The 287,477-nt window shown below is 45.6% G+C and overlaps 5 protein-coding genes across 10 annotated transcripts in view; 3 read left to right on the top strand and 2 right to left on the bottom strand.

Annotated features, from left to right (window-relative positions):
• The first annotated feature begins 86,334 nt into the window (after positions 1-86,334).
• BTRC (beta-transducin repeat containing E3 ubiquitin protein ligase) lies at positions 86,335-201,647 on the top strand. Of its 5 annotated transcripts, none has more exons than XM_084210313.1 (16): positions 86,335-86,461; positions 102,938-103,006; positions 113,719-113,826; positions 134,921-134,998; positions 147,330-147,419; positions 177,975-178,206; positions 182,810-182,996; positions 186,648-186,744; positions 187,637-187,774; positions 188,255-188,373; positions 190,681-190,930; positions 191,608-191,726; positions 195,946-196,056; positions 196,658-196,736; positions 200,061-200,254; positions 201,265-201,647. In XM_084210313.1, the coding sequence occupies exons 1-15, from the start codon at positions 86,414-86,416 to the stop codon at positions 200,220-200,222; spliced, it is 1,887 nt and encodes a 628-aa protein (XP_084066439.1). In that variant the 5' UTR covers positions 86,335-86,413; the 3' UTR covers positions 200,223-200,254; positions 201,265-201,647. The 5 variants fall into 5 exon arrangements, with proteins under 5 accessions (XP_084066439.1, XP_084066440.1, XP_084066438.1 ...); XM_084210314.1 differs by lacking the exon at positions 201,265-201,647 and adding an exon at positions 200,440-201,217; XM_084210312.1 differs by lacking the exon at positions 201,265-201,647 and having other exon boundaries at positions 200,061-201,217.
• A 10,843-nt stretch (positions 201,648-212,490) lies between these two features.
• Positions 212,491-219,846, top strand: LOC311156317 (solute carrier family 2, facilitated glucose transporter member 5-like; the record flags this gene model as incomplete). The annotated part of the gene is made up of 13 exons (XM_084210166.1): positions 212,491-212,628; positions 212,764-212,952; positions 213,556-213,654; positions 214,111-214,271; positions 214,354-214,478; positions 214,725-214,870; positions 214,951-215,083; positions 215,428-215,615; positions 215,740-215,850; positions 217,027-217,128; positions 217,675-217,750; positions 219,263-219,390; positions 219,607-219,846. The coding sequence occupies 13 exons, from the start codon at positions 212,491-212,493 to the stop codon at positions 219,844-219,846; spliced, it is 1,836 nt and encodes a 611-aa protein (XP_084066292.1).
• Positions 219,847-236,227: 16,381 nt separating this feature from the next.
• On the bottom strand, positions 236,228-246,209 carry POLL (DNA polymerase lambda; the record flags this gene model as incomplete). Of its 2 annotated transcripts, none has more annotated exons than XM_084210060.1 (8): positions 236,228-237,832; positions 238,142-238,310; positions 240,230-240,358; positions 241,268-241,441; positions 241,945-242,268; positions 244,757-244,922; positions 245,536-245,833; positions 246,095-246,209. In XM_084210060.1, 8 exons carry the CDS (start codon positions 246,207-246,209, stop codon positions 237,468-237,470), a joined length of 1,740 nt encoding a protein of 579 aa, XP_084066186.1. In that variant the 3' UTR covers positions 236,228-237,467. The 2 variants fall into 2 exon arrangements, with proteins under 2 accessions (XP_084066186.1, XP_084066187.1); XM_084210061.1 differs by having other exon boundaries at positions 245,536-245,830.
• A 1,461-nt stretch (positions 246,210-247,670) lies between these two features.
• On the top strand, positions 247,671-254,808 carry DPCD (deleted in primary ciliary dyskinesia homolog (mouse)). Its single transcript, XM_084210011.1, has 6 exons — positions 247,671-247,749; positions 248,016-248,096; positions 248,722-248,846; positions 249,655-249,788; positions 253,375-253,477; positions 254,612-254,808. The coding sequence occupies exons 1-6, from the start codon at positions 247,686-247,688 to the stop codon at positions 254,714-254,716; spliced, it is 612 nt and encodes a 203-aa protein (XP_084066137.1). The 5' UTR covers positions 247,671-247,685; the 3' UTR covers positions 254,717-254,808.
• A 1,623-nt stretch (positions 254,809-256,431) lies between these two features.
• FBXW4 (F-box and WD repeat domain containing 4) overlaps positions 256,432-287,477 on the bottom strand; it is a 58,563-nt gene continuing 27,517 nt past the window's right edge. Inside the window, exons 9-12 of the mRNA XM_084210165.1 lie at positions 270,255-270,320; positions 257,709-257,849; positions 257,410-257,551; positions 256,432-257,158 (exon numbers count right to left, since the gene is read on the bottom strand). Of these exons, the coding sequence (XP_084066291.1) occupies positions 257,042-257,158; positions 257,410-257,551; positions 257,709-257,849; positions 270,255-270,320 (466 nt within the window). The 3' untranslated portion in view covers positions 256,432-257,041. The remainder of the gene's footprint in view (positions 257,159-257,409; positions 257,552-257,708; positions 257,850-270,254; positions 270,321-287,477) is intronic.

Genomic DNA, 287,477 nt, shown 5'->3' with positions numbered 1-287,477 from the left:
TGGGGAATCAATTGAAACTTAATAAAGGGAGTGGGGGGGGACAACGGTGGAAATAAGGCAGGCAACTTCTTCTAATAACAACTTGGTGTTAATAATTCAGGAGCAGTCATTGGATTATAGCGCAATATCCGAAGTACACGTTGCCGGCACTGTGCGGGTGGATAATGTAATCGGAGCTCATTTTGCCTTCCAATAAATTACAGCAGCAAAAGTTTCCTGTTAAAGCAGTTATATGTATTTCTTTTTTGAAGGTGATTCCCCTTCCAACTACTGCAGTAAGACAATTAATTAAAAACTAATATATCCATCCATTGCAAGAGCAGCACCAAGATGCAAAGCCACAGTTTGACTGTGATCTCTTCCAACTTTCAGTGCTGCTAGGCTGCTCCTCCTTCTCACTTCTTTCTTTCAGTCTCCTTGTTTTTTTGTCCCTCTTTTTTTTTCATCCTACTCCATCTGGACTCACAGGAGCCCTCCAAGCTCAGAGAAGTGCTGCTGAAAAGAAAATTCTCCCTAAAATACATCTCTTAATGTTAGACTTGCCATGTTTGTTCCTCTTGTCCCTCTCAGGTCCTGTCATGAAGGGGTAGCAGATAGAGGTAGGGTCAAACAACAGTTTGACCTTTCTCACATGAGGTGAGTTTGCAAGGCCTCAGATGACTCTCCTTCTTTTTATTCCAAACTGCAGCAGCATTTAGCAGCAGACACATCCCCCAGACACAGCCAGGGTGTTCGGGGGATGTGTCCGCTTGCAACTTTCCTTTTCTTTATTCCCCTGCTCTTCTCACCAAAGGCTGGGCTATACCCTTGCCTTCTTGCAGTGTTCATTTCCAGCTGGGTTTCAAAAGATGATTCTCAAACCTCTCCTAGCCTCTGCTGCTGGACACAGGGATCCACTGCACTGCTCTCCAGTGCCAAGCTGCTCTCTGCATCCTCAGACCTGCTTCATAAAGGAACCTTTCCCCTAGAGTTTGTCCATGACCAGCAGACATCTCTGATGAGAGGCTTTACACATATTTGTTTTATTCTGCTTTCTGTTTCAGGAACCTTGAACACATTCCTCAGCTGGTCATGTTCCAGGCAGGGCTGTTTCTATGGGTACTTTTAGCATCCTGTAATGGTGACTGGCATTCCCATCCTGCATAATAGCTGCTGTCAGCTTACAGTGTTTCTGTACCTATCTCTGTCAGATCAGGCTGTCTCCCTGCCTCCAGTGCTGCATGGCGGTACAATGGGGAAAGAGAGAAAAGGGCTTCCTGGAGGATGCTGGAGTGAAAAAAATCTCTCTTGTTGTGCACTTTCCTGATTCCCACTCTTCAGATTCAGACTCTGAACTCTGAGGTTTAATATCACTACAAAAATCTCTGTTATGAGTCTACCTCTGAGCATCCTGGAGTCCTGTCCACTTCCCTTCTCTGTTTTGTTTAGTTTGTGACATCTCTTGGCGCCAAATTCCCACATCCTCTGGCCTGGCACCCAGGACTCTTTTTCAGCTGATGTACAATTGCTTGTGACTTGTGGAACTTTACAGCCCGGACTTTTTTCTTCTGGGCACTGAATAAAGCCTGTGTACAGCCACAAGATTTATTCAATTTTTCTGCTTGAAATCTCCTTGGGGTCCTCTTAGCTCAGTTGTTTCTTACAGGTGTGCAAATCAGGTCTTCACTAATGCCAAATATGCAGCAACAGTGGGTCTGGATTCTGCTTGCACATGGAAAAACCAGTCAGATTCTCTGCATTTGCCTGTGTTGCTGTTACAACTTAGCAAGGACTGGCCAGCACTCTTCAGTAATAGCTAAGAGAGTGAGAAAGGGAGGTATTAAGGCTGCACACAGCAGAAATAACCTGGTCTGGGGTGTGCAAAGGAGCTGGCTGGCTGTTGTGGGCATCCCTCCCCCTCAGGAGAGACTGGAAGTGGTGGGGCCTGAGGGGTCCCTGGCTTCAGAGCTGCCACTAGAGGTAGGGCATCAAGGGCAGCTGTGGAGGGGCTAGCGCAGTCTGTCTGAGAGCACAGGTTAACTTCCCAGAAGCAGCCCCTCTCCCTCATTGTAAATCTTGTGATTTTCTGCTTGGAAAGCTGTGTACCTGCTCCTGCCACCTTTCACAGTCTCAGAGAAGCAATGGGTGTTGAAAGTCTCCTGTGCCCTGTGAACCTATTGCCAAACTCCAGATGAACCTTTATTTACAGAGAAAGGAGTGTTTGTGCATCTCGGAGTACATGGACTGCAAGGATAGGAGAGAAAAACTATTTTAATTTCCCAATGCTAAATAAACACTTGTTGACTGGTAATGCAATGTAAAATTTATAGAATATATGATTTTTTACTGAGATGTGTACAGATCCCTAAATGGTGACCTCATTACATACAAGGAGGGTAGGCAGTGGGTAAGGAGTTGTGGAGTCCAGCAGTGGATTACCTGGGCCCCCACGACTATGGGGCAGTTGAAATGTGGGCGTACCAGGGCCTCTCTACTCCTTGGTCTTTGTCCTTTTGCCCTGTACTTGTGTGCAGTCTGCAATCTCACCAGCTAAGCCTAGTGGAGCTGGGCATGCTGTGCTGCAAGAACATGACCTTTTGCTCTGAAGATGGCAACAGCCTTGTGCTGGCAGCAAAACAACATACCCAGTACAAATAGAATCATTCTGATAATAAATCACCATCCATAATAAGAAGACATCGTTAATAATAAGTCATCCAGGGGCCTCTTGAGACCAGAGTACAACTTACTGTAAAAATAGATAGGAAACATGGTGTGATCATTACAAGCAAGATAACAAATAAAACAGAAAATGACTTTTATAGGCATTTAGCTCTTCTTTCCTTCCCCCAGCTTCCAACTAGTTCTGTTTTCAGTCAGGATGGCTAAGATTTAAGTTTGGTCACAAAAACAGACTAGATTTTTGCAGATGCAGAGCCCTGGGTTTACTACACCTGTGAGCTGGCCAGATCACTATCTGCAAAGGAGTTGTTAGGCAAAAATCCCTCCTTTTTTTCCCTTCTGCTCACAGTATGATCCTTTAGTTATCCCGATTTCTCCAAAGGTGATGGAGAGGGGTTCCCCAGCTATGATATACAGAAGACAACTTGCCCATAGATATCAGCTCTTTCTGTATCCCCTCAGTTGGCAGGATCTGTTGCCCAGCTCCCATGGCTTTGTTTTGGCTCAGCTGATGGAGTAACTTCAGAAACCAGAGGATAGTGAGGGGCAAACACATGGTAAAATGTGAGCTTTGAAATGAATGAATGTTTGCATTGAGAACTCACCAGACCCAGGAATATTTTCACACATAAACTGTCTGGCAGCGAAAGACTCGTGAAAATTGCTTCATGCACAGAAGCAAAGGGAATCTCACACATTTGTTTAAGGACAAATTTGCAAGTCGCCCTTGTACTGTTCTGTCAGCTCTAATCTGCTTGGGATATCAGTGCTGCTTCCTTGCAGCAGAGGGGAAAGAGGCTAGAGCTGTTCAAATCTTTCTTGGTTTTTCCCCTTGTTTGCATTTGCCAGGCAAACAATAGCAGATGTTATATAGTCAGTTCGGTTTGCTACTAGTCCCATTATGCTCTATTTATGTTTCACTTTATTGGCTTTTTTTTTTTATTTTCCTATTATTGTTTCACTCTGGGGGAGGCAGAGGATATAATATATTCATCTTTATTATACAAAATCTGTGTGAAGCATTTAATAAAATGCTGTTTCCACACAGCTAGGAATATTACTGTTAGCTGTTTTTAAGTTAATGCTCCTATTAAAAAATGTTTGATGGCTGCATGACTGGAACTTGTGTGGACAAAAAGCACACACACCACTAAATAAGGCACTCATAGCAATTCAGAGATTTCCTGATGCCTTGTGGAAAACTTCTGTTTAACCAGATTTCTGCTTATTTTGCATATTTCCAGTGTTGTTCTTCCCTAGTTTTATTATTAGTTGTATTTGAATGGAAAATAAGTTTTATCTTTTCTCCTCAAAACTTTCCCCTGAGATTGGAGGGGTCAAATTTGGCCCCCATCCCCATGTCTCTTTCCCAAGCAGGAGTTTTGGCAGAGTTTGAGCAAAGGCAAGTGGGGAAGGACACCAATAGGAAGACAGTCATGGTTGCTCTCTGAAGCTGGACCTGCTTGTGTCCTGCTCAAGATGCTTTCCTGTCCCAAAGCTGCTGATTCACACCCAAAAATGTCTGCATGAGGTAGGCCAGGCCTATTCTGCTTTACAAGTTGGTAGTCAGGGGCAGAGGGTCTATGCTTGCTCATGGAGATGGAGCAGGGCAGTTTTTGAGACCTCCATGTCAAGGCACCTGGTTGTGCCAGGAATGGGGGTGGCCTCTCTGCAGACCAGGAGCATAGGAGATGGTGCTGCTTCTGGGGGTACTCAGGGAATCATGCAAAATGTTACAGTGAAAAGTCAATGTTACTGCATCAGGTGAGAAGAGATGAACAATGGAATAGAATCTGTTCCTGAGAAACAGGAGAAAGATCTTTCATAAAAGTGTTTCCTTAATTGATAACTTTCCAGGAAAAACTGGAAACCATACCGAAGACAAGATTGACTCAGAGAGTCTTGTTTTAGACCCAGAGTTCAGTCAAGCACACAGCTTAACACCACACTTATCCCCAGCACAGGCAGGGGTCTGACATGGAGATGTGGGTCTGTGAATCCTTTCAGAATCAGATGCTTTATCCCTTGGAAGAGCAAGGAAGCAGTTCAGTGATGTGAGCGTTACATGCTTGCAGGAGTGTTAAAGGCAGTTGGCCCAGCACTGATCCATACTGGATGTGAGAGGCTGAGGAAGGCTATACAGGTTTTAATAAAATTCTGCCTAGCCTCATATCCTGACTCCATTGCTGCTGCTGCTGGTCATCCTGAGAGAGCAAAAGACACAACTGTTTTATATAAAATTCTGTATATTATTATCATACAAACTTTAATAAGTATATGTCATGCTTCCCAGGGATACTTTCCCAGCTCTCAGCTGATTGTGGTTCAGACACTCCTGAGCCAGAAGTGATACCTTCATGTCTTATGGCCCCAGATAGATTGTTCTCGCATGAATGTATCTAACTACTTGTTCTACCCATATAATCATCTGGCATCCATGACATCCCAGGGCACTGTGCTTCAGGGCTGATCTACCAGCTATGCAGATGAGATCTTCCTTTTGTTTGTTATGAATCTGCCACCTGATAACTCCACATTCACTTGCACTTGTTCAGGAAGAGGTGGCACACACTTAATCCCTGCTCACCCACTCCTCAGCCTGTCTGACAGCACGGAAGTTCTTTGGTAGAGCCTGTCAGCCTGCATGGAGCTGGCGTGGGAGAGGTGAATGTCCTGTCATTTATGACTGAGTACTCAATGGAGAAGACCAAGGCAAGTCAAGATGCACTTCAGAGGGAAGATGACGTTAATGGTGTGGTGGGCAATGGGCAGCCTCTGGTGTCCCAGATTGAGCAAACACCTGAGGAAGGTGTTGGACCACCACAATGAATCGAAGAAAGTTTCTTGGCTGATACATGGTGTTGATAGCTCTCAAATTGAAGGGTTGGCTACTGGGGCCACCATGGTGGAACAGAAATAGTGGGGAGGGAGGTCATCCCAATCCACCAAAATCTCCAGAGCCTCCTGAGTAGTCAGAAAAAAGCAGTCCAGGAGTTTGGGGCTCACACATCCTCTCTTGGAATGAACCTAAACTGGGCATCACTGCATTGAACAGAGAGCATCCACTGGCAGCACCCAAGATAGCACTGTTTGGACAAAAGACTGTCCCTCAGCCTGACCCCATCATGGCCTGCAATGCTCTGGGTTTGTGCCTTTGCCCACCCAGGTTTTGGTGCCTTTGTGTACCCCACATTCTCAGGCTGGGAGGGCTTTGCAGCTGCAAAATTAAATCCAAGGGACTTTTTGGCCCTGCTGTGAAATTGTCATGCTTTGGGATGGTACAGCAGAAGTGTAAGGACCAGTGTGCTCAGTCTTCACCAGGTTTTTCTCTAGATGTAGCACTTCTGGGGAGGGAGAGGAGCTGGGCGAGGACATGCCTGCTGTCAGAGCAGTCATTTCATGACATTGCACTCTCTAGACAAGAGCACCTGCCAGACAGAAAGAGTTTGGTAAGCTTGAGAAAGTGGAGGTGTTTTGCAAAAGCACCATAAACATCTGCTGAGAGCTACCTGGGAACGTGACTGTGAGACAGAATGAGGAGGTGAAGTGGGTAAGGAAAACAGGTCTTTAAAACAGGTGAAGCCACCAGCCTTGTGGGGGGTGGTGTGAAATTCTCAATGGCACTGTGGGGGGCACAAACTCTGCCAGGCTGAGGAGAAAGCCCCTGGGGAGACTTCCTGGGGTTTTTGCAATGTGGTAGGAGTAAGGAAAGAGCCAGATTTGCTTGGAATACTTCATTTTAATTGCAGAAGGCTGCCTGCTGTCTCCCCGCTGCCGTGCTAGTATGTGTTTGTCTCAATTGTACACATGCAACTTTTGGACAGGTGAATGGGCTGCTGGGCAAGGACCGATGCTGTAGGTATCTCCTCCTGTTTAGACAGACCTCTAGGACTTAAACCCTGACCATTGCCCTGCTGGGCAGACTTTTTGGGTCACCCAGTCTCACTGCTTCACTGGATTTTTGCCAGTTTTTAACATTTCACTCAAAATGTCACTTGGGGACAGTTCAACTCGCACATGTGGGTTTTCTCATCTGAGATTGGTGGTGACAGAAATACTCTTGAAGGTAAGTAGTTGAATGTTAAGAACAAACCAGTCAGGGCAAGGGACATGGATAAGCCACTCTTTATTTCATTGGTTTAAGCATTCTCTCATGATTCTGAACGTGCTTCCCAGTTTTTTTGGCTGCTTGGTGTTGACAGCACAGAAACAGAGCATGGGTTTCCTGCCAGGATCCAGAGTTCTAGTGATTTTCCCAAATCCCTCAGTCTCCAGAAGCCATTAAACAAAATAACTTTATTTCCTGCGACCTCCCATTACAATTCCTGATCTGCAGAGTTGTAATACACAGTTCCCAAGGCTGCATCCCAAGGGGCACCTTCCAAACCCCATCTGTCTGCTGAGCACCTTGCAAATGAACTGTGGGTTCAGCTGTATTTGATGTGCTCCTTGTTGATGAAGAGTGAAGTATGAAGGGACCAAATCTGCATGCTCCAGAGGCAAAAATATGGTGCGGATGTTTTACCCCGCAATGTAGATCTGGAAGACCTAAAAGAACCCATGTGCTTATCCAGCTCTTCATCCTATAATGGTAATTAGTAATATTGGGATTTGTGCAAAATACAGCACTTTTCCCAGCAAGTGATCTCCATTGCTTTAGGTGAGGACCCTGAGACACAGAGAGGTGATGATACTGGTTTTCCTTTTGTGCTCTTTCCCACCTCTTGAAGGCTTTATGCCAAAAACTTCTCCTCACTGTAATCTCCCAGTTCAGTTTCCCATAACCAGCACTGGATAATCTTTCTCTACCACCTAACTGCTTATATCCCAGACCTGAAACTGCACTGCTGAAACAGTCCAACTGAAACAGCTCTATACGCTACTGTATTCCTATAGCTCTACACTACTATATTCCTTTCCATCAGTTCAAAACCTGCCCAGAAATGAGTGACAAATACTCCTTGTGGGGCCTGAGGTAGGAGCTGTCTCAGTCCAATCCATGCTGGTCTCCTGGTGTGGGTTAGCCACCTTCCCACTGCAGGGCTCGTCCTTCCCCTGGACCCCAAGCTGTGCTGCCCTGGGAGCAGTGCCATGTGGGATTTGCAGACTTACCTGTCCAATCCTCACTGGTAGCCGAGTTCAGAGGAGGGATGTTGCCATGGTTGTGGGGCCATGGAAGAGCAGGAGTCGTGGCAGTGGAGGACACTTTGGAGACCGATGAGGGCATTGGGCAGAGTGTCAGGGGCAGGTAGAGCATTGCAGTCAGCCCCTTACCATGGCATCACTACATGGGAGCAGATTCCTCCCCATCCCATAAAACTTCTGTCCCCTCCCCAGGAAGGGTCTTTCCTTTTCCCTCCCTGTTGGAGGGTTGGGCCGATGTGCAATTTGCTGAGCCCTGGCTGCGTGCTGGCTCTGCTGCCATTTGCTCTGGGAACAGCCCACGGCACCGGCACCGTGCTCTGCTGTCTGTCTCGATGGCTCTTTAATCCTGTTTCCCTGGTTTCGCATGGCAGCGACCCATGTTTGCTTGTGCAAAGCCTTCCTCTGGATTGCTGGCAGCCGTGCTTCCAAACCCAGCTTGCCGTTTTCCCCAGAGTGGTGGGATTGATTGGCTCCAGCCGGAATGGGCATGGCTCTCTGCTGCTTGGACCGAAATGCAACCATCTGTTACACCTCTAGTTAAAAGTACATAAAGTTGAGCATTTGCGTGTAGACAATTCCACCCCTGATACGCTTTCCACCACACATCCCTCTCACACTTTGGCAGGATCTTGCACCGCAATGGGCCCAGTACAGGCAAAACCAGCACTTTAGCTCTGCTGGAGCCAAGCAGCGTAGAGATGGTGGGGGCGTAAATCAGCCTTTCCTTCTTCAGCCGTATCAGGCCTCCGTCAATTTTGCAGTGGGTTGTGCCCCAGGTTTGCCCCGGCTGTGGCTGGTCCTGCTACCTGCTCTGCACTGGGAAGGCCTGCCCAGGCGGGCAGCCAGGCTTTTTTGTGCCTGCTGCACCACCAATGCAGGCAGAAAGGGCAGTGCATCGCTGAGCCTCAGCCGATTGTTCCCATCGAGGAAAGGCACTGAGGATAAACAGGCAGCAGACACGTGGGAAGATGGGACCGGCATACAAGATAGCCCAGAGAGTGGGAGGCGAGCATGGCAGATGCAACGTCTGTATAGCCCTGCACCTGCAAAGGCCTGGACAGCCCACCTGCCTGCTCCCTGCCCCGTGCTGCCAGCCTGGCCTTGTGCCGCCCATTCCCTGTCTACATGGGCCTGTGCAGCTTTGCCAGAAAGGGAAGGCAGGGAGTGGGCTGGGAACAGTGCTAAGCCACTGCCTCCTCCCTGAAAATGTTGGGCACAATAGGACACTGCTATAGCTATAAGGAGATTTTCATGGACAGAGGAATTCTGGCTTCTCCAGTGCTGCTTCCCAGTTCCCACCCTTCCACACCTTTTGAGACTTCTCTTCCCTGAAAGCTAAAGAGAAATACTGCTGGAACATGAAGTTGCTTGCCATACAGCACTCCAGCAGCGGCTGCTTTACATCTGCTCACTGTCTCCAAGTCTTTGCTGCGGCTTTCCATGCCCACCAACAAGCCCATGCTCAGAGATCCACAAAAGTGTCTAACAGGCTCCTGCTGAGGCCTGGGCTCAGTATCCAACCTATGTTGGATGTGGGTGGGCAGGGAGAGCTTTAGCACCTGTAGGGTGGAGGAAAGCCTAAATGTGTGCAGCAACAGCCACAGTTGTTGCTATTGCTGAAGTACCAGATATCCCAGCCCAAATCATCCCCTGTTCCTGCTTCTCTCCTAGGAAGCTGTGGCTGCATTAATAAAGCAGAGAGGCAGAGAGGCAGAGGACAAAGAGAGGCACTGGGGTGGGAAATGGTCCTGCCAAGACCAGAGAGCAGATCAGAGTCAAGGAAAGGAATTCCTTTGCTCCAGCCAATTTATAACGCTGTATCACTGCACAACTTTCTTGGCCCTTTATTTTCACAAAAACACATGGCTGAATTGCTGGGATGGGGCTGCTCCTTTTGGAAAGAATCAGGACAGAGAGAAAGCAAGTCTCCCAGCCTGCTGAGGCTCACAAGCAGGGAGTAGTCAGTGACAAGGACCCTCAAAATGCAGCAGGATCCCCCATCAGTGTCAGTAACTGTCTCTGGAAATGCTAGTCTCTTGATGCTTTCACCAGAGTCACAGCTCAGATGAAGTGAGAAGAATGTCACCTTTGCAACATTCACATGGGTGATGTCCCAAGGAGCTACTGGATATTGGGTAGCCAAGTCTTCTTCCAGGTCTCTCCTGAATTACAGGCATTACAGGTCCCTCCTGGATTATACCAGGGGGACTGGTGGTGATGTATCAGCCATCCCTGACTTTGCTCATCTTTGTGGGGCAGTGAGGGTGGTGGGAGAAGGGAAAGGCTAAATGCACATCCCAGAAGCCAGGGTGGTTCTGAAAGCTGAGAGGAGAGCTGGGGGCTGGGGGAGAAGAAAAGACATCTGAGCTCAACACAGGGACAGCAGATGGATTGGAAGGAGCATAACCTTGTGGCAATGCATGCTCTGGTCCCTGCAGCTGGCATTAAGGGTCAATTATTTTCAGTGTAACAACTCATTTCTAACTGAAAAGAGAGTGACCTGATGACACTGATAGAGCCTGCTGACGTCCATCTCCCTGCTGTGGGAGAAGACAGCGGCACAAGTCTTGAGCTTTGCTTGATGTGTGATCACAGACCACTGTGCCTGATTCCCTTCCGACCTCGTGGTGGGCTGAATCCGGCACTCCCAGACCTGCAAGGAAGTGCTCCTGCACACCGAGTTTTGAGGGGGCAGCAGTGTGGTGTTGTTGATGAGCCTGCATTTGACATTCACCCCTTTTAAGAGCTCTAGGAAATGTCATCTCTTTCAACCCATCCATATTGGTTGGGCTTGGATCCTCTGTGCTGATCTAGGTCAGAGCCACTTCAGCAGGAGAGGGCTGGGGCAGGACCCTGCATGGAGGGGGATAGATGCCAGCCTGGCCTCCAGCCCCTGTCTCTCACCTGTGAATGTATGCATGCCTGGACCCTGCTTCTTGTGGGAGAAGAACTCCTTAAGGCTAGAGGGCTTTCCCGCTGCAAGGTGCAGCCCAACAAGGCAGAAGGGTTTGCATCAGCCCTGCTTAGAGGATGCAAGGCAAGGTTGGGGTGCTGTCCTTGTTGTGAAGCATAAGTCACCCATCTGCAGAAGGTGACTGCTGTGCAGGATGCTCCAGCATGAGCTGCCTTTTCATGCCAGCATTGCTTAATTTAACCCCTGGAGTGATAGAGTCTTGATTTTACAGATGTCAAGAACATCAAAATAACTTTCAGGAAAAGCATCTCCCTCCTGCAAGCTTAACAACCTTTCTGGTGGGAAGATCATCCCCCAAGGGCTATGGCAGAGGACAGCCCTGGCACCCTTATTTTGCCTGTACCACAGTCTGGGGCATTTGACAATCAAGGCACAGTCAGTGCCAGGGCCAGTGATTGCCTTGCTGTGTTTCCCTATTGCTGTTCCCATCAGTGGCTGAACTCAGGACCTCTGCGCTCCTTGGGAAGGGGTCCAGCCCACTGACATGAGTAAAACCGCCACCAGCTTGTGCCATGCACGTCTGGGAGTTAAGTGATACCCTGCACTGTGCCAGGTCCTTGACCCGGGAGGAATTGTTTGTGCTGTCAGTGTGCTCTGGGCTGCACTGGCCATTCGACTCTGGTGGCAGCCTGTTGTGAAGAGAATCCACAGCACAGACTGGGGCAGTTTGGTGTGTCTCTTCTGATCATCCCTCTGATCATCTCTCTCTGGTGCAGCCACATGACACTGGTGAGGTTCATATGATTGACCTCCTCCATGGTGTGAGGATGTGAGCACTAATGAGGGAGGATGCTGAAGTAGAGCATCCCCTGAGCTGTCTCCTGCCATGGTATGACATGGTCCCAGCATGGTCCCACGGACTGACACCCATGGTCACCAGCACATCCCACCATGCCAGAGCAGGTAAACACAGCAGTGGTTGGATGGCATCCTAAATCACAGCAGGGCTGTTCTGGAGTCCACTCCACCCAGGATGGTAGGTAGAATATAGACAGAGGGAGAAAGGGAACAATAAGGAGCAGAGAAAAAGACCCAAAAAAGGCACAGGGTGAAAATAACCAACCCAGATAGCAAAGGAAAGGGGGTCAGTCAGACCTTCAGAGGCTGGGCGTAAAAGGATCTCAGAGGGAGCGGAGACAGGTCGTGTCAGTCCAAGGCCCAGACAAAGGAGATGATGACAAGCAGCTATTTTAGCTGATGGCCTGAAGCCATCCTGCCTGGGGTGGTGCACTCAAGTCTCCTAAACTGAGCAAAATTCAGCCTGGGTTTGGGAGTTGGGTCAGAAAGCTAAGGTGGTGGGACGAGGGGCTCGTACCAGACCAGATCATGAGGTGCTATGAAACACAGGGCTATAGGGCACTGCCACCTCCAAGGTCGTCACATTTCCGACACGGTATTTGATGCAGCTTTGTTGCTGGGGACTTCTCTGTCTGTTTTTGCAATGATGGGAATGTGAGCTTCAGTGCCGTGTCCCAGTGAGGGGATCCCAGCTGGCACCTGCAGGGGATGCTCCAGGAGCTGGGGTCCCTCAGCTCACTCACCTATGAATGGGACTTATGTGCTGCTTTCTGAAGGGGCACCTCTCTCCTATAAAACAGAAAATTAGTCAAGTCCATAGTTTTGCTGAGATGCAGAACTTATGTCTGCTCACAAGGTGCCTTGGGAACAAGAATGGAGAAAAGATGCTTTTCATCATATTTCAATTTCCTTTTATTTTTATATTTTTGGTGGTGCAGCAAGTTGTCTGGGAGCGAGGCACACTGGGGGAGCTGCTGGAGTGCCCTGCTCTGTGGCACAGCAGTGAGCTGTTGGGAAAAACAACCAGCAACTACCCAAGTATCTGTCCTAAAGCCTCTCACTGCTGTCTTCAAGGAACCATAGGAAGATGGTGCGTCTGTGGAAAGGATTCAGGACTCAATCCACAAAACACCTGCTTTACTTAAAGCACAAGCATAAATTCCTTGAAAGCCAGAGAGATTAAAACACATTTGGAGAGAAGCCTGGCTGCCAGCATGCTTGTTGAATCAGAATGGAGTCTGTTATATAAGCATAAAAACTGTTTTGCAAATGCGGCTGCTTTGAATTCATCACCCAAATTCATATGGAGGCACCTTTCTGTATGCTCTGGTAGCCAGAGCAGAGCTGCTGGGTCATGGGGAGCTGCCATTTATAGAAGCCAGACCCTAAGCTGTGCCAGGCAGGCATGGAGCAAACCCAAGAATGTCACACATTATTTGAATTGAGACATCATTGACAGGGAGCAAAAAAACCCCAACAACCCAAAGCTCCTAAATCCACCAAGCCTTAAAATGGCAGGAGGAAACAGCCAAGTGAATTACACCCAGGATGAACTTGGCCCGGCTGCTTCTTCAGCAGTGATTTCTGAGGAGATGTGGAGTCTGGCATTTTTATCTCCTCTGGCATTTTTATCCTATTTCATTCATTCTATTTATTTCTGATCCTGTTAACTTTATCCTATTGATTCAAATGCATTTTCATACTCCCTTATGGTCCCCTTTTGCATCACTTTCAGCTTTTAGGCAAACAGGATGGGCTTTTTCTGTCTTGGAAAAGCAATGTTTCTTTGGGAGCATACTTCTCCCAAACTCCCCTCCTGGTTCTGGGAGACTAGGGTTTATTTATTTATCTTAGTTAGACAAATAGCTTCATTTTCACACAAAATAGGATGTGCTTCTGAATGCATACAGAAAAGGTCAAAGGGCTGTAACCATGCAAAGGGCAAAATCTGAGCCTGTTGAAGTGATGCTGGTGCAGTCCAGAATGTCTCTGTGAATGGAGCCAGCCCTAAAGGCTGCAAATGAATATACTGGGAGGTAGAGATTTACATACCTGCCAGCCAGCAGATATGTTCAAGCCTTCCACTGCAGAGAGGTCCCAGCTTTACTGCTGCCTTCTGCTTTGTGTTAGCTGCTTGTACAGAATTGGAAATCGCATCTCTTGGAGATGCTCGGTTTTACCGTTGTCTGTCTGTAAGGACACCTTTGGTATTTAGATGCATTTGTAGCTGAATGCTGAACATCTTCAAGGCCCAAAGAGAAGCTCTGTTGTTGATTTGGGGAAATGAACCCACTTGTTTTGCTGAAGGTCAAAGACAAAGGGTGGCAGAGGAGCATGGGCATCTGAAACAGAGGGTTTATGCGTTAGGTTCCTCAAAAGTAGTTTTTTGCCCTAGCCCAGTCAAAGGCCTATCTCCAGTGGAATCGTAGATACTTGGTACAGTGGGAGAGGAAGAATGGAGAAAGCAGGGAATTTGGTGTTTGCAAGAGTCATTATTTTCAACAATACTTTCTTTAGATTCGCCACCTTTACTCTACAAACTGGGGACCATTAATAAGCATGTCCCAGTGGATCTAGACGTGGAAGCAGTGGGTGTCTCCCATGTCTTGGACTCATCAGCTTTTATCACCCTACAACTTTTCCTTTTGAGTAAAATTTGTAGGAGCCCAGACTCCCACTGCTTCCAGATTGTGCCTCTGGTCGCACTCTTCTGAGATAAAGACCTGTTTTCTGGCACGTACATTTTGTCTGGAAAGAGGAATAAAAGACCTCACCGTAAATAAATATAAACCTCCAAATGGCATGCATGGTTCCTTGTTCAAAGAGCTCGGCCTGTTTGAAATCAGCAGCCCCATAAAATCCAAATGGGTTCAGAAACACTTGGAGTCATGGGATCTCTCCACATGAAGGGCCCGGCTCAGCGGCTGCCCCTCACCAGGGTATCAGGGCTCGTTCCTTGAGCCAGTGAGGCTCCACCATTCCCCACCTCACAGCCCGGGGCTGCAGCTCGGGACACGTAAATCAGAGCCTTTGCCCTTCGCCGTGGCTCTCGGCAGTGAGGTCGGGGGTCGCGAGCTCTCCTCTCAAAATAATCCTGGACGATCAGGAAGTGTTTCTCGTTTGATGAATTAGGTGTATAAAATCCGTGAAGGGCTCACAAACGGACAGACCTTTTCCTTTCTTCATGGGGATAATATTTCATGATTTGGGGAGGAAAGAGTGCAGAGGGAGGGGGGGAAATAATTAGTAATTTGTGATTAACTCTTTTCATGGGTATTTTGTTTCTTTGTTCTCTGATGCTGCCTGGAGCCATTTAAAAAATGACTTAACAACAACAACCAAACTAATCATTCTTTGTAACTAATGGCTATGTCAGAACTTGGAAATCAAACCAAAGAGTCTTGGAGAAGTTGCGAGGGAGATAATGAGCGCAGGAGAAGAGGTGGAGGGGAATTCCCTCTCCGGTATCAGATGGATGCTTAGAAAGGGCCCTGAGATAACAGTGATAAAGGGAAAGACAGGAACCCTCCCTAGAAAGCTGGTTTCTCACAGATCCAAGTTGATCAGGCTGCCTGGTATGCACCCTTTCCTCTCCACATGGGCAAAAGGTTTTTTTCATTTGCACTTGGAGACAAATTCCTCCAAAATCTTCACTTCAGCTCTGTCTGATGATCATAGAATCATAGAATTATATAGGTTGGAAAAGACCTTTTAGATCATTGAGCCCAACCACTGACCCAGCACTGCCAAGTCCAACACTAAACCATGTCCTTAAGTGTCACACCTACATCTTTTAAATACCTCTGGTGATGATGATTCAACTCTGCCCTGGGCAGCCTGTTCCAACATTTGACAACCTTTTCTGTGAAGAAATTTTTTGCAGTCTAAACCTCCCCTCGCAGAGCCTGAGTCTGTTACCTCTTGTCTTGTCCTTTGCTACGTGGGACAAGAGACACCCATGAATAACCCGATCCTGTGAGTTTTGGCTTTGGGTTGGCACAGAGATTCCCAACAAGAATGTGCAGTCACTGACTCACCAAGGTGAGTCCCTTTTCATAAATGATTTGGAGACCTTTTGCTATGTAGATCCAGTGCATGAATTAAAGACAGAGCAGCACTGCCTGCTTCTGGCTTTCTTGAGTTTGGTTTTTGCTGCAAAGTGAGGTGCCTTTCTGGCTGTCAGAAAGTGAGCATCAAGGAGTGCAGGTGGTGGGAAACAGCAAGGGATGGGATCTAGGGGAAGGTCTCCTTCCAGTCTTGAAGGCCAACAACAAGCAACATGTGTAAATCAGGTTATCAGAAGTGACGGGGGCCCAAAGCCTTGCGGTCTCTAATTGGGCCACACATAAAAAAGAGTTTCAGATTGAAGGCCTTTTGGAGCTTTGATTTAGAAAGGCAAATCCATTATGATATCTGATTATGACACTGACATTAAAAGCACTGCGAACCTCTAATCGATGAAGGTTAATTTATTTAGACCATAAACCAGGAATTAATTTGAAAGGGGCTGAGGTGGAGCAACAGCTGAGACTCCAGCCATCCCTTGTGTGATGTTGGTGGGGTGACAGGGACGTGTTGGCCAAACTGAAGGCAGAGATGACAGTTCTACTGGCTCTGTAGAGCTCTGCCTGTCCTGTGTGTTAGCCTTGTGCAGACCAAGGAGATCTTATTACAGAAAGATGAGAAGCTGAGTCTCAGATGAGTGTTATCTTTGATTTGCCCTACAGTGGAGATTATCCCTCCTTGGGCATATGAGGATCCCAAATCATGGTGGGAGTAGAGTCCTGTTTTCTAAAATGTTGCCCTCTGAGCACACAGTGGTGTGGCTCAGTCCTCCAGCAGGTACTGATGTACATTGTGCCCACACCAGAGACCCCTTGGGTAGATGTGGCCAAAGGGCATCAGGTCTGGAGGGGTCTGGACTCAAAGGGTCACAGCAAGTAGCTCTGGTCCAGAGGAGTGATTTACAGCTCCTAGTTCCTACCTATGGGAGTGCTGAAGTGGAAGAGATTTCCTTAGCCCGTCACTTTAATTTTCCTTGGTTATTGTTTAAAATGCAGAGATTATGGGGTCAAACTTTCCCAGCCAATATTTTTCCTAATGAAAAATGTAGTAGGGTACGAGTCAGTGATCGAATCTATATGGTGAGTGTTCCACACTACAGTGATTTCCACAGACAGAACTTCAATAAATCTTGTTTTCAGAGAAATTATATGAGGCTGATGCTCTTTTTTTGCCAGTTTAAGATCACTTTACTCCTCTGCTGTGCACTGTCCAAGTGGAACTTTCCTCTTACAGCAACTCAAAGATCCTTATGGCTGCAATGCAAGCAGGGCAGGGCAATGAAGGTGGCCACCAAAGTCCCTTTGGGGCCACCCCACATGGCAATGTGGTTGTGGGGTTCCTTTTCCAAAGGGGACCAAAGATGCTCCTTAGGCTGAACAGTAGCACTGTCAATATTCCAGCCTGAGTTCTGGCAACACGGAGGTTGTCACCTTTCCCTTGTGGAGAGAATCACAGGCATTGGGTAGTGCTGCTCCTGCCACAGACTGTGTGGGACATCCATCACTGAGCTGTATTTGGTGAGAGATGTGTCTTTGTCCTTCCACCACACACAGTCTTGCCTCTTGTCAGTATTATTTAATGTTGGAGCTGCCATGGCCTCAGTCAGTGCCCCGCTGTGCTGCGTGTGATGCAATGGCAGCCCTGTCACCCTGCATGCTTGCAAACATCCCCGAAGTACTGATAGTATTAGTATTGGTTGGATGGATGGGAGAATCCTTCAATATCCTCTCTCCACTCAAGCCTAGGAGCTTTTTCCTGATTTCCATCCCAGTTTAGTGTTGCTTATCGGGGAGGCAGATCCACGGGGGCAGCTTGATCCCCATATTGACTGCCCTGCTGTCAAATGCCTCCACTTGCTCAGTGGATTCGGCGACAGCCCGTGTACAACCATATTTCACAGCCTGCCCATAGGATCAATATGACATTTCCATTCATCATTAAATATGTCTTCTTTACTTTGTGCTGCATAAATCAACCTTTCAAACATGGCTCCTAGAGTAAAGAGTTGATCTCAGAGATCACTGACCAAAACAAGAGATTTTCTAGGTGGCTTCAGAGTTATCATGTGCTTCTTGTGTAAATGGCACAAACTTTGTGAAGATGCACAGAAATTAGGTGCCCCTTGCAGGAGTTCGTGGAGTTTTAAGCTTCATGCCGCCCCTGAATGCTGTGCCAGTTGCTCAGTGCAGGAGGAACACACTGCAATAGCATCTGCTTGCCTCAGGGATTGGGAAGATACCAAGACCATTTGGTCTCAGGTTGTGCTGGGTTTTTTACCACTTAGACTGAACCCAAACCAGTTTGGTGTGAGCAAGGTCAGGTGCACAGGCACTGAGCTCAAGCTTGCTCTCAAATGCTGTTGATGCATACACTGGAGGGCAAGTAGTTGTCTCTGATGGGGTGAGTTTCCCTATCATCTGGGGATGGACCAGAAACTATGGTAGCCATTACCTCCCCAGAAAAACACAATTGCTGCTTCAACCCACCTCCAGAGAGGTCTGGAAACAGCTGCTTTCTCACCTTCTGCATTAGATGTGACCCTGGAGAATCTGGACTTTGCTCATATGCTAATCCTCCAGACGTGGATGTCCAGCACCCACACCTGTTTGTGCAGCTCTGGCTCCCATAGTGGGGGAGAGGGTTGGACTAGGATTGCTCTGCTGAAATGGTGGGGAAAGACAAAAAGCACTGCATCCTTGGTGACACACAGGCACGAGGACGGTGGATGCATAGGATACATAGGATGTCTGGGCAGAAAGGTACGTTCAGACCTCTCCACAGCCATCATAGCCCTTGGTGGCAGCGGAGACAAAGGAAAGGACTTGAAAGGCGCACACGGAGCTGCCTCTGCGGCACGTTCTGATCTCCCCCGTGAAGAGTGGAGCCCTCCCCATGCGCTGGCTTTTTGTCAGCCGGCTCCCTTGTCCCTGCTGCACACACACACACATTTTAGCACTGTCTGCAAAGGAGTTTGGGAATCGATATTGCAATTGTGTTGTAAGTGAATTAGTTATAGATCAGCTTGGGGTAGGATTAGCTTATAGATCAGCAGGCTGGCAGGTGCAGGGAAGGAGCGGAGGCAGACATGCACACACGCACATCCCCCAGCGTGCTCCGCTACTGCCCAGCCAGGAGAGGAGCGTGAGTCAGGGCTCTGCAGGCCTGGCACTGCTGCTCTACCAAGTGCTGCCATACTCTGGAATTGTAGGCAGGTGAATGCTTGCTCCTGGGTTTTGCAGTTGTTGGGACAGTGGGGCAGGGCTTCAGAAGCAGCAGAGGTGATGTTATAACCCAGTCTTGAATCTGCAGATGTGGGATGAGAACTCATCAGCTGGCTCCATACAGTCCTGGCCCCTTGGCTTGCATCCTTCCTGCAAATGCCCATACCTCTGGCAGGAAGCTGCTGGGGGCCTTTATCCCAGCACTTTTGCAAGAAGTGCATAAAAATACCACAAAGACAAACCAGTCCTCAGAGATTTCCTTTTATGTTTTCTCAGAGATTGAAAAAGTTGCTCTTTTCTAGTTGTCATCTGCCCACCCAAAGTCTTGACTCTTTCTTTTAGTGACCTCACATGAAAGCTGTATCCTCCCACAGGGATGGGCAAACTGAGGCACCAATCGTAAGCTGCTTGCTACAGCCTAAATAGCTGATTCAGTGTATCTGCACAGACACTCAGCACCAGTCCATACATGACCAGTCCTGGACCCCACTTTCTTCTGGTGTGCTGCCCACTTCTCAAAGTCCCACTGAGACCCTTGTCATGACTCCAGGATAGTCTGACTTCTAAAATTAGCCCAGTGCCTGGGTCCATGCTCAGGGGTTTTCCCTTTAAAAAATCTCCCGGCCTCCCCTCCTGCTTTTGCTTTGACTAAGCATGCTACAAAAACAACTTGCTTCTAAAATAAGCATCTCCTCTAACTCCCAGTTTAAACCTGAGTAGCCGAGCATGACATAGCAGGGTTGGGCTGGCAGCTGTGCCGTCTCTCAGGCTACCTTTTGGTGCAATGGCACCTGGAACAGCTGGGGCAAGCACATGTGTGGGTTAGGGCAGTGTGGGCTTCAAAGGGGATCTGCTGGGAGTGTAGTGGGATTATGGGGTAAGAGAGAGAGTGTCCCCACAGTAGTACCTGCTGCTGAACAGTCCATCTTCTCTGAAGAGCACGTTTGACATCAGGACGTGTTCATTTGTTGAGATGAAATACAGGCAGACCTCTGAGGAATGCCAGCCCTCTGGGCAAGGCATAGTGAAATGACTTTTCCCTGGCACCTTGTGCTGACTTTCCTAAGTAACCCTGTCTCCATCCTTCTTCTCCTTATGTCAATCCATTTTTCAGCTGTGGGGCCAAGTTGCTACAGCTCAGTTTACACCCACAGGATTTGAGCTGGGGCCAGATCCCAAGCTCAATTTCAGTCATAAATCTGGAGTAGTTCCACTGAAGTCAGGAGAGTTAATTCCAGATTTACACCCGGTGGCACTGAGGTGGTACCCAGAGTGTCTCTGGCTTTGGGAGCAAAAGGGGTAAAGTCTATAGAGGATTTGCCCTGGCAGGTTGCAGTGCTCGACCCTTGGCAGTGCCTGAGTATCCCATGGTTGGAGTTATTAGAGCAAGCCTTCTCTTTATTATTTGATATAATCTACTGCTATCCCACCGGGTTTCCCTCACTCGGCACTCTGGGAAACCGAGTGGAACTAAGCTGAATAGGAGGATTACAGGCTCCAAATGGAAACGGTTGCACCAAGCCGCCAAGCGGAGCTCCTTGCACTGAGCAAAGAGGGCGGCTGACAGCCTCAATGACATGCCAGCACTTAAAATGCTGGATGATGGATGAATGTCATCCTGCTGGGAAGGGAAAGGGGGGTAGGCAATAGGGGGGTTGGGGGGGCGAGGAGGGGAGGGAATCCAGCCCGGAGGAGCCAGGGAAGAAGAGCTGGCACCAGAGTTGACGTCCGCACTGATCCTCATCCGTGGGCTGTGATTCATGGGGAGAAGAGAGGGCTGAACTACTGTCCGCGGGCCCCACCGCTTTCTGCACGCTGGATTGAAATTTTACTGCCGCTGGCAGCTCTCTTGCCCACAGCACAGGCACATGCACAGATGCATACATTTCTATGTGCACACATAGGACATATAGGAAGATGGTTTAACAGATGTGTGTGCAAATGTATGTATATTTATATAAACATCTTCCCTTGACACGCATACGCAGATGTGAGATTTCCTCCAAGACACTTCATTAAAGGCCATTGTTGTCCCCACCTTTCACTGTATATTATAGTTCATCCACAAATCACATCTATTAAATGACTAAAGGTTTTCTGCTAGTTGTTTTTTTTTTTTTTTTATTCCCCAGATGTCAGGGGATGTCAGTGATATGGCTGCATTACTCAGAATATTGCAGTCCTGTCTCCAGAGTGCCTGAGCAGGGGATTTCTCTCTCTGTCTCCTGTTGTATTCCTGACAGCAAAGTAATTTGCTTATATAGATTCTGGCAACAAGAACAACGCAAAGCCTGGCTGCTTGACAGTGTTGCATTTTTAACTCGAGGTTGAGCAGCTTCAGTCTGAAGGCCTCTGGGATTCCTCTTCCAGGGTTGCTGTCTCCTGGGATTTGCTCCAGTGTTGGGTAGATGGGACCATGCTGGTGCCTTCCCCAGCACAAGGGCTGGTGAAAGGGGTCCTACTGTTGGCTGTGCCCTGGGCTGAGGACAGAACAGGACCTTTCCTCTGGGCAGGGTCCATGATGCTTTTCTGCTCAGCACCTCATTCTGCAGGCATACCACCCCACATGCTGCCCCAGAGCTCTTCCCAGAGGCACAAGTCCTGGAATGGTCAAAAGTCCATAGCTATTCTGCAAAGACATGAGGACTAGCCAGGGGGAGAGGGATCCTGTGCCTCAACATGCTTGTGAGAAGAGCACGTGCTCTCCAGGTGCATGAGCACATTGATGCTCCAGCAGCTGGTGCTCGGCCAGGCAGCTGACACGCTGGAAAATTAAGCAAAATCCACCTCAGTGTGTGCAAGTCGTGGTTCTGCAAGGCCAAGGGGGTAGAAGAGGGGCCTAAGCCTGGGAACAGAGCCTGTAGGGGCAAGTGTGATCCCCAGGAGCGGCGGTGTTTCAGCAGGCGGCGCTCCTGCCCCCGCCAGCGCTGACCCAGCACCCCCGGATCAATCCTGTCACCCACCTCCGACAGCAGCTGCTTAACCGCGCACAGCAACCCGGCACAGCAGTTTCGGCAAGAGAGCGAAGAAGCCCGTATCCAATTGAAACCGCAGGGGGGATTTAGGGAGGCAGAAGGTAATTTCCCGAGCTGGAATATGGCCAGCATACAAGGACTAATATCCAGGCTCTTGGGGAAACAGTCATGGGATCTTTGCTTGCTGAGAGTCATCCTGATCTCTGTTTTAAGTCAGATCTGGAAAAAAGGAAAACGAGACAAAGGGAAAACCCTTCCAAGATGTCAGGGCTTTGGGGCACTGCTTAAAGCTGCCCTCACCACAGGGAAGATTTTACTGGAGGCAAAGCTGCCAGGCACCCCCAACACAGAAGCCTGGCAGCTGATACATGCCCGCTTGCCCTGGGGCTCCCCCATGCTCCCAGATGTGGCCAGAGTGCTGTGGCTCCCAGAAAGGAAGTAGGGTGCATTACACAAACTATTGCTGTAAGCTGATCATGTCCTTGTGTCAGTGTTTCCCTTTGCTGGGAGATACCAGGGAGGCTCAGAAAGGTCTCATGTCAAAGCAAATTTGGGGATAGAGGGCTGTATGCTAGTACCAAACAGCCCACACTGCAGCTGTGGAAAGACTTCTTGGTTGTGTCCAAAATTTATGCCGGCAAAAAGATAACCTTCTGCAGGGTAGAAATTGTTGCAGAGAGGATGGAGTGGGAATAGAGGCAGCTGGTGGCCAGAGCAGCGCCAGTGTGTACACTGGTAAATGCTGCTCCCAACACAGACAGCTCCCTTGCTCTTGGAATCTGCCATTGGGAAGGGATCCCACCCACTGCCACAGAGCAGGCAGGAGGGAAAAGCATCCCTGACACACTGGGGCAGGTGAGGGCAGGCTGCCTTGTGAGCTGGCTGAGCTCACATCCCCAGCTTTTACACTGCTGGTTTGGTTAAGTGCTTTGCTCAGGCAGAGCAAGACAACCCCAGCCTGTGCTTGTGTGAAAGCATCTCAGCAAAGTGGTGCTGAAGTGATGGTCTAATGAAAGTGAGGGCTGGGTTAGCACTGCTGGGCCAGCCCAAAAGCTTCCTGCCTGCAGGAAGGAGAGAAAAGACCTGTTTTAAAATGTAAAACACTTGGAAACAGCGCTGGAAGCACTTCTTGGTTAAGAATTATTGCTATTCCTAGTGTGGCTAGAAAACCTTGAATGTAAGCTATAGGATAGTGTGTCTTTAATCAGTGTCTGCAGCAGGTTAATAGCTACTGCTCTCCTCACCTTTACAAGTGATCCTTTCAGGTCATCTTTTTCTTATGGCTGGGCTCCCTGTGATCTGCCTGCTGGCTGGCAACGACTTTTTACATCATCCCCTTGTCTGTTGCTGCAACAGGGCAGGGGATAACAAGCAGCAGCCCATCTCAATGACCCATACATCATGGCCAAGATCTGTATTCTGACAGTTGCATTTTGTCTCCTACTTTCTGAGCAATGTTTCCTCAGAAAGTCAGGAAACAAAAGTATCCTCAGGTTTGATTGAAGACCAGGGCAGGCAGACACATCCTCCAGACCACCACGGGAGATCTGGTTGCTGGGAGTTGCTGTCTCTCTAAATTCTATCAAGGGAGAGCAAGAAAGCTGCCAGTGCTTCGTTTTGCTGTGTGGTCTCACTGCTTCACCTGTTCCTCCACTTGTGCTCCTGTCCTGCTGGCAGCCAGGAATGAAACCAACCAAGACCTAACATTAGCAAGCCCTGACCATTGCATTGTACCTAATGAGTTTAGTCTCTTGTATCTGGGGTGACTGGGCAACACCCCTCATAGGTGGAACATGGTTAGAAAAACAGAGTCACTATTTGCATGAAGCCAGTAGTGAGACACAGCATGGGTTTGGAGGAAACAGGGAGATTCTCATGAGAAGTAAACCAAAGTTCCTGCCAGGACCTGTGTATCACTGATGCAGTGGCACATCTCTGTGCAGTGATTTCCCACAGAGGCACAGCCTGCCCTTGGAGATCAGAAAAAGATTGTTTTGGCTATTATTAACAAAGATCTTGGTGGCAGCCTCTTGCTCAGCTGTTCCTTCCTTGATGGACCAGCTTTGTGTTTCCCAGCCTGGCAGAGAAACCATCTCCCAGTCTTCCCACTGTCCCTCCAAGGAAGCTGTGCTTCAGGAGCAGGGGAAGGTGCAGCTCCGTCATGCTCAGTGGGAGAAGTCGCACACACGTGTTTCAGAGCAGGACTGTATCGGCTGCTTGCAATTCTCTGAGGGTCCCGGGTGTTTGCAAAGGCAGCTCTGCCAATCAATAAAAAGCAATCACAGTAACGAAGTATCAAGTAGGAAGAAAAGATTTCAAGCTCTACATTGTTGAGGGATTGGGGGTTTTCTTTAAATGAGGCAAGAGAGGCTGGGAAAGCAGAGCCCATCAGGGATGACAAATCTGTTTCTTTTGCATGGGGGAAGTGGCAGGACTGCAGCCCCGCCGACCAGATCCAATAACAAGGGAAAAGCTGAGAGAGGACCCCCTTTCTGCAGACACAAAGGACAAGCCAGTGGCGGCGACTTTCTCTCTGAAAAGTCACGTTTGCCAGGGGAGGCTGTGAAATCCAAGACGTTCCCAAGAGCTTGTTCCCTTCCCGTCCCCCCAGTCTGGGGAAGGGAATCATTCTGATTTCATTTTTATTATCGTTATTCCCTCCTGGGTGAGTGCTGGGAAAGTGGTGAATTTTGCAGCTGCCCAAGAGTCAGTGGGAAGGGGGTTGTGAAGGATGCATGCCAGAGCAAGGGTCTCTTCTCACCTTTTCCCTGCCTTCCCATGGGACAAGGCATAACTGAAACCAAAGCATCTCTTGTTGTCTTTGCCCTCCAACTCAGTCAGCCCACACAACCTATTTCCCCCTCAGTAGGACCTGCGGGGTAGTTTGTGGCATGCAAAGGCAGCAGTACCCCAGTCATGCAGGAGTGTGCATTGGCAAAGGGATGAGGAAAGGGATTTATCCCACCAACTGTTTAAGAAGCAAGTCATGAGCTGCCTTATACTGGAGGAGAAGTTGCTGGGGACTCTGGTTAGGAAGGTTGGTTAGAGAGGGGAGCTCCCTCCTGCCAGTGCTTGCCAAACTGGCCCATCTTGCCAAGGAAAGGCTGGTCCTAACAGGGCTTTTTTAGTGCCTTTTTTAGAGATAGGTCATCCATGTCATCTTCTGTAATTAAACCTTACACAAACTGTGGCAGTCTTTACCTGCAGCCGTGCAGTCTCCAATAGGGCAAAACTCTTTCCTGCCATAGCAACATCAATTAAAAAAAACAATCAATGAGACCTCTACCTGGCAACCAAAATCTCCACTGATCCATGGAGATAAGGGCTGGATGTAATTGGATGTGGTCTGGGAAGGCCTGAGACAGGGTCTGGGATTGCTGTGAAGGGATGTAGGTCAGTCACACTCTGTTCCATGTCTCTGATGCTAGCTTGTGAGGAATTGTAAGTAGCATTTTATAGGTATGAATTCATTACAGCCACAACCCAGACAGGTGAGTAAGGTAGAGACAGGGGCACATCCACTGCCACTTTTGCAGAGGAGAGATGCTCAATGTCCTTACACCTGAACTTTCCTACAGGGCAACTGTAGTCCCTGCACCAGCTTCGCCTCTTACCTCTCCTCCCTCCTCCACCTTGTGCTCACTCTCTTTGATTGCACTGATTGCCAGAGAAGCACCCATCACAAAATGTCCAGATTCTGATGGTCTTTGAAGCTACTGATAGCATGAACCATTGGAGTGGCAGGAGGGAATGGAGGCACCATTGGCTGTGGGGGCCTCATCACTGTCTCCCACATGGATAACATTCTTGCAGTATAACATGTGCTGTCTCTCTGAGAGTGATGCAGAACAAAATCTCCTAATTTATTTGGTGTTCTATCAGAGCTGCTTCTTTAACCAGGTGGCAGCACCTTGGGCTTCAGTGCTGCAGGCCCTCAGTATAAGGCAAGCTGCTCCAGCTGGGGACTGGCTGCAACTCTTTCCCTGGCCATGACATCCAAGCTCAGCCTGGGGAGCTGTTGCACCTGTCTGCCTCAAACCGTACCTCTATCAGCAGAGATCTTGTCTCAGAGACAGGGTGAGCCGTTCCTCCCATCCTCTGTGGGCTTTGTCCTCACTGGGAAGATGCAGATGTGGAGGGAAAGGTGCCCTCCTGGCAGGATGGGCATAGCTGTACAGATTCTGTCTGGAAGGCATCTGCTTGCCTTTCCAGAGGAGGGAAGAAGAGAGAAAATACCACTCAATTCCAACTTTCTTCATGAGAGCAATACTTGCCATTGTTGTCCACCTTTGTCAAATCAAAGAGACAATGCTGGTCCCAGAGCCCACTGAGCTTTTAGTAAGGGTTGAACCAAGAAAAAACGTTGGTTTTGTTGGGTACTGCTTCCAGTCCAGCAAACAGTCTCCAGCTCGGGCTGTAGGAGATGGGAGGAAGAAAAGAGGACAGATTTATTCAGTGAAATTAATGGAGTGACACTGGATGTTAATGAACTATTTACCAACATGTCCTCCTCTGCCTTTCACTTAGCCTGAGAAGCTGCCCTGCTCTCAGCTACGCCCATTGCACTTTTCCCCCAGTTTGTTTCAGACTCACAAGGAAAGGTCCCTCTCTAACAGGAACCCCAGAGCCAGACCCCCACAGAAGACCTGACTCAGCTTACCTGAGTGTCTCAAGCCCACGTGTTCTCACTCCCACCTTGTCTATACATGCTGGCAGGAAAGATGAAGTTGAACAAACCATTTACACGCCAAGTGGATTAGCCAAATTGTGTTAAGCTCCCGCAGGGATGTCCTTGTTCACAGCCTTCATTTGATTTCTCTTTCAAAAGCCCACCAAGCTGAATGTGATTATGGCCTCTTAATCCTGCCTGCATGTGTCCACGTGGGGTTAATGCAGCGTAATAGATGCCCTTTACAAGTGCACGCTGGTGACCATTGCTGCATGGCTAAATCCTCAAGCCCAGATGTTCAGCAGATGTAAACCCAAAGCTCAGACTCTGACTGCTACTCTTTGGCCAAAAAGCTGCTCTCACAGCTAAAATATGGAAGGGAAACTCCATCTTCCCAAGGCTGAGCAGTAAATCTGTGTCAGAAGCAAGAACCACTGTTGGCACTCAGATCCAGACTGGTTCATCTCCTGCAGAGTCCAACATCCTTGGTAGAACCAGCCTGTGATCAGAACTAGCTTTTTCCTGGAGGTTAGGAAGTGGTACCAGAGTCCCAGCCCCATCAGGAGTGCTGCCCTTCCAGTCTGATCCACACATGTCAGCATCTGCAAGCCCCTGCCCAGGGGTGGCTCTGCTGACAGGCAGATTTCTTTGTGAAGGAGTATCACTTTCCTAAGGCAGAAGCTACAACTAAAATGTCATTGCAGCCAAACAGCAACAGTGGAAATCCATAGAGCTGCTCAGCTAAGTATTGCAAACCTGTCTGGCTCTGCCCAGCCAGGCATGGGAGACTGTAAAAGACACGGGAAAATATTAGAATTGTTGCCTTTTACAAATAAGGAACCAAACTGGTGTTGCCTTCAAGGAAGGAGGTCTACAAAGGGCAGAGGGAGTTATTCCCCAAATCTATTTTGTGAATCACACTTAAAAACAAATCCAGGACTTGGTGCAGCAGGATTTGCCCTGTCCAGAGCACCTCTTCCTGTTTTCCCAGAAGAAACTTCCCCAAGCCACTCACACATTTACTATGAAGTTTGCCACAGCAAGATGTGCAAGGTGCTCCGTTTAGGGAGAGAAACCTGCCATGGTTCAGTCCTATTATCAGCAAGAAAAACCAACCAAACAAACCTCAAAGTCCTTCTTGTCCAGAGACAAGGGGGATGGAACCACAGGGGGTAATTTCCATAACTCTTTCAGCCACCACTCAGCACACAAATTCTCTTTTCTCAAAGTCAGACCGCCTGCCAGGGGAGCAAATCCATTCCTATGGTATCTCAGGACTGTATCACATAATCCCCTTAATAAAGCAATCAAGTCCCAGATTAAAAACAGTTAGATTTCTACCCCGCTAAAAGGTTTTTTCCCAGAACATCACTAGGAGGAAACCTCCTTAAAATGTGATGGTTTTGCTGGACTGACCAAAAGTAAAAAATAAAAAATAACATTCCTCCCAACAAGTAAACGGTAAAACTGTTATTTCCCCATGGAAACTGTTGGGTTAGCCAGAATGATATTTTCCATTAAAATGTTTTGCTGGAGAATTCCCAACAAGTCAGGCTGCTGCATCACTGATTTTAATCGAATTTAGAAATTCTCGTTTCCCTTTGTTCTTAAACTTATATTTAGGAGCAGGGATGGTTACAGATCTGTCTGCCTCCTTCACCAGCGATGTAATGTCACCCACCAAGTGACACATACAAAGAAAGATAGCAATGAAAACCCAACGTAGCTCTTGCTACACTCGGTGCTCCCCAGGCAGAGGCATAATCTCTCACAAGGCTGCCTCAGCTCTCAGAGCCCCCTTGATCTCCAGCTGTTTTTTTGGAGATGCTCATTTTCCTAAGCACAGCTCTAACAGTGAGGCTGTGCTGAATTCACAGATAATCAGTACCTAATTGGATTAGGAGCTGATAATATCTTTGACCTTTTTTTAATGGCTTGCCTGGCCTGGCTTTCTGCAAGGCTGAGGCTTAATTTTAGGCAGGAGGTTTTTCCACAAGTGAAGCGTGACCCTGTTAACCTCTGAATCAGAGAGGTGACCTTCCCTCTCCCCAAGCACTGTGGAGCTGTTTGAGATTGTGAGGTACACATGGGCTTCACAAATCTATGGACAAACAGACTGAACCTACCTACAGAAGTCAGAGTCAGGATCTGATTTTCAGCCAGAGCTGTCCTGATATTTGACTAAATCCTCAAACAGAAATGATGAGTCAAAGGAATGTGAAGCTCCTGTGTAGTCAGTGTCCCTGCCAGTGTCTGCTGCACAAGTCACCTCCTTTCCTCACCAGTTCTTCCATAGGCAATTTGGGGGAAATGAATCGCCAGTGCAACAAAGGATCCGGAGATTGGGTTATTGGGTGCTTGTGAGACAAAGGCACAGGGATGCTTGTGCATTTGTGTGGTTACGTCTTGCTCTGGCTCACCTAGTCCCATCATTGCAGCTAAGTGTGTGCTCCCACACAAGTGAGTGGGTTCCTGTACAAGCCCAGCGCAGCTGAGAGCAGAGACAGCATGTTTCTGTTACACCTAGCTCATGCCCAGCACAGACACACTGTGTTTTGGGGCACTGGGATTTAAGGAGACGCAGGGAGCACGAGGGGAGGGAAGGCTGCCTGATGAACAGCAGATGTTGGTGATCATTGGATGGAGCTGTTAATTTAACTGGAGTTTATTGACTAGCAATTAGATTGGGGTCTCATTACTGTAGCCAAGTGGCACAAAGATGTGCTGTAAAAACCTAGGGAAGAGGGATGTGCACCGGCAGAGTGACAACACTGATGGCGTATTTGGGACCTGTAGCAGTAAATCTTCTCACTTGCCCAGAGTTCCTTCACCTGGGTGGTGCTGGCTGGAGCTTGGCGCCTGAACCGAGCTGCTGGGCTTGTGTCAAGATGGGACACTGCAAACACAGTGAAGGGTAGTGAGTGTGTGTACTCGGGGAGCAAAGGAGAGCAGAGAAATGAAGTTGTGAAAACAGTGTCAGTGAAGAGGTGTGAGTGACAGCCTGGGTAAGACAGCAGCTCTCTAGCTCAGCCAGAGACAGGGATGGAAGCACGACACAGGGTGAAAGAAGGGTTTGGAAGTCTCTAAGATACATTCAGGTGTCCTAACCTGCCAGGGGATGGGACAGGGTGTCTTGGTGCTTTAGAAAAAGCATTACCACAAAACAAGCAGAGCAGCACTACAGCAGGGTGGGTTTCCATTTCATGCGACAGTCAGAGACCACATATATAACTGCTGCTTCTCCAGTAAGCTAGGATTTGTGTTTCACATCTCTGCTGTGTAGGGTGGCCCTGACACTGACAGAGAGGGAAGTCAGTGCTCTGCTCCTGCTGAATGTGGGCATGAGATCCACCAAGCCTATCTCCCAAGAGAGCCCCAAAGGTGCTCACATCAGCACAGACTGAGTATTTGGTGTGGCTTTAACAGTGCAGAGAGGGCAAAGGTACATTCCTACCCCTGCACAGCTTGACCTGAGCCTTTCAATGTCCAGTGCAGAGTAAAACCCAAAGAGAGGATAGAGCCAGGACAGAAAAGTCCCAAGCAGAGCTCGCTTCTAACACAGGAGACATAGACAGACATATACAAAACCACATTCACTCTCCTAATGACAAGATTATATCTTGCTTCTGTCTTGGGGGAGAAATCAAATGATCCAGGTTCAAAAAAACCAAAAAACTTCCACTAATGAACAAATTGCCAAACTAGAGTGCAGCAGGGATTTGGAGGGTTAAAATGTTTGGGATTAATTAACTGATTAATTAAGCCCTCACATCAGCCTTCATTCCTGCAGCCCTGCTATTGCATGAAGGATGTACTGGGAATGTGTGATCCTGTCAGTATGATGCAGGAGTGCTTGGGGGAAGGTGCTCAGCAAGGGAATTTTACACACGCATTTGTGATTGTGGGGTTAAAGTCAGCTATGCCCTGCAGACCTCGTGTGAGACACCTTCACACCTCTGCCCTGATTGGAGTGGCTGCACATCAGGGCTGCTGGTTGCTTTGAGACCTTAAAAGAAAAACATAGTTCTCTAAAGCCAAAGGGATTTCTCTCCCCTGAGGGCATGGGGCTTCCTTTCACTGTGCCCTGCTGTGAACGTGACAGCAGCCCTGCTCTGCTCAGCAGTCCGTGATTCCCAGTGCCTGCTTATCCTGGAGAAGGGGAGCAGTGGGCGTTGTAGTGTGGTCTCAGAGGACAGTAGCTGTGGGGCTTTTTGCACGGGTCTCTACCCCATCTGAGTATTTAATGTTCAAAATTGGGTGGGACCCTTCATTTCACGACTGGCCAATCTTATTGCTTGAGGGGAAAAAAAAAAAGGTACAATGCTTTTAACTTTTTGTCCCTTCTCTCCTGACCCACAAAACAACCAAAGGAAACCTGCCCATGCCATGAGGCCACCTGTCTGCTTCCCATGTCCTGACTGGTGAGATGTCTATTCACCAAACTTACTGTTGGTGGATCTGGAAGACCATCTGCTTCCTGGTACAGTCTTCAAGACTTGAAATACTGCTGTACTCAGTACTTCTAACACTTAAGCTGTTTACAACCCATGCTCTTCTCACAGTCAGTGGGCTTAGTGTCTGGAAGGGTGCAAATGACTTTGGTTCATTAACAAGACCTGGCCTGGGCACTTCTCTTGCAGTTTTACAAAGCAGTGCTAGCAGATCTCTTGTTTATCAGGAACAACTTTGCAACCCCTCCCATCAGGGCAAGTGAGAAAATAAAGAAACTCAAACGGGTTTGTACACACAAGAGTTGATCATGAGTCTGAAGCAGGTATTTTTATGTAAAGCATGAGCAAAAAAAGGAGAATGGTTATGGCAGGGCATAAAGTATGCCCAGGCAGATTAAAATAGCCTGCCTTGGAGATATCCTTCTGAGAATGGATGACACCAGCTCAGCCTGTCTCACATGTGTTTGTTTTGCTGGGTGCAAGCACAGCAAAGGAAATGGCAACCGGAGCTCGGCCCACCACTGCTTCACAGCTTCACACTATAAATAAGGCATCAAGCTATTGCACCCACCAAATTCTTCCCTGTCTTCCGGTCTACGGCAGTGTAGTGTCTGGGCTATGTATAGCATCAGCCCCTTTGTGGTACCAGGTGTTTTCTCTAAAGCCCTGGCTCCAGGATTCTGGGATTACATGGTCAGATAGGGGGTTTTTTTGGAAAAAAACAAAGCAGACACTGGAAAGAAAAATTTAAGATTAGAGGCCAAATGCATCTGAATAGACAGAGCTGATTTGTTTTGCTTAAGAACTTCTTATGGAGAAAAATGTGGTTATTCCAGCATCAAGGTCCTTCTGAGGAAAATATTTTGATACAGTTTTTTTTATTTTCAGATCAGGTGAATCAAAGAAACAATACAAATCATTCCAGCTTCAAATTCCCAGGCTAAGCAGCAGGCTTCATTTTAAAATATGACAAGAAATTTCCTCTTCCCAAGTTACATGTCCAATGGCAAAAGAGATTTTTCTTGATGGTGTTTTCATTTTCTAGATTCATGATTTACCTGCAATCTGCAGTTTGGAGATTTTTTTTCTTTTGCTTTCTGGAATTTCAACTTTTCCTTCTGATTCCCCACTTATGATTCGGAAACACCAAGATTCCAGCAAGCGGAAGTTTCTGTTTATTTTCCTGCACTTCCAGGCTTACAAGAGAGAGGGTAAAGAGAAGTTTCTCCAAGTTGCAGGCAGAATGTCTTGGTTCTGTGTATGAACATTGATTCTTGGTGCTGGCTGCCTTAAAGCCCCTGACTCTGTCCCAGGTGAGCACTGTGAATGTGTGGAAGTACCACAACAGCTCTCCCTGGGAGCTCTGCCTGCAGAATATCTTGTTGCAAAGGCACAGGGCTGTTCTGCAGAAGATGAACAATTTCCAGATTGCAAACCCCACAAGTGTCACTGTTCATTTGCCACCTGCAAAGGGGATTAAACCACAGTTGGTAGAAATGCAATTTTCATCAGGTATCAAATAGGTGGCACAGGCTGTAAAGTCTGCAACATCCACACTTGAGGTCAGGTGGGCTTGCCCAGCAAGATGAGTAATTTCTGCTGTTCTCAGGGTGGGATTCGTCAGCAGCTTGGGGGCATGAAGGGGCATGAGGCACCTGGGGGCATGAGGCAGCTCTCCCACAGGGCATAGGCCTGAGCTTACCTGGGAACAGAGGAGACTTCTTGTCATCAGGTGCTGAGCATCAGCACTGCTGACATGCTTGCTCTGTCCATCCATTCCAGCCATGCCTCTGAGGGTCCTCATAGTCCACATAGAATCACATAAAATTCTTATTCTTCATTAATTTATTGTGATTCCAGCAGTGCCTGGACAACCCCAGGGAGATGCTGGTCCAACTGCTGGAGCCATTGCATATCTCCAGGGCACCAGACAGGTCAGGATCTAAGAAGAGAAGATGGATGCACAGAGCAGTGGAAAGAAACGCAGTGACTCCTATTTCAGAGGCAGGAGAAATGGAGCAGAAAAAAAAGATTAAGTCCTGGACTCCCCCAGAAAGTTTTGCTGATGAAGGTCTGAATGTATCCATGAACTGGCAAATTCCCCAGGTCTGAGTGAACCAGACAGCAGGGTCAGGCCTCCCCCTTTGCAATCCCTGGCACCACTGTCATTGAAAAACACCTGGGTTTAGTACATCCTGGATAGGCACTGGGATGTGCAAACTGCTTTTCATCCCCAGGGCTCCGAAGCTGCAACTCCAGCTTCCCTGTTGCTCTGGGAGGGCAGAGCTGAGGGTTTGCTGGTGCTGGCTGGGGGGGGTCCAGCCCCATGCAGGGGGTGTGGGTACCACTCACACTGAAGATGGGGTGCTGGGGACAGAGAAGTTCTCCTCATCCAGAGAAACTTGGTGATGCCAGCCAGGATGGCCTGAAGAGCTTGATGATCCATCAGCCCCATGGTGCACCAGAAAAAGGGTGAAAGAAGGCAGCAGGCTGCATCAGCCATGAGCTGGACATATGAATCCATCAAGAGACCTCACTGATCTGCTTTTGGGTATAGCAAGAGTTTACGTGGACTCTGAGATGTACCAGTCGGGCAGAGGGTCAGAGCAGCCTCCAGAGTATGTTCCAGTACCCTCTGGATGACCACCGTCCACCCAAAGTCACCATCTGAGCGCTCGGGCAGCAGGGATGGGTGACAGCAGAGAGCCCCCAGTGAGGGAGGGCTGTGCGGTGCGGGGAGGGCAGCTCCGGAGCCGACTCGAGAGGATGCTGCTGCGAGTCAGAGGCAGGATGCTCTGAGCGCGGGGCTGCAGGCAGGGGGGAGCTGCCAGCACAGCCTCCCGGCGCAGAGTGCTGACACTTCTTTTTGTTCAGCCTGACAGCGAGCACCTGGTGCCCCACGCGCGGAGCCGGCGGCCGCAGCGAGCGCAGGCACACACACGCGCTCAGCCCCGCAGCTTGGAATCGATGCAAACATATGCTGCCATTAATGTGAAAATCACTTCTGCAAACATGAGGGTCCCTCTATTCACGGCCTTCCCCTCTCCCTGCAGGGAGGAGGGGGGTCAAGTGCAGACCTTTTATGTGAAATCCCTGAAAGGGACAAGGGGGAGAGAGGGGGAGATGGATGGGGCCGATTGTGATAGGGAAAACGGGACAACGGCCCAGACTAACATACAGGAGCTGCTCTCCTGCCATGAGCTGTACTAAATCTGCAGTGCTGCCTTCCTTTCTCTCTAGCCAAACACCTCATTTGGACTGCCAGTTTTGCCCTTGCCTATTTCTGATAAATGCAGGAGGGGGCTCTGTAGAATGGTGTGACCAGATGCTGCAATGATGAGTGCTCATATAGGAACTGAGGTGCTAAATTTCTGCGGGGGTGGCAAGCCCCCCTTGCATGGTTAAAAAATGCTGATGAGGAGTGCTAACTAGAGTAGTTGTGGTGACCAGCACTGGAGTACCCAGTCTTCCCCTAAAGCACAGCATATATTTTGGCCAGCCCTGGTGGGCATGGTCATATCAACAGAAGCTGGTTATCCAGATGCTGCTCCTGTGTCTCACTGCAGTGCTTTACTGTGCTTGCTGCAGACATTTTCAGCAGACTCCTCTGCTCTTTGGGCAAAGTGGCTTCTCTGATATCCTCTATACCACTGCCTGCCTGCTGTGAAACACCCTGAGTTCTTTGCCCCGAGAGTGGCAGTGTGGACGTGGGTGGGCAGGTTTGGTTCACAAAGCATCAGGGGTCTGTAAAACAGCTGGAAGGGCTCTCTGTGAATCTGAATGAGAAAAGGGACACAGCTGACATTAGAGGAACCAAATGGAGTTTCTGAACCTCTCAGTTGTTTGTCAAAGGCTTTAGAGCAACACTGTGAGATGTCACTAAAGTGCCTTGCCCCACCTCCCCCATGAGACAGGCTAGGTCCCTTGTCAGTTCTGTATAGAAACAACTTTATGTCAGCAAGATTCTTCTACATATCTGCTAAATCCCTGCAAACTCTCTTCTGGGCCGTCCTTGGTTGTTGGTCTGATACAAAAAAAAAAAATTATTCAAAGCTTGGAAAAACACCACCTTTCTTTGCACTTTGTTTCTCAGCACTGAGCTTTTCTTTGAGGGGGAAAATTTTCCTGGCTCAGCTTTATGCCCATCTCAGACTCATCTCAAAGCACCTGGTACTTTACAGCATCTCCATTTTGTTTCCTTGTGATGTCCTAGATCAAGCACGTGTGCTGAATTCCCCAGCATCTGGCCTTCGCCCATATCTATCTGTTGGAAGCTGAATGCATCTCTGATTTGGGAAATCAATCACACTTAATTGAAGGGTGATTGTTTTCACATACGAGCCTGCCACATCACTTTCATCTTTATCACATTCCCTTTCTCTCTGGGTTTTGTGTGACAAGATACTGCAGAGCAGGAGGGAAGAGGTTGCTGACCTTGGACCTGGATATAATTGAAAAAAGGAGGGCAGCATCTTCCTTTCTTTCCTCGGTGGATCAGTTTGCATTTCCTTCAGCTGTGGGACTGAGCACGTGCATAAGCACCCAGAGCCATTTTTAATGCAGCCCCACACACAGCTGTGCTGCCATGCTGCACAGCAGAGAAGCTGGTACCCAGCACGGCCCAGCATTGCTGAGACATGGAGGTCTGGCCCTTCAGTGAACCACAGCAGGGAAGGGGGAGCAACTCAGCATTGGTCTGATGTGGCAGAGTGTTTTGGGTGCCTGGTGTTTCAGGGTGACTCTGGGCATCCTGAAGAGTAGTCCCAGGGAGATCAGCATGGCTTTTCAATAAAATTTTGGGGCAAGCCTATCTTCTGTTTCATCTCGCGTTTTGCCTTGCCACGCTAGAGACTGTCTTGAACCAGGTTTCAGTCTTCTTTTACTGGAACATTATGCTGCACAGCAGGGCTGTGATTTCCTTCAAGAGCTTCCATAACACAGATGGTGCATGAGCAATTCCTCCCTGTGGGCTTTTGCAAGGACTTGTGCAGTCCAGTCCCACGTGGCCACCTGTATTGTCACCCCACTGGGATGTACCAGTCCGAACTGCTGCTAAGCTCTCAGCTCACAGGGATGTCTTCCTGTCTGTACCAGCAAGCTGAATTGTAAGCTGCTCCCCAGACTCCAGTTTGAAGGTCTCTATAGTATTGACTTTCTCGCTCTTGGAAGTGCCTCATTTATCTTATGCTCTGCATTTGTCTTTCCTGCCAGTGTAGTAGTAAGCAGCTGAAGCTTGCTGCCAGCTTTTCTCCCTTAATGATATTCCACATATGCAGACAAGGATCTGAATCAGAGCCTGGAGTCAGTCCCCACTTCCTCACTTTGGAGAAATGTGTCCTAACACAGTAGCCTTCCTTTGCAGTTTGTCTTGGGGCTTGGCAGTGAAGCAGCCCCAATACCTACCTCTGAAGGCTGTGGTCCAGGGCATGTGTCCAGATTTTAGACTCATTTGAAGGCTGATTGTGTCAACAGGAAGGCTGCTGTTGGCTCTGATGGCTCTTGGACTGGGCAGTCCCAACTATCTCCAACTTTGGCTCTTTTCCACTGGGGACAGATTTATCCGTTACAGATGTGGGGAGAGCCTTTCCCAGCAAAGACCCAATACAAGCCTTTACCAGATAAAGGGTCTTTTCTAGATAGCATGGAAGGAATTTTAGGTTCCTCTGGGTGGATGGTGCCTGTTTCTTCTTATGTACCTTCACCACAGGCCTCTCTTTCTGACAGGTGCTGATGACTTGTAGCCCAGGCAGACAGGATTGAGAAGGGTAGAAGGACTGGATTGTGTGATGGAGCTGTGGGTTTCATTGATTTCTAAATAAAACTTTCATCAAGATACAGAGCCCCACTTCCCTCCCAATTTTATAAAGCTCTTGTCAATCTCTGACACAGCTGCCAGGGCAAAAAACCAAAGCTGCTGGCATCACTGCGAAGGTGTGTACACGAGCAGAACAATGGGTGGGGAGTTGGATATCTTCCCTTGTGGAGAGGAACCAGAGCCCAAGCCCAGTACCCAGCAACGTAGCCACTCCCTGGCTTTCCCTCAGGGCCAAGTCACCCCACCATGCTGAGTATGCTCTGCTTCCTCTGGGCCTCCTCTTGCCCAGAGGGGATTTCTGCTTGCAATTAACTTTGTGGTGACTGTGTGGGCTACAAATGACACTTTAAAAAGTCACAGTGGAGGTGGGCAAGGAAGAGTGTGATGTTCACCAAGGCTGGGGGTACATGGGCAGAGCTCTGTACTGGCCCAGCAATTGAATGAAGTCCCTGAGGTCTTATGATGGTAGGAGGTCACCATCCTCTTCCTGACCTACTTTCTGAAAACTGACAGGAGTGCCTCTAGGGAGCCAGCAGGACAACCTTTTACTGGGAACCGCGTCTTTGGTGGAGCCTTCCCCATCCCTGGGACGTGGTGGACTCACTCCTCCCAGGGCTAGTGGAGGACACACAATCTCCTTGCCCAGAAAATGCCATGTTCTGGAGCAGGAGGATGGAGAAATCAAGCCAAAAGCAATGATCCAAGCATTATTTGCCTCTTGTACAAAATTTGATGAAAACAGATGGAACATTTGCAGGTTTTTATTAAAAAAAAAAAATCAAAGCCCAAAAATTTGAAAGCAATCTTGTATTTGCTATTAGTCTTTTCAGGCTTTGTTTTTCCCTCTTGGCAAAAAAATAATTGACAACATTTTCCATCACCAAAAAATTCCCCTACTGAGAACTGAGCAAAGATGAGAGAAAGGAGAAATGGTTCACATTCTCTTGGCTTAGTCCAAGGGGGACTGCTGAGAGTCTGTCTGTCTGTCCACATCCAGAGGGAGCAGAGAGTCTCCAGAGCAATCTGAGCTGTTGCTCTGCCTCACTTAAGTGGCAAAATTCTCTTTTGTGAGCATGAGGAGTATCTGCCATTTTCACCAGTGCCTGGGAGTCCAGAATGAGCAGCTTTTGCTGGCTGGACAGGGAGCCACTGGAGTTTTCAGGGAGGACCATCTGTGCTGGAGAAAGGGAGACATCATAGCGGGGGTGTATGGGGCAGTGAACCACAGGGTGTCCTGGGGATGACCACAGGGTGTCCTGGGGACATCCCCAAGATAACAACCAACGCTGCAGTTGCCAGAGCATCTTGTCCTTGGAAGCCTCTTTACCTGCAAGAGTCAAGAGACTGGAGCCAAATGCCTTCACTCTCACCCGTCAGCAGGGATGGAGGAGCCCATGGCCTCCCTCCTCCTTCTTCCACTGGCATTTGATTCAGACATACACTAAAAAAGGAGCTGTCGGTTAAAGCAAGAGCTGCTTTTCCAGCTCCCAGAGGATCCCCCTGGTGTGACCTGCAAGGTGTTGCAATCCCTCTCTGCCACTGGCCTGCCTGGTTTTTGTCACACATGCACACACCTTCCTCCTCCTTCCACAGCGCTTATCACAAGCGTTTTGGTAGAACTGCCCTTGTCATATAAATCTAAACATAATTCTCTCTTTCCTGTTAAGCTAAAGAAAATAAACGTGTAGGGCTGTTACTGGAAGCCAAGCTGTAGGACTGCCCTAAATTCTCTTCTTATTGAGTCTGGGCTGAAAATCACTCAATTCTGCTGAGGACACACATCTATGCTTGCACACACAGGGAGGGAAGGTGGGAGGGGGAGGGAGAGAAAGAGAGAGAGAGAGAAAGAGAGAGAGAGAGAGAGGACACGGTGTGTATAAATATCTCCAGCTCTCTAGATAGTCGGCAGATTTATTCCGCTGCCAAGCCTGCAGAAAATTGACTTGTTTCATGGAGGCAGGCTATTGACACATTACCGCAAGGAGGGTTAGGAGAGAAAGCGGTGCGGCTGGCGCCCCTCTATTATACGATAATGTAATCAGCATTGTGGGAAATGACTGTGGGTAAAATGGCATCGCTGACATTTATATTAGAGGATATTGATGGCAGGAACTGTGACCACATCTATCGTACCTCCCGTTTGCCAGGATTGACACAGACGGCTCTTGTTGGCTGGATTTCCTCTCTCTCTTTCTCTCTCTCTCCTTCCTCTTAGCTCCGTTGCTCGCTGCTGTCACTGCAGATAGATAATTGAAAAATGGATCTCACCTTTCCAGCAAACAGGAGTGGTTCAGGCAATTACTGCAGAGGTTATCTACTCAATCTCGAGGCCTCTTCTCAGAGAGAGATTCAGAGGAAATTGGATTTTACATGGATGTTTTATTCTACAAGGGCTTTAGTATAAACAGAGGCAAGGAGACACTAGCAGACTGTATGGGTGAGGATCACATGCAGAGGGGTAGGGTGAGGTTTTGACGGGGGGCCTTGGGTGTAGATGTGGTGGTAATACCATTTGGTGGCCCTCTGCAGAATTTCTGATCTCAATTTTTTTGGAGGTTGTTATTGGTTTTTATTTTCGTGTTTTGCAGGGTTTTTTTAAAGTGGAGGCTAAGAGAGTCTATGTCCACCTGCAGCCATTTAGCTACATTTTGCCCCTGGAATTTTAAAATTAAAGGGAGTTGTTCCCAAAGGAAAGAAAGGCAAAGAGAGATCAAAATGCTCTGAAGATGAGAGGGCAGAGGAGAGCAAGATGTCTTAAAAGAGCTCTGGAAACTGTCTGTCTCTGAAAAGAGAGGAAATTCTCTCAGGCAGGGAATATTGCCCATTGGCCTATTCTCCATTAGCATCCCTGAACAGCATTACACCTTGAGGTGTGTGGTTATATGAGAGGCAGAAATATACCCATGGTCCTTTCGTACATGCTGCAGTGCCAGGCTTTGGGCTGAGCTTGGTGGCAATCCAGCCCTTCAAAGCAATTTGCAGCTGGTACCCTTGCCCTCAGAAACTGCTGAGCCAGGGAGGCCAGAGAAGGGCATGGAGGGTCTTGGTGACCTTGACAGTTTCAGTGAGCACACAGGAAGGCTGTGGGGTGACCCTCAGAAAGGCTTGGCGGATGTGTCTGATCAGGGACTACTTTTCCAAGAACAGCAGGCATAAGTAGGGTCTTCCAGAGAGTGCTTGGAAGAAGCTCATTCCCCATTTAGGGAAATTCACCTATCTTTTCATGCTTTATGTTACCCTTTCATAGGTACCACTTTTTCATGTCAGGTGCTTACACATGTGGGTAAATACTCATGCATGTGGGTAAGAACAAAGGTCCTTGCATCATCCAATTGGTTTTACTCCCAGCCAGTGCAGGATGTGTGGGAGCACAGCTTTGCACCAACAGCTCTTAAACTGTTATCCCAGATGGAAGCAGCAGGGATGGTTTTGCAGGAGAAGAAATTCAGCACAGCATAAGACAGTCTCATCAGCCCCTTGCTGTCCCCAGCAGAGATTCGTGCCATCCATGGGTGCTGCTCTGCAGCCCTGGGTCTCTGCACCCTGCCACGTGCTGCAGTCTCGCTGTCCATCACCAGCTTTTTCGCACTCTCCTCTGTCTGTCCCCTGATGTCAGTGCTAGAGGTGCTCATCTCTCTGGCTGATCAAATCATTCCTGACATGCACAGTGGCAGACTCTTCCTCGCTGAAAGTCTGTCTCCAGGGTCCTAGGTGCGGTCCTGCTCTCTCTTCCCCAGACAGTGAGAAGGCAGAGGTGGGGGAGGGCAGTGAGGAAGGGGTAGGATGGGCTCCCCTAGCCCTCACACCTCTTCTCTCCATGATGCTGGAAGCCAGAGGGCCCCCACAGCCTATTGCCCATTCTGGCAGTGAATGCAGAGCTGGAGATGAAGCCAAATGGCTTTGAATGAGCAACAAAATCTCCATTTTCAAGTGAAAGAAGAGATGAGCTGCTGGAGCTCAAGCCTAAGGCAGTGATGGCTGTTAAGTTTTTCAAGATCCCTGCGTCTGGGAGGGATGTTTTTTGGGAAGCTGAGCACAAGTAATGTGGCTGATCCTAACCCAAAATCTCCCAGCATTAGCTGGCAGGCTGGGATGGGGAGAGGAGGTCCAGGAAAAGTAAGGCTTTGTGATTGCCCTCGTCCTGCATCAGTCCTGGGCTTCCAGTTGTGGCCATAAGAAAAGGTCCGGTCTCCTGAAACAGGACCCCAAAGCAGTCATCTAGGTTCTGTAGAAAGAGGTGGTCAAGCTCTCTGAAACTGGCTCATTAAAAAAAAGATGCACAGGGTCAAGCCTGTGGAGTTCAAATTTTTGCACATCTTTTTTGAGTAAAGGAAATACTGAGTGATGTGACCCTAACCTGCATCTTTTGAAGAACGACAAAAATCTGCTTTTTGAGCTGCAAATGATTGACCAAAAGAGTGTGAGGAGAGGAAGAAATTTTAAAAATCAGCAGCAAAAAATTTCAAATCACAGTGAAATAACACATCGGTTTCATTTCTCTCTGAATTTTTTCATTTAAAGAAAAAGGCAATGAAACGCTGCTGAAATGACATTTTTGACAAAGTGCCATTTTTCAGCTTGACCTCTTGGACCCACTCACACCAGTGCTGCTAACTAGTTCTGCATTCATCAAAGCCTGCAGGAGCAGGGGACAGAGCAGCATGTGCTGATGAGCACAAACGCCTTGGATTTTCAGCACATGCCTCTGATTTTTTTCCACCAGCACCCCCCAGATCTAAGTCCCAGAGCAGTTTTCTCAGGAGAGGTTCAGGCTGAGCTACTGGTGTCTGTGGTCATCAAGAACCTTCTCTTTGGATGTGATTTACTCCTGGGGATTGCTAGTTCCTGACAGGCTTGTGCCGATACAGGTCTGGAAGGGAACATGGTTTGCAGAGGAGAGTAAGCTTTCCATCTCCAAGGTGTTGGTCCCAGTGGACAACCTCAAGTTAGTACATAAAGAAATGCCTCCTGCAGAGTGGCAGAGTGAGGCTGTGCTGAGTCACACAGAGGAGACAGCAAGGCTCCTGCTTTCCCTGCTTTCAAAATCAGGAGCATATGGAACTCAGACAGGATGAGAGACCACACTACTGCCAAAGGTCTTAGTGATTGACCACTGTAGGTTCTGAAGACCACCAAAAAAAAGTCCCCTAATATATCCAAAAGCCTAGAGGTTGAGCTGGGTGTCCTGGTACACTGTCTCTTCTATAACCCCTGTACTTGCCCTGAATATGGCATTTGCTTTCATTGCTTTGCCTAGATTGCTGTGGACTGTTATTACCTACCCAGAAATAGCTGCTATGTTCCACCTTTGGGGAGACTGCATGCCACAGAAGTGGTGAGAAGGCTTTGCTGCTATATAAACTTTCTTGAAGTGGGATAGATGCCATGAGACTTAACTTCCCTTAAAAGCTTAGAGCTCCTTGGATGGAGGAGCCCAACATTATTTTATTAGCATTGCCACAATTGTTAGTAGTATTACTAATATCAATCTTATTATAGACATAATATGTGCTCAGGATAAGAAATTATGAAGCTTGACTAGCTGAGTGAAATGCTGGGTCTCAAGCCACATTTCCCTGGTGGGCACATAGTGGCTGTCTACCAATGATCCCAGCCCCACCATAGGAGAGGATATAAGCCCTGAAGATCTTGTAAAATGCAAGACATGAGCATGTTGTTACTTGAGTTAATTTTCCTTGGTCTTACCCTACTGTGGTGAGATATGCACCTTGTATCAGGGTCCTGCCTATCTCTCCAGCCCCAGAACAAAAAGAACTGTCTTCAAATTGCTCCCAGCCCTGATTTAGAGATGTTTAAAAGGTCCTGTGCTTTGCTCAGCTGGTGTTTAACCTTTTCCTATGTCCTTGTCTTGGCCATGCTGGCCCTTACTCCCAAAGAGAGCATCTTTTGAGCTTTGCTCTCCTCACTTCTCTTGGTATGCACCCGTGGGCAGGAGGAAGGTGGGAAGGATCCATGGCATTGATCAATAACTCTTTCCTGTCCAGCCAGGAACCCAACCCGCTCAACTTTATTGCTGCAACCAGATCCCGGCTCGAGGGATGTTACGGCAACCGGCCTGGGCCGTGGGGGCCAGGAGAACAAATACCTTCCTAACAGGCATGACTTCAGCCAGCACATGCCTCGCTGCCCGGATAGCTCCTCTGACAGAGGAAGCCCCTGTGAGGATTTACAAGTCCCAACCACTTCCTGAAATCACCACTCCTGCTTGTTATCTCACCCTCCCATCACCTGCAGGGTCCGGATACTGTTTGAAGGGAAAGGAGAGCCCTGAGAAGGAAGAGGAGGAGGTGTGTGAGTCCTGGTGATCTGGCCATTAGGCTGGGGGGTGGCAATGGACCCCAACGATGAAATATCTGAGCACTCTGGCTTAGTCTTTTTATTACCTGCAATGGAAAATGAGTGCCAGCTGCAAATCAGGGATTTCAACAGCCTCTCTGAAGGCATGTCAAACATTTTATGGCTGGAAATACATTTAGGGTTTATTATGGACTGCCCACTGATCTTTCCTGCATGCACGGAGTGGCTGGACTCTGTTCCCACCCTGTCTTTGGATGGGAAGGGGTCCCCACAAATTGATCGGTTTTCAGATGGCAAATTGATTGGTTCCATTTGCTGCTTCTCTACTTTCTTTATCCTGAGCAAGGATTTAACCTCACATTGAGACAGGCTGGAAGCTGATTTGGAGGACAGCCTCAGCCTGCAGTGGGATGCAGCATATGTTGCAGACCTGTCAAATGTCACACAGAGCAGCACTTGCCCCATGGGTCCCTCTGCAGAAGAAACAGGCTCTCCCCTTCCCAGCACTGTGCCATCACCTCCTCAAACTTCAGCACTCAACATTTGTAAACTCTGCACCTTCATGGAGGAGCACCCCAATCATCCAGTCCCATGTTGGGGTCTTGGGAAAGGGAGCCAGCTAATGGGAACTTGGAGGTGGGCAGCTGGCAAGATAGGATGTAGCAACACAGCTTTGCAAACCAGCCTGCAAGCTCTATAAGAGTCAGGTCACAGCCTGAGCTGTTGGAGAAACTATCTCTTGGCTTCACTTCTAGACATGCTACAGCCATGTCTTCATTGCACCATGCACACCTCAACCATCCAAGTGTTTCTGTAAAACCGAGTGCTTTATAGCTCCTTTCAATTTCTAATTGACTGGCTTCTGCTCTTCTCGTTACACTAACATCACATTTTAACCTTCCTCTTCCAAAGAAATGAATGGGAATTTCCCTGCAGTGTCCTGATGTTAAGAATTTCGATTTTGAAGGCCTGCAGAAAGTCATCACTACTGGTGATAAAACAGGAGAGGAGGGATAAAAACAGGGATGTATGTGGGGCAAGGACAAAGAACAAAGAAAGGAAACAGGGAGGGCCACTGGAGTAAACCTGAGGAGCTGTGGGAAAGGTCATGGTCTGCTATCCTGTCGCCCCTGAGAGAACAGGGTTGCAAGGTCTCAAGTGGAAGAACTACAGTCCCAAAGCAAGCTGGGAAAAATGGGGCTGTAAATCAGTTCCTGCCCAGTGCTGTGACAGCTGTCAGCCTGAGCCACGGCTGACATCTTGCCTGAAGCCGTGGCAACCATTCTGGCCTGTGCCATGGCTGTCACCTTGGGTAACCCACCCCAACTGGCCACTGAGTCTACAAACACACCCCGCTGCCATTCCGTGTCTGAATTCACTGTAGGAATGGTGAGTCCTTCATTAAACTCACGGTGTCTATGGCCTGGTCAATAAAGAAGGGCCGTAGCACCCCTTGGTGCCTTGGCTCTGGGTGCTGCTTTCTTGACAGCCATTCTCTCTGGAGATGAGGAGCAACACTGCAGTGTCCAGCCAGGAATCCCAGAGTGGATGCCCATCCCCTTGTTTACTCCTGCTACCATCTGCTGGAAGGAATCAGCCTGTGCACTTGCCTGCCGCATGGAAAGTGTTGGGGGCCATAACAGGAGAGCACAAGGATGGAAGCAGCACTGGGCTGAATCTGCCCGTGGACAGAACAAGGATGAGGACCTTGCTGGGGTGAATCTGCCTGCTCTCTGCCTTCCCACCCTGTGTTCAGAGGGACCAGGACACCCAAGTATCTCTCCTAGGGCTGTTTAAAGACTGGAATTTTGGAGACTTCCTTGACTCTGACACCATCCTGCTCCAGAGTCTGGCACAAAGAATTGGTTTGGTCTGAACCTCAGTTTCCCTGTTGCTACTTAACACACTAACCTTTGGTTTGGCTTAGTCCCCACCATTTGACTTACTGTGAGTGTAAACATTGTCCCTTCCTAGATAGGTGCTATCACCTTCACCATGTTCCCATCCCTGGTCCTCCCCACCATTCCCAAAACAATTCCCATTGAGCAGCGCTCCCCTGTAACAGAAACACAGCCATGCCTTGAATGAGGCATGAGGGCTGCTTATCTGTGACCATCTGGGAAAAAAACCCAGTGCTGAAAGCCAAAATATCTGCTCAACACACTCTCCTGTGCAAGCTGGGCTTGGGACCGAAGACAGTCAGCACCAGGCTGGAAGCTTCTGTATTTTTGTTATGGGTTGTTGAACAAACCACACAGTTTTACCCCACAGGGTATCATAAATAAGCAATGAAAAAGCAGAGAAGTGAAAAGGAAAAGTATTTGCCTGCAAAAATATACTACTAAGCAAATGAGTCAGAAGGATGTGGACTGAACTGTGCAGGGCCTGCTATGTCTAAAAGCAAAGCTTTTATAAGGTAGGGAAAGTGATTTAAGAGTCTGAAGGTAAACATGGGCTGCCACGTACTGTTCTGGGGAAAAGTGGCAGAATAAATATGCAAATCCTTCTTATGTGACAGCCAGAATGGTGGAAATGATTATGAAATAGACCTGAAGAAGCCTGATTAATAATTTATCCTCAAATGGAAGTTGATTCTTGGCTGAACAGCAAGGATAATAAGGCTGAGGAATCAATAAGAGCATTTACAACTCTGTAAAATGCATTTACAAGTACAAAAAGATGGGTTGCTTTGTGGCCATGCCTTGCATGAGCTAGGAGAGAGGGAAGGGAGAGCACACAACAGTGACTGTGCAGCATTGGCCACACAGACAAATCTGGAGAGGGAGCTGAGCATTGTCTATGGATCATTACTGCTACCTGAATGATTCTCCACCATTAACACATGTCCTGACAGCCCATGGAGGACACATTGACACATTAATTAAGCTCAGTCACTTAAGAAGGTTTGCATAATGAATGCAGTGTTGACAGAGCAGTTCAGTGGCATCTTCAGCCAGAGTGTGACTATCCTCAGGGATACAGTGTGGAAATGACTGCCTGGACACCATGCCCTTGGGTGGCCTGTGCACATGTGGCCTAGCTAATCCCCCTCTTCAGCACACCTGTATCACAGCACACATTGGTAGGCAACTCCCCCTGCTCTCACAGAGAAGCAAGTGACCATCAGCAGCCTCCTTTGATGTAAACTCTTAAAACTTCATGCCTCAGATTTCTAACAATATCTTTGTCGAGATCCATTGTGCAACTGGAGGTTCATTGCTTGTCCACCCCACCTTCCCTGGGCAGCTGAGGAATGGCACCTTAACAGCAGCCCTGTGATGTGACAAAACTGGAGGCATTTTTATATGGCCTGATTCAGAGCTGTGAGCAGGCACCTCTGCCTTGAGGCAGATGAGAAGGATGGGGACTCTCAGCTTGGCTCCAGACTCTGTGAGCCTGGAAGGGACATGAACCCATGACATGTAATTGTCACAAACATCCTCCAATCTGTGGTCCATGGGTTTCCAGAACATCCCTGAAAAATGAGAAAGAAAAGCCAGTGGGGTTGCAAATGACCGAAATCCACACTGTTCCAGCAAGTTTTTCTTTGTGATGTCTTCTGTAATGAGACCAGTGACATTTTGGGGTAGCAGAGGGAGGTGAGAAGGCAGCTCCCAATGGGGATGTGCCTGTTACTGAGACCCTCCCTGCCTTGGGCAGAGAGTACAGATAATAGATTTGCACAGATTTCCTCTTAGTGCTGCTCGTCCCCCGAGGGCCTTTGGCAGAGCATCTCCAGTGCCCGGCTGGCACGGTCTGTCCTGCCGAATGTTCGACAGTGCGAACACGAAGGGAGAAATGTGAGGCTGAAGGGACCCTGATAGACAGTCTTGCAAGACAGCTCTCCCCAAACCCTCCCAACAGATGGGTGTCCAACCTGCTGGTAAATACTGCCAGTGAAAGAGGCTCCATCCCTTCCTGACAGCGTGTTCCAGGGTTCGTGTGTGCTCAGAGCTGGAGGAGTTTCCTAACATCAGACCTAAATCATGCCTGATGAAAACGGAGCCTTGCTCTCCTTATCTTGTCCTCATGCTGAATATGGAGAGAAATTTATCCTTGTCCTGCATAAAAACCACATATACAGAAAAATATTTTACTTGCTGCTTTCTGGTCCTTTTGTTTTCCAGATAAAACAAACCCAGTTCCTTCAATTTTCCCTCCAAGGTCAGATTTTTATTTTCATTTATTTTTGTTAATGGTGCCAAGGAGTGGCACTCTGTCCCACCTGCTGTGAGCAAAGAGGAATAATCAGCTCTAGGGTGGACTCCTGGTCTTCCCCTCACAGGGCATCAGCAGGACCTCATGGAAATAGAGAAGAGCTACAAGGGTGGTCAGAGGATTGACACTGCCAAGTGTGAGCTGAAACCCTTCAGCTGGTGAAAGACTAGAGGACGGATAGGTGGTAGAGGTGAATGTTATTGGATAGGTAAATAAGGAATGACTGTCCACTGTTTCTTTCAATGTAAGAACCAAGGCTGTCAAGTGAAAGCAGAAGGAGAACAAACAGAAAGATAAACTGTGCTGTGTACAGCTAACCTGAGAGACTCCTTGCCTTGGGATACATGGAGATTACCTGTTTGAAGAAATTAAAAAAGGAAGGAACTCAAAAAAATGATTGGGAAAAAATCCACAACAGCTGCTATTAAAGCCGCAATGTTTGACTGAGGAAGTTCCCCACTGAAGACTGGGAAACTGTTCTGAAGAAACCTCATTGCACATCCACCCCCTTCTCACATATTGGTATCCTCTCAGACATGCTGCAGGATTGCGTGGACCTTAGATTTGGCCTGATCGGTCTTTTCCTATTCTGATTCACACCATGCCTTTGTTGAGTATCCCAGAACTCTGGATACTTTAGTGAACAACAGGTCTGGCTAAAAAATGGGTTCAGCATCAGCTGTCAGAAGGACAGTTTGGCTGTCTCAGTCATCTAGAGTCTCTCAAAAACTAAAGAGAGGAGACCTGAGGAGCATGAAGAAAGAGAGAAAAAAAGGCATCAGTGAGTCTTGCAGAAACCCACACGAGAACAGACCAAACTTAGTGGTCCTATTTAGGAGTTTTTCCTGTAGCATAGTACACTGTGATCCTGAGAACATTGCCCAACTGGAACTGCCTGCTGGGCTCGTGTGGGACACTGAGGTGGGGGGATGCTGACCTGCCTTGCAGCCTTATGTAGCCACAGCTTCCTTTAAGTCTCTGCCCCTGGACTTCAGGCAGTTTACAGTAAGATCTCACACATCCCATCCCAACCAGGAGGGAGATCAATTTACTGTCTGGAGCAAAGGTTAAGCATCCTGAAGGGTGAGGGCCAATGCAAAGCAGTGTCTTGGCCCATCTAGGCTGAAGCTGCCGGCAGCCATGGCTTTTGTGTCTGTAATTTAAGCCTTAACAGACAGAAAGACCAAACTTTGTGAGGGAACTCTGATCTTATTTCACTTCAACCAAGTTTGGGACTGGCGTACTCAAGAGCAGGAGATCTCTCTTGATATTAAAGTCCTTCTGGCATGGGTTGAAAGATGCCTTTTGCAGATAGAGGACACTCAAGGCTTTAGAAGCCCCTGGTTTGTAAATGGTTTACTTCTACAGCAGCTCCTTCCAGGGAACAATACAGACTAATCTATCACACAGCTCAGATGGTGTGAGCAGCAACTGGTGAGACCCAGAGAAGGGCAGCTGAGGAGAACATGAGTTTTTGCTCTGTTCTCACACCCAGCATGTGCCTGATGGTGTCTCTATTTCCTTCCGTAATAAAGATCATGGATGACTTTGTCCAGTGCTGAGCCATGGCACAGGCTGTCTCCTGGTCCTCCATCTACACACATTTCCACCTCCAGGGTGCTCAAAAATATTGAAGATGGTATTTCCTGTTGGAGACACTGTGTAGCTGCTCTTATGGAGGCTGATGGTATTAGTAGGAAGGAGAGGGTAATCACTTAGATTAACAAGGCCCCAACACGTGGATTGAGAGGAAGGGTGGGCACATTCGTAGGTTTTCAACACTTTATTTATTTTTATAATCCTCCTGTTTCCCACCTCCCCCTCCATGGTGTCCTGGCAGTCAAGACTGACACCTACCAGGATACGAGAAGTCCAGACAAAATCAGAATGATCCTCTCCAAAGCTGGAGTGGAAGGGAACTTTTTTCAGCCCCCACAGAGATCAAAGAGCCAGCTGGGTCTGAGGTTGCAGGGCTGGGCAATTCCCAGGTGCAGGAGACTGGCAAGGTGTCAGTCATGTCCCCCTGCACATGCTCCTGCAGCCGCTCAGCATATGACTGAGGGGCAGCTGGTGGCAGCTAAACCTTGGCCCGCACTCCCCCTTCCTTGAGAAGCGTGACGGAAGGGATTAAGTGGCTTGTAAGGTGACACGGGGTTGATCAGCTCTCAGTGGCGTGGTGGGAGGGAAGATGCTGAAGTGGCTTTCCATCTCTGCTCCCAGTCTCCTCTCCAGTCTCTATCTGATGCCAGAAGTCTGTTGTCCTGCTGGAGGAACAGCAGCTCCTGTACCTGTCACCCACTTTCAGACCTTTCCTCTCTGCCCTTTTTCTCTCTAGGGGCGAAGGATTTGTCTCTCCAATCTCTTTATGTCCTAAACAATGACATTCCCAGAGAAGTGTCTCCAGGAGCTGGAGGTGCAGAGGATGAAAGAGGGCAAGTGGATGCTGTTCAAGCACAGATGTGACAATTAGATGGGATGTACTCTGCAAATCTCTCTCTCCTTCTTGTCCTTGCAGACCTGTGGCAAGGCTTCAGCACTGCTCAGAAGATGAGGATTGTTTGCAGCACAAAACTCCTCCTGCATTCAAACCTGTGTGTGCTCCATCACAGAGACACAGGAGCCAGACATATTCAACCAGCTCAGCTCCCACAGGCAGATAAACCATCACACACCCCAGCACAGGGAGGATCCAAACACCAAAGAAAGAGCTGTGCTGCATGAAGAGCTTTCTCTAAGCAGAGGTGGCTCCAGCATCTCCCTGTAATCCCCTTGCTCTGCCCTCTCCTTCTTCCTGCCCTCAGCCAGCCCCCTGGGCAGGCATTTCTGGCTCCACACTGGACCATCTCTTGTAACCCGCACTGCCATTGCCAGACAATAGGATGCCAGCACACGGGTCTTGCTGGCAGGGTCCTAGCAGCCATAGGGAGCAGGATTAGCAGCTCTGTAGTATTCCTGTATTACCACATGTGCTGTCAGCTTTGTTATTCCTCTGCAGCCTTCCCAGCCTCCAGTGACACCCAGACTTTCTGTAACACAGATTCCTCTCATAGGGAGGCACCAGAGAGCAGGGAATAAATTTGTAAGATTAGTTCATGTGGTCAGGGCTGAAGCTGAACAGATTTTTTCCATCTGATTAGTTCACATCCCTGCAGCACCTCTGGACCCCACCAAGGTCAGGCATGCTGCACTTAATCGGAAGAAGAAACACTTTTGATTGTCCAGTCTTCTCTGCTGTCTCAGGGGCAGTTGCTGAGCTTTCTTTCCTATGGCAGGTGATGTCAGATCAGGTGTGGGAGCACAGAGCAAGGCATGAGGATACTGCTGGCATGAAGACTATCTCTCATGGTCCTAATGAGCTTTGTTTCTCTGCTGTATCCCTCCAGCCTCCTTCCTGGTCCAGGAGACTGTATGTCAGGCATGGCTGTGTCAGTAGTAGGGGTCAAAAAACATGGGAGATACTCAGTGCTGTGCCCAAGAGATATCCAGACTGGCTGCAGGGCAGGAGACAAGGCTGTACACTTAATCCTTGAGGCATGACAGCGTGGCACTGCCCTGTAACAGGGATTCCCCTTCGTTGTGAGAACCCACTGGTGATGGCTCAATCCAAGAGAGGTGAAAAGGCTCAGAACTGGCATCGGTAGTGGAAAAAACCCCATCCTTAAGTGGCATCTCTAGTGGAAAATATTGCATCTCTAGAGTGGAAAAAATCCAGGCCAGTTCCTCTGGAGAACAAATCTCAGAGAGTACGGCTCTGTCTAAATATAAATCTCTCTCCGTGAAGGTCCCACAGCAGCCTCAACGTTGTCCTGAGGTGATGGAAGAGCCGGAGGCAGAGGGTGCAATACAGACCTGGCAACATTAGAGGGAGCTTTGGGAAGGGGTCTGGGAAGAGAGGAAACAATAACTAGATGTAAATTACATTTTGTGAGTTCGTTTAAATAAGGGATCCAGTTTAATCCCATCGAGTGTTTGCTTAGTGTACAGCTGAAAATTAGCATCAACAATTTTATGCACACTAATAAATTCAAGCCATTACTCTCTCCATCTGCATCTTCATTCATATAGTTTAAGAATCAAAGTGATTTCCCTGTAAATTTCTAAGCCTCAGTAATTTACTCCAAAGAATGTAAATAGAAAGAGCCTGAAGGCCCAGAGATACAGTCTTACAAGCCCTCCCTCCCTCCCCTTCCTCCTCTTCTCACTCATCTCAGGTGAAGATGATGGGAGATGCCCAGTTTGGTGAGCCAACATGGATATCACACTCTGGTCTCTGACTGCCCACTGGTGTTATGCTGCAGCTGGACACAGAAGACATCAGCTAGGGAAAGGGAGCCCTGCGCATTGGGATGCTTGGTGTGGGTATAGCACCGTGCTCCGAGGCGGCTGCGAGGAAATCAATCATCTTTTATTGTTCTTTGCTCCTCCGGTCGGGGTGGAACATTCCTCCTAAAGAGAAACTTGTTATCCTCCCCGGCAGCGTCCCTGCCGAATTCCTGGCATCAGCGGCTATAAATAACCCCCTGTAGATGAGAACAGCATGTGGGCAAGGCTCCCAGGGACTGCAGGCAGCGCAGGATCCGTCCTGCACACACACTGGGCCCTGCCATCAAACCCCCGGGAGAGCTTTCCAGCCGGCTGGGGAGGTTGTTCCCCCATTCTTAGCTTAAAAGCCAAGGCAAAAGAGGCAAAAGACTGCAAGGAAACCAGCTGGCTGGGAATTCTCACTCTGGGGTTTTAGGCTAGGCCTGTCCAGCTGGGACAAAGTCAGGATAAAGTTCTATATCTTTATGAGTTTTGCAGTCTGAGGTCTTGAAATGTGGCTGGAATTAAGATTAGAAAGTTTTGCTTTTTTTTTTTTTTCCTGAGAATTGCAGAAATATCCTATCCCCAAGTCAGAGCAACACCCACCAACAGTCATAGTAGCCACTTTCCCATCCCCTGAACTGTGTGGTCAGAAATCTGGATGAATATTTTTGTATGTGCCACTTTGAACCAGAGGCTTTCAATTTCCAACATTTCATCATACTATTTTACGGTGTAAATGTAAAAGTTCCTTTTAGGCAGAAAACATCTACTTTTTCATTGTAGAGACTGCAAAATGTTTAAAAAAATGTTTCCTTTTGCTTTTCTTTTATAAAATTGGAAACATATCTAAAGCAGTCCATTGAACAGTTTAGCTTCAGCAAATTAAAAGATAAAAATTAATAAATCCCTGTTCTACTTAGGCAAGATGTTTATATTTTACAGCCTCGGCAAGATGTTTATATTTTACAGCCGAGGAACTGGTGGATTATACAAGAGGTCTAGGACAAAGCAAGGGCGTGTTTGGAGGAAACTAGGGGTGTTAGACTAAAGTGCAATGGATGCTACACAAAGATATGGCAAGAAACAGCTTTGGAGGAGAAAATCCATGCTTGTATGTCGGAACCCAGGACATCCCTCTGGCTGTCCAGAATGGCCAAGACCCCTGCCAGGGGGCTCAGAAACTCTGGCACAGAGCACAGAACACCTGTGGTTTTGGTTATTACCTGTGGAGCAAATTACCAACCTTATATGAAGACCAGCAAGCCACAACAGTTTAAGTAGCATAATAGTGAAGTTATCACAGGGTGAAAAAATAGATTTTTGGGGTTTCTAGAACGGGGGTTTCAGGGGCAAGATGGAGGGATCTGGGCGTGTCCAGCCTTTCTTCTTCTTCTCCTTGGCCTCCATTTTCTGCTGTGATGTTGGCACTTTCAGACTGGTTTAGAGTAGAAGCTCACTGTCTAACATAGGTGATAGGTATTGGAAAGTAATTGTAAACATTGTATACGTAGTTTTTAGTATAAAGACACAACACCGCCCCCAGGACAGGCAGTGTGCCTGGAACTGTCCTGCTGGATGGACCTCGGCAGGGCAGGAGAAAAATTTTTATAGATAAGACACAATAAACAACCTTGAGAGCAAGAGCTGAAGAGCTCCGACTCATTCTTCAAGCGCCGGGCTGGAAAAAGAGACTTTTAACGTATCTCAGGGTTACAGCGACCAGCTAAAGACCCCGAGACTTGTAAATGAAAAACATTTGGCCACGTAAGAACTGAAGCTCTGGGATTTGAACTGACATTGAGGCTACCATTTTTAAATGCTTCTACAGCATCGAGCACAATAAAGAGCTGGACGGAGCTCTGCAAAGTGCAGAAGTTTGCAAAATCCAGAGGGGAGAAAGAATGCTGAGAGTTCCAGATGTTCAACACTTAATTAGAAATGTCCATCTTGTTCCCTCTCTCCTTTCACTGATCTCAAAATTATCTGCAAAGGAAGGTCCTCAAGGAGCACTCCTTTCAGATCAGATTAATTAATTTCATTTTAATGTCAAGGTTTAAAAGCATCATACTGCTAAAATGTTAAAACAAAAAAGCTGAGTCTAAACATAGTTTTTGAAAATACAGAAATTAGGTCTTTAAACATTGTCCAAACATTTTCTTTCAAATTAATATCCTGGTAAAATTAGGCACCACTCTGTCCTTTTCCTTAAAGTTCAGGGGACCAAAGTGTCAGGAGGAAGAATCCTTCTTTCAATAAGCATAGAAATCATATGTTTAAAAACATTATTTTATTACTCTTGTAAAGCTTTACTGACAAGTCTAAAAAATGATCTTATGAAGGTGGAAAACAATCTTATTTCCAAGGAGAAATAAACCATAACAGACAGATAGTTGTCCCAAATTATTTACCAAAACCTCTTTCAGTAATGGAAAAAACCAAAAAACTTAACATTTGAGATGAAACACATTGATTGACTCATTTGACCTCAATCAGGGTGTTGCCAGGGTCTTTTCAAAAAACCAAGGGGAGAAGCAGGGAAAATACGAAAGTCAAGCATAGCAAGAAGCCCTTGCACAAAGCTGGAGACAGGATCCTCCTCACACCTGTTGGGTGGACAGACTCTAGCTTATCCAGTTTTCCCCTGTTTTCCTACTAATATTCCCCAGGAGTAAACAAGGCTTCAGACTGTCTCTACAGAAGACCTTGGAAGTGCCAGTCTTGTTTAGGGTGGCTGCTGGACATCCGTCTCTGTTCTGAGGGGACAGGCGAGGCACGGCATCTATCCCCACTCCTGGCAAGGTGATGGCAGCCAGCCAGGCACAGGGGCTGGGGCGGGTAAGAATCCAACCCAGATGTGCTCCCACCTGGCTGCAGAAGCAAAGCAGCTGCTCTGCTTCAGTGCAGGATGTCCTTATCACTTCTGGAAAGGGGAGGCTGAGAGAGCTCGGCTTGTTTAGCCCAGCATGACACCCGCTGAGAGGGGATCTGATTGCTGTCCATAAATACGTCAACAGGCCTAACAGCAGGGAAGAGCCACTGAAGCTAAAAGAGGACACTGGCACTGGAGCAAACAGGGCTAAAGCACAAGGAAGAAAATGTAGGCTGGAAATTAGCAGCAGATTTGTAGCCAGCAAAGAGAGGCTGGAATAGGCATCCCACGGGGCCAGAGTGGGCCAAAGTCAATGTTTGTGTAAGACAGAGCCTGCTCAGTCCATGAAGGAGCCGCAGTACTGGATGTTCTCAAAGTGTTATTCCCCAGCTCTAGCAATGTTTTATATGCAAGTCAGGTATGGCTGGTGAGAGGGACCTTTCTTTGGCTTGTCTGTCTCTCTCAGTGGAGATGATGGCACTGGGAATCCCCCTATCTCAACTAGGTGAACCAGCCTCTCTACTGCAATGCACTCCATCTCCAAGCCCCAAAGGGCAGATGAAGGTTTGGTTTTCCACACGGGGCTCAACCCATCCAAGACATAACTTAAGCTGTTCCTGCTCTCTGTGCTAGCATGACCACACTGAGGTAATTTAGCACAGTTAAACTTGGGTTGAGTGAGCCACAGCAACATTATCCCTGCCTCCCTCCCTGCCTCTGCTGGAGAGCCCAGCCCTGGGGTGGTGAGCAGAACCCACTGCTGAAGCTGAATTCGCAGATTCATGATTGGGGTGGTAGCAGCGAAGGCCATGTTCTCTTCTGCCCTTTCTGCTCCAAGAATAGCAGCATCTAGCAGAAGGGCAGGGCAGCCAGCAAGGGAGAGCAAGGGATAACCCAAGTGCTGCAGGCCAAGGTCAGACGTCATAGCACTCAGCCCCTGACTGGCCCTGGACCCAAAGCTGCCCCTTTGCAGCACAGCAGCTGAGTGGCTGTATATTTGCTCCCAAAGTGCCACAGCCTAAACCCTGTCTGCAGATGTCCCTCTGTGCTGATGCAGTGGTGTCTAAATGCTTTTGGTAGCTCAGGATGGCTCTGGGCAGGATGCATGATGTGTTCAGCTGTCTCGGGTTTCGGAGGGCAGCAACATCTGTGAGAGCATGAGGGAATGGCTGCAAATTGATGTATCACACATGCCTCCCATTCGTGTTGGGAGCTCGAATGCACCATGCTGACGGAGCCTGATGTGTTCGGGCTGCAGCCAGCCAGCTGGAGCCCAGGGACAACAAACTGACAGGTTTCAGCCGTCAGCTGGGCACAAGGAACCTGGATTGGGTCCAGTTTCTGTCCAGCCCAGAGCAGGGATAACCGACAGCTCTGCTGGAGGCCCTGTGATGTCAGCTGCTCAGGCAGTGGTTGGGTCTCATGGGGATTTGAAGTGGGCAGTGCAAGCTCAGCAGGTTTGCACTGGGTGACCCACTTTGCCCCAGGCTAGATGTGAACTGTGTGACTGGCCATGGAGCTCCTCCAGTCCTTGCTATCCGCTTGGGCCAGACTTCCCTTTTCTCCTCTACACCCAGTGCAGCTCATGTTTTATGACAAATTGAATTTAGTTATGTGGTTCATTGATTCTGTGCCCTGGAATTCTCTCACCCCAAGTACCTCCTCCCTTCAGCATGTGCTGGGAATTTGTTCTGAAGCAAATCCCCTCTGATACTGGCTAATCCTTTTTGTCTCACTCCACACCACCATGACCTGAGCTGATACCGCTCTCTCCTCAGGGAAGCAGACCCTTCCCCAGTGACCTGCTTAACAGAAACTGCTGCAGCCTTTTGCAGTCAAATACATGCTCAGCCATTTGCTGTCGTCTCTTATCTGGGCAGTGACAGTGATTTTGGCTGATGGCAACTGGAACTGTAATTGGCATCCATAACGCTCCTTTCCAAACAGCAAGTTCCCTGGCAGCAGCAAACCTCAGAAGCTGAGAGCAGTGCTTCCCCTGAGCTCAATGACTGCCATGAAGTTTAGATCCTTGTGCAAACATCTCTTGAAGCAAAGCCACCCCTACACCTGCAGCAGCAGCATCACCTTCCCAGCCACCCTGCCTGATGACAAATACCAATTTCATGCAGGCACATGACTAAGAGAAGATGCCCAGTAGTTGTCTTTTCCCCAGCAAATGTTGTGACAGTGGCTCTGAGGCAGGTAGGGGAGGGATACAGCCCCAGTCCCTCTCCTGGTCGCTCTCCTGGCGACAGTGTTGTGTAAATGTTGAAATATGGCTCTTTTGTACTTCCAGTTATGAGAGGTGGGTATCCTGCTTCGATCTGTCTCTCTCATACACATTCATAACATTCAAATTTATAATGTAATCTTACTTGCCGTTCCATATTTATGAGAAGTTTTGATGGGTGTTTCTTTATGTGATAATATCAAGCAGAATGCTAACCCATTGCCTCAAACCACTGTAAAGTCGTTTTCTTACATAATTGACACCAGCATATTCTTTCATTATACAAGATTTAGCATGCATCTGCTCCACCATTGCACGGCAATAGATGACTTTTTCCAGAGTCTCCTATTATCAATTCAAATTAGCCCCATTTCCCGAAGCTACTGTATGGATTTTACAGTTGACAGTAAGGGAAAAACACAGGAGCATAATGACTCTATTAAATTATTCAGGCCTAGTTAAACCCAGTTCGGTCTGTACTGGAGAGCAAGGAAACAGGGAAGAGGGGGGAGACAGGCAAAAAGAGCCCTTAACTCTACGCAACTCATTGGTTATAAAATGCAGCCATCTTTACAATGAGTTATAGAGTGCATCACCTGCAAGGAGCCTGGAAGTCCTTAATCAAAGAGAAAAGTCTGTCACATGACAGAACATTCATTTTAGTTAGTGTAATTGGGTTCAGCAAGAGGCTAAGAAGAAAAGTTTGGTGAAGAGGAGGACATTTACCACCTTCTACCTTCCCCAAATTTTGGTCTTGTTTGCTTTTCTTTCCAAATTGTCTCATGGGGCTTCCTGCCCCATTCCAATCTTTCCCTTCTGTAAGAACAGGCAGCTGGGCAAGGTGCCACTGGGTTTTGCCATCTGATTCCACTCTAACCAAACTCACTGTCCTTTGTTCCCTTGTCGGACAGACAGGTAGACAAGGATGGACCTGTGACTTTGGAGGGGGAGATACTGTGTGGGAATGGACAGGAAAAGGGGTGACAGCTGGCTGCTCATGAAGGGATTACCGGAAAGAAAGAAATGGGACTAGGTGCTTTGACCAGACCACATTTAAAAATGGAGGACAGATATATCAGGCTACCTGAAACATGGAAAAATAAGGCTCAGAGACTTCTCAGGTAGATGGTAAGTAGATGGTAGATGCCAAATTCCCAAATAGTTTTCTAGGGTCTCACACTAAAATGAATATATTGGACATGATCAGCTGTAAATGTTAGACAAACAAGCCCTTTAATATTCAGTCAGCCACCTTCCCTTCTCTTGGCAGCCCATTACCTGGTCTTCTTGGCCAGCTGCACCTCCAGGTTTGGCTTTGTGCTGTAGAAACTTTGAGCTCAGTGCAGACAATTGGAAAACAATGGCTTCAGGTGTAGTGATGTTCCTGCCACTTTGCCTGGACTAGCAACAAGCCCCAGTGTTTATCTCTATCTTGTAGAGTCTGCACAGTGAGATGATAACAATTTGTATGTTGCCCAGCAATGCCTTTTAGCAAACAGTACCAAGCCTACAGCGCTCTATTCCCAACCAGACCCTGCCACAGCAGCAAGACTTTCATCTCTGTCAGCAAAGAAAACTTTGTTCTAACCCATGGTTGTGAAAGAATGCATGAGCAGTGGAGCAAAATCTCCTCTGTACACTATTTGCAGGAGGAGCAGGAATAAGTCAGGTACTGTTGGGGTTTTTTTTTTGGGAGGGATGAAGACAGAGGCAGAAAAGCAGGCAGGAAAAAGACAAAGGCCAGAAGGAGCTTTCTGGGAGGCATTCTGCATCCCTGGGCTGAGGTTGCAAAAGGCACAAATAGCCTTCTCTCAGCTGCCCTCTCCTGCTGGGACATATTTGCCCAGGTTGAAAGCAGTGGGTCCAGTACAGTATAAACTTGTTGCCTGATAGATCGATGCAAAGACAATCCCTTCCCCATTTTATTGCAAACAAGGGTTTTTGGCAGTTCTGAAGTGTTTGCCAGGCTCTGGAAAACCGAGCAGAGATTTTCTGTGGAATATGGTGTGCTAGCACCAACCGCTGAGCTTGGTCCAGCAGCTGAGCTCTGTCAGCTCCCTCAGTGCCTTGGTGACAGTTGAGGCACAATGTATGGATTCCAGACTTGCAGTGCCCTGAAATATCTGTTCTGGGTAGAAACAAGATGGGACCTGGCATCACCTTGAGAATCCTGGCCAACCCAAACTGTTCTCCATTAGCAGGAAGGAGCTAATTTGGGATCAGGATGGAGAGCAGCAGTAGCCCTCATGCCCAAGGTGGGCTCTGAGGACCTTGCAGACTTGTCTCATTTGGGGTTTCCCCTCAAAATAAGTCTTTGTCCTTTTTTCTTTCTTTCTGTTCAGGCTGTACACAGGCTTTTCTCATTCTGCATTTTTCATCCATTGCAACTTGCTTCAGAAGCTGTTTCTTGCTGTCTCTACAACAGTGTGTCCCTGGGGTCTCACTGACTGCTGGGGGTTTCTTTCACTTTTGCTTCATAGCCGCAGGTGATAAAGCCCAAAGAGAACACACTCTGGGGAAATGTGCCCAGTAAATTGCTGGTTGAATTGGAGAGGATCATTTAACAAAGCAGGGAATTGAGTGAACGGCTTAAATCACAGGATCTGAGGAGCAGCCAAGAGAGCCAGACTGAGGATCCATGCCCCCCAAATTCCTGCAGTCCTCATGCTCGGCAGATCCCAAAATGTTTTAGTGCCAGTTCTGATGACGCTGAAGAGTGGCACAGTGTTTAGTCCAGCTGGCTGGGTGCAAGGGTCCACAGGTCCTGTTCTCCAGCTGCTCTTTACTCCTTGGGGTTGCAGGGTCGGGCTACAGGGTGTGCAGGAGTCCAGCTTCAAATTCCCCTGCCCAGATCACGGCTGAGCTTTCCAGAGAATTTGCGTCGAAGGGCAAAGTCTCTGCATAGTTTAGTAGCAGCTGTTTTGCCTGATTTATTGGCTGTTGCAAAGGCCTGTGTAAATGTAGCAAAGTGGTCTATTATCACAAGATATATCCAGTGCCCCCTGCCTTGCTGATGACTGATGCCCTGATCTAGCAGCTTATTTAACACCTGTTCAGTTTTAAGCACATGGGCCCAGCCCTTTGAAGTCCTCTGGGAGCAGTGGCAGAGCTCATGTGGTCATGGTTTGAGTGTGTGCTTCAATATCTTCATGAGTTGGGATCCCAGTGGGGCTTAGCATTGAAAACAGCAAGGGGCAGGACATAAACCAATCTCTGTGAAGACTTTTACCCACTTACAGAGGGTTGGATAGGATTAGGGTAGATGTGAACAGAGGCTCATCTCTTAGTGTCAGTGGGGACAGGGACATGGCTGCTCTCACAGACTGCAAACTCCCAGGAAAATGGGGTATGAAAATCCACAAAGGGGGCCTAGCATGGAGCAGGGAAGGTGAAGCAGTCAGGTAAAAGCCAAAAATATCTTGCACAGGTCCCTGTCAACAGTTTTTGTTCCTAGTGAATGAAAGTGAAGCAAAACCAAGAATACCCACTGATTATTCTCACCTCCCTTTTCTAGAGGGAATTTTCTGGATGTAGAGTTACTGCGAGAACGTGCTTTTGGAACCCAAATAGCCTCAGACAAGAACAAAGCCTGCTTTGAGCCCTTTTTTTATGAAACATATGGAACTTTCTGGCCTGGCTGTGCCTGACATTTCTGTCTACGTGACATCTAAATCCAAGGAAGTTTTTTTGTGGATATTAGGAAACCACTTCATCCTTTCCCCAAACTACTAATGAGAATATTGCTTTAAAACCCAAAAATACCTCACCAGGTAAATACTCCAGAGGAGATAGTGATGGGACAGAAACAACCTGCAATATTTTGTTTCATCAGTCCTGCACTCTTCATTTCAAAGGGGCATTTTCAATTTTTAAAACTGGTCAAAACTTTAACAAGGGCAGAAAAGGTTACAGGAGGTACAAGTTGTTAAAATTAGTTGGAGCCACAATGAGTCCTGGAGTCAGTGATAAAAAAAGCATGTTCTTGATGGGAAAATGAGAACAGCGTGACCCTGTCACCCATCTGCAAAGTGGACTACCCTTTTCCAGCAATGATGCCTGGTGTTATGACAGCTTTTAATTAAGCTCCCTGTTAATGATCTGGGAAGAGGCTGCTTCATTCCTGAAGCCTGTAGGTGGTAGTAAAGACAGAAACAGACAGTGAAATGACACCAAAATATTTAGCACCCGGTTTTATTCCCGGTGGGAGCTGGATGAAGCCCATGGGAACTGTGACCTGGGGTTTGAAATAGCAGATGAAGGTCAGCTTGGGAAAACACAGCTGATCTGCAAAGGTAAAAGTAACAGATGGGTCCCATCAGGTTTGTTTCAGCCCCAAACCTCAAATACCCATTGGTGGCTTGGTTTCTCACTGGGGGAGAGAATCCTGATCCATTTTCACCTGCTCCACTTTTCATGTGAGTTGCCACCTCCTCCTTTATGAGATTAAAAGAAATCAGTTCGGCTTTCTTCCAAATGGAATAAGGAGAATGGAATGTTACAATCTTTTTTTTTCCCAGTCTACATTGATTCAGCTGGTATTAGAACACAGGCACAGCCCTGAGTAGCCAGTAAAGATGAGATTGCCATGGGAAAGGTGCTGATATGACTGGGGACTGAGCACAGATGCACAGAGGGAAGAGTCAGCCTAGAAAACCCCTTAGCAGCTTTGCCTTGGCCCAAGTAGAGTTCCAAGGGTCATTTCCAGGCCTATGACCGGAAAGCCATTGGCATGATTGGAAGACATTCAGAAAAAGCTATGAAAACAAGCAGAGGTGTAAAGGCAAAGATTTACAAGGAACTTTCGAAGGAGCTAACTGGAAGAGCTTAGCCTAATGATGGCACAGTGAGGACACGATGATAGCTTGCAAATATCTGAGGGGTATTAGCACTAGGAGCCAGTCATGGGGGACTGAAAGGGCATAATTTAGAGGGACAGGCGTCAGGGAAAGGAGGCAAAGAAGGAGCTTCAAGACAGCTTCAGGAGAACCAGGAGCATTAAGAAATGGGATATGCCTTTCAGACAATGGTTGAAAGCACCCTGGGACCAATGAACAGCCTGAACAAGGAGCTGAAATGTGTGCTGGGGAGCACACCTGGCATGAGGGGCAAGCTCATGGGTTTTTCACGTTGCTGGCCCACGTGATTATTGGTGTGACAGGTTGGTGCATTGCTGAGGAGTAACAAAGCACTGGGCACTAGAGGCAAGCATTTATGGAAGTTCTGGGAGCCAGTGCCAGCTGGCCATGGCTGGAAGCCAGCTGAATCCATGCCTTAGTCACACTCACACATCAGCTGGGGTACATAGTCCAGGCCTTTGATGTCCAGCCCTGTCCCCTTTCCTGGTGCCCTCGATGCCTTCTGCATCTCTTCCAAAGTTCCCCAGTGCCAGCTCTGCCACTGCTGCTCAGGCACCCTTTTCTCTCGCTGTATCCTTGGGCTCTCCCTGCGCCCTTGGGCTTGACCTGCATCCCTCCTTTCCTCCTTGCCCCTTCTCAGGGACCTTTGCACATCCTCCATGTTATGGCATGCCTGACCTTTCCCACCTCTGTTATTTCAGCCTTCTGTCTTTCCAAGGCAAGGATTCCCAACCATCCTAAGTAGCACATTGAGGGATCCTTCAATTTATTTTTTTTATTAATTTTTTTTTTTTTTTGATACTGAATATGCACTGGTAGCAGGCTCTAGAGAGCATGAGCACACTGAGCCACCTCCCTGCATGTTCCCATGTGTCCCAGCAGTGTCAGATACAAGGTCACCTCTGGAGATGGGGTGCCATGTGGCACAGAGATGTGCCAGCCCTGTCAGCTGATGCAAACACTGCTCCTGCTCCGAGGGAGCAGTGCCAGCCACAGAGAAGAAAGGGGATGGAGGAACAGGGGAAGACTGATTGCAGGGCCTGACCTTACATTTGGACCTCCCAGAAACTCTGCCAAGGCTGCCCCCATATGCTTTCCCAATGAGCCCTGTCTCTCCCCTCTGCATCCCTTCCAGGCAGGATGGGGCCTCGGAGACAGGAGCCCGTCAATCACATCCACATAAAGCTGGCCTGACAGGTCCTGCTTCTTGCAAAAACCCCTCAGCATGTCTTTGAACAGAGAGACTCTTCCTCTGGAGCAGGAGCCCCTTGGAGATGGCGATAGGGTGGGTCACACCCCGGGGAGCAGTGCTGCAAACGGGCGTGCCATAGGGGTGGCACGGGGACCGTGACGGATCACCCGGTGCCTCCGCTGCCGGACAATCAAAGAATTCCTCCAACTGGCTGGATTTATCCAAAAGTGACATGCATCTGGGCTGGGGGTGGGGAGAGGGGGCTGGCAAGGGACTCTCCTTATGGTAACAGCTGGGACCAGGCCTAAATATGATTAATTAACATCGTAAAAAAAAAGAAAGATCAAGACTGAAAGAGAGCAAGAGAAAGGGAAAATGAAAACCCAAGTCACAGACACAATTAAGATTTATGGACCCAGAAGGATGAGGAGACTGGGGAGGGAGAAGAATAAGGAAGGAAGGAGAAAGAGTGCCAAGAAGGTAGATTACAATTTAATGCTTTTTCATGCTCAAAAATTACAAGAAGGGGCTGAGTGTTGTTCCCTGGGATGGGGACTGCTGGAGCTTGGTTGGGCAGGAGTGGGGAGGTGCAAGCTTGCTATACTTTTTGAGGGGGGAACGTGTCCTGAGCAAAATGCCACTGAAGGAATGTGCAGGCATGATTTACAGCCCACAGCACAGCCTGTCTGGCAGCATCATGCCAGTGCTTTTTTGGCCCACAGGGACTCCATGCCATGGGATTCTGAATGATGTGGCACAAGGGGGGTGGCTGACTCCATTCCCCCAGCTCTACCCACCCCACAAATGTCTCCTCAGAAGGAAGGGCTCAGAAAGGCAAGGGGGTGAGATCAAAGGGCCACAGAAAGGTGCCCACCACCACCCAAAGATTTTGCTAGACGATGCCAGGTCTGAAATCGAGAGGGAACAGGAGGAGGGGCAGGTGACCCACTTTGGATGAAATAGGAACCATCTGGGACCTCTTCCCAAAACCGCTGACCAGTCCAGCATTGCTCTACCCCCGTCAACTCAGCTGTAATTTATGGAATGGAGGGTACATGATCCCAAACAGCCCTTTCACATCTCTGTTAAGAGCTGTCTTGTACCAGCTAGAGTCGTGACATAGCATTGACATTTTCCTTCTGCCTTTCCAAGTTTGTGTGCAACTGCCAATGACTTCACTTTTTCTCCTTTTTTTTCCCCTATTGATAAGTAAATACTCCAGAGGAGTATTGGCTGGAAGCAACCTGTCCTCCCTCTCTTCCAAAATCAGCTTTCAAAGCCAGATTATGTAAAATGTGCTTGGCTTTCCAAAAATTAGAAGAAATCCCTGGTTGTCATTTTTTTTATTTTGCCTTGCTAAGACCCCAATTGGACTCAAGGGCTTTGCAGACTTATAAACAAAACAATAACTAGGGGAGTTCTACTGAACTGAAAAGTTTCTGTGAAGGGTTTGGTGTGCTTTAAAAAACATTTAGTCCAAAAATATTTTGTCACCCAGCTCCATCAGCATTTCCTGCAGATGAGCACAGCTCATGAGCAGGGTTATCCTTTGCCCTTCCCTGCTAAGACATCAGCATCACCAGTTCTGTTGTCTCTCATCTCACAAAGAAAATAAGGCTATGACTCCACTGACTCCATCCAAGTAACACCTTGTTTCTTTTCCCAAAACCACTTGTAGACTGCAAAGCACCACCCTCCCAGGATCTCTGCCTGCCTTCTGACCAGCTGGTTCCTGCAGCAGGCAGCAGATGTGAGGTGGGGCAAGCCAAGGGGTTGAACTCTAGTAAAGAAGGAGATTGCTGCTCTCTTGTGCCCATGAACGGTGTCCCTGGGTAACTGCAGCCATGCTGCTGACCAGTGAAGGAAAATTTCCTCCACAGCACAGAGGTCTACAGACTTTTCTGATGCTGTGCAAATCACACGGTGTTTAGGGAAGACAGGGACTAGCAACTTTCTTTGTTTCTCAAAGTTCTGCAATGTTCATACCTGTTTCATAGAGCCATGGAATTGTTTGGGTTGGAAGGGACCTTAAACTTCAACCCAACCCCTGTGCCAAGGGCAGGGATGCCATCAACTAGACCAGGTTGCTCAAAGCCTCATCCAACCTGTCCTTGAACACTTCTAGGGTGCAGAAGATCAGTGCAGAGGTCTTGGTGGCTGATCAGACTACACAATAACACAGGTAGGACAGGGGTAAATACAGACTCGGGAGTATCCAGTATCTGGCCCTGGGGGAATGATGCTGTAGTGGGAAGGATGTTAATCCTGGCTACTTCAATGCAGTGCTTCGTGCTGTGCAGAAGGGGACTGGCAAGCAAAGCACCAACATAATGGCATCAAATTGATGTCAGAAAGAGGGAATAAGGAAAAGTTGGGGGTGTTTGGTTTCACTGCAGCAGATGGAGAAAGTAAATTAATATAAGGAATTTAAGAATTTAGACCGGAACCTTGACTGGACTTAGCACCCATCTGGGCTGTCCTTCATCCGTCTGTCCATCCAGGGATCTTCCATGAACCACCCATTCATCCGTTTATCTTCCTCTTCCTGCCTGCAGTAATTGTTGGCACAAGGCATTGCACAGAGGAAACCAGCTGCAGAGCACAATGTCAATTTTCGCAGTACTAATTCCCTAGGAATGATGCTCCATGGTCCTACAGGCTTCTGAGTTGCTCTCTACACATTAACCCTTTGTGTGTAGCAGAACAGCCACCTCAGCATTTCCATGGTGGAGGGCCTGCTCTGAGAAGAGCATGGCACCCAATCTGCTCCCCACTGTATCAGGACACAGGGATGCAAGGAGGCTGGTGGTGAGGCCAGCAGGACCTGGAGCAAGCAGAGAAGGGATGGAAGCAGAGAGGCAGAGGCAGAGAGGGTTTGAATGCTGGCTGATAGGAGATTCCCAGTGAGGAGAAGTGAGGACAGGAAAAATAAGGGCTGTGTGCAGGAAAATAAGCAAGAGACAGAGGAGCAAAGAGTCAGCAGCTGCAGTGCTGGGAGCAGATGGAGTTGTGCTGTGCACGGGTGTCTTGAAGGGTTCCTCCAGGGAAAGATAGAGCTGAGTGAGGTAATAAGAGAGGCAGCAAGACCTGGTGCCCATGTCCCTTGGCATGGGTGGTGCTAGCTCCCCAGCCTGGCAGGCTGCTCTGTCCCATGCTGCTCCTCAGCCCCACTAGCGTTTTTCCAGCTGTGCCCCCTCACCAAGGAAAGCTCTTATTGCAGCAGGAAAATGGCAAGAGAGCACACTCCAAAATGGGATGTTCATAATAATTCACCCTTCACACCCCTGGAACTGCTGTGGGCAATAGTGGCTGGCATGCTGAATGTGAGCCACGTGTAACTCCCATCAGGAATGAGGCAGACAGGTTATCCCACTCCTGTGGCACTGGGAGGTTTCCCTGATGCTGTGTCGAGTTAGGGAGGGAAGTAGAGGAGCTGGGTAGGGTCTGTTGGCCAGGATCATGGCAGGGAGCAGCGAGAACACAGCGGGTCAGTCCTGTGCTGTGAGAGGCTTTTTACTGCATTATTCAAGTGTTTTCCTGCATTTCTGCAGGTTGAACTAGACTTGCAAGAAAGCTGAGTTGTTATTTATTGAAGGCAAATGTGAAACATCTCTGTCCCTTTTCTCTGGGATCTATCCTCAGATGGCTCTTGATGCATCTTAAATCTGACCCAAAATGCTTCCCACTGATGAGCCTGGAAAAGGGACCAGGTGCTCTGAGCTCATGGTATGCTCTGTTTGGGCAAGTCACCAACAAAGATTTTCCTAGTGTGTTGGATCAAGGCAACTTTCTCTTCACTCCTCTCCCCTGCAGCACAGATCACATTGGCGTCAGTCTCACTGCTTCTGGTTGACAGGCTACATAAACCAGGGGAGTCCCCTGGAAACCAAATGCCCCAGGATCTAGGGAACACATACTGAGAGAAGCTGGAGGGTCGTCTACGTGCTGGAGCCTGTGAAGCAAAGTTTCCCCTTTGGAAACATTTATGGTGGTATATTCTTCTCTGGTCTCAGCATCATCATGTGGCAGTAAGGTACAAACTCCTTGTGTCACCCCCATGTTCTCTCCTGTTTGGTTTCCCTGGAAGCCCCTTGAATTTTGTGTGGCAAGACTGGGAGAAGACACAGCAGCTGCTTTTGCTATTCTGCACAGTTTTCTCCACACCCTTACATTCTTCTTCAGATTCACTACTTCCCTCTTCTCTCCAGCTTTTCTACAAAGGAAAGTCTTTCCGGTCTCCCTGTCAGAGGTTCAGCCAGACATAGCTAGGCAGGAAAAGCTGCAGTTCTCAGAATCCTTGTAGGGAAAAGAAATGGCTTAGTGCTTAAATACCCTCCCTGCCATGTCGACACCTTCCTCCCCCCGACCTGGTGCATGTTGAGCGAGCAGCAGGGTACCCCAGGGAGCTCTGCTCCAGCTGCACGCTCATCAGCCAGACGGGGAGCGCGCAGCAGTGCTTCGCCACTAACGCTCGCCGTGTTTAATCACACATCTGTGGGTTCAAACAGACTTAGCCAGCATGGGAAGGGATGCACCAGGTAGCAGCAGGTGACAGAAGTTGCTGATTCTGGTTAAACTGTGAAAAACTGATAAGCTAGGGACAGGAAAGAGGCAGTGCCATGGGAAGCAGGGAGCTAGGGGCATTCTGGCCTGGGCAGCTGGGGTAAAAAAGCATCTGTGTGTGTGTGCGTGCACCCACGTTCATATGGGAATAGCCAAATGCTTGTACCACTTTGGTTACTGTAGGCTGTGCAGCCACGTTCCCACTACCTGGCTCACACATGGGTTGGCAGTGCCTGAGCGTGTGGGTGATGTCTCCATACACAGAACAAACCCCACCTAGGTTTGGGCTGAGAAGTTTTTGAAGCAGCCAGTGCTGGGTGCAGTGGTCCCATGTGGGTGTGTTGGGACAACAGTGTATTAGACAGAGCTCTGTGTGGGCGTTTGGCAGGAGGAGATCTTCAGTTTTCTGTGTTTGCTGAGGGCTGAGGTCTGTGTCTGTGTGATGTCATTTTCTTTATTTGTTTGCATGCACCAGCAAAAAAAAAAAAAAAAAAAAAAAAAGAGCAGGGCTACCATGTCTCAAGCAGTGGGAAATGATGAAATGAAGTTTTTGGGCTTGGGCTCCTGCTTCTTGCTTCTTGCATGCATGAGTGTGTGCTTGTTCTCCCTAATGGCACGTGCGTGTGTGCAGGGACTGTGTGTGCATCCCACACATGTTCAACCTAATGCCCGCACGCAGGCACCTGAGGAAGGAGCTAAGTGGGCTGTGGTCTCCAGCTGTTGGCCATGGTACAGCCTGTATGGCACAAAGGCAGCTCAGAGCAGCCCCTCTCTCCTTGTGTCCCTGGTACAGCCTCTCCTGCAGCTGAGGAGAGAGGGGGATGTCAGTCTGGTGCCAGAGCCACTCACAGCTGGTACTGCCATGCCCAGGGATGAGGAGCTGGGCACGGGGAACTGATCTGCTGCTCATGAGCAACTATTTAGGCAGTTCCCACTAGCCATCAGCACAGAGAACCATGAGGTACCCCAGGCTGTATTTTACCCCAGAGATGTTACCCAGCTGCCTGTATGCATGGCCTGACCTTCACTCTGCCTCTCCTGTCCCTGTCCTCAGTTCCACAGTGCCCTGCAGCCTCCTTTCCTCCTGCTTTCGAGCCCAGCTGGCAGCCTTCATGCTCTCCTGTTTCTCCAGCCAGCTCCTTGCTGCCATCCCGGCTCACTGTCCTTTGGTCCCAGCCTAGCCTGTGTCTGATGCACGGGGTGTCCTGGCTGGCAGCCACGCTGTGACGGCTGGTGGAGGGGACAGGTGGGGTCACAGGCAGTCTCTGCTCTGCAGCATGGCACAGTTTGGAGCTGCATTTGACTCCCTCAGTGGGAGGGAGGCGGGCGAGGTAATGGCTGCTCTTTTGGGAACATGAGCATCCATCTGGTGCGCTGAGGCCACAGGGGGTTTGGCACCCAGGACCTGGCTCTGCCACCATGCGTCATGGAAGGGCCAGGTCTGAGCTCTGCCTGGAATGGAAAACTTGTCCTTCCCTCTGACCTTGGTGCTGAGCAGTCCCTGTGGAGTAACTGCATCCCTCAGTCCCTCTGCTCTGTAGCAGCTCTCCACATAGGCCAGGCACAATCCAGACTTTTCCTGTCTCCTCCCAGGCTGTGTCACGCCCTGAACTGTGATAGAAAATCTGGCGGGCACTCTGGGTGCTGCACCTTGTGCCATTTGCATCAGTGCAAAATGTGGGTGGAAGAGCATTTCATACACGAGGGGTGTTTGCAAATGACTGCATAGCAAGCCAAAGGGTGAAGAGTCTGGAGAGGCACAGGAAATTCCCACCACAGTGCTGCAGGTTCTCATGGGGGGTTGAAAGGGAAAAGCAACAGCAAGATGGGAGGCACACAGATGAGCTGACTAAGAAGGTTCTCCAGTGGGAGTAGAGCACATTTAAGCTTGCTATAAACCCCATTGAAAGAAAGGATTGAGCATATTTCTCTGTTCTTCCCACTTCTCCAATATCTGCCTCACTTCACCTCTGCAACAGTAGTTACATTTATTTTCCTTTTTTGTTTTTTAATAATTTACCCTCTGTTTCTCTCAAACTTTGATTTTTGTTATTCTCTCAAACTGTGCCCAGAAACACAAGGTAAATGCACCCCTTGGATGCCAACACATCCCTGCAGATGCAGGAGCCTGCTGGAAAGTGTGTTCTTGGGAGGAGAACTCAGGGACACCAGGTGCCAGTACAACCTCAGTGTTACTGCTGACTGACAGATGCACAGTTCATAGTCTGTCTTTTTACTGTGTGTCCCTTTGGGATCTAAAAAACTGATGAGTGGAAGTCGCCTTGTTCTGCAGTGTCAGGACACTTGCTTGAGTTCCAGGCAGAGCAGTAACTTTCCACCCCTGGATCTCCTCTCTGTGACTGCCTGGGGGAAGCTGGTGATCACGACTTGTCCTCATCCCACAGGAGGTTTCCCAAGTGCTGCTGTATGACAGATAGCAGCTCCTGGTCTGGAACATGTTCTCGGACTTACAGGCTCTCCAGGATGCCAGGGGCAGGATGGGACCAGGACCTTGACATGAGTGACAGGGTTGGCAGAAGAGGAGTGAGGTTGGAGGGTTTTGAGTGTCATCCTTTTCTTTGCATGGATTTTTTCCAAAAGGATTCACGTACATCCCAACTACCTGCTGCTGCTGCACAGAGACCCAGCACCGTCCCAGCTGTAGAGCTGAAGCTGGAGTTTGAAGGAGCAAAGTCCAAGGTTGCTCCTTCACCCAAGAAGTCTTTTGGGGGACGAAGGCGAAGTTGGCTAATGGATGGGACACGCAGAGTCCGCAGGATGTCACGCTGACTCTCCATCGCACAGAAATACCAGAGGCATCAATAATTCACACCCCCAAAGCCCTTGCAGTCCTCTGCAGCCTGCAAACAGCATCACGACATTTACACTGATCCCCTCCTCTGGCTGCTCTGCACCCTCCATCACCCTGGATTCTCAAAAATGAAACCGCGGCTCAGTTTCCCTGGCATCACGAACAAACCAGGGCTGTGAGAATTACTCACAGGCAAACGCACCCCGGTGCTCACACCTACCGCCCCCACCCCTCACAGGCAGTGCCCCCAGCCCGCCCCCGGCTCGGCAGCAGCCCGCACCGCCGGGAGCGGGCTGGGCAGCACGAACCATCCCTGCCCGCGGCCCCGCACGGCGGGAGCCCCCACGCCTGCTCAGCAGTCCCGGCTGCTCTTAGTTTCTCCCTACTGAAGAATTATGTAGCATGAAGAAGCAGGCTCCACCATCTTGAACTGGCAGTGAACTTTGCTTTCTACATATATAAATACAGATAGCAATCACACCCCAATCAGCACACAAGCTTCAGGGCATCATCACGGCAACTCTAACTTTCCCATTACGATAATGTGATTTTCACTCAGTCTATAATATCACCAGCCATGAATAAAACAACTGGCTTTTTCTCTCTTTCTCTCTCCCTTCCCTCTCTCCCCCCACCCTCCCTCTCCCTTTTTCTCTCCCCCTCTCTCGGATCACAGTCTTTGCATACTAATGATGGCTGAATAAGGCTTCCAGGGTGCGATCTCTGATGGATAGGGAGGTCAGGCTCTGTGTGGATCCTCGCTGCTCTCCAGTCCTCACACACGCGGTTTCATCTCTCTTTGACCTCCTGGGTATGTGGAACCGGACTGGACTGACAGACCTGGCTGGACAGACAGGCAGTCACTGCCTTCTTGTCCCATCTGCATCATGCCCCTAGAGTGGGGCAGGGACATGCTGCAGTTTGTGGGGCTGAGGAGAGGGAACGTCCTGGTCCCCGAAGCCTACCAGCCCCTGCCCGGCTCCCTGGAGCATCTCCATCTCAGCTCGAATGCTCTGGTGTGTGGGAAATGTGTCAAGCCGGGATTAATCCTGCCCCAGGGCACCCTCACCCCTGCTGCTCCGCCAAGCTGTTTGTCTAACCCCGTTCAGGTCTGCTGTCCCTGAGGATGTATGGAGGCTAGATCAGGGAAGCAATCCCACTGAAAACAACCCTACTACCACCAAAAAAAAAAAAAAAATCCCATAGGGATCAGGTACCTGATCCAACCCACTACACAGAGCAGTTGCAGGGCATTAGGGCATTGACTGGATTTTCCCACAGAGAGGCAGCTTGCTGGATCAGACCCATCCTCTTCTGGCTCCCAACATGATTAACAGCTGCTGCAGAAGAGAAACCCCTTTTGCAGGCTTCTCAGGAATTACCCTGACAAGGAGTTCCTGCTCATTTCAGCAGCTCCAAAAACTGCAGCCTGATGAGTTTAAACCAGCCAGAAAGGGTTCATGACTGATTTTGGGGGGTTTCTGGCAGACTGAGCATCACCATGCATGTTCAGCTGCAACTGGGGCACCGCTGTCCCTGTACCACATGCTCTGCTCTGCATTCAGCCCCAGCAAACATCCCGTGCCTGCTCTGCATGCCTCTAGCTGAAACTGGCACCCAGCTGTCACAGGAATGGCATGGTAGGGAGCACTCCCATATGGAAACACTCAAGATATGTCAGTTTGATTTTGTTTCCTATTCTCACTCCAGAAACTATCATGCCAAGGCACAGAAACCCAGGAACTTTCCAGACCATACTGATCCAACATGCAAAGCCAAAGTTTAATTCACTCGCATCCTTCCCACACTTGTTGTCTGCTTTCAAAGTTTTCAAAAGACTCTTGTTTGGGAGCACTGGTGGAGCACTCTGGGGTTTTCTAACCCCAGAGTCTATCTCAGAGACAAAAGCACTGCTCCTTTAACTCCTCTCCACCCAGTGCTTTGCTTAGGATTATTATCTCATGTGGATAATTAATTCTCTTGAACATCAGCATCTGGCCCGGGGTGAGAGCTGTGCTGGAGAGAGCAGCAGAGCACAGGATTGGGTTATAAGGTGCTAGAACACCTGTTTGTACCTTTTGTGATCTTCCTCAAATCTATAAAGCAGGAGAGGAAAGGAGATAAGGTCCCTACTCTGCCCCAGAAAGGTGCCTTTGGGCAAGCTGCATTGTGGAAAGGACCAGTTCTCCTTTTTGCAAGATAAAGGGATGTATTGAGTACAAATTGCTCAAGTGGCTGTTGAAATGTCAGTGTTCCTCACGAGCACTCCTTGCTGTGTCAGGAGAGTTGCAGGGTGAGTGTTGATTTACTGGGGCCCTCCAAAGGCTGAAGCAGCAATAAAAGGCATTCAGAGCAGAAATGGGATAGGATGGTGCCTAGGCTTTGCAGTGGCTGAAATTGTGGATGTTAAGTGTGTGCTTGCAAGTTTTGAGCACTCAAAGGGGGAAAACAAGCAGGAAAACATAAAGGAGCAGCAACAGCCTGCATGGGACAGACTCTGATGCTCTTAACCTGCCAATTTCTCAGTGGGCTGTGACTGACCTGGCAGGACAGTGCATGCAAAACCAGCCCTGCATGCCCTGAGCCTGGCAGCACATGGCCAGGGGCTGCCATGTTCATGGCACTGCTGTGCAGCACTGCCATTGCTCCTGACTGCTTTGCTGGAGAGCTACACAGGGAGATGGAAGATTTGGTCCCTGCAGCTTGTCTCTGAGACAGGATAAGCAGGGAAGGTGCATATTACAGACACTTGAATCCTAGTTAATATGTGCCATGGGGTAGCAGACAGGGCATCTCTCAAAATGAAAGACTGAGACAGGCTACCTGCTCACTTCTGCCTGTGAGCACTCACGACTTGTAAGTGTCTTTATATAAATCAAGCTTCCTTCCCTGCTGATGGCTGTCCTTGCAGTATAAGTGGCTTTGGGGATGGCTCTGTCTCTGCCATCTCTCAGATGTGATATAGGCTGATTCAGAAACTGTAATGGGTCCTGCTGCAAGCAGCCTGGAAGGTGCCCTCTGCAGATGAGAAAAGTGTGCTGGAGGGGTGTAGCACAAAAGCCTATACTGGCACCTATTGCATGTCCTCTCCCCACCCCCAGCATCAGTCTGGGGTATGAGTTGCTTTGGAGTTACAGAGACAGGGAGGGATAAGTCCTCAGCTTTGCAGCTGCTTTTGCTTCTTCTCTAGCTGGAAAAGGCTTCCTTGCCTTCCCTGACACAAAGAGAAGAGCAGAGGTGCTCCAAAAACTAGAAGGCACCTGCGCCAACTGATCCCGGCACCGGGCTCACCCCACAGCAGGCTACGAGCCCCCTGGTGGGTGACAGAGCTGGCTGAAATGGATGGGGCTGTAATGGAGGTACCTGCCGGCAGGGCTACCTGGGAGACGCTCTTATCTGTCATCTGATTTATCCAGGTTAAAAGGCTGCAATCAGTCACCAAGGTAGATTCATTCCCCAGTAAATAGTGCCCGAGGGCTTCCAGGACCTATTTTACTGCTAAGCACTCTCTTTCCAATGCTTGAATACCTTTGCTCCCGATGGAGCTGTTGCTGGCTGATATATATATGATATGGGGAGTCCCGGTGACTTTTTTATTTTTGCTCTGTACAGCTCCTGGCCTTGTCTCGGCTGCGTCGGGCTGCACGATGAATTATCTGCCCAAGGCTTCTTGCGTCTGGGGGCAAATCCAGCCGAGACTGCTCTCGGCTGCCGGGAGAGCTCTCTCTGTGAATCAGCTCTGCCTGAAGCCCGGACCATTGGCACAGCAAGAGGAGAGGCTTGGAGGGGAGAGAAGTGACGCTCGGAGTGCTGGTGGGCTGGCCCAGGTTTTGGGCTGGGGGCTGGGAAGGACCAGCCTCTCCCGCCCTTGCCTCTGTCTCTGGGGTGCTTTGTGACAGGGTGACAGAGTGGGCTGAGGGACAGTCAGATGCTGTGGTGCCCAAACAGTTGCTTTCTCCAGTGACTTTTTTCTGCTGGATCTGCCTAGAGCCTGTCCCCTGTCACAGGTGAGTCCTTTCCAGGTTTGGATACCTCCAGGGTCAGGGAGGCTTCTCGAGCTGTGGAGAGCAGTGACTGACATCACTTAGACAATGGTACCTGGACCCCAGTGATCCCCAGAAAAAAGACACTCTCTGCCCTCTGGGGTTCAGCTGTCACCTCTCATGACATGTCACAAAGCCAATCCGATTTCTTCTGAGTGCTGAGGTTCTCTACCCTGGCCCTGCTCTCTGGGGGCATATTTACATTAAACTTGATGGTGGAGAAGAGGAAATCTCTATCAAGAAGGCTGTGGTCACAATAGCAGATTATACCCTCATTTTAATTTTTTACTTCTTTTTTTCATCCTGGTTGAACTCAACAACAGATCCACCAAACTGCTGGCAAGGGGCTGCCATCCCCATGAAGCTCCAGGTGCTACCTGCTCCCCCATCCAAAGGACAGAGGAAAGGCTGCATCCTGCCCCCCTCCTTTGGAGAGAGCTCAGCAGCCCTTGTCTACTACACCTTTTTCTTAAGGACCTTTAAGCATTTGTCCTGCAAACATTTGAGATTTGACTGCTTTTATTCCTTTTCCTGTCTTTGACAAACCTCTTATGTAGTTTATCAACCCAAATCGGTTGTTAACTTCCTCCTGCTCTTCCCATCCCCTCCCACGCCTCCTCCCACTAATTGGAGAGAAGGACTAATGGAGTATTACTGTGAGGGACTAGGCAAGCTTCCCAAAGTGCTTACCTAAGAGGAGAGCACTTTGACTAATAGATGAGCATTAAGGCTGTGCATCCTCTTGTCCTGAGAGTGGGAGGAAGGGTCCAAGAGTACAGAGCAGAGCTCCAGACATCGGTATTACTGGCTCTCTCCAGATATTCAGACTGTACAGTCAGACCCTCTCTGCTCTCAGATTCACCCTTAGGGATGGGTTTCAGATCTAATTTGCCCTTTGGCAACCCCCAGACAGGTGGATTTGACTCCCAGTAGGTGCAACACAGCCCTTTGCAAGTTATGGATATCAGCTTTCCTGCTTGGGCAAAACAGGACTTTTCCCCCATGCAGTGTTTGTACAACACCCAGCACAGGAGGGCTCCTTCAGTTCCCCAGGGGATGTTCTGAAGTGCCTGCACCAGTACTTTGAGTTTTGGGTCACCCAAAGCTGCCCTGGGACAAGACACTGGGACAGCCAGAAGGAGAGCAGGATGGGTCTGTCTGGAGGCACAGAGCATTTCAGGAGCTGCTGTATACCTAGACCTTCCAGCCATGAATGTCAAAAGAGTTTTTTTTCCTGCTAGTCATCTAGCTTTGAAGCCTCCTATGCATTTTCCAGGGGCCATATCCAGCGCTGGAGGAGGGTTTAAAGTTGTAACTATGCAGAACACAAAACCTCAACTTTGGAGATGCTCTGGGATGATAGGCTGTGGTGATCAATATGTGCCCCTATCATTGCTCCTGCAATTTGGTTTCTGAACCTATGCTAGGGTGCAGTACCAATTAGATCAGCCTGATGACCATCACCAACGTCATCTGCAACCTTCAAGTGTTTTGTAGCTCAATCCTCTGGACCCCTGGAGGCCATTGCACTGACATTTATACATTGTAAATGGCAGCAGAGCTCAAAAGCACCAGGAGAAAGGTCAAGTGCTTCAGTAAGAGGTAGGCAGGTGTGGGCCTGCCATGGGCCTTCAGGGAGGGAGAAAGTATTCCCAGAGGCTAGGTTTGGAGAACTAAAGCCATGATGTCTGTGAAATGTGGGTGCTCAGGTTCAGCAGATTCCTGATGGCTGGGTCTGGAGACAGCATCAGGGAGCAGTTTACAGCATGTTTCTGAGACCCCTTGATTCACCAGGGAACCTGCAGCTTGCTAAATGGATACAGGATGTGCATGTGGCCACCCCTGCCTTTGTTTCACTTGGGCTCTCCAGATGTCCCAGATTTGTCTCTGCCACTTCTTACTGGGAGCCACCCTTAGGGTGTCTGACCTGTGAGCAATCTCACCGGCCCTTTGGAAAGCTCTTGAGTGCTCCTGGCTTCACACCCTGGTTAGCAGTAGCACTATAACAGAAGAGATGAAGTGATAAACAAGATGGAGTGATCAACACAGGACAGATTCAACTTGTCCAGCTTCACTCCCTATAGTCAGCACCTGCTGAGTCACCCAAACTTATGATATTCTTCATCAGGATGCTTCAGGAGGAAACTCTGCCAGACCGAGCCCGAGTGATGGGAAATGGCTCTGCGCATCTCATTCATGGCCTCTTACGCTGGGCAAGGGCATGAAACTCACGAGTGCAGACACTGATATGAGAACTGAGTTTGGCCCAACTGCAGCACAGATTGCAGTGTGTGTCCCTGGCTCTCAGGCTCTGGGCTTTCAAGCACTGGCACCTGACACGGTGTGTGCTGAGAGAATGAGGAATCCATCCTAGCAAGAGGAGTGTTTTCAGGACAGCTGCCTATGTGAACATAAAGATGAGGGGGTGGGATAAAACACTCTCCTGATACAGGGAAGGGGGTTGTCATCATCGTGGCTGCACCCATGCAAGGGGATCCTTCAATCTCGTTATGTGAGCACTGGGGAGGAGGAATATCAGAGCTCCCCATGAGCTGGACACCATTCCTTCCCTGCCCCAGGGAAGGCACAATGAGCGGCCACAGAGCGGGGTCACTCGGCAGTGCTCCCATCAGGGAGGAAGCCTTCCTGTGCCCCGGCAAACCCCTAGTGAAAGACAATCAGGCTCGCTGTCACCGAGCTAATTCCGATGGCATAAAAGCAGTAATGAAATTCACGGCAGGATTAGCCTCTCCATCCAATGGGCCGGCGCCACAGTGACATATCGTGCTTCTTGCCCGAATGTAACACACCATCTAATTTACGTCGTGTAGCGAGCGGGAATGAAATGTTCATAAAGAATTGCTGAATCTTGTCACCTTAACTGCGGCCCCGGGCTCTGAGGCATCTGTCAGGGAGAGGAGAGAGGAGAAGGAGGCTCCTGCCTTGCAAAGCTGCGACCAGGGCTTTGGGAAAGGGGAGATGGCTGCATTAATCTTCTGGGTCTGTGCAATGGAGATGTAGCACGTGGGGATGAGGACTGCAGGCTGGAGGAGGGGGGCTGTAGAGCTTCCTTACATGTGCATGCTGTAGGGTGGTGATAGCAACAAGAAAGGGGCTTTTAGAGCCTCCCCACCCGGAGAACTGCATACCTAGATGCATGAAAATGGACCTGTGGTGGCATGGAAATAAGGGGCAGCATCCTTGGAGATACACATGCTCACAGCAGAACACAAGTTCCCAAATTCCATGTTGGGTCCCATGTGCAGGTACACACTATTTAGCAACTGCAGTTGTTCACCTGTCTGGGGAAGCACGTGCACAACCTTTTTGCTGTGGCTTGGCAGCCCTGTTCCCCCTCCTCTCCTCTCCCCAATGTTTATTTGCAGTTAATTTTCATGGATTCTAATGGCTCAGATCCTGCTAGGGGGCATTGTGCTTGCCTCTTCAGTCAGAAAGTTTGCAGAAAAAAATAGCCCTTTCCTGTTGTGTTTGGAGTAATAGTGTCTTGGTGTCCAGAGGGGAGTTGGCAAGGAAACAGGGAAGTTTATTAAGAGTAAGAGATTGAATTCCACTGGGTTTAATTGGAAGTGCTTGAGCAAACAGCAGAGGGAATTGTCCAGTCCAGCTCTCTGGAAACAGCAGTACTAGCCCCAGGCTCACGCCCATGGAGCTGACTATCCCAGGGCCATCTTATCCTCTTGACTGTTGGGGAAGCTGCAGGGTCTGGCTTGTTTACTTCCTTAGGGTCATCTGTGCATCTCAGCCTTGGCTTTCTATTCCACCAGTTCCACCAGATCCCTTCATGGGATCTGGAAATGCCTAAGATTAATTATTTGGATCTGTATTTTACTTTGGAAGTTGGTTCAGGGCACAAAGTGTGCAAGTGAGGTATAAGTCCTGTCCTTCCTGTCCTCTCCCAGCCCTCTGCCATGAAAACCTGGCTTTTCTCCCTTGATAGGGACAGTACAGCTCCAGGCCAGGGCTCAGCAGCAGCTGGCTTGGCTGCAGGTATTGGGTATGCAATTTGCAACTGTGATATGTTTTGGAAGAGTAACCTAAACTTAAGATGCCTGCTCTGCTTTCCCATTTTAAAGCTGAAATGCAGAAAATCCATTTTTGGAGCCTAACCCCCACATCATCTTTCAAGGCACAGAAAAGTCTCCAAGTCAGATTCCCATGGATGAAACCATCTGCCTGCCTTGGGCTGGTCTGGATGTTGCCTGCAGAATGAGCTGCAGCACCACTGTACCTCCCCTGCACTGATAATCACAGGTATGCAAATTAGTATGGAAATGTGCCTTTGTGGTAGCAAAAGGAGCTGAGTGCCATAAGTCTGATTTGCTCCTAGAAAAGCCTCTCCTTCAAGACCTTCTCCCACAGCACGCTGAGTTGAAAGAGGCATCAAGTATTCCCCTTGCAGATGAAGGTAAATGGGGGCTCAGACATTTGCTTTGCCTTGAATTCAGCTGATTGCTCTGCTGAAAAATTCAAAATTAAAGAACAATAAATAATTTATTACTTTATTTACTTTAATTCAATAAATTGCTTCCCCACAAATTAAGATATATTGCTTCAAATTAAATGTTTCATTAAATCTGAGATTAAACTTTTGGGGGCTGGGGAAAGTAAGACTTTTTAATTTGGCTGGAAACATGAAAACTGCTGTTTCCCATTGCTTTAATTGCAAACTCTAGAACCAAAGTGACACACATTTTACGAAGCAGGGTTGTGCTGGTTTGGTCTCTGCTCCCACTCCTCTGGGAGATCAGTGGGTTTCTCTTTCTGACTCTCTCACATGGCTGCAGATTTTCAGCTGCAAATCCAAATGGAGCATGTCTCTAATCCCAACCAAACCTCACACAAATGTCCTCTAATTGAAGCAATTTGTGTCTTCTAGACTTTGCAGGGTCTTGTTTCTCCATAATCTTGTTTTATGGGTGAAATTGCCATAGTGGCTGGCTGTGTTCCAGCCACGCTATGCTTTTGTTTCAAATATATATAAGTTAAATATATATTTATAAATTCAATATTCTTATTATATAAATATATATATTTAATTTTCTTTTGGTTGATGTCCTGTGCTGGGACTCTTAAAAGTGGGATTTCAACCCTATGCTCTTTCCCAGTCTCCAAATATGTTCACCTCTAATGAACATGAGATAAAAGCTCATGTCTCTGTTTCCTAGTGGTTTTATTCATGCAGAGCTCTTCTGCAGATTTTCACCAGTATGATGGCCTAGGCAGAGAGATGAATGGGACAGGTAGACTTACAAATGTGGAAATCTACATAGACTGAAATGAAGGAATTTGTTAGTTTCCTGAGTTTGTCAGTGATCCTCTGGTAGTGCACCTAGCATGATTCAATCTGCTGCAGAGTGGGATCTCTGGGGCCTGCCTGGCTGCTGGGTGTTAGTACCAGCTTTTGTAACTTATTAGGCACTGCTGGAGGCAGTTCCAGCCAGTTCAGCACATGCCTCCGTAGGAACTCATGCACCTCTGCACCAATACAGCCACTGCAGAGCGCCTCAGAGCTCTGTGACAAAGTCTGTGCTGCTCCGTATAGGAACAACCCGCACAAACACAGTTTCAGGAGCAAACAATTGCTAAAGGGCTTATTTTTTTTCCTCTCAGACTCTGCAAGCAGATGAACTGTAGGTGCTGTGAAACAGTGTTGGAGGAATTCTGCCTTGCTTGCATAACCACTGGTTGGAAGGCTTCAAATGACAGAAGTGCTCAAAGTAGTTGCTTGTGACTCTTTGGTCATGGCTACAGGCTTGTATCTCTGGGCTCTTCATTGTCTTGGTATCTTGGTATCAGGTTTGCAAAACTGGTACCATGGTTGTCTTTTACAGGAAGGTTAGAGAAGCAAAAGGAGTGTCTGAGATATTGGGTGATGGAGGGAGAAGGCTTTGTGATGCCTGCTCTGGTCTGAAGAGGATTGGTAGGAACCAGGGCAGAGACAAGGCTGTGTGAGTCATTTCCTAGAGGGAAATCTTTCCTGTGAAGGCCTTTTTTCTTTCAAGAGAGGTGTCCCTCTTAGAAGTATTTTCAAGGGCTGGGAAAATCTTATTTTCTGAGTTCTCCTTCAGACACCAAATGATGAAGGAAAATGCCCCATGAGGAATCGGGTGCACATGAATGAGTGGGTTAACTCTGCAGGAAGGATTCCAAACTCCTCTTCTGAGCAGAGGATGATGCTGTAGAAGCAACCTCTAAGAACTGCATGTCTGTCAGCTCCTGGAACCCAGGCCACTCTTGGACTCGTTTGGTCCATGGCAGAGGGCAGTTGCTTTTGGATCTATGCATTGTAATGTGGCTCTGTGATATGGAGAAAGGCACAGTCACTGCAGCAAGTGGGCTTTTGCCTGGAAAACTCTCTTATGTACTTACTCTGTAAGTCAAAAGTATTTACAGGAGATCTTGCTGCCTGTAACTTAAAGCTTTAGCGAAACAAATTGGAATTGCCTTCTGGAGGCCATTGTTATAAATTACAGCCCCAACATCTGTCCACAACTGCAATGTCTAGACAACCCGTCTCGGCTAGAAGAGCGAGCGAGGGGGGTGCTGTGATCACAGTGGGGAGGGGAAGCAAAGGGTTTGTGCTGGGGCTCGTGCCAAGCACCCTGGCTCATGCTGCCCCTCTGCTTTTGAGCATGATGCTTAAAGCAGGGTCCATCCCAGCCTGGCCAGGAGGGACTTCAGGGGCATTCAAGGTAGGAGGAGACACGTCTGCCTTCCCCCATTGCAGATTGATGCCAGCAACAAATTTGGCCCTTGGAAGTCTTGACTGCTGTTGCCTCATTTATTGCATGTTGAAGGATGTGAGAGAAGGCAGTGCCTTCAGCCAGGCTTGTTCCTTGTTTCCTTGGCCCCTGTGCAGCACTTTCGATAAAGAGGCCAGGCCCGTCAGCTGAACGATTGTATTTTTTTACAGTTCCTAGCGAAAACCTTCTCATTTATATGTAAAGTAGCCATTAGTCATAGCTCTGTTCCCTCACACTGCCTGATGTACAATCACATTTTGCAGTGGATGAATCTTTCCACACAGCTGCTCTGCTATGAATAATCCGTTGCTGGGCCCATAAATCAGAAAAAAATCATGCACCTCCTTTGCCTGATCCTTACACAAAGTCATATATTTTACATGAGGACAAACTAAATATTCATGAGGCTTTAAAAGGCTGTTCTGACTACAAGGTACTTGTTGGGGTTGTTTTTGTTCTGTCGGGTCAGGTTTGGTGGTTTGGGTTTGTTTTTTGTCCTTGTAAGAAGAAATCTTTCTTTCCCCTTTGCCACCCTTCAGGCAGCAGCACTGAGCTCCCAGCAATGCTCCTCTGGACTCGCGTTTCCAAAGGACTGATGAATTTGTCATTGCAGCTGTGTCAAGGACAGGCTGACGGAAGGTGCTGCAAACACCAAAGGACACATCCCAGGGGAGGTAGCAAGGCCTCAGAGAGTGAAGGAGCTCCTTTAAGGGTAAAGAGGCACTACCAGACCTGTGCTGGGGGCACTGGGCTGGCTGGGAGTTGGGGTGCACGTTTCTGTATGTGCCTCAGCCTGGTGCTCCTCACTGTGGCCTCTGGCAAGGCCACGGAGACTGGGAACGCTGCTGAACAGTCGGTCTAGTACCTGTGCAAGAATGCTGTCACCCTGATTTATTTTCATTCATATTTTAAACAAAGCCCCTGCAGAGTCTATGGAAAGGACTGGGACCAGGGCTTCAGCATCTTCTGCTTCCCAGTGGCCATGTGAATCTGGTGGGGGAGCAGCACCATGCAGCCACCATGGTAGGATGGGAAATTGGGAAGGGAGCTCAGGTTTAATCTGCTCAGGATCCGTGTAAGGATTCCAAACTTTCAGGATCTGCCCTCTCCAAGACACTCTGCCTTGGCCATCCAGAGCCAGTGATGATGATATTAGTGCAGGGAGGGCTCTCAACTCCCAGGAGGGTCTGGAGATCCTGACAAGTGGAAAGACAAGATGTTTTCCACCTTCTATTTGCTGAATTAGCAGCTCCCAATAACTGAGAGGGAGCAGTCTCATCCTTCTCTGCCCTGATCCACTTGCCCTTACTGTAGTTTTGCCATTTGTGTGGTCACAAAAAAAAAAGCCAGTTTGACTTGCCAGCAAAGTGTTCAGTTAATATTTCCTGAGTATAATTTTCCTGCCACTACAGTCAACTAAACCAGCTCACTGTGCTAGCAAACAGGTTTTGGAGCCAGCAGAAGGTGAGAAGAGATGGCTGTCAGAGACAGGAGAGTGGATGCAACTCCCCTTTTCAGCAGCACAAGGGATACAATCAGCTCAACCTAAATGTTAATCTACCGCCTACACTGCTGTGGTTTCTCTGCAGACAAGCCTTTCTCTCTGGTCATCCCCTCCATACGTGCAGCCTTGCATGTCTTCTTATACCAGGTAATGAGTACTGTCCTGCTCAGTGAACATAATTCATACTGTGTGGTCTTGGACTCCCTCCCTTCACTCTTGCATGACCGAGTGTCCCTTTGTCCTAAAAAAGACCCTTTGCCCGCAGGCTACAGGGAGCCATTCTGCCCTCAGTTTCCCCAGGCCCCTGCACACCAAGTGCCTTTAGCTGAGATGCCAGAGCCATGGGGGGACGTGCCACTGTTGGCATCAGCTAGGCTGGAGAGGGTGAGCTGAACCACTGGGATGTTTCTGGTTGCAGGGGACCCTGTCACCTTCTCACAAGCTCCTATGCTATCAGAGATTGCCTGTGTGTTCAGCACTGTGAAACACAGCCCCAGTAGCAGCTGCTGCCACTGCTGCTGCCAAGTTCTTGCAGGACAAAGGGAACAACAAAAGATTCTTCTACCAGTAAACTCCCTTCTTTTCACTTCCCTTCCTTTTTGCTCCAACTTGGAAAAAATGAAGCCAAGGCACTGCCAAAGTAGAGGAAAACAAGGCCAAGCCCACACAGATGGCGACTCCACAAATTTAATTTTAAATCATCCTTTATTATTCAAAATTTAAAAATTCAGGCAATAATGCCCAAAGGAATTGCACTGATTAAAGTTCCCTAATGTTTCATGGCCAAATCTTGCTGCTTCCACCACGGGTCACTGGGACAAGAAGGGAAACCCCTCTGGAGTGCAGAGGAAGGTAGGGCTGTACCTGCTGTAGATCTCTTAACCACTTACTTGCTGACCCAATCAGCTTCACTTGAAGCAAAGCAGCAGCTGTTCCTTACCCAATTAATGACTGCCACAGCAAATTAACATGGCGTTACACCAGGCGTGGATGTGGTCCGCAGAGTCCGGAATGCACAGAGCAATATGCTATTGCAAAAATAATCACAGTAATATCTTTACTGTTAGGTAGCATCCTTCATCTGGAAGGCTGGTGAGGCCCCTGAGCACTATATGGGCTCGTTTCAGTGCTCTGCAGTGAGGGGGTGGAGGGCAGGAAGGGAGGGTATGGTTGCTGTTTCAAGGAAAAGTAAAGAGGAGCTGGTCAGGGCGGCTCTACTGTGGCAGAGACAGCACTGACTACGCATGTCCAGGTCCTGCAATTCAAACAAATAATTGTTTGTTTGGTTGTAAATCTGCTGAAGTGTGCCTTCTCCCTGCCTTATGCACCACAGACCTCTCCAGTTGGTCTCTTTGCCTGCTGTGTGATGTGACACCTTGATGTCACAGCTTCATGGTGTGCTGACCATTCTCTCCTCTGGCCACAGAGGACATAGCAAGCTGGTGGATGCAGAGCTGGCCATTCAGCTGCAGGGAGCCTCCCACAGTGGGAAGGGGCCACAGGATCAGGCTGCAGATGCAGAGGTCTGGGGGAGGTTCCCTCAACAAGGTGTTACTCCATGCTCAGCGCTGCTGGGCCAACTGCTGCTTCTCTGAGTCCTTCCTCAGTCACTCTGTGCTGTGGCTGGGGCTCCTGCCCTGTCCCTCTGCAGTGGTTCTGCATTGTGGGGTCCTGACGGCAGTGTGGCAGAATAACCAAGCCATGACCTTCTACCACCAAGTTTAAGTCCAGCACCTGAATACTCATTAGTTTTGGCTCCACAGAGTTCAGGGACATTAATCCCCTGTAAGTTACAGTCCAGACAGATCAATCAGCCTGGAGTGCTTTGGGACACTGGTGTCTAATGCTGAAGCATTACACTTTCCAATTTTCCAACAATTAGGCTGGCATCAGATATTATTGACAAATAAACCACGCAATCAAAGCCCTGAGCCTACCACGCTGCTACCAGGAGGATCCATTTACAACCCAAGCCAGCTGCAGGATGCCTGGAGGAAGGAGACATGGGAGAGCCCTGCCTCAAGCACCAGCAGCCCCTGCTTGCCTTCAGTGCTGTTACAGGAGCCCTCCCTTTGTAATTATAGCATTCCCTCATTATAATTACTGTTATTTATATAATCGTGGTGAGTGTTTTCAGTGCTGTCAGCAGTCTGGAAAGTGCCCAGCCCCACTAGAGCCAAGCATTTCAGGCATTTCACTGCTAAGAGTCTGGGCTTAAAGCATGACGGCCAGGAGCATGGCCGGGTCAGTCCAAGAATGGCTGCCTCTGGTCCGGGTGACATGGGAGCTCGATTTGGGAGATTTCTATGCCCTGGGATTGTAGAGGGGGAACATCAGGTTATCTCTTCCTCCTTCTCTTAGCCCACTGCTCTGAAGTGTATACCATGCCAGCATCACACCCTGCAAAGGCTGACATTCCCTGCCACCTCTGCTGGGTCACTCCTGGCACTGGATCATGAGGCACCACCTAGTCACATGGCCCTGGGAGGAATCCAGTAATGGGCACGTTCTCTGCATCCTCTGCTTTCTCTCTAATCATCCTGCCTGAAAATCTGGGGGAGATGGAGTGTTTAGAGAAAATGAGGGAAGCCGCTGGGACTCAGGAGATACAGGTTTTGTACCTGCCTGAAACTTCACTTTTGTTCCTGTGTCAAACACGGGAATGAAAACAATGGGTGTGAACTGTGTATGGGCAACCAAGTGCTGATGGTTGTGGCTGGATTCTTTACATTTAAACAGGAAGAAATTCTGAGTATCTCACTTAAAATGCAGAGTCAAATACATAAATGCAGCAAGGAAAAGAACCCGAGTGTTTTAGTAGATGACAAACTGGCTAGAAATCAGTGTTGAGTTTGCTCAAGTAAAAACTTATCAGGGTCTTATAGTTGGTATTAAAACTACAGGAAGTAATTCCTCTCTGCTGCTCCATACGAGGCAGCTTCAGTTTTTGGGCATTGTGAAAAATGTAGAAAAACTGGAAAGAGATGAGACAAATTTAATACAGAAGAGGATTAGAAACAATGGCTGCCATGTGAGTTGGTCTTGTAGGGTGTGCAACAGAGAACAGAGGGGATATAGTAAATATTCTCCAGTCTATATGCAGCTGCTAGTCAAGGAATGATGATCAATTCTTTTTCTCTCTCTTTGCTGCTTAGTACAACAAAGAAAACTTGGTTCAATTTTCAGGGAAAATTGATCTAGAAACATTATTAGAAAAAGGGCACCAAAGCAGCACAGGAGGCTTTTTATGTAAAAAAAGGATGGCTTCAAACAAACATCTCTCAAGAATGATGTCAGCATACTTGATCCATTCCAGTGATGCAAATTGTCCTGTTTCACATCCCCTGCGGACCTTCGGTCTGGTAACTTTTCCCCAGACATTTCGGGCACCCGCAGCACGGGGCTCACTTTAGGTTTACCAGCAGCAATCGACTCCAACCCGGAGCGCGGCCGGAGCAACGCGTGGGAGCAGCCGAGCCCTCCTGGGGGGCATTTGAGAGCGCGGGGCCGTGATTCAGGAGCCAGCCGTACCTTCCACCCGGGAAGGTCTGGAGCTGGAAACTGCCCACACGGCACCTGCAGGACGCGCCTCCTCACCGCCCTCGCCCGCCCGCCCAGAGCGGCCGCGGCCGTCCCACCCCGGCCCGGCCCGCGCCTCACACCCTTAGGCGTTACTACAACCCCCGTCGGCCCTCTGCACTGCACACAACGCATGCCCCAGCCGTCTCGCAGTGTGCCCCCGGGCCCGGGATTTGCCGGGATTTGTAGTTTTATCCGGCAGGTCGGACCTTTGCCAGGAACGTGGCCGGGGACTCCATTTCCCGTGGGCCTGCGGAGCGGCGCACGCGCCGTGCGGGCAGCGGGGTGAGGTGGTGGGGGGGGCGCGGGGTAGCGCAGGTTCCCGTCTGCGCTGGCTGCGGCCTTCACTGAGCGGGGGGGCGGCCCCGGCCCGGCCCCGCAGGACGATGGACCCGGCCGAGGCCGTCCTGCAGGAAAAGGCGCTCAAGTTCATGGTGAGGGGCCGCGGGGTTGGCGAACGCGGCGCGGGAGGGTGGGCACCTCTATCCATGGAGGGCTGCGGGGCGGGGGGGGGCGAGATGGAGCGGGGGCAGTGGGGAAGGGGATCCGGGCCTCGGGGCTGGGCCGGGCCGGGCCGGGCCGGAGGGCGCTGGGCTGGCGGGCGGGGAAAGGTGGCGAGCGGGGCCCGGGGAGGGGGCGTCCTGCCTGCGGGGCGGGCGGTGAGCAGGGTGCCCCGATCCGGGCAAAGGGAGCTTCGGGAGGAGGGGGAGGCGGCTGCAGGTACCCCCTGGGAGCGGGAGAAGTTAAACTGGAGTGAGGCAAGACCTGGCAGAGGGGCCCACAGGCACCGGCAGGCTTTGCACATGTAATTCTTGGATTTTTTTTATTGGTGCACCTTAGACTATCCTGCTGTACTGCTCACCATCCCTCTGTAATTTTGTTTTTCCTCCCATTCTATGCGCGATCTCTAAATACTGGCATTTGAATGTTTTACTTGATGCTGCAGCAGCATATCACTGATAGGGACTGCGGGGAGCACGTACATTGTTTAGGTTTTGAGTTGGCCTTTGGTATGGAAAACAGTACATGCATCAAGATGCTCTTCAAATCTGGCTCTCTCCATAGATTTGAGGCATTGTGCACTTAAACTGTAGCTTTTTTTCTTCATGTGTTGATATTTCTAAGCATTTTGGCCAGAAATGTAAAATTTAGACATGGAAACTAAGTGTTGGCAACTAAATTGAATGTAAATTTCAGGTGCCCCAAACTGTTCTTTCCCTAAGGATATAATTAAAATGACTGGCAGCGCTTGCTAAAAGTTGGTTTTGGATTAGTGCTTCTAGTGGCACAGAATTAAACTTGAGCTCATCAGGAACAAGGAATTCTATGAAATCTTAAGAACATATGCCCAAAATGAAATTGAGGAAACATTAACTGCAAATTTTAATTTCTAATTGAGCTTCGATACACTTGTTTGGCTTTTGGTTTTTAATCTGGAAGAACTTGTTTCTCTCTTGAGACTTTTTGATCTGTTTGCTAGTAGTCTCCAAGTTTGCCAGATTTATAGAGTCTCAGCTAAGTGAAGTGGAAAAATGCAATGGACACCTAAATCAGCAAGATAGCAATTAGTAATAATGAATGGCCATCTTTGGTGTGGGATTGGCCAAAGGAGTGTCCCAGATCCTGCTGCACTTGTGTTTGGCCAAGCTTGGTAATTACAGCCTGCCTCTAGATAGTGAGTTTCACATCCCAAAAAGTTTCTGCTGAAACATTCCTGTCTGCTGCCAGACAGCATTGTGAACATGCTATGCTGACTTCTCATACATCACTTTTTTCACCACTTGTGCTAAGATTCTCATTCAAGGGCTTAGTCCAGGTGGTTTGAGATTGTCTGTAAGATTGGGCCTGGAGGCTGAGGGAATCCCTGTCCATCCTGCAGCTGGCAGGATGATGATGGACTCCAACAATAGATGATATAAATGGACAACAATAGATATTGATGGACTCCAACAATAGAGCTCCCTGACACTGGGGAGAGGCATGCCCATGAGAGGAAGCTGCTCTTCTGGGATATGCATCTGTTAAGAGCACCAGATAAAGGGAAGAATTATCAAGACCATTCTGCACTGAGAGATAAAAGCTAACCCACATTCTTTCATGTTTTATTAAAGTGCCTCTTGTATGCAAAATGCTTGTAAAACCTGCAGGGAAAGATGTGGCTTCCCTCTGTCCACTCTGAACTTTTTAGGGTTCTTTTGCTTACAGGTTGAGAGTAGAGTAAGCAAAGGTTTTGTTAAGCACATCCCAGGCTTTTGCTTTAGTGTCCATCAGTCCAGAATGTGGTTCTTCCTTTTATTCTGCTGGTGAAGTGTTTGTCAGACCTGGGAGGGGTCTTCTGGTGTTCCTGGAAGGGTGGCACAGATAGATACATCAGGATACATTAGGAATCAGTTGCAAGTATCAGCTTGGCCCTCCCCGAAAATGTCTTTTCTGGGCCTTGCAGCACTCAGGCAGTGCTCAGGCACTGCAGTAGTGGCACTGGTACAGTTATCCACACAGAGGTAGCAGATCAGCTAATGCTGAATCATTCACAGTGGATTACCTTGTCCATCAGAATGTGTCATGTGCTCCATTTGCATCTTCTTATTAGGTGGCTCACAGTTTGACTTGAGGTGGGCTTTGCTATTAATTATTGATTATTTTCCTGAGAGCATCCCAAGGAGCATTGTAGGTGAATATTCAAATACATTTTAGAGCTATGAGGCCTATTATCAAAGGCAGGAGAGACAGTTTTGGTTCTGATACATGTTTTGGGTAGGTTTCATTTCATATTGAAAAGCGACCCTCTAGGTGGTAGTTTGTTTATGCTCCTCTAGAAAATAATACCTTGTTTCCACTTAAAAACGTTAGGACTTAATTTTTGACATTGACTTTGAGCAGCCCTTTTGAATCACAATGTACCAGGCAATGGTCCTGGTGATTTGATTTTCATTTTAATGTCCAACTCTAACAGAAAGATGTCATGGGAAAGCTTTATCCAGTGCTAATATTATGAATGAAATTATTTTTCTTTAAAGCATATATATGTGGTGCTCTGAAAGACAAACAGTACTCTGTTGTTTTTCTGTCTGCTCATGTCTGTGCAACTTTTTTATGGGAGTAGAGGGCAGCTGCCTTCTCACTGGCGGGTGTTGGCTGGGTTGCTTGCCAGTGAAACAGTATTGCATTTAACTGATATCTGCTACAGTTTCCTGGTTATCTGTGCTCAGGTACAATATGTATAATCTAATATTTTAAGGTTTAAGTAATTTCTTTAATTTCATTTGCTTACTCAGTTTATCTCTATGTCTTAATAAGACCTAATTTATTCCAGATATTAAATTGCTGTGTATTAACACTACACAATACTATGCAACTGCTTGCAAGGGAAGACTGTTTTTGCTGGTGAATGAGTGTCTTGTATCATGTGTTCTGCACATCATCTTTCAAAAGTTTTGTTGGTAGTTTTTTTTTTCTTTTTTGAATGAAAGATGGTTGATAGATTTAAAGTCAATCTTTAAAATCAAGTAGTCCAGTGTTCTGCAGCTGCAGCAAGGATTTTACCAGAGTGGAACCTGTCTTAGTTCACTTCAGCCTCTTTTATTTTTTTGTACAGTCCTGCTGATGAAAGTACACTCTTTATAAAGTACAGCCTGTAAGAAACTGATGCACAAGCTAAAGAGAGAGGGGAATGTGCCCATTAACCTAAAAAAATGCACACAAAAGTCCCACCCAAAACCCCTGCCATAGAGAGCTTTGCTTTTATGCATTCAGGAATATGGGATTTCCATAGTCAGTCATTTACAAAAGAACAAGTAATCGAGGTGCTCAGTAAGTAACTTTCAAGTTTGAGTAAGTATTTGAAACAGTAGATACAGTATTGAAAGTATGAATGTGATAGGCCCAACTGAGACTTTGATTAAATGTCATATATAGTAAACTACATAAGCCTGCATAGAATAGTAGATATTTTTTCAAAGTAGCTTCAAATGGTTCTGTTAAGTATACGAATGTTCTGATGATTATCTTTTTAATTAAAATGAGAAATCTTTGTTTAAAGTGGCATTCTTTTTTACGGCCTGTTACAGTCTCTGTAACAATCATTTCTTAAGTCTGAACGTTTTTAATTCCAGGAATCCATTTATATAAAACTATGTTTAGACTTAATTAAGGAACGATTCTTACAAAGCTTGTAAATAGCCAAGAAAAAAGGGACAGAAAATAAAACTGACATTCACACTTAACAGAATGATTGTTACAAGGTATGTAATATGCTATAAAAATACAATAAAGCCCTTTTTATAAGAGTTCATATTTTTTGTTCCTCATTTTGAAAGGTATTTAAGAAAAATATCAAAGCTCTATGAAGCGACATCTGTTTTCTTGAATGGACTAGTGACAATTTCAGTTGTGTTTAATTAGCAGTGCTTGGAACAGTACCTGACCAGTTTGGGGTCTCATGTAGGACTATTTGAGAGGCAAAAGCTTGATACTTAAAAGAGTTTCACTTTCTCAGTTTTTATGAATTAATTAATTTGCAGTAATTTTCCTAGTTTCCTGGCTCATGAATAGGAAGAAGTTAGCCTGAGTGCTCTTTGTGGTTTTTTTCTGTTTCACTCCCAAAATACCATTTTCCTTTTGGTTTTGAATGGTCAGATTAGATTCTAGGAGCTGCTGATGGGCTTTCCAGTTTCACAGGAGAAATAGAGCCTTCTGGTTATGTTTTAAGATTCATCTGTGGGTTGCTTTTTGGTTGTGTTTTTTTTTGAGGGGGGGAGGTTTGGTGGTTGGTTTTCTTTTGGTTGTGAGTTGTTTTATTTTTTAGTGAGGGAAAACTCTGAAGTTCATTAATTTTTATATTTGCATGTTTGTAGGACCTCCCACATAACTGGCAGGTAATATACCAAAGAATAGTCAGTGTAATAGAAGGCTGCAAGGTAATAAAGTTGGAAATTTTTTTCCTGTTGTGTGCATGTATATATATGGAACAGATGAACAAAGGCTTATACTTTAAAAGAGACTCTGCTTGCACTGAACCTATGTTATTCGTGGTGTCAATAGGACCAGAATTTTTAAGATCTGTTATTTGTTAGCTATTTTTAAAAAAATCTTTTGAGAATTTTACAGTCTTCCCAGTAACATATTCGTGTCAGGGACATTGTGGCAGAGAACCCTGGGGATCCAAAGCAAGGAAGTCATGAAAGCAGTGAGAATAGTTTTGTAAGCTGGGATAGCAGAGCATTGCTTCTTAAATGTGGGGTTGCAAATCCTGCTTGAATATTACACATGCACTTACCAGTTTTTCCAATGGTACTGAAATAGCATCCTGGTTTTTTGGGTGTTTGTTGGCACTAATATATTATATGGAAAACATTGATTAATTTTCTTCTACCCCAAACTTCATGCTGTAGATTTTTCTGCATTTGATGCAGGCCTTTGGTACTTCAGTAACTTCACCCTCACTTCTCTGGTAATGTTTCATTTCAGCCACTTTGCTCCATTAAATGTATGCAATTAGAAAAGCAAATGGCAAATTTGCTATCGCATCACTGAAGTATTTCGTTTCATAGACTTAAAAAGCCAAATTTGTTGCACCATGCTCTCCTCACTGTAATATGTACTATAAACATCAGAGAGAATAGGCTGACCTTAATATTTGCTTCTCAGACTAAATCGCCGCCTTGCAGCAGTTATTTCCCACTGAATAAAAAGTTTAATTTCACGCCCTGATTAGTGCTAGTATGTGCAGGTGGATATTTATTTTATGCAGCTAAACTAATCTGCCTTGGCAAATTATTTGCCAGTCAGCAGAGCTATAATTCCTCTTGAGTATTTGGTACTAAATTATCATTCTCATTAGTAAGATAAAGCAGACTGTTCTAACCACGAAGTTTGGTTAGGCGAAGGGCTTCCTAAATATCTTTGGAAGATACGAGATGTGTGGTGGCCTCAACATTCTCAGAATCCTAAAATGGTTTGTGATATACAAAAAGGTGATGAGGATTTTAAAAGAAAAAAATTAATTTTATTCCATAGTTGTGTATCATGTCTGGAGGTAAGGTAGGAATGTACAGTGTTCAGAGATCAGCTCTTTAAGAGGTGCCTAATGAAGAAAAAAATCAAATGATCATCTTTGGTTGGCCATGAAAATACTCCAAGCTCTGATGTCTGGGCCATAAATGAGATGAAATATAAAGTTATGTTGTTTTCTTCTTTATTTTCAGTATTAGCGGCTTCCGAGGTAGCAGAAATAATGACTTGAGAAAAAAGTTAAATGGTTGAGGAAACTTCCTGGTCTGGTCTCATTTAAAATTCACTTTGCACTCTAAAAACATTTAAAGTGGGGATCAGAAAGTATTTCCTGACATACAGATGTTGAGTGGATATGTTTGTCAAGTGAATGTGTTCATCCATTATTTTGTTTTCTATGGATTTTACTGTGCTGGTAGTTTGGATTATAAAACATGCTAATGAAAGATACTTATTTTCTGCTACAACAAGAGTAATTTATACTGGAATTTAGGAATTCTCACTAAGTATTGTGTGAAGGGCTCCACTAACTTTTTCATCTGTATGGGTTGTCATATATTCTTGTCATACTCATTTTCTCAATCGTCAACAGTATTTAGGGTTACATTTAAGATCAGCAAAACCAGCAATCTGAGCAACTTGATTTTTTGTATAAAAATTTTCCTGCTAAATTCATCAATGCAGATGGAATAGGCTGTTTTCTCACTTCCTTGTCTGCTTGTATTGCATCATCTTAAACTCCATGCATGTGTGTAATATTTAACTGTCCTCAATAGCAAGCTTAACTGGTATTTCCAGTACTGAGAGTTTTCTTCAGTCTTCCTCATTTCTTCCTTACAATTCAGGAGATGCTCAACAAGGTTTATTCTTTATACATTATAAGTGATTATGCACAGAAGGGCTGAATCCACTGTGTGTTCAGCTGTGGAAGCTGGAAATTAATTGTAGCATAGCAGCGTCCAGTGGCTGCAGCTAAAGAGTAAGTGCTCAAAATACAATTAATAAGCAATCAAACATGAAGCTGTTTCCCTGACAGGGTACTGATTAGTGCTGTGAAAAACTTCTTGATACCACAGAAATGGTTGAAAATAAACATCCTGGGAATTGCATTAAATATTTCCTGCTTATTAAACAACAGAGCTTTCTAATGCCAGTTTATCTGAGGTGCTGAGGAACTCTGGTGTTGGACAAATTCTACCCCTGCTTGCAGAAAGAGAAAGCTGAAGCTCAGAAATTTGCCAGGGGTCATGGGCTGGAGGAATTTGTGTAGGGTGATATGGTACACTGATAATAGGAGGCAGAATACAAAGAAACCAGTTCTTCTAATAGCTACCCTTGTGCTTCTGACCATGTTTTGGTTAATTTTACAATTGGCTAGCCACCTATTAAGATAACCCATTTTATCATTAAACAAAATTAATTTTAAAAATGGCTTGAAACTGTCTGATTTTAATGGGATCTGAATATTCTTAGTTTTAATCTGCCTCATGAGGCTTGTCTTTCTTCTGGGAAGTACATTGTTACATCATTAAAATATCATCCCCTACTGAGAGAGAAATCGGTCCCATTCACTAAATGGCAATGCTGAAACAATGACAAGTATTTCTAAAAACTGCATTAAAATTCATTTTTTTCTCTTTGATGTGCAAGTTCCATGGTCCCATTAACCAATGGGTGCTCAGCCTATTTGCCACTGTGCATGCACAGCCAGATCTGTTAGCTGGGGTGGCAGAAGGGTTCAGAGGCAGACATGATGACTTATAGTTTTAAATTATTTCACTTTTCCACAATGATTTTGCTTGGAAACAAATGAATGATCATAATTTTGTTCTCTCTAGCTACTTTTAGTCTTCCTCTGTACTAAAAATTGAGAAACATCTGATTTAATTTTCCTTCCCCCACTGCTAAAACAGGGTCTTGTGCAGTCATTTTGATGAGAGCAATGGAAAGGAGAGAATGAGGAAGAATGGGAAAGCTCAGCAAGGGGCCTTTCTACTCTTTTTGAGGGAAAGACAGAAGTGTTTCCAGTCTGTGGGCAGGAGACATGCAGCCTCTTGGCAGAATCCATTGGAGTAACCAGTTTGGACTAGAAGCAGCAAAAAGGCCTAATGCTGGTTTAATTTGCTTCATCCCATGTTGAGAAGGGAAAGGTTGCAGGGGCATACTACAAAGGAATGAAGAAGTTCTTAACTACAGTTTTATGTTAGCAGAGCAATAATAAGTGTGTTCTTTTAAGAGTAGTCTAGATGAACCTATCTTCTTCAGAAGCACCTGAAGAAGATGGTAGAGAGGGAATTTGGGCAACACCAGCCAATGCAGAGCTCTGGTGTGAATTTTGTCAGCTGGCTTTGTGCCCTGGATGGGGTTTTTCCAATTGTAGGAATACTCGCTCATGGTATTTCCATCTTTGAACATAGTTATTCTTACAGAATTTAAAGAATTTCCCCCAAATATAGTGGGATGGATGAAACACTGTAGAGAAAGGTGTTGGCAGTCTTTGCTTGGATACTAATCAGGGCTGGACTGTATGCTGACTAGAAAAGAGTCTGAATGTTTTCATGCTTGCCCATAGAGGAACCAGAACAGTCTCTAGTTGTTTCAGAGAAAAATGGTCTATCATGAAAGTCATACAATGTAGTCAGTCTCTCTCTCTACACACATCATCTGTAATTTATTGTGAGAGCAATACAGAATGGAGCAGTGTTTAGGTGGGAGTTGCTTTTAGTTTATGGATAGTTGGCCTCGAATTCTGTCTATTAGGAAGATGTTGGCAATTCTCCAGGGGGGTTGTTCATTGGGACTGCTCAATGCCCTTCATTCTTTTTTGCCAAAACTGTCAGCGTGATTGAGAAATGCAGCCAGCTATCATTCATCTCCTGCAAATTAGAACAATGAGAAGGGGGTGTAGTCTCAAGAAATGATGGATTGATCTTGTTTTAGAAGATGAGTCTTAGAGGCATCTCAACAGAAAGAAATCCAAATAATGTTAATAGCCTCTTCAAACATGATAGAAGGTGTTTTCTGTTGCTAATATATTCAAAAGGAGAAAAATCTGGTTCCCTATTCTTTTTGTAACTTTTTCCTTTTTATTTTTCCTTTTCTTGACTACGATGACTCTAGTGAAGTGTGTTGTTCTAGTACTTTGTTACAGCTGTTGTTATAAGCAAGCATAAATACCCTGCAAGTTTTTTACTGACAAGAAAGTATTCCTGTAATGTCCTGACCTTAACATAAGAACTGAAGTGGGGACGATAAAGGGCCCATCAGTGAGAAGACACGTGCCAGTGTTGGACTGGAATAGGTCTTGTGGAGCATGGGTTCAAGTCTGGTATTGGCAACCAAAGTAATCTCTAAAGCTTTCACAAACTAGTGAAAGCAGTGGAATACTAAGTGGAATTCTCTTTGCTATGCCGTTGCAGAGCTATTCCAAATTTGACTACTTTGAAAGTCAGAATCCTAGTTCTTATTTTCCTGCTTAATTCCATTCATGGCTAATTCATTCTCATTAGTTCATATGCCAGTGTCCTTGAGCTTAAACAGCTCTCCTTGTTTCCCTGTGTTCATCTGCAGATACTTGTGGAGAGCAATCATATTCTGCTCTGAGCTGGATCTGGTCAGGCTAAACCAGCATTCTTTAATTTATTTTTCCTTCTGTTGTAAGACATTTCCTGGAACTTTTGATCATCTTAGTAGACCCTTTTAAACAGCTGCAAAATTTGATGTGTCCCTGAAACACAAATGATCAGAGCTGTATAGAACATTCCAGGAAATATTTTATGGATTCCTTGTGCTAAAGCAGTGATCCTAATTCCTCTCTTCTGGGAATTTTTTACTTTATACACTATCCTATAGTAGTATTTGCCATTTCCGTGGCACATCTTACGGGTGAACCATAATTATCTAATGAATAACATATCCTAGGGCTTCTTTCCCTCTTCTCAGTTCCTGAGTTCCTAATTTATAATGGAATAATGTAACTTTTTGATTTATATGCCTAATGTGTCGGCTCTGCTACCAAATCTTCAGGATGCTTTGTCCTATATATTTATGATGTCTCTTTAATTTCATTAGCACATTGGTAATTCTTGAGTATTTTAGCCATTAGTGAGAATACTTAACATTAATTTCAAAAATAATAATAGATATCAACAAGGGTCATTCTATGTACAGCTTAATGGTTCCTTTTTCCAAATTTCCTGTGATGCTCTGCAGTTTTTAGTTTCTTAGCCTCCTTATAACTCTGGTATTAATCCTAATCCTCTTCATTTTAACTAGTAACTTCCTACATGTCATCTATCAAATGCTTAACTACTTCTAATTTGTCTGGACTTCAGTGATCTTCTTAAAGAAGAAGATTGGGTTAGTCTAGCACTAATTCTCATTTGTTCTAAATTGGGAGTAGATTTACTTAGCCTCCCATGGTGACTGTTTCGTTTTGGCAATAGTTATCAGTACTCAGTCTCAGTAGATGCCCTTTCTTGGGAGACATACTGTTTGTGTTTTGGCATTGTTTTTTTCTCTTTTGGCCAGCCATTTCTGCAACATTTTAGGTTCACTCTGGTTAGAATTACAGATGGTTGTTCTGTGTGAGGATGCTACCAGGGGCCGCCCATTAGGTGTTTTCAGCTGCTGCCGTTGCCCCTGGTTCATTCTGGCATTGTAGTCCTCCAAGGCAGGAGGTGATGCTTTGGTGTTTCTTGGTTGAAGGAGGAGTTTGCTCTAGCTGAGCCAAGCGAAGGAACATTTGCATCCTATGCCAAGAATTGAGAACTGTCATGAAGCTGAACTTGGCACAGGGTATTTACATAAGGAAAAGAATTTAATATATTTTGGTAAGTTTTTGAGTCAATTAGTTACAGATTCCAAGTTAGTTCTGATGGTTAAAAAGGTCCTGCATTGTAATTGTAGCAGAGTGCTTTTTAAGGGAAATGTATTTGGACAGAATGGCCATTCCTGCAAAAAGGAAGTGTTTTGGTTACTTTATTGAACAGGAAAATGTTTGGTTAGTGCTCGAGCCTGCTCAGAACACAAGAGCTCAGTGGCTAAGCAGAGAATGTGGTGGAGTGTTGAAGTGTGCTCTTCAAAGTGTCTCGTTCTCTTTAGAAAAGAAATGGTATTTCCTTTACAAATTCGTCTGCTCAATGTGTGAACTGTGGATTTCCTTCCAGGATAGTTGGTACAGACGTGTAACCCATCTCTCCTGCATGCTTTTTTGTCTGTTACCTAAAATTCAGCAGGACATTGGGAAGGTGAAAGTTAATACTGTAGCTTCTTAGGCTGATTATGGAGATTGTCATTTTCCAAACTTAATTTGGTTTGCCTTGGCTGTATTTTTTTTTGAAGTACAGGACTTTCTGTTCCTGATGCTCTGAATTTCAGTGAAAAATCAGAATCCAGGTGAGCTCTCTGACTTTTCTAAGGACTTAAAAAACGAGACACAATACTTGGAAGGCAGCAGCTTCATTTTGTTGATCTCTGGACTAGCTTCCAGCTGCTGTTTTATACATAAATGCTTGCACTGTGAATGTCACTGTTCCTGTTGGATACTTACCTGGCACAAAGTCAAGAAGTAGCATGAGAAATGGTCTTCACCACAGATCTTGCAGTCTTGAATGAGGCTGGATATAGCACTTGAATTTCATACTTAAAGTGTCAAATGGTTGTGAAATCAAGCGTGGGCACAAAGAGAATCTCCACACTGCTAGAGTAAGCATGTTTGTGGATCTTGCTGTTACTTTGTTCAGAGATTAATGGAGTGCTGTCATGGGTCTCCATTTGGTTTTCAGTACCTTAACTTAGTATTCTTGTGAGCCCTAAAGAAGGTATCCAGGTGTTTCATGTTACAGAAGTAGTTTACCTGGTTGCTGCTGCTCTTGAAGGATATAAAAAAACCTTGCATCTATTTACCTGTCAAGTTGTATAAATAGGCACTCTCCAGTGGGAGTTGGTTTTGAGCAGATCTCAGTTGAGGAGCTCAGGCAGATTCATTAAAGAGCTGGAGTAGCCATGTTCACCACGTGCAGTGAACTCATTAAGTTCACAGGCAGTCAGAACCTACTGTTCAAGAGTGCTGTGTCCTTCTGAAGGAGCTTGTATCAAACTGTGAGACCTGACAGTCAGCTGACTCAGTGTTTGTTCCTTCTTTCTACAAAATCTCACAAAGGGCACACTTAAATATTGGCAACTTAAGCTTTTAGGATCAGATAGCTCATGGGTTTTTCTCCTAATAACAATGAACGATTTTGAAATTGTGTGTTTGGTTTTGTTGAATTGGAGTCCACAGATCTAACTCTGCCTTATTTTGAATATTGCTCTGGGCAGTAGAGTCAGGGATCTGTTTGGGCCATGAAGTTGTATATTCTGTAATAGGAATTCAGTTTATTGCTGTAATGGATGCAAACTCATTACAAGTTCTAGGCCACAGGGGATACTTTCCTTTGCTGTGGAAGTCATCTCCACTGGACAATCTTCAGTGCAACTGGCCATGCCCTTTCATGTCAGTGACTGACAGATCTAATTCTGCTTTTGTAGCCGACAGCCTGTTAGTTAATGGAGTCCTGAATATTGTTACTCAGAGTCAACCTTCAGAGTCTTAAAATGCATTATTCCTGTTCCTCACTTGATATTTATCAAACAAGGTGTTATATCTAATGAATTCAATGCTGTTGTCAAATAAATACTGTGTGTAGATCATAACTTAAAAGAAATGGTAATATAAGTAGCTTCATTATTGTTTTGCAGTGATGGAGAGAGAAGGGTTTAGTTTGCTTGTTTAAATCCTATGTGATGGAAACCCAGAGTGAATGTCTTCTCTGAGGGAACAGCAAGCATTATGGGTGGTATGATCAGATTAATAAGATCCTTAGTACATATATATTTCATATAGGTCTCAATTTTCCCCCTCCCTTATTTCTTCTTACATGGAAGCAGATGAAATGGAGAAGCAGCAGTACTGCCTTGGAAGTACCATAGTAGGTTTCCTTTTATAATTATCATTCTTTACATATTTATCCTTTCTTATGGAAGTGAAGATATTTAAGAACCCTTCTTGCACAAAAAAGCCCAATTTCCGCTCAGTACTTAATTAGCACTTGTTTATGACACAGCATCTGATTTGATTTTCGAAACAAATTGCACAGTAAAGAGGCTGATATTTAAACTGTATAGTAACCACAGCTCCAGCTGTGACTCAAATCTTGTAAGCCTTCAGGGGTTGTGTTTAGGCTTAGAAAATAGGAACTCAAGCCTGTAATTAAATGTCCTCTGAAAATCAGCCTTGGTAGAGAGTGGAGAGGGTCCCACTGAATTTTAAATTACTGACTTGTTCTCAAGAATCATTCTCTTGTTCTGGGCCTTGCTAGGGACTGCAGAAATCAAATGGATTAAAAATGGAAGAGTATATTACTAAAGGAAAAAAAGTCAGGGGTTGCAGACAAAGAGATGAGCAAAGTAAGCTATTTTGACTCCCCAGTTTGTAGACAGATGCAATATGTATAATTTTAATATATGGCTAACATATAGAAAACAAGTTCTGTGGACACCAGAAAGACTAGAGAGAGAATTAAGATTTCATACACAATAAAATTGCATTTCAGAACTGTGAGTAAGGTGCTGATGGTTGTGGAATAAGCCATCTGGGATAATGGAAGGCTCATTTTTAAAGCAAGGCCTCAATAATAAACATAAAAGTCTTGGAAAAGGAAGTAAACTAAGTTATATTACAAATTAGTCACTGACCTAAATCAAAATGTGAAATATTCACAAAATAGCATGATATAAATTAGCAGTTAGAGTGCTTTCAGAGTTACTTTTTGAAGAAAGCAATCACTGTTGATGCTATTGAAAAAGAGAGCAAAATTCCTCTGGCAGCCTGACTTCTAGTCAAGGAAAATGCTGGAGCAGATGCTAAGAGAAAATACTGTGCTTATGAATGGTATTGAACCATGAGTATAAATGATGTGTGCTCATGAAAATACAAAAATGAGTAGGTCTTGCTGGGCAATTAATTGTATTGCTGGTGGAATTGCTTTGAATGGATCATAATCATGCAAGATTTTAGTGTTGATTTATAAATTAATACAGCTTCCAAACAAGACCGTGTTCTGGATCCCACATATTTTTAAGGCTGGGGGAAAGATGGGCAATTTTATTTAATTTTTTAAAATTGACAGTCCTCTTACAGTCCTGTCTGCTGTCATTGGGGTACGGCAATTCAGAATATTTTAACCAGATGTATTACTTTAATTGCCTTTCTCTGCTGAAGAATGCATTCCTAGGGGTCATTTACAGTGTGCCTTGGAAAACCACAGAAATTCAGAATTGAGGAGATTGGCTAAACTGTTACAACCAGTCATCAATCTGAGAAATTTTAATTAAATTATGCTTTTCTACTGAGCTTATTTTGATGTAAATGGGGGTTCACTTGTGCAAATATCCCACTTTAATGGCAGCAGTATGTGGGTGATGACACACATACCTTGTAAATACTGGTAAAATTTGCTTCTCTTCTGTGTAGTCCCCCATTTCTTCTCAAATGTGAGCAGGTTTAGCAAATGCAGAGGAGACATACCTCTGACAAATACAGTATTGAGGATGAGTGGTGGGTCTTAGTTTCTCCTATTTTTATATTTCACTTGCCAGCATTGAAAAATAAATTGAGTTTACAGTAGCTGCTAATCTGCCAAAAGTCCTGATTGCTTTTATTAAAATACTCAAGCAACTTTATTTTTGAGTCACAAAAAATTGTGTTGATAAGAGTTGTCTAAATAGAAATTATCTTTACTACTGGAAACACTTCTCTTGAAGAGTAATCCTACTGCTGGCAACAGATCTGTAAATACACTTACATATTTGCAGGACCAGGGTCTTCAAATTAAATGGTTCAAGTCAGTGTCTTTAAATCAGGTTTTTAGACTGCTCTGGCCTGATGGGCTAGCAAATGTTAAGCAGCCTGCTGCTCTGAAAACCTTGACTGTTATCTTCTAATTTGTAGGTTAGGTGACAGAACCAGAAACAAATGAAGTAATTTTTCACAATTTATTGTGAATGCAATTTGATTCTAAAATCAAAACAATTTGTTGTGTGAACTTGGGCACATCTGAGACTGGTATTCAGGTCTCTCTACTTGTTACACTGATTTCAAATGATTGTTATTTCTGCTTATGAGGACTTTTATTTTTTTTTTCCTGGATAGATACATATTGGGCTGTTCTACTTTGAAAAAAAGACACTGAAGCACTTGAGCCAGAAGTAACATATATATTTCTGTAGTGTTCTTGCTAGATATGCAGCACTTCATATAGTTTCTTCCATTTCCAAAGCACACAGAAATGTCAAGAGCTCCTCTCAGCAAACCTGTGAGGTGGGTTAAATAAGTGTTGTCCCCATTTTACAGTTGTAGAGAGACTAACCACCCATGAAGTTAGTGCTGAAGGAAGGCTTAGGTCTTGGAGGATGATGCTTCTACTTGTCTCCTAAAACATAGTTTGTTAATGTGTTAAGCATTGCAAGTGCAAACGCAGCAGGTGAATGCAGTAACCAGACATACTTGACTTTAATTTATCAGCACAATGGTGGTTATTAAAATTCATGTTCAACTGAGATCATTGGCTAGGACACCAGGGCATAATCTTACAACTACTTTGAAAGATTTAGGAGGATTTAAATTCAAACTGGAGAGAAGCAAAAATAACAAGTGCTTAAAGTATACTGCAAAATCCTGAGTGTGTACTTCTCTTTAGAGGCAAGATTTTAGTCCATTCTAGTTCTTATTTTATTTTGAAATTCCAAGTTTGCCCACCATAGGTGTGAAGATTGTCATTCAGCCGTAACACTTTTTTTCTCTCCTACAAATCGTATTTTTTGGCATTACAAGTACCAAAGTGGATGCAGTTTGTACAAACTAAATATTGTGTTGACTCAAGAACAAGTGAGAGTAAGCTTATCTTCAATAGAGGCATTCTGAAGATGAGTTTTCCAGCCTTCCAGGAGGAGTGAGTGGTAGGGGCGCACATCTGATTTGGAGGGGAAGTACTGTGAGTTAAGAAAGGGATTGTGAAGTAGTTTCATGGGGTAAGAAAAATCTTTTGGTGTTTGTGGATGTTCTATCTGGTCCTGTTGCTTTAGATGTGATTTTAATTTCTAAGCATCTCCTGTTTTTGGAGGGAGGGGGAACACTTGAATCCACCTAAATAAGGGAGTATCTTTGAACTACAAATAAGTGTCATGTCAAACAGTGTTTTGGGGTTTGTTGCATACTTTTTCCTCTCGTAAGTTATGCTATATATCTTTTGTGCTTCTAGAGCAATTAGGTGTCTTGCATTTTCTTCAATCCAATAAACCATGAAAACAGTAAATGGGGGGGGGAGATTATATTTGTCTGTCGATTTGAGGCATAATTTATGGCTGTGTGTAAGTATAATAACCTGTTACCCTGGTATTAAGGCTGCACCTCTTCAGGAATTTTCTGTCATCTCTTCATGTTGTCCAGTGTCTGGTGTGATCATGTTGAGGATGGTAACTGTGAAAACACTCATGGCTTGACTACTGCTGTTTTGACACCATTTGCTTTTTATGTAGCATCAAAAGCATTAATGACCATTAGTCTTTGCTGTTGCACCCACCACAGAGGCTGTGCTTATCCAAGTGCATTTTTGTGGAAATTAAAAAAAAACAAACCTATATATACTGAACTGAAATGTAAAATGGTGGCAAACATAAAAATGGTGGCTTTGTTAAAAAAGTGTTCTTGAAGCAGATGTAAACAAGAACTAATCTGGGGACTAAAACTTCATATGGCGCTTAAAAAAATCGGCATTGTTTAAAGTGCTCCAGAATTTAGGCTTAGGTTAGCTAGGTCCCAGTGTAAAAGGAGGTCTCTCTTTATGTCTATTCTCTCCTAGCCCCGAATACACATGCCAAAAGATGGATTTCAACTTATATCTTCTGGATACCAAGCATGGCTAAAGCAGGTTGGACTGTATTATTGTTATTCATCTCATGTGAGGGACCGTGTTAGACACCTGTGCTTGTCTCATTAGTGAAGTACATAAATGAGGGTGTAATGAAGTTACAGTGCCATGTTAGCTGATACCCCTCATAGCCATCACTGTTTTGTGTTTATGCATGCTGTGTTTGTATAACATTTTCTCACCAGTCTGATGAATGTGCACTTCCTGTAAATAAAAGTTCAAAATGCAGTCACCTGGAAGCGAAGAGGGTCAGAGTCTGAAAACAGATCTACAACAACAGCTTGAATTACAGAATTAAAATGGGCCTTCAAACACAAAGCTGCATGGTGGTGGTGCTGGTAATAATGGGGAGGCCACTGGGTTAAAACTCAAGAGAATTGCATCTAGCATCTAATTCAGATCTGCCTGGGTGAATCAAGTATGGACACTTACTCACATCACATAACAATTGTGCAGTTTGACACAGTCTGACACTGTGGGGAGTCCCCACTCGGAAGTGGCCTAGTGCTATATTACTCTGGCTATTATTAAAGGCCAGGCTTTAGATGTCTCAGCAGTCTGCCTCTAGCAATTGCTGTCAGCTTTTCACTTTTGTGAGTGAAAAATCCCCCTTCAGAAAAAATAGCTTAATTTACAAATGCCCTGTACAGATCTCTTCTCTGATGAACATATATGATGAATCCTGTGTCCTTGAGAATACATGGCTTAAAGTTGCTGTTTCTGTAGAAAGCCAGAATATGTTGTTATGGCAACAAAAACTGAAATATGAAAACAGCACAGATAAGCTGCATCCTGTTGTCATGGCAACTGCAGTTGGGAAATGACAAAACGTGGTGGTGAAGGGATCTTCAAGGTGGTATTGTGAGCCCAACATAAACAAAGAGCCAAGTCACTTGAGCAGAGTGTGAGAATGAAAAGCTGCATCAGCAAATCCCCTTAAAATATGAGAGTTTCATTGAAGGTCCTAACAGGATGATTTTAATGGTCTCCAGTCTTGTGTCAGTATCTTAGAAGCAGTAGGTAGTAATATGCTTGTGCAAGCTGCTTACTGCTGTCAACTTGCTGACAGAGCTTGAACACCTATTAGAAGATGGGCACGAAATCTTAGTATTTGCAAGCCATTTCTTTGAATGAGTGATGTGCTGCAAGGGTAATGTGTGCTTTGGAGCTTCTCTCCAAGAGACTGTTTCTCTCTCTCTCCTCAAGTCCACTCCAGTGAAGGTCAGTTGGGACACTGAAGCTTCTGTTTTCTTGATTTAAACTTTGCTGAGCCGGAGGCAAGGTGTCTCAGAGGAATATCAACTCTGCAATTATTGTCTCACAGAGCTCAAGTTTGTTGACCTATGGGGCATGGCATCAGTTTCTGTTTCTTATGTGGGTTGGGAGAACAATAGGAAGAGGATTGTGTGGCTGTTCTGTTTTCCTTTTACTTCTGAGGCCAACAGACCAGTCTTATATTACCAGTGTCATGATGCAGGTGTAATATATGCTTTTTGGACTCTGAAAAATACCAAGGGGGTAAAAAACCTAAAATGCACAGTAAAATTTCTAAAGAGGCTTTAAACTAGACAACCTCAAATAATAGAAGCACTTGCACTTTTTGAAAAATATATTTTTTGTAAGCATGCTTTCCCTTTGATTTTTAATTTATTGATATTAGTTCTAATATCTATCTCAATCTTCTTACTCCTTGATCCAAGGAAAAGTTATAAACTTGTGCTTGTCATCAGCAGATACTGTCGTGGAAATAGCTTTGCTATTCCAATTTCGTGCTGTGATTTCACCACAGGAAGTGTAAGCGTAAGGCAGTTGATACAAAGGCTGGGAAGAGCTTTCATGAGAAGCAGAGAGGTTAAATTTTTTTGAGGTGAGTTTGGTTTGGTATAGGATAGCTATGAAAGGTACTACCTGTAGGATTCCTTAAAACCATGTATTGAAAAGAAAGCCACTTTAGATGTATGTAAAAGCATAATCTACATTTGCATCCAGATGGAATGGGGGCTGTGCATCAGGTTTATTCTCCTGTTGTCTGTATTTTTAACTGGATCCTAACTTAATGATTTTTTTTTCCCTCAGCATGGCTGAGTATTGATCCAGTGCCTGACTTACACAGGATGTGAGAAGTATCCCAGTAACATATTGTATTAACGTGGACTAAAAGCAGTTTATATTACAGATGAGGTGGAGGAAGATGGAGTTCTGCAAGACTGGACGCATACTATAAATATCCATAAAACTGACAATTTTATCTAAAACCAGTGTTGGCTGCATTTGCGTATTTTCAGCCTTCTTAAACTGGAGATAATAGTTAAACACTACCTGAGCATGGGTTGCCCACACTGATGTCATTACCCTCTGCCCTTTAATGGCAGGTTTTATATTTAATGTTGCTTTGCTGTGCTGTAATGGAGAGTTGTATTGTGTTCTTATGTGGGCTAGAGGAAATACAATACCAATGGCCAGAAATACGCGTTGCTTTTAGACTGGCATTTTAAGTAACCTGCATTGTTCTCTTTACTCTAGCTATTTCCTGTTTAGGTGTTTGTCTTTTTGTAGAAAATATAGTTGTTTTATTCAGCCTTGATCTTTGTTTAAGCTTTTGACTTGCTAGCAGTCTGTAACATCCCATCACCTAGATGCTGCCCCTTTGGAGACAAGTCACAATTGACTTCTGAAGGGAGACAGGGACGGAATGTTTGTGTATAAATACAATCAATAGACATGACATTTTAATTCCTATATTATATGGACACTTTCTATAATTTAAGCCAAACTATGAAACTGGGCAAGTTAAGATGATTAGGTAAAACACTTACAAAAACCTTATTTTGATTACATAAACAGGAAAGTAAAAGTATCATTTTTAGGTGGCTTCTGAAACATGGTAATTCAGAGTTAAAGCTAATGCCTCCCTTTTTCATAGCATTGTGAGCAAGTATGCATCACGTAGTATATGTAATGTAATGTAATGCACTCATCTGAGCCTTTCTGCCTCCCACTGTCTTTTTGTAGTAGAATTTTTAAAGCCAAGTTATAAACCTGTAAATGTGTTTTATGCTGGAAGTTCTTGGTGATACCTTAACTAGATTGGTACCAGCAAAGGCCAGTATAATCAAAACAAGGCACTTCAGATATTAATGGTCTGCACTTCAGTCAAGTCAGCTAGAAAAGAGTGTAAAAACCAGGACTGTGGTGAAACCAAGATTCTTCTGCTAGAATTGCACTTTGCTGAGAGAAAAATGAAATTATTCTGGATTTATTTTGGTTTTGTAATTTTGTCATTTAGCATCCTTTCCTTAACTTCTAAAACATCTATTTTCAGTGGATCCTTATGCTTTTTAAAATTCAGATACTAACTCCTTGGGTGGAAAGTTGAAATAAGATTTCTTTCTGCAGTTCATTTATTAATACTTGGCACTCATATAGTGCATTATGTCCTCAAAGCACTATGCAGGCATATCACTTATCCTTGAAACACTTTTGTGTGGTAGGTGCATAACAATAACTCTGAGAGATTTTATGGAATTAAATAAAGCTAGAGATGAGGGAAAAATCTAATGAAACTTCCGTTTCATATCTCCACCAATGTGGGTTTATTCTCTGCAGTTTGTGTCATGAAAATAGAGAGGAGTTCTAGAAATGTTCCAAGACAAAGAGGTTTCAACACAATACTTAGTATGCTATGTTACTTTACCCAAACTCATGAGGAATTGTTTGCTATTGATCAGACTTCAGACACAGAATTATAGAATCATTCAGTTTGGAAGATATTTCTAAGATCATCAGACATAATGGAGCTTAGTAGCAACTGTGTTTTCTGGCTTACCAAAGAGCCAAGTGCACTTGGCCTTGTAAAAATCTCCATTTCAGGCCTTCACATAGTTTCATGCTTTAGACCTTGGTGAGATTGCTCTTAGTAAGTTTGGTGTTGCTTAAAGAAGCACACACAAGTCTCTGCAAGTTTTACTCCTTAAAGAAGGGTATGGCACCTAAATGTTAAAGCTCTGCAGCTGCACTGGTTTATATTTATCAGCTTCATCCCTTGAAGAGCTATAATTATGAAAACATTAGTATTGTTAAGTTCAGATGTGATCCATACAAGTTTCCTCAAGCACTTGGCAAATGAGGATCTTGTACACCTTATAAATGGAAGTTGGCCCCTTGCTGGGGTGTGTAATTTCTGTTGACTTGAAATCACAGAGGTTGAACTCCAGTAACCACTCTTGGGGAAAGCATTTCTTCACACACATTTACCTAAAAGCTGTGATTTGATCCTCCCAGATCCCACTCAGGTAAGTTATTATTTGGATAATCTGGATACATAAATCCTTTTCCATGTGTCTTATCTTTGATATTTAAAAGTAGTTAGTGAACTGGAACATCTAGTAAAAAGTTACTGTTAGCTAGGGAGTTACCAGAAGATTAGAGAAGAGTTTACATAATACGTATGTTAAGGAAAATTTACTGAGCAATTACACGCAAAGTGGGTGGCTGAAGGAAAAATAACCCTTTACAGCAGTTGGAGTTCTGTGTGCACAGCAAAGCTGGCAGAATGTAGTAACACCCTGAGGGTGAAGGGGAAAACTGCTGCACTGAAGTCAGTGATCTGTACCAGGGTAAGAAGTCCAGTATTACCTACGTTTGGAATCTAGGAAGAGTGTTTTAATTGAATCTAGTAGCATGTTTCAGCCTCTGATTTGTGAGACCTAATTGTTTGGAAGTCAGACCCTGGTTGTGCCAAAAAAATACGCTCAGCTTTCCCAAAGTGAAATGTTGGTTTGCTTGATTTGCAGTTCATGAAAAGTGGTCCAATGGTCTTTAATGAGATAACTGAGCTTTGTTATGGCAAAGCAGGAGCACAAGCCAGTTTGAATCCCCATATATGCTTGTGGAAATGTGACCAAGGTGTCTGAACACAATAGAAGGTGAGGAGTTGTGCAAAGCACTGATTGTGACAGCAACCGCATCTGGCCCTTCACCATTCTGGTGCAATATGTGCAGTTAGAGCTGTTGGTGGGCTGGTTGAGCCCTGCGAGATCCTTCTCGTGATCACACTCCAAGGATTATGACAGTTGCCTCTTTATTTTTATAAATTCATTTTCTTACTGCGGAAAGACTTTCAAGAAAAACTGCCAGTGACAAAGTCAGAATTACCTAGTTATAAGTGTGGAAAACTGGTCTGGGGTGCAAGGAGATGCACGTTTTAACTGTATGGCTTTTGACTGTTGTTTTTTTGTCTTAATTAAGACTTACAGCTTTTAATGTTTTTCTTATTTTCAAGTGAAAACAGGCAAAAAACTTTCTCCAAAAGTTATGAAAGTATTAATTTGCTCTGAGACATGCTAGTCTCTTTGGTAAGTTCATAATTGGGCAGAATTTTTTTTAAAATGCATATTCTTGTCTCTCAGGTATATAACTACTTCATAACTGGTAAATCTGTATTCATATGTTAGGGTTTTTAAAGGCATATTATTTACACAATTCACTTGAATGGCTCCTCTGAAAGCTGTGTGGCTCTCTCATGTAATTATGTATTTAGTATGCCTTGCATCCATTGTTGGGATAGGGGAAAAGAAAAAAAACCTAAGCCCCACAAAATCTACTAAAATAAATAATAAAAGAATATTCTCATTCTGTTTTGGCAGCTTTCTTAGAAGTTGTATTAGATGCTTTCTTTTTCAGATAAAAAGAACTACTAAAGCTAAAAAATGAAATATGTATGGCAGGTTTTTTAATTGTGAAAGTATACAAGATGCACTGGGAGTATTTTTTTTAATGCTTATATATATTTAATCAGAAAACACCTCAGAACAGTAGAGGTTAAAAGAATGAAAAGTGGATCAGGGAAAGGATCCAAAATAATTTTTTATCCAGAAGTAAATTTCTGGAATTATTATTAAGTTTCATGAGACCAACATTTGTAATGTAAATAGCAGCTGCCTTATCTGATATGTTTCGTGCAATGTGTTGCATTCTGTGGTGACAGGAATAGTGCAGACTGAACACAATGTGAAAGTGATGTATGTTATATTTTTGGCATTGGCTTAGTTAAGTATGTGGCCAAAAAAAGTATAAGAGGAACTGAGTGAGATTGAAAGGTATTAAAGTTTGTTCTCCCATTTTTTGTGGTGTATGATAAAAATAATTCTGAGTATTAGGAATCCCAGTAAGATCTGAGCGTGTGTTTGATAAAGGATTAAAATTCCTTAGGCACATTTCCTGAGAATTAGGTTTTATAGAGCATGCAGGAAACAGTAGTGTGAAAGAGACTTTCAGGGAGAATTGTTCTTGCCAGCCATTCCATATTTGCTTTCTGAAGTGGTGATCTGTCTCCTCATATCAAGCTCACATATGGTTTATATATTTCTAATACCCTTCAGAGCATCCCATATGTTTTATCTGCTCCAGTATGGCTGGTAGAATTTCTAGGGCCTCTTTTCCCCTCATGTCTTGGTTTTTGTAAGAGTTAGAAGTTGTGATTGGTTTATCTTTAGAGTTCACCTGTGTAAGGTGCTGAATTCTGCACTAGAAGGGAAACAATTCTGAACTAGGGAAGGACTGCAATAGATGTGGTTAGCATCTGAAATGAATCTTACGTACAGTACACCAAACACTGGCCCTTGGGGAGAAAATTTGGTTTCCTCTTTGGCTTTGTCACTAACTTGTGAAGATGTACAAAAAGTTATTAGGCTGCCTGTAAATCAAAGGTGTTGTCACTAACTTGTGAAGATGTACAAAAAGTTATTAGGCTGCCTGTAAATCAAAGGTGTTGTCACTAACTTGTGAAGATGTACAAAAAGTCATTAGGCTGCCTGTAAATCAAAGGTGTTTTAAGTGCATAGGTTATCATAAAGTTCAGTACAGGGTTCTTACGAGGAGTAGGTAATACCTCACTATTTTAAAATGTGCCACAATTAGAGACAGTAATTCTGTACTACTGTCTAATTAATTTCTCTGAAGTGACTATGAAGAAAATATCCTTCAACTATCGTTTGACTTTTTTTTGGTCATTCTTGTTTTACAGTGCGCTCAGTATAGTCAGTTTATGCTTTCATACCTGTGCACTGTAGTTGTGAACTGTAGTAGTTCAAGAACTTTATTTTTCCCTGTGTAGAGCCACTTAGTTTTACAGGACAAGGTGATATATTTCTGACCTGTAACACAATTTACTAAAACTGTGTTAGTTACCCCTAGTATATTGTATTTGCTGAAGGACTAGAAGAGAACAAATTTGATAAGAAAAACCCAGTCTGAAATGGTAATGTATAATCTTGTAATGCAGTAGCAAATAAAGTAAATAACCAATTTTTAGCACTGGTAAAAATTTAGCCATTGAATGTGTATTGAAATTTGTCTTTAGGACATCAGATAATTGGAAGAGAGGGTAGACTATTAGAGGCAGAACATCTGATGTAGTAAAAAAATGTTCTTGCAATATAATTACAAGAATAATTGAATAGGTTAAAATACATCTTCCTTCCCTTCAGCTAATGGTTACTGTCCACTCAGCTCAGGCAGAGGCTGTCAATGCTTCTAGCCTATTTTAATTCAAAGTAAGGCAAACCCATTTTAATCACCAGTGGAGCAGCTGGAACCAGCCTCTGTCACAAGGAGGATGCTGGTCTTGTTTGAAACTGTACTCCCTGTGTTTATTTAGTGGGAAAATACATTTCAGAGTTCAGGGAGTGGGATTTTAAAATCAATTGGAAAAAAGAAATTGGGTTTTTCATAAAATAATTCCCTATTTTATGCCACTCAATGTGTATTAAAGATGCTTAGCTTTTCTAAATAAAAAGCTTTGCATCTCTGGGTCTGAAAGTTGTGCAGACATCCGAAGTATTAATGCAGTTGGGAATTAGGAAAGTAAAGAAATTGCTGCATCCTGGCCCAGTACTTAGCAAGCAATACCAGCATTCCCATTTGGCTCTAGTCCAAGCACTATGCCTCTGTATCTTTGTTTTGATGAATCGATGTAGATTGACTTGAGTTCAAGAGAGGATTTTTTCAGTCAGCTTTCAAGTCATGAACACTGAGGCCGGTCCCTTGTTTGTGGAGCTGACAGTACAAAAGTGAGTGTTTGACACGTGGCTTGCTCAGTGCATGGGGATGGAGGCTGTTGAGATTTTTCAGAGATCAGACTCTAAATGAAGTTGTTCTGGTGGGTCACTCATCTGATTTACACACAAGCTGTTTCTATTGAAGCACCTGGGGCCTTTTGTTCAGGCTTGTGAGTAAGCCTCTTTCAGTCACCAGCAGTAATTTAGCTTCTCTGCTTCCTTCAATAGGTAAAAGGCAAGTACAGGAATGACATTTCCTTCCACACTGTGCAACTTCACGCTTATGTTTTTAAGATAGGTAACAGAACTGTGTCACTAATGTAGATTTTGTTATATACTGGAACAGATTCAGAAATCATCTAAGGTATTGGTAGTTTTTTACTTTGTACTTCCTAACTCTGGAACAATACTAAGTGGCAGGAGTGCACGGGTGAGGAATGATATCCTCTATTGGTCAGAGAGCTCTGCAGAATAGCCCTTCAGTGTTTTCCTTTGTTATTGTGGCAATTTTAGAGGAAGACATTTCATTGCCCTGTACAGTTCCCTGGCACAATAGAGTGCCCTACCTGCAGATTGTAATGACTCTGACTTGAGCTGTAATCTCACGCAAACCTTGAGTCAACTTAAGCTTGCCTTTCCACTGACAGAGTGCTCCTCATTTTTCCTGCCTCTGTACCTTCCCATGCTTCAGTCAGTACAAATATTTAAAGTAACTTCTTTTTATATATTGTCAGTCAGTTTTAATGGCAGTCAGTTCTTTGAGTTCATTATCACAGTATGAAAACTTGAGGCAGCCCAAGGGATGGGAAAGCTTGAGAATATGGAATAAATGATAGCTGCAAGTCTTGGATAACTCTGTATGGAAAAAAAAAATCCCATATTTATTTTGTATTATGTTATGAATCCTGGGATGGATAATGGTTAGCAGCTGATCCTCACCTAGGGAATTTACTCTGCATCATCAGAGGAACCATATAGTGAATCTCCTGTTACTGTGATGTTCTTAAAGACTAATAAGCAACTTTGATTTAAATAAATAAAATTGGTGAAATGCTAACCATGTCATGTATTAATTTTTTTAAAAAAAAGGTATTGTCACAACAGTTTTCAATAGCTGTAGTGATACATATTACATTGCAAAGAAAAGATTGCTGGCATTTGGAAGGTTTTTTATAAGTGGGAGTATTTGGGAGGTTAGAATGGTGGACAAGGAAGTATGGCTCACTTTTGTAGCTTGTTACAATACTATGGCTGTAATTTTTTTGGCTTCAGGAGGGGCATTACATGCAAGTAGCAAGTTCATGTGATATGTAGTACTATGATGTACTCAAATTCTTGAGTTTCAGTATTTTTGTAAAGGAAAGAGTTGTTTGTTTGTTTTTAAATGAAAATGCGGTGAGGAATGTATTTTAAGGAATCAAAGTTCTATTGAGAATGTTTCTATAGGTTATATTCCCCAGCAGTCTTTAAATACTATTACTGGAACAGCAGTGTAAGTAAATTGCAACAAAGTACAGCAAAGAATGTGGTGACAGACAAGGTTAATCTCTGTGTCTGTCTGCACAGGACCAGATTATGGATGTTGGTGATCACCTTTCTGCTCATTCAGAGATGGGTTATGTTGCTCTTACATACTCATTTAGTGCAAGATTGCGCAAGGTTTTCTAGCCCTCTCAAGAGCAGGAAGAAACGGAGGCTCAGAAGGCAGCTGTCATTTCATACCCATTCCAGCTGCCCTTTCCACTCAAATTTCCTCCCATCCCCTCCCCCTCTATTAAAAAAAAAAAAAAAAAGTGGGGGCAGGATTGCAAAAAAAGAAGAGTATGAGGGTTTAAAATCTCCAGCAGCTAATCTATCACATCCTTCAGTTTTCATGGCTATCTTCAGCCAATTTAAAATACACTTGTTTTTTCCTGCCTTGCCAGTAATTAGACAAATGCAGTACTGCTTATGGCATCAAAAACTCTGTGTCTGGTAAAAGCAATTGCTATCATAATGCATCCCTAAATTTAATAGTAGTGGTGTAAAATGAATAAGCAGCTCTCTATTTCAAGGGGTAATGGCTTTAACTATCAAAATGGCTAGTATTTTCCTTGATTGGCTGCTTTGGCTCATTTTTTGTATTTCTGTTTGTAGGAACTGAATCAATTTATTATAAAAATTGTATTTTATTTAACAAACAACAAGGCAAGCAGAAACATGAAACTCTTATAAAGTGTCACAAACTTCCTATTCACCTTGGATCATAGGTTTTTCCTTTTATCCTATTTACAGACAAAACACAAACCGGCTTTTTTCCCTGCAAGTATTACACTTAAAGTTGTCATTTACTTTTCTGCTTTCCTTGCGTTCTGCCTGGAGCATTGCTGTGGATAGAGAAGAGGTCTGATTAATTGGAAAGAAACTTTCTATTACTGGGAAAACTCAACACATTGTTGTGGAATATTAATCAAAATTTACTTTCTTGATCAATAGTGCCTTTTTTTTGCTACTATGCCATCTGTAAAGCTTCTCTCAAGGAAAAGATGCTTCAGCAGTTAGTGCTCTCTTAAAGGGCAGTTGTGTTGATGCCATTTGGCTAAGCCTTAAAAGTTCCTGTAATCTGTGCCATCCTGTCTCATACAGTCCCATCTCATAGTTGTCCTTTCTCTGCAGTGCTCTATGCCCAGATCTCTGTGGCTGGGCTGCTCCAGCCTGGCGGACAGCATGCCCTCGCTGCGATGCCTGTATAACCCAGGGACTGGCGCACTCCCAGCTTTCCAGGTACTTTCTGTCTCTCCCCACTCCTTTTCTCTCCATCTGTGTGCGTGTGCATCTCCTTTACTTGACTTGCCTGCTTGACCTCTATTTATTCTGGTTCATACTCTATGCCTCTCCTCTGTCATTCTGATCTCTGGTATTTTAACCCATCTTGTGTAGATTCAGGGCAGCTGGGGCGCTTCCATTTACCTTGATATAATTATTTTATCTAAGTTGGCTTGATACCATCATCTTTTTCATTGGTTTTAAATTGTGTCAAAAAGATACCACTTAATTATATCTGGCAAACAGCATCCATCACACCATCTCCAATCTGGCTATTCTGGCTATTTGCGATTCCCCTCCTATCTAAATTTTCTGCGTGCCACGTAAAGGACTAAGAGGGTGAGTTCATTGCCATGATGATAATTGATGCCAAAAATTCTTTACTTCAGCTTTGTTAGCAGGAGTCTGGACATTTTGACTACAGAAAATTATTATCCAAGTAAGCTGTCAGTCAAAAAGTAAATAAAGGAAACCTTTTTTTTCCTTTGATCTCTGAGTTTGATCTTAGGCTTTTCTCTGTCATGAGTCAGTTTTCTGCCAAACCAGTTTGTTCAGACCCTTTGGGTGACCAATCTTAAAAAATGCAGACATTCTTTCATGGGTAGAGAGTAAGACAGGTGCTGGGTGAGCATCAAGAAACCTAGACAAGGCTCTCATGATCATTGCAAACATTTTTGATGGCATGTGGACATAACTGGGCTCTGGAGATGTTATATTCACATTGGAAACTCTGAGGTATTTTATAAACTGCAGTGACTAAGGGACTTTAGGAATATCTTTGCAGAGAGCATGTTCATTTGAGCTTATTGTAGCATGAACATTTAGTTTGAGGTTTATGCTGCTAGATTATGCTACTGCTGGCCTAACCTGTGGCAGAGAGTTTTATTTACCAGCATCTTTCAAAACCAGATAAAAAGAAAAGGCCAGAATCTTTCTGAAATTTTCACTTGTTTCGGGGTAAGTTCATTATGCGCCTCTAAAGGAAAGCATGCAAAGATTATTTTAAGTTTTACTTCTTGCTCTCAGAGTTAGGATAGTGCTGTGGAAATAATCCTCTTAGTCCCAGAGGAGGCTTAAGTGTCTTGCATCGTTTTGGTGCAACTCTTTTTGCTGACACAGCAGTAGCACTGATGGACTCTGGAAGGTGTCCTGCCAGGCCTCCTTTGCTGATCCAAGCTTTTAGTGGGGCTTTCTGTGGGGGAGGGGGAAGCATGACTTCTTATTAGTCTAAGAGGACTCTAGAGACAACGGGCAGAGTTTAGACTCCTAATCCTGATTTGCATAATTTGACTAAATCATATGGGCCTAATTTTTGAGCTTTTGGCTATTGAAGGAATCTCAAATCTCTTTAAGCTTAGCAGTATATGGAAAGTAATTTATAAACTCAAATTGAGACTTCTTCCTTTCTACTTGAATTATTTTTGATTATTTAAAGTAGGCATATATTACAAACGGCAAGATAAATTAATTTATTTAAGCTTAAGATGTCCTTACTAATGATAGATATGAACAATAATTGTTCTGCTAATGCAGTGCATTGATATTTAGGGTCAAATGAGTCAGCTGCACTGTGATTGATTGTGCTGGGATACTGGTAGGACTGACATTTGCGTTTCTGCAGATTTTGAGAGATATTTCCATGTGTATTTAGTGACTATGGGAATTGGGGAAGTATGTCCTCCTTGCCATCTGAAATTATAAACTGGTAGTCTTCACTGAACTCTGACTGTTGTCTTGAGGAAGACATTTACTGCCAGTTGAGAGAGAAATCACATTGCCAGCAACAGCTTCTGCAGCACTGAGTCATCCACATTTCAGTCCATTTTTTTCAATGGGCTCTGATTGATTCTCATTAGCTTGCATGGTTTGAAGAAAACTCCCCTCTGAGGCATGGCTTCTGCATTTTCCAGCGCAGAATGGAGTGGTTTGGAGCCTCCTTGAAGCAGTGATGTTGCAGTATTTCATCATTCTTTAATGCTTCTTTTTTTTTGGTATCAAATCTTCAGGAAAACATTAAAGACTTTCTTGTAGCCCAGTGAATTTTCTCATATTAAGTTACTTTCTTTATTCCGTAGCAAGCTTGAAGTAACTGGAGAAGCATATCAATGTTCTTTGCTTGTGGCAAAAGAGAAGATGCCATCTGGAAGGCTACTTAGTCACTGCTGAATTTGTCTAGTTATTTACATGCCTGCCTTCAGATGCTCAGACAGAAATGTGGAAAGATGCTCTTTTTGAATAGCTCAGTTAAAGTCTTGCTGACTCCTCATGGGAAGCATTGGCAGGTAGTTGATTTAGAGATGATTCTGTTAATATGTCAAGTAACTTAATTTTTCTTCTTTGTGTTTTTATTATTGGAGACAGGTGAAAACAGGATCTTCTGGTTCCTTAGCCTTTAGGCAATCATCTTGCAGTGGGAAAGGCTTTAAGGCTAAACCCATGAATAGGGGAATAAGGAGCTAGAAACAATTCTTTTTTACATCTTTTATCTCAAAGGGCTTTGCAACTGATAGTCTACTGTGTAACTGAATTTCATAGCAATCATGGTGGAAGATGGCAGCAAATTGGAACATGAACCCCTATAAGGCTCTGTGGAAAGTGGTCAAGTCAAAGAGGGTATTTTAACTAGAGAAAAAGGCCAGCTATTCCATTTTTGGTGTCTTGGATGCCAGATTTTACAGTACTGTTAATCTGCAAAGCAACTGAAAATTAGGTTGCGTGTAGATTATCCTAATAATAAAAAATAAGTTATGAAGAATATACTCTTTTTTCTTAGAAATTTGTGCTTTGGAAGTTTCCAAATGTGCCAGCAGGTTTTCATTACATTTTCATGTGAAGATAATTACTTTACCTGTTAAAATATTTTTCCATGCATGCTCACAAGACTCTATTTATGTTCCTTTTCATAGTTGGAGCTCTTTGAAAATTCAAATTTACAATTACACCCATCAAGTATGCCAAGGGAATGATTGTATTAATCCTTCCAGGTTTGCAGAAGACCAAAGTATTTTCTTGAATTAATTTCTGTAGGCTGTTGTAGGCTGTTTCCTGTAGGCTGAGGAGGCTTGAAGAGGAATTTGAAAGTCTTGCCAAAGACTTTATGTATCACCATAATAGCTGAGAGCAGTCCACCTCTTCCTTTTTACCTAATTCACAGCCAACACAAATACCAGCTCCTGTTTAGATTGTAAACTTCTTGGGACAAGAGTCATGCTTTTACTACCTTTGTCTGGAGCCTAGACACAGGTGGAAGAGAAAAGAGTTGTCTTGTCAGCTTCATTTTGCCAAATCTGAAACTTTTTTTTTCTGTAACAGGCTCTAGTAGTCAAAGGGGATGATTAACTTTTGTGGTGCAGGTAGCAACATCTTGTTGAATACAGAAGTGTCTCTATAGAATGTCAGAAATTCGCATTTTGTTTTACCTGAAGATCTTGGCCATAAAGAACTACACCTCAGGGCTTGTCAAGTGAAGGGGATGAGCTTCTGCTTGGTTTTACAGAAGTGAGCATGCGTGTGAGACTTCCTCGGTCTGGGCTAAAAGCTCTGTCCCAGGGAGGAAGGTATGTGTTGCTGTGCTAGGCAAATTGAAGCAAAAGGGAGTGCACTTGAGGCTGTGCTGTTCTGTGACCTCTATGGACTGAGATTACTTTTGCAGAAAGGTGAACATGCAAAAGATGTTAAAGGTATGCAGTGATGGAAGTCTGTTGTCCTTGTGAGACAGGCATGAACTTATTCTTCAAATTACTTTTACATTATTTTTTCCTAATGTTTATATTTTTTGTGTTACAAAGCAGAATATTTGTCAAAGAAGCATTGTCAGTGTATTGGTAGAAACAGTTGTGTCTCTAAATTTCCTTCAGCCTGTTCACGCACTTCTGTGTTAGATATTGACGTTTTATTGCTGGAAATACAGTGTAAATGTGAGCAGTAGTACATCATTTCTGGTTATACAGGAGGTTAGAGCTAGAGTCTTGGGGTGGCCAAACTGCATGCTCAGAAATATGTTTGTGAGAAAGACATTTGAAGGAAATTGTTTGGCTTTGGAGTCAGTGTTTGCTGGTGTGCATAGTTCTGTCTCTAATTGGGAAAGATACGAGATGTCCAGTCATAGACTCCATCAGCATGGAGACACTAAGCCTGCTTTGTATTCACCCCTCTCGCTATGCCAGTGGCTGTGTGAAGCCTGCCCGGGGCTGTTTACAGTGCACCTCTAAAGCAGAATCCTAATTTTGGTGACTAATAGCCAGAGCATGTGGCTCCAGCACCCCTCTGGCTGGCAGCAGGCTCTGCCCTGGTTGTGAATGTAGTTAGGTGGCCCCCAACTGTTTACAAGACAGCAGAGGTGAGATCTTTGATTGACAAGTCAGAAATGCATTAGATCATTCCTCTGCCAGTCTCTGGTTCATGCTGTTAAAAATGTCAGCCTCTCCAAGTTTGAATGGCAGCCCGAGGGCCTCAGAAGCTTTTTGTTTTCTGAGATGGAAACACAAATTGGATGTGTGCCTGAGCGCTTCATCCTGGGCTGTAATTTCATCTTTTAGCTAAGAACCACAAGGTACATGAGCAAAGCACCCTGTAAACAATAATACTGGGGAAAAAAATAAACAAGGTCGTGTTTCTGGTACGTTGATCCACTGGTGTCCTGACCTCTATCACGTTGAACATCTCCACTCTGATTGCTGTTCCCTTTGGCATTACAATGAGAGGAGATAGACTGACACAGGAGGCAAAGATTTAAAGTTGCAGTGCTGTTGCACATTCCTTGTATTGGCTATGAAATATTGAACTGCCACAATGTGACACCTGGTTTTTTCAGCAAAGTTTCTTGTTGGAGGTGTTCAGCAGCAGTCTTTTCTGGTTTTCCTCATTTTACCACCTGGTAGGAGCAATTATAAAGGCATGAGACTATAAAAGAAGGAGCAGAAATGAAGCCAAATCATATTTTTGTGTTTGCCTCCAGCCCCATTTGTAGCTCAGACTTTTGGGAGCTTCACTGTAGGAAGACTACAATGGTTAGCCTAGCTGGCGATATCTTTAAATAAAGTGCCCAGTGACTACAGAAGAGCTTTCTTAACCATATTTAGGATTTATCCCTCTTTAAATTTGGTGACGTTGTCTGGCTGGTGGTGTCACCTGTGCAGAGGCTGGGTGATACTGGGGAGCCCACCAAACTCAGGAAGTTGTCCAGGGTGTGCTGCAAGATCTTAGCTCATGGGTAGTAGCAACAGCAAGAGATATTTTCCTCCTTTCAAGTGGCAAAGAAATTAAAAATAAATCTTTCTTTGTAGATCAGTGGGATGGGTTTGGTTGTTTTTTGTAGCACATCACTAATTTCTAATTACATTGAGTAATTACATTTAGTAACAGAAATCGGCATTTGTTCTGCACCCATATTGATCCTCAGAAGTTCCATGTGCTTTTATTAGCTCTGTAATCTGGGTATCAAGAAGTGAGAGACAGAATCTCTCACTGAGAAATACCACCTCAATGTGTCCAGCACAATGATTAATTTAAACTGCATCGTAGCTACAAGGCCTCCCCCTCCTTCAGCATGAGTAGTGATGGTCTGGTTACTACTAATGTGCTTTTCCCGCTAAGGTGAGGGCAAGGTTTCTAGCACATCAGCACCAGTTTGACTGTTGGGTTTAAAAAATGAAACAAAACTCATCCGAGTTTTCCTTCCTCCCTCGTTAGGAGTCAGGAAGGTGTGTAAAGCCGTAGTGACAAACGGCATATGCAGCGCCGCGTTGGAGGCATACAGGTATCTTTAAAGCTAGCTCCGGTTCCTCAGGATTGCGAACATCTGCTTGGAGGTATTGTGGAGCTCCACAATGCACTAATTGAATTACTCTTTTCTGGAGTTGCAGGCTGCGCTAATTGAATTAGAAGGCGGCAGTGCGTGTGCGCGCTGCCGCGCGGGCGCGGCGCGGGGCGGGGGCCGGGCCATGGCGCGGACTGTGCTGCGCTCCCCCGGCCGCGCCCGGAACTGCAGCCCCGGGGCTCGCCGGGCGCCGCAGCCGCGGGCTTTGGCACTTAAATAACATTTCAGCGACTCTTGCGTGCTGCCCCAAAGCCTACATCTTTGTCCCTTTCTGTGGAGAAAGGAGGCTCTGAGGGTACCCCACTTCAAGCCCCTCGCACCAGTCATAGGCGGTCCAGTGCGTTTAGATTCAGCCTAGTCCCTGTAAATCGTCCCATTATCTCTTTGGATTTGGTGGCTCCACGGGCAGGGAGGACTTCAGAGGGAGCCGGTGGCACAAGATCAAGTTGTACCTTTTTGTGCTCAACTGGCAAAAAGATAACACCAATGATTTTAATTTAAAAATACAAATACAGAATTTTATGACAAATTTGGAGAAGTCATGAAATACTTCCTTACCCGCATCTAAATTTAAGCAACGTTAGAATTCAGTCGCTCTTAGGAAATATGCAGAGATAGTTCTGAATAATTCTGTATAAGGAGAAGAAAATGAAATATTTCTTCTCTGAAATAAGGTGAACACATGCAAAATTTCAGGGAATCAACCCACTCTCAGAGGAAATGCACTTGCTAAATCTTAAAATTCATAGCTTGAAGAAGTAGCTTGCGACACTGTGTCAGATTTCATCTTATTTCCTCTGCTTTCTGTTGGCTATTACTTACATAGCGTGTAAAAATACTCAGATATTCTCTTTCCTGTATTCTGTCCTCTATAGATAACCAGATGACTCACTTTTCTATAAAATCTCAGCTATTTTCACTCAGTTTTATCTGTGTTTGGTCGGTCACTCTCATAAACATAAACCATATCACAGACAAGATGGTATTTGTTTTGCTTTAATGGTTTCTTATGTTTTGTTAGATTTGAAATAAAAATAATTTGCTGGAATACTCTGCAAACTAAGTAAAATTAAACTCTTCTTGTGAAAATACATAACTGATACTCTGTGATATGAATGGTTCTTTTTTATGATGTTTGTATACTTGCCCTGTGTCTGGTGATGTTAAGCAGGGCTTCTAATTGCCGCTAAGAATTGGCAAAATTGCTGCTAAAGTTATTTAACAACCAGCTGCCCCCCTAAATAAAATGCATGTTTTTTGTTAAATTGATGAAACAGGTTTTTGTTGCTTTTTGAGGAGAATTCCCAAAGAAGTTTATACTTTGCGAATTCTGTTTTTTGGATTTTATTTATGTTTATAGTTGTTTCTCTCTAGCATTTTTTAATATATTTCCTTATTTAAATATATGTGTATGTGTGTGTATAAGTATAAAAAAAAAATCAGGTTGTCAGTCTTCTTGGCTCCCTTTCTAAGTAGGCAGGTAGACTGCTTCTAGTAGCCATTGTGAATGAAGTAGCAAGTAACTCATTGATTGTACCCAAATATTTATTTAGGGCTGATTTCTAGTTCTTAAATGACTACAAATATAATTTGGTATTGTGTCTGTATATAGCAAGATCAACCATTGCTTTTTGCCTACCTTCTACAAAAAATCCCTGTGATTTATTATCTCAAAACACAACCATATATCCAGCGAACAAAGGAAGAAGCTCTTCATTCAGCCAATAAAGCTGCATACACTTCTACTCTTTCAGGAATATACCTTGTTCTTCCGTCACATCTTCAGAGTAATAAACTGTGCAGCAACCCTTTGATGTAGGTAATAACATTTGACCTTGCAACACAGTACGTTCCCTTGTGCAAATGAAGACAAACTTAACACGTTGGTGTTGTGGTGCTTGTTCATTAAAAAAACCCAAACACGCACATACACAAAATTAGTGTGTAGGATAACACACTTATATCCAGTGCCTTCTTTTGGTAAAAATCAGAACTGAAGATGGTTGTGGTGAGATTGTCACCTTTAAAATAATGTGAGAGTGAATTTGGTGCTGCCTTAAGAGGCTGTAAATGGGAAAGAATCTATTCCATCCAGCGTATAGAGTGTTTTTAAAATCAATCTATTTCTAGAAACTAAATTGTCCTGGGACCAGCTCTTGATATAAAAATTCATAGAAACCTGTTTTTCCGAGTGTGGTAACTTCTTGCCATAGTGCTGTAGTGTTAGAATTCACATTGGCCAGGTTGTTCTGTAAATTAAACAGTGACAGCTTCCCTCGGGGGAACAGCCAATGTATTTATGATGATGTGCTGATTACACAAAATACACTGCAAGCAGAAAACAGCTGCAGAGAACAAACCTCTTAAAAGAATACAATTACAAATAGCACCCTCAGTATTTCTAGTGGTGAGAGCAAAATACAGCATGCTAATGCAGGCTTCTAGTTTGCTTCCAAAGAAGAAAAGCGATCTACAAAGAGGAGGCTGAAGTATGGTTGGATGCACACACCATGCCAATGTGGAGCGGCACGTAATCCCCTCCTGAAGGTGAAGGGCAAGAATACACCTCAGGCCTGCTTTTTAGCTGTCCTTGTTGCTTAAAATTCCTGTGACTGCAACTCCAACAGCACTGGCTGGTGAGGGGTTGGGGCTCTCTGGCTTGTCAATGTTTTGACTGCTGTGGTTCATACTCTGTGTCCTGGTTAAGAGCTACGATGTGATTAGATGACTAATTTGTGCTACCAGTATGACCATTATGAAGCAGACCATGGGAGATACTATAGGGGAAAAAAATGACCCTAGTTTAAAGCTGAGCTTTCTTTTGCTGCTAGTTATTGCTTTGAGGGAATTTTTGGAAATAAATTTCAATTGTTGTCTGCAGTAGCCTGCAAGTGTTTGGTTTTTAAAAGGTTCCTGTTTTGTGTGTGTAGGGCAAGGTCTTGTACAGTCCAGTTTAGGATAAGATGAAACTTGAAACATAATATTACTGGAAGATGGTGGAGGTCAGACTGTGATTATAAACTCAGGGGACAGACACATGAAGAGAAAAAGGTCTTCAGCTGGAAACAAAAAATGAGAAGTAACTGGAATTGCTTTGTCTAGTGCAGCTGTATGCAAGAGAGTTGTGATAAGGACCACTGTGGTGGGATTTTCTGTGAGGCCTTTTTGAAAATGAGGAGTACGTGGCAGTAGCAGCTCCCACAACTGCTAATATCTCACTTTGGAGAGTTGCAAAAGCAAAAAACCTCCACTACTCCACAGCACATTCTTTTTTTGTCTGAGTTGATCTGTCACACTTAAATTGTTAAAATATAACATTCTACTTTTGGCTATGCCTTGTTTGTATGTGGGAGAGTGAAAACACAGAGAATACCCTTTCCATCCCCTTTTTCAGAGTCACTGATAGATAAATGATGCCTTTTAAAAGTCTGGAATTATTTGGTGTTTGCTATCTTTGTTATGTTCTGGGAAAAATGTATCTTTTTAAAAAATGTATCTTTTTAAAATGAAGAAATGCAGTCCTTTCAACATACAGATCTGATTTTAGAGCAGATGAGCTAAAAGCATTGGTACTCTTATTTGGAAGGACTTAATTTGAAGTATCAGGTTTTCCAGCTATGGATTGCTGGTTTGTACTAATAGACTGTTATTCATCTGTCTGTATTTTCTTTAAATCGTTTTTGAGCCTGTGTGTGTTGTCCTGCTCTGCTTACATGTATCCCATGTGGCAAGAGGGAGTTTTGTATAATCACCCTGCTTTAATCAATAGAATAATTGATAAACCAGATAAGATTTAAACTGATTACCTCCCCGAGTAGAACTCCCCGAGGGCCTTGGACTCTCTTAATTTTGACATGTATGTTGTGTACCCCGTGGATGAAGTGCAGTTTGAATTATCTGTTTTTATTTGCTTAATGATGGGGAGGGTGTTAAAGTCAAATGTTTAATTAACCCAGCAATGGGCTGCGCTGTCACTTACACACACATCCAGCTGATTGAGATATCTCACCGAGAATACTGAATAGGAATGATAATGTGGCACTGAGACGGAAGATTGCTTTTTCAATCCATTTGCTGGGTCACTGCTTTGAATGTCTTACTGGATGAAAGGCATTCAGCCTGGAAAAAAAAATTCAGCATTTAAGTACATTTTGTTTTCCTGGCCCCTTTCCACCAAGAAGTTAAATAAAACAGATATGCTGTAGGTTTAATAAGCCATTCATGTTGTAGCAAAAAAGCTGCAACTACTGGATCTCGAATAGGCGGTGGTCTAGAGCTGTATCATTTCCTATAGGAACAAAATGTTTGCCAGCCCCAAGGTATCTGAAGGTGAGAACCAATGTTCATCCTTATCTTTCCTTCTTTGGTTGCTTGGCTACTCACCCTATTTGATGGTCTCCAAAGCATGTCCAACTCTTTTTTCTTACCAAGTGCAATGAAATATAAAATAATACTTTGTAACTCCTTGTTCTAGTTGAAGAAAATGGTGTTGTAGAGTTGGAATTATTTTACAGTGGTAGAACCTAGTAGTGAGTTGTTAAATTTAAATGTTGCAGGAGGGGCTGTTGTGTTGCCACATTTAAATTTGCTCTAGCCAAGTCAGGAGAACCCAAAGGTTTGTTTCTTGGGTGGCAGCTGTTCAAAGGCTGCAGTGCTTGCTAGCCAAACATTATAATGTGCAGTGCCTAATCTGTAACTTTCAATTCTTTTATTAGAAGATTTTTTTTTTTTTTTTTTGCTTGATGTGATTGAACAATCACACCTTTTTTTCATATCTGCAGTGAGGTTTTTCAACTGCACTGTATGGAAGGAAACCTGCCCTGTATTGGAAGCTAACTAAATTTGCCTCATAGTGCAGTGGTGTGATTGATGCTTCTTGTAATAAATGTAGCTTTGGAAGCTGGAAAAACCACCGAAGCCTGACTGTATGGACTAATTACTACTGTGAGGCACTCTGGGGAGGTGGAGCTGTGTCATCCACACTGCTCCATGGTGACTTCATAGGTACTTTGAACCTATTCCAGATTGAGAACCAAGTAGCTTTGGCTGCAGGGTCACCTGGCTCACAGTGTCTAAGACAAAGGTCTGGGTGCCTTCGACATTCAGTGGTGTAGACAGTGTGCTGTGAATTCCCATCAGTCTGACACTGCAGTGAGATCACTGAATTCCCTTTTTTTAACAAGTGAGCTGCTGTAGGGGAGAAATTGTGCCTAAAAAGTTAACAAGTTTTGTTCCCCTATGCTGTCATTTTTACTTTGGACAACTTGTGCTTCATGCCTTTGTTTTTTATCTCATTTTCCCCTTTCCTGCAATAAAAATAAGGAAGGAAAAAACAACAAGTAAAGCATAAAACAGTACAGTGAGATGAGGATGGTGTGGTTGATTTAGGTATTTGAGACTGAGAATGCCACAGGCTCTGGGGAAGGGATGTGATGACAAGTGGAGGTATTTTCTCTGTTTGACAGGAGGGCTCAGAATGAGAGGTTTAGAAAAAGAAAATTATAATAATAATTGGAGGTGATGACCAGGAATGAGAGGGGAAGGGGTTTTATAGTCAGTCCAGTGAGATGGCATTGGTTCTTCGAGAGAAATAGTTTTAAAAGTTAGAAAATAGTGCCTGAAGAAGGATGATGCCTATATAACTTAGATCAAAGTTACAAGGTGATTATATAGCTTGAGTTAAAAAATATCAATATAATTTGATATACCTATATAGCCTGATATCAATATAACCTAAATCATGACTGTTTATATATCTATATAACCTGATACCTATATAATCTGAATTGTAGCTTTTTATACCCGTATAACCTGAAAAAAACTTTTATGCCTTCATAACCTGATATAAATAACTTTTGATACAATGTAATGGCTAGTATATGGTTATCTAGTTGCTTAATGCTGAATAGGCAAAAAAGAAGAAAAAAACTTGCCAGGTGGATAGCTTTAGAGATAGATAAGTGTAGTATTAATGAAAAATTGGCAAGTGCAAAGCCAGTTAGCCACAAAACAAAGAATTTAGGCCAGTTGAGACCAGATAGACCAAGGAACGCTGTAACTGCGCTTGTTCCAAAGACAAAGTTGAAAAGTTCAGATATGAAGAAGACCTTGGAAGCCTTCATCAAAGGCCCCCGACCTCCCTGAGTTGGGTGGCGCAAGCACAGTGCTGCAGAACTGTCTGATAACCATGAGCTCATACGATGTAAATCAGTTCTGGCACCTGTGTGATGATATTGTAATGACACAGTGACACGAAACAATAGTCATTGTGTAAGTGTAGCATAGCACTGGACAGAGGTGGGTGAATTAGGTGGAGATAACCCCCTCACCATCAGCACTGCAATAAACAAACACCTGCTCTATAGACATTGGTCTGTGGGGGTTTATTTCCAGCCTATCTTTCAGGCATCAAGGACATGAAATCTGCAGCAAAACTAGACACTTTTACAACTGGTTTCTAAGAGCACTTGCAGCTCCTATGCAGATGAAGCTGTAATAAATATTGTACAAAGAAAGTTAAGCTGTAACTAGAGAATTTTAATAAATAAAAAGTTTTTTAAAACTCTCCCTGGATCCGGTGGCTCTTGCTAACTCTTGTTAGAACAAGAAATATGTTTTTGACATGTATTTTGAATGTTGGCTTATATTCCAAGCCTGTAAAAGCTGACTTTGTGCTGTCCCCCCACCCTACATGTAGGGGAAAGAAATCAAGAAAACATCTTATTCCAGCATACAAAATCACTGATAAAAGCCTACAATTAATGTGCATGGGAGGGAAGAATGCTGTGAACTGTGAATAAGAGCGTATAATTTCAAACTTTGGTACTTTTACACTCTGAGATGAGTGTTGAAAATGAATTTTTGTGGAAGGAATGTAGCAAAATGAAAGCAACAAAGAAGTGAGAGCCAAGCCTGGATTGATTCAGTTCTTTTCTAAAAGGCTTCCGTTGCATGCAAAATCCTTCTTCCTGAAGTATGTGTGGCACAATTCAGCAGTCTGGCAGAAAAATTTAACCCCAGCTGAAACTGTTATAAAGGAATTTTAACCTGAATTTAAAAGATGAGATAAATTACTAATGTTGCCCTGAAGAATAGAAAGGGAAGAATATTGTTTTGTTCAATGTGAGGAGCAGATGTACAAGGGTAAATCAGTAGGGAAAGGCAAACCAAAGCACAGAGATAAGAAGATTCAGGACAAGTCCTGACACCAGTCTTACATAGGTGATCTGGCTGAGTTTTTGAAAGTATACCCATATTATGTGTGTTGTGAGGTTAATTGGATGTTTTTGGCCATGCTTTTTTGGGAGCGTGTGCTTTCTGTTCCTTAAAAAGATGTAGATGGCTTTGAACTACATTGAATTTTAGAGTACAAGACGTACACTATAAAATCATGCATAGAAAGTGCCAGCTATAAAAACATGTGTATACCTGTGAAGGTGCTGATCAATTTGTGCTATTTAGGAAAGAAAATTCCAAAACAGACCTGGCTGTGAAAAAATGCAAATAATAAAATTCAGCTAGAGGTCCTTGAGGCTTCTTAAGCTCTAACCTTGTTATGAGGAATGGGGAAGTCAAACTGCCTAATGCAGATGTCTGTGAGTTACAAAAATAACCAGATGTCCTGATTAGCAGAAGCAAATGTTCTTCCCTTAATCCACGTGAAATTATATTCAAAGGCTCTCCGGATGTAATGTGTGTGTAAATAAGGGCCAACAAACATTGAAATAGGAAGAGCCATTGGCCAACTAGCTTGCAAAGCTTGAAAGATTGAATATTAAAAACAAATTTGCTACTGCTGACTCTCTTAAATTCACAGAACAGAACTGTTAAGCAGGGCTGCTTCCTGGGAAACATGGAAAGCCTGTTCTCATTAGATATTCTCTCTCTCTCTCTCACTCTCTTGAAAAATATGGGTGAAATGAAACCAGCTTTTTTTAATTCCCCTAAATGACTTGTTCCTAGCATCTGTATTTTGGGGGGGGAGGGGGATGTGGTGGTGGTGGTTTTTTTGTTAGCTACAGAGCTAGATTTTTGCTGTTCGAAATGCATCTGTTCATCAGATCTTTGATATTTGTGCTGGGTTCTGGTATTTTAATGTTAAATTGAATTTACTGTTCTAGTAATGCGGACTTCCCACACCATTAAATTACCCTTTATAGCCAACAAGTAATTACTAAGTTAAAGAACGTCATAAGAAGCTTTTCTGTATGCTAGGAAATTCTGTTATCAAGTCTCATGACTTTGAAAATTTATATTTTTCCAATTATTAATTTGAATGAAAAATTAAGAAGACCATGAAGGATCCATTCTGCAGATGTGAAAAGCAGAATCTTGCCCTGGTTGTTGAAACTTTTGTTATCATCATCAGTGTTAAGATGGAGGCAGACCAAATTAGGACTTGTGTGAACATGAATGTATGTGTCTGGTCAGAGGTGTAGTGTTGTACTTCCCATTTTCACTGCTGTCAGAGATTCAGTTTTAAGAATTTAAGTTTTAGTAGGCATCTGAGCTGCTTGGGCATGAATTTCAACTTGTAAATGTTCCAGGTGGGGGAGTGAAGTCTTTACCCCCATTACGGGGCATTTATAAATGTATTAGAGGAAAAGAAAGTGCCATGCTTCTGTGCAGCTAACAAGGTAATAGATATAATAAACAGAATAGACATGTGTATGCCAGTGTGTAAAGCAGACACTGAACTGGAAGGCCTTTTTAGTTTATTCCCTTTCTTTTTCCATTATCAGTCAGTGCAAGGCAGGCTGCAGATTCTCTGGCCTCCTGTCATTCTAATGCTCAGCCAAAACCCCTTGCAAAAGTACCATTTAACTTTAAACTTGTAAGAGCTGGGAAACTTGTCTGCGCCTTCATTCCAGGCTGAAGTCACCCCCTTGTGCCTACACGTTGCAATTTATGGTGTTCTCTAAAAGGATCTAATCTCGGTAAATGTTCAGAGCAGCAAATGCCGAGGAGGAATGGGGTCTGATACTTATCTCTGCATTTTCATTGCTGTGGATCTCCCTGTGTGTTATAGCTGTCATTTTTGTTTTATCTACTGAACAGCAGAGAATTGCCTTCAAACTTGCAGCTTTCATACTTGTTCTTCTCAAAGTGTTACCAATCATAAAGACTGGTTTTATATACTAGTGACTGGCCAAATAAGTGTGAATTTGAATGTTTTGGATCTCAAGATAGGAGAAAAAGGAGAAGATATCCTCACATGTTTTTAGTGTATCTTAGACACTTTTTTTTTAACAGTAATACTGCTTCAGGCTGACACTGGCTATGCCAGGATTCATCCTAGCACTGTTTGAAATGGCTGAGATATTTATAAACTGACAGACAGCATTTATAAAATGAGGATGCTGACAGTCCCTTAACGATAACAATGGACTTGGACTCATCTATCACTTACAGAGGTTATTGGAAAGGGAACATAAGGCTTCTATGTGCCTCTGGTCTTAGACTGGCACTTATTTCCACACATAGCTCTTCTCTTTTCAGTTCTCTTTGGCTGACATTGGCATTAGGCAATTACAGCTAATTTCTCCATACCTTTACCTGATGATGCTTTGTCCTGTTTTCTGCAAGACAACTAACTTTGCAGCATCTTGGAGCAACACCCTCATTCTCCCAAATTCCCTCTTCCTAAACAAGAGGAACATCCTGACTTCTGGCAGGCTGCTGGCTTGAATTGGGAGAGAAGAACAGTGTGCCCTGATTGACAGACTTAACCCGGGGCTGGGCAGGGGTTAAACAGGCCGTCTGCCTCCTTTTACTTTCATACAGCACCAGTCTGCAGACAGAATGCTGATGTACCTCTTTATTCAGTGGCTGCCTCTTGACTGAGAGAGTACCCTTCTGTCCTTGGTGAGGAGGACCAAGTGCAGCACAGGGACACTTCCAGGAACATGAAAAAGGATGTCAGTTATTTTCAATTTCTGATAAAATGCTGTGTTCATTCAATGCACTTAGGAGCTTGAGGGTCAGGTCATATCAACAGTTTGCACTGGAAAAGGAAAAATGCACTATTTCACTGGTGTGTGCTAAAGCATCTATTTTAATGTGGCAGCAGAAATACTGAGACAGCTATGTCTGGCATCCAGTTTGCCCTTGGAACATTTACTCTACTCTAACTGTTTGCACACTGTGTTCCCACTGTATTATTTGCTTAGAGACCTAAAATACCCAAGTAGATTTCCTACATGCAGTTGGATCTGCTGATACCACTAAAAGCACACTCTGCACACCCAGGCTTCTGTTCGAACTGATGTATACGCACGCAATGGCTGGAGCGAGACTTGATTGGCTTGAGGGGGTCTATTTATCAGGGAACTCGATTAAAATACAGACTGCACATGACATCAAATTTGTAATCATTTTTCCACAGCAAGCAAGCAAGCATTTTCTGTATTGGATGCAGGTGTTTAAAGCAATAGTGTGTTTTAAGGGCCAGTGCAGCACAAATTCTGGCCTTTGGGATAAAGACAAGTGTTTTGCCTGCATAAACAATATATTATTTTTTTCCCCTCCCCGAGGTCCACACACACCTAGTTTCCCTCAAGCTCATCATCTCTGTCAGGTTAATCAATAGGCACCGTATGGCAGAGGGTCAGTAATCAGTGTCATCGTGCCTTTAAATCGTGTTGAAAATTTGCTTAAAGCCTGGGCCAATTAACATCGAGATGATGAATGGATGGGTAGATGGGAAGAGCCTGGCGCTCAGGGGCTTTGTGAGAAGGAGATGCTCAGCTGTTGAGCAGCAGACACCAGCGAATAAAATCAGCCATTCATGTGAGCTCAGTCCACCCACTCTTAATGATAATGTCAATCTAGCAAAATATATACACATTGGAGTTGTCATGAGTTCATAAATCAAAGGAGTTTGTCAAAGGCATTCAGATTAACGAGGCAGCAGCAATAACAAGTCAAATTTGCATAGAGAATTGCCCGAATCTCAGTAAATTATGATCCTGTTTTTCATTTGATTATTTGCTAATGTCTCAAGAGGGAGAATGATTATATTAGCATGCAAAATCTACTCCAGAAGTAGAAATCCGAGGTATAGCAGACCAGCACACGATGACAATTAATCAGTTTCTGCATACTAGCATAAACACGCAAGGCCCAGAAATGAACTCCTTTTTTATTATTATTTCTCCTTGCTACTGATCCAAATGGTTCAGCTTGACAGAGACTTTATATTGCTTTAACAGTGTTCTGAATTGTGCCTGCAGGCAAGACATAGTTATGCAGCTATAACCAACCTATCCATCTGCCAACCAGATTGGAATTCTCCTATCCAAGGCTTCCATTAACCCCCACTGACAGCTCCAAACAGGATTAAGAATTTGAAAGCATAAAAAATAGTTGTGCTCTTCACATAGACACACGCTTCTCCCCCACCCCCACCTCCACACACTTGGAAAAAAGGCTGTGTCTGTACTCTTTTATAATTAGTGCAGGGCAGAACAGCATCAAAGAAAGCCTCCCCCAGTTGGCAGGGGTTTGATTTCCACCACGAGTGAGGCGGTACTAAAGGTAGCTCTGCCCAATTGGTAGTCCCTGGGAGTGCATTTCTCCATGTATTATATCTCATTCCCAGCAGTGTTTTGCTGGGCTGTGTACACAAAATACTGCATGTCATCTCCTGTCAAATGCTTCAGTCTGGGGATTTCGTATGCATTGTAGCATGTTGTGTTTAGTGGTGGAGGAAGCTTCATAGGGAGAGTTAAATAGTAATAATTTTGTAGTGGTCTTTAAGACAACCTGCCATGGAGTTATATTCTGTTAATTACAGGCTGAAGTTTTAAATGCAAATCAGATTTAAAAGGATCTCATTACAGGCAGTAGCCATTTTAGGAAAAATGAGCTATGGAAGGCAGAGCCCCTTTGCAGGAATCTTCTGTTAGAGACAAATTTTCAAGGTTACAAGAACTATGAGCTTGGGTTTCCTGACTTCTTTTCTCACTACTTCCCCTGTCATTGTGTGACCTTGGGCAAAAAAAAAAAAAAAAAAAAAGTATTTTACCTGTCTGTGGAAGGAGAGTGTGCTTTGGAGACTTCAGTATCTAATCTTCCCTGTATTTGTTCAAAAGAAGATACCCTTGCACGCAAGCATAAATGCTTTTAGCTAGTCCAGCTTTAGTCAAGAAGGCTTGCCTGTGGGAAGTAAAAATTTTCCCTGCTGGAAGGGAGTTTGTATGGCTTTTCAGCCTTCCATGTGCACTAGTTTTCTTTGCTTCTTTCTCCCTAGCAAATTCCATCGTTCCCCTACTATGTATGAAGTACAGTTGCTGCAGATATTTAATATTCCTACTGAGTACACCCAACTTACCGTCTGGATACCAAATGCTTCTTTCCAGGTCTGTGCCCGGGACGTGCATTTCAGTAACCACGAGAGGGTGCTCAGAGCGGTTCCTCCCTTTGTCTGCCTCTCCTGTGGCCGAGAGCATCGCTGGAGTCCTGCTGAGACAAACCTTATTCTGACCTCGCACATGTTTATCCCTCCTCCCACCTTGTTCAGCAAGGAGAAATATATAGATGTACCGTTTCAGTCGATTACGTTATGCTCTTCCCTTGGCCATGGCTAAGTGTTGCCCTGTCAAGTGAAATTCACTTCCATGCAGCTACAGTTAGTCCTGAAATATGCAGCGTCCTGTAGCTGCACCTGGATTGATAGGTTTCCTTTTCCTGAGAAATGAGCGGGAGTTATAAACATCTGTGCTTTTTCTTGAGTGTAATGCTTTCCAGTCATTCTGTCTTCACCAAGCGTAACTTACTTGCCGACAAAAGTGCATGAGCAGCGCTCCTCTTTAATAGTCTGCTATCGGAGCTGCTGTGTTGGTGCTGTAGAATGGTGAGACGCCAAGCTGTGAACCACCATATGCACTTGGCAGTCTTTGTCTGGTCTTTGTTCAGCCAACCTCTTAGCCTTGCCACCTATAAAGATAATGAATGCAAAATGGTCCTCTGCTTGCTCTTAAAATTAGATGCTCAGCTTAAAGAAAAAGTAGATAACTTGATGCTTTGCAGTAACTAGAAATTTCAGAATAAGGGCTAACAGTTCACCAGCAGTTCCTGCTTTTTGATGTTTCTGTGAGGGAGGATCCTTAGTGGCTTTGAAAGGCGAGAAGAATGCAAGATTTCACTGTCAAAGTGAGATTATTTGGAAAGGGGAATCGTTCTGACTCTTACTGTAGGGAAGGGGGTGGATGTTGAAAATTAATCCAGAAGTACTAAACAACCCCTTTACCCTATAGCCACAACAAAATGCATTTCCTTTAGTAACTCATCTCAGGTCTTACAGGTTTCACTTTTGATCTTTTTTTTTTTTTCCCAAAGCACAAAAATTAAAATCCTAACTTGAACGAACCACTTACTAAACTAAATTTCATGAGCAGAAAAAAACAGCTTTAATGTCTGACCTCCCTTTTTGTATATATGCGATTCTAGCTTGTATGTTTTTATGATCACAGTTCTTTCAAAGCAGGATTTAATGTAATAACTTGGTCCTGACTGTGACCTCATACAAAAACTTTTAAAAGCTGCCCTCTTACAGTGATTTATCAGGCCTTTTTAGGATTGATTTCCATTATAAACCCCTGGTTACAGCATTCCAAATGTCATGGTGCCTTATAGGTTCTATATCTTGTTAAAAAAAAAAGAATTCAAAATCACTAGTTGGTCTGCAAGCCTTGATTTACTCCTGACCAGTTTATGACATCCCAAGTGGGATTTTACTGTTGTGTTCCTCTCCCTCCACCCTTTGTCTGCCATTTCTTAGCAGCTTCTGTCCCTGCCCTGTGTCCTGGTTGTCCCTTTGGTCCCGTTGCCCAGAGCAAGCCCGCGCTCACGCAGCGCTGCAGTGGGCACATGCTCGGCTCTGCTCTCGGCTTCCTGCAGCCGCCGTGCTGCTGCTGGCCCTGAGCTGCCACTGCTCACCCGGCCTGCTCCTCCTCTGCCAACAGATGCCACTTGTGTCTCCTGAGGTGTTGGGCTGGAAGCTGTCTCTGTGAGAAGCCAGGCAGAGCCATGCTCAGCAAAGGACAGGTTATTTGGGAGACAGATGCAGAATGCAAACTTCTGCTGTAATAGATGCAGTCCTGAGCTTGTCTGCAAGTAACCGGAAAGCCACCCTTTTCCTGGCAGAGCTCTCCCTAGGCCGTTTTTCTGCTTCTCTTTAAATCCTGTTTAGTTGCTCACTACTGAATGTGTGGGAATGTGGCCTAAGGCAATGAATACTGTGGTGATCAAACTTAGTTTAGATATGTGTGTGGGATTCCCCCAAAGCTGGCTGTCATTTCTCCCCGAGTGCAGTAGCTGAACCTGTGCGAAGGAACGCTGTCTTCAGAGCAGCTGACTTTGGCTGTGAGGTCAGGATTCTCCCCACTGCATCCAGCAGTTTTTAACCAAGTATTTGCAAGAGGACTATTCATGTCCTGATACAACTACAGTTTGTCTTTAAACCAAACAATATTTGGTTTTAATCATGACAGTAGCATGACAAAAGTTTCCTGATTGTATTTTTAACTCATGCTCCCTTGCATTTCTTCTCTACATCCTCTTGTCTGACTGATCTTTTTTTGGAGGTTGCAGCTCACATTTTGGAGAATCAGTCTTTCTAGAAATGGTACGTATATGTGGAGTCAGGCAGCAGGAGAAAAAAACACAGATGTATTATCATACACTACCTACACAATATTTGGGGGTGTTTTTGGAAGGATTCCCTGACAACCTCTTTCACAAGAATTTAGCTCCACCAAAATTTCTCTATGATTTTATGCAGCCAGGCAGACTCAGTGCAATTAGTAATTGTTAGGCAGATGAAAAACATAGGGACGCAGAGAGCAGCAGTTGCACCCATTAACAACATCTTGTTTTCAACAGGTTCCACTATTTTAAATGGTTATTCTGGGGTGTTCAGGAGTACCAGTGTTGCCATGTTGATTCAACCACCATTTCAGCTTTTGGAAGTGGCTGTTATTGGTAGTTTCAGAATAAATCCCTAAAGCACGGGCTTCTTCAGTAGATAACCTGCACAGTGTTGCATTGTTGTGTTGAGCAGAAGAAATTCTTTCTCTGCCATAACAAGCTGTTTGGCATAAAAGTACAAGTTAGCCTCCAGTATGTGTATATGTAAAATGCTACAGCCTGTGTAGGAAAAATATTCTGTTTCTTTTCTCCTCGCAGAGTAATATTAGGGATAAGAACTGAATTAAAGCTTACTTTCTTTCACAGAATTCCTCTGAGAGAGAAGACTGTAATAATGATGAGCCCCCTAGGAAGATCATTCCTGAGAAGAATTCACTTAGACAGGTATGTGAACAGTCTCTTTAAAAATGCAATAAAACTTTCTAGCTATTTGAATCCTTAAATGCTTCTGGAAGCTGAAGTCTGGCTTGTGCTCCTGGAAATCTTTTATTTTCTTCTTTGAAGTCTGAGCAAGTTACATTGTACCCAGGAAAATCAGACACAGATATTTAGCTTTCAGGGGAGTTTGATGACTCTGAAGAAAGGTATGCTTCAGTATAATTCAGTCAACTGTGACTTTAGTTTTACCTTTCTTCTTGGTGGTTATCAAGACCTCTTCAGCCTTTTCTTCTGTAATTGTTCCTGTCTTATTTGCAGTATATTTTGCCTTGCCTCAGATCAAGACTCTCAAAATGTTGTACAACAATTAAACTTTTTATTGCCCTTGAAGGTAAATTTTCTTGGAGATGATATCCAGTTTAATAATCTGAAAAATGACCTGTTCTTGTTTCTTTTACATTCATTTAAATTACTAATGGGTAAAAAGGAGAAAGAATGGTTTACTAAAACAGTATTTCTTTGTCCATTATATATAGTAAAGCAATTCCTTACCAATCCAAAATAATTCCCTTTTTTAATCCCAGTGGCCAACAAAGGGAGGCTGACATGTGCTTTCTGGGAAATTTAAGTTGGGTTTAGTGATTTCTGATCCATTTTCACTTTGGTCTTCTTCCCCACTGCAACCTTCAGGCAGCAGAAGCAAAATTATGTCCCTGCTTTAGCTGCCTGAGGTTGCTGCCTGGTGTATCAGAGTGAAACCGTTGGTGAATGTGACTTAAGTGAATACCCCAGGCCATACATTGCAACAGCTGAGGAGTTGTTGCATTTCCTTCTGCATCTCAGCCACAGGAGCAGCAGCCTCAGGCAGAGGAATAAGATGGCACAATCCTACCCCACATCAGCTATTTCCAGGAGAAGTTGTGGGTCATAGTAAAGGAAGACATATCTTTTTGATACAGTGCACTTGTGCTCAGAGTTGTTTGGTTTGTGTGGTTGGTTTGAGGTTTTTTTATGTTTTAATAGGAGTGTTTGATTTTGTGGGAGGAGTTGTTATGTGAAGGACTGCATACATGTGACTAAGACAGGTCCATCTAACAGATGTATCTATATAAGTCTTTTAGACATGAGGCAATATGCTGGCATAATGGCTGAGGTTCCGTTTATAGCTGAGAAGAATTACCTTGCTGAATTGATTAAATATGTTAGAGGAAACTCAAACTGTTTCTGGCATTCAACAACAAGCAAGAGCTGGAGGAAGAGGGCAAACCTACTAAGTCCTTACTATATATCCCCAGGAGAGGAAACAAGGTCCCCAGCATGCCAGAAAATCGGGGGGGAGGGGGGGGGTTATCTTAGAGTAATATTATCCATGGCAAGCCATCAGGTTCAGCAAGAAGAGGTACATGAATGACTCTTATCAAAAGAAGATTCATAGTAAGAGATGTTAATTAAAAAGCATCATGAGTTACTTATTTTGTGCGTCTTCTCATCACACTGAGTCCTTCCTTGTAGTAATTGATTGAGGAAGCAGATATTTGCAAACTGTATTTTACAGATGAGGAAGGTACAGTTTCTTGAATTTGGTTTCCATTTTGTTATATCTCAATCTGCAGAAGTATTCTTAGTGTCACAGGAAAGCTGTATTTTCCCTCAAGCCCACAATTCATCATAATCAAGTAGATTCCAGGAATACAACTGAAAAACCACTTGTAGTATCCCAAGATTTCATATTGGAAAGAATTCACTGGACATTGTTTACATTGAAGATGGTTAGCTGTGTTGCACAATATTGTTGAGACATTGTGTCAGTCTCCATCTTTGTGTCCAGTCCTTACAGTGAAAGATGCAGGACAAAATCCTTGGGTCTGCTATTGCTATCTGGGGCCTTTGTGTTGAGAACAGTCTTTGTAAATAAATTCAAGATGTAGTCTTAGTCTTTAAGCAAGCGCCCTCTTGTCTAGATCATAGGAGGTGGTTGTCCATGATTTTTTGCCTGTTATGGAGGGAATTCTGGTTCTTTGCATAGACAGAAATAAAGCTGCCTGAGCATTTTGAAAGCTCAGATTGTTCCTCCTCTCCATTAGCAACGGACAGGAGCAGTGGGAGTTTTCTGGGGCTCTAATTCCAGAAGTCAGGCACATTTAGCCACGTGCCTAAATACTCACAATCAATGAGTAATGCTTACTGGAAAGATCTAGAGTGCTACATCTATCCACCCTTTGTAGAACCAAAAAAATATGACCTGCAAATGCTGTCAAAGCAATAATACACAAAAAATGCTTTTCATTTTACTGAAAAGATGCTAACTTGGTAAATATTGTGTGAACAGTTTCGTATTTTTTGTTCCTCCCGTGAGACTCTCTTAATATTTCATTATTGGGGAACATGGACCTACCTGCACAGAGAAATTGAGTGTATGGGGTTAGGAGTGTGTTTATTTAAATGGTCTCTCCAGTGGATGTATCCTCATATTTAGTACTTTTTGATTAGTCTTAGAAAATTAATGAGATGCATCAGACCACTTCAGGGTAAGTACGATGTCTTGACATGTTCAGATGCTAACAAGTTTAAGTAAAGGTGCATTTCCTTTTCTTGCCTCGTTTGCAGTGCTTAGCCTTAACGTTTTCTCATGTGGGTGTGTGGATCAGACATACCAGAAGGTGGAGGTGTTAAGGAGGTGTAATGCTTACTTACACACCTGAAATTGTGTGCAGGAGCTGAAGACACCCATTGCTCAGTGCTGTGGAACTATTAGTAAGAGGAATATCATTTTGCTGTTGATTAAAATGGTTTATGGAGAAGGGTGTCTTCAGAAGTCTCAACAAGTGGGGCTGTGTCCTTGAACTGCTGGAAGTGGAAGGCACGGCCACTGTTGGGTGCATGTGAGGGCAGCAAGGGAGGAAAGACATGGAGATTAGCACTGGGAAACAGAAGAAGGCAATGAACTTGACACTGTTTGCTGGGACAGTGAGAAGATCTAAGCTATGACAGACTTTGGAATATGGATGCAGACGTTCCGTTTTTGTTGAGTGCTTGATCTGACAAAATTAAATTTTGAAGGGATAAACTGAAAATCATAGTATGAAAACAGACCAGAAAAAAACAATGACAAGTGGCAAAAGTTTTTGGCAACTTTATTTAAGCTAACAAACGAATTTTCACACTGCAAAGTTATAAATTAATTTTAATAGGCTGATCCAGATGGTCCATTTGGAAAATGGATAGCTTGATCTGTTGAAAATTAAACTAAATTTATCTCTCTCATACTTCAAACTGAAGTAAGCGTGAGAAGAGTGCCCATTAAGTCCAGCTTATACAGATGGACCGGCAGGTCACACATGGGACTAATCTGATTCATTTTAAAAATAAATGCATGAGTTATTGAATCAGGTTCCTGTTTCAAGCCCTGCATGTGAGCGTGTGTGTGTGCTGCCCTTTCAAAGGGACTCGCAAATGCTTCAGTGCATTTTTAACCTGTGTGTTTCCATTTTAATTCAACTTCCTTGCCAAAAAACATAATTAGTTTTCAGTGCCTATCATTTAGTGTTAGACCCAAACACTAGATTGATTAGGTCAGCCATTTGTTATTTTAAGGGCTATGTCTCCATCCTTCATTTATGAAGAACATGAGCTCAATAGTCTTGGGGAGAGAGCTGGCCTTTAGAAACTGGGAAGGGGAAACTCTCTGGGGGCCCCTCCAGCCTTTTAGCTTCTGGGTGTTTTTAACAGACCCATGAATGCAGATTTGTAAATTTATTGCAGTGCCATCTGTTTTTTTTGCAGGAAGCGTATTATTGTTGGCTCGTATCTGTCTATTGTGGTGGTCACTCCCCGGGAGCTTGCCCTCATAGTCCTAAGGAAAGTGATGAATAGTGGGGATCAACATGAATAGGTCACAGGGCAGCTGTCCGGGGCTGCCCTGAACTTGATTACCCTACTGGTTTTTAAAGAAGACGGGCACAATGCTGGTTGTTTAAAACCCTGCCTCCCTTCTCTTCACTGCAGCAATAATGAAGTGCCTTTTGCTGCTGTGGTTCATCTGTGGGCGAAGGTGCCTTGTGGGGAAAAGCTGGCAGCAGCAAGGCTGCCACAGTGTACCTCCTGCAAACCTCACATTGGACTCTGCTGTCTTTCTGCAAGCTTCCAGATGGAAGTCCGGGGGAAAAAAATCCCTGTCTGTTACCCCATTCAGACAAGCCCCTTAGCATTTTAAAGAATTCTCCCTCTTATGGTTTTGGCACAGAATATTTCCTCAATTCACTCTTACAGACTTGAGATAATTTTCTAAAATTACACGTAGCACCTAAAACATGCTCTGGGCACTATTTCAAAGTTAAAATAGGCACAGTCTGATCCTAAAGAGTTTAAAGCCAGTACTCAAGAAAACCATGAGAAGCAGAAAGTGGCTGAAGAAGGTAGAGCAAAGGGAAAACAAGGAGTAGCAATTGTTAGTAGTTTACTTTCAGTTGGCAGCCTCATCCCACTGCTTAGGGCTCCTCTCCATGTGTATTTCTGTGCTGCAAAAGTGTTACTGCCATGCAAGATTGAAGCCCTCTTCTTGAATGATGAGGAAACTTGCATGGTGTGAGGAAGAGAGAGTCCTTCAGCTCCCTCCCTCTCTCTGGGGAAGACGCTGCACTTCAGATTTGCGTTGTGTTGGAGAGCTGTCTGAGGCAGGGCAGTCCTAGTCTATAAAGTTATCCTGGTTACCTCATCTTTTACACAACGCTTGGTAATAAGGAGTTGCTGATTGAAAAGCCCCCTGAAATTGCTAGAGGTACACCCTTAGCCTTACTTGCGAGATTATTCTTTCTTTTAAAGTTTTTTTTTTTTCTTCATTATTCTCAAACAACAACAACAAAATAATTTCCATTGCTTTGTAACACCTATTGCGTGTTTAAAAGCCAGCCAAAGCGGGATGTGCTGGAGTCTAAGTTGCAATGGGAATGCTGCCTTGTGGCGGAAAGGCCACTGGGCTCTTTCAGCATTAGTGCTAATAGGAATCTGTCACCCCGCCGCATTGCTGCATTCCTCTGTAATTGAGTAAATTGCAAGTGTTGTCTGCTCCCCCCTGCCCTTTGTGTCCATGTCCACTTACCATCCGAAGAACGTGGGCAGTGATAAATAAAGCACTGAACAGGGCTCCCAGCTCTTTGAAAGCAGCATGTTGCCAGCCCCCTAGTTATATTTCTTTAAGTGTTTATGTTTTTCTGTATTCTTTCTCTTGTGTGGCTGGAACCCTGGGGATCTGAAGCCATGAGAGAGGCCAAGAAGCTAACAAAAGTAGCTGTCCCCTTGTTAGCTTGTTCCTTTCTTCTTTAAAAAACAAGATGAAAACCATCTGGCTCAGGGCATTACATTTTCCTCCCCCATGCACCTCTATAGATTAAGAGTTTCACCTGCAGTGAGGGTTTACATTGATTAGGGAGGGAGCAGTAATTCAAGCCTCCATCCACTTCAGTGGTACTTTGCAGTCTTTAAAGGTGCTGACCCATTGAGTTAAACTGTCAAGGGAGGATAAAAAAGGATCTTCATCCCAGGAGGTAACAGCTGCCAGGTTTTCAACACCTTGCACGCTGCTGGAAAAATGTCACAAATTGTCAATGGAAAGAAAAATCACTTGGCTGCCATCTTCCCTTAATGACACGCCTTATAAAATGAAAGATTTAAGGGCTTAAAAATCAGCAAGTAGCTGTTAGGAAAAGAAAAAAAATCCTGGGGTGTTTTGAACAATGGGCCCAACAAGATGTATCTTGAAAGACTGCGAATAATGCATCCAAGTTAGAACAGCCGGGTCTGATTGGGATGACCATGGTTATGTCTGCACAGTGGGACAAGAGGGAAGTGAAAGGAGCAGCAAAGAGGTCTAACATTACCATGCCTGTATTAAAAAAAAAAAGTAGGAAAAGTAGTCCGATTCATAAGCCAGTGAACTGCAAGGAGACGTACTGTATTTCTGCTCTTCTGAGGACAATTTGTTTTCAAGCAGCTACCAGATGGCTAAATACCACATTTTCTTTTTTTTTTTCTTCTTTTCTTTAACAAGAGATCTAGTTTGCCTTGCTCTTTGTTTGTTTTAATGCTTTTACCTAGCTGAACAACTCTGTGGTGTTGGGCATTGTGGCATACTGCTTTTTGTGTTTCTCCCCCTTGTGCATTTATGGATGAGTTAAAAAAGATCTTCAGCTTTAATGTAATTTCAGGTAACAAGCATATTGGACTAAAGCTTTTTGTTTGCATTGTCTTGAGGTTTTTTGTTTTGGGGGCCTTTTTTTTCCATGTTTGTTTTAGGTAAGTCATTTTAATTGTACTGGGTAATTAGAAGGTACACACAGCCAAGGGAGCTTTGTTATGGTAATTGCTCAAGAAAACCCACTCCCCAACTACCATTGCCGTGTGTTAAGACACGTCTTCCCTCTAGTGGCAATATTAAGGACTCTGGCTTTCACAGTCAGCAAGGTGTAATTGCAATATGACAAACTGCGCTTTAGGGAAAATCCTGTAAATGATCTAGTTTTTTGTTTGGCTAGCCTTTATTTTGTCTTATAACTTTCTATGGAGACTATCCTTCCCAAGGCTGGGCTAGGGATAACAAAAATTTCATCTTAAGAAAATAGTCGAGGCGGATCCTGGGTAATGTCTTACAGCTTGACTTAATTCTAGTCTTCTTTTTAATTACCTCTTTATAAAAACGTTTTTAAATTTGTTAAGATTACTTAATTCTTTCAGAAGAAGCACCTCATTTGAAATAAATAAATAAATTGCATTTATTTTAAATAGTCCATGTGAAAGACCTTTAAAGGGTAATTAATACAAGTCTCCTAAGACTCTAAATAAGATGAAAACGATCTTTCCAAATCTGCTGGAGTGATTTGTTTATATAACTTCCCACTTCTGCTGAATTCTTCAGAGTCTAATAACTTTTTTTCTAACCGTTTGGCAATTTGTGCTTAGCTACAAAAGCCCTTGTTCAAAAAGAACAGTTTAATAATCTTTTCCCTGAAAATGACTTGAAGGGAGGGTATGGGTTTTGTCTTTTTGCTGTGTTTTTATTAGTGTTATCTTTCTCTGATAAATCATGTAATTACTAACTATTGGGGGGGAAATCTTATTGAACTCCTGGGTTGCAGCTTCTATTAAAAAGTGGAGCTTTGTTCAGGGACTGGGGTTTCTTGGAATGAATGGCCGAAGAAATGGATTTCAGTTGGTAGAAAAGCTGCGCATCCATAGAGTTCTGCCTGGGGTTCAAGGCTTCAGGCTGCTGCTCAGTGTTCATCCAGAGCTGCAAAGACAAGAGTAGAAATGTTTTTGTGTTTGTGTCAAAGAGCAGGATCATACTTTCTTTAAAAAGAAAAATGTAACCAAAGACACTTAGGGAATGAGATCAGATACAGCTCTATCTTTAGTGAACCATAGTCTAGTGCCTCTGTGGCATTTTAAGTGTTTGGCTGAGAGTGAATACAGCTTTGTGGTTCCCCTGCTTCTGACATGATTTGGTGCTCCCATATATTTGTAGGGTTCTTTTTTTCTTTCATTAGAGCTTGTTTGGCTATAGGGCTGCTTAACGCTCTTCTCAAACGGCTTTTGCAAGGTTAAAGGAATGCAGCTTGGTAACAAGTTTGTGTCATTTTAAATATATACCTTCTAGTAAATAAGGAGGAGTCTTGCAATCAATCCCTTTTAGTGTGTTATATGTTTCACCTGACAACTAAACCCTCTATTGATTAACCATTACTTTGTTAGATAATCTTGTGTCATTGAAGCCACTGTAAAAATTAAACTCTTTAAAATGTTTTACCCTAGCAGCAGTGTGAAAATTGAAAACTTGTTCAGAATTACAGCCAGCTTCCACAAAGAGGGTAGTTTTCAACAAACTGGTTTATGTTTGCATGCTTTATATGCAATATAAAAACATATTAAAGCACTCCAACGCAAAGCTATCTGCCTGTAGCGTTGAACCAGGCTACCATTTCAGAATACTTTTCCTTGATGAAGAAACCTCTTATTTTGATGAAAGGTGAGGAAAAACTTGAACAGTTTTGGTGCAGATTAGATGAGATATGTAAAAGGGTCAAGCTTTAAAGGCAAACTTGAGAAATATCCTTCTCTAAGGCTTAGTTTTTGCTTTGATTTTCCTGCTTTTTCTTCCAGGTGAGTCAGTGTTCCCATGGGCGTTGGAACAAATGGAAGGAGGTGCTCTTATGTTGCTGTGTAGCATTAGACACCATCAAACGTTTCGCCTAACATGAAGGACTTTGCATTATTACTTGATGATATGACATTAATTCTGCTTTCAGCATTCACTAGTCTATTCACTGGACCTATTCACAATAACTCTTAGCATATGAGCAATATCAGATGAAAGCAGATCTCTGTGTCCAGCAGCCATTTTGTGTCTCTCAGTAGCCAGTAACTGCTGCCTGCAGAAAGCATTTGGAGACTACCAAAAAGAATTTGGAGACTACCATGTAGTACTGCCTTGACAATATATTCTCCAAGCTTCTTATGACCTGGCCTCCTGAGCCAGATGCAGCTTCTTTGTAACATTGGCAGTACATTTCCATTGAGACCTGTCAAGTAGAGTGACGTTACCTCTTTTTCCTCTGGATTTTAAGGGAGAACTAGGTTTTCTGTGTTTTGCTTTCAACCCTTTAAAACATACTGTAGAACATGTGTGTGAATCTTTGCCCTCTTTATTCATCCCACAAAGCTAATAAGGCATTCTTCTGTGAGAATTTGAAAATAAGAACTTTGTAACTTTGAAAAGATAATAATGTATGTCAAACTGAAGAGTACTTTATGTTTTATTCCCAAATATGCATCCTGATGTGTTGAATCCACAATATATACTCTTCTTAGTTTTCTCTTTTTCCCTTCTACTGAGAAACAAAGAGCTGCTGAAGGACTAAATGGTCATCTGGTAATTTGGCACATATATAAATCCTTATGTAATAAAATTATGTGTAAAAGTTGGCTCTTACTGTAAAAGCATGTTCTTCTCTCCTTCTGTGGTTGAAAAGGTTGGGAAGGAGGAGTTCCTTGGCATGTTTTCAAAGGGCAGGGTGGTGTGTTGATAGCATGAGAATGCCCAGGTCAGTCAGACCCAGAGTCAGCTCATCCACTGCCAGCTCCAGCACTGTCAGTGGAAAGTGCTGTGGAGTGGGAGCAAGGAAATCTGGCTCTTTTGGTGCTCCATTGCCCTCCTGTCCCTGCAGCATCTACTGCTGCTGCACTAGGGATGTCTGGAAGATATCTGCTGAATATCTGTGGAGCTTCTGTCCATGAGTTTGTTTAGTCCCTTTTTCCATTCCTGGTGATGTTTCTCTGCACAATGTCCTGGGGCAGGAAGCACCAGAAGTTCACTGCCAACTGTGTGAAGAAGTGTTTCATTTTATCTTATTTAAATTTATGCTATACTAGTTCTGTCAAATGTTAGTAGTCCTGGTACTGTGGGATTTGACAAACAAGTTATGCTGGAAGTTCAGTTGGTGCTGTTCTCACTGAGATGTAATGTGTGGGTGAAAGTAATCAAAATTAAGCAATTCACTAGAATAATTATTTGTATTTGCATTCTGACATGTATGTAACTTTTGAATAGTGCATAGTAAGCTTCTTTCATTCTCAGAAAATGCTGATGTGTCTAGGTTTAGCATTCAGTATTTCACATTTTGTGTTTGGATTGTCTGCTCTTTCCCATTTGTAAATATGGAGAAAGCCTGTTGTAAGCCCAGCTTTTAAAAAGCTGGCATGCAACCAAGGTTTGCGCATACCTGTCTTGGGAGGAAAAAGACTGACAAGATTTGAGTTCATGGTTCAGTTCACAGAGCCACAGACTTCCTTGTTGCTTTCAGTAAATGTTTATGTGGCTGAGCTTTTGATCTGCAAAGTGGAGTTAGTAGTAGCTTTCCTCAATCAGGGCTCCTCATAAAACTTACAGTATGTAGCAGACAAGTTGTGCAGAAATACTGCATATGGAATTCTAGGAATTAAATTGCAAGTGAAAAAAATCACAGATTTACAATAAATGGTTTAAATTACACAAATGTGAAAACTGAACAAAGAATCTTACCAACTCTTCATGGTTTTTCACCTTCACAATCTGGTTGAATTTAACTAATACCATGCCTGTAAAATGAAGTTTGCATGGTATTGTTTGAATGTCAGTGCAAAGCAGATGGTATCAACTTTTTGTCTATCAGTTGGAGTGCTATATCTAAGCCCCAATTTATAGTAGTTTATACCATTCTGATCTTTCTTCTAAGGAGAAAGTTTTATGCATACCAGGGTGATGGTTTTATGATGTTGGCAAGTATTTGCAAGAGGCAATCAGACTTGTGTTTGCTTGTGGCCTAATCCAGATTGAATCTGAGCCTCTCCTGCTGAAAGATGCACTTTGTTCATCTGCACAGCACCTTGAAAGAATTCATGTGTTTGATTTTTTCAGTTTCTCCTTCTGGGTCTAGAGACAGAAATTGCTTGCTGGCTGCTAGTCAAAGCAGATATCAATGTTGTGACATGTAAGGAGAACTGCTGGAGCCAGAATATTCTGCATTCCTGTCTGTCACTGGTTGTTTTCTGGTTAGAGACCTTGCTGAGAAATAAAACATGAACACTAAAGCAATGGAGAAGACAGGGTTTTTGTGCTCTCTTTTGTTTCTGTTTCATGGTGAACTTAAAAGGGGCTCTGTAAATAGGTAAGTTAGAAAGGACTGTGATTTCCTTAATTTCTCCAAGAATGTTTGTACTGTGCTGGTCCAGTACAGATCCACCTAAGCCAGTATACTGATTTCCCATGGTGTGCAGTAAGGAATGTTTCATGAAGATCATAAGAACTTAGGTGAATGTTATAACTCAGTGCCCATCAGTTGGTGCTTACCTGACTTGGGGGCTGTTGGCAACACTGGCTTTGTGGACACATTTCTTATTGCTCAACGTTAGCCTCTCTTAATCTCTTTGCATTCTTGCCTCTGACTTCCTTTGCCATGTGCCCCCCTCCCAGTTTTTGTGTTGCTGCTAACAACATTTTGCACAGAGTCAGGCCTCTGGTAGAGGGGCAAGAGAGGGAGATTGGTTTTTGGTTCTTGGCACTGAGGGAGTCTGGCTCTGGTGATGGAGCTTTAGGGTAGAGGGAGAAGTTTAGGAGCCAGTGTTTTCCACAGGTTTTGTAACCTGTAGAAGGTTTGGGGTTGAAGTCATTTCAAATCAAGCAAATGGAAATCATAGCAAGCCCTAAAAAAACATCTCCAGAGATTGCCAGTGAGTATTACAGGGAGATAACTGACAGGCAGCTCGCTACAAGTCTTTGTGCATCCTCCCATTAAGGCAATCTTAAAATATAATGAATGGTAATATGCTTTACTTAGCACATTTGAAAATGTCTTTGTAACAAGTTTAATTTCATTCTTTTTCAGCATCTTTCTTGGGGTTTCCCCACACAACTTTTTGAGGTGGCAACATCTTCTCTGTGGTCTGCTTTCTACTCTTGAAACAAATCAAGTTGGTGTTTGCTTTTGAGCTGCCATTTTTGCATGGGAGCGGTTTTCTGTAAATGGTGGCTGGTGTATTAATCCCATACTGAAGCTCTTAGATGCAAAGGTGCTGGGGGTGAGAAGAGCCTCAGTTAGAAGCTCCTGAGTTCTTCAGGCATACTGGTTTAAACAGCCAAATCAAGCAAATTATTTTAAGCCTACTTTGTAAGTATTGTTCATACACTTCCCTCAAAAGGGAGAGAGACTATGAGTGATGTGCTCTGCAAAGATTCTGAAGTCTGCAGCCCCAGTTGGGGTCACCTGGGCAGGACAGCATTAAAGAAAAAAGACATCCTACTTTAAAAAAAATTAGAAAGCTTTACATAACTAAGATTAAATACAGCAATGAAATGTGGTCTGCATTTGCTCCCTTCTGATTATAACCTTCCTTGTGTCCCATGTATTTTACATTTTATATTCTGATAAAGTCAGATTCTGCTGTTTACTCACATTTGACGTACTCTCTGATAACTAGTGTGTAGAAATCACCTTGCTTTAATTGTTCCATCATGCAGCATTTTGTGAAAGAACAAAAACTGAGATGAGATTTTTTTCCTTTTTCAAAGGAACAGAGAAGAAAAATCTAAGTATTTCCATACTGTAAAATTGTACATGGCTTCTCAGAGAACATGCATGCCCTGAACATAGACTTTTGCTATAAAGTATTTTATTTTGGTTTGAAACATTTACATCTTAGAAAAAGGAAATGTAGTAGAGTTGTAGAGTTAGTGTAGGTTCCTGTGCCAAAAATGTGGTGCCTGAAAGAAAATTGTGTTCTACTATTCATAACCATTTTAATCTTTTTGCAGACCTACAACAGCTGTGCCAGACTGTGCTTAAACCAGGAAACGGTATGTCTAGGAAGCACTGCTATGAAGACTGAAAATTGTGTGGCCAAAGTAAGTAAGAGAACAGCTTTGATTTTTGAGGGATTTTTAGCAAATTGTTCACTGTTAGTCTACGAAAAGTTCTTGTTAAATATTACAGTTAGGAAAAAATATTTAAACAAAGAGTATTTTGAGTAGGCTTTTGTGTCCTTCAGTGTAGGATCCTGTTTTGCTGTTTTTCTCTGCTGAAAGTGATTACTTGAGTCCTGAGCTATGTGGGATTGAAGGGTTCATTCTGCCATGCAAGTAATAGGCTTTTCCAGTGGGATGACCTATGCTGACCACATAATTAGCTGGCAACTTCAAATGACAAATGTCCAGATATATATTAGAAATACTGCATGAGAGCTCTGTGTATCATGGTTCCCTTTCCTAGCTACCAGAAGGGAAGTGCAAAAAGACTTTTCAATTAAAATACAGTGAACACTGTACTTAGAGGAAAGGGACAAGGGAGATATTACAGTCAGAATGGTAAGAAAATGAATTTATTAGCCTGTCAAAGAAAAGTAATTTCTTGACAATTAAGGTAGATGTGATTGGAAAAGATGAGGTGCCATTAGCCACCCTCTTTTCTTAGAATGCAGCATAACTAGAGTAAAACAATGTACAGCTTGGTCTGTTTGTGAATGGAGGACATTTGAACCATGATGATGTGTGGAAATGCTTCATGAAAGATGCGTATAGTCTTGTGTAAGCTTTGTATTTCCACTGAAAGGAAGTTTAGAATGGGCATGCAGGACAGATCAGTGCATGCAGCCATCTGTTACTGAAACCAGCTGGCATTTTCTTGCTCCTCTGTCACCACAAACCTGACCACTCAAAAGCCTGTTTTCTCTTTCAGTTATTATTCCTTGATCTTCTTGAAGTCCATTTCTTTCATACTTTGATTGGTTGTTAAAGGTGCCTTGTCCCTTCAGGGGCCACTTTTGTACTGACCTTTAAGATAATTTCCCAGCTAAATCTTTGCTGGGGTTTTGCTGGTGAAATTTGGATGTCCTGTTACTTCTGACTCTTGTCAAGGAATTGGCTACCATAGAAGTTTGTAATGGTGCTTGCAGGTGGCTTAGCACTCATAAACTGTGCTTGACATGCCAGTTACCTTCCACTGGAGAAGCACTTCTGAGAGAAGCTACCAGTTCTGGTACAAAGTCCTGATACAAGTTTGATACCAGCACTTCCATTCTTAACATGACTGGTCTTGCACACTGCTTCCTAAGGTGCTTTATGATACAGACTAGGTGAAACTCTTTAAAAAGAGCAACTCTGGCTGAGTTGTCTCATCATAGAGCTTTGTTTCAGTGGCATAAAGCAGCTCACAGCAAGCTCAGGGAGTAAACCCATTCAACCCCATCTGCTCTACATTGTCCTGTTTGGCCTGATTGCCTCATTAAGGAGCAAAGGTGTGCAAGAAGTACTGATAATTTAGGTGGTGCCTCTTTTAAATAAAAGCACATACCTTAATAACTTCATGTCCTTCCTAATAAACTCTCCAAAAGTTATGTTTTCAGCAGGTTTGTGGTGAGAGGTGTGAGTAGGGCTCAAGGCAGGAGCATCATCCCGTAGATAAAAAAGTGTCTGTTTTTGAAGTATCATGTCTCTATATGCTGTAGGGCAATATATGTGTATATATACTCTTGAACAGTCTGCCATCATATATGTATGGAAAACCATATATAAACATAGATATATATATATATGCATACATACATGCACATACATGTGTATATATGAATATACATATATATTTTTTTTCTCTTAAAAAACATAAGAACTTTTCTGGGGGTATAATTCCTCTAGTACAAGCTTCCCTGGCTGTTGTACTCCTTTCCTTTGCCTTCCTATCTACAAACCAAATGAGGTGGGTTCTAAGAAAGCTTGTCTTTCAAATTCCAGAATTTCAAAGCCTTTATAAATCCAGCTATCTAAGTGCAGATGGTTCAGTGATGGCATAGGCAAATGGCACGACTGTTAAATGTTCCCTAGGTGAAGGGCTTAAATGGGATTTAGGGAGTCCAGATACCTTCTCCCACCGCATGCACACAGAGAGTGTTACGCTCCATGATTGATGTATTTTCTAGCCTTGGACTTTAAAATGTTTTCTCAGGGAGGTGAATACTGGAAGGTGCTGCAGTTTTCATAATCTGCAGCACTGTTCCAAATGTAGGGGGTTCAATTTTTTTTTAACTTGCAGTGAAACACAGAAGGGGTTACTTTGGAAATCATTATTTATTTTTTCTGATTCTGCAGTGCAGTGTCAGCCCTGACTGGGATCCACTGTCTGCATTATCAGCTGCTTGTCAGACGTGTCAGTCAGTCTGCAAGAGACTGTGGTTTTTCTGAAAACTAAATTTCTGATTCTGCACCTACTTGCAGAAAAGATAATTGTGCTCTCTTAAGACTGTATTAATGGCATTTGCTGATTGTGTGCTTGACATTTCTGAAAGTTTGTTCAAAGAATGAAATGCAGTTCCCTTGAGGCCACATGTATCAATATTGAGGTATCTTCTCTCAGACTGGAGCACTGCCCATTTGTTTAACTCTCTTGTGAACAAATGCTTCTGTACAGGACATCCAGTGTAGCCTTCCAACCTAACAACTGGCATTCTTCCTAAAATAGAAGGGGGAAAAACATACATGTATTCAGGTGTGGAAAGCAGCATAGGGCCACAGTCTTTTGATCACTCAAGGAAGTTTGTGTTTGTTAGGAAACCTTTTCTGTCTGGTTTTGTGTGCAGTGTCATGCCAGGCGCTCAGTGCCTTTTTTCAAACCTATGAATTAACTGGTTTTATTCAGACATTTTAAAATAAAGCTAGAATATGATACTCTGATGAATCTGTGTCTTGTTCTTAGCCCTTCTTTTCTGGTATTTGTCCTCTGAAACAACAGGACTTGGACCTGTTTGGGTAAAAACAAACAAGGAGCATTAGAAATTGTTTCAAGTGTGTGCATGTTTTGACTGAATAGCTGGGATCTTAAATTAAAAATTATACATTGTGATGCATAGATTTCACATGTGTGATCTGTGACATCATTTCTCTTGCATGTGCCAGAGTTTTTCTGTTATTTTTTGGCATCTTTTTGCCCATTGCCTTTGAGTGGTCAACAAATCTGATGTACATTCAAGCTAATGTCTTTTAAAAGGAAATGCAATCTCTAATTGTGTTTTTACATGTGTGTGTACACATACAGGCATATATGTAAAAACTCCTTTTTGTGTCTTTAGATACCAAAAAATCTCTGCAAGAGGGTTTCTTTTAATGATACTAATGGTGTGCAACCACAAGTGGACAACTTCCTCAGGAATTGGTGCTAGGTGCTTAAATAAGGTAGAAATGTAGCATGAACCTGGGCTCCAAGGACAGGGTGTTTGATTTTAATGAGGCTTATTGAAATCTGGCCAAATGAGCATCTGTTCCTATTGTTTGTTCCATATTTTGTAAGCCAGTATCTTCAGGCAGATAATGGTGTTGGTGTGTGCTTCATCCTCAATTAGAGAGGGACATAGTTAAAAGTCCCCTGGCATCTGGTATGTCGCTAGGATTCTTTTGATGCTCCTGGGTGTGCAAACAAGTTTCTCTTCTGTTCTGTACCCAGGAAATCTTTCTGTGGTGACCTTCACACTTTCTGTTTGATGTGTGGTGAGGGATGCTCTAGTGTGTCTCCAGTCTCCTTGGCTGATATTTGCTTGAATGGATTGTTTACAGGCCTGTTTTTAAACAGAGGTCTTGTCTTTTCACACCTTTATGTGGTGTGTTAGGTCTGAGTTTTGCTGTTTGCTTCAAGTTTGTTAGATTTTGCATTACCCTGGATTCTAGAAATACCCTTTTGATTCCAAGTGCTCTTTCCTTTCCCAACAGGAGATTGGTATATAGCTGATCTCAGAGTTCTGCAGTCCATACCTATTTCCTCCATTCATTAGATTACTGTTTGTTAACTCCTGCAGTTGGTTCCAGTTCATCTGTATGTCCTGTACAAAGGAGCATTCTCAGTTTCATTTTGCAAATTGAATTCTTTCCTACTTGTGCCAGAGACAGGCACCCTATGGCATCCCTTCAAGAGACAACACTCATGAGACACCTTCAAAATGGAATGCAGCATCCCCAGGTTTCTGCTTAGTTCTGGACTCAGCAGCAGTAGTTGGGCAACGTTCTCTGCCTCTACCTTGATCTAAGTAAAATTGGAAGAAGAAAAATCACTCTTGTTTCAGACCACTGCTTGCTACTCACATAACTGGTCCTACCAGTGATAACTGGTCTTGCTTTTTAAGGTCCTGGCAAACTAAGGGACTTCTCAGGGTCTTTTAAGAATTTTCTGTGTTTCAGGGAATCTTTGCTGTTCATCATACTTCTAAAGGTGGGACAGAGCTCTAGTGAGCTTAGTTCTGCTGACGCAGAACAGGCCTTGGCCTTGGCACTTCCAGCATGCTATGTGAAATTTCCTTTCAAAGATGCATCTTATTATTTAGCTATAGCTACACATTTACACTCAAGGGTGATTCAGCTAGAGCAAGGAGTGGTGGAAGTAGCTGGTAATTGAAATCTTCTTTCCTTTGTCAGTTCTTTCTGCATCGCTACTTTTGAATTTTTAGAACAAACATTGTCTGCACAATAATAACATTAAGTCTGGAATTTTTATATGAATTTAAAGGAGCAGCCACAAGCGCTCTTTAATAAAGAAGCGTTTAGGGTTCCAGGCTGGATGTTCCAGTTGGCAGTAGGACAAATTGATCTGAAGATGTCCCTCTTGTACTCTCAAGTCCCTTTATGTCACAGATTGATGGCTCTTTTTTTCCAGATTGTGTGTCTGCATTTACTTTGCATGAATAGCACTACCAGCTCAGAGTTCTGCTGTGATGTACCACTGAGTCAGTGCATCTTCAGATAATGCATAGTTTTCTAGTGCTTTTGAAGCCTTTCCAGTCCCTGAGATTGAAATTAGAGCAATTTAATCATGAACAAATATTATTTGACTAGCAACATTCAGTTTTGAGATATTTGTTCTGCTGTTTTAATAAGAAAATATGTTAGCTTCTGTGTAATGGTGCAGAGGGACTGTCAGTGGACCTGCTTCCAGCCCCAAATCCCTCAGTAAAGTATCCTCTACTGTGTCTTAGATATACCTTTCTCTGGGAGGGACAGCAGTGTCTGAGGTTGTTGCAAACTGGATTAACACCACCTCAGCCACTGGCTGATAGAGATGTAAGCATGTCATTTTACCCTTCTGTTGGAGGTGTAATGCTAGCTTTTCTCTGTAATGAGAATTGTGTGAATGGCAGGCATTGCAGGAACGTTGCTGGGAGTACTTAACATGCAAAAGGCGCTTTGAAAGGGAATTCTCAGACAGCAGAAGTAGAAAATGGCATCAGAGTTTTATCTAAAAGCTTTGCCCTAATGATGATTTTCCTGTCACAGATATGACTACTTTTATCTTCCTTGCTAGTTCATCTATCTTTTTTTTTAGGTCAAGACAATCTTTATGCTTTAGCTTCATCTTGGTCTAATAACCTCTTTGCAAATGATGGAGAAAGAAATGTGATATTCCTGCTCCCCCCACTCCACCCCACCATACACATTCTCCAGATTTTGATAGACTTGTTTTATTTATTTCCAAAATTATATCCGCAGGAAACAAGCTGTTTAAATTCAGATTATGCTGAAGCAAAATGGTCCTGGTATGAGAAGCAACGTGCTGTTTTATGAGCGCAGAGTCCCTTTTCTCATAACTGATTGATAGTAAATATTTTCCTGAAGAATTATTGCCAACCATGAACAGTGCAACTGTTTCACTTTTTTTTTCTGTGCTACTTGCTGTACCAGCCATTGTCTGTAATTAAGATCTACAATTCACAATGCAGACGTTTGCACTTCCTCTGGGTCTGAGCTATTTATAAGGCATTTCAGCTGTTCAGAGTTTCTTTTGAGTGTTAAACTATGTGTAAACAGGCTTCTTTAGTCTTCAGTTACGCAAACATTGTGGAGTGGTTGTCATTTCTGCTTCTCTTACCACCCAAAATGACTTTGCATGTCAATGAAACCACAAATTAAAAAAGAATTACACTTGGGGTTTTTTTAAATGCAAGAGAGACTTTGAAGAAATAGCAATATAAAAGCTAACTCATACATTGCTTTGTAGCTGAGGGTCTCTTAAGCCTGTTATGGAGATCAGTTCTCCAGGCTCTGCAGTAAGGATGGTCAGGCAGGGGATAGGCAAAATCTTGATATGAAGAATCATTTTCAAAGTTTGGTCATCTCAGTGGAGATGTTTCTACATTTTGGACCCCATGGTTTGGAATCTTGATAAAGCAAATTGCATTACATTTCAGATTGAGTTGAGTAAATACTGCAAGGTCCCCCCAGAGATGTTGGAAGCTCCATCTCATGTTTGAGCGGTTTCAAGGAAGAGTTTTCTTGTGGTGATGACAGTCAAGCTGGAGCAGGTTACTTGTGGAAGCTCTGCAGCCTCCAGCCTTGGAAGTTTACAAGACCAGGCTAAATGAAGCCATGAGCTACCTGATCTGACCTCATAAAGCACACTGCTTTGAGCAGGAGGCTGAGCTGGAGAACTTCGGGTGATTTCTAAGTGAAATCATCTTGGAATCCTCACTGTACAGACAGTGAAGATGTGACAGAAGTCTTGTAAAATGTAGAACTTGACCTGGCATCCTTAGTCAGAATTCCTCTGCGACTACATTATGTGTAGTATCACATGCTGTTGTTCCTTGCTGTGTGTTTGCTGGTTTGATGATGGGTACTCTGCATAAAGAATTATAGCCTTGAGGTCTTCATTCCAGATCCATCACATCAAGCTTGTAAGAAGTGTTTGCCAGGATAAGTGTTACAACCAAACTGGACTTTCATTTACAAAGCACTTTAGGATCCTTCATGCTGGAAATGTGAACCAGTTTGGAATCCAATTCGTCGGTGGCTTTGGTGATAAATGGTGGCAGACACGGGAAGCATTGCTTTTTAAGAGTGCTGCAGTGGCAGCACCCTCAGATTGTACAGAATACATGCCATTAGATGTATTTTTAGTATTTTTCAAATACAAGAATTAAAAAAGTTGTTTGAAAATATGTCAAATTCTTGTGCTAAAGCTTGTGGTATGAAATGCTGTAACAACAGTTTCCTAGTGTAGCCCACTGTAGGGAAGCCACTGATGTGGCCAAGTATCACATTTCAGAAGGCAAAGTGAGTTCTGAGTTCAGCCTAGCAAGAGAGCACCCTAAAAATGAGGCTGTTTTTATAGCCTGAGGGGGATTGAGGTGGGGTGGGCTCCAACATCTTTGCTGTTGGGAGCGGGCAGGGGAGGGGAGGTAGCGAGGAGCAGGTTCATGGTGAGGCGCGCACTGCAGCACTGCCCACTGGTGCATGCCGGATCACCCGCACGCAGAGATCACATGGCTCCTCCAAAAGTCAAACGATCAATTCGCCTCGTTTTGGCTCTGTACTTAATGCACAAACAGTGCGATCTGCAGGGCTGTAATTGCATTGTTAGGGCCAAGGAACAAGCCTGTGCCTTTTCAGCAGACAGCTGGCAGGGAAAGAGGCATGTTGTTAGGAAAGAGAGAGGCAAGGCAAATAAAATTACTGCTAACGCTCAGAGATCGGCAGGAGTCCTACTTGCCTAATCTTACCGGTGGGAGCAAGCGGCTGTTGTAATCCAATTATAGCAGCATAAGCAATTTGTTAGACACTCCGCATAATGTAACAATTTCCCAATAAACTCTGACTTGTAATAACGTCGGCAAGAGCCCACATAAATCTGCCCGAATGGTGGGGGCTGGAGTGTTCGGCTGGGGGCTTGTAATTTGTGCCATCAGCACGTTTTGTGGAGTGTGGTGTGGTGCAGTCTTTCAGTGCAGGAATTTTAAGAGGAAAAGCGTGGCACGCCCCTCTAAGAGAACACCATTAGCAAGGGTCAAAAGAGATGCCAAACAAAGCTAGGAGGTGGCTTTTTTGGGAGGGAGGAAAAATCAAACCCCAAATGTGCGGCCCTAGCTGATGAGGATTTAAAAATATTAAAAAGCAGTAATGAAAATTGTAGCATTTTAAATTACATCAGAGGGAGGAGGGGGAACTAGCATTACATCTGGTTTGGAGGGGGGCGAGAGGAGAATACCCTTCTTCATATTTAAGCCATTTAAATATTAAAAAAGAAGTTCAAATCTTGAAAGGGATGCTCTGTGCTTACAAGACAGAGAAACCACAGATCCTGTCCCAAGCAATTCATAATCGACAAAAGAAAAAATTAAACCTTTTCTACTATCCAGTTACTCTCTCCCGTTGTCTTTCTCGCAGCTCCTAGCTGGCTTCATGCATATTGGCACAGCATCTTGATGATGCATCTGAGAGATAAAGCGTAGGTCTAGAACCATTCACTTTGAGCGTACCCCAGTGAATTTAACTTTTTTGGCACAATGATGAATGTCCCCTCTGGTTCATGCAGATCTACACAAAGAACTAATCTAATTTAGATATTATTTAAAAGTAAAATCAGTCTGCTGTGCTCTGCCTGTCACTCTTGGAGTACACTGCCAGTTAGAGCATCGTAGACACCAGTTAAGGGTTTAGGTTTAGCAAGATTTAAGGTAGCATATTTCTGTTAATCCCATTATTTAGCATTTCCCTTCACTAAGATGCAGATAGGCAGCAGGCAAAATAATGTATGACCCTTTATATACAACATAGAGACAGTCAGAGGTCCAGAATTTTCAGCATTTTTTAAACAGTGCTGTGGTGTAAAAATTCCTGACTTCATACTGCTAACAATACTTTATTCATTTCTTTGCTCTGGGATCCTGTGAGACTTTAGTGTGGAGTGACATTTCTGAATGTGTTCCCAAATTGTGGCAGCATAATGCCATTGTGTAGGGTAAAAAGTAGCTCCCAGCCACACAAAAGAGTTTCTCTTATTTGGACCTTCTTCTCTCAGACCCTGTGTTTTGATGCTGGGCTATGCATGTTCTTTTGCTTAGCCAAAAAAAACTCAACACAAAACCAAACCCAGTACTAAATCACTGACCTTGTACATACAGCTCATACAATCATGCCTGTACCATGTCTGCCTTTATGGTAGTACTGTATTTTGTGTGAATATGGGGTGTATTTACATATTCACCTGCCATACTAGTCCTGAGATGATTTTTATTTAAACTGTAGAAGAGTAGCTGAGACGTGCACGCAGGCTGCCGTGCAGATAATGCTGCATATTTTGCCCTTCTTTATGTGGAAGTCAAGCTTCCATTGTTCTTAATCTTCGTTGTCTGCCAGCGTATCAAAATAACAGGCTGAGACAGCGAGCATTTCCAAAAGTATCCTAATAAATATTTTCTTGCTACATAACTGCACCTTAAAAAGTGTCTTTAAAGAGGACAGGTATTATCTTAGTTTACCGAAGCTGAATCAATAAACTGCAGTGCTTCTAATAAAGCCACTCAGTGTCTGGGTTTAACTAATGGCTGATTTTCACGGCTTTGACAGTGAGCTGTGTGCGTTATTTTCTCCTGATATTGTAAAAATAATGAGAGCAAATTAGAACAATCAGTTTACCCCGATAGCTGCTGATTGGAGGTGATGGGCAATATGGCAGCGGGTAATCCATCTTCGGGCTCCTGTCACATTAACTTCAGCAGTGTGGAAAAGATCAGGCGGAGCGAGTGGGAATCCTGCCCAATCAGAAAGCTGAAATTAATGAGAAGAGCATTGTTCTGTGATCAACCTTTTAATTAGCAAGAGTGGAGATGGAGGGAGTGATGAAGCTGGCAGCACAGCTGCACAATGTTGGGCATGTTTTCGGCGAGGGGGAGGAAAAACATGGGTTTTAAATTACCCCTTCTGTGCTCCCTGTACACCAGCAGTGTGTCTTCATTCTAACCCCCTTAAAAGATCTTAATAAACAGCCACATCCAGGTTAATATTGCAAACGTGGCTGTTACTAATGAGTAGTTTCGAAGTAGGTCGTTTCAGGGGTCATTTAGGAAAATGTTGATCACTGTTTACAAAAGAGAGAGGGAGAGAGAGAGAGAGGGTTTGGTCTTAAAGTTTCACTGCATCAAGGAAAGAAGAGGAGGGAGATGGATAAAATTAGAGTAAGGGACTGCCTGTTTTAATACTCCTCTCCTTATTTAGTATATGTTTGAAATAAGATTCCTCAGCATATATTTGAAACAAGACTCCTCAGTTAAAAATACTGTGTACCATGTGGCTTTCAGCAGCAAAAAAACAGGAGACATCAAATACTGGGTTGATTTCTTAATGCTCCTTTTTGTTGGTTTTTTTCCAATGTGGTTTTTTGCCCCCCTTTTTTTTTTTTTTTTGTTTATTCACTTAACAACAGGATCTTATAATTAAAAATATTTGACTGCTGTAATTTTTAAAATTGACTTGATTTTTTTCCTGATGGTTTAAGAAAATCACAGTTTTCTCAAGTGCATTCTAAAAACAGATACTGGAATTAATGGCTGTCAGTTCTGAATACCAGTCTTAGGAAAATCTTTTTTTTTGTAAAGGGAGAAAAATAATGTGGTGGGGGGGGAAAGTGATAATACAGAGCAATTTCTGAAAAGGAAAATAAGAAATATTAGAAAATAATATTTATCTTTGCAGTGGGAATGCAGCTCCTTCTGATTACCACAGTTCCTGTTTTTCCTTCCTTGCTCTCTGTATTGTTGTTTTCATGCAATTCTTTTCTCCTTCCCCGTAATACCCAAAGAAGTTGTAGCGCTAGAAAAGTGAAGCTCCATCACACTGTGCACAGCAGCTGTGCTGCTTTCCTTTCATTTTTCCAGTCAGAACACAGGCTCTCTTTACTTTGAGGTATTCCACTTTGTGATGCTGAAAAGCAAATAAACTCTTGTCAGTTTGCAAGAGAAGGCAAAAGCCAGCACCCTGCACCCAGCGAACCGTACAGGCTGGTTGGGTGAGTTGTGAGCTCACTCCCACCGGCAGCTTGGTGCTGCCTGCTTTGGGTAGGCAGCAATGAGCTGGGGAGGAAAGCTGCTGTGGGTGAGCTTGGCTCCTTTGGGGTTCAGTTCCGGGCAGATCTCACCATCTTTGCTTACTGTAGTATTTGGAACATTCCAAGTTTTGTAAGAGCTATGTAATCTTTTCTTCTCACCCCTCTTTGTAAAATGATAAAATGAGGTCTTTGTATGAGTTTGGTGGTATCTGCATAGCTTTTATAAGCTGAAAGACACTGCATCTCCACACGGTAGTTAACCTGGTAAAACATAGGCTTTTTGTACTATCTAACCAGTTGTATTTCTAATATAATAATGAGTGGGGCTTGCAGTTCTGCTTGTAAAGGTTGTCTTAGTATTTTTGTTTGTACAATACACTTCCAATTTTCTATAACTTTTTCACTATTTAACCCTTCAAAGTAACATTTTATTTCAGCCTCCCATTCCCTGCAGCCTAAGGCAGAAAAAAAATTTGGTGTGTGGGATGAACTGTATTCACTTAGCAAACAGCTGTTCAATATTTTATTTTATTTGTATTGCTTGTTCTGTGCCCCAGGCTGTATTTATTGCATGCCTTTCAAGTCCTGGTCAGAATATGGAAATAGGGACTGCCTCCTGGGGGTTTCCCCTACACTTTCAGTGCTTCACAAACCTTAATTAATCCTTCCAGTGTTTCTTGGGCTGAGTGTTGGACTCACAGCATCCCTTTTTTGCAGAGAAGTTCAAAAGTTATTTTAACAACTAAAATTTAGGGAGGAAATAGTTTATTTGTAGTAAGCAATGAGGTCTCACAGGAGGAATATTTGATTAGGAATTATAACACCAGATTTTGAGATATCTTTTGTCTTTGCCATATTCTGCTTTTCTGTCTCAGTTCTTTCATCTGTAGAAGGATAATGCTGCTTAACATTTCCTCATTAGATTTTTGGGAATCTAGAAATGTGGTATCAGTTGAAGCATGGTTTGTATTTAAACACTATTTTTGTTTATATACACCTCATGTTAATTTGGGCTCTGTTGTTGTGGCATCTTCTCTCTCCCCAAGACCATGCATTTTTTTTAAGGGCTGTGCTAGGCATACATCTTGGGAAAGATGCACTTACCAATCATTGTATTCTAATGGCAGTCAAATATGATCCTTGTGGGAGGCAAGAGGAAAGTCAAAGAGAAAGGGGACAGTTACTAAGCCAAACCTTCTTCTTCTTGTGGCAGAAAACCAAAAGCTCTCAACGTCTTTTGTTCTCCTTTAATAAAACTCAAGACCCAGTAAATTATTCCATAGCTGCTTAAATCAGTTTGTCAGCTTCCAAAGAGATTCCCCTGTGGGCGGAAACCAAGTGGTAAATTCTTGCCCCAAAGTAATCATACTGCAGGAGAATAACTGGAAAGATGGAGTGTGTTGCAGAATCCACCTTAAGTATGGAGCTTACCACCGTGACTCTGTAATGGGATGTCCCAACATGGGGTATAATATCATAAATACTGTAAATATGCCATTTGTGAACTAATAGGCAGCCTTGGGATTGTTAATGTTTGTATATATGTTAAAATGAATGTAGAGCCAATATTAATTCTTTCTTAACCTAGTAAAATAATTCATTCTAGCTCTTGGCTGCATTTTGCAAACGTATGTTTTTATCGGTGTTGAATTTCTTGGTTGGGTCTATATTTTACTTAATCCGATTATAATTTCTTTCTTTGCTCTCTGAGGACTAGCAAACTGTCTACTAGCTGTTGACAGAATATCAGCAACATTTTTTTAAATTCCTCTCTTTTTAAAATTTTCTATAAAAACTGTGTTAAACAGAGTTACAATTTTCAGACTCAATTTAGCCTGACTTTTGCATGTTAAAAAGTGACAGCAAATTTCATATATCAAAAGGTTTTGTATGTTTTTTTGTAGCTATATTAGTAATACTCTTCTTTATACTCTTTTACATGTAGTAATACTCTTCCACAGAAATCCTTCTTTTCTTAATGCAGTAGTATTTATTACAGGTGAAACACTTTAAATTATGAATTTGAGATTCATAATTTTCACTTGGTTTTAACTGTTTCTTCTCATATTAGCAGTATGAGTCAATGTGTGATACATAGTAATTTTATTTCTTGGGTAGTGAAACAGTATCTGTTCTATAAAGTCTAAGTATGTTAAACTCATTTTATTAATAACTTTAAAACACAAGGATAACATTTATTTTAAGAGAAATAACTTTGTAAGTTTACTTATTAGGGTTTATTTGTTAGCTAAACTGTTTTTGTTAACAAAAAGTTTTTGTTAGCTAACCAGTTACTTATAAACATATAAATATGTTCCAGAATGTAATCTGTCTTTGAATAGATTATAAAACCTTGGCTGTACTAATGAAATTAGTGCATATTTTAAAGTACTAGTTCCTGAAATATGTCTTGTAGTTCCCATGAAGGTAGGTTAGAGGAATGTGAATTTATGCATAGCACAGATAAGTTATCAGTTGGGAAATGGGAGCAGCGCTGTTGAGTCTGCAGTCTCGTATCCTACAGTAATGTTTAATAGAGTAAAGCAGTTCTCATAGGACAACCTGATGTCTTGCCCTCAGTTTACTTCCAAATATGTAATTACCTTTATTTCTGGTATATTTTATTTATTACCAGTTACTTTGGATCAAGTACTGACAGGTGGAATCCTTTCTAGGATGAAAAATCAGATCAACGCGCTTCAAATCCTGTCCTCAGGTGGAAACACTTTTTTTTCAGAGTTTCCTGATACTGCACTAAAGAACTTTTCATCTTATGTGGGACATCAAGTGACTCAACATAAATACTTTGTGTGGAGGTCAGACACTTGCCCCCATCTCCATTCTCTCAAAGTAAATCACTATCAGCTAGCAGGACAGGTTTTAATGGTTGTAATATTTGATTTAGAGTCATACATCCAGCTGTCACCTGAGTCTGAGTTTTTACTCTTTGCAATCTCAGGAGTTTTCAGATAGCCACTGCAGTCTATACCCATGTAACTGATCAGTTAAAGGCACAAGACAGCAACAATATTGAAATAAACCATGTAAATTTTCTTCTAATTGTGGAAACAATAGACAATTGGCCCTGGAGAAAATGGAGTTCATAGTTGCAGCATCTTGCTGCCCAGCAGATCTTGGCCTGATCTTCCCAGTAATTGACTTGAAGGCAAGTCCTCCAGCAGAAGTGCCTCCTTATCAGGGGCTCTAAGGTCACTTGCATTACTCACATCTGGATCTTCATTTGGCATCCAGACATCACATGAATGAAGAACTTAAAGGTTTGTCACAGATACTGTGAGAGTTTACCTGGAGGCAGTGAAGGTATGAAGAGATATTCTCTGTTCCCATGTAATACATTTATTATAAATGTATCAGACACCATGAGGGGATATCCTGTGAAACCAGTGACAAACACAGTGAATATGGCCTCAGGCAATCTGAAGTTACCTGGGAGTTTCCTGGAGGCAAGATCAATGGATAAAGCATCACCAGAATGGGTGCTGTTCCTGTGTGTCATGTGCAACTCAGCAGTTCAGCACATGGTGGAAAGGTGTAAGTTGTACATTTCATAAATCCCAGATAGGCTGAAGCTCACTGGGCACTTGCCAGACTGAAAATTGACAGCTCTTCCAGTCATTCATGGGAGGGGACTAAAGCCCCATCTTTGTGTATTAACAAAGTGGAGTGCACAGTCCCATCAATGTTCTCTACTCATTCAAAGTCAGTTTGCTCAGCTGACAATCAGCAAGTTTGCATCTGTGCCTTTTCAGGTTTGCTCTGAGCTGTGAAGTGATGAATGTCTCTTGCAGAGCAAGACATTACCAACCTTGTTACACCAGAAGGGCTGGAAGGAGGATCCAGGGAACTACAGGCACATCAGTCTGACCTTGGTGCTGGGGAAGGTCATGGAACAGATCATCTTCAGTGCCTTCATGGGGCACATATGGGACAAACAGGTGATCAGGCCCAGTCAGTGTGGGCTGTGAGAGGCAAGTGCTGCTTGTCCAACCTGATCTGTGGTAAGGGAAAGGCTGTGAATGTGTCTGCCTAGACTTCAGTAAAGTCTTTGATGTCATGTCCTGCAGCATTCTCCTGGAGAAACTGGCCAAGCCCGAAGAGTGGTGGTGAGTGGAGTCAAATGCAGCTGGTCACCAATTACCAGTAGTGCTCCCTAGGGCTCAGTATTGAGGCCGGTTCTGTTTAGTATCTTTATTAACAATATGGACAAGGGGATCGAGTGTGTAGCCTCAGTAAATTTACAGATGACACTTAATTGGGTAGAGCGTTGGTCTTCTTGAAGGTAGGAAGGCTCTGCAGAGGGATCTCTGGATCTATAAGTGGCTGGGTCAATGTACCAAGGCCAGCTATGAGAATCAGGAAAGTGAAGTGCCAGGTCCTGCACTTGGATCACAACAACCTTACACAGAGCTGCAGGTTGGGGCAGAATGGCTGAAAACTGTCCAGCAGAAAAGGACCTGTGAGTACTGGTCAACAGCAGCTGATCATGAGCCAGCAGTTGTCCAGGTGGCCAGGAAGGCCAATGGTATCCTGGCTTGTATCAGAAGTAGTGTGGCTGGCAGGACCAGGACACTGGTCATCCCCTTGTACTCAGAACTGGTGAGGCTGCACCTCAAAATCCTTGGTAAGTTTTGGACCTCTTACTACAGGAAAAATATTGAGGTGCTTGAGTGAGTCCAGAGAAGGGCAACAGAGTTGGTGAAGGGTCTGGAGCACAAGTGCTGTGAGGAGTGGCTGAGGGAGCTGGGTGTGTTTAGCCTGGAGAAAAGGAATCTCAGGGGCATCTTATTGTTCTCTACAACTGTCTGAGAGGAGGGTGTAAAAAGTGAAAGTCACCCTCTTCTCCCAACTAATAAGCAACAGGACAAGAGGAAATGGTCTTGAGTTGTTCAGAAAAAGTTTAGACTGGCTATTATAAAAACATTTTTCACTGAAAGTTTTATGGAGCATTGGAAGGTGCCCAGGGAAGCTGAGTCACAGACCTGGAGGTATTCAAAAGGCTTGTCTATGTGGCATTTAGTGGTTTAGTGGTGGACTTGGCAATGTTAACAGATAGACTTGATGATCCTGGAGGTATTTTCCAGCCTCCATGACTCTATGATTCCACCTTCTGGAACCTTGCAGGTCACTGGTTCCAGCCTCTTGTAGATACTACTACTATTTTCCAGTGTCTTGTAGGTACTACTTTGTCCCTGTAGTGAACTTACTGAGTTTCATCTTACAGTCAGTTAAGGTCTGGTCTGCAGTCTTGTTTTCCACTGTTTCCATCAGAAGATTTTTCCAGAACCCAGTTGTTCTAATAACTCCCAGCTAGAAATCCCCAGCTAGAGTTTCCAAGCTAGTTCATTCATGGAGAGATTGTACCACTGGTTCTTTATGTCTTCATTTTGTTTTAATAGTTCTTGTTTCATTTTTGATGTTAATCCACATATAGTTTTAGAGCTGTCATACGCGCTTTGTTTTATTAGGACAAATTGAATGGTCCTTAGGGAGTTGTATGATTTAAGAAATGGAAGAGAAAAGATGTTTGAGCATTTGTGGTTGAGGACTTTGTTTTCTAAGAAGAATTTATTTATGTTTACTTTTCTGATCACTCTCTCTTAGGCAAAAGGTGTCAAATTATTGCCCTGAACTGTACTTCAGGTATTGACAGTCTTAAATACATATAAAGATTTGATTCTTCTGACTGATGCGGTGACACAGCCTGCATCCTTCTAAATGAAAGAGAGGGCTTGGACTAATCACTCCATCCTTCAGCTTGTTATTGTCAGGTATCATGGTCCCTTGATTTTCCTGGAATATTGTTCTGCCCTGTGCAGTACTCAGCAAATACTATTGCTTGACTGGAATACAGAATCATCAGTAGTCACTGCCACTAATTGGCAGATTTTAAAATTTATCGTTTTCTCGGAGGGAACTTGTAATGGGAAATAACTCATGTTGTGCAGTAAAAGCAACTGTTCCATATTTTCCTTCATGTATATTTAACACAATCTGTAATTTACAAAAATAGATTTGAATTAGTCTGCCTGTGAAAGCTCATACCTAAGATAACTTCAGCAAGGCAGGCAGTCCCTTGTTGCTTGTAACCGATGGCTTCATTGAGGCTGCAGCTTGGAGGGAGACAGCAGTAGTCACTGTATGCATTGCTGAGCCTTACTGTTGAGGAAAACTAAAAATGAGCAGCAAAGCAGTTGTGCTCACAGTCCTGAAAATAGTATTCTAAGTGGCTGCAATTTTTAAAATTTTACCATAATAATGAATCTTGACAGGCAAGTAGTCCTTACCTGCTCAACTCATGTGACTAGGCCGTTTGTCTGTGCCCAGCAGGCAAAGTTGCCTTTGTGATGCCCTGAATTTTTGAAATACAACAGGTCTATCCTAAATGTGTGTGCACAAGTTCAGATTCAACTGTCTTTTTATAACATTAAAGTCTGAAAAACTCCTGTTGCTTCTCAACACATAATGAAACCTTTGTAACAGTGACGACAAACTGAGAATTCAGTTAAAGCAAGACTAAAATATTTCAGCATTCTTTTTTTCTGACCTCGCTTTTCTCACTTTAAACAACTGCTTTTGTTTAGGCTAACATTCATTTAGAAGAAAATAAAAGTGAAAACCACTTAACAACTATACTACAAAAAATTAGATGGTTAATTAACTAAGACTTGTAATTTCTCAGCAAAGAAAGCTCCCTCTCTGACAAGTAAACCTTCCTTATAGGTCTTTGATTGTAGGTAATAAAAATGTTCTTAATTAATGCCAATTATGTGCATTTGTTGTTTTCTTTCAAGTCACTGTATTTTACAAAATTGTGTGCACTACAGAGCTGAATCAGGTTGTTCTCCTGCCACGTTGATTTAGATCTGTCAGCCCCATTCTGGATCATCATTTGTAATCCCAAATAGTTCTGAGGTGGGTTGTAATGGGAGTATTTCAAGGTTCAATTTAGAAGACTGCAGATGATTAGACTTCACAGGCAGTTTATTAATTGTAAAACCTGAGTTTTGAAACTGGTTCAGGTCATAAATGAAGATCTGTTTGGAATTTAATAATTTGTGGAGAGTATCAGCTGTAGTTCCTGGAGAACAGAAGCATCTTTTAAAAAATTGATAGTTTTTGAAATTTTTTTAATAGTTGGATGGATGTAATTGAAAGTCAGTATTGGATGTTTGAACAGATGAATACTGCTTGCTCTCAACTTGTAAAGCCAGAAGGCAGGTATATCTGTAGTACTCTTGAAGAACCTGGTTTTTAATGGCTGCAAAAAATGAACAGCAAAGGCTTGTGGACCCTAGAGTTGGAAAGTCTTATTAAAAAAATTAATTCTCTATACAGCATCTTTTTAAAAGAGTTCCAGATTTTGCCTATGATAAATTAAATACATCAACATCTGACAATTGTAACTATCCAAAAGCCTGTTAAGTGTATATGAACTTTGATAGTGAGGTTAGAAATACAGTCACTTAGGTTGGAAAAGACCTCAGGAGGTCCAGTCTTCTGCTCACAGCAGAATAGTCAATATTGAATTCATTACTCCCAAGTAAGCTCCAAGATGGGTAAAATGGGTTTTGCATCTACAAAGCATCTACCTACAATCTAAGGTCTCAGACTGCACAGAGAAATGAAGCCAGCACGTGCTTTGCATAAGAGGGGCTACTTTTTGCCCTAGCTGTTGCCTGCATATATCTCCTAAGATAGCACCAAGGACCACATCAAGTTATGTAGTCTTGAAGTAACAAAGACACAAAAACAGCTGCGAGCTGTTTTCCTGAAAGGAAGGGAAGTATATGGCTGCTAATACACAGAAGTGTTCACAGATCTTAAAAGTTTCAGTAGTTGGTTATGTATGTGGGGGGAACTGCTGCTGCTGCATTCCTTCTGGGTGGTCAGCACCACCTTTTACCTGTCTCATTCAGATCTAAGCCACAGCTCTGTGGAGGTGGGGGGAGAGAACAGATGGATTGTGGTGTCAGCCCAAGAGACACCCAGCTGAAGGTCACCAGCCTAACCAACAAATCTGCAACTGCAGAGATCTTGCTTTCACTTGGGATGTCGTTTCACTGCTGGACAGGTCAGATGTCACACTATAATCCTTTCCTGCCATGTGCAAGAGGTGTGGGGAGAGAGAAGTTGTTGCCAATGCTTTTTCTCCAAGTCCTCTTAAGGGGATAAAAGGAATGGCCTTGGATGCCATCTGTACTGCAGAAGGAAGGTCTGTGTGTCAGGATTTGGGTGCAGCAGCAGGACTGTGTACAGAGTTCGGGCCCAAAATGGCAAGGACAGCTGACAGATGGGACTGAGGGACATCGGCAGGCGATGTTGGGAAGTTTTGGTCAGGTGCTTCTGTCATCTACTCGGGTCTAGTTACTTCTAGTCTTTCTTATTGGACTTGTCAGAGACATAAAAACTTAGCTGTGGATAGCCTAGCACATCCTACTGTATTTCCTCATCTCTGTCACATACAAATATTAAAATCACAAACTTCTAAACCCAGGCGATGTTCTGAAGTCCCCCGGTGGTTACACGTCAGAATTGCTGTGATGACTAAAGAAACTTACCTAAAGCATATCCTCCCTAGGGCACTTACCTTCGGGATGTGAGTTGTTGCCATGTCTGTATTGATTTTGGAGTGGTAGCTGGGTGTTTCAGTTTGAAGTTTCTGTGTGAAGTTTTTTCATAACACTCGCCTTTTGGTTCTGCTTTGGAAGGCTGTGGAAACAATTAGTACTGCTGCATTTTTTCTAACTGGTGAAGTGCGACCATGCCTTTTCTAAGGAGTCTGTTTTGTTTAGCTTTCACATGACAGATTTGTTTGCTGACACTTAAGAGGAAGTTTACACTTGTATGGTGTGGTGTCACTTTGTGACATTGCCTTCAACCAGCACCTTTGGTGCTGGGGCTTCATTCCCGGTATTAAGCAGTGCTTTGTCTTTGTGTGAAGTGTGTTGGGACACATCTATTTAACTGATAGACTTGTGAAATGGAGTGGCTTGCCTATGGCAGCACAGGAAGGGAGTGGGAGAGTTAGGAATAAAACTCAAAAGACTTGGCTCCCATTTCCCTTTCTCATTTTTACATTTGTTCTGCCAGCTTTCAGTTTATCAAGAATTAATAAGTAATAACCTATTATTGAAAAGGCCTGACACTCTTTCTGTCGTGAGATGTTTCTCTGTCTTCAGCATTGTGCAGAGCTCAGAATTGTTGCACCTTTTTAGCTTTACTTAAAGCGGCATTATTCAATATTTAATGTGAAATAGAAACGCGTTACTTACAACTGCAGTCAGCTGCACTGGGAAGTTCGTCAGCCAAAAGGAGGTGAGGTAGCTGAACTTTTTTTATGCCATTAAAATTGAAAATTTTCAACAACTTTTTCATTTTATTTCTTGCTGCATCTCAAATTGTACACAGAGCTGACATGATAATCCTTCAGCTTCTCCTAAATTACATTTTAAAATAGAGATCAGTTAATTACAGCAGTCTGAATATTTTTAATCAGTTGTAGAGGGAATTTCTAATGACACTTGTTTCTCTTGGATTTCAGATAAACTAGTGGATGTGTGCTTAATTATGCATGTGACAAAAAAGGTAAATCAAGTAAAAATTACAAACAACATTACCCAAGACTGCTTTGAGTGAGATCAGATAGTCGCAGCTTAGCATCTATGGCTCTTCTGTGTGGAGAGTGCTAGAGGGAGCTCTAACCCCTCGATCGAGGAACAGGCTGTCAGTGGTGCATGTCAGAGGTCGGGCTGTAGCAGGAAACGTTGACTTTTTTTTACTTTTCAATTTTATTTTATAGCAGGAAGTTGCATATGGTTTTTCCAGTCATGAGCCCACATTGCTCTTCCTAGATGAGAAGATGCAAATAGTACATTTGTGAGTGCACCATTGTTAGATTTAATACAGCTATTGTGAGCTACCTGAAAATACAGAAAACAAGTGAGAGGTATCACTGAGATGTTTCTCAAATAGAGAATGCTAAAGTCTAATGGTCTTTCCCTTTCACAAAGGAGAAAAAATTCTCACCATAGAAGACTTAATGGTATCTAAAAGAGAATACATTTCAAACTGTTGGAAGTAGAAGCTACTTTACTCAGCATGTAATAGGTTCTTAGATGTTTAGCCAATTATTATAGTAGAAGTTATAGAAAACGGTGGTGATTGTTAGATAAATTTAGAAATGGGATGCATCATTGCATGGGGATGGGAGAGATTTCTCACATCATATACTCCGCACTGGGAACATTGTTGATATGACAGGAAAGAAACTCTCAGAATGGGATGAAAAAAAAGAAGAGAAAACTTGTATTTTGTTTGTATAAAGGGAAATATAGGTGAATTGATGGCATTTTCATTGTTTATTAACAAACTCACTAAAAGGAATATCAGAATCATTGTTTTGAGTGGAGGAACATTATGTGGAAAATACAATATGTTGAAGGACCAAGTGAAGCTAGCAGATCTGTTTTGCCACAATTTACTGGGGGATTTATATTGTTTGTATGCTACTATAGGGAGAAGAGCAATGGAAAGCTTCCTCCCTCCTTTAGTTTGAGGTGGTTTTTTTACAGATTATTGGCAGCTAAACACTGAGCCAAGGAAGGATCCCTAGTGGAACAGTCTGTGACTTGGGCTTCTGAGTTATGCAATTTGAGTGTCAGCTGGTAGGGATAAAGTCTGTTCAGTTGTGAAGCTGCATATGCCTTTCTGAAGTGCTCTTATGGTTAGACCTGGTCACTTGCTGTAGCAGAGGCTACTGGTTTCTGCCTTTCTTCTGTCATGTGCTTTCACATATCAGCAGCAATTGGCCTAACCCAACTTACTGCAATTTCTGAAGATACAGGATTCATTGTCATCAGCATGGATTTTTGGAGTCTGTTCTTCAGGTCATTAATCTTTTGCCAGGTACCCATGAAAGAGTGGACCAACACAATCTTAAGATATAAAGTCAAAGAAAACTTCTAGGTAGGATGCACCTCTGGAGGTCTGCAGTTCAGCTGCCTGTTCAGAGGAGGATTACTTCACAACCAGTCCATTTTGCTTGGAACTTTGTCCACCCATATTTTGAATATCTTCTTTTTAAAGTCCAGAGCTTTGCTTGCCTGTTGCTGTTGCCCCTCTTCCTGTCATAACATACGTCTGGAAAGATTCTGTCTCTTTCCTCTGAACCTCCCTTTTGGTAGTGGAAGGCTGGTGGATAACCCCCAGTCTTCTCTGGGTGAAACACATCCGTCTTCCTTAGCAATCCCAGGGGTCCTCCATGGGAATCACCCCAGTTTGCCAGGAAGGTAACGTTTGACTGAAAGTTTAGCAGAACAGTTCAAGAAGACAATGCTCATTAGTGAGAAAGGGTTATTGTATGACCTTGTAGAGGTTATAGGAGGCTACAAGGCAAAATCTCAAGATTTTGGCTGCAGACCAGTGACCGACTTTAACATAGCACTATACAAGAATATTTAATGGACATGTGTCCTCTTACAGCTGCCTCTGTGGTAGCTGCTACCAGCAGTAGTATTGGTATCAGCCAGTGTGAGTTGCTGAGATGTCCTCTTCTAGATCTGGCTGTACTGGTGGAAAACAATACCATGCAGCCTTCGCCTGGCTGCTGCAAGTTGCTGCCCTCCAGGATCTGTCAGCAAAACTGCAAACCTGCTCTGGGTTAAGCTGAGGTATTTTAGCGTAGACAGTTTAAATAGCAGGTCTCTGCTAACAAGCTTATTTTGACTGAAATAGGTTAGGGAGTGCTCATGTAGCCAACTCCTCCAGCAGATCCAAGGAGTACATTTGCAATGGGAGCAGAGCACATACATGAATCTTGTGCTCCTTCAGAGTGCTGCTGGGTTTTTGTTTTTTATATCTCCCCAGTATGCCTGGAAATATGTATACTCCTGTAGGTGGGAAATATTATATGATACCCAGCATGTATATTCCTGACTTCCAGTTGTGACTCTCTCACATTGCCTTGGCCAAGTAGTTTGGTGTGCATATGCCCTCTTTGTTGTTAGTAACAAAATGCATCTCAAAGGAAAAACTCATGGAAAATACTACTGAGTAAGCCATCTTGGAGGGCTTGTGTTTCTTGGTGCTAAAAGTTTTACATAGGCAGAACCAAGTGGTTGGAAAATCTCAGTAGTGTTAGAGAGCAGATAACAGGTTTTTACGATCATTCTCTCTCCCTTTGTGTTGTTCACAGTGGTATCAGTCTTCACTGCTACTTCAGCCGTGTTTTGAATCACTTGAGTCCATCTACCTGTTCCTGACTGCCTTTCTCTCTGTTAAGGGAGCACATGAAGTAAGAAGGAAATCAACAGTAACACCCATAAAGAGTGACTTCACTCAGGCAGTAGATCATGCTTGAGTGTTTTAAAAACAGAAGCAACTGTTCCAGAAAACTGTAAAACTGCTGCTTAGAGCATTGTTTACTTATGCCTCTCCCTGACATAAATGAGCGCTTTGCTGCTACTGGCCATTACCTGATGACTTCAGTAGACTGGTTCTCCAAGTCATAATGTGAATATTCCTTCCCTCCATTAAGAGTAATAACATGTAATGGTCCCAGCAATTCAGCTGTGGTTCTGGTAGCCATGCCAAGGAAGAAAGCATTTCCTTTTGTGGTTTCCCCTGGAAGAGATTTGTTGTTGCTGGAGTGTCTGCTTTGAAATTAGTATATGATCACTTTTTCATCTAGTAAAAGGTGTGCTCTGAAATCTATCCCTTTAAGAGTGATGGTGCCTGCCCTCCCCCCCATATGTCTAGATAGGCATTTGGTCAGGGATCATAGTTTGGGAAAGTAACATATGCCAGTGCTGTGCTGATGCAAGCAGATTTCTCATCAGTGCTTGTTATTTGCAAAGACAACTTGGAGATGAGGAGGAGGAGAGGGACTCCCAATTCACATCCATTGCTGGCATCAGAGAAATTTTATTTTGGAGGTTTTTGTCAACACTTAAAATCTAGGTGGGAGACCTGTATCGAAGGAAAGTCTACAGTAAGAGCTATGAGATTCCAGACAATTAAACTTTATTAGCCTGTCTGAAACATTAGGTATTAGCTTAAAAGAATAGTTTTTTAATCTCCTCCCTGTTGCTGTTTACTGTGTAGCAGTGTGGGAGTTGAGCGTCTTGTCCAGCAAGGTATTATTGCTGCTCTTTGTATAGCCTATGTGCAAGTGCCCATGGCTCAGTTCTGTCTCCCCAGTCCCAAGAGAGTCTCCCCATGTTACTTCTCTAGTGCCTACAGCTTTTCCTGGCCTTGAACAAAATCAGCCTTTTCACTCTCTTCTGTATCTGAGGTAATATCCATAGCCAGGTGCCCTCCAGGCTGACACCATATCATAGGTACTTAGATGGTACCTCTGAAAACTATTGCCCTCCCAGGATTTCAGAAAGTGCAGCAGGTTGTGCTGCTGTGTCCAGCATAATTCCAGTGATCTTTCATCTAGATGTATCCTTTCTTACAAAGCTTTTCTGCAGTGTGATTGGAAACCAGATGTGGACAAGCAGCCGAAGCTCCAGAGAAGCAAAATTGCTAGTTCCTAGGGTGCTGTTAATTTCAGTATGTGTGTTTTGAATTTTCTCTTAAAATAAACAGTAGAGATGCTGTGGTTTCTTTCATGGTTCTTTCTTTTGACTCTGAGATGTGATTGATGATCATCTACTTCTGGGTTATGTTCGTTTTTCAGAATGTTTCAGTGAGCTTTGCAGCGTGGAAAGTAATTCACTGCTGAGCGAGTAAGTCCATATATGAGCTAAACCCATGGTTAACCTCACAGAGGCTGTTATGTGAGATGGAGGCAGGCAGAAATGGGTAGATTCTAAACTGAGCTTTTAAAATAAAAGTAAATGGAGTGAGTTGTTTAATGACCTAGCATTGTAGCCTTGCTGTCAACTCAAACACTGGAAAAGCAGGTTCATCCTGCAAAGGAGAAAAATGAGGAGCTGGCTGCCCTACTCATGTCTCTCAGGTGCTATGGCTCATGAGATCGTGTTTTTTATGGTGAGACAACCCCCTCACCACCCCCCAGTTCTCAAAGCAAAGGAGTTCTTTTAGAGGGAGCTGCCAGTGAGGAGCTGCAAAGGAACTTCTTTCCTCTCTGCTTTGCCTTGGCAGTCTGGGAATCAGTTCTGCAGCATTTGGTAATTGCAAGCCTAAAAAAGAAGAGACCAGCCATAGAAACTGAACCTGTATCCTTTTAATTATGGTGTTACTGCCTTTAGGCCGTGCAAAAAACACCCTTTGAACAGCATTCTCAAATAACTGTCTCTGCCTTTAGCATGGAGGGCTGGCATACCTCAGCTCCGGTTCACCATTTTTGTTACATTGCTGTGGTTGCATTGTTGTGGCACTGAGTGCTACTTCATCAAGGGCAGTAGCAAGCAGTTCCACGGCCACACAAGTAACTTTGGGAAAGTCAGCTGGGCTGAGGTTCTTTGGCTAAGAGCACCTTTTCAGGCATCAAACCAAATCATCCCATGGCCATGCTGGTACTTTTTAATCCTTCTGCTTCTAACTTGATCCAGAATTCCTGAGCTTTTGCTGCTGGTGAAAATAGTTTCATGTTTGGATTCAGAGTTGTGCGCATTTTTAATGTGGTCAATCTTGAAGAATAGTCAGGATATAGAGGCAAGCATGGCTTTGCTTCCGCTGTGAAGTTCCTGTCTTTCTTCACATTCCTTGGCTCTTGGACATACACCTCCGTGGTTCCTTTCTTTGTCATTCCATTGCTTGGGTTTTTTTCCCCAGTGTCTTTTATCTTGTGAGTAAAGTTTGAACAGTACGCAGAAAGTTAACTGCCTGGAGTCTTTTAAATATAAGTAACACGCACCCAGTAATAAGCTGTCGGTTGTTTTTTTGCTGCCTGCAAAGAAACATAAACACAGCGCTCATTTCTGGCAGGTTTTTACTGTCAGAGTTTCTCCTATTATATTTATCTTACAATTTGCCAGGGGGTGAAGTTATTAAGTTTTAGCAGCAGCCATCGATCAAGTTCACAAGTTAACACGATAAAGGCTCTGTGCCGCTCCGATCCGGGAAAATGATGATCCTCACTCGGTAATTAACTAAATGAGAAAGTTAAATCTTACTTGAGAGCTGGGAGAGATGAAAGAGAGGTGTTTGTCAGTTTCTCAGTGGAAATTAGAAGCAGTTTTCTGCAATTCCCTAAGCTGCTGCTCTGTCATATTTTACATAAGCACTGGGAAAACGTCTTGTAATTAGTGCTGTCATGGAGGATTTTTTTTGCTGAAGGATGTTGGAATAATTCATTAGATTATCAAGAAAGGCTTGTGTCCTGAAATGATTAGCACAGTGAAATTTAAACCATTAACGATAACAAGTTTAGAGCTTGCTGCAGTGCAGAGGCACCCGGGGTATGTCTGTGCCTATTTCAATCATTTCTTATAATTAAACATTATGTCCTCTTTTTTCCTCCCCTTCACTAAGACCCATCCAAAATTCCTGTTAAGGTGGCTCTGTCTAGATCAGTGACTTCACCACAACGGGCAGTGCAAGCAATTGGAGGTGAAATGCTGCAGTTGCAGAAAAGCAGTAAAGGACATTTGTCTGTGTCAGAGCCTGTAGTCCCAGTGAGTCCAGGAAGGAGGGAGAAACCCAGTATGACCTGTTGGTACTGGACCATGGAAGAGAAGACCTTTCCTTTTATCTAGGGAGAAATTGAAATTTGCACTGGTGATGTAAGCTCTCAGTATTTTCAGAGCTTCAGTGTGAAGATGCCTTGAAGGTTCAGAAGGTCCCCAATCTTGCTGGGATCATTTAAGCCATTCTTAATATTCTAGGAGGCAGTTTCTCCTTGACTTGAGGAGATGTCTTCTTGCATTGAGTAACACAAAACCTGAATTCATCTACCCAGTGAAAGGTGCCTGAGCAAAGTCCTCTGCAGTGACTAGAGGATGTAATTTTTTTTAAAAATGTATAAAAGTTGTGACCACTCCTATGGGTGGGTAAACACTATTGCTGTTCTACAGTCGGGGAAGTTGCTTGATTTTGTTTTTTTCTGTGCTTTAGGAGGCTCCTTGGTCCCCTGTACTGAACAAAACCAAAAGTAACCTTAGTTGTCATATATGGGTTGCAGCTGTGATTTACCATAGCTGGTTTGTTTTATATGCAAAGCAGTAGATTTATCCAGTCTTTATTTATCTGTTTTGAAATATTGCACCTTCCTACAGTTGCAAGCCATTATTTAGATTAAAGTCCTTTCATATATTAGTCCTCTTCTACTTCACTGGGCATACAAATGTGCTTTGTGTTAAATGTAGCCATTTGGAGAAATGGTCTTGTAATTACGGGCTGCACTGGAGCATAGTACGTAGATCCCTGAGCTAGTACCAACCTGAGGCACTCAGTCCCCTGGGTTTCCTGGCACAGCTTATGAGCTCAGCTCAGCATTGTCAGAGGACACCTCTGCCATTCCTGCAGATGAGTCGTGGTGCCCAGAGCCAGCTGGGGCACCTCTCAGCCCTCACACACAGGCCTTTGTGAAAAGGGAGTTGGTAAAGCTTCATCTGTTCCAACTTAGTAGTTTGCTCTGTTATACCCAAATTTCCTCCCAGATGATGTACTACCAGTGCTTATCCTTCTTTGCCATTTTTGGAAGTGAAGTTTATAGAAAATGTGATTGTGAACGGTACATTTGGACATATATTTATCCTAGCAGTGTGGATGGCAAGTAGAACAGGTTTTTCTTTTTCAGGTGAGGCCTGATAATTATATCAAGAGAGGGAAAAGGCTGTAGATGATTCAATAGTACAGATGCTTGATGATGTTGTTTTGTTGATGCTTTATTTTGTAATAGGCCTTTTTCACTGAACTGCCAGTGGATTTTCAGGAATCTTTAAATGAAAATTCTGGAACTTTTGTTCTAAACTGTAGTTTGTGTGATTTGAGAGCCCTGTCAGTTTACCTGTCTCTACTCTGCAGAACTGGTGTGTTCATGGCATGTCCTGTCCTCTTGGTCCCCTCCTGGCACAAACCATAGGCCATGCTGGGCACACCTCTGGACTTATGCTCACTCCTTTTGGTGTGAAACCAGAGCAGGCAAGGGTGCAGACCAGGTCTCAAGTGCCATTATAAGAATGCAACTGAAGTATGAACCTAAAACGTATGGTGTTCTCATGTCCACTAACTTGGACATAAACACTGTAATGTGCTTTTCTTAGCAGAATCACTTTATAAATCTGGAGTTTCACTTCCAGAGCTGTTAAAAGTGCTGGTCAATGGATTCTTTAATTTACTTATTATTTCAATCCAAGAAGCCTGTGTTCAGGCAGAATGAGTTGTTTTGGCCCATCTGAGCCATCTATTTGTACACACATAAGCCATGACTTGTATTTGCAGATGTTGCAACTTCTGTTTTAGAAGTAATTGGGGAGTTGAAGGCTGCTGGGAGAAGGGTGTTCAGAAGGCAGGTAAAGGCCAGAACATGGTGCCACCCTGTGAAAGGAGCTGCACCTTCATTGGCTTTGCACATCAGCTGTATGCTCACTCAGGCTCAGCAGAGTCAGTGTCTCGGGCAGACTTCAGAATCTCTCAAATTAAAAGACACGTGGGTAGGTTTTTAAATAATGCTTTGTAGAGACAGCCTATTTTTGTAAGATGCACAGCGAACAAAATGAAAAATTAAATGAGATCAAACTTGTAGGTTACAACATCTCCCCACTGTCTTAATCCAGCATTTTTACTGGGATGCCTGTATTGCAGGCAGTTTAACTGCAGCAAAAATTACCAGAATCCCTTAACACAGGTGTTCAGCCCACTGCACTGGTAATCATCTTTTGCCAGGCCCTTAACTACTGTGGACTTTGCTAGAAAAAGTCCAGCCTTTCACACACAGGACTTGATGCCCACAGTCTCTTTAGTGATTTCTCTTGGCCCAAGAGAGAGTTTTTCTTTCCTGCTGCCCAGTACTGGCTATATGACTTGTTTGCAGTAGTGCTGTACATGTGAGGATTGAATGAAATCGTAACTCGCTGTCCTTGTCTTGCATGATCTTGCTGGACAGAGCCACACACAGCCCCAGCCACACATTTACAGGGAGGAGTGGGGGTAAACCTGGAAACACTGAGCTGCAGAATGGAGCACTGGTGGTGTGATCATCATGTTCTGTATTCTGAAAGAAGCTTAAGTCAAACTGTAATCCAGAAATAGAAAAAAGCTGAGTATTAAAAATCACAGCTCTTTACTGTCTTTTTCTACCAAAGGAAGGTCCAGCTCTCTAGAAATGTTGAAAAGAGTATTTAGGTACATTATCTCTAAGGAAACGAAATGTATATGGTAATCAGTTAAGAAGATTTTCAAATTTTCAAATTTTGGTGTTCCAAAGTCAGGATTCCTGTTGGGATTGGGTGGTATTGGAGTCCAGGAGTTATTAATTCCCAAGAAATGAGAAACGTCTGCATTCCAAATCTACTACTGGTAACTAAATTTTGTGGTCTCTAAATAGCCTGCTGTTTTGGCACTTGCTAAAAGAGGCTTTTTTGTTGTTTTGCCTTTTCCTATAAAATCGATTATTCATTACATTTCTTTTAGTTCATTAGATATCTTTGCCGAGAGATTTAGGGATTCATTTTTTCCCTTAAATTTAATAAGGGCCCCTGGCAAGGTCAATGCTTGGAATTATCATAGAACAAAAATAAGGTATCCCTACCTCAGTATTTTATGCGTTCTTATATCTGTAAGTTATTTTTAATTATTTGATAATTAATGAAGAACCTCTGCGTGTATTTTGACAATAAAAGTGATGTAATAATGTTGACTGTTATTATAGTGCTGTCTGGTGTTAAACTGTTGCAATGAAAGAGAGAAAATCACATGTTTTCAGCAGAAAATAGAAACTATTTGACCAGTATAAGAAAAAAGAATTTCCCAGCAAATGGTTAATCTTACTTTGACAAAGGATACCCTTGCAACGCAAAATGCACACTTTTCTTCCAGTTAAATCATTTAGAAAGCAGAATTTATATCTTACTATCAAGTAGTAAATTGAAATGTCAGTGTTTTGTTTTGTCCCTGAAACTCTTCTTTGAGCTGACTCTTTCTGACAAGATATTAACAGTGCTCAGAAAGTTGAAAATATTTTATTCTGTGAAAGAAGTATTTACCAAATGTCAGGGTGTATTTTAGCTGGCTTTGCTCTTGAGGTGTAATTCAATTTTTTCATCCATTTCATGCATTCCCTATGAATTTTAGCAGCAATCCATTCTTCAGAAGAAAAAAAAAACCAGAGTACAAATGCAATTTGCTGTAGGTGCTTTGAAGTAACTGGTATATGTACATTAGAAAACCAAATGCATTTTACTGCCTACGTGTTAAATAAAGTTGTGTTTATGTTAAACTGTTGCTGAAGGTTTCCCATGTGACCAGAGTCCTTTGTGTGCAGCTCTGGCACGAGGCAGTGCCTTGTCCTGCGGGCTGCACTCGGGCTGATGGCACCAGCGGGTTATATGGTCTGACAGCTTTCATGTGTCAGAGTGCTTTTTGCCTTCTGTTGTCTGCCCCCTTAAAGAAATTGTACAACTACTTGTGTTTCTTCTCATATGTGTTATTTGGGTTGTTCCTCTCCTTCCTGTTCACAGACAAAACTTGCCAATGGCACTTCCAGTATGATTGTGCCCAAGCAAAGAAAGCTGTCTGCAAGCTATGAGAAGGAGAAGGAGCTCTGCGTCAAGTACTTCGAACAATGGTCCGAGTCTGACCAGGTGGAGTTTGTGGAGCACCTCATCTCCCAGATGTGTCACTACCAGCACGGACACATAAACTCATACCTCAAACCCATGTTACAGCGGGACTTCATCACTGCACTGCCAGGTACTTCTGCAGGCAGAGGGAGCTTGCTCCCTGTCTTTCAAAGAACTGTTCTGTTCCGCCCTACCATGCTGGAGAGGTCTCTTGTAGGGTCAGTTTGCAAAACAGATAAAAGCTTTTGAATTAAAAGCTCTATACCAGTATGAAACATTATAATATTTTAATTTGTGCTCCCACTGTATGTCAAGGCATGATCTAACACTGTCACGGTTTGTCTAGGAGTGACTGATAGCTAATCTATGTATTGCATGGGTAGTTATCCCAAGCCACAGGGCAGGTAGTTGTGCTCTTAATGCCCATAGCGGTGCATGAATAACCAAAATTTTTAAAATTAAAACTACTACTCTTTCTGGTTGCTCAGCTGAGGTTTTCCCTTTACTTATTTAGATATTTGTCTCTCTTTCCTACTGAAATAACTTCCTGAAGCCATTGCCTTGATTATGTGTTTATTGCTAATAGAAAATGGAGGGCATAAGAGCAAAAGATGGAAGTGTTCTGGTTTTTACACCTTTGTAGTGCTTTCCATTGAAAATATTATCCCAGCTATTCTCACGTGTGGCATTGGGCAGATCTCACAGAATGCACACATAAAGTAATGTACATGCAGTTTTATATCCCCCCTGTCTTATAGATTGGAAAACTAAGGTGGTGAGAGGTGAGATATATACAGCAATAGAGTTTCAGAACCAAACATAAATTCCTGGCTCTTTAGGTCGTATTTTTTCAGACCATTAGGTCATACCTCTGTAGATAGATAAATAGTTAGATACTTAATAGATTAGCATTCCCACACCATAGGTCCTTAGTTTGAGAGGGACCTGAGCAAGTGGTACAGGTGTTGTCTCTAAACAGCCAGTTGAAGAGAGGTGTTTCTTGCCAAAAGCCTATTCTGTGGATACCTTTATAGAAGTGCTGAACTTTTGGCAATTTGATCAATCTAGTCACTTGATCATTCTTCAGAAGGGAGTTTTCAACATGAAATATAAATTCTAGCCTTAAAAGATGGAAAAAGCATGTTTAACTGTGAATTGTATAAAGCATAAAGGCACTGCAGGAGTTTTGTAGGAAGTTAAATAGGTAGACTCATTGGATTTTAAGCTCATTGTGCCCAGTAATCAAATGGCTGTTGTAGCATTAAAAAAAAAATCTTAGTTATGCTAAGTACCTGCTTTATGTTAGTTTTTAGTAGTCCAATGGCAATAATCTTCTTGTACTTAGAGCAGCATTATAACTTGTGGAGCTGCTCTGTTTCAGAAAAATAGGAAGTGTTTGGAAACTGCATTGGTTTCCCCACTATTAAAGTGGAAATATACATGTAGGTGCTTACACAATTTTCCCAGGTCTTTCTTCATGGAACCCCATGAAAGCACCCCATGAAATCAACACATCTCACTGCTCTTGGTTAATTTCTTCCTACAGGGCTTTTTCTGAGAATTTTGGGCAGGTGCTATAAATACTTGTAGAGACATTCCAAATTACTTAGCCATACCATATTTGTTACTGGTCTATTCCCAGCTGCCCAAGAAGCAGCTGATTTTACTCTGTTGGAATGCAGAATAAATAGGAATCAAGCAGTTAATATGTGAGTATTTTAATAGTTGGGGGAAATGTGTGTGTAAATAATGTATGTGCATCAATTTGCATATTTACAAAGTGCAAATGTCCTAGTGAATATCACTCTGAGGGAGAAAATTAATGGCAAGGAATTGCACTGGTACAGACTCTGCAGTCTGTGCAGGATGTCCTGAGTATAAGCAAGTTCTAGTGAAGGGAATGGGAGGGAGGAAGGTAAGAAACTGCCTAGGAAAAAGTGATGAACACAAAATTCTAAATTAAGTCATATAATGAAAGAAAAAAACAAAAACTAAACTCTGAAAGTATTTTTTAGCTTTCTGAAATTCTCAAGTGTTCAGTACTCTGGTTTCATTTTTACTACTTCATTCTCTCTCCCGCTCTCCCCCTTGAGTGAATAAAACAATAAAGCTACTTCAAAATCATGAGGTATCTTATCTCTGTCCTCCTAGCACATTCCCTAGGAATGACCAGAATTAAAGGTAATTTCAGATCATGGGCATGTGTTTCTAATATAGAGTAAAGTTGGCTCAGATTATTTTCCCAGTGCTTTGAACAGAATTAAGGTTGTTTGAAAAATACAGCTTAACTGTGTACTTAACAAAGTTTGTTCAGTTTCTGAAAAAATAAGGCTTCTGCTTAGCATTTTCAAGCTATTTAACATTTTTTATGAGGAAAGTAATTTTGATAAGGATTTCATGTGTGAAATAGCTGAAACATTCTTGTTGGTTCAGAGGGTTGAAGGGCTAATCGTGTTTCACATCCATTTAGCAAAATCTCCTGTGAGCAGAGTTTTCCCTTTTTAAGGAAGCAGTGCTTTGTTAAATACATGCCTCAGTGAGTTGTGCTGTTCCTAAGAAACAAAATAATAAAACTGTGTTTGCAGCCAGGCCAGAATAGCTCTGCCCATCTTCTTATCATAAATGTGAGGAGGTGAGGCCAAACCATTAGTATTCTTTTGCTGCAAATGGTCTAGCATCAATGGCAAAGGATGACTTAAGGACATGGCAATAGTTACAGCGCCTTATTGCAGCTGAGATCTAAAGTGCAACTCCTGATGAAATAGAAGGGGCACATGGGTGAAGATTACTGTGCCCAGATGTTGCAGTGTAGCCCTGCTTCCTAAAACCACCAGTTGTTCCCCATATATAAAATTAATTCATCCAGTGATGCTGCTGACTTAAAGCCACCTGTAAGGATTCTATGGAGGCAGGCATTTGTAAGTGTCCTGGTGGGTCTGTAAATGTCTGTGAGCCTGCTGGAAGCAGCACAGACTGGGAAGTCTGCCATTCACACACAAAGCTTCAGGAACAGGGCAACAGGATGTCCATGTCTACCCTGCCAGTTGTGGAATTCCTGCAAATTCCTATTCACATTCACTAAACCGTTGTCTTCCTCTTTCCACAATTTGTTGTGGAGTCAATCTAAATTTACAAACACTTTTGTTTTTTAATAGTGGTTATACACATCTCTTCAGATTAAATACATAATAAAGGCTGATGATGCTTTTATTTTTCAGGTTGACATCTAATTTTGCATCTCTAAAGATAAGAAATGTCAGACGTCTTTCTCCACTCTCTGGTTGTGCCTGGTATCATTCACATGCTTTTTCAATCTTTTACATAAAGATTGAAGCATAAAATGCTGAGCAGAATGTCTGACCCAAAGTGTATTCTAAGTTTAGTATATTTGAAAGCAGCAGGAGGAGGCATGATGAATTGTCTAATTTTCATGCAGTGGGAGATACTTTTGAGATCTTTTTGTTAAGGGAAAAAAGGTTGGGCCATTTTTGTGTCATGAACTCTAATCAAAGTCAGCTGGTTGCACCCAGTCTGGGTTTGCAAAAGTCCAGACACGTGAATGTAAAAGTATACTTACTGCTTTTTCTTACCCTCTCACAAGCAGGGCCTGGTCTTTGAGGCTGTTGTTTTAAAAGCAAGAAAACATGTATTTAACTTTGTCCCAAATGTAAACCAGAGGGAAGATGCATGTAATACCAATCTGCAATGCTTCATTTTTGCTTGGACTGAACATTATGCCTAAGGGATGATGTGGTCTAAACTTTCACAAAACGTATGAAATTCAGCCTGTGAAGTGAGATAATCTCTTAGTGGTATGTCTCACTTGTGAACTAAACAGCCTTCAAGAGAAGCTGCATTTACACAACTTCTCATTTAAAAGGCATCTTGTTTTCCTGAAGTCTTGATTGTGATTAAATTTTGAGTTGGTAAGGGCACGTTTTTACTGACTACCTCCATCCAGTTAAGAAATATAGCATAACCTTCCCTACATAGACATTTCATTGAGCTGTTTGGTGCTAACCAGGCAATTGCTTTACATTTCATTCCAGTCATGCTGAAGTAAAGCCAGTCCTGGTATTCACACTGGGAAATATTTGCAAATGATATTATTTTGGTGCAGATTTTTCCTTCACCCACTAAAATAAATGAAACTAGCAAACCTGCTTCACTTTCTCCTTATACAGCCTCTCCTTCCCTCTTGACGTCCCTGTGCATCTGCATATCCTTCCCTCCCCCTGTCTAAAGGTACTACTACCCTTCAGGGCACACATTGGGAATATATATTTTTTTCTTCATTACATTTAAAAGCTACTGCTTTAGCAAAAACAGCTTTTGAGCTGTTGCAACATGAGAACAGCTGTAGCAGTGAGATGAGAAATGGTCCTAATATAGAGAGATTTTGGGGGCTGCGTTGCTGAGTTGGAAATGCCATCCATAGAATATCCCCCTAGTGCTAAAACCCATCGAAGTAGATTGGAATGACTTCTTGGATTCTTTATTATTTTTAATGACTTGTTGTGCTATATCCAAAGGAAGTTGGATAACGCTGCTCACTCCTGAACTTAGCCTCAAATGCTCTTCTGTGCATTTTGTCCAGCTCCGCATGCAGAAAAGGAAATGGAAGGAGAGTGTATCTTTGTACTAGCAGGGGGAGTTGTCTGTCCATTAAATAATGTTTTTCTGTTGTTGTTTTTGTTGTTGATGTTGTTGTTGTTGTTGTTGTTCTCCCCCAGCTCGGGGATTGGATCACATTGCTGAGAACATTCTGTCATACCTGGATGCCAAATCTTTGTGTGCTGCTGAGCTGGTGTGCAAGGAGTGGTACCGGGTGACGTCGGATGGGATGCTGTGGAAGAAGCTCATTGAGAGAATGGTCAGGACAGACTCTCTGTGGCGGGGTTTGTCAGAGAGGAGAGGATGGTAAGGAAACTGAATCTTCACCTCTTTTGCCCCCATTCAGGACAGGAGGGATTGTGTGTTTCAAACCATATTTGAAGAGGGTTATTCAGCACTGAAACATCATGCTGGTTCCAAACCTGACAGTTGCTTACACCAAAAGTCAGCCATTGGGGAGTTAAGTGCCACATTTGGCTATGTGGCAACATGGGGGATTTTTTCCTCAACTTTCTCTTCTGATCATGCTCTTACCCCACTGTGACAAGTGAGATATACAGACTGAGATTTTTACACCCAGCTGTCTTTCAGTTCAAATTAAGAAGCTGTGTGTGCCTCAGGGGAACCCTAAACCGGTCAGCAGTTCAGAGCAGAAGAGCTTTTTCAGGAGTGGCAGTGGGGGAGCATGTGCTATGAATTAGTTCTTTCCTGATAGGTCTGTTTGTTTTCCTCAGCAGATTTTCACTATTAGATATCTGTTTAATTTTCAAACTGGAAGCTGAGGGTAGGTACCATGGAGAATAGGGGACTTTAGAAATGCAGATAGATTAGTTAATAATCATCTGGAATAGCCTGACTACAATGTAGGTCTCACTCAAGTTTGAAGCTGCTCTGCTAACATTTCATTAGAACTTTCTCTCTCAGGGGTACACCCTTTAATACATAATTTTCTTTTCCAAGGGTGTCCCTAGGATGTTGGCAGAAGGGAAACTGGGTATGAATATTTCATAAACAAGATAAAAGTGACAGCTCAGGCATTTTGGTTGCTATTAAAAAGAAAAAGATACAGAGTTGCAAACAAAGACTCCTGGTTTATGGTTAATTTTGTTATACTGTTTGTCTCAGGAAGTAAAGGCAAGTAAATCAGGATTATGAGACATTCTTAAAAAAATAAATACTACTTTGATCTGCTTCCAATAGTGCAGTGTTTCTAAAGAGTATAAAACAAACACAGGCATGACAGTGGGAACTTCTGCATTTCTTTTAGTGCCTTATTCTCTTCAGGACTTCAATCTTTTCTCCCTACTGTTGAAGTTACAGTAGGTCCTAAGAGGAGCTTGAGAGGTCATTTAGCCCTTTTTGTTTCCCATAGGAAGAGACAGGTTTTTCTTAAGTCATCCCAAATCTTTGTCTTAACTTGTTCTTAAAATCCTCTCCTGATGGAGATTCCCCAGGCAATGCCTGGGAAAAGAATTCGATGGTTTCACTTTTTAGCTCTTTCTAACTTCAGTGTTTGAGAAGTTTTCCTGCTATCTAGGTTGTCTTCCTAGCTACGGTTTGACTTGTTACATTTAACCTGCACAGATAAACAGGACAGTTTCTCATTCTCCTTTTGCAGTAATCTTTTCCATGTTGGAAGATGAGCATGTTTCCAGTGTTTTGGCTGCACTAGCCAACCATAAAGATGTGTTGTGTTGTCCTCTTACTATTTTCAGATTTCTCTGTTTAGACCCTTCCCAATTCCCATACTCCATTCTTGGAGTATGGTCTAATCAGCGGAGTGTCTTCTGCTGAGGCATCACTGGGGTTTGCTCCCTCCACACTTTAGAGATAACATTACCACCAAATACTGGTCATATAGACACGACATTTCTAAAAGACAGGTGCAAAATTTTGCTTCTCATCTCAAGGACAGTCACCATGTTACTGCAGCTCTTCTTCAGGAATGTGCTAGGTGCTGGGGGTTACTTTGACACAAGAGCAAGTTGTGTCCAAGTCTTTCAGATTGCCCTGTGGTTATCTCTGTGATGAACAGATAGAACTGTGTGGTTAGGAGATGCAGACAGGAAATACCCACTGCAATTGCATCTCTGCCATATAGAACTTCATCGCTTGTAATCAGTGCTAGCTCTGTGCATGGCACAAGATTACTAACTGGACAGTTCAGAATGATGGACAACTGGTGTTATTTGGTTACAGCTCCTCAATTTGCACATGAACTGCCTGATTTCAGCATTTGCAGCTCATTATTTACAACAGAAACTACCCCCACCCCCCCTTCTGCAGCATGGCAGCCTTCACTGGCAGATTGTCAGGGAGCAGTAAGGGTTACACACCTTTAGAGAAATATAAAACAGAAGCCCAAAACCTGGGCATGCTTGTGTCCATCTGATTGAATTGGCTGGTCATCAAAACCTGCAAACAATAGTTCCTTTTATCCCAGAGCCACAGCACAATAACTACTGGGATGCCATGGAAATTCCAAGCAATCCTTCAGCTGAACAGTAACAACTGACTACACATGCAGCAGGGCACAACTTACATGTAGCAACCAGACTTTGTGTTACATTAGCTAGTAAAGTTAGAAAGAATAAAAGGGTTTTTAGGCACACAGGCTTGTACCCAGGGTTTTCTAGACCTGCCCCAAGTCTTCCAGGATGTCTCTGAGATATTCTGTGCATCTCGAAAGAGGTTTTCATCTTCCTTGGCCCGTAATACTAATTCTCATGAACGCACTTCCAGGCATAAAGGGATCACAGTAAATAGGCATCTGTCTAGTTAGTGGCTTGTCTGTATCCATATGTGCCATCTTCATGTGTTTATTCCCATATGCATGTCTGCTGGTCATTATATTTAAAGAAAGAGGTAATTCCTCTGTCCAAACATGAAAGCGCCTTTCTCTCGAGTTGTACTTAGAATTCTTGATTTAAAGAAGTATCAAAAGTTCTTTTCGTGAGCATTTGTCATTTTGCTTATCCAGTCCTGTAGTTTGGGATTGTCTTACAACCCAAAGATTTTGGTTCATTGTTGTGATCTCTCTCGTTCAAGTGTATCAGGGCAGTTAATGTACAGTCTCTGAAATTAGTTTTGAGGTATACTGTATGGAAAGGATGGGAAGGAAATGCACAAGGAAGTATTGAACAATTAATTATGCTGTAATGGAGCAAGGGAGGGAGAAGTGGAGAGCTGGCCCAGTGTAAACTCTGTGCCTCTGATGCCAGGATTACACTCGGAGGCATTTGTGCCTCTCTCCATTTTGTGAGGCATGTTGCCAGGCAGAGCAGCAGTTAGTACGCCCATGGTGGGGTTTACTAGCTTCCACACCGTGTTTGGTGGCTTCTTAACTTCAGGATGAGGAATTAAAGTTTTTTACACAGCAGGCAGTGATTGCCGTTTACAGATTTTTTTGGTAACAAAACTCTAGCTTGGGATATGAGTATTCCAAATCAGTGTTGGGATGAGGAAAGCACCACAGATGAGGTGTTGCTTACCAGCACAGAGTAGTAGCAGTAAAATGTCCATGTAGCCAAACTATACTGTTCCTGCTAATGCAGATAAAGGCTAGCCTTGAATGTGTAAAGGATATGAGGGTTCCTTGGCTTCTTTCATTTGCTTTGCATGTTTTATTTTAAAGGTGACCTCTGATAATGTGTGTGAGTATTGCAAGCATGAACCACTGTCAACCCTTACTGAGCTGAATGGGCCCATGTCCATAATAGAGAATTTATTTCCCTTCCCCGAGTTACTAGACACAGATTTTTCTTGGGTGTTTCAGTGTTAAAATGCAACACTGATATGTTGCAGGGCAAACAAACAAGGAACCATCCCATATAAGTACATTAAGTCTGACTATGAATCTGTCAGCAGTGGTTATCCATTTGTAAAATGCCAGGAGGACCTTTCTCCAAAATGCTGAAAGATGATTTGTGTTCAATGGAAGTGTTCTTTGTCTTCCAGGGGGCAATATCTATTTAAAAATAAACCTCCTGATGGAACTGCGCCACCCAACTCCTTCTACAGAGCACTTTACCCCAAAATTATACAGGACATAGAGGTAAGAAACAGCTGCCAGATACGGTGGTGTTTCACTGTTGGTTTTTTAGTTTTGTTTTTTTTCAAACGTTCCTCATTTATTCATGATGCTGAAATTCTGGGGACATTCCATTGCAGTGTAATATTTCATTAAATCTGACATGTCTGTGTTTGTCTGGAGTTTGTAGATCTGGGATAGTTATAAAAGATCCTGCTGCTCCTTTAGACAGAGGATGAGTTGGATTGTTCAGTGAGCTGTTTGCAGGTGGAGTCTCCACATTTTGCACATCAGCAAAGTGTGATATCGCAGCAGCACTGTAACATCTTGGTTTTCTCTGTTCCATGGTACTTTGCCCCTCCTGGTACAATGAGACCTAGTAGGCTGTTACAGGAAGATGTCAAGAACTGAGGCAGGGAGAAAGTGCCTTTTTTAAGTCTGCAGTCCTAAGACTCAGGGAAACAGGAAGCAGCTGAGCATGTTTGCCTTGCATTTAGTGTGAGCAAAATCGCATGATCTGCTTGTTTCCTAATGGCAAAAGCAGTGCTCAGGCACTGTTGTGACAAGTTTGTAAATGCATTTAGAGCTCAACTGAGACTTTCTCTTCAGTTATTTAGCTGTTGAGTCACAAGGGGCTAAAGGTTGGAGATAGAAAAAGGCTTTTAGGTTACTTCTTCCTCACCATTCCCAACAGCACAGACCAGTTCAGCCACGATATGTTTTCCAAGCATTTGTTTGTTTAATTGGCTTTTATTACATGTATTCTAGAAAGCAGTTACGTCATTGTACGGGCCTGATTGCAGGAAAAAGCGTAAAGAAAAGTGTCTGCTGCCTTCTCAACCAAACAAAAAAAAGGGGAGATAGTTCTGTGCTTTTTTTTCCCCTACATCTCATTTGTCTCCTGTCTCTCCTCAAGACAATAGAGTCGAACTGGCGGTGTGGAAGGCACAGTTTACAGAGGATCCACTGCCGAAGTGAGACAAGCAAAGGGGTTTATTGTTTACAGTATGATGATCAGAAGATAGTAAGCGGCCTACGAGACAATACTATTAAGGTGAGAATGCTCCATCATGGCATACTAATGGCTTGGAGTGCCTATGCCATAAATAATAGTGTCCTAATTTCAGTGACACCTTCCCAGTCTCTTGTTAGTAACCTAGCCTTCTCCTTCACCTACCCCCATCTCCCACCTGCACAGCAGCTACTCTTTTATCTGGCTAGAGAGACTCTGTTTTCAGACAGACAGGCTTCGCCAGCAGAGTTTCTGTCCAGCAGTAATTACAGGCTATGTAATTACTGGGCCCTGTATCCTAGTGAGAAAGGTAAAACCAATATTCGTAGTAAAGCCAGTAATATCAAAGATGTCAATGTATTGCACCAAAGAGCCTGTAGAAGACTCTGCAGATGCCACTAAAGGTGTTCTAAGTGTACTATGGAAGATGTGCTGTAGTAAAAAACAGTCTAGTCAAACCAGTAAGTGCTGAAAGATGAAAACCTTACTGAACTGTCCAGTTTTGAATGTTTGCTGTCTTAGATCTGGGATAAGAATACATTGGAATGCAAGCGAATTCTCACCGGCCACACGGGTTCTGTCCTGTGCCTCCAGTATGATGAGCGGGTGATCATTACTGGATCTTCAGACTCAACAGTCAGGTGTGTGCCCGTGATTTGCACCTTTCTGTTTGCCTCTTAAGATTTCAGCTTTGCAAGCTGCTGAAATGATCTCTTCTTAAATGTGTGCTGTTCAAGCAGTTCCATGAAGTTGTTCAGCATTGTGCTGTCCTTATCAGATGTCCATGCAAATCGCTGTCAGGGAGAAATGAGAATCTAAGCCAAGGCCAGTCAAGGTCAAGATGACTTAGGAAGGCCATCTGGCATTTCACCAAGGTTTTGCATGTTTTGACACTCCCTGAGAATGTTATAAATTCTCTTTGAGAATAACTTTTTAAGAGTTGAGGTTTTCCAAGCAAGTTTGAAGGTTTAGCTGTCCGTTGTCATTTAATTTTAACAAAATATGTATGACTAGAAATCCTATGGTTTTAAATTAAATTTTAGCATGATGTTTCCTTTCATTAAATCTTTCTAACCTTGCTTTCCTTCAAGTCTCCAGAAAAGGGCTGGACACCTCAAAGTAGTACTTGTGGTGCATGTTGTGCATTTGTGAAGTCCACTAGTCATATTGTAGGATACCAAAGACTGTAAATAGAGGCACTATGAGTTAATGAATTCGAATATGAACTTGGATGTGAAGGGGCAGGTCTGACTTCTCCATGTTATTATATACTCCCTCCTTGTCAGAGTACAAGTACTGCTCATGTAGTGAAGTTAGACAGCAAAAAGCTGCATTGGTGGCCTTTTCTGGAGCTATTAGGATACATTCAGATGGCTGCAAGCTCCTCTGCTTGTGTAAACTACTACTGTTAAGCTAATAGTAGTATTGTTAAGCTAATTAAATTGAATTCCTAACATGTGATACATGCAGTCTTGCAGTTCTGCTAGGTTTTGGGGTCCTGTCATTCATAGGAATCCAGAATTTCAGCAACACTGCCTGCCTGGAGGTGATGTGGGAGCTGCACTGGGCTAAGCAGATCTCAAAAGGAGAGGCTGATTTCTGTAACAAGCACTGTCATTTTCCATATCAGGCCAGGCAGGCCAAATTGCAGACTGGCTACTTGCCCAGGAATACTTTGTCTCCCACTGTATCTATAAATGTTTGTGCAGACCCCAGAGGCACATAGGATGCATCACTTTTATCCTTGGGTCTCCTCAGGAAGAGAGGCTTCATCCAATAGACAGTACAGATGGGCTCTTAATGCTTCTGAGATCTCAGGGATGCACTTGTCCAAAGAAGTCAGTGGGTCTCCAGCTCCTGTTCAGTTTGGCAACCCTGTCTGCAAACTGTTCGTATGTTAATGGCTCAGGTCTTTAGTTTGTTTTTCCTTTCCATTTTCTAATTGCAATGTGCTTTTCCTTCTCATTTAGAGTTTATAAGTTGATGCACTTTAGTTTCCATAGGTTAGAAAATAAGACATTAGAAGTGTTTCTCACATCTTGCCTTTTCTTATTGCTTGCCTTATTGGCAGCAGGAAGTTTCAACTTCTGTGAGATCTGATGTGCCTGATGATACAGCCATTTTCTGCTTTCATATACTGTATCTGGGATACAGGTGTGATAGTGCCAAAAGAAATCTCTTTATGGAGGGCAAAAGAAGTTTGCCAACAGAATAGCCCAAAATAAATACTTTTAGGGCTTAAAATTTTCATTTCAAGTACTAAAAGTTCTGAATGAAGCTTTTGTCTAACTTGCATCTTAAATTATCTTTCAGTTGAAACAGTTGGTTCCAATAACATTAAATTGACATAAATGCTACGTCTTCATTTGGGTATTCAGCACATTCCTGGAATGTAGCTATGTACCAGATGCACCGCAGGGTAAATGCAAATCATGGTGCAACTTGTGGCAATTACTTGTATTTGTTTGAAAGGAATTGTCTTGTCTTCTGCTTCTGTATAAATTACCACTTGAGCTGAAAGTCCTGTGAGAGAGGTCAAAACTTAAGCCTGTCAGGGAACTTCTCCACATTGGCTGGAAATGAAGTGTATAATAGGCTGGCACAACCAGGAAACACCAGTCTTAAACGCCATCAGTCTTCTACCTTTCCTCAGCATTTAATTCCCTTAATTAAAGAATGTTTTTTTCCTGTGTGCATTATTTTTATGGTGCTAACTGCATTGCAGGTTTTTTGGCTGCTGGACTGTCTCAATGTACACATAATCAACAAGTTTATCTAATGCATTTTTTAATGAACTATTTAATAGATGTAGATATAACTTGTGGTGTTTGCTTCTCTAATATCGCCAGAGAGTCAATTACCTCTCCCTGTCCCTCTCTGGCTCTGCAGAAAAGTCGCAGTGCAGGTTGTTAACTCTCTTCTGTCTGGTTTGAAATGTGAACCTGCAGAGTGTGGGACGTGAACGCAGGCGAGATGCTGAATACGCTGATCCACCACTGCGAGGCCGTGCTGCACCTCCGCTTCAACAACGGCATGATGGTGACGTGTTCCAAGGACCGCTCCATCGCCGTGTGGGACATGGCCTCCCCAACAGACATCACCCTGAGGAGGGTGCTCGTAGGGCACCGAGCTGCCGTCAACGTGGTGGACTTTGATGACAAGTACATTGTATCGGCATCAGGTGACAGAACTATAAAGGTGAGGTGTTTCAGAGGCTTTGTATTTGCTGCTCTGGGGTATTTATTAACAAAAAACAGTGACCAGATGGGGAAGATGGCCCCTGGCAGGATCTTCCTTTAGAAGCAGTGTTCTTCCTCTTGCTCATTTGCACTTGTCCCTCCGCAGTTGAGCTGGCACAGCTCATTTACAGAACCCCTGGCAAATCAGTTCCAGGTACAGATGCAGTTAAAAAAAGAACACTTTTTTCTGTGTTCTTTTTCGACTTGACTACTTCCATAACCTGTTCAGTCATTTAAAGAGTTGTTAGAGGGCAGCATGGGGACAAAAGTGAAGGTGAGTTCATAGGAGATACTTAAGGAGGCACTTAACTTAAGTGTTACTACTGTGATCCCAGTCTGCAGCATTAAACCCAAGGAGAATCTATATCGTAAACCAAATCATAGCCCAAGAATGCTAAACCTGGAAGCTAATTTGATACTGTGTGGCAAAAATCTTCTGTGTACAGTGACCCAACCTGCTATCAGTTGCAGACTATAATCACAGGTCATCAAAGGGGTGATTTTCCCAGTCTTAATGATAGCATCTTCATTAAGAGCATTCTGGATGCATCTATTTATCATACAGACACCATCTTTTGTTAGTCTCTTCGTAATAATTTTGTCTCTGTGTGGTTCCCTCCCCCCTTCCTGTCACAGGTATGGAACACTAGTACCTGCGAATTTGTGCGCACCTTAAATGGCCACAAACGAGGCATTGCATGTCTGCAGTACAGAGACAGGCTAGTAGTGAGCGGCTCTTCAGATAATACCATCAGGTGAGAGACACACTCCCCATCGCAGGGTTCTGTGCAAGCACACTCTCTCTGGTGCCCTGGGGCATGCTGAGGTTAGGCAGCTGAAGTGTTCTGTACCCTTGTCAACTTTGAAATATGCTTTCTTTAGTATAGAACATTGGGAACTACTGGAAAGAGATATTAGAAGCCTGTTTTACTGTGTTGTCTTTCATCCTCTACATCTCAAGAGTCCCATACTAATCAACAAGTTGCATTTGCTCTGACAGTTCTGGTGTATGAAAGAGCTGGCAAGTACCACTTTCTACGATGTCCTCTTGTGATATTTTAATTGGACTATGTGTCTAGTTAAAGGGGTCAGATTTGCAGTAAGAGGCATTTAATCCTCTGCAGAAATCCTCCTGGGCTCTCGCCAAACTCTTCTTGTGGTACTTGGCACCTGGTTAAGTTTGGAACAGCTGGTTTAGAGCATGAAGTTCAGTTTGCTGCCTTTTGCACTTCTCCAGCTGCCCTGGTTGCAGTCTGAGATTTAACTCTTTCTGGTATCACAAACCAGAATTTCTCCCTACTTCCTGCAGCTGCTGGCAGGGGGATGTCTCACTAATTTCAGGATGTATGGAATGAGCTTGAATAGTAGTTACGTGATATTAAAAAAAAAATGGCTCTGTCATGGAAATGGGAGTAACAGCAACCTCCCTTTCCCTTTGTAATTTTTTAAAGTAATTGTCTGCCTTTTGGTGAAACTTGAAAGCTGGACAGTGTAATCAGGAACCCTTCACTTCACAGGTCAGTAATCATTTTTCCTCAGTGAGAATGACCTGTGCTGTTGTTTGCCTATGGACTTGGTTTGCAACATTTTGCCTCTCCTTGCTCTGCATTATGTAGAAAAACAGTGGTCCTTTGGTTGACGTCACCAGGTCACTGTTCCAAATTTTAGTACAGGGTTGTCTGAGAGCATGACCAGGAGAGCTAAAACTTCCATCTCTCTTAATCAAGGGAAGAGGTATTACAGGCATTGTGTATGAACAGCACCACTGCTGAGAACTGCACTTCAAATAGAAAAAACAACCCTCTGCACTTGTACCATGAAACTTGGCCACAGAAGTAGAGCAAGAAATAGTTAAATACTACAGCAGCTAGGGAAGGATCTAAAATATGCAATGCTAATAAAAATAAATGTCAAGATAGTGATAATGCTAAACAGGAATACAGTTACTTTTATGCTTGCATTGGACAAAATCCCTGCTTAATAGATAAATTGTGCTACAATTTCAGGAATGTCAACAGTGAATCTTAATGGAAGTCAAGTTTAGCAGCAGTGTGAGCAAGGCAAAAGACTTACCCGATGCTGAAAGACAGTTTTCTCCCAGCCATTAGCAGAGGGCACAAGTCAGTAGAAGGATGATTAAGAAAAAGGTTCCTAAGTCATCTCTGTAGATGGCTTGGTGCTTTGTAGGTTTGATTTTAATCCACTGTCAGATGTTGTGTCCTGGACTTCAGTACAGGCTGATACAGAACTTAAAAGCCCATTATTCCTCAGTTGCAGGGAAAGTTTTTTCCAGAAGATGAATTTGTGATTTCTAGTTTTGCAACTGCAAATGTTGAGAACATGTGAAGTAGCTGAGACATAGAAAAATTATTTAGGTTTTGATTTAGGCCAGAAATTTCACCTGCTACATAGACATCACTATCATTGTGCTAATTTCCATCTAGCAGAAACTGGTCCATCAAGTTTAATTCAATCAGTTCAGTATCTTAGCTTCTAGGTCCAAAACTCCTAATTACTACAGACAAAAAAAAAAAAAAAAAAAAAAAAAAAAAAAAAAAAAAAAAGAAGGAGAAGAAAAAAAAAGAACCAGAGAATTTAGGGCAAGAAAATAACATTAGACAATATCATCTTGGGTTAAGTTTTTAATGAGTGGTTGGTCTTCATGTGTTTATTTCTAGGGTGTGCACACATAAGGATCTGATACCAATCTGTTTAGACAACAGCATTCTTTCTGAGGGGGGATTCAGACTCAGCTGCCTTCTGTGCATTTCCCTGCTCTGCTTTCAAGTGAATTAAAGGCTGAGATAATTGCAGACCTCCCTCTATTTCCAGAAGTTCTCCCAAAGTTATAGGAAAAAGTTATAGGAAAAAGCAGTGGTAGTGTTTTTGCATACACAATTGTAGTAGGGTTTTTTTTTGTTAGTTCTCAAGCTTTAAGTTTAGTTCTTTTACTCTTTGTTCCTTTGAATATTTAAAAAAATAGAAGTTAGAGAAGCTTATCAAATCTGAGAAAGACCCTTGGCACCAACTCTTCTAAGAGACTCTACTCTTAATAGCACTTATCCCCTTTGTACATGAAAGCCCATTTGCCATGTGACAAGGGACATGATCACCTCTTATAATCCCATCCAGGTAAAACCTCAGACTGGGACCTGAAAATACAGGCCTGAGTTAGTGTGATGCAACCTCTCAGAGCTGCTGGCAATTTCATGATCAATGGCAAGGAATGGAAACACATGGCACAAAAGTTCCTGGCACAATATTGCTTTTCAAACCTTTCTGCACCAGTTAGTGTCTGGCATTGTCCATCCTGTTTACGGTCCTTGAGAGATGTAATACTCTCTAGCAGCCAGAGTGCCTTGGGCTGACTTTTGTCATGGAGTTGCTTGCTCTGACCTTGACTGGTGTGCTGTACTCAAGTGAAAACTGTTCACACATTCCTGAAAGATCAACTTCACAGATTGGAGAATCGCTTTGAGCTCCTTGTTGGCTTCAAACATGTGCATAGACCTATCCTTTCTCAGTTCTACAGTGACAAAAGCGTTCTGTTCACTCCTCTGTTGTCCAAAGTGAGAGCAACTTGTTGTGGCAAGACAGCTGCAGTCATTATCCACCAGCCTTGGGCACACATCAACCAGATCTGGATTATTCCCTGGGGAACTCAGGAATAAAATACACGGGGATGGTTTGTCTCTTTCTTTGTCTCCCAAGCAAAAGTGACCTGACCTCTCAGCAGCTGTAGTGCTTCAAGATGTGTCACACAGAGAAATTCCACAAACCCCCATAGTTCTCACTGCAGTGAAGTTCATACCAGTCAGAGCACTTACTGAATGAGTGTTTGAGATCATTTGTGACTGCTTTCTTTCTGCTGTGTGTCAGGGAGTCAGAACAAATATTGCTATTACAGGATTGCTGTATGAGCAGAGCATGTCTCAGCCAGTGATGGAACACCTCTAGACAATACAAGTCAACGAATTTCAGTTCTTGTAGGCAAATAATCTTTTTTTATCCATGGTAATTGGGAGTCATGTCAAAGAGCTGGCAAAAGTATGGAAAACAAATAGACTTACTTCATAACTGTTTGAGGCCTTTAATTAGTTTTCAAGGTAGTGTGCAAGTGTAAAAATTATGTATTTTAATTTATTCTCCATGCTGAAAATCCATCACAAGAGCTAAAACTCTGAGATAGTTGAGGGAATAATGTGTTGCTGGGCCTCTTACGTTATATTGGTTTGGGTGCCAGAACTTTTTAAAAATACTGTATTGTTAGAAAAAGTTCACATAGAGCTACAGGAATTATTTGATAAAAAGAAAATAATGCATTTAAAATAATAAACACCGAGCATCCATTTTATTTTATGCATAAGGGGCTTGGATTACAGATTAAACATACCTTCAGGAGGAGAAATGACAAAGAAAAAGGTCGTGTTAATTCTTGTACCTCTCATCACTATATTGATAACTTAATTTGTCTGATTGAAGTCTCCAAATCAGAAATGGGCATGTAGGGGAACAGAAGGGGGCACATCCCCCTTGAAAGTGATCATATCAATTGAAACAAGCTGCCGAGGGGATTAGTAAATCTCCCTCTCTTAATGTCTTGAAACCAAGGCACAACACTTTTACAAACTATGAACCTCAGTAAAATAAAGTGAGGCTGACTGTGAAGATTACTGGGAGATATCCTGTGTTGCTAGAGCTGTACATACTGGACACAACTGGTTTGTGACTCATCTCCTGTGTGTTACTGTAACATCCTAGGGTCATGTGGAAAATCATGTATCCATTTAACTGTGGGAAAAGGAGTGATGAGTGTGGTTTGTTTCTTCTTTGTTGTTCCATCATAATTTTTATTTCCTGTTCCATCATAATTTTTATTTCCAAGTTTCCATTAACTACAAGCAATAACCAAATGTTTCACTGCAATGCTAAGGTATTAAAAAATTCTTAATGCTTCTTTGTACTCTCTTCCAGGCTGTGGGATATAGAGTGTGGGGCATGTTTACGAGTACTGGAAGGCCATGAAGAGTTGGTGAGATGCATACGCTTTGATAACAAGAGGATAGTCAGTGGGGCATATGATGGGTGAGGATATCAGTGCAGTCAATGCTTTGCATCTTCCTGTCTGTCTCAGTGTCTCCCATCCCACTTTGTGCATCTTCCATACAAATATCAGACTCTCTGTCTGTCATACTAAGAGGACCTTTTCATGGCCAGTAAATTAAAACCATGCTATAGAGCATAGCTTTCATTCCTCTTTTGAAAAAAGTCCGTGTGATTTGATGTGTGTGGTCCAGTTCTTGTGCTTGGTAAGAATATCTGACTGTCTCAACCTGAAACTTCTTCCAGCTCAACCACTTTTAAGAACAATCTTTCCCATCTGTGGTTGTCTGCAGGACCATTTGCCATTACAGACAAGTTGTCTGCACTCCCATGTGTTTCTGTTAGTTATTACCACCTGCTTTTTATGTGTTTTACTTTACTGACAGCATATTTTTACCTCCCATTAAGTTCTATAAGCTTCACAAAGGGGAAATGCAAGAAGCAGGTCTCAAGAGCAGAAGGATTGCTGTAATTTTCCTTAAACTAGTGTATTAGTTAAGTTGTACTAACAGTTATTTTTTTCTGTGAGTACTTGCTCTTTTCTCTTTAACAGCCATGGTGTTTGTCTGTTTTTCACCACTAGGAAGATTAAAGTATGGGATCTTGTGGCTGCTTTGGATCCCCGTGCTCCAGCAGGGACCCTCTGCTTGCGAACCCTTGTGGTAAGAGCTTTTGATAGAGGTATTGAGGAAAGTTTGCTTGTTCAGAGCTATCTTGAGCTGTGAAAACTCAAATCAGTTTAGCCCTAGTCTGCAGGATCTTGAAGTAATTTCTAGGGGTCTGGCTTTTTTGGGTGTCCAACTTCATCTAATTTTGCAAGCTATTAATTGCAAGCATTAAAAGTTAGAATCTCTGACCTTTTCACTCCACTCTGGACTTTTCAACAGTTTTATTCTGTGATTTGAAGTTAATAACTGAATCAATTTTTTAACTCATCCTTGGAATCCATATGCTAGTGGGTTTACATTAATCTGTGTGTACCTGATGATGTAGTAGTAAGTTCTCTGAATTGTTGGCATGAAATTTCTTAAAAATAGTACATTCCAAATTTGAGGAACAGGAAAAAAAACACACTTGGGATTGCTTTTAACTGCCTTCTGGGTGCTTAAAGAAAAAGCAGGAGAGAAACAGACAGTGAAATCGCCTTATGGTTAAACAGCAACTACTCTTTTCATGCTGTCCACTGGTTTCTAGTGCAGGTCGATGGTGTGGTTAAAATGTCATTATGTGAGTGTTAACAACATTCACAGTCATGTTTAAAAATGGCTTTGCTTGGTCTTAGAATAATGTGGGAAAGTTGTGAGAAAAATGCCAGGACAGCCAAGGCCTTGGGGTGGTTCTAGTAAGTGTTCCTCCACCACATTCAACCCAAAAAAACAGCACTGTTGCTGGGGATAAAACAAGGTTTCAACCAGTACCAAAATCTCATTGAAAAATAAGTCGTATATGTTTTTATTTCTTAGGTTGAAAGTGTTTGGGCAGTGTTCCAATAGGTATACGTTAGAACTTTTCCTGCTGTGGCTCATGACTGTAGCCTGTGCTCTAAAACAGGATCGTACCAAGGCTGTCTGATTCTCTAAAAGTGTGGTTACTTCTCACCAGCTGAGCTGTGCTGGCTGACCTTCTGCACACCCATCAAGCACCTGAATTGCTCCTGTTGTAGATTTCACTAAAGTGCTTTACGTCACATTTGGTGCAGGCTGTGAGGTTGCTGGGACTCAGTTGACAGGCAGTAAGATCATTAAGTCATGCTACCCTTTTCCAGTTGTGTATTGGGACTATCAGCTGCAGGATCAGAGTCCATGAAAGCTTTGGATGCCCGCAGGTGCTGTGTTGCAAAACCTTCTTGTTAGCCAAATAGAAGTGCAAATAGTTTCATGGCTGAAATCCAGAAAAGCCCTTTGTCATTGGTCACCCAGTTCCAAGCTATGGAACAACTCTATGGCCATGAGCTCATATTCTGAGAGTCTAAGACTTACGACTTGGTATTAGTAGTGTTTCTGCTCCAGCCTGAGACAAATGTGTGCCTAGTAACCTGTAGACTTAATTTAACTGGTGTGATTTCCTCTGCCTTTTTCCAGCAGTGGACAGCCAAAGTGCCCCAGCTAATTATATTATAAATCAGAAGCGGTGGGATGGAAACTCTGTAGGAATCTCAACACATGGATACTCATAAATCCCTGTTTGATAGCAATGGAGGGGGCCAAAAGCAGGGTGGGGAGCAGAGGAAGCTGTTGTGGTGCTTTTAGGACTTTTATGACAACAGGGTGTCCTTATACCTGCTTACCCATGCTTTGGTGTTTTTTCCTCTTCTCTTGTCCTCCAAAATTAAACCTGGCTGCACAATGAGCATCATGAGTCTCCTGCTGCTTGTGTTCAATTTTCAAACAGTAGGAGGAAAGTGCACAGATAACAAATGTTCACTGCATGCCAGGTCCCTTCCAGTTTTGTCTTGCATTAGCTGGAACAGTGGCCACATGAATTTGACAGAAGCTTTCCATGAACAGAATAAGCTCATGGTTCAGCTTTCCTTATGATATGAACAGTCCAGGTAGGGCAGCCTTACTTAGACCACAGTGACTGGGATCAAAAAGAGAGTTTTGAAAAGAACTTTTGAAAGTATCTCTCTCTCTCTCTCTCCCCCTCTCCCTGCCCACCCCCCACCACCATCTCTGTGAATAATCTATTAGTGGATCTGGCTGTAATGATACTGTTGTGGATCTGTTGTAATGATACTTTTTGGAAGAACTTCTTTGCTATAACACAAAATCTGGAGAAAAACACTCCCCTTAAGAATAAGCAGGAAGACAGAAACTCATAAGGTGTTTAATAAAACAAACTCACATTAGAAGATCAAAAAGGTTCCATTGATTAGAAATTCTAAAAAATTTATCTTAGAATCTGGCTTACATTTGCATTTATTCTTGGATAATTTTGATTTAAAGATTCAGAAATTCACTTTAAAGCATCTGTTGCTCTTTGTAAACTGAGCTGTATTTTTATAGTCTTGTGCTATAAGACAAAGATTTCCCCTTTATCAACTAGCAATTCTCTTTTGCCTAAATGTTTGAGAAACCTGTAGATTCAGTATTAAAGTATTTTAAGACATGTTTTTTTCCTGACCTTCAGAATCCCCTTATAATGTGTGAGCACTAAAGAGAAATGTGTGCTCATGGAAGAGACAGGGCTCACCGTCACTGCACAGTTTCTGTTCCCTGGTGACCAAGGAGGAAGCCACTGCTCTTGGAGTGTCGTGAGCACCAAGAGAAAATAGGCAACACACAAGTGAAAGCAGAGTGGATTTGCTCTGTGAAATCCAGGATCTTGCCATTGCCTCCTGTTAATTATGGTCTGAACTCTTGCCAAATTGTCATGCCATTTCCACTCAGCCTCGGAGCAGAATGCAAACTGCCTATAAAGAATGCCCTTTCTAGATCATATTTTTAGAACTGCTTAGGAGGAATTACTGCTGTGTCACTGGACTTTAGAACAGGCTCCTCAGTGTCCTCCAGTGTTAAGCTGTTCCCTCTTCAGCAGTGGCAATGATGCCAAGTCTTGCATGTAAAGTTCTCATCTCTTACCCTGTAACCTACTGTACCTGGGAATGCTGTAACTTCAGGAGGGAGTTTTGCCATGGAATAAGGAAGACAGTGCACCTGTCAGACTCACCAGATGGAATTATGTGGGGAGGGAGTTTGGTTTGTTCTGCATGGTGTGTGTCTAATACTGGGATTTCAGGAGTAGTGGAACAACTGTAATGTTTACTGCCTGCAAGTCAAGTACTCAGATATTTTCCTTGTACTCAGACTTTTCCTTGAGAGAGTGTTTAATTTATGCTCTGGGATGGTGATGCACAGTGTGTCATATGGGGTTTACTGACAAATTAATATGACACTAAAATCAAACCCAAGTTCATCTTCCCTACTCCATCCCAGGTGTCAGCTAGTTTGCAAAGTAAAATGCTCTGTCTCCAACTGGCATTTCAGGAGCATTCTGGAAGAGTCTTTCGACTTCAGTTTGATGAGTTCCAGATTGTCAGCAGCTCACATGATGACACCATCCTCATCTGGGATTTTCTGAATGACCCAGCTGCCCAGGCAGAATCCACTCGTTCCCCGTCCAGAACATACACCTACATCTCCAGATAAATAACACTACACTGTACCTCACACTCGCACAGGTAAACAAAAAAAAAAAACCTTTAAAAATAAGGTGAGGCTCAAAGGTGACACTGTGGTGTGAGCCTGCTGTTTGAATAACTGGCTGGGTTTAGCAGGGTTTGTCATCTTGGTTATACAGTAATTACAGTGTCCTGTAAAAAGACAGGAATTGTTCTGGTACCTTAGAATAGGGACTTTATTTTAGGACTTGTGACATGTGGTGCCTATGACTCCCCCTGAAGAACTCCTCCTCCTCTGTCCATCATCATCAATAATTAAATCAGTTATACTGCTGTCCAGAAGGAAGAAGGGTTTCTGCAGAGCGAGTAGAGCAGCTGCTGCCTAACAAGAGGATGCAGATGGCCTGACCCTGGGCAGTTGTCGCCAGGCAGGAGGGTTTTGCCAAGAACCTCCCTCTGAAGTGATGACCATTCTTCTCACTCTGCAGCAAGCTGATTCAAGATTACAGTTTGGCTAGGGGAGGAGACACTGAGGCACAAGCACAAGCCCAGGCAAATTAAACCGAGATGCAACAATGTGCAAAATAATTTATGTATAGGGCCTAGCCCTTGTTCTCTCTCGCATGGCATGGATGTTAAATTATTCATATCAGAGCCTGGTGGGTTCGCTCATCACCTTTTGTCATGGCCAGCACAGCGTGGGGAGTACAAAATATTTCATATGTTTGGGTCAGCTGTAGAGTGAATTTGATGCATATGAGTGAAGTGGCATAACATCATTGCCTTGCGTGGGTGGGTACATGCACAATTACTGTTAATAGCAGTAAGCATAAGAGAGAAGAATGGCAGAAGAGCTGACAGGCTTCTGCAAAGGGGTGTCCACATTTTCCCATGAAAGTGCTCTGTCATGGGGCGCATCTTGTATTCTGTTTGGTAACTGTACAGTGATGCTCTGGACCTGTCAGATCTTGATTTTCTCAAACACTCTGGTCAATCAGATGCTATTTTAATTCATTAAAAGGCTTAATATGAATGGGGTTTGTTTGGTTTGTTCTGTTTTTTGTTCCCAGGACACATTTAAGCTGCAGTATTTAAATGCCAGGACAAAAGAACTATCCACGTAACCAATACTTGCTGAAGAGAGAGGCTCTCAGACTTGTTTCTGGAACAAAGTTGGCATGCGGTTGATCTCAGACAGGGTCTACTCAGCGCGGCTGACTGCTAAAGTGCTGCTATATCAGAAGATGACTTTTATCTTTCATGAACAGTTAACATTTTTAAACCTTCCCATCCCTTTCTTCCCTCATTCCCCTCTTCATGTTCACTCTTCCCTTTACCCCATTTGATTCCCCTCCAAGCCCAGTCACCAATGTCCTATGAATATATTTAAGATGTCGCCAGAATGTGTTGCTTTGCTGTTAAGCAGAAGACTTACAGCCACAGTGCATCCTGCTGAGAGTCACTTCAGGGTGGGAGGGGGGGTGGGTGGGTGGGAAGGCTGCTACTCTCAGGCTGAAATCAATATCCATTGCTAAGCCTTTGAAAAAGCATTCAGCTCTGAAGAGCAGCAGAAACACTCATAACAGCCAGACCATCATCCCCCAACCCCAGCTTCCCCACGGCTTTTGGCTGTTCTAACTGCAGACTTATTTTTTGTGGAGAGAGGACCCTTGAAATTTGACTATTATGAGCCAAATCCATCTCTTTCCTCTCCTGCCTGCTATGCTCACCCTTTGGAAGCTGGATGTGTATTGTAGTCTCCCTTTAACATCAGCTTTGCTGGGGAATGCTAGTCAATGAAAAGTTAAACTCTCACCTGCCAAAGTCCCAAGCATGATGGACTGGGGCTGAGATCCTGTCCACCCCCACCCCAGGTGAACTGTTGGCCCAGGACAGTATTTCATTAGCAAAGGGATTGTCTGTACCATCTTCCTACTGCTTTTCTCCCTGAAAACAGTATGTTGCTGATTATGAATCATTCTGTAAATTGGAGAAAGTTTGAGGCTGGGCTGAGAAGGAAAGCTGGACATTGCTCCTATCTTTCCATTCCTTCTCCCTCAGAGAGGCTGTAGATGGGTACTGGAAGAGGGAGCTGTTAAAAATTTCATGGAGCTTTGAAGTGCCACCCTAGAGTGGACACACTACACAAACATTCTGGCCATGACTATAAGACTGCCTCACTTGAATGAGCAAATGCACACCCTGGAGATGGTGGTTGAGTAAAATGAGTTGGCCATGAGGACAATCATTGCATTTAGCAATGACTCCAGGCCAGTTCTGCAGCATTTTTGGGACTGCCTTTGCTAGAAGGGATTGAGGAGTTTTTGGTCTGCTTCTGTAACCTATGTACTGCCTTGCAGTTTAGGGACACAGGCTGATTAGTCCTTATGCTGATAGCTGAGATGGGTCTTTGCTTTCTGGCTGAGACTTCTGCTAATTGTCATTGTTTAGAAGACAAAAATAGCCCTGAAGAGTAGGTACATGAGAAACAATTCTGCATGTCTGAACTAGACAGAGGTCTGGGGGTAAACAGCTCTCTTCACAGAGCTGGAACAAATTGCAGCTGGCCTGCATTTAGATTAGAAATGACTCTGTAAATCAGTCCCTGGCCATTCCAGGTTTAGGCCCAGATCTTCTGCTGTAGGTATGGAAAAATCTCCACTGCTTTAGTGGGGAGTTGCTCTAATCCCACAGCAGGAAATCAAGGTCCTTTGTCTATGGGCTGGAGGGCTGCCTCCTAATTGGCTTTGTTAACACCCTCTGAACTTGGCAGATGGGATTTTTTTAGTAAGTATTTCTCATCAACTTCACTTTGCTGGGGAAGCTGTTGCATTGTTTTTAATTGCTTGGGATGCGCTTTTTCCACCAATGAAATCTAGCAAGGAGCTGGTCCAAGAGTCCCCAGAGAGCAGTCCAGAGACTTGAATAATTTAGGTGATAGCTAGGACAGACAAGAAAGCAATGGAGTTAGGGAGGAGGGCAAAGCTGGTTCTTGGGTAGTACCTAGTGCATTTTCCTGAAGCCTGTGGGCAGCAGTGTCAAGCATCTCAGAGCATGTGATGACACTCCTCTTTTCTGTTTGAACTATTACTGTAAAAGAGTCAAACAGGTTAACAACTCTGCTCAGGTAACAGTGACAGAGTGACTTACCTCTGCAGAGTCATAAATAAGTTCTGAGTCACAATATTTATCCACAACTAATTTTAAGTCCAGGAAGGCTGTTTTGGCTTTCAGGCAGCTCTACATATCATGAATACTGCAGTCCCAAAGCCAAAGTGGCAAGGGAGCAGAGAAAATCAAAGTTCACATCCCAAACTTTGTTGAATTCAAGTTCTGAGTCTTAATACTATTTTAAGAGTCTCTCTAAGTTCATGTATTACAAGGTCTGCAGCATGGCTGCATATCAGCAGGGGTTTATACAACCTTATTTTCCTCAGTTTGGTCATCCTCTGTCTTTTCCATTTCTGTTACTGTAGAAAACAATGATCTGTTACTCCAGGTACTGAAGGCTGCAGAACTTGCTAATATTTTAATTACATCTTTGTGGCCAACACCTTCAAGGATCTGTTGTATTTTTGCTGGTTGAGAGAATTTAGGAGAACTGGCAGACTGGCTGGCCAAACACAAGAGATACCACCACTGCAAATTGTCCTTGGTTGTCATAGCCCTGCTGCTCTATGCTGCTATTCTGTTGGATCTTCAAGTGGTACCATACTTGGTACTCTGCTGTATAGAGCTCGTTAAGGTACATTTAGCAAGCAACTGCTGGAATCCATTTTTGCCACATGGTAAGAAAGGTGTGTCACCCTCAGGAAGGGACTGTGTGTAGGTACTTCAGACAGGACTGCAGAAGGGTGAGGATTCCTACCCCACTCCTGAAGTTGTACAAATTTTCTGATGGCTAGGAAGGAAACTGAAGTTAACTGATCTAACTTGAACTTGAAACTGCCACAGCCTGACATTTGGTGGTGTTTATTGTGCACCCAGGGAGGAGCAAACTGGTAAGTAGATCTCCCAATGTCAGAAGAAAGTGGCTTTTTCAAACTCCCTTCCCTTCCCTTTGGATATGTGTGCATGTGTGTGTGAGTGTTCAAGAGTGCATGTGAGAGAGAGGTTTCAGCATGATCAGGATGGATAATCCCTCAACCAGATTGGAGTAATTGCAGAGTTTATAATGAAAAGAACTGGAACATGCCTACTGAAAGGAGATAAAAAAGGGCTGGAAGTGTCTGTGGGCTTTAAGTGTTGCACATTGCTTTGAAATGAAATACCTCTGCTGCTTAGAGATCGTCACATCTCCCACAAGTAGGAAGCTCATGCTAGCCTTCCACCTTGGATTATGGGATGGAAATTACTGGAGATGTGGGACAATGTGTTGTGGCCACACCATCTCCTGCGTGTGACTCCTTTGCAATAGGGCACAGTTCTGCTGCAAATATTTCTCGTCCTCAGAGGAACACAGCTTGCTTTCAAATATGGAAATAGAAAATGGCATGAAGGAGATTGCAGTGAGATAACTTCTACAGATGTCTCCTCTGGAGCAGCTCCCTCTGCTCCCTGTTAACATTCAAGGACAGACACATCCACTGTTGGAATGGAAGGATTCAGGTGACAAGTTGAGAAGTCGGTGATCATCAGAAACATTGAAATGCTTTACACTTGTTTCTAAACTGGAAGCTGACTTGGACCACCATGCTCTACCTACCCACCTCCTGCTCCAAAGGATCCTTTTTTCTTTTTTTTTTTTTTGTTTAACACTGAAAAAGCTGGAGAGTATCATGCATATTTCTCCACTCCCAAGTATGTGTATCTGCCCCTTCCACATGTCCCTTCCTCAGTCTGAGCAGAGCTCCAGGCTTGGTTCTGAGTTTTTTGGCATCCCACCTCCATTGGGAAGCACCTCTCTAGATTGGGCTCTTGCCTAACTTTGTTAGCTTTCTTTAACATGATTTTATATCTGCCTTTTGTGGCTTATTATTCCTTAATTCACTGGGAAAGGCAATATTTGCATTTAATAAATCACAAATACTAGCAGCTCTCCTTTGCTAGAGAAGGGAACAAGAAGGAATGTCCAGCCTTCCTCCTGCAGGCTTGCTCTTAACTGTGGGAGGAAAAGGATGAGATTACCCCAGTGGTTGAAAACCAGGAATATGTGGGGATGGAGATGGATCTCTACAGAAGTGGGGATGGTGCTAAAAACAGATCTTTTAGTTTGTGTAGTTGGCTGTGAAAAATTGAGGTTTTCCATGATCAGAAGTCATCAGGAGGTGAGCAAATAAGGCCTCCAACTGTTGAACTTGCCAGTTGATGCCCCTTTTAGGATGCAGTGAAGACATAATCCTTATGCTTGCCAAGAGAAGAATGAGCTTTGCCAGGGTCACCAAGTGGCATGCATGATGCATTTGACATGCTGAGCTTTGCCCTACTGTTCCCCCAAAATGATAAGCAGCAACTTCCCAGAAGGAGGGGAGAAACGGCGAGTGACCCAGCTGTCCTCAGAGGAGGTCTCCATATGAAATTTGTCTATCCTGCTGGAAACTGGATTGATTGGCATGAGGGGATTACAGTCTTTCTGCCCCCACTTTTTATTCAGAGATGGGAGCAGCAGGTCCTTTGGGTGTGTTTCTTCTCTAAAATCCCAGTAATGGGTTGAGAGGAATGGCTACCTGCTGAGACTGAGCATTTGGTTTCCCCTCCATTCCCCTCTTGCCTCATTTTTTTTAAAGATGAGGTGTAGCCAAACTACTGGGCAAAATTCCCAAAGCAAATCCCTTGGGGGAGCCTTGGCACACTGCCAGAATAGGTCATCCTTTGAGTGGTCAGAAAACTCTTCCCATGACTTTGTGCTCATTCCCAAAGATCGCTGGGCTTCCACATATCTTGTCCAGCAGATAACCCATGGGAGTTGGCAACACTGGTTGATCCTTGGGGATGTTAAGATAACACTCTCCAAATCAGAGGGATTCTGATGTACATGGATATGCAGCAAGCCCTTTAGATACTATAGACAACTCCTAAATAAGTCCCTTTTTTTAATAGCCTATCACCCTAAGAGATATCTTGATTTCTGCTCAAGCAGGAGCCAAGTGCAGCTGTGGCCAGAAAATCAGTGTGAAATACAAGTCTTCATCACAGAGCAGCTGCACAATGAACAGTTTTTTGCCTTCACAGGCAAAGTGTTTTAACCTCCTGGCACTGGAGCACTGGTTTACCTCTGAGCAAAACTCCACGTACAGGAGGCAGGTCAGTGGGCTGTTTGCAGTGGCTTTTACAAGGAGCTACCTATGAAAATTTTTGGGCAATTCAGTGTGAAAATCTGGAGCTGCTTTTGAGTGTAAAACTTTGCTTTGGCTACTGTGTCTTTATCATGCGAGGCACTGCAGGACTTAGCCTAGCCCCAGTTTTAGCATGGCAGAACAATAGTGTGGACCTCAGCAAAGTGTATTGTCCTGTTTCTTCCTGTCATTTTCCATCACTGCATTTAGGAGAGCTGCATGCCTGCCAGGCCAGCCTGTGCTGCATCGCTTCAGCCTGCTCAGGCTGGGGGGGCTGTGGAAGTGGGAGAGGTGAGAAAGAACATGGTTTCTCCAGAGTTTTCTGTTTGTTACTCTGCTATATTTGTTATCTGGATTCTTAAGTAATGAGTGCTTTGAATTTTGTGATTATGTTACGGTGATGTGTAGTTAATGTACTAATGTTCACTTGAGCTAGGATCATGGTAACAGTGTGGTTTGTTTTGGTTTTTTTTTTTTTTTAACTGTTCAGAAAATAACTTAAATACAAAGATTAAGCTGTGAATCTCTCCTGTTTTCCTTTTGGGGGGAAAGAATCTGTCAAAATACCAATCCTGTATCTTCCTCAAACCATGTGTGTGGGTCACACTTCTGCTACACATGCACCATACACAACATCTGCAGTGTGAACACCTGGCAGTGCTGGGGATGAAAGGTGGACAGCTTTGCCCCAAGCCTGAGGTCGATGCAGCTTCACTGGACATAGAGTCTGCAGTAGCCAGTCCCACCTCAGAGCTGCTGCCATTGGCAAATGCAGCATAAAAGACTGCCCTGGCAGTCAGAAAAAAACCACTTATTCCTAAAACCACAGCATACTTTTTAATTAACACTCTCTCCATTCATAGTTAATGGCCTCTGGCTGGGGCAGATGAGTCTGCCCTGTGAGCCAGAGAGTGGATGTGACTGATAGAGAAGACTTGGAGCCATCCTGCCCATTAAAAAAGTGTGGGGGAATATCTGTAAAGAGTTTGTGTTTTTCTGGGTACTGTTGCAAGATCCTGGTAGGAGAAGCACAAATTTGTTTTATAAGCTAATCAGAATCCTGCTGTTCAGTAATGAGTGAGTAATTGACATATCGCAGCACCACCACGCAGCTCCATGGCTGGGGATGCTTCCACGCTCACCGCTCGCCCAAATCAGAAGGCAAGCACCCTCGCCCTCAGAATACCTTCCTCTTAAAAGTGCTCCTTGGATAGCAGCCTTGGATCTTCCCATTTGACTTAACAGCCCCTTTTAAAACAAAGGCCACCGCAGTTTTAAGATCCTGACTCCAGGGGTGGTCAGAAAACAAACAAACCCCTGCACTCCCGACATCTCTCTCCCTGCTGGCTCCATTCTTGGGAGCCAGCAGGGGACTGGAGATTGGGAAGGCTCCTGCTTTTCTCAAGTGCTGGGAGCAGGATTCTTGTCACTTCCAATCTCCATCTCTCTTTGTGACAGGGTTCCCAGCAGCCCCGTGCTTTATTTGGCAAGGCTTTGATGTTTATATGTATGTGTGTGTGTGCACACATATATATTAAATATTTTATATACGTACTTATATATAATATGTAATATATATATTTGCACCGCTTTAGCCTTTTCTGTTCCCTCTCTGCTATTTCCTCCCATCCAATAATAGATTTGGAAGAGGAGATGCAGTGACAGGCTACATCCATTGTTTTGGATTGGTCTGTAACACAGAATGCAGCTTGATTTCAACAGCCTGTGAGTGCCAGCACACACAAACGAGACCCCTTCCATACCCACAGTCCCAGTTGTCTGTGTGTACCCAAACAACACACATACTGCCTGCTCCCATGAGAAACAGGTTCTCTTTGTGGGTTATTTCTAGATGTTCATTAGATAGTCCTTCCCCTTCTTCTCCTTGATGTTTAAAGATGAGAATCAGGGTCTTTATTCCAGATTTCTGGGACTAGGACAGTGCTGTCCTGCAGGGCATGAGCTGGAAAATTTCTCCCAGGAAATCTGGACTGGAATCCAAAAACTCAAGTACCAAAGAGAGTCTTTGAGAAAGAAAAGCAATCTCAATTGTAAATTTCCACTGGAAAAGAATGAACAGCTTATCTTAAATAGATTCAGTGGTTAATTGCCCTTTCTGTTTAAAAATGTGTGCCTTATTTCCACTTCAAATGAAGAAGGAAAGTAATGTTTGCCACAGCTTCAAATTAACAGCGTTTGATCAACCTACAGCTTTAAAATGAAATCTTCTCTTGTTTGGTGGTTTTTTATTGTTGTCTTATATACATGCTTTCAAGAGTATAGTAAGGTACTTTTTGGAGAGGGGGAATTGGCCAGCATAGATTAGCTAGGCTAGAAAGAATGTAATTCTCACAATAACTGTTTAGGATGAGTTTAGCAGTTGGTGGTTTGAGGAGGATGATGAGCTCTCAGGAGAGGAGGCAGCGTGGCCACGGAAACAAAAGGCCCGGAGCAGACAGACACGCTGTAATGCTGCCATATATTTGTATGTGTGGGTGAGCTGTCTGTCTGTCCTGGGAGTAAGGGCTGTGCCTGGCTCCAGGAGTGTCCTGGCCCCTTTTGTTCCAAGGCAGCGTGGGGCACAGCTTCCTGTGCAATGGCACACATCAGTGATCAGGATGTAGAAATGATTAAATGTTTTGAATTGTAAGATGGAAATAAGGTGGGAATAATAAGGTGGAATAAGAATAATTTTTAAAAAAAGGAAAACTAAGCTGCTGCATGCCCTCTCCCATGCGGTGGGCTGCAGCCATTAGAGATCTCAGCCTGACCCCTTTGCCAGCTGATCCATGCCCAGCACTGCATATCTGTGAGCACCAGCCACTTTGCTTTACCCTAAAGGAGCTTAGATCATATACATTATATCCCCAAGAGAGATACTCTTTGTTTCACATCCATGTTACCTTCCCATCCTGAGCTTTCTCTCCAAAATTATTTGCTGACACACTGGTAGGAGCTGCTGGTAGGAGCTGCTAGAAATCTCCAAACCCACAGAGAGGTTGCTGGGCTGTGAGGCTGATCAGCCTCACCACTGAAGAGGATAAGGAATATGATCAGGGACACCTGTGCTGGAAAGGTCTCGCCTGTCCAGGAAAATAGCCTGCCTGCAGCTGGAGAACAGTCACATGGGCTTTCCAGTGCAACACGGCAGGCACAGCAGCCTGAGCAGGGCTTTCACTGGGGACAGCACTGACTTCCTTGTGGAGGCCACTGTGGTTTGAAGAAACTCAAGCCCCTGGTTAACGTCACACAGCTGATGCATCCAAAACTCCCTGTGCCATGCCCCAAGCACTCTGCTGGCATTTACCAAGGTGGATCAAGGAAGGCTTCTCCAAGAGGCAGCAAGATGGGGAGGCTGCCAGACCATCTCTGTTTCTGCAGTGTCAACTCCCAAAGGGCAGCCCTGGCAAACTGCTCTGACCTTCGGAGCAGGGCTGATGTCTGTGAGCAGCTCTGCCTACCCAGCCCGTGCTGCCCAGTTCCCCCTCCTCCAGCACAGGGAAAGGGGTCAGTGGCTGCTAAGCTATGCATCTTTTTGCCTTTGCATGAGTTGCTTATTGCTTCCTTGTAGAATTTATCTGGTTTGGACTAGATGGTGCTGGGCAAACCCCTAGAACCAGCACTGGGACCATATCCTTTCCAAGGAATTTCTATCTCATCTTGAAAAAGGGGACAGACCTCCCAGTGGGGAGCTGTCAGCTCAGGGGAAGCCCTCAGGTGTCCCAACTGCTTCTCTATCCTTGTGGCCTCAGCAAATGCCATCACTCTGCAGGATGTGTGCTGGGACCAGCTACACCTGCTGCTCTGCCTCTGCTGGTTCTCATGGGTTTCTTTGCGTGCCTCAGGCACTGTGTCAGATGCCTTGAGGAAAGGAGCTGTGTGAGCATCCCATGACATGGAGTGCTGGGACAGGACAAGAACAGCCCCAGTGCTGTGCCTGGGGCAGCACCGAGGCAGGAGTGGGACAGGAGCTCTGGGAGTGACGATGGGTGGGGATCAGGGTGGTTTATGGGCTCACAGCTACTTTCCCAGCTACAGAGAATATTTTAGCCAGGGATACCTTGCATGGAGGCAGGGGAGGAATGCCTGTAAAATGTGGAGACAAGCTCCCTTGCAGCTCAGAGCAATGGCTGTTCCTCACCAGCCCTTGTCTATCGTGTGCTACTATCACCAGGTCAGGTCACAGGAGTGTCTCCAATTAACCCAGCCCTCTGGTGAGCCTTAATTGGCACTCCAGGCTCTCCTCCTCCCCCTTCTTGCCCTTCTTGAGTTTCTCACCCTACATCTGCTGCTAAGCCTTTGCTCCCAGCATCCCAGCCACTGCTGGGAACCAGTGACCATAACCCATATTTACTCCCTAAATAAAGGCAGCAGCCATCCCCTGGCTTGGAGCTGTGTCCTGACGATGTCCCTGCTTGGTGCCCAGCATCAAGCTGTGTGGCAGGAGGAGGGGCCGTGGCTGCAGGGATGAGCAGGGTCCTTGGGGACAGGTATGGGCTTCAGTGCAGAGGAGCTGGAAAGTTCCAGGAGGGTTTTTGGTAGGTACTTGCTGGGAGAGTACCAGAGTGGGGGAGAGATGGCTGCTGCTGTTTTCTCTTTCCAGAGACCACTGGACACATTTAACCCTCCACATGCTGCTCACAGAGGTGAGCCATGTACTTGAATGACCTGCTCCAGAGTTGGAGCAGGCTGCAGGACACAGCATGGCCCGGCTCATCATCCTGTCCCAGGTTTGCTGCTTTGCTTGGGGTGAGTCCTGGGCATGTTTAGGGCTGCCCTGCAGCACTGCAGGTGCTTTGGGCATGGCTGGGACCCACAGGCTGCATGTTCTCTTGCTGAGTCATCTCACCCAGCGTTAGGTCCAATAAAATGGATCTTCATCCTGCTGCTCTGGGAATGAACCAGGACCATCCCCAGAAGGACTGAGACTCCTGCAGGTCTCCCCCACTGTGGCACTGTCACCAAGGTCTCTGCAGCCACTCAGCAACACCTGCACAAAGGTAAAGGTGATGCCCTGATTCCCGATGTGAAGAAGCCGAGTCTGGGCAGGACACAGAACTCTTGAGCAGGGGCCAGCCCTGGGAAAACTGAACACTGGCAGGCTGGCAAGGGCTGGTGGCTGGGGAAGAGGCCTGATGCTTTCAGGAAGAGCTGGAGGCTCATGTGCAGGGGTGAGACCAGAGCTGGAACATCCTCCGTGGGAGACTCTGGTGCCTGGACTCTCCCACAGCCCAGACAGCCCGGCCGGGGCTGGCCCGGCAGGCCTGGGGGTGCCTGTGGGGCTCTCCCAGCTCTGCTCTGCTCTGCTCTCCTGCCCCGCGGGACCGTCCTGAGTGGGGCCAGCCTGTCGGGACCTGTCCCTTTTAAGCCCTGGGAGCTGTTGCCAGCCGTGGCTTAGTGGGGTCCCCATCCTTTCAACTGGCTGTTCGGCAAATTAAGAGCTTGCTATTAGGCTGCTAATTAAAGGCACTTCATTAGCAGCAGGGGAGGCAGCTCCTGGCCGCAGCAAAATTGGATTCCTCTGAGCTGCCATGAGCCGATTCTCTCCTCTCTGGGGCCGGGGGTTGTGTCCCTCCGTGTCCGGGGAAGGCAGCTGCCTCCAGCCATGGCCATGGGCTCCCAGCCTCTTCCCGAGCGCGGGGGATGGGGCACATTACCCCCGGTGGGAGAGGGGCCGGAGGTGATCGGGGTGTTGGGTGGTGTGGGGCCGCCCCCTCGCCGCCAGCCTCGGGGATGGCGCAGTGGTGCTGCCTCACTTACGGTTCCCGGGTCACTCCCGTTTAGAGGGGACATGCGAGAGCTCTCAGAGGTGGCACAGCATCACGTCAGGGGTTTCGCTGCCCCGGGCTGGGCCGTGACCCCTCCGCGGGCCGAGCAGTCCGGAGGTGCTGCTCCTGCCCCCGGCGAGGGGAGAGGCTCCCGGACTCCTCCTCCGGCCGCTCAGGCGCCTCCAATGAGCCCCGGGGGCTCCCGGGCTGCCCTGCCCTGCCTTCTCTCACCTCCTCCTTCTTCTATCTAAAAATGGGAGAGACCGGCCGGGCCGCCGCACCGGGGCTGCCTTCCTCCCCCTCTCCTTCTCCTCCCTCCCCGCGCTCCGCCCGCAGCCTCTCGCCGCCGCTCGGGAAAGGGACCCCGCGGCCCGGCGGGGACATCACCGGGGTGAGCTCCCTGCGGGCCGGGAGGGCTGCCCCATCCCTGCTTCCCGTCTGCCCTACGGAGTCCTTGTCCCCCTCTAGCCCTGGGCCTGACATCCCCCTCCCTTTTTTCCCGGCTTGGGATTCCTGGTGGGATTAGGGGGATTTGCTGTGCGTGAGCCGGGAGCTGCTGGTGCTGCGAATCCGGCTACCGTGCGGGCGGCGTTGCGGGGAGGGCCGGGTGTGGTGCTGGGGAGCGGGGCTGCTCCTGGGGCACGCAGGCTCGTCCCACGCCCGCACCCTGCGGGGACGTTCATCTCTCCGGACATTCATTGCAGCACCCAGGGCTGTCCGTGCAGCTGGGGGTGCTCTGAATGCTCCTGAGCACCCCGAGCCTGGGCCGGGCTGGGCTGGGTCAGAGCTGCAGGGTGGCTGTGCCCCCGCGGCCACCGGCTCCCCGCAGTGAGGACCCCCAGCAGGAGCGGGAGGCAAAGGTGTTGGAGGGGGTGAGGGTTCAGGAGGTGGGTCCACGTGGTGTTTTGGGGTGCGCTGGGACCTTCCACGGGAACATTTCAGTGGTGTTGGGCCACTCACAACAGCACCACTCATATGCTCCACTGAGGTAGGGGGATGGGTGTCCCTCCTTTTTCCACCTGTCCCCTTCCATCTGCTGCCTCTCCCAGCTAGGCAGGGGTGCCCAGGTTACCCAGGCTGGGTCACCACCACAATAAAAAACCTCACACCACAGCCACAAGACCAGCCACAAGGAAGCAGGATCAGCTGGGCTGGGTGCTGGGCACTGGCATGAAGCAGTGCTCAACACAGGATTCCATTGCACTGGGGTCTTTGCTCTGGGCCAGGGTCGTCCCTACTGGAAAAGGGACAGTTCATGACACCTTGGCTCCTGGCTCTGCTAGCCAGGACTGTGCTGATCCTTCCTTCTCTTTCCCAGCATCTCACCTTCCCCCTGCTGTCTGTCACCCTTCTGGTATCCTTTGGCTCCTCCATGCTCTATGGCTACAACCTTGCTGTGGTGAACTCACCGGCAGAGGTAAGGGATGGGCAGCCTCTCTGGGAGCAGGGAAAACGGCTCTGCATCCCTCCCTTGGAGGGGAGAGGGATAGGTGTCCAGCAGCCTCACATCAAAACTCTGTCATTTTCCTTGAGTTGTCACCCAGGGAGGAATGGCATGGGAAGGACATCAGAGTCCATGTTCATGTACTCCAAACTGGTCCCCCCAGAAAGCAGGGCCTGGAAAGCTGGCCACAACCTCCCTGCTCCAGCTTGACTGCTCTCTTTGGTATCTCTAAGCCATCCTTAGGTGTCTCAGGTGCTGAGACTTGCTGAGCAACCAGACCGGCACATCCCAGTCATCCCCAGACATGTTTTGCTCTGCATCTCCTTTAATTCTGTTAAACCCACAATATTGTCCCTATAGATCCTCTCTTCCCTTGCCTTCCCCTTTTGGTCAACACATCTGGTGCCAGTGTGTGTCTCTGCCCTGCAGCACATAAAGGCTTTCTACAACGCCACATGGTCCCAGCGGTACGGGCACGGGCTGGGCCCTGCCCCCCTGACCCTCCTCTACGCCCTGACTGTCTCCATCTTCGCCCTGGGCGGGCTGGGGGGCTCCCTGCTGGTGGGGGTGCTGGTGGAGCGCTACGGCAGGTAAGGGTGTCCCACCAGGGGCCAGGGTGGTTCAGAGGTGGGCTGGGACTGGAGGAGCTGCCCTGCTGCTTGTGCCTGCCAGGAATGGGGCTCTGAGCCGCAGCGCTCTCCTCGTCCTCCTGGCCGGCGGCTTCATGGGCTTCAGCCGGGAGCTGGGATCCCCCGAGATGGTGATCATCGGCCGCTCCATCACGGGGATCCACTCAGGTGGGTGCTTCCTGGGCTGTGCACAGCCCCTTCCTCATGGCTCAGTCCCCTACAGCCATTCCTAGGGGGATGGAGAAGGCTTTGTATTCCCCGCAGGCTCTGGGGAGGAATTCGCTGGTACAGTCAGGCCACCTCCAGCGCCATGGGGTCCCCACTGTGTATGACGCTGGACATGGGAGGAGATGGACCTAGAGTCTGGCTTCTCCCCACTGCCTCTGCCATCCCAGTCCCTCCTGTGCCCCCCAGGTATCTGTCTCAGTGTGGTGCCCCTCTACCTGGGAGAAATCGCTCCCAAGAACCTGCGGGGATTCCTGGGCCTCATGCCCAGCATCTTCATCTGCCTGGGGGTTTTCTCTGCCCAGGTCCTGGGCCTGCCAGAACTGCTGGGCAAGGTGAGCGCAGTACCCCAGCCCACACATGCTGGACACTGCTCTGCTCTCTCCATGACACATCCCATTTCTACTCCTCCCAGGACAGGTTTTGGCCCCTTTTTCTGTCAGTGGTGGTTGTTCCTGCCTCCCTCCAACTCCTGCTGCTGCACTGCTTCCCTGAGAGCCCTCGGTACCTGCTGATAGAGCGAAACGACGTCTCTGGGGCCACCAAAGGTGAGGGGATATCCTTGGGGAGATTGGCTCTGGAAGGTGCTAAGTGCTTCTCCAAGGTCTTCCAAGACCAAGGTGCTTCCTTATGACATTCTTGCATGTCCATACCTGACAGCCCAATGCAATCCTGATGGTTCAGCCCTTCTGTCTGACCTGCTTGTGCCACAGCCTTTCCGTGGTGCCCAGCACTGCGGTGTGAGGCTTTTCCCCATTTCCTATGGATGCTGAGCCCCATATGGGGCTGCTGGGGAGGCTGGGCTAGGGTAGAGCCAAGCCCTTATCTGGTGCCACACCTGTGATAATCCGCCCTGCGCTGGACACGTGTCCATGGCCCGCTCTCCCCACAGCACTGTGCCGGTTCCTGGGGAGCCCCGATGTGCAGGATGTGATCGAGGAGATGAAGGAGGAGCAGCGGTCGCTCTCCTCCATGGAGATGGTGTCCGTCTGGCAGCTGCTGCGGGAGCGCTCGGTGCGCTGGCAGACGCTCTCGGTGGCGGTGCTGAACGCTGGCATGCAGCTCTCGGGCATCGATGCCGTAAGCCCCACGTGGTCCTTGCCCCGGGACACGGCTGTGCACGCGCTGAGCTGAGACCTGGCAGCTCATTCCCTCGAGTGCCCCGTGGCTCCATCCCCCAGCTCTCGCTGTCCCCTCCTCGCAGATCTGGTTTTACACCAACACCATCTTCGAGAACGCCGGGATCCCCGTGTCCCAGATCCCCTACACCACCATGGGCACCGGCGCCATCGAGGTCGTTGCCGGGCTGATCGGGGTGAGTGAGGGACAGACAGACGGACACAGCCCCTCAGTGCCAGAGCCCTCTTGGCAGCTCCCAGCACCATTAAACGGGGGAACAAAGTGGATCCCCCAAATATCATCTGTGCCACGGCACAGCCCCTTTTCTGGGGGCAAAGGATTTGGCATGGAAATGGGGATGGGAGATGGGATGAGACAGGCTCAATTTAGGAGTCACATCTAGGAGTGGTGAGATAATTTTAGGGTGCGGGGAGATTGGGTAGAGATGGCGGGCAAAGAGAAGGTTGGAGATGATGGAGGGGACTAGAAGTTTCTTCTGGCTCTCGCTTTCATTGTCCCTCTGTTAGCAGAGTCACATGTCCCCATTTCCCCCCGCCCCCAGCCAAGCGCTGGCCTGGCCCCAGGCTAGCAGCCCTGGCCCCCCCAGCCAGCCCTCATTTAGCTGGAGAGTTAGCACTGGGCCAGGCAGATTTATGGCCCTTGTCCCATCTGCAAGTGTCACCCAGGGCCAGCCCAAGCCACCCGGCACTAAATCCACTCTCTGACAATTACAGAGATGGATGGGGCTGGCTGCTCCCAGAAAAGAGGCAATGAGTGGGGGGCTGCTCCCTGCTTTCATGGCCCAATCCAGAGCAGAGTGGGGTCCCCTGCCTCTCTGAAGGGTACCCCCTACTCCCCTCCCCTTTCTGTGGGGGTGTCCCCGCCCCCCAGAAGTTGCCCAGCACAGAGCCAGATTGCTTGGGAGCAGCCCCACAAATGGCTCCTGATGGACACGCTGAGATTGGTTATAAAATTACAGGCATTTGTTCTGCTGTCAATGCCCTGCCTGCTCCCACTGGCGCTGCGCTGCCTGCCCACATCCTGCTGTGCCCACTGCCCCACAAACACCCCATTCCCCAGCACCTCTGCCTGGCAGTGATGCAAATGTGGCTTGCAGGTCACCCCAGCCAGCCCCAACCCTGCACCCTAACCCCTGCTCTGTGGAACCCATCTCCTACCCCATGCATGCTCCCCCCTGGCACTTTCCATGCCCCAGCCCCAACCCTGGAACTCTGAGCTGGGGTTGCCCCTGATCCCCAGATGCCACCGGGAGCATTCTCCCACCTGCAGCTGGATCTGGGGTTCAGAGCTGGTCCCATCCACCCTGGAGCTGCCCAGCACCCTGTCAGTCTCTGTCTCTCTCTCTTGGCAGTGCTTCACCATCGAGAGGGTGGGCCGGCGGCCCCTCCTCATCACCGGCTTCTGTGCCATGGGTGTCTGCTCAGCTGGCATCACCATCTCGCTGCTGCTGCAGGTAGGGCCTGGCCACTGCCACCCCCTGGGCCGTTTTCTGGGGCTCAGTGGTGGAGGGATGGGTAGAGTCCCGTGGGAAGGAGCGTGCATGGAAATGAGAGGTGATCTGGCTCTTCCAAGTCATGTTTTCCCTCCAATGTTAAAGAGAAGGTAAATTTAGCACCAAGAACAACAACCAAAAAAGAAAATACAAATCCATATGAGAAAAATCCTGCTGCTTCTGGTAGTTTTTTTCCAGAAATAGTTATTCCCAGGGAGGCAGATGTGAAATGCCAGGGCAGGTGAAGGGTCCTTCTCCTGCTGCCTGCTTCCAGAGGATGCTCCCGTGGCTCTGGGGATACTGCACCATCACAAGCTTGGCTGAGGCTGACCCTCACCAGCTTTACCCCAAACCAACGTCTGCATCTCACCAATGTGTCCTGTGTGGCCGCTGTCCCCAAGAGCCACCTCCAAGCCGAGGGCAGGCCTGAAGCAGTGTCCCAGGGGTGCTGGGTGTGGAGCTCAGGGCCAGCCCCAGCAGCCTCCCCAGCCCAGTGTCCCCTCGCAGGCTGCCCTGCCCTGGATGCGCTACGTCAGCGTGGCCTGCGTGGTCGGCATCATCGCTGGCTTCTGCATGGGACCAGGTGGGTCTGGGGCTGAGGGGCTGGGGGCGCTGGGCTGGGAAGGGGGGCTCCAGGAGACCAGCAGGGTTTGCAGGAAGGTGACAGGAGCTGAGCCTTGGCCCCGTCCCCGTGGTCCAGCCCTGGTTTATGATGCTGTACCTCCAAGTGAAAGCCCACCACAAACCCCTCCAGCCCCACACATCCCCAGGGCACACTCTGCCCCCTCCTGCTGGGCCACGCTCCAGGAGGAAGCAGAGTGAAAGCCCTGGCAGCCTTCCCCAGACCTCTGTGGAGGTGTCACCACTCCTATCACAGTGCAGCTGGTGAGAATCATCCTGCCCCTAATGGACTGCAGGCTCCAACAGCCAGGAGTGAAACCTGGACTGGTTTACCCAGTTGATGTATTAGCAGAGCTCTTAACAGATCTATAATTCATCCTCAGCCCAGACTTTATTCACTGTAATTACATCTTTAATTAGGATTTTAATGGCTCATTGTTCACAAACAATGATGAATAGGAGTTTTAAAACAAAAAAATATATATCTCTGTTCTGGGCGAGCTGTGAGTAAGAGTCCGTCAGGGGCCCCACTCCTCCCTCACTTACACTTGGTTTTTGGTTCATCTTTTCTCTGCATTTATAAAGAGGTCCAGCCAGCCCTGTTTCAGACAGCTGGGACTCCAGGCATGTCACCATATCAAAAACAATCCCTTGCCAGATTTCTGTGTGTCTTGGAAGGTACTCTGGGCCATGGATCCTGCCCCCCAACACAGGGACAGTCCTGGGACCCAGGACTTCTGACTCAGTGACGCTTGGCTGGAGTGGCTAAGTCCTTCTAGAAGAAATAGCCACACCCTGTGTCCAGTTTTCAGACCACTTATAAGTTGGCTTGGGAAACCACTTCATACATTCTGGGTTTTTTCACTCTGCATGGGAAAAGCAGGTTGGAAGATGGCATTTCTGCGTCCTGTGGGAGATTCTGATGGTCAGAGAAGTGGTTGCTTCTTTCCTCCCTGAATCAGCCACAGTGGCAACAGAAGCTGATTGATAGAAGGAAGTTTTCTAAATTGTTTTGATCAAGGGAGTCTGGAAAGGGCATTATGGAGGGAAACATCCAGGAAAATGTTTCTTTACGCCTGTGATCTCCATGAGGTGTAATGTATCTGCATTTAGAAACATTTTTGGAAAATGAGGATCCACATGAAATGTTCCACCTTTATTTTGACTCAGTCTGAAACTTTCCAGTCATGCAACTTGGGGAACTGGCCTGAGCACCCAGCAATGTGCCAGTGTGGTATGTCAGGGGGACATCACATCACCCCCACAAGACATATCCCAAGAGAGACCAAGGGTAGGACGCTGCTCCACCACACTCCGTCTCCTCCAGCTCTCCCAGCACCACCAGTTTGAACCATGAGCCTTGCTGGGCTCCAGCCCTTTGGCCACAGGACTGAGGTGGGCAGAACCTGTTGACCCCAGGGGTACCTGAGTCACCCTGTCCTCCATACCCTTGATGTGTCCCCTCCCTCTGTAGCTGGTGTCCCCTTCCTGATGACAGCTGAGCTCTTCATGCAGTCACACCGCCCGGCTGCCTACATTGTGGGGGGCTCTCTCAACTGGCTCTGCAACTTCACCGTCGGCTTCATCTTCCCCTTCCTGCAGGTACCAGTTCAGAGGGGCCCTGGGAGGTGGAGGGAACAGACACAGCCCTGCTGCTCTCCCAGGATGGGGTGCCAAGGCAGGGATGCCTGTGCTCTTGGCTCAGCTCAGTGCTGGACAGAGCCAGCCCAGGGCAGGGCGATGGGAGGGGACGCTGCCTTGTGCCGTGCCCAGTTTGGGAGTGACTGGCTCTCTGCCTCATCCTGCTCTTGTCCCCAGATGTCAGCCGGTGCCTTTTGCTACCTGGTTTTCTGTGGTGTCTGCCTGCTGGTGGCCCTGTACGTCTACCTTGTCATCCCTGAGACCAAGAACAAAACCTTCGTGGAGATCAGCCACATCTTCGCCACGCGCCGCTCCGTCCTCTCCGTGCCAGCCCACCTCATTGGCATGATGAAGCTCGATGGCTATGGGGCTTTGGAGAGCAGCTCTCTGGAGGGCTCAGGCTCCAGCCTGCCCTGATCTAAGTGGGCTGGGGGGATGGGGCTGGGGAAGGATGTGGGGGCCAATTTGTTCCAACCTGGTCATCTCTGGGTCTCCCAGAACATCTCTCTGTGGCACAGTCTGGGCCCAGGATGTGCCCCATTGATGCACCAAGGTTGCACTGACTGCTGGGCATGATCCCCATGCTGGAAGAGATGCTCCCACAGAGACAAGGGGACCTCCTGGAGCAGGGGATTCTCATTGCTCCTGGGTGTGGGGCCTTGGCAAGGGCTTCTGGCATGAGCTGTTTAATAAAGAGCATTGCCACCAGAGCCAGTGTTTGGCAAGTTTAGCCTGGAATGGCAGCAAGCAGGAATGTGCTGGTATGGGCTTCTCCACCATCAGGGAAGAGCAGAATGGAAAGAGGGGCTTGTCCTCCTCCTCCCTGTGACTGGCTGGAAAGGTCAAAGTCACCCCACATTTTCTAGGAAGGGTGGCCAGGATGGTTCCCAGGCTCTTGCAGCTCGCCCCAAGTCGGTGATGCAGAGCTGGGGGCTGCTGCAGAAGGGACATGGAGCAGCTCTGAGCTGGGGGTGACTGTCCAGCCACTGTGCCCTTCCAAAGGCTGCTGAAGCCCTTGGTGCCTGGCCTCGTGTGCTGGCCCCACAGAGTGCTCCCATGGGAACTCTGCACACTCCCAAACTTCCTGGAGGACAAAAGGATCCAGGATAGACCCTCATCCCCTTCCTGCGCCCCATAAATTGCTGTGACCCCAAGGTGCTCTCCAAGCACGACCTCTCCCATGTCTCTGCCCTGAATCCTGGGGGCTGTGTTTGGAGGGAGAGGCTGTCCTGTGTCCTAGGATCCCCCACAGCAGCTCCCACAAATAGCATGGTAGGCCCTGGGGTTCCCAGACCTGCCAGGAGATGTCATTTGCAGGAAAGCTACAACATTTTGTTCCAGTGGTAGGTAAGCCCAGGTAGGGGGGAGGGCTGTGTGGCCAAAACACTTTCATACCAACACAAACATCATTTTGTTGCAAATAATTTAGCCTTTTTTTTCCCCCCAGTTTCCCTCCCCGTGGCTGGTGCACAGCTTGGTGTTTGTGGTCACTTAGTGAGGAGCCCACCCTGCCTGCATCCCTTGGCAAAGCCTCAGGGCACCGCTGGGTGTGTGGGGGTGCTGGACCCGTGGGGACAGGGACTGGGCCATCCTGGGTCCCCAGTGCCTGCTCCCATCCCTTCCACCCTCAGCCTGCAGCCTGGGGCTCTGGTGTGTGCTGAGCTGTTCACAGGACATCAGTGAGAGCAGGGTCAGGTCAGGCTCTGCAGCCCCAGCCCTCCCACCCCGCCTCCCTCCACTCCCGGCTGCAGAGCAGAGCGGTAAATATGTGCAGCATTACATATGTATAATGGAGTGTAAATAACCCCAAAAAGTGCATTGTAAATAGACTCCAAGTTTATCCTTTATTAATGAGGCACTGAGTGCCCTGCTGTTTTAGAGCAGCGAGACTTTGATAATATCAAAACCTAAATTACACTTGTGTCTCTCATTCCCAGCAAACGACAGCATCATTTCAGGCCTCTTTGCCACTTGTATTTATTTATTCTGGTATTTATCTATCTCTCCCACCCAGCATGTGGGGCAGCTTGGAGGATGCCCCCTGCCCTCCATGCGTGAGGTGACGGCCCCCCTGGGATCAGCCCCCCATTCCTGGGTCCTGGTATAGCCAAGGAGTGGGAATGTTGCCTTATTGCCAAGGACTGCTCTAAGTGGCCAGTGAGATGGGGCAGACCTGGGAAATGTGGGGTCAGGACCCATTTCTGTCAGGGTTTTGGCTGCCACCAGAGCTAGAAGTGCCCTCTTTCCAAGGACTGGGGGTCACTGGAAAAATTCTATGGTGTCCTTTGGATGCATTTGTTACTGGGGACTTGTTTGAGGGCACCATGTCAAAGAACATGTCCATCCTCTTTTCCATCAGGGCCTGGGGGTGAGGAACCCCCATGCTCATGGAACACTGGCAATTCATCCACTTTTTCTGAGGCAATTGGGGCAAGATTTTTTGGGGGGTTGTAGTTCAAACTGCCCCATGCCACTGACCTTTTACTCTTGCAAAAGAGGGATTTGGGCTTCCTCTCTGCTTGTCTTGCCAGGAAGGCATTTCCAGCTGCTCCGCTGCAGGCTTCTCAGGAATGATATGGCTGGGTGAGCTCTGAGCTGCTTTTCCTTGTCCAAAGCTGCTTCCCCATGTCGAAATACAGCTCCCTGGACTGAGGGCTCCAAAAGCACTGGTTCTGTCTCGTGAGGATAAGGCTGTATTCTCTAGTAGTGTCCAAGTAGACCTTGAAAAACTGGAGAAGGTGCAAAGAAGAGTCTGAGAAATTACCTGGACAGCTGGAAATGCTGCTGATCCTCCTAAAGTTTTCAGAAACAAAGATGAAGGTGGCTCTCTCCAAATGCACAGTGTGCCCAGTGCTAAAGGCTGGGTAGGTTCAAGTGCTAAAGGCTGGGTAGGAGAGTACCTGGCTCAAGGTCACATCCCAACTGGAAAGCTGAATAAGGCTTGCTGGACTCACCCTATGTCTCTGGGCAATCACTGGGGATTGGTGAGGCCATAAGTGGCCACAGAGAATGCTCAGACAAGCCATGGAGCTCTCACACCCTGCCAGTGCCCCCAGTGCCCATGGCTGCGGCAGAGATGGGCTCCAGGAGGATGGATCCTGGGGATCCACCAAGCCTTTGGGGCTGCACCCTTCTCACACTGCTTTCACCAGGTGTTCTAACAGCAAACTGTCCCTGTCACCACAACAGTGATGCCTTCAAATCTCCCCACAAATCTCACCTGACTGCAGAGCTCCGCCAAGGACCAGTTTTGACAGAGGGAGGTTCCTGTGTGCTCCACCTCCTCTCATATTCCATGTGGAAAAAGCAGTGCTGGGGAAGCATCCTGGTGCCCCACAGAGTTTGGTGCAGAATTTTTCCCTGCCTCTTGTCTCACTAAGACTGTCCATGCTCCCAGCTTAGCAGCCTTGGGAGGAGGGTGCTGGACACAAGGAGCATTGCCTGGGGTCAGCTGGGTTTGGAAATAGACCCCGTGTTTGCAGCCTGGGCCCTGGGTGTATTTGAGGGGTTCAGGGACCGATTCAGGGACTTGGAGGTGGATGAGAGGCTTGACCTGACCCTGCAATCCATGCCTGCAGCCCAGGAAGCCTGGGCTGCATCACAGGAGGTCTGACCAACAGATCCAGGGGTTCTGTCCCTCTAGTACGCTCCAGTGATTCCCAGCTGGAATACTGTGTCCACCTCTGGGGTCCTCAGCTCAGGAAGGCCATGGGCATGCTGGAACAAGTCCAGAGGAGGCCATGAAGATGCTCAGAGTGCTGGAGCAGCTCTCCTATGAAGACAGGCTGAAAGGGCTGAGGTTGTTTAGCCTGGAGAAGAGAAGGCTCTGGGGAGGTTTCAGTGCAAGAGGCTGCAAAGGGGCTGCAAGAAATTGGGAAGGGACTTGGTAGAAGGGCATGTAGTGACAGGACAAGGGAGATTTGTGTAAACTGCCAAAAAGGAGGTTTAGTTCAGATATTAGGCAGAAATTTTTGACTGTGAGAGTGGTGAGGCACTGGAACTGGTTGTCCAGAGAAGTAGTGGATGCCCCATCCCTGGAAGTGTTCAAGGACAAGTTGGCCAAATGGCTGCCCTGGACCCATGGGCACTGCTCACATAATAACTGCCAGGATACACGTCACCCAGAGGGAAAAGACTGCACACTCAAGATTAGGACACTCCTCCCTAAATGGTGAAAATTCCTCTCCTGTTTTGACATGGCAGAGGAATCTTTCAGCACCATCCCAGGGCATCTTTGGCCTGGGAAGGGTGATTTCATTAAGGAATGGTTCCTCTTGGTGCCTTCTTTTGTTTTTCCTTTGCCTGGTGGTGTCAGGAGTTTCCCAGGGAATGGAAAAAGGACACAGAGACAGTGTAGGTGTGTCCATTGCAGGTGTCACAGCCCCATGGACACTTTTGTGCTATGATAAATTTGGCTCCTTCGTGGCTGAAAGTCACCCCCAAGTGGGGCCTCTCCAGGCTGAGACCACAGCTCTCACCTCCCTAGAGTGCAGAGCCAGGTCCAGCCTGCAGCTCTCATGGACTCTGATCAACAGTCTTTCTGCAGGTAAAAATCTAAAATGGGTGGGGTTTTCTTCGGTGTGCTGGGTAACAGGCACTCAGCTGAAACCCAGCACTTCAGAGGGGCAGAGAACAGTGATTCGGATCTTTTAAAAGCCTAAAATATTTCACCACCACCAACAACACCCACTCAACTTCAGAAAAAAAACATATATAGTGAAAAATATTCACAATTGGGTGGGGGAAAAGTGTTCCTTACCCTGTGAGAAATATAATAATTCTGTATGGATGCCTGCAGGCCCGTGGCTGGTGCTCTGCAGGTCTCTGCAGCAACCGTGGGCTGCCAGGAGGAGTCCGGGCCGGGTGGCCGGAGCGAGGGTGCCCGGCGGAGGGTGCACACCAGCAGATGGCACTCCCAGAATTTATTGCTACAGCAAGCTGCCTCTCGGAGAGCAGTCATGTAGGAGATGTCCTATTATATGGGCAGTTGACTTTAATAGTCATTGTGTGCTTAAAGCACAGCAAAACAACAGTGGGAAAAAAAAAAATCCCCACTCCACTTGGATGGCCCTTTTCCCCCCAGCCCTGCTAGTCTATTTGTACAGTAAATTAAAAATATGAATCACTTCTCTCTACTGCCTCCCCAAACACTCATCCTGTCAGGCTCTGTGTTGTCTTCATTTGTATTACCTTAATTTAATGTTAATTATGTTCTTCATTTACAAAGAACAAGCATTTACACTCCCTGTCTGGGGATTTTCCACACTCGCGGTCTCCACAGACGGGAGAAGGGGAGCGGCGGAGGAGCGGGGCCGGGGAGGAGCCGCTCCCGGGCCGTGCGAGCGGGGGGCGCGGGGTGCCCCGCCCCGAGCGGGCCGGTGGCGATCAGCGCTATTGCCTTTCGATTTATGAAACCGTATCGCTGCCTGTGCTTAAATCCCCCCTAATAAATCCTTTTTAAAAGGTCCTCGGCCAATGCAGGGCAGTGATTTATGGCGGGGAGCTGGAGTGGAGGGAGGTTTGGTGGCAGGGCTTGCTGCCAGGGGTGTTGGGGATGTCACAAGGCTGGGAGCCTGAACGCTGCTGGGCAGTCCTAAAACAATTTCCTGCGGACTTTCCTTTTCCCTGATGTCTGCAAACTTGTTGGATGTTGCTGGTGATGGGTTGACCTGTTTCATGTGGATGACCAACGGCGTGGATGAGGACTGCAAATCCTTGCTCCGTGCCTCAGTTTCCCCACCAGCACCTGGAGAAAACCACCTCCTCCCAGCTCTACCCATCCTCAGGGCTCACCAGCGAGCCAAAGGCTGGGGTGCACTTATAGCAATGACTTATGGGGGTGTGTGTGCAGCAGGGTGTGTTCATGTGCACACACATAAAGGACCCGGGTCTCCAAAAACACCCCATACCTCATCCCTAACCTGACCTTCTCAGGCACAGGGCCTGTGACTGGAACAAGGAAGGACAAAAGAGAAGAAAAAGAAGAAAAACAATGAAAGAAAGAGTGGTTTCCTGGACTGTGGGACATGTTTCTCTTCACAGGCTGCCCTTGACCATCCCTGGGATGGAGGACATGGGGGTGAAGGCTCTGTGCAGCCACATTTTCACACGGCGAGCCCCCTGCCTGCACTCAGCAGGGTTTCAGCACTGCCCACGCCTGCCTGAGCCCTGCCATGGCCTGTTCTTCCAGCACTGTGTCCAGCCACAGAACAGGAACATCAGGGGATTTTCCCAGGGAACCTGAGGATGGGATTTGAGCAGAGGAAGCAGCATCTTTGGTCTCATTTGTGTAAGAGCTCCTGGAGTCACATTTTGCAGTGCAAATTGGGGTTGTACCAGTACATCATGGGAGCTGGGTAGATCTGACTGAGACGCCCATCCCCAAATTTTCAAAAAACCCCAGAAAATAATTTAAAAATTTAAAAAATAAAAAAAGCAGCCCACCAAGCCTTCCTGTTCTGTATGACACAGGAAGCCCAGAAAAGTCCAGAAAACAAACTCCCGCTGCCAGGAAAACCAAAGATACCACACACCCACTCCTCCCAGTCCCCCCCACCCATTTCCATGGCAACAGCCACACATTCTGGGGGGGGGACCTGAGCTTCCTTGTCACTAAATGGCCTCAGGACTAGGGCAGGTCTCCTCACTGGTTGCCTGGGGGGACATCTCAGGTTTGACCCTCTAGACTTCTGCCACGAGCCCATCTTGCAGCTGTAGAGCCCTGTCCCAAACCCCTCTTTGAGGGGGCTGCAGCCCCACGGCCCATCCCACCCCCCACTCCTGCCCTTGGCCAGCTATGGAGCAATCCCAGGACAGGGTTTCCTCCCCCTACCTCATCCTTCTGCCGGTAGATTTGAGGCCACTCACTTCACGACAGAAGCGGCTCAACTATTCCCGGTGGGACAAACACGCCCCCGCTCCAGGGGGATGACAATCTCCTCCATCCTCCGCTGGCCATGCCTGCGCCCTCCCCACGCGCTCCCATGTGCTCTCCCTTATTAACAATGACCTTTCCACCGTGCTCACCGCTGATTCCCCAGTCCCAAATATCTTTTAAATGGGTTTCAGGAGCTGATGTGAGCTCCGTTAAAAGGCCACCGCGCCGCACCCGCCCCGCGCCGCGCCCTCCCGCGCCACGGCCCCCTGTCCCCACGCAGTGCCACCCGCACACACGCTCACACGCTCACACTCTCACACTAACATTTTAATTAATGAAAACCCCCTTTCCCCCCCCCCCACCCCCCCCCCATAAGCGCTTTAATGTGTGTTCGCAGCCCGGCTGATCCCCACAGCCATGGAAATATTAGGTTGACGGATGTGGTCTGTCGCCAGCGCTCCCTCAACGGGTCTGCCTGTCAGCTCGCCGATGATGACATTAACACGGGAAGAAAGTGATGACAAATGCCCGTTATCAGGGAACGAGGCCTGTGACAAATCGCACGGCGCCTCGCGAGCAGCCCCATTACGCTGTAATAAAAAAAGATGGATGGCTCAGCGCACCGGGGCCCCGCGCTAATGCGATTTCGCCTGGTCTCTCCGGGTTCTAATTAAGGCAGAAAACGGAGAATGAACAGGAGTCCCTGGTGCCCGGCTCCCACCTAGTCCCCCCCCTCCAACGCCCCACGGCGATGGGCACTCGCCCTCGGGGACGGTGTCCCCCAGCTGCCCTGGTGCCCCAGAGCCTGGGGAGAGGCTCCGGCGGGGATGCAGATGGACGAGAAGTGCAGATGTCAGGGGGTGAGCAGGACAGGGGGGTGGGGGACCCTCAGCCTGTGCCTGCCCATCTTGCCTCTGCCAGGTGGGCTCAAGGTTCCCCCAGCCGGGGCGAAGGGAGGAGGGGGGACACGGCCGCCCTCAAATGCGTCACTCGGAGACAAATGTCACCTCCACCATCTGCTGCAGCGTGTGAATGGGCGGGGGGAGCTGCGCGGCACAGAGGGGACGGGCGGGACAGCGTCACCCTGGGAAGAGGCTGTGGAGAGGGGACACCAGCACTGACCTGTGGGGACACAGAGGGGGTGGCCACTGACGGGGCTGACCAGGGGTCCGTGGGATGCTCACGGGAAGCAGCGACTTGCTTTCGGACAGGAGTGGGAGAAGGCAGCTGTGTGTGGGGTCAGTCCCTGCAGGAGTTCCGTGTGTCCACAGCCACTGAGCACACCGATGGCTGTGCCCTTGGTGACAAGGACACGACCACAGCTGCCACTGAGGTGGGAGACCTGCTGGGGGAAAGGAGGGGTCAGACCCTGCCAGGGTGCACAGGGGGGATAAACACCCCGCAGCCCGGATGGGGCGCCCAGACTGTGCAGGCAGGCACTTTCCCCACTGTCCCCTCACCTCCCCCCGCCTGCACACCCCTCAGCCCCTCCCAGCTCCCCAGCAAGGAGGTGGGTCTGGTCCCCCTCTCCACCTCTGCCCACCCCACATCCCCAGCCTCCTTGGGTGTCTTCACCTGGAGAGAGAGATGTGCGAGTGACACATCTCCTGTCCTCTCCCTGGAGATTTGAAAAGCACTCACAGATGTGAATCAGACTTGTGGGGTGTCTCAGTGGGCTGTGGAGACACCCAACAGCGCCTCCAGTCCAGCTCCTGAGAGAGAAGCAGTGGCCCTGCCCCCAGGGCCCTTCTGTGTGCCTGGACCCATCCCTGACTGCACCTTGCAGATGTGCTGAGGGGCCACACCAATGGAGTTTTCCCATCTTTTCTACGTGCGGGGAAAAGCCAGCCCCCACCAGACCTGATGAGGGTGGTGCCAAGGGGATGCAGCCCCCACACACTCTGCACCCCACAGGACAGCACAGCTCCTTCCCCTGGCCACATCCAACACGTATTTGCCTCATGCCAGACAGTCAGCAGGCTCAAGTTCTCCATTTATTTGGCTTTGTGCCATACATCTTAATAACTCCAGGCAGGACACAGCAAGGTATGGGGAGCAAGGGGCACAGGGACCTGTCAGGGAATGTCACTGTCCTTGGGTGATGGAGGAGGAGGCTGGGACAGAGGCTACTCCCTTGTGTTGCTCTGAACACGCTTTTGAAAGTACTTTTCCTTTTCACCAGAGAGCTAGGTTTGTTCAGGAAAGATCCCTGAATGATTCCTGTCATGTCCTGGGGGATTTATTGGCCATTTCAGGAAGTTTTTTAAGGCTTACACTTATTACAGTTCCCAATGCTCCTTTTACCTGTCCAGGCCTTCAAAGGGGCTTTGACAAACTTGAAATATTGCTGGAGCAAAACTGATCCCAAATGGCAACCATCATCAGGGGGGGCATCCCAGCTCTGTTGAAAAAGCTGCTAATCTGAAGCCAGACTCATGTATCTGTTACCATCAACTTTTGTATCCCAGATCTAATTTTAGACCTATTCAGAGTGAGAGCTGAGCAAAGTCTTCCAACAGCTTCTTCTGGATGAAACTCAGCCTCTGGTGCTGCCTAGCAGCCTAGATTAAACCTACCCTCCTGGATCCAGCAGCAAACGTAAGTGCAGAGGCCATGGAAATTATTTTGAACAAATACCTTTGCTGAGAGCCAGCTGGGAATGCACCAGGTTCCTGTTTTTGCAGCAGGGGACTTGCCTCCCCAGCTGGGATGAGCTTTGGATGCTTCACTGGACCTGTCAGAGGCCAGTGCTCAAGGGTGATTCTTAAGCTTTGGCCTCAAGCTGCTGCTGCCTGAACCCAGCTTAGCCCTAAACAGGACCCCAAAAAGATAAATCACCCCTGTAACATTGCAAAAACAACCTACAAGGGGGTCATGTGGAGGATTTGACAAACCTGTTGGGGAGGGTTGCTTAGAAGGATGGGAGCTCTCGCTGCAGCCTTGCAGAGTCAGTGCTCCTCCTTGGCTGGGAAATGGGAGCAGAAATGTGTGCTGCCAGCTGGAAAGCACAAGTGGCAGTCAGGACACCAGCACACCCTTCAGTTTGTGACCAGCAGCAGGAGCCTGGCAGGACTGTGTCAGATGCACTGCACCTGTGGGATGGCCAGGCAGGGCCAGGAGAGGCTCACAGAGAGAGCCCTGCCTGCCCAGGGGGTTGGCAGCCTGCACACCCCAGCCCTTGGCTGACTGCTCACCAAAAGTGAGCCCATCCCTACACAGGCAGGCAGATACAGCTCATCCCTGGGAAAATCCTAATGCCCTACTCAGATATGTTTTGCTGTTCTTCCCCTTCCCAAGCAGAGAGCAAAGGCAGGGTCAGCAAAATTGTTCTCCCTTTCTGCTGGACAGAGGGGAGCTCAGTGTGTGGCCAGGAGTGGCATTGTGTGTCTTTTATTGCACCCCCAAGGGCTCCCCTCAACCAGCTTAGACCACCTAGGCTGGCAGGTTGGGCTGGCATCATCCTAGGATGTAGAACAGCTGCCTGGTGGGTACATGAATATCCAGGTTTACAGCCATGTTCAGGTCTCACCTCAGCAGTTGGTGCAGGCAGGGATTGGGATGGCAGCTGATGTAGCTGCCCCCAAAGCTCAGCTCCCATAGCCTGGCTGGATGCTGGGCTGGTCCTCCACTCCAGCTGGGAAAACAAACAGGGCTTACTGCCAAAACACCCATGCTGAGATGGGCTGAGTGACACAGGGGCCGTGCACGCTGGGGCTCTGGGACCTGGAGCTAAACCCGTCACGAGGGAACAGGGGGGTGCAGAAATCCTCTCCCAGAGGAGATTTCTGCACCCCAAGGCTCATGGATCAAGCAGGAGGTGAGAGCAGCAGACCAAAGGGGACATTTCAGGCCACCAGCTGTGGCACTGCCCTCTGCTGTACCTGTACCAGGTCCTCCTGGCTCCTCACCGAGTCCTGGGCAGCCGCTGGGCTCAGACACTGGTGCCCTCCCTGGCTCTGCAGCTGGTGTTCATGAACCCCTCAGTCCTTGTGTGCTTCCCCCAGCAAGGAGCCCCTTCTCCAGGCTTGATACCACTGACCCAGAACATCCTGAGGTTAAAACAGAAGGAGAGTGTGGTCAGAGAGAGAGCTCAGGAGCAGGGATAGGGTGGAGGGGGTACACTGGGAGCTACACCTGCTTCAGTCCTGCAGTTCACTGCTCTGGGCAGCTGTGCTGTTGGAACTGGGATCCTCATCACCCCCTGTTCTGCATCCCCCCTCCCTGACCCATACCAGCCACTTCACTTTAGCTGTAGCTCCACTGACCTGCCATTATTTATAATGCCTGAGCCCAAGCAGGAGGTCAGTCAGGCTGGCCCAGACATAAATCAGCTCCCTATGGGCAAGGAGACTTGGGGACAGCAGTGACAAGTGCCCACCAGGGCTGTAGGACCCTACCACCCTGGCCCTGGGGTGATTCCTAGGGATGGAGGCCTTACCCCCATCACATCCAGCCAGGCTCCCTGGGGACCTTGCTGTCCCACCAGAAGGTCCTCAGGGTGAAGAGGAGCGCTGTGTCCCAGGGAGGGGACAAGGGGCTGTGCCACACAGAGAGGCTTCCTGGCCCCCAGATTGAAACAGCGGGGCTGAGACCCTGAAAGCCCAGACAGGGGATTGAGGGCCAGCTCAGCCAGTGTCCACCACAGAGCTGGGCACCCACGGGGGTGATGCGATGAGAGGTGACACACGGGGCTGAAGGGACAGTCTGCAGGCTGGGGCACCTCCCGCTGCCCTGCTAGGGGAGGATCTGGGGGAAGAGGGGTTTCTCTCCCGCTTTGGGGCCCCCTGAGCTTCCCAGCCCAGCCCAGCCCGGCCCAATAGAGCCCAGCCCAAGAGAGCCCAGCCCAAGAGAGCCCAGCCCAGGCTCCCTCTGCCTGCCCGCGCTGCCATCCCCGGTCCTCCAGCTCCCTCTGCTGCCGGCGAGGACGGCGGCTGATGGAGCCGGCCGGAGCAGCAGCTCATCCGCCCAAGGTCCCCAGCAAGGTCTTCAACCACGGACGACAGGGCACCAACATCTCCCACAAGCCCCCGATCCGCTCACCTGGAGAAGGAGTGCGGGCAGAGGATACTCCCGGCACGCTGCGGGAGACGTGGGACAGCCAGCCCCAAGCAGCCCCCGGTGCGGGTGGGCAGCCTTGCCAGAACCAGTAGGTGGCTGCAGACCCTGGAGATTCCATGGAGGGATGGACTGTGGCAAGATCTCAGCCTCAGTACTAGACTGACTCCACGCCGAGACTGCAGCTACAAAGTGCAGGCATTTGCAAACAGGTCCTTCCAGCTTAGGTGATTTCTTTTCTCTGGGTAGACCTGTGTGTTCATGCCACGCACACTGCAAGTGTCAGGAGCTGCTCAGCAGCCAGTCTGTTTCTTTTTAAAACTTGACATAGGCAGGTAAATTATCCCCAAGTAACACATTTACCACAAGAGGAAAAATGTCGGTGCTGCTGCTGCCACCAAAGCAGGAGCTCCTGCCTCCCATTCCCCACGGTGACGGGGAGCCTGAGTTATGGCCCTGTTGGAGAGACAGCGGGGTTGTAAATGCCTCTGTTTGTGCTGTTTTCCAGCCCAACCAGAGCCCATTGATCACCAAGACAGGAGTGAAGCCAGCGAAGAGAAGCAGGAGCTGGAATGGTGGAGACATGCAGCCAGAGCCATGCCAGGAGTGGACATGTCCAGGGATGCTTGGATCTGACCCTCTGCGTTCTTCTGCCTCTGTGAGACCCCTGGTCTAAGGACACAGACTGCTTCTTTCACCCCTTGGACTAGCTCATTTGCTTGGCCAGCAACTGCAAAGGGATTTAAGTCAGGAGTCCATGGCCCTACAGAGAAAGGTCCCTATGCCAGCATGGTGCAAGCACAGAGCCTTATGGCACACATATTTGGTGTGAAAAAAGGCTGGTTTGGGGGTAAGGACTGACCCTTTACTTGGCCACAACTCACAGCCACTAAATGCTACCAAGGATGCTCAGGAACTGGGATGTTATTTGCAGCCAGAGGAAAAGAGACCCTGCCCAAAGGAAAAACAGCCTCAAGAAACGCAAGGAGGGAAACTGAGGCACAGAGTGCCCATGTGGTGTGCAGAGACATCCTGGGTTTCAGCCAGGGCCTCAGCATGGGGAAATCCTTTTACAACCTCAAGCATTTTCTGTAGCACAGCCAGTGCTGAGATTCAACCTGAGCAACTACAAACTGCTCTGAGTGAGCTTCCCCCAGGCGGGCGAAGGCACAGCGGGGACTCACAGCCCCCATGCTGCAGCAGCCCTGCAGCACCTTCCCTGCAGTGAGTGAACCATGGGACAGGGCAGGCACGGGGGTCAGGTTGGAGACAGCCCCCCAAAACACATTTCCTGGAAGGGGGTGACATGGCACGGACACAGCCAGGCACATGAGAGCCGGTGTGACCCAGGCACATGGCTGCTGCCCCCATGGCAAAGACAGTCTCTGCCACCCTGAGCCCTGCACAGAGGTTAGGATGGCCAAGGGGCTGTGTAGAATCAGGACATTCTGCCCATGAGATCTACAAGGCTGTTTCCTATAGCCTGGGCTGCAGGGAGCCAGGGAAGGTGGCAGTAGGCCTGTCCCAGCTGCACCATCACTGCTGAGCCATAGGAAAGTCATTTGTCTACCAAGCATGAAGCCCCTGTGCAGACCAATCCCATGGGATTGGGGTCAGTCCCTTCACCAGATGGGCGGGATGATTCTGAGAGAGCACTGATTCCTCAGGGCTCAGGCAGACCACAAGACACTACCATGGCATCCTCTACAGAACATGGCCCAGCATCCTGCCGTGTATCCATGCCATGTTTCCGTCAGGGCAGCTCTGCCATCACCCAGCTGGATCTTATTCCAGACAGAGGAAACTGCTGGAAACAGGGGCTGCAATACAAGCCATCACACCGGGACCTGATGCGTGCCCTGCTGCATTCCTTGCTCCTGCTGCCCACTGGCCGCCCAGGCAGGGCTCACTCTGCCCTCCAGGCCTTCTCCAGCCAGGCTGCCCCAGCTGCACCCCAGCAGCCCTTCCTCGCGCTCCGCACCGCACCGACGTCACCCCGGCCATCAATAGCGCTTGGTTAATTAATTTGATGGGAACAGCAGGGACCGCACTTTGCATTTACTGAACTTCTGAGAACTTCCAACCTCATCTTCATAATTGGCCTCATAAATTCGAGGAAAGAGAGAAATCAGCAAAGCCAGAGAAGCGCGGGAGGCAGGAGAGGCCCTGCACGCGGGAGGGCGGGCGAGTGTGTGAGAAGTGACTCTACTTGGTGTCCTTATTTAATTTTATTGCACAGATCCATCTTCGCCCGCCCCCTCCCTGCCTCGCCCTCTCTCTCCCGCTCTCCCTGCTGAGTTCACCTAATCATGATAAATTCATATTCATTTCCCTGCCTGCTCCGACGGGGGGAGCAGCAGCTCCCCTACATTCACCCAGCCATGCTGCCATTAGCAAATATTTACTCATGAACACAAAGTGCCAGAGTTGGAGGCCAAACTACCCTCCCTGCACCCCTTCCCACAGCCCCCTCCCATCCCTGCACCAGGATGAGCCGGACAGCTCAGGATGGGTGTCCTCCCACAGGGTAGGGAGAGGGTGGGAAGGGCTGCCTAACACCCAGAGCTTTTTCTTCATCCACAGCTTTTCTTTCTTTTCAATGAGGGAGGCAGAGAGATGCTTTTTTGGGGGACAGGAATTGCCTGAGACCCCAATCTAGACTCACCTTCAGGGTACAGGGATGGCAGGGTGGGCGCAAGGGGCTCTGCAGCAGAATCTGAGGGCCTGTCCCAGCTCCACGACTTTCCACTCATTCTCTAAGTGCTGCTGCTTTTTGTTTTATTTTTAATTTTCAGGATGATCAGACTCACAGCCAGGGAGAGCGGGAGGGGGTGTGCTGGGGAGGGGGGAATAGCTGAACCCCTTCCTGGGAAGCAGAAACTAGGCAAGACCTCGTTAGAGATGCCTAAAACCATGTTTGCTCTCCCTGCCTGCATTGATCCTGGGGACTCAGTGCCCACCTCTTCCCAGACACCCCAGGACCCCCGTCCCTTGTACCTTCTTGCCAAGTGGGGGGTGCTGTGCTTTAGAAGAGGCAGGAGGCGGGCTGTCATAAGGGGGTGGTGAGGCCCTGCCCTGCTGCCAGGGCAGGGATTCGAGGTACAGAGAGGAGCATGTGTGGGGCAGCTCCGTCCCCTCTGCCCAGGGCAGGGCTAACTCACAGTGCCACAGCCCAGCCTCTCATGTTTCTCACCTCACACCAGGATAAGGGAGAAGCAACATCCAGAAAGGTCATCCTCCAACTGCTCTGGACAAGCTCCTTGTGCTCCTTCACCTCCTGCCCCTTTCAACCCCCATACCTACACCCAGGAGAAGTGGTCCTTATCCATCCGTGGCCCACCTGGCTGCAGTTAGCCACATGAGGGCCCTCTGCCTCCTCCAAAGCTCCTGGGCAGGGATTTGTGGGGTGGGAGGGGACAGACAGACATCAGGCTCATTCCCTCACAGAGCAGGGGACCGGTGGGATTTCTGCCCCAGTGGTTTCTACATGACACATATGTACTAGGGCCACGCTCCCTGGCATTTCCCAAGGGGCTGGGCACGAAGTCTTGCTCTGTGGAGCCATGGCCCCACACATCCCCATGTCCATCCTCTCCCTAAATAAAAGCAGCACAAACAGCAGGGTCAGGTGCTGCTGCAGCACCCCTTTGCTACCTGGATGTGAACTGTAGCCCTGGAGGAAGGGTGACAAAGGGAAAGGAGTTGGGGGCCAGCAGTGCCTATTTCCCATACCACTACTGATGCCTTCAGCACATGGTCCCTCCCACCAAGAAGAAGCCCCAGCCCTCCAGGAACAGCTTGCTGGAGGCAAACCTGTGCTCATCAAGGCACAAAGCTGAGCAGCTCTGCATTGTGCCCCCTGCCTCAGCCCAGGCAGAAAAGGGCCCGTGGCCTGTCAAACATAAGGCAGCCTCCCCATCTAACTCCCTGTGGGACAGGACTATCCCAGCCCTGGACAAGGCCAGGTGTGGTGCTGCCCAGCCAAAGCTGGCTGACTGTAAGGGTGGGGACCCCTTTCCCTGAGGGGTGGTCCCTGGGCTGCACAGCCCTGCTGGGGCCAAATTGTTTTCCCTGGACCTGACAGGCCCCTGGTCTGAGGCCGCCTCCCTTCCGCTCCTGGATAACCCAGCTCAGTTCTGGCTGCTCCTGCCTCAGCAGCCCTTGTCCTTCTCCATCTCTCTTTCGAGCAATCATTCCTGCTGCTCATCTCCATGTGCACCCTTGGCTCCCAGGCTGTTCAGATTCCCCTTGGATAACAAAAGCATTTCCATGCTTAGGACTCTGAGCTGTGCTCCATGCAGAGAACAGGAGACAGAACAGCAGCCAACTCCCACATGCCCTACTGTTTGATGCACATGGAAAAGCTGACAGCAATCCTTTCCTGACTCCACACCTGAAGAAAGAGCTCAGCCCAAGGCCCAGAGCTCAAGAATTCTGAGTCAAGGAACAGCCAATCCCAGCTCAGCCACATGGGCAGCTGGATGCCAGGACAGAGGATGGGATGGGAGGATGGTGGCCAGCAGCTCCCTGCCCTGAGAGCCAGAAGTGCTGGTCCAACAGTGTTATGATCTCCACTGCATGTTCTCCACCTCCACTGAAACCAGAGAAAGGGACCAGCACAGCAGGAGCTTCTGGTAAGCCACAGGAGAAAGTCCCAACAGTCACAGGGCAGAGAGCAAAAAGACAGAGATACCAAGGGAAAAGAGAGAAGGAATTTATTTATTTATTACATTTCAAATTTCAAAGCACCAAGACATGCCAAAAGACATTCATTTCCCCCAGGTGTCCAGCAGAAAGGCTGGGTTCACAAATGCCACTGCTGGGGTGTGGGCCACCCCAGCAAAGCCCCAGCCCTGCTGGTGCCCAGCAGCCACAGGAACTGTGCAAACCTACCTGGTTTGCACCTGCCCTAGCAGCAAACATGCAGCTTTGTCACTGTACCTGACAGGGCGAGATTCCCCACAAGGGAGCAAGAGCCCTGGGGTCCTGGCACAGAAATGCCCACCATGGCACCTCTGCCAGGAGCAACCACTGCAGTACCTGTAACAGAGAGAGGACTCAATGTCCCTGGGAAATTCATCTTCACAATATAAAACACTTGAGGTTTCCTGAGAAATAAAATTCACTCCCATGGAACTGGTGGGACCAGCCCTATGCACATGTATATACAAACACACACACTTTCCCTGATCAAAGACCAGATGACTCCATGGCTTCCACACAAAAAAAAAGGGAAAAAGTTTTGCTTTGCCCCAGTTACAACTTAACTATCTTCTTGTGCTTCTCTCGGTCTCCATGCCTCCTAGAGACAGACACACAGCGCTGCTGGGTTACATTCAGTGCCATTACATTCAAATCCCTCTTGAGCACAGCTCCCCAGGCTGTGAGCTCTGCTCCTCTCCTGCTCCAAGAAAGGAGGTCTTGGGTCACACCAGTGCTCTGAGTAAATCTGGAGGATCCTCAGAACAGGAGGCTGGGAACAAGCAGGCACAGCACCTCAGGTCCCTACGTCTCTTTCAAGGCTTAGCTGGAACCAGGGAAAGCTGGTTGCAGTAACAGCAGCAATGGGACCCATCAAAGGACACACCAGCTCAGACAGAAAGAGCAGCAGCACAGGTTAACCCCTTGAGACTCCTGCAGTAGGAACTGCCAGCACTAGTGAGGAGGAAGGCCAGTCACAGAACCAAGCTAGACCTCTGCTACCTTCATTCACAGCTCAGAACAGAAATTTCACAGTGCCAGTGCTCAGATACAGAGGAAGATGCAACCCACTTCCTTTATTCCCAAGCACTGTCAAGGGCTGGATCACAAGGTTCTGCAACGCAGTCTTCTAAAGCTGGAGAGAGCAGGGCCAGGGTAGCTGATGGGCAGTGAGCCCTTTTGGTACCTACACCAAGAGAACACTTTCAGTGTGGTTCCAGCCCACAACCTCTGCTGAGGAAGCCACAGAGCTCTGCCCATCAGCCAGGCCTCACGCTTGCAAGGAGCCCCAGTTTGCTGGGATATGTTCCTCAGCCTGCAGGAACCATAGAGCCTTTCCACCACTGGGGAAGTCAGATCCTTCAAAGCAGCAGCACAGCAGCAAGCCCGGGGTGACAAGCAGGCATCACCAGTCCCGTTCGGAGGGCTCTCGGTAAGGCAGCCCCAGCTGAATGAAGACATCTCTCTCGGTGGGGGTGGGCAGAGTATGGCCAGGTGCCACCTTGGCACCCCCGGGGCCTCGCACCACGGCCGAGCTGAGCGCGTGCTCCGACAGGCTCATGCCCTTGGTCTTGGCCAGGGCGCGCATGGAGCGGTTGAAGTGAGCCGAGCCCGTGAAGTAGAGCAGGGCACAGGCGAACTCCCGGTACGGCACCACGATGATGTCGAGCCGGCGGTGACGCTGCGCTGGCCCGGGCAGGCGGCACACGCCCAGGTACTTCTGCTGATCACCGTTGTCCTCCTGACTCACCAGGTCATCTGTGAGGAAGCCTGGGAAGAGAAAACAGGCCAAGAGGAGCTCAGTGGTAGGTGGACACCTCCATGCTGAACTCCCCACTGCCCAGAGAGCAGCAGAGGTGTCCCTTAACGTGCTGTGGGACCCCCAGGGATAACATGCTGAGCTGCAGCAATATTCCCTCCTTAAAGCTACAGCTGAGCCAGGTCCAGGGGCAGTAATTTTAAGGACTAACAAGATGTCCTGTCCTTGGGAGAAGTGATCACCTATCCTTCAATGAATGCCATCCACTTCATTGCCTCCTTGCCTTGGCCATTCTAAGAGCAGCTTCCCCGCCTTCTTACCGCTCCTGCGGAGGCTGCTGAGCAGCTTGCTGAACACCCCACGGTGAGACTGCCCATCCGGGTGAGTGACCAGCACATCCACATCTCCACAGGTGGCCTTCCCCCGACGGTAGGAGCCACAGGCAACACACACCAGGCCAGGCTTGATGGCCAGGGCAGCTTGTCTGACCTTCGAGAAGGAGGGATGAGGAGTCAGAGACCAGCCCCTTCATGCCCTTTCCATCAATGCAGCAAAGGATCTCATGCCTGCCTTGAGGCCTGTCCTGCATCTCCAGATGTAGGCATGGCACACTGCCACCAAGAAGGCTGGCCTGCTGTCAGGGGAGGAGTGAGCCAGAGTGGCCTCCACCCAGTCCTACAAACATCCTGCACAATGCCACACCATACAGTGATCGACCATCAGCTCTTGGGAGCACTGGGCTGGGACAAGCAGGAATATGAAGGGGCAAAGTACTGCACAAGCTTTCAGAGCCTTCAGTTTTTGAGACAGCATGAGATAAGAGGTTTTTCTGCTGTCCTACAAGCACAAGGCTCACCAGCTCTGCCCACAAAGCAAATCAGTTCAACAGGTGATGGTCACAGGCCCTGTTTCAAAAACAGGGATGGGCTTGTGAAGTCTCCCCAGCAGGATCCAACACAGCAGATAATCTGTGAGTACCCCTTGGAGTTCACTCCTGCAAGGAGCTCTGCCTCTGCAGGAGAGCTGGACTTCCTGAGCCAGAAAAAGCACAATTGTCCCAGCACTTTACACCAAAGGGATGCCAACATGCTGCTGCCAACAAACACATAATAAGAACTTCCCCTATTACAGTCTTCTCCAAGCTGGACCCCAGCTCCTGTTTTGTGCAGACAGTGCTAACTCTGATGACTTCATTCATTACATGTTTAAGAAAGGCTCCCAAGTCACTGACAGGCCTGAAGTATTCTTGGCCTGATTGTGCCAATCACCCTGCTGGCAGCAAATAATGAGGGGCTCAGCAATTCCTAGTGATGGGGCCATCACAGAGGCTGGGGGTTCAGCAAGGCAGTGTCTGTGCCCACTGCCCCTTGTCACTCTTGGGGATCATCCTTCATTAGCAAGAGATAAACCCATTAACCTTTGCCCCAAAGGTGCTCCAAGAAGCCACAAGCCTTTCTCATGCGGAGCAAGCCCTCCTCTGGTGTTTTTGCCCCCCTTCTGGCTTTAAATGAAGATTTCTAGAAAACTCCCAGCCCCACCCGAGAGCCTAAAAGCTCCTCAGATCTCACTGTGACAGGCAGCACAGACAGTGACTAATCCCTCATTCTCTCTCCAGGGCCTGGATCAGAGGTGTGTGTGTGTGTATGGAGGGAAGCACAGTAATCCCATCAAGATAACAATAGACCCTCTCCCAAGAGCCAGCTCCTCAGGCCAGCCTGCCTGGGAAAGGGACCACTTACCACCAAAATGGCTAATCCAGCACACAGGACTGACACCCCAGCAGGAGCCTGGCAGGAAGGTATTCTTCATGGCCAGGCCCTGTGGCCGAGTGACAGGGTCACACTGGCTGCTGCTTCCATGGTGACTGGAGAGCACAGGGGTAGCAATGACAGTGTGTCCCCCAGGCTCTCTGCTCACATTAGGGTACACTGGCTTAGCACCCCATAGTCATGGAGTGCCACAGCATCCTACAGCAAGCAGCACTCCCTGCAGCAGCCTGGATCCCCTTTGCTTCCACCAAGGATATCCACCCTCTGCTCTCTAACTGACAACTAGATCACAAGGTGATCACAGCTTCCTTTGAAGCAGCAGCACCAGGGACACCTTGACTGAAAGCAGACATTCCAGACATGATGAGAGGCAAGAAAGCAGAGCTGGGAACCTGCCTATCCCACCATGCCACATGCTTTCTTCAAAGCAGTGTGTAGGACTAACCCCAGTGAAGTATCCTCCTCCTTGCCAGGCACTCATATAGAACTTTCTTATGGGGCAAGGTAAGGGCCTTGTGTGTCCATGCCCAAAAAGGGTCCTCCAAGCCCTGACCCCAATCAGAGGAGAGGCTGAAGAGCTCAGCTATAACACAAGGGCTATTTTCACAGCCCTGTCATGTCTGCAGCCAAGCTACTCACGGTCTGCTCTATTTCTGCAGCTTCCTCCCGAGGCATGCGCTCCAGGAAATCCGTGTAGTGCTTCAGCCCCACAGCCTGCTGGCTGGTCAGAGTGGCCTTGCTGCGGATGTCATCCAGCGTCCGGAAACCCTAGAGCAGACCATGTGCTGATATTCAGACATCTGCCAAGACTTTGCTCTTCACACACTTTTCACCAAGATTTGGGAAGACTGTATTTAGCCTGTCTCAAGTTCAGGCCAAGTCACAACTTCTGAGATCACATGAAAAGAATGCTTTAGGGCCTGGTTCCTAAAAGAAGGGATTTAGGCAATTGCACTATCCATGCACACCTCTAATCTCCACCCCTCCTCTGACAGAAGGCTACTGCTCTTAAGGCATGGTGTCCCTACACCCTAAAGGAAAACACATAATACAGGTAAAGGAACAACACCCACAACATCCCAATGAGGGAAAAATTATAGTATGAACACAAACGTGTTGTTAAGTCAAGAATCCAGTCACAAACCAACCACTACAGGAAACCAGGCTTCTTTAGCTCATGCTCAGGAGACAAACTGCTTTTAAAGGAACCCACCCAGTGGGCTGGGCTGCTCCTGTTGGCATAATTATTTCAACCTCATTCTTATAACTCTGAGACAAAATGGATGGCTACTCTGATAGCTACAGGCCAACAGTCACCAACTGCATCAGGAGCTCTCATGGCCAAGATGCCCTGATTCAAGCCTGGCTCTTAGCAACATCATTGCCATGACTAGTGTGACATGAACTCCAAAAAGCGATGCTAGAGCAGAGGCAGCATGTCTCCCATTCCTCTTCTCCACATCTTTCTCCTTTACCCATCCCAGCACAACTAAAGTCCCAGCAGGGTGCTGAGACATAATAGGACCCAACCTCATAGTTCCTCCCCAAAAAAACATATTTAAATCTTACCTGTAGGTACTGGCAATTAAAAACTATTTGTGAAAGTAATTCTCCTACACTCAGCAGCAGTCTTCAAACCATAACCAGAGAGCCTCTTGTGTAAGGCACTGAACTTACCTGCTGGTACCACATCTGAGCTGTCTTGACCCCTGCTCCCCAGATGTTGGAAAATAACTCCAGCACAGGCACACTCTCACTGATGTGATCCAGCTTGCGCAGGTGCCCACTCTCCAAGATCTCCAGGATCTTCTCTGCCATCCGCTTCCCAATCCCAGGGATTTTACAGGCTTCCTAGAAAGAAACCAGAGAGCTGCTACTGGAAAAGCAAAGATCACAGACAAGCTGGGGAGCTGCTCCTGACTCAGAGCCTGGTTTGTCATTTGATAAGTAAAGGGTATGTGGCAGGACTAGTCCTGCCTGATGGTCTCCTCTCTAGTCCAGGCTTACCTTGGCTGATCAATTCAAGTTGAAAAGGACAAGCCTGCAGAATGGGACTGAAACATGAACACACTGAACTGCTGGACTGTCACAGCCCCCAAGACTCATATCCAGTCAGTTTTACATCTTATTACTATTGCTGTTGATGAAGAGGAAGGTGAAAATGTCCCTGCATTGTGTCTAAGGAAGGCATTTATCTTGAGAGTGTCCAGATCTGGCCCTAAAAAGGCTCAGATTCCATTTTTTTTACTGTTCCACAAACACTGTGTGTAGTCAATAAATCTCAACTTGCACTTGCTATACAACTTCCATCGAAGGTCCATCTCCCTGCTCCACCCCCCGGGGAGGTGTTTTACCTGGTAGGAGGTGACTGGTTTGTGGTAGCTCTTGAGTGCATTGATTGCTTTGGAGTAGCCCAGAGCTCTCCACTTGTCCCCCTGGACAGAGTAAGCCTTTGCCAGCACTTCCAGCTTCTCTGTGATGCATTGGTTGTGATTTTCCTTCTTGGTGTTGGAAGACTGGGCACAAACCCACTTGCTGGGAGGCTGGGCCACTGTGTCAGAGCTATCACTGATCTCCTCTGATGATTTCACAGGGTAGCGGCCAGAAATCAATGCTTCCAGGTCTCCCTGGGTGACACCAGCATCTTCTCCTTCACTGTCTTCATCATCAGAGTATTTCTTTAGGGAAAGATCAGAAAGCAGCCATGTGAGAATAAGTACATGCCTCATACATCCACTTGGCACAAGCAACTTCTGAGATTAGGAAACCAGAGCACTAACCACCCTCCCTCCTGGGCACACCTTGCTCCAACTGCTACCTTTAGAACTGCACACCACAGTTCCTCACACCTCAAGCTACCATGCACATCTCACACTGCAGAGGAGACTATACTGCTGTCTACCTGTGATTCAAGCACACAGTCCCCTCCTACAGCCAAGTCCCTGAGGTAAGACACTGAGTAAGTGAGCAACTGCTGCCAGCAGCGACATATGACAACGCCAAATTCCCTGGCTGGCAGAGATGCTGACTCCCTATTCCCTCAGGGAAACCTTTAGCTCATTTGGTGGCAGCATAGGCACATCTCTCACATTCGGACTCAGCAACCTCTACCCCATGATGCAGATGACAGCAGACAGGCACTCAACTTTGTTTTCAGACACAAAATCTTAACAAGAGTAGTAAATTTAAACCCCCTCACTTTCCCCATGGCTATCTGCAAGAGAAAAGGGGAGGAAGGAATGACACAAAGGACTCCACATTCCTCAGTGACAGAAGAAAGAACCAATGTATGCATTTGCTGATACCCTCAGCATTAAGATGCCTCTGTGTAGACTTAAGAAACAATGAGCCTCAGCTTCAGGTAATGAACAAAAGGGGATAGAAGTGGAAAGTCACACAGAGACTTTGGAGACTGCTTTGCTCAGAAGAGTCCCCATCTCTCCTGATGTATAACCACAGGAGTCTATGAAGATCCAAGAGCTTATGGAAGTAACTCTGAGTGATGCAGGGTTGTTTGGGATCAGTCTAGCAATTCCATGCAGGACACCATGTTCTGTTATGAGTTTCAGCAGAGTGTGAGCCAAAGTAAGAGCCACATCCTTACAACCTCTGGTTCTGCTGGCTGAGGAGGTAGGAGGTCTGGCGACACATAGATGGGATGTGTTTTGCAGTCCTGTTTTATAACTCTGAAAACTGGGTAAGAGTGAAGATTTGACAGTTTTAATCAGTTTGATTTGTCTTGAAATACAACTCCCTTGGATGCTGCTCTCTCCAAGGGCAGCAAAGCCTCAGAAGGCTCAGATAAGTCAGTAAGCTCCTTAAAAGCATATAAAGAAGCATGTTATCCATTCACAACACAGAGAACTCTGCAGCTGGAGCTGGAAGCAATTCCTATCCTCTTGGCCAGCAGTGTCACAGAGGTGAAACAGCCCTTAAACCCCTGACTCTCTACACTTTGTCAGCAAAGCTGATAGACTCTTTACAACCACATGTGCAAAACCGACCAGTAGCAACAGGGTACCTGAGAGGAAGACAGGCAGCCTGAGGTGACAGCTCTGGGTTAACAGAGAGTAACTGGCACTGCTTACAGAGGCTGCCTTGCAGAGAACCACTGCATCTGCATGCCAGTCAAAAAGTGGTTGCTAGTCTGACTGTAACAGGATTTCCTCACAGGAGTTTACATCCAAAGGCAGAACTCCCAGATCAGTCTCTATTTAATACGAAACACTGACACCCATCATCTCCTAGAGAAAAAACATCCACCCAATCTAGAAAAGACTCTGTGCTTAAAAGCTACTTTTAAACTGTTTCAGCTTTATTGCTGCAGCTGGGTCTCAAGTATCCCACTCCTCCCCAAGTCACATAGATCTAAGCTTGGGACAAGGGATTTTACTGAAATGTCTACAAATGTGGCTTTTGTGCCTTCAGTGAGCTGCCAGGTAGAGAGTAATTTCAGACTTTGCGCAGCAAAATTTTGGACTGTGCTGCAAAACAGATGCCAGTAATACAAGGCAGATGCTGGGGATGTTTCAGGTAACTTTGCTACAGACTGATTTGAATGATAAGAATGCCCTAGAAGAATTCAGAAATTTGAGCGAAAATACAGAGAAAGGCAGGAAAGCTAACAGCAGGCCAGAGACACTGATTCACAGCAGAAGCCACTAATAACCCAACACAGATATTTTAAGAACACCTCCACGATCCTTCTGGTAGCAACCTGATCCACTGTACAAACATGTGTCTGAACAGGATGTTTGCCAAGGAGTGGAGAACTGGTTCATATGGCTCAAGTAGGAACATGGGATGAAATATCAGAGACAGTTTCCTGAAAAGAAAATATTCTCAGACAGGGAATATTCCTCAAAAGGACATAAGTGAGTATCACCATAGTGAGCCTTGGCCTGATCAGAGCACCAGGACTGCTTCAGCTGGAAATGTTCTGATGGGAACAGCAATTTAGGGGCACTGTTTCTATTTTTAACCTAAAAAGGACAAAGAGAAGCAGTAGCCATGTCCACAGCCTGAGTCTGGCTCACTGGAACATCCAAACACCTTCCCTTCGCTGAGGAAATCTCACACAGCATCCCTGCAGGGATGCTTTTAGCCAGGAAAAGGAGCATGCAGGATCTGCTCACAAGGAGATGGATCTGTGCAGGAAAGCCTCACCTCAGCAAGTCGCTGCTGTTCAAGGGTGCCCAAGCCTCGCTGTGAGGAATCCTCCACCTGTGCTTCAGTACTCGGTTTCACTGCTCCCTCCTCTGCTGGGGGCTGCATTTTTTCTCTGTCCAGGATCTGTTGCTGTTCTTTGTGGAATTCCTTCTCCTCCAGGTACCTGCCATGGATCGTATGCCTCAGTACAGAAGAAGGAGGATTTCTAAACCCTCAGAACTTTGACCAAGAAATCCTTCTGCATGTTTTGGGATGGAGCAAACAACCCACATGAATTGTACTCTCTCAGATCACAGATTAATTACTCTGCTTTTAGCTCAGCGCCCCAGTTAACATCTACCTTGCTGATCTGCAACTTCCACTCCTACCTACCTCACTCTCAGACTCTTTCCAAAACATTGCCAAAACATTTTGATCCTAATCTGTGCCTGCTGCTCCATTTTTAATTTCCTCTTGTGCCTAGTTTCCAATTTCTCTGTACCTTTCATCTGCAATAAGTAAGAAACAGTATTTAATCCTCAGTATTTTTAAGAGATGTCTTGTTATCACTGATGGATCAGGAAGAGGTGCCTTTAGCACCTGTAGCAAGTGACAGGACTTCTGGCAGTACTTCTGGGCCCTATTATATGTTTTGCTACCACACAGAACTTTGAGTCATGCTCACAGGACCTGCAAGGAGTTGCAGTCCAAGATTTTGAGCTGAGGTCAAATTGTAGTGCTGGATAGTTTAGGATAGAGGAAATGCAGGAAGGAATGGCAGAGTGGCATCTGCATACCTGTGGGGGATAAAGACACCATAGCCAGCAGTACTCAGCAGCTTCTGGTCTCTAATGCAAGCACTAAGCCAGGCCGCCTTCACCAGCTGCAGCCCCGGGGGCAGCTTGGTTAGTCTGAGGAGCCGAAAGGCGCGATCGCAGTCCATGTCCTCGGCCACAATGACGTGTGTCACCTCCGAGGAGAGCTGGCCGTGAACCACACCCCCGTTCTGCACAATCTGCCTGCGGAAGATCTCGGCCCTGGCCTGGCCAATGCCGGCTTGCAGCACGTAGGCGATGACTGGTTTCAGCCACTCTGCTGAGGAAAAGCACAGGGGCAGGGACACAGTGACAAGAAGTGTCCCCACCCAGCAGGGCTACATCAGTCTCATGGGACTTGATGGCACCAGCCCTGGCAGGCAGTCCTTGGGGGGCTCCAGCTGGACACACCAAACCAAGCTGCCCATGACCACTACAGAAAACACACCGAGGGCCAGAAAAAGCCTTTGGGGAACAGCACTTGCAGTTAACCCGCTGGGTGTAAGTATTATATCCCACATCACAGGGACACAGGACTTACCCTCTGGTATCTCTGTTCCTTGCTCTTTTGGGATCTTTGGAGGGATGCTTTTCTCTGGTTCATCCCTAACCTTCTTCCTCTTGGGAAAGGCTTTGACAATCCCTCGTGGCTCCATAGGCCTGGTGGTAAAGTTAGCAGCAATTGCTAAATACAAACAAGAAAGAGCAAGGTTGCTTAGATCCTACCTAACCACAACTCAAGATTCATTCATGTTGCTCACTGTCTTTGTTGTTCTGAAGTTTTTTGTTGTTGCCTTCCAAAAATGCTCAGCCTGAGGGAGGCAACCAGAATCAAGAACTGAAGGTCAGAAAAGGACAGAAAAACCACAAGGTCAGAAAAACCAAAGTCAGAAAGTCACTTAAGTTAACCCTACCTGAATGTCTTAGAAACCTCTACAGCTGAGTTCTTACAATGGAAAGCATTCAACTCCCTTAACAGTTTAGAGCTCCTATCTGCTCAGCCTAAAGAAGCAACTTTATTTCCCGGGTATTTCTTAGGCATATTCCCAAGAGGGAAACAATTCTCCTGCCAGGGCTGAAATCCAGTCACCTATGAGACAAAACGGACTGACACCAAGTGTTTCACACAGCCACAAGAGGGAAACTCCTAACTTGGCTTCATCCGGAAATAGCAAATTACTTAAGATTAACTAGCCAAGTTCAATATGGGTACAACTGTAGCTTTACCATGACAAGCCTTGCAAATGCAAACTTTGGAGCTTGAACTACCAGGACACAAGGAAGCTGTTTTTTGTATCCCAAACTAGCCCCGAATCACTGTATATCCCAACATCGCCTCCATGTAGCTGCAGTGCTGAGTAATCACCAGCTTGGTTTCCTCTCTGTGCAGCACTCTGTGTTTCTCTTAGAGTTCTCACACACAGTCCACCACAAACCTATCCTACCCAACCTGGAAAAGCTGAAAATGGTCCCATTGGGCCATGGCTTCCTGCTATCATCACCTTCTCATCTGAGCACTAAACATAATCCTCTGAAGACCAACCCAGAGCTCGACTCAAGCCCTCACTTCTGTGAGGAAGAGTTCAGCTCCATGGGAAGAGAAATCCTGCTACATTTCTGAAACTCACCTTCGCTGAAACGTTTCAGTTTTCAGGACGTTTTGACCAAAAAAAAAAGGGCTCTGGAAACAGTAATCCTTTCTATTAGATAAAGAAAAAACCCACACCAAAAGCCCGCCGAGGTTCTGGGCACCAAGCCCGTTCTAGGGCTGAGCAGTGTTTCTGCAGGCTGTATTTTAACTCCTATAAACCGCAACGCACCCGCCGGGCACCAAACCTGCCTTGCCAGCCTCCTCAGGCCGCGAAGGTCTCAAGGCCACCAACTCGGGGCTGGCAGCACCCGCAACCTCGGGGACAAGAACGACCCCCCCAGACCTCGCGGCTGTGCCCGGGGGAGCCGAGGGAGGGGGGGAGCCGAGGGGGGACAGCCGGAGAGGGGAAGGGCCCCGAAGGGGCGCGGGGCCGACGCCGGGACCGCAGCCGGGCAGGGCCGCGCTCAGCTCGGCCGGGCCGGAAGCGCTTCCGGGCGGCGGGCGGAAGTTTCCGCGTTGCCGCGGCGACGGCGCGGCCGCCATGGCGGTGCCGAGCTGGCTGGAGCGGCTGCGGGCGGCTGGCAAGACGGCGCTGGTGCAGGACGGTAACCGCGGGGCGAGGGTCGGGATAGCCTTCGCCTGCCCCCGCCGCGGAGTGAGGGGTGGTCCTGCAGCGAGCGGGCGCGGAGGGGGGCGCTCCTGGGCACAGCCCCGCACCGCGGGCAGGGGCCCAGGGAAGGACGCGAGGCCATCAACGCGGGCAGTGGGCCGGGGTCCCGGGCAATGGGATGGGGCCCCAGGCAGTGGGACAGAGCCCTTCACCCAGGGGTAGGGGTATCCCGTTTCCTCTCACCACCTGCCTTGCCTCTAGGGAAGCGGAAGATCCACTACTTGTTCGAGGATGGGAAGGAGATGGCCGAAGAGTACGACATTAAGACTGGCCAGTTAATAAGTAAGTGATGGTTTGCAGGGCAGTGGGTCTGTACCCTCAGGGCTGGGGTGTTGAGAGGGACCACCTGGTCAGGAACAAATCATCCCTGCCTATTCTGGGAGACAGGCATGTCTGGAGCAGAATTTTGTAGCGACAGAAGTGGGGTCCAGCTTGCAGCCAGGGTTCTCTGACTTTCATGGCATAGCAGACCTTGCTTTAGCCCAGGATCTCCCTCAAACATCCCGTCTGTCAAAACAGACTTGGACGGACTAGATGAGATTGCCATCATAGTTGCCAGGCACCAAGTCTGTACCACATAAAGGACTGAAATATGCTTTTTGGTGGCTTCTGCTACCGCAAACAAAGTGTTGTTTATGGCTCCTGTCCAAAACCACATCAGCTGCAGCACAGCACCTGTCGCAACCCACCATGGCTTCAGCACCAAGTAGCAAAAAAGAGGCATTCAGCACAGAATTTCTGACCTAGGAATAGGCCAACTAGCATATCAACTCACACCAAAGTCAAAAATTACTGGAATTAAGATACATGTATTCATATCATCTCAGTGTGCTGGGCAGCTTTGGCAGTCAGTTGCTGGAGTTCTTAGAGAGCAGAAGAAAGAAAACCCTTCTTCTCTCTTCCCCAGGTAGAAAATGGCGAGAGAAGAACACCCTTGGGGGCACCGGCAAGTGGCAGGTGGAAGTGGGGGAGCCAACCTCGCCACTCCTGGGAGCACTGGAGTCAGAGCTTATAACAGAGAGCAGCTCAAATGTATGTAAGGGTCTGCAGGTACTACTGCACCTAAAACTACCTTGTCTTGTGCTTACAGCAGTAGTTGATAGCTACCAAGAGATCACCAAGAGACAGCCTTAATGCACCCAGCACTCTGCTACAAATCGCCCAGAACTGCAGGGCTGAGTAGAAAGAAGGCACAGCTTAGGTTTTTTTAGGAGTCTTACAGATATTTGTAGTTTCATTAAGTGAAGAAACTGTACTGCTATGTTGGCCAATTGCTATCCTTGAAAGAGCAGGGTGACAGGAAGGCCAGTGCCAGGACAAATCAGGGGATAGAAAACAAAAGTGATAGCAATGAAAGGCACAGGCAGTGCACAGCAGGCTGCTCTCTAATAGGGCACAGCTTGTTTCATCTTCACACCCCTCTAGCGGAGGGCACAGCTGTTTTAGTCTCATACCATCTTTTCAGAAGCTGTGCTTCTGAAACACAAGCACAGCTCTGCACCACAAATTGGGGCAGAGCTAGGACTGAATCCAGCAAGTTCCTAGAGCAGGCAGAGCTCAGTATTAGGTTGTCTGTGTCCGTGTAACCCTGTACTTTAAGGCTTCCTCAGTAAACACTTTCAGCCTCCTGCAAGCAGTGCCCTGGGCAAAGGCAGAGCAGCCTTAGCTGTAGGAAGGTGGTGCTCAGGCCGCTTCTTGAGTTACTCCCTAATGCTTCAGTGTGAAAGAACTGGAGCATTAGGGAGTAACTGGAGCATTCCCATGTGGAGTCTCACAAGGTAGTACAGGGAGGAGAGGAGACAGCTGGAGGGGCCTTGCTAAAGGTACTTGTTTGCTGTAGCCTATCTTCATGAGGAAGGATACCCTGAGCAGCTTCCAGTGGCGGATCCGTAACCTCCCCTACCCCAAAGAGGTCTACAGTGTCTCCGTGGAGGAGGAGCAGCGCTGCTGTGTCATCCGGACCACCAACAAGAAGTCAGTAAGGACAGCACTGCCGGTGCTGACAGTCCCTTGGGGTGGGCTGGCACAGGGGGCAGGCTAGTGATTGCACAGGGGGCTGTCCTCTCTTCTGTCCCCAGTGTGCAAGGGCTGAGGGAGCTCACCTTGCAGCACATGTCTCCTGCTGCCCAGTTTCCACTCCGAACTGCCTCAGACAGGTTTACAAGTAGGGCCCCCCAAGCTCTGCATTGGCCATTGCAAACTCATCTTGGCTCCTGTAGGGTGGTGCTTGCAGTGTTCTTACCCTGCCAGATATCACTTTCTTAGAAAAATAAAGTAAGAGCCTTGCAGACTTCTTGAAGCTAGAACATTCAATTTTCTCACTCTTAGTCATTGCATCTCAGAATGCTGCAGGATTCAACATGGACAGAAAAGTCGTGGGCACCCAAACAGATCTCCCTGCATAAACATGTCCAACAGTCACAATGCCAGTGATATAATCTGGAGGTAGCAAGCAAAAAAGACAGACTGAATCTGGGAAGGAAGCACCACAGTGTTCTGCCAAGAGAGATTTGAGATGGGAGGACAAAAATAGAAAATGCTGTTAAAGCCACATCTTGCGGCGTGTCAATACATGGCATCTCACATGGAATGAAACACACTATGTCCCAAAGCATCTACAGCCTCAGATAAGCCAAGATGAGCTGTAGTATTGGGAAGTGAGTACACGGAACGAGCCTTGGGCGCACAAGGGAAGGTGATGGAAGTGGCTGTAGGTGGTGCTGTCGGCACAGAACTGCAGCCCCTCTGCTGTCGAGGGCTTCGGGAATGGGCACCTGCGAGTCTCCTGGGAAAGGGCTGCTGGGGCTCTGTACATCAGCTTACCTGGGGGCTCAAAACCAGAAGGCTGGGAAGAGGGAAGTTAACCCATAGAAATAGCAAGCAATTACAGCTCTAATACAGAAAGATGTTGGCCTAAATGCACACAGAGGGATTCACAGAACAGTGGTGCTTTAATAGGGAGACCCACGTAGCAAAAGATGAGATTCCTGTCAGCCACACATGGATATCCATGGAGCTAGGACAAGAATGGAGTACTTGATCCTATATCCAACCACATACTGTCACAGACAGGCTTATCTACTCCCAGTCCTACTGATAGTGGTGTGTATGTGGGAATTTCCTGCATAGGTGCCTGCATAGGTGCCGTAAGTCTAAGTGTAGTACTTAGACTTTACCTACGCCCTACCTGACTTCTGGCTTTTTCCTACTGCTCTCAGGAGAGTCTTCCATGAGCAGCTGACATTTGTTCTCTCATAGACTGGTGCCAGAGGACCCAATAGCAACTCGTGGCCGGTATCTAACAGTTAAGGACTTTTAGAATTAAAGCTGAAAGCCACCTCACTGAGGACAAGAATGACGTACTGTCAGTAGGGAGCAGGGACAGACACCAGCACTAGCACACTTAGTACAGGCTCCAGGATATCTTAGATCATTTCTCCTGGGTCTCGGCCAGGGCAAGGCACCACTCAGCAACTAATTCCAAGATAGCAACAACAGCATGGAATCCACGGAGAGAGTGCACATCACTACGGGAGAGAAAGGAAGCCTCGGAGCCTCTCCAACCCTTGGAAGTCAGCCATGCTGCTTCTGAGCAACAGAGCTGTGCTGACCGCCAGCCAGAGGCACAAGTAACAGGATGGGCTGCCAAGTCACTACTGAATAGCTCAGCTCTAAATTCTCAGCATACCAGTAGCAGTTTTCCCTACGGGCTAACAAAAAGTGGGTTTCCAGTAGGAAAATAATAGAGGTGATTTCACATACATTCTGTGGATCTCAGGCCAGGACTCGGGCTCAGAGTGTAATACTGCCCCTTGGCCATGGGGTGAGAGGAGAGGGCAGAGAATCAGCCTGCATCGGCTGGGATAACCACCCATCAGCTACCTCCCCAGCCCAGACAGGAGCTCTTCACTTCCACCAGTCACTCTGTTCCCTCTGGCCACGGCAAGGACTGCTCAAGTGGGATTTGCTTAAAACCTCTTGCTGTAAAATAAATCCATTAAACTGAACTCTAAAAACAAACCTAGAAAGCCATCTCCCCAAACGCCAAACCTGATTCAATTATTGTAGTGAGAGGCAGTGGTAATGTTAGGAGGAGGAGGGGTTGGCAAGGCAGATCTGGTTTCCTTTGATCTTGTCACAGATTTTAGTTTGAGGCCAGCCAAAGCCATTCTTCTCCCCTTCTCCTTAGTCCTGGGGCAGCAGAATGCTGCTGTTTCATTGATGACTCCCAAGGCCCTTTGAAACAGTGGGTTTTTTTCTGTGTACTGCTTTTTTTTTTGTCTAATCGGTAAGAAGTTAACACTTCCTTAACATGTCTTTGTGTTCATCTAATCTCTGCTGTTTAACCTTTGACATCTCCCTTATTATCCATGTCTGCCACCTTTTCCAAATACCGACAGCAGTGACAACACAGAACGGTTTGAGCCCTGCGGTAACAAGCCGTGTACATTCCTCCCACTGCACCGGGAAAGCCATTTGCCCTTTGTAGCTGTTTTCACCGTGACAGAGGTAGCTCGAGAGGCCAAGCCGCACACACAGCCAGCTGAATTGAGAACCACCCCTCATGGTAGCAGCCACTGCCTATTCCCACTCTGCTCCAGGCACCTCAGTACCAGCTACAGGCCAATTCCTTGGAGAGGACTGCCCACAAGAGTGTTGGAAGAGACTAAGAATCCAGCCATGCCTCTGGGTGGGCATAGGACCACATGACAGTGTATTTGGTGCAACCCTAGAGAGAAGCAGTAGGTGCAAGGCAAGCAATGTCAAGCACAGATCTCGGGCAAACACAGGTACAGGTCTGCTGGGTTCTGGCTCCAAAGTCTTAGAAAATCTCTTAGCTGGCAAAAACCTCTGTCCTCTGCTTGGATGTGAGAGGTTACTGGAAGACTGGGATAGAAACCAGGGAAGGAACTAGGAGAGCTGTAAGTGCAGAGGAGCACCACAGCCACCATGCAGGCTGCATGGAGATGCTGTAGAGCAGAGGCTCAGGTGATTGTGGGCAATTACACCTGGAGATCTGTGCCCAGGGTATGCATGAGCACCACCAGGCCACCAAAGCAAAAAGCTGCCTAGGAAGTACAGCTAGAAGTTAAAAAGGAGGGTTTAGGAAGGATTGCAACACAAAATGATGCATCACAGAGGAAAGTAAGTCATATGGCACAAGAGCTTTGATAGCTATTTGCCGAAAGCTAAAGGAAGCTGTTACTTAGAGGGAATGATAGGCCATGAGCAAGGAAAAAGACAAGTGACACCTTGGTAGGGCTGAGTCGTCTAACCGTAGCTGGCACTACACATACAGGCAAGCTGGAGGGACCAAGCGTGCTGTCACGCACCAAAGCTCTTCAGGACTTTGCCAGCTCTGGTTTCCAGTTTGGAGGTTTGTTTCTAGTGCTCCTGCTAACCTGGGGGGCACACAACATGGCACAAGGGCCTCCTGCCAACCCTGAGAGGTCTGTTGTCCTCATGTATACTTTGTAGACCAGCAGGCTGTCTCTCAGCACTCCTAGAGGCAGAATAGAAACCCCACGTTCCTTATTTCTGTCTCCTCTCTCATTTGTAGGTACTATAAGAAGTTCTCTATCCCCGATCTGGACCGATACCACCTCCCTTTGGATGCAGCTGCTCTGAGCTTCACCCATGCCAACAACACCCTGATCATCACGGTGAGGTTTTAACCATGCAGATCAGCACTCTGCTCTTCTCTTTTTTCCTGTGGAAAACAATGAAGCTAAAGTTCTTACACGTGGGGAAATGAAACAGAGCTGAGGGTCACCCATGCAGCTCCTTCTCTGTCACACAGACAGTGGGAGTTTCAGATTACACTGGGCATGCTGACACTAGGCTAGCCAAGAGATCCCAGGTGGCAGGAGAGGCCCTGCTTGCTGCTCAAGGTGACGTGCAGGTGGAAGAGTGTCTGTCATGCCCTGTTTTCCATGTATTCTCTCCCTCAGGCCTGAGCAAGCCTCCACTCTCAGGGACATTAAGTTTCTCTTGTCTCAGAGCATAAAAGCCCAAGGACCTGCTGCACTTTGAGGTCTCAGAGTCTTAAAACAGTATAATAAAAAATAATCACCTGCTGCTTTGTGTCAGAGGGAACACTTCCAGACACATGGTGGAAGCAAGAGACTAGCAACATGGACACACACTTCTTGTTGCAAGGAGCAGACAGATGCTTTTGAGCAACAGGTGTTTGCCTTATTCAGTGCAGAAGTCAACTATACAGAGGGCACACCCTCTGTGAGAAACCTGGCAGCAGACCTGGGCTGCACATGCAGAGAAGATGGGCCAAGAAGAGCACCTTGAGTCCTCCTGAGCTTCTGTTTGCTACTGGCCAAACCTTGCAGGAAGCACCTGCATCCACCACTAAGCTGCAGCTGGGTGAGAGGCCTCTGGGGGGGAAGACAGATGAACTGCAACTCTTACTTCTCTCTGCATTAAAAAAAAAAAGGCTTATTTTATGTACATATATATATAAAACACTTGTGATCATACGGTAAGTGAGCACAGCAAGGATCTGCTTGCCAGGATATTCCAGAGGGGTTGGTGGGGGCCAAGATTCCACACCTAACTACAGAGTTTTACTTGCACTATAAAAGACACTCCAGAACTTGGCAAATGTCTTTAGCTTGATGGCACCACCTCTCTAAACAGGCTTCAGAGGCTGCTGGTAATGGCAAGGCCTCCCTTGGCAGGACGGCCCTTGCTGGGGTGGCAGCAACAGGTTGCAGTTGGTCTGCTTGGAGCAGAGGCTGAACAGGAGTTCAGGAGTGCTAAGGGCATTTCTCTCTGTCCTACAGTACCAGAAGCCAAAGGAGATCCTGGCTGCAGAAGAGCAGCTGCAGAAGGAGCTGAAGAAGATAAAGGCAGCTAACAGTGGGGATGGAGACTGTAAGACCCAGTAGGCAGTGGCTGCTAAGAGGTTGAGGTGAGGGGCAGCTCTCTGGCACAGCTTCATGGTGTTTATTTTGCCTTATCTAATAAAAATGGGTTCTGTTGTTAATAGAGTCATTTGGAGGAATCTCTGTAAGCCTAGGAAGATGGCAGGGCAGTTGACCTGCTGATTTATGCAGACATTTCATAAAACCGTAGAATGGTTTGTGTTGGAAAGGACCTTAAAGATCATCTAGTTCTAACCTCCCTGTCATGGGCAGGGACACTTTCCACTAGACCAGACTGCTCAAAGCCCTATCCAACCTGGCCTAGAACATTTCCAGGGATGGAATGATCCTTCTATGAATTGTGGGAAGCTGTAGTATGCAAAGGAAGCACACCACATCCACGACCAGCAGCCCTGTCCCCATCCAACATGACACCTTGGGAATTCCCCATCTGCCACTATTGCTGAAGGCAGTAATGTTTGGAAAACAAGAACTCCCTCCTCACACCCATTACTTGCCTGAGATGTGCTTGGAAGCAGCTCCCCCCTGTGCAGTTATGCAGCTCCTCCATGCAGTCAGGATGCTCTGGTGACTTTGCTATCTCTGCAAACAGCATCAATGCTTAGACCTGAGTGAGCACAGCCTATGAAACAGGGTAAAGAGGAAGACATGCAGCTGCTTCCTTAGTGCCAGCCATCCAAAACGTGACAGGGCTGTGCAGAGGGCAGGAACCAAGATGCAGCTGCCTCCATTTGCATGGCACGGAGGGGAAGCAGTGGCTGGGCCGCTGGAGCAGCAGCTGCCCACCCTTCTCTGGAGGCACAAACATGGACCATTGCAAACCTCACTGCACAGGGACAGCCCCAACAGTGCTGCTTTACCAGCTCCTCCAACAGCCATCCCCTTGCTTAGATTTCTAAATGTTGTTCCGTCCCAGTTCATACTTGAACAGTTACTACCCAAGCAAACCATACCTTCAAGTGAGCAGCTCATGGGCTCCTAACACAGCTCCCCTGATGAGACTACTTTTAAACCATGTCAATTCCTTAGAGTCTGGGGCTCCAGCAGACATATTCCTCCAATTCTTGTGCATCACAAGGGAAGAGCAGCCTCTTGACAGTGGAAATGAACGTATTAAGTTCTAACAAAGCACCATGCTGAGTGGCTCACCCTAGGAGTGCTCTCAGTTTGTGATAAAAACCTCTCCTCTACCTATCCAGGACACCCAAACTCAAAGAAGGGTTCCCATACTTCCTTCCCCAAGGAGGGCCAGACCCCAGACACCACTCACAGCACATTATCCACATCCAATCACACAGCACAGAGCATGCTGAAAGCTATAGTTGTTCAAAGACCCACATCAGGTTCAGAAGGATGACACAAAAAGGAGCAGAGCCCACTTGGATGTGTCTACAGGATCCCAGTAAATCACATCCAAGTGTTCATACTAGTCTGGTTTGCTGCTTCATTATGCAGGCACCAAATGAATCACAGATCCTACTTTTTGAATTGTTGTTTGAAAAAATGACAGGAGATCCAAGCTCCCAGGAACAGCCTTCAGTGCAGCAGTGTCACAGGGTCTAGCCAGGGAGAGAGATCTATAAAGACATGGAGACAGCATCTGAAAACAGGTCCAACCTTCCCCACCTACCCAGGCCCCTGCAATCAGCAGGTAACATCACAGCTCCTTCAGAACTTGAAACAAAATATACAATCTCTTTTGTTTCCTTTCAGTTTTATTTAGCAAAACATGACCATTTCAGCCCTGCCAAGTGCATAGCCTGACCTGACGGCCAACTTGGGGAGGCACACTGAAAGCAGGGCTGGCTCTTCCTTTTAGCTCAATTGTTGCTCTGTGAAGGACAACACAAGCAGTTGTCAGAACAGCAAGTTAAGGAGAAAGGTGGGCCTCGCTCCAGGCACCCTTCCCTTCCACCAAGTCAGTTCACCCCACACGCAGCCTGGTCTTGCCTCACATGCTTAGAGCTTGGCTGATCTCAAACTGACCAGCACAGAGCTGATGGGGCATCCTGGCTCAACTTGCCCCTCAAATGATGTATCCACAGGAAAAAAAGGAAGGAAAAAGAAAAAAGTAACACAGGTAATAAAACAATTCCTGACTTGCACAAAATAAAAAGGGTAAAGGACAATTGGCCTAATATTTTCACTTAACAGGCAGGTAAGGTTGAGAAAGTTTGGCCCTTTGTGCACTCTTCACTGTAGCTTTCTGGCAGGCAAAAACGTCCCTTCAGAAGCCTTGTGGGCCTCTCACCTCTCCTGCCCTGCAATTCCCTGAGCCAAGTGTCAGCTCTGCTGAGTTGGGGTCACCAGAAACAGCTGTGGTGCCCTTCATGAGGCCGTGAAGTCCAGGACGTGCAGGGCTGACGCCAGGGCAGCATACAGGTGGGTGGTACTGAAACGGAGGCAGTACACTGGGCTGCTGGTGGGTGAAGACAGGTGAAAACTCTGCAAAAAACAGGAGAATCGACCTTTCAGATACAAGGTCAGCCCAAAGATGCTGGCTGGTGTTAGAGATCCAAAGGCTGAGATGTCTGAGAAAGCAGTTTTCCCTGCATACAGGGTAGGTTTGCCATGGTGGACTAGCCCCAAAGACAGCCCAGCAGCCCCTCTCTCTTCTTCCCACAAGGCATGCAGACTGGGCTGCCAGAGAACAGCTGAGAAGCTCTGCTGCTGCTCAGTCTCCCACTGGTGCTCACCTGCAGGCACTGAGTCTGCCGCTTATCCCAGAGACGCACCACACCGTAGTAGGAAGAGCCACTGGCAATCATATGGTTCTTATCACTCCTTATGCAGTACAGGGCACTGTCATGGGGCTCTTCCCACTCCTGGACGCACTTCCTGCAAGGGCAACACAAAGCAGAGCAGGGCTGAGCCTCCACTCCTCCATCCACTTTGCCTGAAGGAGCTAATTCAGTGAGAGCTGAGTTCCCAGACGCTGCACAAGGACAGTGCAGGAGCCTTAGGTGGGCGCCAGATGCCAGCAGGGCAGGCTCACCTGGTGCTGGTCCGTATGTCCCAGTAGCGGATGTAGGTGTCATACCCACAAGAAAGGAGAAGGGAGGGCGTTTCGTAGAACACATCCAGGACTCCAGCTCCACGGTGGAAGTCGGTCCCTAAACAGGTCAACAGCTGACCACTGCAATGAAACACATTAGGGGAAGAGTCATTCAGAGCAAAAAGCCCTTCCAGTTCAGCTGGCCAGAGCAGAGATGGTGTCACAGAAGTCTTCCAGATCTCATTTCTGTGATATAACAATACAAAAGCCCACACAGTTTTCGTCTCCCACCCCCAGCTTCTGCTAGTGGCTGGGCCACTAACCATGAAGGGTGACCAGCTGGGACTCCTGCTGGTGGAAAAGCCAAGGTACAGGCGCAGCTGACCACCGGCAGAATAGGATCCCATTCCCTGGGAGAAGTGACCAGTATTCTGAATTATATGGCTCCACTTCCACAGGAGACAACACCCAGCTTAGTCAGACTCCAAACAGTCTGCAAGAGCCATTTACGTGTTCAATCCCATCCTATACTGTCCTTCAAAATACTGTCCACTGGGGTATTTTCCTAAATCTTTGACACACAGCACAGATCCACAGGCAAATCAGACTTTCCCAACCCAGTCTGCCATGGCTGCTCTCCTCAATCCTCTCCAGTTATACCACCATATTCTGGGGCTGAATGTCATAGGTCAAAAGCAACTACCCCCAATGATCAGTCATCTCATCTCCACATGAGACCTTCCAAAGGCTAGATTTTTCTCCTTTTTTTGACCCTTTCCTCCTTTTTAATTCCTTGCCTGCAGTGAAAGAGCAAAAGCAAGATTTCCATGAAGCTCTAAGCTGAGTGCTTTGTGGTGGTATCACTCTGCTGCTTGTTTATATGCAAACCAGCAGCTCACCTGGTGGATAGTGCCTGGCGAGGTCTTGGCCTGCCAGACTTCAAGAAGAAGCTTGAGCCGCTTCCCTGGGTCACACGGAATTGCATCAGGTGCATGGCACAGCCTGTCCCAGTGTCATTCCACCTGCTGCAGCAGCCAGTGGTATTCAGACATGACAGACTCTTGAGAATGGAGTGGGCAAAATGCCCAGCTTCTTGAAATGGCCACCTATTGCAAACCCTCCTTTTTTTCCTTCTCCTTCTCCTCACACCCTCTACATCAAAAATGCTGGACACAATAAACTTGAAGCACCTGCTTTTCAAACTCTGCTGCATGGCCACCCCTCACCAACAGCCTCCTGGTTCTCAGGACAATGAAGCAGTCCTGAAAGCCAACAGCACAGATCCCGCAGTGGGGTCACTCTCAGCATCTCCTTCCATTATTTTGTTACATTCTGCTCCTTGATCCAGCATCACACAGTTCTGAGGCACATCGCCAAATGCCTTAATTCTGTCTGTAATCTGGGCTAAAGCCCTCGTCGGGGGATAAAGACCACACAAAAGGAGAAATAGAGTCCTGGGAGATGTTAAAACAAGTAAACACCTTTGTGTCAGGAGAGAGAAATCGCTGATAAAGCAGATTAGTGCCTCGAGCCCTGGTGTCCCCAGATCAGAAGGCGAGCCCTGGCCGATCTTTGCAGCCAGCACGCTTCTATGATCACAGAGCTGGCGGCATGCTGGGGCCAGCCTGTTTCCCCACAGTCACTCTCCAAAGAGCAGATTATGTAGAATAACAATTTCTTTGTGGCTGTGTAATTCCCTCCGTGACCGTGGCTGTGGGCAGCTACATTGGACCTTGATGCCAGGGCCCTAGCAACCATTTAGAGAGGCCAACCAGCCCTAGCAATGGCCCCCCCAAGCAAACCTCTCGGACAAGCTTTAACATCAAGTGCATGAATTAATCCCCCCCAACACGAATCCAGGGGTGCTGGCTTATTGGACTTTGTGTTTCTTCAGGCAAGGAATCGAGGGGATTCCAGGCTTCAGCCCTTTGCAACCTTCTCATAATACATTAACCCTTGGAAGGTTACTTGTAAACCAACCCAGCAGCAATTCTGCACCTGTCTGTGGGTTGAGAGATTGAAGCGCTCATGGTTTGAGCACCATGAGCTAGAGCAATAGGGTTTGGATGGCACAGATGGGACATCGGATCCACTGTGGAGGGAGACATGGATGGACATGAGTGCTCTGGCACTCCCCCACCCTTCCAAGCACACAGATCCCCTCCATCTGCCATTCTGCAAAGCCAGCAGGACAAATGGACATGCACACAGCCCTTATCAAGGCTTCTGCAAAACCTTCTTCATCCTACAAGACGTATGTGTGGCCCAGAGTTGTAAAACATACAACACAGGTATGAGGAGGAATCAGCTGCTCTCCCAGACAAGAATCCCTGGACTACCTGTGAGATGCATAAGAGGGCAGACTGCCCAACTGACAGAATCTTCTGCCAGTTGCTCAGGCAGGAGCAAGGAGTTACTCCCAAGAGGTGAGCTACCCCAGCGAGCTCTAGGCAGCACCAGCAGCTTGGACCCTGAGCACCACCCAGGTGCTTCACTTCCAGTGTTTCTCCATGCCTTCACACCTCACTGCAGTGGTACCCAAGCACTTCAACAGAGTCACACCAGTTTTCCTCCCTCTGCTTACATTTCCATCCCAGGCAACAAAAACGAAAGAAAAGGCAAGAAAAAAAGGAAGCAGAAAAGGATTGACTTTTCTCTGTAGGCATAAAATGAGCACAGATACTTGCAAGTTACTGCAGCAGAGTAAACCTTGCTTTGCTGGTTTGTTAATCAATTCGGTTCTCCTGGCCCAAGAACAGGTCAGCCAAAGCAGCTCTCAGGTGGGATCTGCAGCCCTTGGAAACAGGAGCAGCTCTTTGGCAATTTACAGAGGCAATGTGCTACTTGCTACAGTGAAGCATTTAACCATCTGGCACCAAGGGAAAATTTACTGTGCTCTACACTGGGAACACAAACAAAACACCGATGTGTTCTGGCATGGGCACACTTAAGGTGAAAAAGATGCAGAACACGATTAGTATTTCCCCTTTATTCAGTAGATTAAGGTGTCTCTGGACAGCTATCACCATGCCAGACTAGCTCTATGTGCTGCAGCATACATAGCCATGTTGAGCCCATGCTGGGAAGGGAATTCTGCCACCACAACTCTTCCAGTCTTGGGATCACAAGTTAGTGCCCACAAATTGTCCACTCTTGGTTACCCCAAATAATCCCTTCCCTCAAACCTCATACCTGAACAGCTTCCCCCTTTCTTGGGAGCAAAACCCACAGCTAATCCTTTATAACTCATAAAGGATCAAGATAACCCATGAACAGGCAACAGAACAGCAGCAGCTACACCAGCACATCATCAATGGTTTATAACACTTAGGGGGACAAAAGATACCTTCTCCATGAGGGACAGAAAGAGATGGCATAGCTATCTTGGACCTTTTTCACCAGCATCAGCCAAACACAGCAGGAAACAGCCACCTTCTTTAATTTGTGGTCCCTTTTTCATCTAAATACCTTTGAAATCCCAGGTAGGCTGATCGTCAGTACTTCAGAGGCCCTGTCCTTGTTACGGGCTGTGAAGGTTAGTCAGGAAGTGTCTGTGAAGAACTAAACGAGCCCAAACATGGAAGGGCCACATCATCTCCCCACCAGCAGTAGCAAGTAGCTGTTTTGCTCCCAGGTCTTCTTCAGGCAAGCCAGGTAGTTACCTGTGCAGATGGTTGGATCTTTGCTTGTCTTTGTACTGAACAGCCCGGGCCAGATAGTGCCCGCGTTCAGTCCCAGTGCTGGGTGGCACCAACAGAAACAGCTCTGCATCAGTGGAGCTCTGAGAGGCAGAATCAAATGTGACAGTGTAAGTTTTCTGGAAAGACCATTCTAGAGCAAGAGCTCTCAATTTCAGCACTTTAACCACAAACAACCTGGGCCAATGCAGCACCCACAAACACACAAGTAAGCCTTGAGTGGTGAGGAATCTTATAATATTCCTAATTTTTCATACTTCTTGTTAAGCATCTAGACAGACTGAAAAATATTGGCACTAATCCAGTACCTGCCCACAAGGAACAGAGCCAGAGCAAATCCAGAAGCCTATTTCATCCCTAGTACAGGAAAGCTGTGTTGGCACTAGGCTCCAGACTCCTTGGTGATAGAACAAGATGTTTAAACCAAGCTGATGTGCCTGGTAAATGTATCCAGCAGATGAGTCCAACAGTGAAAGGCATTTTGTTCAGACACTATAGAGAATTCTTTGATTCATCTCAATCAATTTCCAAGTTCTTCAAGACTTCTAAAAAGTACTTTTAAAATCAAATATTTATTCAGGATTTCCACATTTCACTCTTTCCTTCCCATGCCAGAAATCTAGCCATGAGCATAGCTCTCCTGATACTTCCAGAAGACAGCCCAGAAGCAAAGTGAAGGGAAGAAACAGTCTGGTTTCTTTAAGTTCTTGCTCTTTTTTAAAAACAGCTTCAAGTTCTATTCCTTCCCAATCACTAATATGAAGACAAAATAAGGTCCATGGCAGAGCCCAGATGGTTACTTTCCAGATAACCCATGGGATGTTGCTTCACCAAGTTAAAGTTACATACGGTCTCCGAAGCCACTGCAACTATTTGTGTGGCCACAAAAGCTCAGGATCTCCCTGAGATCTTTCTGGTAGTCAGAGTCCAAAAGAAGTCTGCACCTACCTCCCTGGAACTGGCACATTTGCTGAGTATCTTGCCCAGCTGTCTCCAGTGCACAAGAAACTACACTCCAAAAGCTGGAATGAAAAAAACATTTTTCTCCCTACCCTCAATTTCTGATGACCCCAATTCACTAAAATTGATATTATATAAATATGCAAGCTCTAGGAAACTGCTGAATTTTGAACATCTGTTGAAAACAGAGATGCGCAAAACTGAGGACAATTCCCTTGCTCTGGAATCCTCATCTGTGAACTGTGATCATCCATCAAAGAGGAGAATCTATTGCACATAAGCAGATGACTGCTCAGAAACCAAAGAAAGCTGTAAACCAGTATTTCAGCCCCAATAACTATTTGAAACAAGACAGGTGGGAAGCATATACTTTAAAAAAAAAGGTATAAAGAGTTTCAGTTCCAAACACTGGGATATTTGATCTGAGTATCAAACAACAAGAAAGGAAAACAAATCCATTTAAAAATAATTATCCCAAGTGTAGCATTTGCACAATTTCTGTCACCCAATTAGGAGAGTGCACCAAAGCCAAAGAGAAGAGATGAGCTGCTGTCTCTTCTAGGTGCTTTGCAATAGCAGCTGAGGCACTGAGGAGATGCAGCAACTTATGCTAAGAAGGGAAAGGCATGATCAGACAACATCTGTATTTTACATAGGGAGAAATGAAGATCCTTAGCAAAATTATTCTTTTATTCTACTCCAAACTTGCCTCTGCATTTAGACCAGACTACTAATTCCTGCAGGGAGGTGTGGGATTGGATTGGGGAATTTTGAGGGAGCACCTCCAAGTGAAATGGCTCAGAGATGCTGTTTCAAGCGATTTTCATGGCAAATGCCTCTCTCTGATTCCACAGTGCAGCTGAAGGGACTCGAGGCAGTAGGGGGGAAAGACACCAACGACGGTCTGAGATTGTGTTGAGAGGAGAGACAGAAAAGGGAGTTTTGCCTTCTTTTCTTCTGCCTTCTCTGAATTGGCCCACACACATTTTAAATGGTCCAATAAAAAGATACAATTTCTTTACCTTTCCAGCTCTGGGACCCTGTGAGTTTTTGTTGTTCGGGTTCCCGTAAGGTTAAGTTCAGAGGATAAACTGACACACTGGGCTATGGGAAAAAGCCAGTTTCTTCAAATAAAGCCACAACGGTGCAAAAGAGACCCTGCTGGGGCTTTTATTTGGGAAAACAAACAGAAATGGCACCAAGCCCTTCTGCTTTACGAACCAATTTAACTATAAAACCAATGTTCTCCCTCTCGGGGGTGAGGAGGGGAGAGAGACAGGACATGACAATAGTCCAAAACCTTGAGGGGAAAAAAAAAGAAGATAGGACAAAAAAGGTTGTCTATCCCCTTTTCTTTCTTGTCCATGGCTCCTTTTCTTAGCACACGTGTGTTCTTGTAAAAACGATTAGATTGCAATTTGTATAACATGGTGACCCCCAAATTCAGACATTTAACCCCTTTTCTCTGCAAAGAATGTCAAGAATGTCTTCTCTGTCTTTCTTTCCAACGGGAGGAGTAGGGGGGAATTCTCAAACTGTGATTTCTTGGAGGAAGAGAAAAAGAGGGAGGCGAGGAAAAGAAGCAGGGAATTCTGAAAGCCTCTCGCCTTTCGCCCCACTTGTGTGGGAACAGGCGGCTGTATTGCTCCCTTTCTGGACAGAGCTCTGCAGGTCTCCTTTACTGGGGAGACAAAAAAATTGAGAGTCCAAATCAAAACAAAGCCATCTGTTTAAATGAGCTACCACTAGCCAGTGACAGAGGGGGTTCCTCATTCACTCCTTCCCATTCTTCTCTCTTGCCTCTGTTGATTCTCTCTCAACCCAGGGAAAAATAAAGATTACTTTTGCTTTGGCTCAGAGGGATGAAACTGATTGATGTGCTTGGAGTGTCCAGCTCCCACCCATGCTCTCTGATTGTTCAGGGCCTTCTAAAGTTGTCATAAATATGCCTGAACAAGAGTTCAAAGGCCACAGCATGCCCTGAACATGCACACATCCAAAAGGCAGGAGCTGGCCTCACGGTCCTTTCTAGTGGGACAGGGCCAAGACTGCCATGGGGAAGAAAGAATTTAGGATAAACACCTGTATGTTCTTCCTCTTACAATGATTTTACATTTAGGTTAAGGTGGACCAGAGTCCTCTTAACAAAAAGAAGGGAGAAGATGCCCAGCTTATGTAGGAGAGTTCAGAAACATAGTGTCACAAAACCAAAGCCCAAGCAGAAATCAGTAAAGAACAACAAGGCCTCAGTTTTGAGAAAACATGCATACCATGGGAATACATTGCATAGACAAGACTGAAACTATCCATTATAGACAGGAGACAGAGTTCTGAACACAACAAAGTCTTCTAAAAGCGACAGTTATCCAAGAAACCATGACTTAAGAGGCTCCCTGTACCAGCAAGCTTTCTCCACAACAGGCTCAAGCTGGCCATAGGCCTGGTGTCCTGCTTCCAACAACACTCAAGATCTCAAGGTCTGGATTGGTCATTGTGATTTAAAACTGTGTTCAGCCAAGACAGAGATACTGAGAAAGAAGTGCAAGTCTAAAAGGAATAGGGAGCCTCTTTCTCACAAAACCTGGAGGAGTTTCCATGGCAAAAAAAGATGCCTGGCATATGAATCTATAGAAAAGCAGGGCTGGAAAGGGTATTCCACATCTACCACATTTACTCTGCTGCTCCCCAGCTCCTGTGAAACTGGTATCAGTGACAGGGTAGCATTTGCTACTGCTTGCCTTTCCTTTTATCAGACATATGCACCCACTTCTCTACGACTGGATAAATCCAGTTCAAATGCCTGGGTGAAACAGACACCCCACACTTCTTGGAGTCAGTTACTTTTTCTTTTGATCTACCAACTCCAATTCTGAATATATGTACTTTCTTCACCCAACAGCTCCTTTGGTGATTAAATTAGAGGGTCTCAAACTTGCATAAACCTTGGAGTTCAAAGCTGGGGAGAGAATGCTCTTCTACAGAAATTATTTTAGAACACAACATTAAGAAGACTTGAGCCAAGCTTCTACATTAAAAACTTTTATTGGAAACATTCAGCAAGACTTATAACCAAGAACTAGACCTGCAGATTTTCATTTCACTCATCTACTTCCACACAATTAAAAACATGGAGCACAACAGAAGACAAAGTTAAGAAGGACTGTATTTAAACCGGAAATTATCAGTAGTGATCAGCTGACCAGAGTGTTCAGTGCTACATGCTTCAACTCTTAAATTACACTTTCTGTTTGAGACCAATACAGGCAGCACAAATTTTAACTCCATGGGCTCTGAAGAGCCACCAAAATGGATGCAGATCAACATAAGCCAAAAGCTGAAAAGACAGCAACTCATTCTTGCCCCCTCCATGGCCCTGACAGATGTAACCTAGCAATGGACCCGTGGAAAAACACACTAGAAATACAGCAGCAGCACATTAGCAAACTTCAGCCAGCTGCTTAAGGATGGTAACACTCATGCTGGCTCTTGGAAAGAAATAGCACAGTAATAACACTATAGGCAGAACAGATTACTAACCTGCTCAGCAGCTGCCTGGCTATCTCAGACTCCTTCCCAACCCTCTGCTGAGGGCACCATCCATACACCTGAATCTCCCTTCTCCTCCACTCCCAAGTCACTCTCATGAATCCTCTACCTCCCACCTCCCCAAAAGCTGCAGACATCAAAGGCACCTGCCTTGAACACCTGAAGAGCAGGGGGGCCTGACAGTCAAGAAATGCAACTCTGTATCTTCCCCTTCCATGCACTCTCTATTTTTTTTCTCCATCTCTTTGAAAAAGGTGGCAGAGATAAATGGAGAACAAAGAAACAAGAAAAAGCCACAGCTCTGGCCCACACCCTGCCTATTACTTAAGGGGGAAGGAACTCTTCCGAAAGAGGAGGAAAAAAATGTGCTCCGACACAATGGCTCAAAAGGCCAGGCAGCAAACCGGGCCACTTTGTACTGCTAACAAGGGAAACCTAATTACAGGAAGAGGGCAAAGAGGGACAGATAAAAGGGATACAAAATTTCAACATCTGTTGCCATAAAGGGATAAGAAGTGGGGAAACGCAAAGTGTCAGTTTGGTGTCAGTGACGGCATAAAGCTACTTTCAAAGGGCTCAGGAGCAGGAGAAAAACCGAACAAGAAATTAGAGGGTTCTTAAAAAAAAAAAAAAAAAAAAAAAACAACAACCAAAAAAAAACCCCAGAAAACAAACAAACAAAATCCCCACTCTGCCAAAAATACCTTCAAAAGGGGGGAGGAGTTGGACAAAGACTGGCTATTTAAAAGGCAGAGGATCTGGGTGGCTTGCAGGGCACAGCTAACTTTGGTTGTTTTCAGAGCTCTTGTGCCCTGCAGCATGTCATGTTTCAGGAAAGAACACTGTAGGATTTGGGCATTTAAAGTGTTTATAGCATGAAGAGTACCATGTAAGACAGATCACTGGTCCATTTCAAATGTCAGGGTTTGTAGAAAAACTCCAAGAGTTGCTGCAAAGAGACCTCTGGATTATTCTATCTTATGGAGAAGCATCCTTGAGACAGGGGCATTTGTCACTTAATGACATGCAAGACCACCCCAATAACATGGGAAGCAACAGTTCTCTGCAGGCAAATGACAAATGCTGGCCTTGGAGCTGTCAGTGGTGCATGACCCTCATCTTCCAAAGAGTTTAAACTCCCAAAGGCAATAGAAAGAAGAAAAAAGAGGAGGAGGATCTGAATAAGGTTTCCTTTTCTCTTGCTTGCCATTAAGTGGCTGTTCTGTTGAGCCACACACTCACACTGGCAAACAAGACAGGAGGGTCTGAATAGAGAAAGGCAGAAGTGAGCAGAGGAACCTGACCTGCAAGAGGGGCAGCTGCCATCATATCCTTCACTAAAGGAAGGACAAGGGTACTTGGAAGGGGACAAGGAGTCAGCAAGCTCTGATGCTTGATGCAAGGACACAGGTTAGTATCATGTGGCCCATACTGCTCACTGCTCCCCTTGCAGGCCTCTAATCACTGATCTTACAGCTGCTTTTACATACACACACCTTGATCCAGAGTGGGAAATAAGTGCACAGCAACTTCCCCACATCTAAAAGCAATCAGATGGCACAAGGTAGCATGTGAGGGGTGAGAGATGTCCTCCACAAGTGCAGCTAGCCAGCTTCAAAAGCATATGAAAAAAAATCTAAATCCTCCTTCATTACAGGAGACAGGGCCAGGTGTAGCAGCAGCTGGAATTTCAGCCATCAGAGACAGTGTTTTGGCATTATGCAGTCATTCCCCTGCTTTAGACTCCCTTGACAATTGCTTGTTGCTGCCTGTTGTGGCTTTGATCCAATGCCATCATCTCAGTAGAGTCAGAAATGAAAGACAGTTGTGGGAGCGGGATGCAGCAAGAGGCGTTTCCTTTCTCCACTAAAAATTTCCTCTACACCAAAACCAGTCAAGCCCTTTTCAAAGCACAGGACATATTTACAGGTGAAGATATTATCCCCTTCCTCTTGGAGGGATGAGAATGCCTGCCCCAGGGTCAGGGAACAGCGAAGGTCATAAATACAAAACATACCATGACCAACAGTGACAAGCACCAGCCAAGGACTTATCTGGCCTGGAACTAAGATGATCAGTACACAAAAGGTTATTTAAGCTTTAAATCCTTTTGTAGCACGTTCCAGATCTCAGCTGTTGGGTAAAAAGACCACCTACCCCAATGGAAGAGAATGGCACAGGAACTGTTGTACTGTTACTCACCCCCATGATGCAAAGAAAACTCCCCTAACTGAACTAGCTGATCCTGGACAGCACTAAACACCTCAGTGGTGCTAAGGATCCTCTGGTTTTCAAGAACACACCTTATGCATCATTCTACCCTTCCCTTTTTTTTTTTTTTGGGGCAGAAATTACCTGGATTCTGTTCTTAGACTTCCTTGCCATGTTCAGCCTCTGCAGGGCAGCCTCTGGGCCCTTTTGTGGCCACAAGAAAAGGGTAAGCAGCAAACTCAGAGGCAGTGGCTCTGGCTGCCAGATGTTATCAAGACACACTGAGCACAGGAGGAATTTTTAAGTCCTGCGTGGCTCTAAGATTTTAAGTTTTCATGCCACACTCTCACTCCTGGAGTGTGACCAGGGAGACAACATTCAAAAGCCTCAAAGGAACAGACAACATTCCCTACAAGATCACTTCTGGCAATCACTGGAGCCTTTGAAGATGGATCCAACGCTCCGCTGGGAAGATGAACAGTTTATGGAGAGTCAAGACCTGGAAGGATAGCTCTGTACTCCCTTTCTATGAATAATGACATCAAGCTTCATATGCTAGAGTCCCAGCCATGCTCCCTACTCAGCCTCCTACCCTGCACATGCTGACGGGTCTACCAGCTCACACACAGGTCCCTGCAGAGGAAAAGACCCAGTGGCATGGTGCATTCCAGCTGTGACAGGTGAAGAGGGAAGAATAAGTTTGACACTCTAGCCATTTCAACAGAGGCCCAGTGGCCTAGGTTGCCTTGGCTTTTTTATTTGCCTGTCACTCAGGCTTTTACGTTATTGAAAGATCAAACTCCGCTGTGCTTGTTCATTACCTTAATCCTATTTTCTACACAGCTTTATTATCTCTTCAGGCTTCCTTGGGAAAGGCTGTCAGAAAGGCTGGGGCAGGGGGGAGAGGGTTGCCCATCTCCTCACCCCTGTCAGATGCCTCTATTCAAGAACAGCCAGAAGACTTGATGGGCAGGGGTATCACAGCACAGCCTGTATCCCTCTGGGGTACTCCAAGGCCACCACTGGATGGATCACTAAGAAACATGCACCGTAACTACTGCACTGGTGCTCTTTCCTGCTCCAGCTTGTCCTTTGTAGGATGCATTGTTGGAAAGTATTTTTGTTACTTCAGAGAAAAAAACTGCTGGTTTAAATTTGTATTTGATAGAGTTGACTTAAAACAATCTAAACTATTTAAACTATAGATTAGAAGGCAACTGGTCTCAGACCTACCCTGTGTCCACACCAATCCTCCTCCACCCCCTTTCCCCAAATACAGCTCTACTGATATCCCTCAGGCCCCTTCTGCCATTGCTCACCTCACTTCTGACAGCACTCCTTTGGATAATCTGGGCCATGCCACTCCTACCCAGAGCATCCTGGTCCTGGAAGGCAGGGCTGCCATTCCAATAATCCTGTGAAATATTTGCTATCTGTCCATCACTACACTAAGACCCTCAGGCTGAGAGTTTCAAATTTGTCAGCAGTTGAGTTCTCACATCAAGATTTGAGAACAACATTTCCCCAGTTGCTAAGGTCAGCACCTTCACCAAACAGGAACTACTCAAAGACCCCAAATCAGAGGCCACAGCAATTAATCTTCTCAGTGCTTATTAGGACAAAGAGAAGACAATGTGCCTAAGTCACTTCCATAGATAACCTGCTGCCACACACTACCTCTCTGAGCTACTGGAATTGCCAGCCAGGACAAGATGAATTCAGAGCCTGTGTTTGCTTCTGGCTTCCCAGCACCACAGAGAAGTGGGTGAATAGGAGGATAAGGATCACCTTCCTCACCTCCTCTGGCTGAGGCATCAACAGAGACAGATGAAAAGGAGGGTGTAATGGGTATATTTTGACTGTATACAGGTAATGGGAAGAAACCAGGATGGCTGTGCCATCAACTGGAAAAGCTGAGAAGAAAAGCCAAGTTAGTGAACCAGAACTACCCCCCCACATATGCCTTTCCACACCAGTTTGCTTTGTTCCCCACTCTGCAACACATCTTATCTTCTATCATCCCTTGCCTATATTGACAAAAGGAATGATACCCTTTTGCAGCATTTCCAACATTGCATTGTTATTCACTTTTCTTGTCAAGTCCCTCCCTGTAACCTGGAAGCTCACTCACCTCTCAAGGTCCCAGATTCTCAGAGGTGAGATGTGTCCACAGCAGGCTGTCCCTGTCACAAATGAGCTGTTCAAAAAAACAAAGAAACAAACAAAAAACACTTACTAATCCTCATGTTCTGAAGAAAGTGCATGAGCAAGACAGAGAAAACAAGTTATGAGATAGACTGAATTCTGGTTCAAGATGATTTCAGCATGTCCCACCACATTTCACAAGGGACAGGCAGCAGCAAAGGGAGAGCTGCCAAAGGACTCTCACTAGCTGAGCTTCCCAGATGCAGCAGGTCACAACTGCAGAGAATTGGCAGGACATAAAATGTATTTGTAAATACAAAGGGAAAACCTAAACAGGAACAGCTGTAAACAACATTTTCAAATGAGTCAGTACACTACTTAGCATGTTTCATACACAGTCACTGCTGTAAGCTGCAGAAAGACCCCAAGGAAAATTTACTGTTATTTCCTACTTTATGTCTCACTTCTGTTTGTTGGCAACTTCTGAGTACAATCATGAACTGGCTGCAGCATCACAGGCCTGAAGAACCACAGAATAGAGGTCTCTGGTCCAGCCTGCTCAAAGCAGGGCCAATTTCAAAGCTGGATCAGGTTGCCCTCCCCAGTGCTCAGGCACTCTGTAAAGGCAGCACAGCACTCCTGCAGCAATATTTGGCTTCATTTACACCCTCCAGCAGGGCCCATTCCAAAGTCCTCTTGGCAATGCTATGTCCCTGTTGCACATGCTGGCTCCAGAAGTCACCTGACACCTACTGGCCTCACACTAGTTCATAAGACAGAACAAATCCTTAAAATCAAGCATGAGGAACATGGTGCTGTGCTCTCCAAACCACATGCTTGTTTTGTGCCAGCTTCCCATTCTCAGTCCAAATAAGAGGAAGAAGCTCATACAAAGATTTCTAAGTAAGTTACAAATGACCTCTCACAAAGCCATATTTATTGCAGCTACTGAGAACAAAATGCCAAAACTATGTTTAAGTCTATGCAACAAGGAGAGCATGAACACAGGAAATGGAACCTGCTTTAAATAAAAGCCATTTCTATGCTTTGCCTAAAGAACTTTTGCAGTATGAAACGGGGCTGGCAGCTGAAACATGAAAGCAAAATAAGAAAACAATGTCATGTCTATAAAAATAGCAGTCAGAGCAGTTTTTAACATTTCTTTGATCCTCTACAGCACTCTTTCTTTGGAAGTCAAGGTGTCTGCAAGCCTCTACTGCACCAGGAATGGATTCTTGCAGCAGCCCTGACTTCTGTGAGAACCACTACTGCTGCTGCAAGAAGGCACTCAGCAGCCAAGTGGTGAACACAGGCTCAACTCAGTCAAAGCCAGAGAAGGACCAGATGGAAGCAAGACTGGAACTCAGGACTCCTTCTACTCCTATCTCTGTGGTTTAGCTGAGCAACTGGTTACTCCAAACCATAAGGCCAAAGCAGCACTGACAAAACACTCTGCAAAAGAGGCAAGCAGATAACATCAAACCATTTCAAATCACCAAACCACACCATGGAGGGGTCCACAAGTTCTGTGACGCTTAGCTGCCATTTAGGCTACAAAAGGCCTACAGAACTAGAGCTATTTCAAAATGTCTCCAACCAGGATGTCTTACATGCAAAATTCCAGGTTCACTGGCAGTGCACATGCAATCAGCCAAAGCACCTGTAGCACGGGGCTGCCCCTACAGGTGCTGCAAGGTGCTCACACTACTCTTTTCTCAATGTAAGTCCCTGACCAAAGTCTGAAAGTCTATGGAAAATCCAATTCCTGTTGCTATGAGCAGCCACCACAATCAATTAAGAAAGTGTGCAGCATTTCATCTTTGGAAACATGGTTTCTGCTCAATGCCTGCCTTCTCTCCACTATAGTCTAGGAAAGGAGGGAACATTTCTCTTTTGCCAATGTCACCACCTCAGAGGAAAACAAGCAAAAGACACTTTGACAGCTTGTCGGTCAAACTCCATGTCTGGAAAGCAGCACTTTGGTCAGGAGGTCCCTCTGCTACAAAGCTAGGTGTTGGGTTTTGTCCCCCCTCCCCAGTCATAATCCATTAATAACTACTAAAGTCAATTACTGTGGTTAGAAACACAATAGCAGTCAGGGAGTCAGTCAAGCAGGCAATTGGGTGCTTAAGATTTTTCTTTTGGGGGACAAACTGACTCTGTCCCAGAAGAGAACGCTCTCACGTGGGAGACAGATCCCTTTGTGCAGAAGGTATGCACAAGGCTTTGATGGTTGCCACAGGTCTAAATTACCATGGAGGCACACCAACAGGGAGAAAAAGGTGGGAGGAACAGCTAGGTTTAATCCTCCCGCATGCTGTCAATTCTGGACTTCGGCTTTCCCTCCTTGGTCCTTACCCCTCACCCCTCAGAGGAAAAAAAAAAAAAAAAGAGAGAGAGAAAAAAGCATTAGATAAAGAGATTTTTCTCCAGCATCGAATATAGGCCTCAGGGCCACAAACAAGTCTCTTCTGGGTAAAGCTGACTCCATTCAGTCAACAGGAATTTTGTCTCATACTTCAGTGGGATCAGGTTTGCAGGCCTTATCTTTAACAGCCTGAGCCCATTAGCAAGCAAAGATAAGACTTCTCCCACAAGAGCAGGCCACCTTCACTGCAGCATTAGAATGCAGCATTCACAAGACAACATGCACAAGAAGGGGTGCCAATGAGAAATTCTTTAAGCCTGAGAGTGAACTGACCTTAATGTCTGGATTCCAGGGCATGATACAGGGCCCCTCACCTTGAGTCTGATCTGCAGGCACACACCTTGAAGCCTCAGGTGTCTCATAACTGGGAACCTCTCACTTCAGGCAAAAGAGCAACACAAGTCAGCTTTCCTATGTCTAAACCAACATGCAGATTGGAGGTAAGCATGCAAAGCTTGGCTCCAAAACTTCTGAAACTTCGTTTAGTGTGGAAGATGAGGCTGAAGACTTCCATCAGGCTTGTTTCTTTCAGTCTATCTTCCACAAACCTCTTTTGTCTTAGAGAGCACAGAGCACACAGAAGAAAACACTCCAACTTAGAGAAGTGCAGCTTTTTCACAACCATTGTTGCCAGCTGCCCAAGAAAAACAATTGAAGCTGAGTTACTAGCTTGGAGAGTGTCATTCATTTTGCCCACATTGCAATCTACAGCCAGACTGAGGAGAGACTAGATTGGGAAGAGGCAAGTACAGAATACTCTAGACATATTAATGCAGGCATGACTCATCTACCTGAAGTATATACAACACACTGATGTACACTGACTCTGATCAGATGCATCTACATCCACCATAAAAACTGCTATAGCCAGCCTCCAGATGGCCTTGGAGATGTAAAGCCCTTTCCCCACTATGCTTCCTTCTGTCTTTTGAAAGCTGCTGGCTACCATGACTATAAGCTCCCTCTAATAGGCCCTTCTAAGGGGAAAAAAAGCACCATTGTAGGGCTTCCACAACAGGGCATGTTGTCTTCACAGGAATCCCCTAGGAACTAAAACCAAGTCAAAAACCAAAGCAGGAAGGCAAGAATTTTGCACAGCATTGAGACACACATACTTCATAAACAGCATATTTTTGTTGTCCAACACATGGAATCTTCCAACTCATCTGATACTTTGATGTCCTCTTTCTTATTTGAAACTCCCTACTGACAGAGAGGAGTGGAATAAACAAGAGGGGGAAAAAAAAACCCAACAGAACAACCAAGAGCCTGCTTCTCCAGAAGCCAGACCTTCTCTATGTTGCAGAAAAGACATTTCATTAAACATCATCCCCCCACAATAGAAGCTGGGCCAGGAAATGAAAGAGAACACACATCCTGGCAGTGCTGTTGGAAGAAACACAAGAACTCTCCATCTGACTGAATTGTGGTTGTTGAAGATCCCATAGCATTTCTGGCAACAGCCGTAGGGCTCTGGCTACACTCCAGCTGCAATAATCCCATAGCTGCTCCCAAGGTGCCAACTACAGTTTGACTCATTTAGCATCCCTCTTTACCCCATCCTGGACAGACTATTGCCAGATGTGAACAAGCCAGAGGAACAGAGGTAGATGCCCATTAGTCCTTTTGGAAAGATGCTGTTTATCTTGAGGCTTGGAAACAGCATCAGCTCCAGAAACACAAGTCACATTGAACAACACATATTTTCCCTACCATCAACCCAGCCTCTAGAGTGGATCCTGCCTGAGCTGGGAATCCTGCAATGCAAAGTCATTGAAGGAACCTGGGTAAAACAGGTCATTTCCCACCTCTTCTCAATACACCTCCTCTGTGCCCCAGGCTTGTGCCCTTCCCTGTACTGTAAACAGATTGCTTCTCTAATTCTATTCTGCTCTTCAGGGATTTCAAATCCAGAATCTGCTTGACACGTGCAAGAGCCCATTCCTTCCTCCTGGCGCTCTCCCCCGCCCCCTGGAATTGGACATCGTTGTTCCATTTTGGAAACTATTATATATGGAGACTCACTGGACTGAGAAACAAAGAAGTTATTACTTGACAGAGCTCTGCAGCTGGGAATGTGGAAGGTGGGGGGAGAAAGGGGGGAGAACCAGGGGACACAGGATGGGGGGGTTGGTAGCAGTATTATGAAAGTGATCAACAGAGAGGACAGCTCAAAGATGGGAAACATCTATTTTAAAAAGTCTCAAGTGAAATGAGAAAAGAAGGAGAAGAGAAAGCAAGTCCAAAAGGGAGATAGGAGAAGAGAGAGAGCAGTTGGTGCCGACAGTGCCGCGGGTTAAACGCACGGGTCTGTGGGTTTGTGTAGCCTTTGATTCAGCACTGACACGCTTTGGCAAGGGAGGCCACCGGAGCTGTCAAATCCTTCACCAACGTGCCCATCAACTGTATTCAGCTCTCCCCGACCCGCACTGGCATTTTAATTACTGTTGGGTAAACTAATTTGTACAAATGAAGGCAACTCTGCCTAATAGAATATGCAAGCTCTCTGACCTCTGACAGGCGATGACACAAGATACAAAGGAGGCAGAGGAAGGCTTTTTATCAGAGCCTTATTACTCTCTATTACTCCAATTAGTTAAGCTCCAGTGCTCCTAATTGGGGGAAAAAATTGCAATTAAATCAATTTTTGATGGGCTGAAAGTGGGTTACCGAACCGCCCTGCCTGTGAAACACTGATATTATAGCAGCAAAGGTCAAAGTCTTTGTCGGCACCTGTGGGGCCCCCACCTCCCCTCTCCAAGCCCCTCTGTGCCCCCCCAACACACACACTCAGCTCGCTAAGGCGAATCATTAGAACATGTCATGTCTTATCGCGGCCGCCACCATCCCGCCAGCCTCATCAGTTGACATCATTATGGAAGGTAACTCCTCCAGCATGAATACAGTGCTAAGGTCACACAAACTTGATGGAGCCCCTGCTGAAGAGCAGATGCAACAGTAACAACATTGTGAAAGGGGAGAGGAGGGGGTCAGAAACCCAGCACAGGGAGTTTCGCCACCTCCAGCATGAGACTTCTCCAACAGACCAGATACACACAATGGGAGGGAGACAGAGAGTGCAGGGGAGCAAGTGCTCCTTCTCCAGGGGCATTTAATTTGCAAGAAGGAAAAAAAAACCAGCACAGCATCACTTTAGCATCTTCTTTATGAGCAAGCAGGCACCACAAATATGCAAGAAATCCCATCTGCCTTAGATGCACGCAATGCTGGACAAACCCAGGACTGGGTGGTCATGCCAGGCTGGTGTTGCCCCTTCACTGTCCTAGACCAGTTCCTTTAGCTTACTTTGTACTTCTCACAGGATGACCAGAGAACTGAACCAAGCATCTTCAGTATCTCAGAAGTCAAGACAGCTGGATCACATGTTAACATTCTGTAACCATATATTCAACAAAAATCAACTGGTAAGACAGCACCTAAAGCTCACCTGAGCAAGCAGAAGAATCCTACTGCAGCACAGCCTCACCTTTGTTGAATAACCTTGTAGAAAAGGCCCAGCAGCTGAAGGCAAATAGTCAGGCTTGTTCCAGAAACAGACTGGAAAGCTCTGGCAGGTTTGCTGCTACTTCTTTGAGCTCACGTGCATGCTACAGCATCCCCCAAGGCACCAGTCAACTCAGAGTTAAATTTTCCTCCTGATATATCTCATAAATGTCAGACAGAGAAGGTACAGAAGAGCTCCGCCACACTCCACCATGGACTCAGCACAGAGAGAAAGCAAAATGCACAGAGAAGACCATGAACCCTGCAATACTGACAACCACTACTGCTCCAGAAGGTGCTCTTGCAAGGAGCACCAATGACACACGCATGAACAGATGGACTAATAACTCATTCATATGCCACCTCAAGTGGACCACTGAAAAGTCCCCAGAAAGACAGCATTTACATTTTGTACTGAAGGGCACTGCAGAGATGCTGGATTGAAACATGAAGTCACATTTCAGGCAGAACTCCAGCTCATGAGATAGAAGAAATGCTCATGTCCCTGCCTCCTAACTCATATACTTCATGCCTCATGACAGAGGGAACATAAGTTTCACCTCTCCAGCCTTCCTCCTTGGTCTCTAACTTCATGTCTTCCTCCAGAATTCAGAGACACTCAGGCTGAAGAGCAAAAAAAGCTTTTCATATTCTCAAAAGCCCAATTCCTGGCATGTTAGACAGATCACCCCTACTCTAGCAAGCTGCTTAGCAGGTGTCCAACCTAGACACCTCCATCCTGCCTTCACTTCTTTGCAGTTTCACCCTATACTCTGTGCCCAAGTTACATGCAACTTTGATCACTGTCCCTTCAGCAGCCCTGCAGCAGGTAAGTCCTGTGAAAACAGGCCACCAGACACAGAGCAACAATCCTCATTTCTGGAAAAAAACTGAGCTCAATGACATCAAGACAAAGATTTCAGACAGGACAAACACGTGCACACTCTTCCACACTACAGTACTGAATGGGAAAATACCCTTGATTAGAAACTAGTGATTCAATCCACAAAACAGTCCTGATGTTCCTAGGCCTGTTCACATCAAAGTATCAATGCTTTCCCCAATACTCCACATGACACACACTTTTAGGAAGAAGCAAATGTTCAAAATAGGACCACATCCAGATTAGCTATATAAAAGCTGATTTAGGATCCTGAGTGTTCCTGTACAAGAGGAATATTGAAAGAGTGCTTGTCAAAATGCTGCTGTCATTTTTCAGAACTTCAAACAGAATTGCTTTTGTAGCTATACAAGTATTTCACATCAACCTGCTCTTTTATTAAAAGAAAAGTCTTGAAAACCTATTTTTAACAGTGCAAAATACACATTTACATGCTATGTCCAACAGCCTTTCCTCACTCCCCAAACACTCTTTCCTCACCACCCAAACCTCTGGGCTTGCCAGGCATGGAGTAGTTGTTCATGCAGAGAACATTGTACAGAAACTCCTTATCTCTCTCAAGACCAAATTGAAACCCAAAATGATGCTCAAGTTATTACTGTGATTACAGGGGAAAAAAGACTCCTTAACCATAACAGAAATTTAACCCAGAACATAATTCAGGCACTGATCTGAATAACTTGTACCAAAAATCAAAGTCCAAAACTGATTTGTCTGTGCATGCCTACCAGGCCTTTCTGTGAGCAGAGCTCTCTGCAGGCAACCACTGGGGTTACATCTTAGAAGGTGAATAATAAAGAAACACGACTCAACTGAGAAATCACTTCTGAGTCTAAAATCTGGCTGTGCAAGACATACAGCTCTCCATACCTACCACAGAGAGATTTCTGTGAAGAAAGAGAAAGGGAGAAAAAAAAGAAGAAAAAGGATGAAATCTAGGGACTTTCAGGTCAGTTGGAGACTAGGTGATTAAACACCACTACAGCACAGTTATATCAGCTTATCAGTAACCAGAACAAAATCTCAAAGAAAATATTTAATGCTCAGAAGCGATAACATTAGAAATTCAAAGGCTACTAAGGTTACATTTGTGTTTTGAGGAGTTAAATGTTTATTTGGGTTTTTTGTTTCTTTTTCAAGTGCAGGTGAAATAACCACAGCTGGTGTCTCAACTTCCTTACTTACACAAAGCATTCTCCCTTCCAACATCACTACAGATATCTCAGCCTTCTGTAGCAACTTCATCCTATGCTCTACTCTTGCTCTACTCCCCAGAGTAGCCTTTCAAACATCAATGGGCAAGACTCCTGAGAGGTACCCCCCAGACAGCATGCTCTACCTCCAACTGCTGCACATGCCATCTGCAATACAGTACATGGGAGTTGCAAGATAACTTCATAAAATCTCTATCTTGAGAAAATTCCCTGGGTTTTTTGGAATGAACAGAAAGGAAGGAACAGGTGGAGCTGCTGACTGAGCAGCAGAAAAACATGATCCCTGGATGAGATACATGCACAGTATTAGACACTGGACAACATTTGTACCTACAGACTATCATGCACTTTGGGCAGGTCTCTGAGGGCCAGGCATTCAGTTCTCACCAACCTGCACACCCACTTCCAGCCTTCACACCCATCACGTTTTCCCTCTCTACTCTGGTCAGTACTGTCATCCTTCCCCCTCACCCCCATGGGGAAGACACCCTGACCCAGACCCAGCAGCCCCCTTGAGCTTGGGGCTCTGGGCCCACACACAGCCTTACAAGAAGCTCTGAACTCCAGCCCTCGCTTCCTCAAAGCCTGCCCAGGTGTAAAGCTCCAGCGATTCCTTTTTCTTTGCCATTTTCCCTCCCTCCTCCCTCTCCTCCTAGCCCCACCAACATTTTCAGGCCACACAGTGAGCAGGGAGGCTGGAGTACATGAGGACCATTGCAGCAGTCGTGCTGTTTCAGGCCCCCCCCCTCAACGCAAGACAATTTCTAAGAGCCATTTCTTATCCTCCCCTCCGTGAAATGATTTCTGTTAATTGCCTGGTGGGAATCAGTTATAGGTGGGGGAGACTCTCCCCACACACACACCCTGGCCCCTAATTGGCTTATTGAAGTTTTAACGGGGCTTTCACCTGGAGAAGCTGGTAATTATTCCCTTCATTCCCCTCTTGCTTGTACCTGTAGCTTCACACTTGGGGCCTGCCTGGCTCCGCGGGGGGGACTTTGTTCCCTCTAACTACAGGCCCCATACAAATGGGCCCAGCAGCAGGAAAACACGGCAAAGTGGTAATTTTCAGCCCCGCGTAATTAGCCAAGGTTCTTTCAGCCCAAACTGCTGAATGGGGAGAGGGCTGCTGGGGAGGGTGCGCCATGTGGGAATGGAGGAACGGGGGCTGCTCTCAATGGGCGGACAAAGACCTCTTGGGGGCTCCAGTGTGGGCTGAGCAAGAGGAGGGGTGGGAGCGGGACAGTGTGCCTGGCATAGCTGGGGCACGGCCGGCGGTGGCACCCACACCGAGGAGTCAGCCCGTGGCATCCTTCCCCCAGCCTGTGCAACAGGGCAGTGCAGGATGCCAAAAAAGCAGTAAAGGAGAAAAGAGATCCAGTGATGCACAATATAAGCATGTGAAGGGGTGTGATGCATGACAGATTCTTGAAGGCCTGGTGTAGCCTGTGCTCCCAGGACAGGATTTCTAGTCTATGAGATTTAGAAAGGCAATAGACCCAGGGAGAATAAACTGGACAGTGCAGGTCCCAAACAGGATAGCAAGAACTATGACAAGGACAGAGTGAGAACTCTTATTGCTGAGAAAAATCATCAAAAAGTAAGCCAACTCCTCCAGCATCTGCTCCAAAAGTCAGGAGGACAGCAAAAAAGGCTACAGGTTCTCTTTTTGCCGAGGCATCTCCCATTAGCAAACCAAAACTGTTTTTTATAGTGGGACCTCACTTGTTCTGTCTCCCTTTCTGCTATAAGACTTGGGTTTTGCAAAAAACTACCCGTAAACCTGTTGCATGTGGGTTCAAAAAGCTTGGCCACCAGTATATCACTCCTGTGTTAAATCAGACTGATGTCAGATGTCCCACAAACCAGAAACTGGCATCCTGTATGTGGCATGCTGCCTCTGCTGATTCTCAGGACTTGTTAAGATCTATGCTTTTTTTGAATTATCACCATTGCCTTCAGGATAGAAATGTTTGTCCTGACTTGTCAGGTCTTGTAGACAAGTTAAAGCTGCTGCTCAGCTGGATTAATCATCACAGCTTCAGTGCAATGGGGTCTGGGGGATTTTTTGTTTGATTTTAAAGCTTTAAAAAACTCACCTTGTGTCTCTTATGATTGCAATATCCTACTAGAAAGCAAGAATTGTCATAATCTAAAAGCTTGGTCCTGATTCTGCAATGAACACCAGGTGAAGAACCAGCAGAGAAGTGAAAAGATGCCACTTTTATCAAAGCACAGGTACACTGGAGTGCTGAGCAAGCCCTAAGAGAAGATGCAATTACAACAATCCTGACTACAAGGAAAGGAGATCCTCAGGGACTCCAATTGTAGGAAGGGAGCAGGCAGGCAGCACAACCCCCAGGGCACAGACTTTTAATTTCTGAGCTGCCTAAAATACAACAGTGACACAATGTTGAAGCAGGTTGCAAACTAGAGAAGCAAATTGACTAGTTCAACCCCATGAGTCTGGTTTCTTTTCAGGCCATATCTGTTTCTATCACATTTTACACAAGATTCTTCCAGAAAGGATCATTTTTCAATTTCAATCCTATTTATTTCAGCCTCACCCAAGATGCCTTAAGCACTTGTCACAGATAGAGGAGTTCAGCCAGACACTGTGTGCCTTTGACCCATCAATTCTCAAGACTTTTCCTTAGAAGCAACTTTTGACACATCTGGACAAAGTATGCTTGCTGTGAAATCCATGCCAGCATCTGAGAAGCAGACACCAAGAATGAACAAAAGCAGGCCCATGTTGACCAGGCCAATTTCAAGCCCGTGCAGAGAAAGAGTGAACATTCCCCACACCAGTGGGAAAAGATATGTAATGTCATCTCTGCTCACACTTTATCACAAACCTTATGTGGTCCAGGGCTTTTTCTTCTTATAACCTCACACCCTGCAAGAGGACATGTGGAATTGATTTAAGTAAATATTCCAGCTGTCACTGCTTTGGACAAAGTTCTAAATATTTGCTCATGTATAGAAAACGCTTAAAGAATCATGATGCAAAAGAAGAAAATATCTTCTATTTAAAAAATACCACCTTTCTGTTTTTTAAGGTTTGGGACTGCCAAGACCAATCCCAGTATTTTTTCAGATGTGACTGGCAAAGTTTTCAGTTAACAAGCATTGTTTTAAAAATGCATGTATATATATAGAATGACATTTTATATAAACTTTTCCATTAGAATCTATGACAGAAAATTACTTTTCAATAAGCAGCAATCCATGCATGCCATTGAGGTCAGGGGGAAGGGAGAATCCTTTCAGGTCTGCCAGAACAACTAAAAACCAAGAATGTTTCAGTTTAAAAGTAGAGGTGGAAGGAATCTCTTTTACTGGTGCCACAAGCCACAAATTATTTTTGTCTTTTTCCTTTTGCCATAGAGACACACGTAAAATAAGACAAACTCTAATATTTAGGAGAATTTTGAAAAAAGGGATCAGTATGGTGAGGAAGAAGAGGAGTCAAACTTATACTTTCCTGATCTTAGCACACAGGGCAGCAGTTCTTTCTCGATACCATGCAGAGGCAGGAGCTGTACTTGTTCATGCTTTTAGGGGAAAGAACCCAAATCACAAAAACCTCTGCCCTGTGATATTCAAACAATTTAAGTCTAAATGAATTCTTCATCAGGGGAGAGTGAAATAATGCTCAGAGGGTTTTAAGAAGTCAAAGACCAGAAAAGGTGAAAGGGGAAAGGCATGTATATGGAGCTCATGCTACACACAGAGAAGGCCAGGACACTGAGGCATGGAGACACAGATGCTCTGTGGAGGAGGGAAACAAAGCCTCATCTGCGTTTAACTCAGCCATGAAATGACTCCTAGAGCTTTCCTGTGCTGATCATTCCAGTCCTGACACGGACACGCTTGCAACAACCTTAATCCACTTGCCCTTAAAGCTCTGGGCAGCTTCCACCTCGCCAGTTCTCCACTCGACACAATATGATTTGCTTCAGGGTTTTCATACTACGTTTTTGGAGCATGTCAACTCTTCAGCCCTAAGCAACCAAGATCCTGAATAAAACCCCTCCTACCCATCTGCAGGTTCAGGGCATGCTTGGTTTTGAGCAAGCACCAGAGTGGGAAATCAAACCTGGCAGTCAGGCCAGAAAGCCCCAGCCCTGCATGCAGAGAAAGGCATACAAGGTTTCATTAACAGATAATGCACATCTAAGGCACAAGACATTTAGTGGCCACCTCCCACACAGAACCCCAACCACCCAAAAACTTGATGGAAAAGTTTTGCAGAAGCCAGAGTTCAAACCATGCTGACATCAATAAGGTACAGTTTCACAGCACAGATTATCACCTTCAGTATCTGTAATCAGGCTGGGTTGCAAGGCAGGCTAAGAATTATTAAATTTCACTGATAACTGAGATAAGCCAGATGAAGATAGGAAAGTGATCAGGCAAAATAGATGGCATAGATATAGGGAAAGGATAAAACAAGAAGGTGAGCAGTAATTTATTACAACGCTTATGCCAGTATATTGGGGAAAAATCACACATAAAATGGTATAAGAGGGAAAAGATTGCATTAGAAAGGACTGAGAAAAAGACTTCAGGCACACATCTCAAGTCTGCAATGGACAGAGGATTCCCTAGCATACATTGTCCTTTGATGACAAAAAATATCTGATAAAGGGATATTAAGCACCACACTGCCTCCTGCCACTCGGTAAGCTGCTGTCCAGGTGAAGCAGGACAACCTGCTGGCAGTCAGTCCTCTAACACTTCAAGGAACAGAAGTCTGGAAGCTTTAAATGCATAGGCAGCTTTGTGGGTAGGAGTGTGAAACCACAGTTTCCTCCTCTCTTTTCCACTGCTTGCCCTATTTCCATGTGCTCTGAGAATTTAGGAAGTCACATCCAAAAACACAGCTATTAAAAGAACAATTTCTACTTGTTAAGTCAAACACCCACACAAAGGAATGCCAAAACCAAGCTCACTCACACGTCCTACATTGAAATGAGCACATTACTCAAACATCAGTATTTGATTCTGCAGCCAGTTACAAGTGTCCCAGTCAAAACTGACACTCATCTTTTATCATGTGAGTACACAAGAACCAATTACATGGCCATCAATTCATGCTGGGCTGCATCTCTGTGGACTCCAATCAGAGGCTGCACTGGGAGGAAGTGATGAGCTTACCACAGCTTAGGGATGCCTGAACTCCACTCCAAACAACAACTGGCCAGCAAGTACCTGCAAGTTGTGGCAACAGAGTGAAGGGTATCCAGAGAGAGGAATCATTCACTGTATAACCACATAAGACAATCAGACAAAAGGCTTAAAAACGGAACAACATGTTTCTTCTTCAGGACACAACACTGAATTTAAAAGGAGCCTGTGAAGCCCAGAACATTAACAGATTCAGAAAGAAGAGATGAGCTGCTCACAGCTATCTTCTGCAAATATGAAAGAAACATTGGTCCAGATGAAAACTCTAGCCAGGGAAACCCTAACCTCTCCTCGCTGGAAGCTGGGAAGGAATAGGCAGGAAAGGATCTTTTGCTCTTGTTTCTTACCTTCTCCATAGACATTTACTACTGACCACTGCTGAACACCAAATGCTGGGGTAGAAGTATGCTGGACTGACCCATCATGGCCAGAAGAATGAAGAGAAATGCCCACTTTTGTCAAGCCATGGCCCACTGAGCTCAACTTTTTCATCTCCAGTGGTACTGGCAGATGCCGTTCAGGAAGAACATGTAAGCTTGGAAACCTTCTGTGGTTATTCACTTTGCATCCACAGTTTCTGTATTAATGATTTTAAAGAGTGTATCCCCATCTAGTTCCTCATTATGAACCTGCTATCCCATGAATTTACAAAATCACTTTCAAAACTGCTGCCATCATTCACCTCTACAACCTTGTGCTCTGTGACCATCAGAAAACAGATGTTAGAGAAACATTACTCTTTCCTAAAATCTGGAGCAGAGCAGGCTCCCTTGCTTCTCCACTGTCAAAGAGGAAAAAATCCAGGGGAAGTATACAGAACATGAAAACATGCTCTTGGCCAAGACAGAAAATCAGATGCAAGAGAGAAACTCGTCAGTCAGACAGTCCTGTTCTATCCCCATCCCTCATTAAATCAGCCTGAACAGCCAAAGCAGGTCACTGAACAAAGCACAGGTGTAAAGCTCAACACAGCTGCACCAGAAGGAAGAGACCAAGCACAGCAACAGTAGCAATTGCTGCTTGGCCCAGCTCAGTCTGCAATTGCTGCTACTGAAGAATTCACTTCTTTCAGGAGTGGGGAAGAGGTACACAGATTTCTTTTTCCCCTGAAAAAAACCTAAGCTGTTGGGTTCCAGCTTGCAGGACTCTTCAGCCCCCACACTAATAAATCTTTGGGACTATAAATCAGCTTGGTACAGGTCTCTCTTCACAAAGGAAATGGGCTCTCTCTTGTCATTAGCTGCCTGTGTCTACCAACCATAGCAGGGCCTCATTCAAGTCGTCTTTGATGGACGGTTAGACTTAAAGAATATGTACTTCAATCTCAGAGGGGAAAGAACAAGAATTTACTAATTAGACAGGGCAATGCACATTAAAAGCTGGCTTTAATACCTGGTCGCAAATTAGCCCTGCACCTGCTAAGTGTGAGGATGCCTACAAAGCAGTAAGAGTAGGTCCCACATGTAGGGATGGTGAATGGAGCATCATGAGCCCACAACACCTCTTAAGAGCAAGAAAGTGATTGCAGCAGTTGTGTTCCATACAGTTGGGAGGGAAGGTAGAGAAGACCTGACAAATCCTAGATAATGAACCACAGAACACAATACAGGCAACACTGCACAGAAAGAACAGACTTTCCACTCTGCCTTCCAGTCTGTAACAGTCTCACACTGCTCTGAAAAGAAACCAGAGGCAATGGAGCCAAGAAGAGAGCCAGAGCCACACAATTCCATCCACGTTTCCAGTGTCCGATTCAACTCATAGCAGAATTTCAGAATGCCAGCAACCCAAGGAAACTGAAGCTTAGCTACAGGCAAGAGGCACTCTGGCATGCTCCATTTGAAAGTGTATTAGCATTCAAGCCAGATGCACACATGGGAGAAATTCCCATTCTTCAGAGGAACTGGTTTCCCTTCAAGGATAACTATCTTGTCTTACTCTTTGCTCCTCTCCAAATTTCAGCCTCTCTGGTCCTGTTCCCTTCTTGCCTTTTTTAAACAGTTTGCCAAGCATCTTCTGTGAGGACTGAAGTGGCAAGGAGAATGTTACGACAGGAAACATCATCATCCTGATATGTGCCAGACCTAATATAAGAGAAGCCCATCTCTGAGCCATGCTTTCATTTTTATCAGTATTTTCTGTAAGCCTGAAGATATTCCTGTGGGCAGTGCTATGTTCTACGTCAAAATGCCAAAATTCAGCCGTAAGTGATAAGTCAGAGATTTACATTTATGACTTCTGTAAATTCATACCATCTGCAACCTCATCCTGAGCACATGGATGACAGAGCCTGCCCACGATGAAGGCAGTGCTGCTGCAAACATCTCCCCCTCTGCAAGGAAACACCTTCTCTGTAGACAGAACCCCTCCTTCAGCAGTTTCCTAAAATCCATATTGATACACTCATGCATTCTCTCTCCTGAGCTGGAACAGAAAAATTTGTAACTGTAGATTGGAAGAGCAACATATATTGCATACCACACCTGAAGAAAGTATGCTTTTCTCTTCTTCTTCCTCCCCCTTCTGCTCTTCCCCCAGCCTTTCCTGAGAGCACTGACTGATAAATAATCCAGTCCATGCTTGGAAAAAAGAAACTGTCCCCCTCTACTTCTAACCAGTAAATGCAATAGAAAACCACATCCCTTGAATTCTCTCTGAGTTACTCCTTGCCCCCATTCACACATACAGATGTAGATAAAAAGCACATCCATGTCTGCCTGTTCCTCAAGCTGGCACAAGCTATTTGGATCAGAAAGCTGTGCACAAACCCCAAAGCAGTCACCTGACATGCTGTGCTGGAAGGTGGCCATTGTCTTCCCAGGGATATATGCAAATTTTTGTTTGATACAACAGCTCTAGTTATAGGCAGAATCAGGCAAACACACATTAAACAAGTGTTTTGTGCAGCATGGGCTTGATATGCAGTATAAAACAAGCTTGAATTGACTCCACTGATCATAATCAAAAACATATCCCTTTGCTTTAAACAAACTAGTCCATTTTGGATAGTCTAGAAATTTGATTCAGCAATCAAAACTTGAATAGAAAGTTATCATCACCTGCAGCCTCCTGTATACTTTTTAGTTTCCTTCAGGAAAACTAGGACCAGCAACTGCCTTCATGTGTACACAATCATTACTTTCTTGTCTTAATAAATAAAGAACTGGGGCTTTACTATAATTCTTCCTCCTCCAGCAGTCTGAAACCTTCACTCTGATAAATTCTGTACTTTTGCAGTTCTCTTCCAATTTTTTTTTTTTTTTACTTCTAGAAAAACCAGGGACAGGGGGGAATCCTCCAAAGAGGCCCAGTGCTTCCCTCCTTGTAATGAAACCCTGTAATGGAATGCCCTGCACTCCAATTAGGAAGAAATGCTAATTTTCTTCAGTTGAGCACCCCCTCTAGATGTATCTAATTTGTTTCACTGCTTTCATCTCTACCCTCCATCACATTTTCATTTAAAGGTTATGATCTGTTTGTGCCCTCCATGCCGCGCCCTGACAAGACACCCCTATGAGAGGTTGCAGGGGCCATGTCGCCCTTGCTAACCCCCTTCCCAAACAAAAACCAAAGCTTTTTTCCCTCCACTGCCTCTTTAAGAAATGCAGAAAGATGAAGGGGAGGAGCAGGGAATTGGGAAGACAATAATTAAAAATAAGAAGTAAGCCCTCTTGCAAGTTAGGTTGTTGGTTCTTTCCAACAAAAGGTTAGAGACCTTTGCACCATGACCAACACCAGCATGACCAGTGGAGGCCAGCCAGGAGCAACACCATTACAGAGCTTTGCTACTTCTGCGGATCTATTTAGGAACAGCTGCCATGCAGAATACTCTTTTGCAAAAGGTTTTTAGATGCTAAATTGTTTAGCTCCTCGTAGGTCTTGGGGTACACATTTTCCCTTATCTGTCACAGGGAGAGTCTGGTCAGAAAGGACATGAAGAGCTAGATCAGCTGAGGAGAAATTCTCAAT

This window comes from Fringilla coelebs, assembly GCF_963513975.1.
Source record: "Fringilla coelebs genome assembly, chromosome: 8".
Lineage (NCBI taxonomy): Eukaryota > Metazoa > Chordata > Aves > Passeriformes > Fringillidae > Fringilla > Fringilla coelebs.
Note: the sequence above shows the minus strand (reverse complement) of the source record. Positions and strands in the feature narration are given on the sequence as shown.

What these genes read in the sequence shown, in the direction of transcription:
- BTRC (XM_084210313.1), top strand. Translation starts at nt 86,414, where the DNA reads ATGGACCCGGCCGAGGCCGTCCTGCAGGAAAAGGCGCTCAAGTTCATG. An exon ending in CTTCATCACTGCACTGCCAG is followed by an intron (nt 178,207 to 182,809) that starts GTACTTCTGCAG and finishes GTTCTCCCCCAG; the next exon opens with CTCGGGGATTGGATCACATT. An exon ending in TCTTCAGACTCAACAGTCAG is followed by an intron (nt 188,374 to 190,680) that starts GTGTGTGCCCGT and finishes GTGAACCTGCAG; the next exon opens with AGTGTGGGACGTGAACGCAG.
- DPCD (XM_084210011.1), top strand. Translation starts at nt 247,686, where the DNA reads ATGGCGGTGCCGAGCTGGCTGGAGCGGCTGCGGGCGGCTGGCAAGACG. An exon ending in TAACAGAGAGCAGCTCAAAT is followed by an intron (nt 248,847 to 249,654) that starts GTATGTAAGGGT and finishes TGTTTGCTGTAG; the next exon opens with CCTATCTTCATGAGGAAGGA. An exon ending in ATCCGGACCACCAACAAGAA is followed by an intron (nt 249,789 to 253,374) that starts GTCAGTAAGGAC and finishes TCTCATTTGTAG; the next exon opens with GTACTATAAGAAGTTCTCTA.